The sequence below is a fragment of the Tyto alba genome, unplaced genomic scaffold, assembly GCF_018691265.1.
Source record: "Tyto alba isolate M040663 unplaced genomic scaffold, T.alba_DEE_v4.0 Super-Scaffold_2, whole genome shotgun sequence".
Taxonomy (NCBI): Eukaryota; Metazoa; Chordata; class Aves; order Strigiformes; family Tytonidae; genus Tyto; species Tyto alba.
This window is the reverse complement of record NW_024881282.1, coordinates 8,935,568-9,223,925: the sequence shown is the minus strand read 5'-3', so window position 1 is coordinate 9,223,925 and position 288,358 is coordinate 8,935,568. Positions and strand designations below refer to the sequence as shown.

General features: G+C 38.8%; 1 protein-coding gene across 1 annotated transcript; it reads right to left on the bottom strand.

Annotated features, from left to right (window-relative positions):
* Positions 1-95,351: 95,351 nt before the first annotated feature.
* On the bottom strand, positions 95,352-278,592 carry TMEM135 (transmembrane protein 135). The gene is made up of 15 exons (XM_032991083.2): positions 278,303-278,592; positions 263,984-264,111; positions 258,091-258,183; positions 237,442-237,475; positions 202,740-202,805; positions 158,031-158,077; positions 115,971-116,012; positions 114,299-114,445; positions 112,070-112,139; positions 106,541-106,708; positions 103,150-103,213; positions 102,370-102,446; positions 100,622-100,720; positions 98,885-98,952; positions 95,352-97,263 (listed from the first exon to the last, which is right to left on the bottom strand). The coding sequence occupies exons 1-15, from the start codon at positions 278,441-278,443 to the stop codon at positions 97,131-97,133; spliced, it is 1,377 nt and encodes a 458-aa protein (XP_032846974.1). The 5' UTR covers positions 278,444-278,592; the 3' UTR covers positions 95,352-97,130.
* Positions 278,593-288,358: the final 9,766 nt, after the last annotated feature.

Here is a 288,358-nt window from a genome sequence, read left to right as displayed (position 1 = left end):
TATTGCATACCCAAGATGGGAGGGCATTAGAAGGCATATGCTTATTGAAGAGAGAAGTTCTCAGAGAAGTTAGGTAGGGAAAAAACTGTCATTTATCAAGTTATTCTAAGTGTTATTGTGGTGCTATTAACTCTGGCTCATTTCCAACATTTCGGCATCAAATGATACTAACACCAGCCTTGTGGAAAATTATAATTTCTTTTTTATATGAAAAAGTTATCAAATACATGTTATTTTTTTTTTATTTGCATAGTTTCTGCAGTTTGTTTTAGGGACAATCAGGAAATAGGGAAGCAGAAAGAAGACAGTTCTGTGGGGACAGAACTGAAAACCCAAAAGTTTATGGCAGAGAAATGCTGATGTAGTATGGGCAGGTAAGGAAAAAAAAGGTGTCGTTTATAAAACGGCACTGGTTATCTGGTTGAAAATGTCCCTGCTCATTGCAGGGGGCTGGACTAGATGACCTTTAAAGGTCTTTTCCAACCCAAACCATTCCATGATTCTTTGGTTCTGTGACTGTATGATCAGTCTAATGGTGTTGAAGTAGCCTTGAGGTGGCACATTCTACAATGTCCATTTACTGTTAATGCAAAATGAAGGAATGGTGTGCAATTACCCTTTCCTACAAGTTGTCACTAAGGAGGGTTTTCCATCTGCTTTTAGAGTACAGAAGTGCTCTCAACAGCATTAGCCAACTCTTTGGGGGCTCAGTAAAGCAAAATACAACATTTTGCACTAGGTAATGCTACGACAGGAATAAATACAAACATTTCTCCTCAACATGCCTGTGTGAGCTGAAAGATAAGATAGATTCAGCCTAAATTAATCTGAAATGTAAAATAAAACTGTTTAGATGCCATTAGTAAAACCAATACAATTTATAAAGTCAACAATTTATATAAATATCTTTAAAAAGCTTAACTCTTAAGGCATGTTATCTCAGCTATTAACCTACAAACTCATTTTGTAGTGAAGAATTAGCCAGGTATCTTTCTACCTACTGACAAGTTTAAGGTCCAAGGCACAAAGTGAAGGATGTTGGAGCCTTGCAATGAAGCAACAAGATGCAGTCAGGTTTCAGCTCATTGAATGACATCTCTGTAAGCTGTTTCTTACACAGGTGAAAGTACTAGACAAAGTCATGTAGACATCTCATGTCAAAATCGGTGCCGTGGTTTGAGCCTGGTCAGCAGCCAACCACCACACAGCCACTCTCTCCGCCTTCTCTTCCGGCAATAAGAAGGGACAGAGAGCCAGGCTTGGGGTTCAAGATAGGACTGGGATGGGGAAAAAATCACCCTTTATGGTCACAAGAAAAAGGAAGACTTGTTAGGGGAATAAAAAGGAACATACATTTATTACAGACACTAAAAACACTTAACAGAGTGGGAGAGTGAGAAGCATTGCCATATATTGAGAACACCTTCCCCCCAACTCTTCCTTCTTCCCAGGCTCAGCCCTGCTCCCAATATCTCTACCTCCTCCCCCAGTGGCACAAGGGCAGGGAATGGGGAGGGGGGTGGGGGGGTGTGCAGTCAGTTCTGTCACTTCTTCTGTCTTCAGTGGGGGAAGCTTCTGTAAATTCTTCCCTCTGCTCCATCATGGTCCCCCTCTCACAGGAGACAGTCCTCCACAAACTTTCTCCCATGTGAGTCCCTCCCACGGGCTGCAGCATTCCCCACACTGCTCTGTCGTGGGTCACCAACATTCTCTGACTGGATTCCCTCCCACGGCTGCAGCCCTTCCCGAGCTGCTCCGGCGTGGGACTCCCCCGCATGCTGCAATCCTCCCAGCACTGAATTACAGCAGCGGGGCTACCTTTTCCCACAAGACCCCGGCCTTCTTCGGGCACAGAACCTTGATCATCCAGATGAAAAACACAGGCCATAAATCAATGTCTGATCCACCATAGATCTTCATGAGGGGGGATGCCCTGCCACCTCACCACATGATACAGGGGGGGTCTCTGCTCCGGCACACCTCCCCCCTCATTTCTTCCTCTGTTCCTCCACTGACCTTGGTGTTCACGCAGCTGCTGCAACTCCTCCTCACAAGTCCTCCTGCTCGTCACCACGTCCCTTCTTAAATACGTTATCACAGAGGCGCAGCTGATCGGCTCAGTTTTTGAGCAGAGGTGGAGCTGACTTGGAGCTGGGGGAGCTTCGAGAAGCTTCTTACAGGGGGCCGCCCCTACAGCCCCCTTCCCTGCTACCAAAAAAACCCACCACTCACTCAAACCCAGGACAATTTGGAAGACATGCATCAGCCAGTCTCCTACCTGTGCTAACTGCTGTTTAAAATGTCTCACTGGGGCTACTGTTCTTCACTTCTTTTCTGTTCTCATTGCCCTACTCTAGTACTTATTCTTCAACCGTTTCTATCTGCTACAAGAACCAAAGATTTTCAAATTCCAAAGTGCATCAAAGGGCTGCAATTGTGCCGTGATGCCTAGGACTTCTGCCAGTGCAAGAGAAATCAGACTCTCTTTGAATAGCTGCTGAAGGAGAAATACAGTGCTTTATTACATATAAATGCATGAAGCTCTCTCCTGGCAACCCACTGATTTACATTATATGTTGCATCATCAGTCTCAGCTTCTGAAAAGGCACAGAAAGCAGCAAGATTGAAAGCCATTATATCAAAAGGAATTTTATAGACAAGGAATTGACCTGTTATTAGTGTAGACGGCCTTAAGCTTCACATCCCACCAGCCATGTGGTTGTCAGTATGTCCAACCAAGACAGCAGATGCAGTCCTTTTCTTTGGGGCTGGCACACCGTGTCTTCTCTGGGAGCCCTGGACACCCCTTTGCCCCTGACAGCAAACATTTGGCTTCCATTAGATAAATATGATGAGCAAAAATATTAAGAATGTCATGGGTGTTTCACCAGGTATTTGTTTTGTGTGAGATACTTTCAGGTAGAGGGAAAAATATGGCTTAGTATGGACTTTGTAAAGAAACGTTATATAACCTTCCCACATACATAACAGTGCAGTTTATTTTCAGGCTTAAGAGAAACACTTTTGTTCCCTACCATTCATGTCTATAAATTTCTCAGTGGGCATGTGACAATGTCACATTCTCAAAGGCAGCACCATCTCAAAGAATAACTTCTGTAAATGTTACATCCTAGGAAAACTAGCTACACAGCCAACCCTCCCACCCTCAGGGGGGTCACTCTGTAGAAGCAGTCAGAGCTTCCAATGCAATTAGTTATCCATGTTTTTTTTCCAGAAATAATGCTCACAGAGCACTGACAACACATGAGATGCTCTGCAACTGAAGCCTAAGATGTGGTCTCTGTCTAAAATCCATTAGGGAGCCTTGAGATAAAAGTTGCATTCAACAAAACACTTAATTGTCCCAGACAATCTCAATCTCTATAGTTTATTTTCCTATACCATTTTGAAATACACTTATAGCTACTGTGACAACATCCCGTGGCAATGAGTTCCGCAGGCTGTTTATGTCCTTTCTGGTAAAACAAACAAACAAACAAAACACACAATATTTAACTTGTTTATGGCTGCTACTTGGTATATACGTGTGTGTGTGTGTGTGTGTGTGTGTATGCATATATATTTTTATATATAGATATTGGTACTGACTACGTACTTGCTGAGTATCCTTCCTGAGCATGGTCAAAGAATTTCCTCACGTAGAATGAAATGATGGAGTAGATTATTCTGAAGATTAGAAACAGGATTAAAAATAAAATAGGAATAAAGGGATGGAAAGTTAGATTTTGGGGGGCTAAATATGGTGTCTTCTTTTCTTTAAAGCCTACCGGAGCAGTTCACAAGATGGATGGTTTATATTTCAGGCAGTAATGTTTTCTGCAATCTCCCCCAATTATATCTCCACTCAGAAACATACCTGTTCTCCCTCTGTTATCCTAATATGAACAAAAATTGTTTCTTACTGCATGACTAAAAACTGATCATAGTGAAAATCTCCAGTGATACCAAAACAGCAAACTTTAAGTGCCACCAACATATTAGTGACATCTTAAAGAACACTTTCAGTTCCTTATAGACATGAATTGGCCTCAGCCTGTTACTTGTGTTAAAAAAGCTCTATGGGCATTTTTCAATGCAAAAAGTAGGTTCATGAGCACTGTTAGCCCATAACCCCAGCACTGCACATAACAGTGAAAGACATTTCTGAAGCAGCCAAGTGCCTGCTCAAGGAACTAAGAGAATTAAGACCATAATCCAGGATGCAGATGGTTCTTAATTCTGAAAAAGCTTTAATTTCTATATTCCTTTCTTCTCTGATGATCTTAGAACGTTTTACAGGGGTGAGTACAATTCTCCCCCTCCATCTTTTACACATCTGAATGCAGTTTAGGGCAGTTGTGCAGAAAAACAGTCTGTCTGTTTCAAGTCAAAACTTATTTCCATGTTCTTTCATGAAAATTTAAGGGGAGGGAAAGCACTTCATGTATCTCGTTCCTGCCTTTTCCCTTTCCTCCTTTGTATATATGAGAGATTCTTTCTTCATATTTGACATGGCTTTTGTACAAACTCACATCTCCAGTTACAGCCCAAGTATCCAGAAAGAGAAAACTCCTCATATAGTTACCCTTCACACAGCAGTAGACAGGACCTTAGCTCCACCAGTAAAATACAGCAGCAGAACTCCTTACTCTTAACCCAGACTGCCCCTTATTCAGAACTGGTCTACAAAAAAAAAAAAAAAAATAATCTTGTGAGAGAATTCATAAACATGATGTTTAAAAGGCTTCATCTTCACTGGTGGTGAATTGAAAACTTTAAGTAATTTTTAGCTGATATATTTGACGAGCTTTTGCAGGAGGATCTTTCACATAATATTTTTAAATAACAAAGGGAGAAATGAGGCTTTTAAAGAACAAACAATAATGCATATTTTTCACTGCCTTTACCACACTTTCAATATTTTCTGTTGTCATTTGTAAAACCCACAGTAATAATGCTGTTTCAGCTGTTGAATTTTACTCAATGACTCCAGTTATTACACTATTAAACCCGAGAGGGGGAAAATCCACTGCATAAGAAACTTCATTGTTTTTTGGCATTATGCAAATATTCTCATTTAATCTCAGAGTAATGAGAATTTTGGAAAGCAAAGGTTGTAGAGAATGTTTGATGAAGTAACAGTATGTCAACAGTCTAAACATGGCTTGGTTATGGAAATGAAATTTGGATAGGGAATTCAACTATTAAAGCAGAAAACATCTAATTAAATGGAATCCGTGCATTAAATTTTACTTATTCTCTACACAAGAATTCTTTCTCGAGTTCCATTTAAATAGTATTACACAGCAACATATAATTAAAAATCTAATATCACCTTCAAGTTATAAAAGGCATCCCACTTTTAACATGAAATAGCAGCCCACATGAGTGATTTTCATTATCTGAAACAAATATTTTCACTATCAAAATGTATTTGAGAATTTATCTTCAGCATACAGAACATGGAGCTGATCTCAAGGAAAAAGTAAAGTCAATAAGAAAATGCATTCACAAGCACATGAAGTATTTACACATCTAGATAGCAGAGGAAATGCTTTCAGCTCCTGAGTGTTTCATAAACACTATCATGAATATTCATATTTCATAAAGTTTATACCCAAAAGCTCATCACCTACTTATTATTTGCTGTGTGCCACTCTCCCAGTTAACACATTTCAGGAATTCAATCCCAAATCAGAAACAATTGCACATAATTTACATTTACAAAAGGTGATGAATGGAAGAAAGTCAGTTTGCAGATAGCACAAGGACTGATGGCAATGCTTGTCAGCCCCTACTGCCAGTGACAGAGATGAGACATTGGTGACCTTGTTTTCCAGCAGAAGATGCATTCCTGCTGATATGCATTGTACCTTGATATATATAGGCTCCTTTACCCTGATGCCCAGCTTTACCCTCAAACAAGACAAAGAATTCAAACACTGTGTTAGCAGTTGTTGTGTCACCATAATGCCTTGGAGCCCAAGTCACGATGAAGGATACTGGTGTGGCTGATACAACAAAAAGCAGAAACAGGTCTCCTGTCAGATGCTCACAACCGGAGCTGGGTCATACGATTGAAATAAAAACACAGAAATAGATGATTTGGTTAAAAATACATTTTCCAAAGACCAATAACCATTGTTCACAATTGATGACTGATTTCAGATGTAAAAAGATACTGGAAGAAAACAAAATGGTTTATTTATTCGGTTTTAGATGAACAGATGTGATTTTTAATTTTAAACTTATTTTTTTAAATTCTATTTTTATTACTATAGGTAATATTATCCTTGAGTGGAAAGCTTGATGGTTTGAATATCAAAGTGAAAAATCTATTAGAATTACATATTTATAGTCTGCTTACAATCTGATTACCACACAAGCAACAACTGGGTAAAGATGGGAGACCTAGGTAGTCACTGTAGCTTCCTAACAGTTTAAATTTTGCCAAGCTGTTTCCAAGCATGCCAGCAAGAGGTTGAAATGACTTGATAAGTGAGACCTCTGACCAATTCATGAAGATTTTCTTCTCAAACCTGACATGTCTGAGAGACAGCTCAGAAGAATTTGCTTGAAAATTTAACACTTGCTGATAAAAGCTATTATGTATTTAAGTGCAATCAGTTTCTAACTGGTTGTTTCGTAACTTCATGCTTCATCCTAAATAGCCTGATAATACTATATTCTTATTAAAACAATCTGTAGCTTACTTCACAGCACACGCAGAAACAAAGACAGATAGCAAATTCCTCTCAGACCCCCTAGGATGGACCAATAAAGTTAAGAACATGAATAACTGAACATCAGAATAGCACAAATATTTACCAAATTGTTTTAGCTGGCTAGCGTAATACCCATGTCACCCAAAACTAATTTTTCTGGTGGAGTTTACATCTCCAGACCAGCACTAAAGTAGTGAGTATAACTGACACATTTGGGGCATCAGATAATTTAAAGATTGAGAAAAGCTGATGAGGAGAGAAAGTAATGGTGGTTAATACAAAATGAGATCAAAAGATACGCATCAGTATGAAATGGGCTGTGTAGAATATCTCCCAGTATAGCAATTGCATTAATGAGCATACAGTTTCATGAAGCCAAGTTGCTACAAACACTGGACTGTGATACTAATTACACCCTATAAAATATAAACAACTTATAAATATAGAAAAGCTGCTCTAAAACTTACACTTACCTAATATGTAGGTTTAGATCCACCTGGAAGATACTGGTATGAATTCACTTTCTCCCCAGGCAAACTTCTGATATGTGACAGTTAACATGCGTGGATGCAAAGGATAGCAAGAAAAGGATATAACATCATGATGGATTGAAATACTTTTGATAACATAAGAAAGAGTTCTACAAATCTGAAGCAGAAAGCCAGGTCAATCATGGGTGATTCAGAACATCGTGTGATAGTAGAAGGACCTGAAAATGGGAAATTCAGACCTAGGATACAGAGTCAGTAAGGCGGGTAAGCATATGCCTTCTAATTTGAAGTCAGTTGAAAGGTTCCCAGAATCACCCTGTAGCAGGGCTGGAAAGCTACCTCAGAACAGGAACAGGACCCTGAGCCTTTGTGAGCAGAGCACCGAGCTGGGTCCAGGCCATTCCCTGGCTATTCCTATACTGGTAGATTAAACAACATCAAATAAATAACTTCAGCCCCAGAATTAAACTGTCTGTACTGTTCAGTTGCTAGGACAGTCCCTGGCATGAGACTCCCGTACCACTCTAAACAGTTCTCAAAAGTTTGGGCTGTAGCATGGACCAAGGACTACTCTCAACAGACAGTTCAGGTGCAAACACTCTGATTTTGACTGTAACAGATTTTAAAAGTATAGACATAGGCTCTTCTGTGTCACTTGGCCTCAGTGTCAGAAATGAGTCCCAAACTCTTGCAAACTGTTGTGGTTTGAGCTCAGAGGGCAACTGAGCACCACACAACCACTCACTCCTCCCTTCCCTCCCAGCAATGAGAAGGGAAAATTAAGACAAGCTTGGAATTTGAGATAGGATAGGGAGGGGCAAATCACCCATTATGGTCACAAGCAAAAGGCAGACCTGTTAGAGGAAGAAAAAAAGAACACAGATTTATTACAGACACTAACAACAACACTTAACAGAGTAGGACAGTGAGAAACATTACCACATGTTGAGAACACCTTTCCCCCACCCCTCCCTTCTTCCCGGGCTCAGTTATATATCTCTACCTCCTCCACCCCAGCAACCCAGGGACAGGGAATGAGGGGTGCAGTCAGTGCTGCAGCTTCTTCCATCTTCAAGGTAGGGGTGGAACTTCTTCCCGCTGCTCCATCGTGGTCCCCCTCTCACATAAGACAGACCTCCACAAACTTTCTCCCATGTGAGTTCCTCCCATGGGCCACAGTGTTCCCCTTGCTGTTCCAGTGTGGGACAACAACTTTTTCCAACTGGAGTCCCTCTCACGGTCTGCATCCCTTCCCGAGCTGCTCCAGCGTGAGACACCCCTGCATGCTGCAGTCCTCCCAGAGCTGAACTACAACAGCAGGGGCTACTTTTTCCCACAAGATCCTGGCCGCCTTTGGACACAGCCACCTTGGATGACCATGCAAAACCCTCACATGCCATATATCAGTGTCTGCTCCACTGTAGCTCTTCATGGATGGCCCTGCCGTCTCACCACAGGATACAGGGGGGGTCTCTGCTCCGGCACACCTCCCCCCTCCTTTCTTCCTCCGTTCCTCCACTGACCTTGGTGTTCACGCAGCTGCTGCAACTCCTCCTCACAAGTCCCCCTGCTCGTCACCACGTCCCTTTTTAAATACATTATTACAGAGGTGCAGCTGATTGGCTCAGTTTTCAATCAGAGGTGGAACTGACTTGGAGCTAGAGAGGCTTTGTGAATTCTCACAGGGAGCTACCCTTGTAGCCCTCTCCCCTGCTACCAAAAAAAAACCCCACAACTCACTCAAACCCAGGACACAACCCAAAGAAACTGTTCCTTTATTTTGAATGGTTTTTCAGTTCATAGCACCTGACAAACGTGAAGGCTGTGCTGCAGCCCAATATGGTGATTTTTAGTAGTAAAGTGAGGGAATGCACTGCCTCCCTTGAAGGGAATGACATGAGGATTGTTTCAAGTATGCAGGCTTGCTTCAAGGTGCAAAGCTTGTTGAGCTAAAGATGAAGGCCAATGCTGAGGAGCAAAGGAACCAGAAGTAATGCATTCTCATCCATATCAACTTTTTTTGTGACAAGTCAGAACATTCCCCAAAGTCTTTGTATTCAAGTATGTAGACAAAATGGCCCAAAACAGGAGTAGACAGTTAACGGTTCATGAAGAATATTAGCAGTTAAGCAATATATGAATTTGAGCTGTGACCTTTCATTTTACAGTAAACACATCTATTGGATCCAGTCTCAGCTCCTTCCTCTGTCTCTGGTATGGTGAGTTAGTATGTAAATGTACTCGCCGTGTTTTACCCTGTGTATTTGTACAGGGACTACGTATTGGGAATCCAGTATTTGTTAAACACTCTAGTAATGCAACTGATAGCTATACATATATGGCAAATTATAATGAGAGGTTGGACATACAACACTGTTCTAGCATTCATTTTAAAATGCATGATGTATATTTTTGATAAACAACTAAATAATATCTTCTTATATATGTACATTTGTATTGGTACTGAGAGCAAAAATATTGAAAAGCCATTAAGCTTTGGAAATTGGGCCGTAACTGATCAAACAAGTAATTTAATCATATAGTGCAATAAGGGTTGAACATCAAACAGTAAATCAAGGTTTGTAAGTTTGGGATAACCATCTGCATTTATGAGAACAGCCAAAAATAGGTTCAAAACAATGAAACAAGATAATACATAGGCTTCATTCACCATCTTTTATGAAGTTGAACCTTAAGTAAAGAAGAAAAAGAAAATAGAAGGAAAGGAAAGGAAAGGAAAGGAAAGGAAAGGAAAGGAAAGGAAAGGAAAGGAAAGGAAAGGAAAGGAAAGGAAAGGAAAGGAAAGGAAAGGAAAGGAAAGGAAAGGAAAGGAAAGGAAAGGAAAGGAAAGGAAAGGAAAGGAAAGGAAAGGAAAGGAAAGGAAAGGAAAGGAAAGGAAAGGAAAGGAAAGGAAAGGAAAGGAAAGGAAAGGAAAGGAAAGGAAAGGAAAGGAAAGGAAAGGAAAGGAAAGGAAAGGAAAGGAAAGGAAAGGAAAGGAAAGGAAAGGAAAGGAAAGGAAAGGAAAGGAAAGGAAAGGAAAGGAAAGGAAAGGAAAGGAAAGGAAAGGAAAGGAAAGGAAAGGAAAGGAAAGGAAAGGAAAGGAAAGGAAAGGAAAGGAAAGGAAAGGAAAGGAAAGGAAAGGAAAGGAAAGGAAAGGAAAGGAAAGGAAAGGAAAGGAAAGGAAAGGAAAGGAAAGGAAAGGAAAGGAAAGGGAAGGGAAGGGAAGGGAAGGGAAGGGAAGGGAAGGGAAGGGAAGGGAAGGGAAGGGAAGGGAAGGGAAGGGAAGGGAAGGGAAGGGAAGGGAAGGGAAGGGAAGGGAAGGGAAGGGAAAGGGAAAGGGAAAGGGAAAGGGAAAGGGAAAGGGAAAGGGAAAGGGAAAGGGAAAGGGAAAGGGAAAGGGGCATTTGATTTTGTCATTCTTTCCCCTGAAAGATTTGTGAAGTACAAGATATGATACAGAATATAACTATAGCAGATGTGAATACAAACAGAGCTCCCAAGTCATCAATGATACAAAGTTATTTCATAGGGATAAGACCTATTCTTTTCATCATCTCATCATAGTTTGTTCCAGCTCTTCTCTAGAATTTCCAGTTCAACTCATATACCCATATGAACCATAGAAGCAAAGATCCATATTTTTAACCTTCGTTCAACAAAACACAGAGTGCCCTACCTTAATGCTAACTGAATTTAAACATGTGATTAATTATTGTGACTAATGTGACATGTAATTAATGTCTTATCACTTCATAATCTTTTCCATTGCATATTTGGTATTTGACATCCTTTCAGTTGTATATCTAATTCCAAGTACCTAGCTAAAATACTGGGTGTAAGTTTTTAATCATCCTTACTGATGAAGCAGCTGAAAAGATTCATACAATGGGTCAACTGCACAAAACTTACACCTGCAAAACTGCATATTTATTGCAGATTTCCCCATGAACTAGTCAAGTGTGTGAGTACAAATCCATGTCAGCAGATGTTGCCCTTTCCAGCTGTGCAGTTTGAAAACAGCTTGAGATTTCCTAACAGCATTTTCATTGTGGGAATAAATAAACAAGCAGATGCAAAGAGAAGCCTAGTCCATTTTCAAAGGCAGTGACACTCAGCTATTCCTACACTGGAGGCACAGTAACAAAAAGACTTCTCTCGTCCAGTCTTAGCTTCATCTGTCATCTCTCTCACTCCTCACTCCTAGTTTTTCACCCCAGTTAATAACATAAGGAGAAGTTGTACATGTGACTAGTTTTTCACTGTGGTCTTTGTGTGAATTTTGAAAATGGATGAGGTTCTATCTAGACTTTAGATTCAGCTGGAAAAGTCTACTATCCTGTGAAGAAGAACAGTCTTTGCCCTCTGTGCATTTTTATTATGACCTTTGGGGACATATAATTCAGAGGGAATCAATCCACTGATTTTGTCAAAATCTAACATGGATTCCAACATCTTACCTTTTTAAATAAAAGTTGATTTGAAAGCAAAAGATACATTATTGCAGTGAGTTCTGGTTTTCCTTTTCACTACTTTTAGGTTTCTTCCTTTACTGGTGTCTACTCTGTTTCCTAAGTCCCTCAGTCTAAATTTGAAGTTAAATAGTTTCCAGATGCATTTTTACTGCTCCCTTACCCACATAATGAAAACTAGAAGACACTGTAGAATCCCTGTTGAGGCACCAATATCAATAATTTTGGCAAATACCCATCATAAAGCTTTTTTCATGCTCTGCTGACAAAAAAGAAAAGTAAGTCATCTAGAACAGAATGAAATCAAATAACAGTTTAATAATAACAGATTCACTTTGGGGGTGTTGTGATGCTTCTTGAGAACTTTTGCTTAAAATATGCAAAAACACACACAGGATACAGTTTGGCAAATGGAACCTTTCCTTCTCTATAGAAATAAAGTTCAATTAGTCTCTTGCAATTCAGTTACATTTGTGTGCTAAATAAAGCTGCTGAGAACAATCACACGCTGTTCATTCCTAAAGCAAAGTACTAATACAGCTTTAATTTGATTTTCCTTAGCCTTTCTACAAAGTCAGCTTGCAACATTTTTGGTTTATAATAATAAGCAAAGGAAAAGACCTAACTTTTATATTTTACATTGAAGAAAATTGAGGCTTCTGTCAGAGATGATGTACTCCTAAAACTCAGAATAAAATGACTAATTGTCCTGGGTTTGAGTGAGTGGTGGGGTTTTTTTGGTAGCAGGGGAGGGGGCTGTAGGGGCTGCCCCCTGTAAGAAGCTTCTCGAAGCTCCCCCAGCTCCAAGTCAGCTCCACTTCTGCTCGAAAACTGAGACGATCAGCTGCGCCTCTGCGATAACATATTTAAGAAGGGACGTGGTGACGAGCAGGGGGACTTGTGAGGAGGAGTTGCAGCAGCTGCATGAACACCAAGGTCAGTGGAGGAACGGAGGAAGAAAGGAGGGGGGAGGTGTGCCGGAGCAGAGACCCCCCCTGTATCATGTGGTGAGGTGGCAGGGCATCCCCCCTCATGAAGACCTATGGTGGATCAGACATTGATTTATGGCCTGTGTTTTTCGTCTGGTTGATCAAGGTACTGTGCCTGAAGAAGGCTGGGGTCTTGTGGGAAGAAGCAGCCCCTGCTGTTGTAATTCAGCTCTGGGGAGATTGCAGCATGCGGGGGTGTCCCACGCCGGAGCAGCTCGGGAAGGGCTGCAGCCATGGGAGGGAATCCAGTCAGAGAATGTTGGTGACCCACGACAGAGCAGTGTGGGGAATGCTGCAGCCCGTGGGAGGGACTCGCATGGGAGAAAGTTTGTGGAGGACTGTCTCCTGTGATAGGGGGACCATGATGGAGCAGGGGGAAGAAGTTCCAGAAGCTCCCCCCACTGAAGACAGAAGAAGCGACAGCACTGACTGCACCCCCCATTCCCTGCCCCTGCGCCACTGGGGGAGGAGGTAGAGATATCGGGAGCAGAGCTGAGCCCAGGAAGAAAGGAGGGGTGGGGGGAAGGTGTTCTCAATATATGGCAATGCTTCTCACTCTCCCACTCTGTTAAGTGTTTTTAGTGTCTGTAATAAATGTATGTTCCTTTTTATTCCCCTAACAAGTCTTCCTTTTGCTTGTGACCATAAAGGGTGATTTTTTCCCCATCCCAGTCCTATTTCGAACCCCAAGCCTGGCTCTCTGTCCCTTCTTATTGCCGGAAGAGAAGGCGGAGAGAGTGGCTGTGTGGTGGTTGGCTGCTGACCAGGCTCAAACCACAACACTAATTCTAGAAGATTAATGAAGGAGTTTATTTTCCTACTGCTAAATTTTAAATGTAACAGAAGTTTAACATTCAATGTCATCTTCCTAGCAGAATGCAGTATACTAACTCCCCTCTCTCAAAGTGCTTCATAATCCATGAGGAATTTATTTCCCCCTTTTCATAAAACAGAAAATAATTTTAGTTGTTTTAATCCAGACATACTATATTTTTACTGGAGATCAAATATACTTGAAGCTTACCTTGGACCAGGTAATGTTTTCAGAAACAGTTTGGATCAGAAGATTCCATTGGACCAGTAATCTTCAAATTGGGAGAGAGTAAGAATGACCTAAACATGAGGTTTAAAAAAATTAGTAACATTAGTAAAAATTAGTAAAAAGCCTTAGTAACAACTTCAGCTATTAGAAACCTCCCTCATAGATGTCCCCATATGTGTGCACAAGGAATGGCAAAGGAGAAGCCAGTTACCTGCGCACAGTTCCTCCTCAGAAGTCTGATCTCTAGACCCGCTCTCAACTTCTTGTCTTGCCAGCTTACACCCCATCCAGGACTTTGTTGTCCCTGGGCCTCCATCTTTCACTCATACAAAAGCATATAGCCTGAAAAAAAAACAGACTCTCCTTTCTGTGCTTATGGTTCTTCAAATTATTTTCTTTCATACTCAATCCAATCTCAGGTCACTGCAGCTTTTGAGCTATTCATTAAAATATTCTCCAGATGAGCACCAGCTGTTGCTGTTGGACATCAGCTTGCTTCTCCCTTGAACAAGACCATATTACAGTATCTGTTTCTTTTGTGGTGTGAATTCAACCAACACTGACTTAACCCAAGGTGAGAACTTGTAACAAAACTTGTAGCTGTTGGCAGAGAAGAACCATTTCTGTTGTATCAACAATGGTTTTTTACTTGTTTTCAGGAAGAACCCAGAAATCCTTCTCTTCAAGCCAAAGGCTTTCCCTTCCCTCTCGCTATTATACTCAGGGATTTTTCAAGAAAAGACTCCTTGTCACAGCAAACAAATTCTTATCCCCAAACACGCCTCATTTTCTCCTTTGTATTCATTCGAATGAAATTAGCCACTGGTACAGGAATCATCCAACATCTGGTATTAAAGGAAAATAACATAGTAAGAGACAGCAAACTTTTTTTTTTTTTTTCCAGAGCAGAAAACTCTGGTCTTTGGAAGGAGTGTTTACAAGGCTGAAGATCATGTCGGCTCCTTCTTTCCAGTGCCATACTGTATCATTGTCAATGGAATTGTTGAGACCTGTCTTGAAATCTGAATGCTTCCATGAAAATTGTCTGCATTCTCTGATTCAGTGGAAAGAATATTCAATAAAAATTTCAGTTCCAAACACATTTATATTTTGTCTTGACCCACTGAAACTGTAAAATGGAGTGGTTACAGCTGCTACAGATGGTCAGGAGGGGTTTCAGTAGCAGGATGCAATCTGCTTGGACCATCTCCCATACTGAGATGTGGAGATGAGTACACTTTACAACACAATTTTGCATATAGATGTCTATGTGACTGAGTCACTAACAAAGGATATAATTAGAGAAGCACTCATGTGTTTTGTAATAAATTACAAAATTCGTATGTAGGGCCCTACTGGGAAGAAATTTTCTAATTAGACCATTAAATACATTTATGCTGGTAGTTCCCAAGACTGATCAGAGTAGAACATCTACAGAGTGGTTGGAGAAGAACAGGTACACCTTTTCACACCTATGAAATTAGAAGAAGTAATATAAAGTCCAATGGATAAAGCAGTTATTAATAGTCTGCAAGGGAAAATCTCACATTGCCGAGTGGACAGTTTGGCATACCTATTTTTCTCAGCTTTAATTTCTGTAAATCTATGGATAAAGCTATTGTCTAGATAGAGATGAAGCATGCATAATTACATTATGTCACAATTTTACGCTTAGCATCTGGCAATGATCTGTCTCCAAAGTAAGAAATTCAGATATGGCAACAATGAACAATGAATCTGATTCTCATCTTTGTTAAACTGGGTTTTCATTACTGCAATTTCAGTCTATTTTTTCTCCTAATATTCAGTCATTCTGATATCAGCTGATTCAGAATTTGAATAGCTATTTAGATTTGGATGATTTCATGCATCCCAAAGAGGAAGCTGAATTTTGGCTGAATCCCTCTGAAAAAAAAGTAATGCTAGAAGAGTCAAGATGTACTGCTCTGTAAACAAAACTGGTTTTCATATTTTATCTAAATTAAATAAGCAGTTTGTGCCCTCTGAGTAACCTCATGTTTTACATTACTGACTGGTTTCATTAAAGGTCAAAAGGCAACTTTCTTTTTTATAGCTCTGAAGCATTAGAGAAGTTAATTTGTGAATCAGTCTTTTGTACAACAGTCTCCACCACCAGACATGAGTAGCAGCTAGAGGTGTTAACCTTTACAGCTACTTGTCTAGATATCCCACCACCTCATTGTATAAACCACCTCATTGTATAAAATCTCTTAGCTACTTTGCTAATGAGAGCCCATAAAAAGTATTATGTAACTGTAACTTGTATTAGAATGAAGCATTCAGAGTGACAAAGCAAGGCTGATTTTTCTTGGACCTGAAAGAGTATTGTGATTTATGTATCAATGTTAATCCTGTGGACATAAGTCCCTGTTATCATATCAGCATCATATATTTATCTGCTTAGTTCTCACACATACAAGCATTTAATTTTAAGAACAGTTGTGCCAGTTACAGTAAAATTTATGTGATGATGCTTGTTCAATATTATTTTGAATCACATCAATTTAGATCTCAGTCCTACTCCCCTCAGTGGCTACAGTAGTTCTACTGTTGACACCAACAAAAGCTACATGAGGTCCGAAGGGAATGGCAGAGCCATTGTTCACCTGGCCATAACTTCTACCAAGAGAGATTTTCATACTCATGTCTAGGGTTCATTTCCTGTAGTCAGTTAAACACTAAGTACACAGACAAAATGGAAAAGATCCTGATCCCCTTTATTGGCATTGTTTTAAGGTGAATAGACTGCATTTAAACTGGTGAATCCAGCCAACTGTATTGAACCCAGAGCCTATAACATTTTCTTCCTTTCAGATCACACATTAAGGTTTTTCTCATTACATTTCAAAAGCTCCCTCAGTCTATATTCTTCTTGTACTCACAATCCGTCTTTCAACTGGCAATGTCAGTATCACAACAAATCCATTACCAGAATATATGCTGCTAAGTACTCTATTTAACAGAAGTTAATTCTTGACAGATTCAGATACTTTCAGGCTTGTTATTTCCATTTCGTACACTGAAACAGTGCCAAGTAGACCTGTACAATAAAAATATCAGCACTGAAATGAAGGGGTTTGAACTCAAACTTCAGCTAGAGAAAGAAGATAAAGTAATAATCAGTTCAGTTACAGTTTGTAACACATTATAGAAGGACTGAATGAGTCTTTTACTTTAGTGTTAGAGAATCCATTGCAATTCACTTGGACCTGATTTTTTTTTGCCTTTATTTTGCTTTGTAAAACAGGGGGAGTCCACTAACCACAGCTGCGCTGTTCTGTATTTGCATTGGCATCAACAAGATCAACTTCCACTTATGCAGATTGCCCACAATTTTTTTGACCATAAAAATCTTTGACCATCATTAGGAATCTGGTCTGCACATTATATTGTATTCTGCTGTTGTAGGACTGATGCTCTGAACTCTTTCCATAGGTATATAAGGTCTCAGTACTCACCAGGAATTTAGTCTTTTATTCAGACCACTGACAGGATCAGTCAAAACTGCAGACTCTTCCCTCTCACAGATTACTGGGGAAGTTGATTTTTTCTGAAGATATTAAAGGTGAAATGAGAAAACACACACACAACCAGAAAAAGGGCCTTGAATGACTTTCTTCTTTCAGAGACATTGCAGTCATTCACTACCCAGTTAAAAATCCTTAAGCAAATCACTTCAGTCACAGCTTGATATCAGCCCTACCTCTCTTTTGGGTTGCTTCACTCAAAGAGCAATTGTCTTCATTTGTGCCTCTTCTATAAACTGATGACTAAATAACAGGCTGTTCCTTTTCCTGGGATGTCCCTGGGCTGTTCCATTCTCCACAGGCTTAACACCAGCTACACTGCCCAGGTCCTTTTTTTGAGATGCAGTGACAAGGAGCATGCCGTGAAGGAGTGACGTGGTGTTCATCGGGCACAGCAGGACTCAGCCATCCCGCTGCTCAAAACCATAGACTGAGCTGTGGCTGACTCTGCCTCGGGTTTTCCATTTGCAATTTACAGTGTATCCCCTAGGTCTGTAACCTGACAGTCATATATATTTCATTCTAATGATACATATCTTTCCCTCAGCTGACAGCTTTGCCACATTTCCCCTACCTTTGATTTTGCTGGAGTTTAGACTACACATAGCTGTAGTACTAATGTCACTTCAGACTAACATCAGCCCATGTCCCAGAGATCTTCCCTCTTCATTCTCTGTCTAGGTTCACATTACATAAAAATAGTAGGACTGAGTTAGACTGAAGGTCCGTCTGTCAGACACTATGACATATATGCAACTTCCAACAGTCTCTCAGAGTTTTTTGATATAGACTGGGATGGGATTCAGATACCTAAACATAAGTGCCTGCTGCTATTTCAAATCCCTGTATGTATCTTGCTTAGCACCCAACTTCTGCTCCAGGAAGAAACAGGTCTCCCTACAGGTCCTGTGACATATCTGCCAACTCTGTGCAGATGTGTCATGTATTTTGCGGTATCTATTTTTGGCAATATATCCCAAATGTCAAGTCTTTATGTTCAATAGCCTTTGATAAATTTCTGATCTATGAACTTGCTTATTCTTTTTAATTATATGATTTTAGCACTAAGACAATGTTGTGACAAGGAGGTTCACAAATTTTATGAAAAATTGCCTGGTTTTGTTTGTTATGAATCTGCTATCCAGTAGTTAACCTGTAGCCCAAGCAGAGGCCTCTTGCAGCCTTTAGACACAGAGCAAGATATAATCAATAATTGCTTGCCTTAAGCCCATACATAAGCACACTAAAATACCATGATCAGCATCATCATAAAAGTTTATTGTAACATTATAAGGCCACAAATAGTATTTTGTCACCCAGGTGAGTTAAAATATAAATTACAGCCATGACTATAAAACACAAATGGTGACTTGAGATATGGCTTCAGAAATGGGAGGCACGGAAAAGCATGTGCAAGTAGTAAAATCTGCAAGATGAGAACTAAGGATGTAGAACAGGCAGGAAGGGTGTCTAATGGAACCGGAATTCCTGCAAAATAAGCAAAACCAGTACAAGGCCTGATCCCAAAAACAAAGTATCAAGGACAGATGATATCACCCCCTTTTTTTGGGGGGGGGATGGGGCAGAAAAGCTTAAAACTTCAAGGATGGATGAGAAAAAATAGAGAACACAGACCACTTCAATTCTAGCTTCCCACATCACAGAGCTTTGAGGATTGTTCAAATCAACCTCAGCGACTTAGGACCATCAGGGACCTCAGCGATCATTGCTAACTAAAACACCATCAGATCCACATGTATACTAACGGATAGTTCAGGATAAGTTCTTAGAGGACAAATTGTTTGGTATATTTGGTGATAATGAAAGTCATTTCAGTGTCATTCATGATTTTATAGACCTCAGCCAGCTCCCACTCTTATCCAGCGGTGCTTGAAGAGCTCTTGTCTATATTTGTTCAAAATATGGCAGACAATTTTTAACTTTATACATCCTGCAACCTTCTTCTAAACATTTTTCAGTTCTCCTATAGCCTTGTAAGATGAGGGAAATAGAATTGCTAAAATTTCAGCTCACTGTGGCCTAAGTGGAGGCATAACAACATACACTACTATACTTTCTGTTCTTCCCTTACTAATTGATAACAGTCTGTTTGCTGTTATTCCTGCCTGTGATATTTCTTGTGGGTATGGCAGAACATGCCTTCCTGTCTGGCATCTTGAAGTGTTAGTTAATTGCTGCTGTTTAACAGGGTTTATATATCATATTGCATGGACTTTTCCAATTTACAGATTAAGTTAAGATCATATTTAACCAATGTAGGATTAACACTTTTAGTTGCAAATAACTTAAAACAGGAACTTTGACTAACTAAATCACTAGCTTAGTTATGTTCTCTGGACTTAAATGAAACAGTGAGAGAAAGAAAAGAGATACTCAGAAAAACGAATAACTTTTTTAGAGTTCTCATATAACACTACAGAGAAAAGAGGGGTTTGAGGTTTTTTAATATAATTTGGGCTGTACATTAGGATACAAATAGTACCATACCCCCTTACAATGGAAAGGTAATTCATGTAAGAGAGAATGAGAGGTGTATTTATGTTCCTTTTCAATGCTGTTTTTAATGCATAGATTCTTTTGGATCTTGTTTAGTTCCTTTGAATCCCATTCCTCCACAGACTTCCCAGGACTCAGTACTCTGGTTTTGCTTGTTATTCCTGCTGCTCTGCTGGCTGTAGCAGTACAATAGTTACTTCAGCTGAAAATAGCTCTGTTAAGTTCAAAAATTTTTTTTCATTATGGGAAATGTGTGAAAAGGAGAAAAACCAAGGAGAACAGACTGCAACAGAGTCTGTATGTGTATGCATATTCCATTAATTCCATGATTGTTCAAGAGATCATAGGATATTCTTGCCCTTGATAGACACCACCATATTCAGTTACTCTGGGTTCCCTTCTGCTCCTACATCTTTGCAGGATTACAATTTTTGAGCTTAGAATATCTAGAATTAGGAATTTTTCTACCTTTATGGTTCTGTAGGACCAAGAAGTATTAGCACCTTATGCTTATTATAATTTTAGATATTATGAAGTCTTATTTAGCAACATTAATAAGAAGGTATATATAGATATGTCATGATTGTAATCAAACATTAGGATTACTCATGAGTGTAGAGATTTTATGTATTAACTGACAGAAATATAAATATATATGTAATAGAAGGAGACTGTGAAAATTGAATTTTAACAGCCTGTTTCTCCTATAGCACAAACTGATGTTATTTAAGACGAGTAAGAAATGAAGAAACCTACCCTTAATGCAAAAATTAATCAGTTACTCAGGACCTTATTGGCACAATTTAGGTTTCAATTCTATAAGACATTTCAGGATGATTTAGATAAAACATCACATAAGAAGTTACTTGTAATTTTAGTATTTTTGTAAGGTTCTTCTTTCTCTTTACCAGAGATGAAAATCAGATTATCTGCAATGCTCGGGTAGAATAGTCTATCACCTTGCTCTGAGCCAGACAGCCACTGACTTTCCTATTTTCAACTTCTCATAGCTGACAATAATTTACCACCTCTGTCACCCCAGTGGATTTTATTAGACGTGGATCCAATACTTCCGCCTTTGTACAAGCAGAGCTCCTCCAGGTCCCCCAGGTAATGTCTGATAAACAGTGTCCTACACAAAAAGACATTTATCTCTATAATAGATATTTCTAATTGAAACTGCAAAAGACTTTGGGCAGCCTGTGAGTATGTATTCTCCTAGTAGTGTTTCTCCCTTCACACCAACGCGGATTTGGTTTATCATGGACACAGCTTGGAGAGTGTTACTTAGGACAACAGAGATCTGTAGAGCAAGTTTTGTCACTATATATGCTGTGCTTAATATTACATTATTGTTCCTACACTGCAACTTTCCCTTATTTAGGGAATGTTTTGCACGTAAGTTCAGGCATAAACAGCTTTTTCTTTCTATAAATATACATATGCAAGTCCCTTTATTTTTTTTGGAAATGGGCATATTTCTCCTATGCATTTCACTACCGATCGGTCTCCTAGCTACAACAGATCATTTGCTTTTGTCTGTTAGCGTTTGTTTTTAGGGACACAGGGCAGCTCTGTGCTGCTGAGAGTAAACTAACGTGTTGGCAATGTGTGTATTTACCTCTGTTCAGCACTGTCAGTGTAGCACAGCTGGGTGGCTGTGTGCCTTGGGCAGCTCTGAATACACAGCAAGGACTTCAGCCATTACATCAGGGTTTAATTACTCTACTGACTTTTTTTTTGATGCCTTGAAGAAGGCTCTTTGCCCTTTATGTGGGAGAGCAGGGTGGATGCATGGACTGCTGAGGAGGGTTGCGTCATGAGACAGCTGAGAGATTATGAGTCAAGATTAAGGGGCAGACCAGAGTGGATGATGTTGTAGGTGTCTTCTATAGACCTACTGATCAGGAGGAAAAGGTAGATGAGATCTTCCTCATGCAACTGGAAAAAGTCTCATATTCACAGCTCCTGGTCTATGTGGGGGACTTCAACCACCCTGGTACCTCCTGGAAGGAAAAACCAAGGCACAAGCAATTCAGAAGGTTTCTGGAGTGTGCTGATAATAACTTTCTGACACAGGTAATTGAGAAACCAATGAAAGGAGATGCTCACAAACAAGAAACGGGCCACAATGTGAAAGCTGGGGGCAACTTTGGGATCATGAGACGGTGAAGTTCAGGATCCTGAGATGAGAGAACTGGGCTGAAAGCAGGATCATAACCCTGGACTTTAGGAGAGAAGACTTTGGCTTATTCAGAGATCTGCTTGGAAGAATCCCATGGGAGACCATCCTAGAGAGAATACGGGTCCAGGAGAGCTGGCTGACATTCAGGGATAATTTCCTCCAAGCTCAGGAATGGCTCATCCCAATCTGCAGGAAACCAAATAAAGTAAAGATGGCAGTAGGTCTGCATGGGTGAAGAAAGTGCTCCTAACAAAACTCAGACTTAAAAAGAAGGCATGTAAGAGGTGGAAGCTCTATGTTCATATGTAATCCCAAAGATTTTCTGGTTATAAAACCATGTCTTTGGTTTCTTACTGAAAATAGAGTTCACATATTCAGCATCCACTGACTTAAAGCCTATTTCCATAGCTTTGGTGTCGTCTAAGACACTCTCTATATATAAGGTCGGTTTAGTAATGACAGTGAAATGTCATTACACTTCTGTAAACAGGGAGGATTTGAAGACCTCTATTCTCTCCCTTGCTTCTGCTTTTGTTGTTGGTTGATGCAGGTAAAGCAAGAGGAACTCCTTCATCCCACCTTTCATGGGTAAGTTATTTCCCATTTACGCTACGTGAATTTTGAAGAGCATAAAGTAAGAACTGAGCTATCAAGTAAAGGAAAACTCATCTCTATTGTTTACATGTATTCAGTGTTTGAGTATTTTCAATCTTTTTATAAAAATAAGTGATAAAACAAACCAAAAAGCCTTGCTTGCTCATCTTAACGTTAAACAAGGCACAACCAGAACTTCACAAAAATTATTTATACCATCAATTTTTAACTGAGATTAATTGATCTTTCAGTCTTGGGAACTAATAAGGCTTTCAAAGAACTGTACAGTATTAATTAGAAAGGGGAGCTCTCAGTGGTTGCTAAGAAACAAGTATATATTTGTAATCACTTTTTTACCCCCTGGCAGTGATGTCTTGTCATAGACTCAAGAATGTTTCCTTTGGAACAAATCCCTGTTGTTTTCAATTACCAGTCTAAGAATTTAAAAACTAATTTCTGATTAATATAATGAGATAGAAGGCGGTATGTCTGCTAAAGTATAGGTAGAGAATCACAAGCAACATCTATATTAAAGCACCAAACAGGACACAGATCTGAGTATGTTGAATTCGCAGGGTCCATAGTATGGTTTTCAACTAGGTCAACTAGGGAAAGGCCAGACATGGTTCAGGGGGTACCATGACCAGACAGCAATTCTAGTAGATAACTCAGATGCAGCCACCCTCTTTTAGGACATGCAAGACACAATCTTTGTCACGCTGGTTGGCTTCAAGGCCAACAACAGTCCCTAGCTTGTTTTATTTGCAGCTATAGGTGTAGCCATAGAAACCAGAAAAATCAAAGAATAAATAATAAGTAAATAAATCACTATTGGAAGAGGTGACACTACATCTTTGGAATTTTTCCTCAAAACCAACTCTTTATTTTAAATGTCATCTTAGATCTGATAAGTTTTGTGATGTGTAATTGTGTTTCTTTATTTTAAAGACTCCCAGGTCCATCACTATATGTGCCATGGAAAACAACCTGCTAAAATCCTGTGCAGAATTCTGTTTATGTAAATTGTTCCCTTAACTGCCATGTGGCCACTTCCCATGAGTGAAATTAGGCATGTGCTGAAGCATTTATAGAAGGACTTAATGGACTACATAGCAATATGGGGAAATCAACTGTATTCAGAGCACTTCCAAAGCATGCAGAATGATAAAACTGGAAAACCCTAGAGATATTTTTTTTCTGTTTTCCCTGGAAAGGCTTACTTGTAACAACAGAGAAAGAGTTTTAAACAAAAACATGACATTTAAATTAACATTCCTTTTAAAGCAGTGTCTGCATGTAAAGAATGACCTTCAGCTTTTATGAAAGATATTTTCATATGACACTGCACAGATTATTTTTTGGTTCAAAGACAAAAAAATCCACAGTTTGAAACTGAGATGAAAAATAGTCAAATGATAAATTGCAGAGGAAGGTTGTGAGAGAGAAGTATCTGGATCACTTGGAAAGCTGGGAAGCCAGGAATCAATGCATGTTTCAGAACTATATGAAAGGATATCTAGGAACAGAGTGTTGTCCACAGATACTGGCTGTAAGAGTCTATCTTGGGAAACATCTTGAAATGGAGCTGATATCATGGCATGTGTTGGACTAAGTGCAATCCTCCAGATGACATTGTCACCAAAGGTGCTCTTGAGATCTTCAGCTATCTGAACATGTTGTTTTGGGGTATATGCTATTATATATGTGTTTGAAGAAACTCTGACCACTATAACAAGGCAGTGCCCACTTCTGGATCCACACCAGATATGATACACTGGAAAGGTCTTAAAGAATAGCAGGAGTGATCACAGCGTTTGAGGACAGACCTTACAGAGGGTAACTCTGGTTAGCTTAACAACAACAAACCACAGACACGACTTCTTTAATCACAGAGTGTAAAAGTTTGGATTTTTAAATTACTGGAATTTCTAAATCTGTTTGAAAAAGACTTATTATTGTCTACTGATTGCATTTGTTTTTACCATATTTACATGATGGATTTATTTTTGTTTCAATGCACAGCTTATTTTAAGGAATGGAAGAGAGACGTTGCCTTCCTCTGAGGCAACAGAAGGAGCATAATTAATTACACTGAGATAGATCACAGCTAGAGACAAGGGACTGTGTCTCATTAGAATGCCTTGATCCAAGGTAAACCTTCTATCAGATATGTCAGGGTTGAATTTCTATTTGAATGAGTCTGGCAGGTTGTTTTTCTAGGTTTTCTTTTAAAGCACAGGATCTAGCCCATTTCCAAAGCTCTATTTATTAGTTTTACATAAATCCTTTGCCACTGCAGGAGGATCACTGATATTGATCTTTCTCGTTGCCTTCCTCTGGTCATAGGTTCTGATCTACAGTAAGTTGAGGCATACCTTATGCACTCTGTGGACTCTCCATCTGTTATACAACTTCCAAGGATCTTGGAGTTCCGGATGTGCTGAACCAGGAATCATTTCACATCTTCTACTTTCTTTTTCTTATGTACATATGGGAACAAGTAGTTGACTGTTCAATATAAGAAAAAAAAAAAAAAAAAAACAAAAAAAAACAAACAAAAAAAAAAACACAAAACAAACAAACAAAAAAAAAAACAACAACAAAAAAAACCAAAACGTGTTTCAGAGGCTAAAAGGGAAGATAAACTATTTCAGGTTAGAATTAAGATAAATTTGCCTAATATGATAATATTTAATTTGTTAGAACAGCTTACCCTGAACTGCTATAGATGCCCTGTTATTATAATTTTTTGGCATATAATCTTTTGAAACTTCAAAAGGAGAGAACTTATGACAGCTGTATCGGCTGTGCATGGCAAGCCAAACTAAGTGACAAAAGCCACCTATGCTGACTTCATAACGTTGCATTTTTTGCCTTGTGAAATTACAGACATATCAAACTCAGCCCAGACCTAGGGGAATGTGTAAAATATACACTTGGTTTTGTATTCTCTCACTTCTTTCAATATATTCTTATATAACCAGGCAATGTCAAGGCATAAGCAAAATATACTTTCCCTGGGGGAGCTAGACAGTCAAAGACAGCATAACAGCCTCACTATCTACATGTTGACTACCAAGGCTTGGAAGACCAGTCTGGCACCTGCATATGCAGAATAGCGTCTTCCACAGCAGCAGTCAATTCCCAACTCCAACACAACCCCAACAACTTACACCTGATATTTCTACATGAAAATTTACCTAGTTTTTTGTTATCTTATGCAATTTGTCTTATATGAAGATAAATATTAGTGATTATTTCTATAACAAAATTTCTTAAAACTTATTGTTTTGTGGTCAGATATTGGCCAAGCTAAATATTAAATACCATCTCTTATTACCTCAGAGTATTACTCTTTTTTGATCATTCAGAACTTGGAAACAGATCAGTACTGTTTAATTAGCCCTCTCTTATTATCCTACCATCATACAGACATAGTTGACATGGTATTAAACTAAGAAGTGGCAATTATTATTATCTACTGCCTTTTAATTGACCTTTTAATTTGCTTCTATATGAAAAGCTTTAAGGAAACATAATTCTAATTTTGGAGAAAAAAAAGACTTGCCTTACTAACCTTTGTTTTGCTACATCTTTGCCCTTTCGAAGGGAAACTTCTATTAAACAGTCATTCCTTATCTGTTTCTTTATTTCACATTCTTTGTGAAGAACATCTTGACCAGATAAAGAAAATGTAAGCCAATTAAAGTAAGTATATTTACTGATGGGACACCTAACCCACCTGTGTAATTAAGAACAGACATTTAATTTATTTTTAAAATTCTACTGTGACCCAGAAAAGCAGCCTCAAAATTTTCTGCCACCAGGAACAAGACCACAACTTTATCCTATATGTATGCCTTTCACTTTACATTTAAGCTCTGAACTTCTTCCACCTGTCTCTTCCAAACTTCTGACTCCTTCCCATTCATATCTCAGTGACAATACCCAAAGAAAAATCTTTAACATCAGTATGGGATATTAGCCTCTATTTTCTTCCTAATTCGCATACCTGCAGCATGCTCTGATCTAATGGCCATTTCTCCCCACTCCTCAGCCACCTTCTTGAGTCACGAAGTAGGTGCCACTCAAGGATGCAATGAAGCCAGGGAAATACAGAGAGCACAGTGTCTGCTAAGATGCAGCAAAGCCGCTCCTAAGCACCCAGCATGCAGGACAAAGAGAGCCTAGAGAGGTGCAGTGCCAAAGTCAGCTTCAAGGTTAATACTTCATTAAGTTCAAGAGAAAGGTGGGAATTGTTTGTCTCTCAGCACCTGAAGTAGAAGATAATAGAATACCTAAATTATCCAGCAATGAAACAACCCAATCAATTTTCAGTGTCCTAATCTCTGGGGAAAAAATTGTTAAAATTACAGACAGGTCCATAACCTCTTGAGCAGGACTGTTTTTCTTGTTAGTCAGTGCCCTCCCTTGTCCAGCACCTGGGTTCTAACACTCACTTTAGCCACTAAAAATTAATCATTATCTGGTGCTATTATTTTCATTTACAGAATACTTAAAATTGTGCCTGGAACCCCCACTCAAATCTAAGCTCCATTTTGCCTGGAGTAGTACAGAATTTGTAACAAAAACAACAGCTCCTACTATCCAGAGCTCACTTTTTATGGAGCACTGAAGGAAGACAAAGTGGAGAAATGGTATGGTAAGGTAAAGTATAGGGAAAAAAAGGATTTAGCAGAAATTATAGGATTTACATATGCAGCGTGGAGAAGCTTGTAAAACTGGGGGATATTTAATGATTCAGTTTAACCATAATGCAGAAAAACTGATTGTCCTTGTCTCCACAACGAACAGCGATTTTGTTGCTGTTTCTTTTTTCCTCCTCCCTAAGGACCATTGCTGGCCACCTCCAGCCTTGGTCTGGCCAGTGTGACATGTCCCATCCCCAGGCTGTGGGCTGCTGGTGACACATTGGGTGGTCACTGGAGCAGACTCCCGCTCCTGCCTATCCCGAGCAGGAGTTGCAAGCACAACTTTCGTCCCTCTGCTGAGGGTTCATAAGTCTCACAACCTCATGCAGAAAAGCAAATAGCACTTGGGTAGCTCTTTCTTACAAGAGCTTCTCCTGTTCTCCTCAACAGCTGTCTGGCACCTCGATCTGTAAAGAGAAGCTGTTTCTGTTCATCTGTTTTTTGCTAAGGCAACCCTCACTGTCCAAGACAGTCCCTGAATCCTACATGATGAGTCAGGTGGGTCTGTGCTATGCAAAGGAGCTTTCAGGCCCTGATCACGGTGAGCATACCCTTCTAATATGTCTCTAAACACATGCAGGACATCATAATTGTTCACATGAGTTTTTTGCTTCTGGGTGCCCCTATTCCAGTGACACATGATGAACAATTATTGACATGAAAAACCTGTAATGAATGGTTATGTCATACGTACTGATTTATGGAACCAGCCATCATCATGCTGTTTAGCATTCAGGGCCAAGGTATTGCTAGGTCACCATCCTCATGACATCATGAGTAATGTATTCCATGAGAGGCCCTCTTGGCTCCCCTACTCTCTGTATTCTGAGGGTCTATTCAAAAGCAGCCCTTGAATGTTGTTTTGTTTTTTTTTTTTTCAAGAACCTAAGGGCAGCCTTAGGTTCTTTTGGAAAAAAAGACATAGTGTATAGCTTTTATATGAATGTCAGACTGCCTCAGGTTACCGTAAAAAAAAAGGTTACAGCAAATCATACTCTGATGCTGGTGTCCAACCTACTAAATATCACAGATATCACCTTAAAAATTTCACCTGAAAAAGTCTGCTAGATTAATATTGTAATTATCATAAAACAGAAGCTTACTGAAATAAATATATTAAAACACAGAGGAATAAGAAAAAGCACCATATTTTGTATTGCATTTTACTACAATCACTTTGGCTTTGCTGAACTTATAGTCAATACTAATGCAGAGTTCTATCTTCTTTCTAGCTAAATATGACGACACAAATGTTTTTATTAACTGACACAAGAGAAAAAACAGGCAGAACAAGCAATACTTTAAAAAATTACTGTCATCCTCTCTGCTCAAACCAATCTTTCCCCATGCCATTATCAACCTAGTAGCAAATTTTCCAGAAAGGCTGGAGTAGATAGACATTTAGATATATGTAAACCATTTAAAAAACACAGCTGTAAAATACTGTGTCTATAACTACTATTTTGTTGTTTAAGCAGTAACTGAGTGGAGAAGCCATTTCCTGACAATCAATGAATGTAACTCTTCCAGGACAATAAATCTATGTCACAGAATCTATTATTTAGGAGGGGAACTGGTAACAAGAAAAATCCAGTAAACGGTTTGGAAGTTAAACTGAGAAAAAAAGTTGCTAAGGGCCGTCTTCTCAATGGATATGAATTAGCCACTTACAAAGCCCGTGGCTCAGCATCATCTTATACCAGCTGAGATTAGAGATTCATATGCTGAAAAATTGGTACAAAAACTTCTCATGGCCACAGGGACAATGGTCTATCACAAGCATTTATCCTCGCTACTAGTAACTTGTCTATCAAATGTGGAGTTCACTCTCAGCCGTACACTAAGTTTCTAACAGCATTTTTACATAATCACACACATAAATCTGCATTCCTGTCAAAGTGAACTGTGCTTCAAAGGCCAGAATTAGATTTCATGTTACTGAAATGTGAACCTACCTATCCAGGTAGTTTTCTTATTCATACAGAACAGCATTTTAATCTGCAAATGGCACAGTGAATGAACTTTTGCAAAAACATAAATGTGAAATAAGGTCCCACAGGTGATGTGATATTGCACAATATACTTAGAAGTCAAGTACTGAAGTCAGAAGTCAGGTGTCCAGTTCAAGGGCTAGAGGCTGTACAGCCAAGTTAGAGACCCCACACATTGTGCATATGAAAAAGAGGCTCCGACATCCCACCCCTGGGGTGCCCTTACACTCGAGAGGAAATATCAGAGAAACGTAAGCCCATCAGATAGACACACACCTTCAAAACTAGGTCTAGACACATCTGCAATATAGGTATTTAGAGCCTCACACCACGTTCACCTCCTTTGCAATAGTTTAGCGGTAGGATACTTTCCCAGGAAGAGAGGCCTTAAAGCAGGATTCAGAGTCCCAGACTGATCCGTTAGCATATTCTACTGTGTTCAGTAGCTGAGTGTAGTCTCTTGTAAGCACTGTGCACAAAGCGTCTTTGTAAATGTTCAGTGGAATATTAAAGTGGATTTCCTGGATCGTCTATCCCTGTTCTTTCATGTCACAGGCAGCCACATCATATAATCTTTCACATATAGTCATATAACTTTAATGAATTAACCAAAGTACGTCCTTACCAGAGTATCTTGTTCTCTGTCTCTTTACCACAAGAAAGTTGTAAACCTTAAACCTTGTACTAACTGAACCAAAAACCAAATTTATAGAAAATTAGATTATACCTGTTTGTTCTTGTGCCAAGATTGGCCTTTAGCTAAAATATCTGAACTCATTAAGAGATGTTTTTACTCCTGAAGTACTTATTGAGAGAAATGTATCTTCTCTTAATCTTGGCTGTGCTCAAGTGAGTAAATCAAAATCTATTGTGTGAGGAGACGAACAGCTCCTCCATTTTTGTGATACTTACAGTAATTATTTTTTCAAGTCTTCTGGCTTTAAAGCTCTTTTTTTCTTGATGGTAATTATTGCAAAATCTATTCCCCATGTGACCTGATCAGCTTCTTGCACACATTCTACTTGAAGTCCCAGAGCTGTTATGTCCCAAACTCACATTTGCCTTTTTCACAATTTATTCCCACTCATGCTACAATCATCCTGTTACCAATTATTATATATAAAACTTTCCTTTCCACTATTTCTTTCAGCTGATAAGTTCCCATTTTGTGTGTGTAATTATTGTGTAAACCCAACACAGGTCTCCTATTCTAACCTTGATCTTCATACATTTCCTCCTGTGCAACAGTCAAATTTCCATATACTTCCAACAGCTTTGTGCCAGATTTGCTACTGAATTCTATTCTGAATTTGCACTGACTTCATACCCTAGGTGTATCTCTGTAAATGGGTGCAGAATCATGTCACATTTGATGATGATAAAAAGGACACATACTGCTTAGTATTCATTTTTTTTTTTTTTTGTGCTTTTTTTTTCTGTTGTTCCTAGCCCTGTATAGAAGGATGTACAGCTAGCACTTTCCTAACATAGTTATGTAATAAATTAATTCACATCACATTTGACAGTCTATCTAATTATAATTCTCAGATATTTCACATAAACTAAAATACCTAATTATCAATGTAAAATAAGCCTTTACACGTTCCAAGAAAAAAATTTAGTCATAAATACAGTTATTCATGTGTACAGTTTCTTCTATTAAGAACTCTCAACCAGACAAATCATGGCATCAGATAACACTTTTCCTTTTTGGAAAATGGAGACTGGTAAAAATGTGCCCCAAATTCTTACACTGTGAAGTTGTAAAACAGATCATTGCTTTCACTATACGAAATTGGTAGTTTTATGACCCATGATATTTTAATTTCTGTCCATTTGCCTATATATGGGATTATTGAGTTTACTCCATGTATTCAGTGTTGTGGGTCTGTCAAGGCAAACTGATTGCTTGCAGAATACCTGCACAGAGGGGAAAAATCACACAAAAGAAAAATAGAGAAGCCAATAAAAGGTAAACATGAGTAAAACTTGGATAACTGGTGAACCACAGCATTGAAAATGGAACAATCCTAATGATATATTTTCTAAACTTTTTCTTGCACATACTGATCTCACTCAAGAATTTCATATAAGGCATATCACCACCTGATCTGAATGGAAAGAAGAGTTTCGCATTCAAAGGCTCATTATAAGTTAGGGCTGAGGGCAAATGGCTCTACTTAGTCCACGTAGAAAAACTTTATTCCACTCCAAAACATACTGCCTGTGTCCATGCTGCTTTCTGGAGGACAGTCTGGCCCTCACTATCCCTCACTTTCTCATGGGTCCAAACCATGCCAAGAACCATGCTTACAACTAAACCACTGCCTCCCAGTGCTTTAACCATGTTTTTACAGATGCAGTCTAATGAATCAGTTCTGTTCCTGGCTCTGCTTCATATTCCTGCAAACTCAGGGGGAAATTGCTTTAAATCTGACTCTGTTCCATCAAAATTCATAGCAACCTATGACTTTAGTAGGGATGAACTCTCCACATCTCAATTCCCTAACTATAAAATGGTAACTACAACTCTAGTGTTTGAGGGGGAAAAAAGTAGAAAACCTTTAAGATATAAGATGGCCTTCTTTTTAGGGAAAAAAAAAAAAAAAAAAAAAAAAAAAAAAGAGTGAATTTATTTTTTCTGCTCTCCAAATGCTGTTTCTAGATAAGTCATGAACACTTCAGTGAGGGATTTTCTACTGGTACTTTTATGAGGATAAGAATAATTTACAGATAAGAGCAAATAAATCTGTAGTATATTTGTTTCTTTTTGCTTCTTATACTACTTCTTTCAATTCCTATTTATAAGGACCTTATTTTTTCATTTAAAGCTCATTTATGACATTTCAGAAGCCAAAGGACAATTTGTAGGTGCTGCTTTAGAGAGGTGAAGAAAAAGCCAGTTCCAATATGAAATACAGATAGGAGGTGACACTCATCCTTGTGTTAGCTCCAGTTTTCATTTGCAGATACTGACCACCTGTCCAAATAGGCTGTAGTTAAACTATAGAATGAAAACTTGCAAATTAAAACCATCCTTATATTAAAATATAATCAAATTTTAAATAATCAGTAATATTGTAAAGTATTAACAATTTTTTTTAAAGATATACTTGGTAGATTGGTCTTTCAAATAGCAGCATGGTGTCTGGATGAACACACCTCTGATATTCGCTCCCTCCCCCAGCTGGTTCGCACATTTGTCAATCAATAGCCACATCAGATGGAGATTTGAGTAACTGAGATTTTTTGTTACAGCATGCAACTCCAGAATGCTCAAATCATGAAAAAAAATAGATTTTCAAACATGAAAAAAAAATAGATTTTCAATATGAAAAAAAAAATCAAAATATCTGGGGAAAATAATAGAATACAAACTGTATATAACATTTCCTCTCTACTGTCTGCACCCTCAAAGGTGGGTGGCCCCCTCCTACACTTGGTTGCGGCCAACTAAGTGACTTTGGCAGAAAACTCTGCACAGCCCCTTTTGGTACCAAGAAATTTCCTGCAATCAGTTCCATGTTCTGGTTTCTTACTCTTCATTTTTGACTGCAATCTTGCAACATCTACATGAGTTCCACCTTGTTACCCTCTTCCCAGGCTCATTCCACGCCCCCTGAAACCTGTTTAAGCTCAGTAGCTCTCTAAGGAATGACACAATCAGCCCACCAAAAGGCTCCACTTGGTCCAGACACCTAAAGGAAAATATACGTTGTTGGGAGGAAAGAAGTAAGAGCAACCTGTTATATGTTTTACCTTTCCTGAACAGCAAGCAGTTGTTCCTGCACTGTTTCATCTGCATCCACACTGACACTACAAATAAGTTCCTGCAACCAACCCAGAAGTCATCTAAGGTGATGGTTTGTACTGGGATTTCAGCAAAGAATATGTTTGCCCCACAGTCAAAAATATTTCTTCATCACGCTGAAATTCTGAGTTCCACATCTGACTAATTTCCTAAGAAAAGAAGAGCTGTACTGCACTCCTGACACATCTTCAAAGCTGCCGTTTGATGCCAAGCCCAGCCCTTGAAAAAGGCTTGTTTCCAGTCTGTCTTCAAGCTGCCCACAAAACTATGTGCTGTGGTGACAGAAAGCCCCAGGACTCTGCTAAATAGCAGAAGGGAAGAAATTCCTCCTGAGGACAATTTGCAGAAGCAACATGACTTACATGCTCAAATTGCCCATTGGAGGGTCTTTTCTCTCTCCATTGACTGTATGAGGAGTTTAGGGAGGTCAGCCTGCTGACTCAAAAGCTGCATTTAGACACTTGAAGTTCAGTGATGTAATTAGTAAGATTGCTAAGCGTATACAACTTTCTAGGTTTTCAAAAGATAAGAGATGTCACTACATTTTGTTGCCTGTGATAAAAGTTAGAACATGGAGACAGAGGGAAGCCTTAGTCAGCCATCAAGTACATCCATCGCCAAAAGTGGATTTTTATTTAATTGACAAATTTTAATACATTTTCCATTTGAGGCTTGAATAACACATATCTGCCCTTCCACTGATAAAGAAAATAGTACAGACAGTGGCTTTGTCTCTGCTACAGATTAGCAGGATAATTTCTGGAGCTGCGTATACAACCACAACAAATTATTTGTATGTTTCTGTACAAGAAGCCACATTGTCCCAAGGTCATTGGGGAGAGCCATTACAGAGACTGAAGGGACAGAGAGCTACTAAATGTTCCCAACACAGTCAAGTATTGAACTTGGAGATGAACATTAAAATCTCTTTAGGAAATGGAGGAAATTGAGTCCTCCTATACCCAAATGAAAATCATCACCTCTCAGTCAGATCAAACACCCTTCTTATTCTCAGTTCTGCGAAAAGGCTTCAGATGCTTCTAAAAATGCATAGTTCGTTTGTTTAATCAATTCGCTGCCCAGTGCGGCAGTGCTCAAAGCCTTCTGTGTCCCAGACTGGCAGCACCTAGGGGAAAAGGAGTAGGTTCAGCTCTTAAAACTAATTCCCACTTGACAGGAGTGGAAGTCAGAGAGAAAAAGCTCTGGCAGCTCCCAGTCAAGTACAAAGCCTGAAAGAATTTCCCTGCATACTGAATTCTTCATAGGTTAGCTTATAATGGTGGTGAGCATTATGTTGTCAGCAAAAATGATGATTCTCAGCTACTGAAAACAGAAAATATACACGTGTTTCTGCTCAGTTACAGAAGTTTTTAATACAAAGGTGGCTTGTTTTCATCTTCTTTTTTTTTCCCACCTTTGCAATAAAATTCCACAAAGACCTTACAATGACTGAGGTATGTTTTTCAGTGACTAGAGCTGTACAATTGTGAATGAAAAGGCACGTATTTCTTTTTCCTCATTTTCTTGATCTAAGTAGAACAAGTGAGTCACAGAGACAAGAATACATGCTAAAATCCTAAAAAAAAAAAAAAAAAAAAAAAAGTAATTTTAGATATGACAGAAAAAAAATGGATAATTGAGTGTTACATAACATGGCCTTTATATCCTCCTGTGTCCCACATACAGGTATAGACATTCATTACTACAAGTTTCCCAGCAACAGAACAGGTTAAAGAGACTGCCATCCTCATCCCAGATCTGTGATCCCCCCCCAAAAAAGCATATAAAGATACCGGGGTAGTCAAGTATGCACACAGGGTCTCAGTGGAATAAATAACTAGCGGGGGGGAGCAAACAGCAAATTCAGTGAATACTTCATTACCCATTTCAATTCTTTCATTCCCTAAGGGAGTTAGTAGAGCGAAAACACTCTTGTACTCTCTAATCCAGTCCTCAAATTTTACAACCACTTTGAGTTAGGTAGGAAAGGCAATTTGCAGGGAGCTTATGGTAACAGATTTGAAGCTCCCAGTGACTTGATGCACTTGGCCAGCGTTCTTCTGGTGAAGCTAGGAAAGCTATGTGGATTTATATGGCACAGGGATCTGCCTCCATTAACTTCATGTCTCCAAGGATGGTCTCAGTCACCAGGAACCGTACAGAACATTTGAAATGGCCATGTTAGACAACTGAAGCCAAATAATTAGCACTAAAACAGGAAGAAAAAAGGCCCAGCTACCTTCTCCATGCATAAGTGGAGTGAGAGATATCTTTACTTAGACCTGTATTTCTGCCCCATGCAGGGAGCTTTGATTCCCTGCAGGCTCTCCTCTGTGCCATCTCATGTCTGCGTTTGTCCTGGAAAGCTGCTCTAAGCATTTTTACACCTCACAGGACCCAACAAACACAACCTGCCAGCAGAATAACTGATGTTCTGCTACCACATTCAGTGAAGTTACTTAAGAAGCAAAATAACCCATTCCCCAGACATCAGCCACCCAGGGGATTGGAGTATGCTGACTGATGCTGTCTCCCACCTTCCCATCCCTGAAGGAACTGCTAGTGAGATTAAAATGGCAGCTGTATCCTACTCCAGAGCAACACAGATGCTCACCACTCTTCTCCAACCAGTCCTTATTCAGCCTGGGTACTATTAAGCTGTCAGAAAATGGTATTCATGATTTTCTGCATCAAATAAGAAGGAAGCCCCAGGCGCACCTGGTTTCTACTAGTGGGTCAGCTCCTACAAGATTGAATCTAGAACTCAGAAGGCTGAGCCTGAAGATGAAGTAGGGATGCTGGTTGGGTAAGAATGGGCTTCATGGGCAGAGGATGAGCAGGGAATAAAGACATGCAGGAGTGGACTAATGGGTTATTTCTAATTAGATTTTTTTGGAAAAGAAAAAAAATAATAATGTTGTTGAGGAAGAGAAAAAAATGAGACTAACAGAAAGCAATGTGGTCAGTGTGGGAAAGATGTTCTACAAACATCCAGGATGTGGGTGGGGTACCAAGAGTCCAGAGAAAAGCACACAAGATGTTTGGTGTGAGGGCCGGGACTCAAAGTCTCTGCGGACATCTGCAACCCAAACTAAGCAGCTAGGACAGCTCTTTGGGACTGAGAGAGCAACAACAATGCGAGACCTTTCCTGGTCATGCAGTAAGGGGAGAAGGAACTCAAACTACAACATTTTCAGGGTCAAAATGAAGATGTGCAGAATAGATGTACAGCAGAGAAATGTCTGTGATACACCAAAAGTTTGACCAAGATTGTTACACTTTAAAATAGAGCTCCATTCCCTGACTTTGGGTTTCATCAAGAGATACCTTCTGATAGGGCATAGACATTCCTCTTTTTTGGTTTTATTGCCTCCTATTTTGTCCAACTTTAAATAAGAAGGAAATGCAGCCAGTGAAAGTTTATGGATCCTCTAGGGGATGCCCCTGTCAGAACAGAATTTACTGCAAACATCCTTATTTTTCACAAGCCAGAAATACTTATTAGATCAGAATGGATGAGAGAGTTTTCAAATCTAACACCAGGGTATAAATATTTTGTCCATAAAAAAGGCAAACTGGGTTTTTACTCTTGAGAGAAACATCCATAAATCAATCAGTGGATGGTATAATGCAGAATGCAGTGTGCAGCAAGAGTGTCAAGGAACAAGAGAAATTAGGAGAATTATGTCAGGAATTTTAAATATATATTGTAATTGTGATTATGAAGTTTAAAAACCAATAACTCATTTAGCATCAGAAGTGATGGGGGGCAAGCTTTTAAGACTCATAGAGGCCACTGGTTTTCATGAGAATCAGCAGCTGTTTCAAATACCCACTGTAACCAACCGGGAAAACAGAAAGTTCAGCATCACTCCTGGAGCTCTGCTTGCTTGGCATAAATATGAAGTATAAACAAATGTCATAATAGGCTGGTTTTCTGTAAATTTCTATTATTCCTTATAATTTAAAAACAAGTTAAATGGTATTTATTTAAAGATGTTTGCTTAGGGTTGACATTTAAACATAGGCTTTATTATTTATGTGGTTCTTCAGACAGTTTGTCCTTTAGCTATACTTGAGGGATACAGCTTTGAAAAACGAGTCATGGGTAAATAATATTGCTGTAGAAATGAGAGAGATAGCACAGGAGATATTTCAGGTGTATCTCTTCAAGGACAATTCTTGGTCATGATGCAAACTTGAAAACAGTGTAACTTGAAAATATTAACAAGCAGGGGTTCCATCCCTTCCAGTACTGATGAGCTTTTACACCCACTATCTCTGCCTTTAGCTGGTACTGAGGATATTTAGCAACTTACAAGATAAAGTCTGTAAATTTGTATCCACCTATACTATCATATGAAAACATCAAGCTGTAATTTAATACTTAATGTGAGATGGAAAACACCTGTGAGTTTATTTCAAGGTGGATTTCAACTTTCTATTTCAATTTTGTAAAAAATTATCATGCTTCCTTAGAAAAACAAGCATAATGAATTTTGCTTAGTTTGTTTTTAGATAGTAAAGCTGTTGGATTTGATTTCCAGTCAGTCTCTCCCAAGATGTTACAGTGAAGGTAGGGTTGTATTGAAATCAGTGGAAATGTTATTTGAACAAGGACTAGAGAAGTAGGCTGTACATTGGGGTTTTTAAGAGATTCTTGTTCCAAGATGGCAAGATAATAGACACAGTTTTTCAGACTATTCTTAAAATTAGTGAATTGGCTCAGGCCAATTAAACAATGTGCATAACTGGCATACGTGATTGTGAGCAATGTTACCTTCATCCTGCCGGAGTAGTGTGGGGTACCTTAAAGGAAAGTAGTTGGAGATTTAGGTCTTTAAAAAAAAAAGTCTCCTTATCTCCTCATAGTACAAAACATCAGCCTAGCTGATTAGTAACCCATTTGTTCCAAATCTATTGAAATGACAACTAAAACCATTGCTTCAGACCATGCTTACCATTCTTGAAGACAACTCCTTACTGATAGATGTAGATCTATGAGTTATGGTTGGAGGAACACAGGAAGGAGAGGCTTTGCAGAAACTGGAGACGAGCACACAAACATGGATATGATGAAGGCCAGGAAGAGTGGTACCACACACTCCTTTTACACACAGGTTACACATTTGCCTCACAAATTCCTCATTTCCTGTAATTATGTCCTTTTAAAGACTGCTGATAAGACTTGCATTAGGACAAGGCTCCCACATGGTCAGTTACTGCACTTGTGGATCACTAATAACAAAGTATCAATCTCTGCTGCTTGGAAATGAGCACAGTGTAAGAAAAAAAGGAATAACTCCGCAAGATTTGTCTTCTGGTAACATGTTCACACAGTCTTAATCTTCATTTGCATCAATAGGATCAATGTTCAAAGAATCATGAGCTCCAAGAATGAATCCATTCCAAGACTTCATAACCTGCTCTAGTATATTCCCAAAGGAGAAAAACTGGTTGAAACAAGCAGATTGTTCTTTATGATTTTCCCAAGGATTTAGGACCAGTTCCTTACAAGTACAAAATCATTCAGCATTGTTGTACCTCTCTTGTTTTACAAGGTATTTGTGGCTGGTCTGACTCCACCATGAAGGTCACACATTGCTTTGTTCTGAGATCCACAAGGATCACTTCAAATGGTGGAATAAAAGACAGTACATACATAATGAATGCTGTTACAAGGATATAATTTTTAAAAGCTGCAGGCTGCTTTCACTCTCTAAGGGGGTGTCTGAGTGCCTTTCTCTCAGAGGCACTTGGAAACACAAATCAGGGGATCTGGTTTTCAGACATTAGTGTTCGTGCATTTTTATGAACAATCTTTGTAACTTCAGTGAGAGTTTTTCTTGTTGCTTTTTAGAAGTGTCACTGTCAGGCCCTGGGAAACTGAGCTTTGCAGCAGGGATCAAGGCCTCACTTAAGCTCTTAGCCCAACCAAGAGAGAGTTATGTGAGCCTGTTACTTTCTACTGCTCAACATGGCACATGGCATGTGTCTCACCCTTGTAGTTGTTTTCTATCCACCTAGCCCCGACTGCTTACTCTGAATTGGGATGTTGGAATCCTAGGTCCTCATTCCAGTTTTACCGTTCAATATCCAAGATTTTTTGTTTAACAGAGAACACCTGGCTTTGGCCTGGACCCACTGTCCCCTACTGTCTTCCATGGTGTCCTGACTGACCAAAGTTTGACCACTAGGTCTTTCCCACACCACCAGCTTAAAAATGGCATTGATTTTTCTGGTCTATAGCCCTGGCTTTTCCTTCTTACAATACCTGGCTGCTATCCTCATCCCTGAATCCAGCCTGACACTAGCTACTGTGTGAGATTTCCCACATCCCTGTTAAAACCCTAGTGGCTACAACTACAGAAAGTCCTCCATTCCCCTTACTGTTAAGGATTTTGTTTTCTTAAAACATGTCAAGATACTGTGCAAACAAACTTTTAGGTATTTACATATTAAGAATGAGAGCCTACACACAATTATTCCGACAGATTTTCTGAGTAATGCTATCATTACTCTCATGTTCTATGATTCAGCTCTTTCAACCACCAGCACCTTTCCTTTTGGTTGGCTTTAAAGAACAGGTAGTCTGAGAAACAGCATGTACCAATGCTCCCTGAGTGCTCACCAGCATATCCCTCCGGGCCAACGTTATCAACACTTTAACCAACCCATGAAAGTGGTACTACCCTCAGTCCTCTTCCTTTGCATGATTTAACAATAGGAAACACTTCCTTTCAGATCAGTCTTTCCTCTATTAAAACATCTTCTCTTCATATTCAGCATGTCTCTAAGAAAATAAGTCTCTTCTCATCCAGTTGTGTTTGCAAAGTAAATGGGTGTAGCTGAGAAGGTCATATACACCTTCTCTGTATTCTGAAAAACAGGTTCTTCCAAACCTTGATATTTACCTAAGGATTAAAACTCTGCAATTTAAACTACTCATGCTTACACTACAACATCTAGCACTAGAAGAGATGAAGATTGCCTTAATCCCACCCCAAAAAAATAGTGAAGTAATGGCAGATTCCTCACTAAAATTGTAGAAAACATCACTTTTGAACATACTGAATCTCACCTCCACCAAGGTAGAAGTTGTAAGTTAATGATCACTGTCTAAAGACCTTCATGCTATCTGGGATTAGAAATTTCTGGGGATGTTAACATTGTCCACATTCTGCACAATTAATGTCCTGACATTCTCCTGTTGGTTGGGTGTAGCTGGCTTCATACTCAAGGTCTTTTTTTGATCCACTGCATAACTCCTCAGAAGTGTTCTGAGAAGTCACACTTTCTTCATTTACTGGATACAGAGACTTACATGGTTTTTAGTCCAGTTAATATGTCCTAGATTATGCATTAAGCTAGTGGCAACACATTTTATGAGTAATTGAGACCACAGGTACAATGACAGGGCAGAGGGATTTTCTTATAAACCCCATGGCATAGGTGCAGAGGGCAACACTGGGACATGATATGAACTGGGGAGACAATATACAGTTTTCATGGAACTACTGAGTATACTGTTAGCCTGTACAGACAGGCTTACGGAACAAAACATTTTTTGTCCAAGATGAAAAGAGCAGCTACTGCCAGCTGTGGTCATTAGTTTCAGAGAGCTGTGTGATGCCTAAAGATCTGCTAACAGAATTTGGTCTTCTATGAAGAACTCTTCCATACCCCCAAGGGAATCTACTTGTGAATGAATTCACTTCTTTTGCAGCATATTGGCAGTGTGATCAAAGATGCCTGAGAAGCTGAGGAAAGATAGGAAAGAAGACAAAATAAAACACCTATGCGGTATGGGTTTTGCCAGCATAGTATCTATGGAAGCTGTTATCTGCGCAAAAATAGTGTAAAAGACAAAAGGCATAAATTTTGTGAACAAGGTATGAGTGTTTATCCATCAGAGAGTGGGAGCAGACTTGAGATGGGAGAGACTATCTTCCACAAAGTTTTCTGTTTGCACTCTTATATCCCCTGCTGAAATCCACTCCAGAATCTCCTACATCATTCTCTTCCTGTGTATTGAACAGAATATGCATTCGCTACAGCTATCCTACTTTGGCATTTCAAATTATTTCTTATCTTTAGCTTTAGAAGGTTGATTCTATTAATCAGAACAAAGGCAAGTGTGACAGCTAGAAGGGGAACTAGGGAAAAGTTGGGAATATTTATTACAGCCATTTGGGACTCAAGGTATCCCAGTCTTATTTAATATGTTGACATGTTGAACACTAAGCGATTTTTTTTATGATCATCACTCATCTCTGATATATAAATATAGGCATCTATTAATTATACTAGCAGATGATATATATGAAAATGCCTACTTAGCCTCCAGTTATGAGAAAAAGCACTATACCCATCAGGGCTGCCCCAAGGGCATCAGTGACTTGTCCTTGTGAAGACATGCTTGGCCCTCCAATTAAAATACTGAGCAGAAAATATCCACCTCTCTCTTGACACAGCTCCTTCTGAGAGAAATACCTATTCTTAGCCTCAGGGTATAGGAGCCAGAATAATTGAAGAGTTAGAACACTGTAGTGGGAGTGGATTTTTGCTGTTTATGAAGATATTTGCTACACAGGAAATATAGATGCTACTTGATATGCAGCAGTCAGAGCTGGGATTGTCTGTTAAGAGAGGATGTCAAAATAGTGTAGAGACAGCACAGTAGGAGATACTCTCCTTTCCAAGCCCACAGGTCCAGTATATCAGGAATAGACAGGGACATACTTAAATTACAACATGCTTCTGCGATGTCTAGCTACAAAATAGTGCCTTGGAGCTGTGGGAGATCAGGTAAACTTCCCTAAACTGTACTGGGGATCAAAACCAACTTCAGGTGCATAAAGGTGTCTTTGGGTATTTTTTTCTGATGATCTGCTAGCTACAGCTTTATCAAATTGGAGAATCTGACCCACAGTAAGACACTTCTCTTGCCCTCAGATTGTTTGAATTAAAGATTCTTCTTGATTACTGCTACAGTAGTTAAGAAGTTAGACTAATGTAAGAAGCTGAAGCACAGCAGCTATCCATAAATCCTTTCTGTGTTGTTGCAATTATCATTTAATCTAATCTGCATGAAATTGGACTACAGTGCGCTACCTGGCATTTTCTCACATAAAGCATTCACGTATAAACCGCTACTGCAGTTTACGTGATACATAGCAACTTCTTATGTAACAGTGATTTGAATGTAAATCTGAGTCTAAAGAGCAGCAGGTCAGATCCCTTTGTGATATAAATCAGTGTGTGTTGACTGGCTTCACTTGAGGTTGACCAGTTTCTGTTTGTATCCTTTCCTTTCTTTGAGGCCTCTTCTAAGACTTCCTAGAGTCAATTCCAACTCAAAGTAGATCATGATTTCTATCTGGAAAAAGCTGCCAAAGTCCCTGAAAAACAACTGAGCAGTGAAAAGCAGCTCGTCCATGCCTAACTGTTCTAGTGGTTAATATAGCCTTACTCTTAATTTTTAATGCAGTTTCTCAAGAGTCAAAATTAAAATTCAGTTTCTCTATCTCAGGCTAGCATAATCTGTTAGTCTGGAGTTGTCTGCTAACAAATTTTGTTTCCTAATCAACTACTTTTCATAGTATTGCATTCACAATTTGTTTATACTCTATCCTTAACATGGTTTGCAAGGTTGTACAATGTGAAATGTAAAAGGATGAAATCTTTTTTTCAACATTCACAAATAAATGTTGACAGTTAATGCTTTCTGCAGGAGTCTGGGTGTCAGATAAAAAAACAAATCACAAACAACACATCTATCAATATGTGACCCTGGTTGATCTATTCGGCTACATATTATTTTTTTTTGTAGTAAATGAAACTTTTGAATTGGTGGTACAACTTGAAATAGACTTTTCAAAGTTAAATATTACCTGGTTTTATCATCTTAATAACAGAAGAAATTATAAACAACAATGATATTAATAATAAATATCCTCAAAAGTGAGATGCAGAACCTGAGCACAGAATGAGATACAGCTTTTCTCAATACACATATGTATATCTGCCTACAACCAGAACAATGCTTGTTGTTGATATTGTCTTTTTTTATCCATCCTTTATACAGCCACAGAATAGGAGACATGTCTGTGCCGCCCCAACTTTACATTACAAGATGTAGAAGACCATGACAGTTGTTACAAGTGACTTACAGAAGTTCACTCAAATTTTAAGGAGAAAAAAAGAAAGACAGAAAGATGAACTTATTGCACTACTAAAGATTCCCAGAAGTTAGAAAAATAAGTTTTACTCTGTACTCCTCTGATTATATTTTCCCCATTTGATCACTGTCAGAGAATAATAACTGAATACAGGAAGAATTTGTGTGACCCATTGTGATTTAGTGGCTTTTCTTCAGAGTCCAGCTTCTCCAGACATGATCATTGATCTGTTTTGTTAAGAACTTAGTTTGGCACCTGAATGATCACTCACATTTCCGTGGTTCAGGTAGGCTGGCAATCAGTGAAGCAGCACAACATTGTTCAACAATAGCCCCTGGGGCACAAGCCCCTCAGCCAAATTTACAAAACCCTTCCCCCTTTCTTTCTCATACTTCATGTTCTCATACTTCATGTTATAGATTTTTTATGTGGTTACAAACAATTTATGTGTAGATAGGTGGATGTACATGTGTATATACACATACATTTTTTCCTTCCTCTTCCCTTTCCACATGTACACCAAATGTCATCCAGACCAGGTGCCTGACAAGCACGTTCTTGATGTTGGGGATTAACTAGTGTACTTGTAGCTATGACCAAGTCCACCTTGGTTCAGATGAATTACAGGCTTCTTAGCAGTTGATATATCCAGCATTATTTAATAGTCCCCACCCCAGCATAGATCTATTATAACAGTCAACAGCTTCTTTCACTAGTTGTCACTTACACATTTGCTGAATCAGTCCCAGGCCTACCTCATTACCTGTATTTTCAAGGCATATCATCTCATACAGAATGCAAACAACTCATCTCACTCTGCCAAAGGCATCAGCTTTCAGCCATCATTTGCTATGTTTGCAAGCAAATGCCCTTCCCCTGATTCCCACATCACCTTTTATCTACGAGAGAAGCTCCTCATAAACACCAAAACCCCACTTCTCAGGCTGAATGCATCCAAACTCAGCTATGGTTAGACATTTTGGGATTCTGTTTTTGTCCGAATCACTGGTACCATCTCACTCCTGCTTTGCTCTCCCCCCAGCCTCTTGCCTCTAGGTTTATACTGAGCCTCATAAAAGGGTGACAGTACCTGCTGGTCTCACTTGCAAAATGAAAAAAAGGGGCACCCTCAAGGCTCTATTTGCAACTTTCTTTCCATTTAACTTGGCATCTTTGACCTATAATAATAAATATCTCAAAGGGGATTCTTACTAAAGAAATGATACATACCAACAACAATTCTGTTAAATCGTGTGGAACTTTGCCAGACTCAGGAAAATCTGCAGCATATGGCAGCAGACTGAAATATATAACTGCAACCAGGGAAATATTCCGAGTTTATTATCCTCGAAAAGTTTACTGTCCTGGAAAATTGTTACTGTACAAAACACATGCCAAGTTAATATTGTAATGGATTTTATGGCTTGGTACTGGAGTTAGCTAGTGCTCATAGCCAGAGGGCTATATCCTCAGATGGTGTAAAATAGTGAATGGGGAGGAAATCACAGACTTATCAGGAACAGACTTTTAAATGTGGAAAAACTAGCCTGAGAATAAGCCTACCATTGCAACATTCTCTTACAAAAATGGACTCAGTGATTTTGTGTGATTGTGAACACAAGAAATGTATAACATCTAATAAATTTAGAGGAAGATGGAGGTGTAAAATCTTGAAGACGGATGTATGAAATCTAATAAAGCAGTCTAAGAAAATTTCTTAATAACATAGAATACAATTATTCCTTGCCAATGCATATCTTCAGCCCATAGAAGTATTGTGCCTATGGTTAGGATCACCTGAGCCAGCTCAAATAAACTTTTGTAGCACTTACCTGCTTCTTGCAGAGGTAAGAAGATAATTGGAGTGGAGAGAGAAGGGCAGACATGAAGCGGTTGCAGCGTGCTTTCCCTTGGGTAGCATTAAGGTCCTTTGCAGTTCTGTAGTCTGCCTTCCACTTGCAGGTCTGTTACCTTTCACCAAAGCTGCAGATTCAGTGTTTTTCCCTTTTTCACTCTGTTGTACTCATGATGTTATTCTCATGGTGTCGCACAGGCAAACCTTGATATTATTCTTATCTCTAATTTCTCATGGGAAGCAGTTGCCACCAGAGTAATAATAACTCCTTCGTTCCCCCTGACCTTTCCATCCTTTCTTTTATAACTTTTATCTTACACCAGAGGAAAAAACAGAAGTTAGTCAATAACATAGTAGATAATAGTGATCTAAATCTCCAGTTAGAATTATCCAATAATATATATCCAAGATCAGTGTCCTACATTCAGAGCAAATAGTTTTAAGGTGGAGTATCCAGAAGGGAGTTTGGGCAGGTCAAGATGAAAGCTATATGGTTACTATGGAACAACAAGGTGGGAAATGATCATCATCATTAACATCACCTGGAGAGGATCTCCAGAGGAAAATGCTTGCATTGGAGACTGTTGCACCTCTTCATGGTTAGCCATAGGTGAGAGTTTTTGCTTTCTCTATCCCCTGTCTTTCTCTCCTTTGTATTTTCCCCAAAGGTAATTTTAGAGTAGAAGTGTGCCATCGGCTACAGACTCCATGAATAAAATTTTAAGGATGTAAATATGTCTCAGCATCCTTTGTGCAACAACACTGTATGACCAATGTTTTCTCTTGCCTAGGGCAGGAAAAATGGCTTTCAGTTCTAGGCTTGGCACTGACTTAGCATGTAAATTTTCACAAGTTATTTCAGCCTAGGTACAGTCTCCCAGCAGCAGTGACATAGCTGTAGTGGCTAAACTGGGAGCCTGTGCATTATGTCCATTCCCATCAATGCAGAAACTTGTAGTGCAGCACAGCCATGGCCTGGGTGGGCTGCAGTCTCTCTCCATAAACACCCTTATTTCTGAATGTATAAATTCTCCCAGTATGCTTACTGGCTTCTTCTATAGCCATATTTAATATAAAGGCAATCTGAAAATTGCTTCTTCAGTTAATGCTTAAAGTAGCATGTGGGGAGTCTGTACTTTATTTCCCCTGTATCTTAGTTCCTCAGCTGTAAAGCACCCTGTGGTGTGGACTCGGTGTCTCACCACGTAGGTGGACAGCCTCTTTCAGAGGTTTACATGCAATTATGGTACAAATTGCGTCAATAAAGTAAGTCACTGATGGCATGTCTGGACATTACAGCTATGTCTATATTTGTAAGTTAAACAGTTCCAAGGAAGACTCTGAAGCAGTGGAAATGAATTGTCTGCACTGTAAATTCGCACTATTAAATTATCCCTGTGTAGTTTGGGCCACGTCAGATGGGTTTGGCACTTTCCAGAATACTCTCTGGGAGAGTTTGGGCATTAGCAGGGGCTAGGGACAGTCCCAGAAGGCCGCTCACAGGCTGTCTCTGATTTAAAGGATCAGGGAGTTCAATAACACATTTTTGGACGGTTCTGTAACAGCCAGTCTCACTGCTGCTGGTTGAAAAAAAAAAAAAAAAAAAAAAAAAAAACCTAGAGAATTAAATGGCAATATGCAGTCTAATTAATTGTGCTTATATAACACAGTTCCCAGAGATCTCATTCCCTCTTCCAAAGGGTAAGACTCTACTTCCAGAAAGATCAATAATGCATAAAAAATCTGCCCAGTATTATTAGCTTGAAATGTCAAAGCTTTCTTGCTTACAGTGAGGTTTCAAAATCCATATTTAGTCTCTTTAGCAGATGTGGTTCAATCTTTCATTGCTGTTAACCACCTGTAGCTCTCACACACTGGAGTTTGAGAGAGCTCGCCACTTCTGAAAACCAGACCATTTTAGTCAGCTCCTGAAAAATTGCTTTGGAAACAGAAGAGACTAAGTCACTTTGATTTTCTGAGAGTCAGAATGAAGGAAACTCTTCTAAGCAGGGATGTTATTTGAAGGCAAACCTAACTGCTTTGTATTAAAAATGGATGCTCGTCCACTAAGATTTAGTAGCTTTTTTATGGAAATACAAAGAAGAAATATTTCATTCTCATTACTGAAAGAATAATGAACAGTGAAAACAAATAAACCTTATGTATAATTGACTCTTCCTCATGGTTTTGAACTAATCTGAAATTGCTTGAAGTGATCTGCTTGTATGACTTTGTGATACCATCCAACACTGATTAAGTAAGCTCATCATATCATCACAGATCCAACAGAAATGTTCCTAAATAAGCTTGAAAACTTCAAAATGAACATGCCTGCAAAGAAATAAAATGGATCAGAAAGAAAGCTCAGCATTCAAAGAAAACAAGGCTTTCATGATGCTAGAAGAGTCACGCAATAATGAATGGAAAAGCAGAGCAGAAATTGTTCAAAGACTGTACAGTGGTGTACATTCCAGGGCAGTTGAAAATACCTCAATATACAAATAATCACACAGGTAAACCATAATAGGTATGAGGCTCTGCAAGAGAAACTAAGCAATAACAAGGATGAGGTTAAGTTGGCCTAGGCTCTGCAATAGGAACAGAGCAATAACAAGGATGAGGTTAAGTTGGCCTATGCCCTGCATCAAAACCACTTCAACAAAGAAAAAAAGGTGGGTCATTGTCATAGGAGACTCCCTTCTGAAGGGAACAGAAGACCCAACATGCTGACTCGAGCCACTTCTTAGGGAAGTCTGATGCCTCCCTGGGGCCTGGGTTAAAGATGTGAAGAGAAAGCTTCCTACCCTGGTACAGCTCTCAGATTATTATCCATTACTGATTTTTTAGGTAGGCAGTGATGAAGTTGCAACAACAAGTCTGAGGGCAATCAAGAGATACTTCAGGGCCTTGGGATGACTGGTTAAGGGATCAAGAGCACATGTATTCTTCTCCTCTATCCTTCCAGTTGCAGGGAATAAGGAGCAAAAAATCAGGAAGAACTGTCAGATCAATACGTGGCTCCAAGCCTGGTGTCACCAGCAGAATTTTGGGTTTTCTGAGCATGGGTCAGTTTACATGACACCAAGCTTGCTGACAGCAGACAAGGTACACTGGTCTCAAAGAGGGGAAAGGATCTTTGCAAAGGTCTTAACAGGGCTCATAGCAAGAGCTTTAAACTAGATTTGAAGGGGTGAAAGGGATAAAACCAGGCTCACTTGAGATAAGTATCATGCCAATGTTTGAGGGATGGTGTGCTAGCAAGGTCCTTCAGACTGCCATCTCAATGGAGGTAGGGGATGGAGATCCATGTGACAGCAAAGACGCAAGAGTTGCTGATGTTTTAGAAACCATGGAAGCACTTGAGAATCGCCACATAGGAATTAGGGCTTCTCACCACAGAAAGGTAGCAGGATCAACAGCTCAAGTCAAGTACATCTACACCAATGCACACAGCATGGGCAACAAACAGGAGGAGCTGGAAGCCACTGTGTAGCAGGAAAACTGTGCTATAGTTGCCATCATAGAAACATGGTGAGATGACTCGCACAACTGGAGTGCTACAATGGATGGCTATAAAATCTTCAGAAGGGACAGGCAAGGTGAGAGACAGTGGGGTAGCTCCGTGTGTTAGGGAGGGTTTTGATTTTCCAGAGCTTAATGATAGTGACAATAGGGTTGAGTGTTTATGGGTAAAAATCAGGCGGAAAACCAACAAGGCAGATGTCATGGTGGGAATCTGTTACAGGCCATCCAACCAGGATGAAGAGGCAGATGAAATATTCCATAAACAGCTTGGAGAATCTCACAATCACTAGACCTTGTTCTGGTAGGGGACTTCAACCTACCGGCTGTCTGCTGGAAATACAATACAGTAGAGAGGGAACAGTCTAAGAGGTTCCTGGAGTGTGTGGAAGATAACTTTCCGACACAGCTGATGAGGGAGCCAACTAGGGAAGGGGCCCTGCTTGCCCTGTCAGTTGTGAACAGAGAAGGACTTGTGGGTGATGTGACAGCAGGAGGCCACCTTGGGGACAGTGAACACAAAATGATAGAGTATTCGATTCTTAGAGAAGGAAGGAGGAGGGTCAGCAGAACTGCTACCTTGGACTTCCAGAGGGCAGACTTTGGCTGGTTTAGGAGTCTGGTTGACAGAGTGCCTTGGGAGGCCATCCTGAAGGGCAAAGGAGTCCAGGAAGGCTGGAGGTTCTTCAAGAAGGAACACTTAAAGGTGCAGGAGTAGGCTGTCCCCATGTGCTGAAAGATGAGCTGGTTAACCAGGGAAGTGGTTGAGTCACCATCCCTGATGGTATTTAAAAGACATGTGCATGTGCTTCTTAGGAACACGGTTTAGTGTTGGACTTGGCAGTGCTAGGTTAATGGTTGAACCTGATGATCTTAGAGATCTTTTCCAACATAAATAATTCTATGATCCCATTATTTAATATTCTCCAAGAGATTCTTTTATTCTTATTCACACAGTCTAGTACCTTTTTCTTCCAACAGCATCACTGATTCTAAGATTTCGTGAGAGAAGGTCAAATTTTATTCAACATATGTAAGGGACCCTTGTGGGTGTAGTGGAAGAGCAGAGCTTTCATTAGAATTGTGAAGAGGAAGATGCTTAATGCAAGAAGCTTAGTGTCAGTTCTCATCTGAAATGCAAAGAGCATTTTAATAAATTGTTTAGCAAAAGACGTTGTCCTTCTCTCATATCTATTAAAATGAGAATCCAGGCTCAACAAATATATTTCAAGGAGAATTAGAAGACATAAAGAAAACTGGGAGAGGTTTCCTATGTAGGTGTTTTTCGAAGTTAAACCCAGTAAGGATTTTTAAAAGTGTTTAAATTTCATGTGAATGTTTATTTTTTTTGAGCAAAAGATTTAATTCTGTGAACGTTTCTATTGCAGCTGCAATTATAAAATCTCCATAATAGAATCACTTTTAACTACATTTCTTGATTTATTTTTTCCTTCCTGCTTCAGTGTAAAATTCTATACTAAACTGAATTTTATCTGTGATAATATCAGCATCATAATTTAGTATCAGGGGCATTAAACAGTAGCCAGAGACTGTGAAATGAGCCATATTTTGTTAGTTAATGGTCAACCTAAATGCTAATGATGTCTTAAAACTTATACTAATTCTCTGTTTATTATTGGGCATACTTGGTTTATGGGCTTGATCTTGCTTGTACAGTAACCTGCAAGAATGATTCCATTTAACTAAATACTATTATATTGTGTTATAAAGCCCTGTGCAAATCTTTGCCTTTTTGAAACATCTTGCAATAGGAATTTCTTTCCTTTGCTGTTCACTGATGTATTAGAGTTATGCTGCTCCACAGCGGCAAATTAACCATTGTGGTTTTTTCCGTTTTACTTCACAGAGTTGAGCATTATCAAAGAATGGCTGAAGGCAAAGAAGGCAAGTGAGGAGAACTGAATACACTGTACTGACACACTGACAAGAAAACTGAGTCCCTCCATACAGTGTCTTTTTTCTCTATTTAATTTGATGAAATGGACATTGCTGTCAGCTCTGCAGTGCTTCTGTGAGAAGGACTCTCCTGATCAACGTATGTGGATATTGAATGACTGCAAGTTGATGCCAGCCAAATGAAAAATGCATTTGGTCCCTGCAGTGTGTTTTTATTCTGTAATGTAAAAATTATTCTTTCCCTTCAGCAAACAGCCATTCACCCAGGCTCAGTTTCCCTTTAATTAGACATTTCTGCAGTCTTTCAAGGTCTTAGAGCTTTTCTTTGTTTTCTCTTTTAGAAGGTCTTTGTTATTCTTCTCAATGTTCACAACTTGATAATATTCATCTGAATTAGAACAAAAGTTTACAAAGTGGCTGCTTAAAATAAGCCTGGGAAGTGCACATTCCTGGATTCCTGGAAGTGGTAGGTGCTGGATGCTCCATGCTTTGTAACAGCCATCCCACAGTCCGGTCCATGTCCTCCATACGCACTCTGTGGTCTGCTTGCAAGGTTCCTATAGCTTAGTTCAAGTCACCTCTTCTTACTCCCATAAAGATATGTAATAATACTACAGAAAGTGAAGCCCTAGGGATTCAAATATATTACTTTATCAAAAGCAAGTAATCTGGATGGTTCAGGCACAGAAGTGATTTAATTTTAACTAAAGAGAAGTTTCTTATAGTACAGCTGGAAAAGGTATGTGCTATTATTTTTCAGTCTATAAAATTTAATTCTAAAAACTTCAGTTATACTGAAAAGACACAAAATTTAGTTCCTTCTCTAATATAAAACATAAACCTACTAAACGAAAGAAGTCAAGAGCCTTTTAAATTCTGTCCAGTCCAGTCTTCATGCTCTAGATTGTCCCTTTCCCGGCCCTGAAGTAGCCTTGTACAGATATAGACACGCAGATAGAGGAACCAGAGGCAGTTTCTCTGCACTAACCTTCCAAAAGACTGAACCGGTAGTGATGGAAAAAGTATGAAGAGGAAGGGAATAACTCCTGCTGTTTTGGGACTAGTTGAGCAAACAGGGACTCTTGGCTACTACACTTGGCTATGAGGAGTGATTACTGAGCCAGGTGATTATTTCTAGAGAAGAGCACTGGCTTCATTCAGTCACCTTCTGAAATAGCTAACAACTGGCAGACACTCGGATCCTAACAGCAGGGAGTCTTCCCTCCGTGTTTTCATTGCTCTACACAGAAAAGGAAGTGAGGGTTGGCTGACTGTGCTCTGGAGAATGTCTCCAACTTTGTGGTTCAGTGCTGAATGCAGCAGAATGAGTTGAAGGAATTCAGCAGTTGGCTCATTTGTAGAGGGTCCAATACTGTGTGTATGGGAGGGAAAGCCTTACCACCACCCCTGGGTTCAGGAAACAACCACAACCTCTGGAGTGGCAAAGATTGCTTCCCTCCATGCTATGGGTTGCAAGGAATATGGTTCCTCACACTTCTCTTGTCATGATCATCCTGTCTCAGAGAGAAAACAATATGGTAGGAAACTTATTTCCCTCTTTTCTGTGTCAGTAAGGCCAAGGAGCACTACTTAAAAAACAAAGCATGTCTGTTTTGTATTCTTATTGTGCCAGGAAAGGACACACAGTCTGTCTCTAAGGTGGCCTGATTTATTCAGTCCCCAAACCACTGTTTATACAAGGAGTCAACAGCGCTGGCTTCAGCCTTATTGACATTCATTTGTTCCACTGGGGTCTCAGTCGATCTCAAGATTTCAGATAATAGCTTCGGTGTCTGGCCAATAAGTAGTGCTTATCTCAAGCCAAGCAACAACACGTTAATATTTATGTAGACAGATAGATTTACTCCACAAAGCATTTTTTTTTCTGGCAGATTATATGACACCCACTTGGGAATGGTATATAGAATCCTCATGGGGAAATTCCCTCTCCTGTATTGGAGTAAAAGCTCCAGAGGTGATTCCAAGCTACAAATTATCTTTGTGTCACTACAATCATTTAAAAACTTTTTTATCTTATTTCATCAGTGTATTTGACTTTTTTTTTTTTTATTTTATCAGGTATGAGGCAGACCTTTTATTGTAAAAGGAAAGACCCCCATCAGTGAAGATTCTTGCAAAGTACAGATGCTATTCCCAGGCACTGTATACTGTCCTTTGCATCACAGAGTTACACTCCAGTATCCACCCATGAGCTGATGCTAAAACACTCTTCATTATTTCAAATACCCTTCAGTTTGCTTGTAAGTCAGACCTCGATGAAAAGTGATATAATGTCAACAGACAGTTTTGGCAACCATTAAGAACACCCAGGAGGAATAAAGCTTGTTGTTGAAGCTTTAATTAAACTGCACAAATCTGCAACAGCCTGAACAAAACCTATTTCCTGTTTTTCATTTTATTCTCTTCAGCTATCAAACATAGGTCCTTCAACATTTAGTTGTAAACGAAGTGTAAGATCATCCAAGCAAATCCCTGATCTATTTAGTTTACCTGGTTGTATCTGCTCTTGGGATGAATAACTTGTATTTAACAACAAGGTTAGTAATGTTTGGCTATACCAGGCTTCCTGGGAAGGAGTGGAAGATATAGCAAGTGCTGGTTACTCTACCACCACTGGGAGCAGTTTTCTCCCTCTGTATCTTTGTTTTGTCACTTGAATTATCTTACTTCCATTTCTGGTCCTTATATTCTTTTCCCCCTGAAGAGCCCTTTTAGTGTCTGTTGTCTCCTTCCCATGAAGGGACTTGTACACTCTAATGAAGCCACCTTTCAGCCTTTCCTCTAAAGCAGAATAAGCTGTATAATCCACTCAGCCTGTGGTAGTTCCCTCAGTTTACATGTCATTTCACAGAATCACAGACTAGCTGAGGTGGGAAGGCATCTCTGGAGACCATCTAGTTCAACCCCCAGCTCAGAGCAGGGTTACCTAGAGAAGGCTGCTCAGGACTCTGTCTAATCAGGTTTTGAATAAATGTCAAATAATAATGTAAATAAATAATAAATAAATAGTTTGCACAGGCTTTTTTTTTTCTTCAGAAACATTGAATAGCTCTACAGAGTAACCACTCATGTTCCACTAGAGAGGACAATCAGTTATGAGAGGGTTGGTTTTGTTAGTGTTATTCTGATAAAAAGAAAATAGAGCATAAAAAAATCAGTATCATCAACACACCATGTGGTAATTACAGCACTGAAACGCATAACCTGACAATGAAAAGCCAGAGATTTTCCTTGCATAAGAGAGGACAGCCACATATTTTCTGTCTTGACTAGTAAAAATTATTTGATTAAAAAAACTGAAATATTCTATCAGCCAATTCTGAGAGCACTGAGAAGGATACATATACAAGCATTGGGTATGTATATTTCTATTTTAAGAGGAAAAATGTCAAAATGAAATTGCATCTGCCCTGGCTATGACTTTGAAGGATAAAACACGAACAGCAGATTTCTGATGTTCAGAAGAGGGAAGAAAAAAAAAAATCCCTCTATGAGACAAAAGGGAGTTGTAGGTCAGTAAAGGCAGGATTCACCTCACCTAACTTTCAGAGTTAGATTTCTAGTCATAGGTGGCCATTTAGTCTACCTCTACTCTCACTGGAGGCTCTGCAGGTTCCTGCTTTTCATTTTGTTGACTAAAAACAGTAAAATGACTAGTTTTATATTGAATGCTAATTTACACACAGGTTATAATAAGAGAGATTAATTACACACTCAGATTACAAATCTGTAAAATGACTACGCTGTTATGCCGTGAAATGCCCATGCCACTATGCTTGGCACAGATCAAAAATGAGGGTAGAAAAATCATGACCCTTTCGTGATTCAAGTCAGGGGAAGATGTATCTTAAGATCAAGTGACATGTTTCTTTTTGAAGAGGTTTCTAGGGCTCAGCCACTTGTGTCATAGGAAAAAGAAGTCTGTTGAGCAGCAGTCTGTTTTTCCATCATCTTAATTTCAATTCCATTTGGCAAAAATTTGTTTATAAGAAGATGAATTACTAAATTGGGAGCCTGGCTTTAAATCAGTAATTTTAGTTGCCTTCTGAATGTTTTGCTTCTTCATATTTTCTTTAACAACTATGATTTTATCAAGAGCTGGGCATTAAATTCTGTTCATTAATAGAACATCTCAACTTTGGCACTTTTTTTCAAACTAGGAAGAGTGTAGTTAGACATGTTCATATAAACAATTATGTAAGTAAACCTAGTTAGGAATCTTAATATTTTACATTTTTAACCACATTTTCTATGGAAATAAATCCTAAATGGTTAAAATTCATCTTCCCTGCTGTGACACTCACTAACAATTTTTGAAGCTTCTAATTTCAACCAAATCCTACAGAGATTCAAGTCACCACACCCATATGAGATAAAGCTCCTATCACTGCCCTCATTAAATGACTGGTTGCAGCAAGAATTCAAACCTCTATAAAGACACTGGAACTCTGCATAGGATAAAAATACCACAAATGTTCTGAGCACAGAGCAATGGTTAATTTATATTCATATCTTTACAAAAAACACAGAACCTAATCAATTCTGCTGCTCCTGGAACAACTTGTTATTGCATTAGAAAATATTTTTTTTCACATTAATATGGGACTATTCCTCTTTTGTTGCTCTTGATGATGATATATGCTAACTTGAAAAAGACAGAATTATAATTTAATTTTAAATGCATAAAAGCAGCATTTTCCATCTTGCTGTCTCAAATAGCTTTTTTTCCCATTATATTTGAGCACAGATCTGTGATTCTCCAGGGAAATGAGCATCTGCTGCCACAGAGGTATAATAAATCCAACATTGTACCTCCCTGTATAAAGTAAACACTGTGCCTTACTATGTGGAATTCATGTTCCGTGAACAAAATAATTTACTTTATTAAAGGCAAATTAAGGAGTGGGGAAGTTGCCAACTGACAGGATTTGATTTTGCATAAGCACAAAAAATGGTCCCAAATTTATTTTTTTTTATTCCTTCTAAAATGCCTAAAATATAATATTAATTAATTAACAGAATTTCTGAAGTTGCATGGGTCTATGTTCAGCATTCCTGTTAGAGGTTGGAATGGTAAAATAATATTGGTTGGAAGGGTTCTGCAGAGATCTATTCTGTCTCCCCCTAACTCAAAGCAAGTGCAGCATCGAGGTGGGGTCATGTTGCTCCTGTCAGGTTTTGAAAATGGTTAAGAACATACCCAAAGCTCACTAGGTCCTTGTTGAAAGCTCCACTACTCTTTTCGTCAACATTTTTTTTTCTTGTGTCCAGCTGGAATTTCCCCTACTCTGATGTCTCCCTGTTGCTTGCTGTCCTTGCCCTGTTCACCGCTGAGTTCAACTACGTCTTCTCCATCACCTCCCAGTAGGCAGCTGTAGATAGGAGTAAGGTCCCTGTCCCCTTCTCTTTTTCAGGCTGAACAAGTCCCAGTCCTGAAGTCTATCCTCAGATGGCAAGTACACCAGCCCTGATCATCTTGAGGTCCCTCTTCTTAACTTAGTCCAGTTTATTTTATATATTTCTTATACTAGGGACCCAGAGTGGACACAGTCCTGAAGATGTATCTCACAAGTGCTGGGTAGGGAGGAAGACCAGTTCCCTGGATCTGCTGGCTCAGCTCTTGCTGCTGCAGCCCCATCCATGGTTAGCCTTCATTGTTGCTACCTCTGCTTCCAGAAAACTGGTCCAGTGAAGAATGATTAAAGTTTACACAACCAGTCTATCACATCCTAAGGCATTATAATACAATATCATTAAGATCCAAAGGTACAGTATTAGAACATTTTTTTTAGTCCACTATAGTCATATGAGTATTTGTTTTTTAAAGAAAATAAAGAAATATGACAAACCACTGTTTGATTTATGTGTTCATCTAAGCTAGCCATAATCACCTAGGAGACAAATAAATAAAGAGAGCTTTCACACTTGGATGGTCTAGACTAGAAACCACAGACCTCACACCAAAGTGTCAGAAAAAAATCTCATAAATACCAGTAAAATGTGACTTTCTTATTTTTTTAAAAATAAATATATATTTTAATCACCTTTCAAGCAACAAAACTTTCCAACACAAATTACTTAGTGCATGGAGTAAAACTTCAGGTCAACAAGAATTGGTGAATTCATTCTGATAACAGAACTAGAATTCTGTAAGAATACTATAAAAACTACAATATAGATTTTGAGAATAAAATTGATTAAATGCTTCCATTTCACCCTATTTTGCTATTCTTGGCCCCAGTATGATTTGTGGGCAATGTAGTCAGAGCCTGTCTTTAGAGGGTTGTTACCTGCAGTTGCAGGGCTGTGTTGAAGCACCTGGAAGTCCACGTTGTATCTTTTCTTCTGTTGACTTCTCCCCTCCACCTAACCATCTCTATCCAAGTCCCATCCATCCCCTCAGGCAATGTCCAGTAGCCACAGTCCTACAGACTCTCCTTTACACAAGCAATTCAAGTGCAGTAGCTGAGCCAGCACATGATCAAAGGCAGGGAGTTGCCAAATCCTCTAAATTTCCAGGTATGTCATGCCATGAGGAGGAAGGAGCTCCTGGACCTGACACTACCGAGAACAAGCCCAGCCTAGACCCAACAACCATGGACTCCTTTGAGAAGGTACATCATCTCCTGTCTGTAACTTTCTTTGGGACCTGCCTCTTTCCTTTGTGCCCAGACCTTGGAGGTACCTACTATATGTCTTATGGTCTTGAACATATGAAGGTTTTTTGTTCTGTGGCTTACATTTCAGGTTAATCCATTCTTTCATGTATCCTCATAACCCCCCCAAACTATTGCCAGGAAGTAAAAAAAAAAACCTGCCAGGTTCTCCCTCTGCTGCTGAGAAGAATGGATGACAAGCTTTGTAAGCACATGCAACAAGCAAAGAATTAGTACTTCACAGAGGTAGCAACCCCAAGGAAGATCTCCTTAATACAAACATAATTGATTTGAAGTCATTTGTATTCAATACAGAATTACTGTAATAAAAACAGATGAATAATATTAATACTCCATTCAAGAATTACACCATTACAAGTGCACTTTTAATTTCCAAATTTAGTTTTGACAGTCCCCAAATAAGAACAGATGACTTCCTGTAGCAAACAGGGCCTCAGAAAACACGAATATGATTCAGAAACATACAAGAATCCCCTCAAAATAAACATTTCTAGCCAGAGTCTTTAATGTCAGGACATAAAGATTAACAGTCTGGTAACATGGTTTCTAAGAATTTCATATGCACTTACAACAAAATTTCCTATGAAAGACAAGCAACACTGTACACAAACTCACCTGCTAACTCAGTTCAGAAAACGAGTGATAAAACAAAGTTCTTTCTTTGTAATGTGGTCTAATATAATCCCTTGTGCATAAATTGAAAGAAAACAAATTATGTTGTTAAACATTCTCCAGAGTGGTTGCAATGGCCAACTCTGGCACCAGTCAGACTAGACGTCTAAGTGAAGACCATGGGGGAGATTTCAAATAGATCTCATGTCCATGTTGCAAAATTTTGTTTTCACAACTTGTCAGTGATGTAAAACTGGCACAGAAACTAATTCTGCTGGGAATGCATGTTTTTTTCTCCCCTTCTCTCCTCAAGGGTAATTCCCTATTGGTCCTCTGGAGCCGAATTTGGCCTTGACTATCTGAACTGCACAGAGGGACCAGACCATAAAACTGAAGCCAACACAACAGGTCCTAATCACATAATCTGTCCTGTATTTAATGTATTTAAATATACAGCATGTTGACGATGCAGAGGTAGGAGATGAACAAACTGAAGCACAGGACCAGCTAGAGGGAATTTGGTGATGATCAAGGGAAAGATATGAGGAAAACAACTGCATGGATCACTATAAACAGGGATTACCAAACTAAGAGCTCAAATTGCATCTACTTCAGTCATGCTTTGCTAGAGGAGGGCTGTATGAGGCAAGTGTCTGTCTCTTTGCAGTACTTGGACTGGAAATACTCATGTGTGGTGGCACAAAGAGGTGCTAAGTAAACACTGAGAAGAAAGAGGGTTTTTTTCACCATGTGAGTGTGGCAGACACTTTCTGAACATCCCTTAAAATACCACAGCAAATGCTGAACATTACCAACCCATCTAAGAAAAGTCAAAAATATTGAATTTCATCTTCTTGCTTAGGTCTTGTTGCATGAAGTACCACTGCCATGTTATACTGGCGCTGTTGAATGCAGGATTCAAGATTCCAGACTGAATAATAGCCAGGTGACTTTCCAAGTTACCCAAACAACTGTTACTCCTAAGGACATACCCATAATTCAAAACTAGATGTCTAAATAGACATTGAACATAATATATTATATAATATTTTGCTAATATTACCTATTGGTGCAGGTAGATTGAATAAGGACAGCCAAAAAGATGAGCTCATACATCAGAGAAGCCCTTTCAGTCACCCCAATCTAGTCAGAGAAATCTTTTTGGCCTACAACACTATACCATGCTTCTGAGTAGGACCAGAACTGACAGTGAAGGGGATGAGACAGCTTGCTCTAAGGTGAAATACGGTCAAATTCTTTGGGCTGAGCTTAGACAGAGCCTCTGGGGTTTGGCTGACCTGGATGCTGCAGGCATGCTTGCAAGTTTTGCCAAATCAAGTGAAAGTTCTCAAATCCTGGGAAAAAACAGACAAACAAACAAACAAACAAACAAACAAAAAACACATTTCCCACTCAAATTACATCTATTTGTGATATATGGCTTAGTCACACTGTCCATTATCTGACTGTCAACCTTCCGATGTCTGACAAAGTCAAATCCTCTGCTCCTGTATTTTGGTACCACACCAAAAGTTATCTCAAGTTCTTCAGGTTTCAGACAATTCCACTTTGTCTTTCACACCATTTGCCACTGAAGCTTCAAAGTCATGTCTTTTGGAGATATCCCCGGAGATTTCATGAGTAACCTAAGACACCCTTATACAGTGCTGGAGTAGAACTTAACCTCTTCAATATATCTGAGATTTTCTTTCAAATTTCACTGCAGTTGAAATTATGCAGGAAAAGAAGATGAAACTGAATTAGAGATTTTGCAGATGGTAAGAGCTGAACAGTGTTACATGTTTTTTCCTGCCAGTATATGACTTATTTTTTATTAGTTAAGTCTGAAGTTTAGTGGCCTCTAAAATTTAAAAAAAATATTTATTTTGTTTAACCTGGGCATAGGAAATATAAGTCTGCATCTGAGGACTAGGGACAGCTTTTGTTTTCCCTCTCTATTTGACAGCCACAGAAACCTCGGCTGCAGACACTGCAGAGATGTTTCAGATCATTCTCTGTCTAACTCCATCCCAGCAGTGTGCAGGTGAGTGCCTGGCAGTGCCGGGGTGCCGGGCAGGGGGATGATGCTCCATCCCGGGCAGAGCTGCCCCTGCACAGCCCCACTGCGGGCCGGCCACCAGCTCCATCCCTCCCGCTGGCAGCACAGCTGCCTCTCAGCAGCGGCATTATTTATCCAACTTGCTGTCAGCCCGGTATCATTTTGCTATTGAAACACTGCATGATCTTCATGAAATGTCTGGTTATGTGTGAATGTATGTGTTGCTATTCCGTCTAGTCAAAGGAATAACAGAAATACAAAATTCAGTAGCCCTGCGCTTTTGCCTTTCGAAACCAAAGAATGCTGTTCCCTTATTCATATTACTATTTGTGGCTCCTCTTCATTCTGTCATTTATCCCAGCAACAGATAACAGGGTGACTGTACCTGTCCTGAAGGCTGTGAAGCTGAGGCAAAGCTTTGCCTGACACAAGACAGCAGAGACATGTTTGGCACCAACAGCAGCCTTGCTCTACTCCCTCCCACCAACCCTGCTCTGCTCCATCATGTGCTGCAGCTCAGTTATTACCCATGTGGCTAAAACAACACACGAGCAGTGCCCCGGAGTCCAGTACTGACTCAGTTTATGTTTTAATAGAAGAGCTTGTGTGGATTTCTTTTATTCTTTAATTTTAACTTTTGTTCTACATTTTTGAAACTTTAAAAAGTACTAACAATAATCAAGAGCAGAGATGAGATGTCCATGTAGTTATGTGAATCCAGGAGTAAGCACCATAACTCTGATGCTTCAGGTTTGTGAGAAGCTGAGGCAAACATCAGACAATGGCAACACTAACCTCTGACATTAATGGGGAGACAATGAATTTGAGTGTGTGCAAGCTATCCAGAAGATTTACATGTGTACTTACATATAATTTGTTGCATGTAAGGCATCTAAAATGGACTTGGAAAGGATATGTTAAAAAGCATTTTCCCCACCACCACCATTTTCAACACAAAGCATTTTCCTACAGCTTACAGATCACTGTGCATGGGGAATTTCAGTATCTGGCATCTGTTAGGAACATCTAACATACACTGAGTAACAAAGCGGATCCCTGGATAGCTCATTTATTTAATAACTAAAGACAAATACTTTACTCAGTTCCTCCTGCTGTAGCACTGAGATGGCAACCTCACTACTCAGCTATCCCAGCAATGCTTTTAACCCTTAGCCCTGAGGCAGGCATGTAGACAATGAATTTTCTGCTCAGATGGCTCTGTAATAGTTCAACCATACTGCAGTGTGTACTTCTCTGTGTTGTGCCAGGTTATCTCTGAACACTGTGCTTCTGATCAGAGAACATTCTCGTTAATAATAAGTTATATTACTCAGAATCCACCCTTATGCATTATGCCCTTCACTGTGAGCTTCAGCAATTAAAAAATAGCCCATTTGAAGATGCATTTGTTCTTGAAATGGAGGAGAATGTGTAATTCTGGCATACCTCACTCAGACATGCAGAAATAACTATTAAAGCTTGACTATTAAAAAGAAAAGTATACTGTCCTGTGTTGGAAGTAATCCCACTTGTCTGAATTGCTGCACTTATCCATTAACCACTCCAGCCCACTGCTGAGCAAGATGCCCTGGAAAATCAATTACACAGTCCTTACGCGTTGTGTGTACCCCTGGTAGAAGGAACAGGTTTTAAAATTAAGGCAAAATCTCCCCCAGAATTGACTTGGATCCAGCAACAAAATTATATGCATATTCAACTTTAAAATTACAAACTGTAGTACAGCTACTTATTAACTGTACTTCAGCAAAGCTACCAGTGAGCCATGAATGTTTTGTTCCCTAGGTAATTCAACTCTGTAAGACCCATCCATACTATATTAAACAAATCAAGAAAGTATATTGGGAAAGCTGGTTTAAGGTGTGAATAAACAGATGACAGAGTCTGAATTGTTGCAATTTTACTGCTGCACAAGTTGGAGGTGATCACTGTTAGGCAGTCAGTTATACCTTCCTAGCAGGTTGCAAATATAAAATAAAATAAGCTATTTTATTTCAGGGAAGTTAAGTAACTCAGTTCCTCAGTCGTAAACCATGGGGCCACATTAATTCATTTTCTTGCACTCATATGTACATGCTTTTAAACTGCAAAATTTTGAAAGTTATAAGAATATAAAATTATCTCCAGAAAAAAAAAAAAAAAAATGAAAAAGAAAACTCCAAGCTATGCCATCAGTAATAGATAATAAATAAAAGGCCTTTTGGGAATTAAAAAAAAAAAAATATTTTAAAAATCCCAACTAACACCAGGATGAATAAAGCAAAGGCAAAATTTTGACCAAGAAACAAATCACCAGGTAAGAAGAGAATGATTCTGTTTCAGTAGAAATTAGTGCATGATGGAAGAGCTTCATGTTACTGAAGACCTGACTTTTAAAAAAAAACCACACTGTTTTCTGGCTTTTCTCATCCCAGGAAGAGAGAACTGACACTCCTGTCACAAATGCTCTGGTGAGATTTCCTGTGGAGGTGGGTGGAGAGGGGATAAGGTAAACATTAAAAGGATGAAGTGTTGTCCCATAGCGCACAGCTGGGCATTGCAAACTAAGGAAGACTGACAAGCATTGGATGAGATAAATTATATCCCAGAGATCTGCAGGAAGCCACAAGGGACAACAGAAAGCCTTAGGAGGAGTCTTTTTGACCTAATGTTTCACATGGAGGGGGAGGAACTAAGTAATGGAGCCAAGGACATAATTCATTTGAATTATGTTAAATGCTCTCAGCAGAAGGTTGAAAAAGCGGCTACACACTGAGAGGGAGGAACAAGTGCCATGGTAAAGAAGTTCGCCTTGAGATTATTTTTGTTTCTCAGCCCTTAGGCTGAGCGAGGCATTCATACCTTGAGTTTCCTGAGTGAAAACCGGCCTTGAAGTACAGACTGCCTAGTTATAAAAAAACCAGTTATTATTACCAAGATGAGTGTCCTTGTTAAAAATGTGCATTTCAGTTCTCTGGTCAGCAACACACCGATGGGCATCAAGCAGGCAGGGAAACAGAAGCAGCACATCCATCACAGCGACAGTGACAAGCAGTTGCAATATCACACTTCAGGTGCTGCTCTGTCTGGAAAGATCATATCCTAGAAGGAGGTTTACAGAAGATCCTGAAGTAGACTACCATGGCATGGTGGACTAGGCTAGAGGAAGAGACACCCACTTTTTGGCAGCCCCATACATTATCTACACATATTTTGGATTCTAAGACACATTGGGTGAAGAGCAGGGTTTTCACAGAGGATAGTTTTTGGCAAGCTGGAAAAGATGTCAGGATTAAGAATGTCTGTAAGGACATCATCAGGGTCTGTAATGATGTTGAGAGGCAGTCAAACACTCCAAGAGATGAGACTTAGATGCCTGGGGAATAATGCACCACTGATAACACTAATATTCATAGAGGCTGATACGGGAACTGTCTTTTGCGATCTACGTGGGAAAAGCATGCTCAAAACTTGGCATAAATCGAGCCCTCAGAGAATCTACTGCTCTGGTCTCTGTGTGTCCTCTGGCTGCCCCCAGCATGACACACAGTAAATCCAACAGAGAAACAAAGTGAAATGTTGATGACTTTGAGGATAAATACCCTACGCCTCATGTAGACACTGCAAGAGTTCCCAAACAATGCAACTCAGCACAGACTGGGCTAATTTAAGAATTTATTGGTCATTCATTGCTCTGTCTGGAATAATTTGGTGAGCAAAAAAGAACATGAGCTTAAAACACAGCAATTACATTTGTTTGGGAGGGGGGTTTTAATTTTCCATTTCTTCCCTATTTTTAGTTAGTTGTGTATCTAGCTTTATCTGAGTTACGTCCAAATCTCTTCTAATGAAACTTGCTAAGTGCAGGTCACAAGCTGTCTGTAATCAGAATTCAAGCTGATTAAATGCATACTGAGGGGCAGCCAGCATGGAAATGGTCTTAATATTCTCAGTTTAAATTAAATTAAGAGTGCATAGACCTTACTTTATCAGAACAGCTACTAATTTCTCCTGAGAAAACATATATCCATTATTTTTGTAAGGCTAAAGCTCTTTCTGGCTCAGCTATAAGAAGGTAAGTGAAAACAGTTGGACAGAAACAAAAGAAAATATCTACAGGATCTTGGAGAACTCCAGTAGTTATGCCTCTGAGCTCCCATCTTCTAACACATACATGTGTCTTGTCAATCACACTTAACACACTGGCTGCAAAATTTTACCAGATAAGGCTAGTTTTGCACAAGTAAATTTTAGGCTTAAATACCTGAAACTTTTGCAAAGGGCAGAACAAGAAACAAGCACACTTAAGTGATCTGCTTAACTGACACTACCTGATACTCTTAAAATCCAGCTGATTTATCCTAATTGTCCTTAGAAGACAGAAAAAGGGCTCAACAGCCACCTATTCTGCTCAGGCCAGCAGCAGTGAAATTGCAGCTCCCTTCAAATAGCATTTTTCATCTTCTTTCTAAAGTCTGCCAAGTTCCCAAAGAATTAAGTTCTTACTCAGCCTTGCCCTGATTGCAAACAGATAGCGAAGAACATTAGCAGCCAGGAGCCCATATCTGTTTTCATCAAATGTTTTTGTGTGGGCACAGAATACCAAAAGGCTCCTTTACTTGCCCATGCAATCATTTGGGTCTGAAATACAAACTCTGCCTGTGTTGCAAGGGCAGAGAAGGGGAATTTTTTTATCAGTGGCAATCCCTGTTGACACTTCCACTAGCATGATGCTGGAACAACTTCCTTTGGTGGGTGCATTAAATATATCTAAGTAACTACCAGGGACACTAAAAAGATTTTATACTTTGAGGTGTGTATATATATATATATATATATATATATATATATATATATATATGTAAACAGCACGTCATTTAGATTTTGACTTTCTGAGACAAAATTGTCAAGTAACCATCAACTGCCTGGAGCCACAGGAGAGTTACAGTAATAGATTGGTCTCCATTATGATAAAACTCCTTTTAAACTATACCTTATCAGACACTGTGGCAGATCACTAGGGGACTTCTTATCTGTGAAATCTCCCTTCACACACAGCAGCCTGACAGAAACAGAAAAATAGAGTTTGGTCTGTTCATCCAACTTCTTCTGTCATTTTAGACTGTATTTATCAAAAGAGAACAGTGTTTCTGCCAAAGGTAATATTAACATAAGTTAGCATGCATTCCTGCAATTAAATCTCCCTGAGAAACATTGTGAAGAAACATCCTTCTTCAGTGTTTTTAACCCAAAAGCACAGCCATCTGAAAGCAAATTTGCCTGGAAAAAAAAGGTGACAAACTGCTTGGTTTCCATTTTCTGAGCAAGGAGAATATCATTAAAATAATTATGAAATTGGTCCAGCCCAAGGGAATAGAAATGAAAAATTTTAAATACTTATTCAGTGATGATACAGTGAGGGGAGGGAGGGTTTTGTATCTGCTGAAGGCAAGGGCAGGTTGCACATGGATCTGCAGGTGGAGGCTAAGGCTCACCCACAGACAGCCAACCTAAGCCAGCTTTGCAGAGCATATATTTTTTATTTTGGGAAAAGGCAATTCAGACCCCATCTCCCAGCCAAGAAGATTGTTTTTACTTGTATTAAAATCAAATTATAAAAGAAATCCCCAGCCAAAATTACAAAATGTTCATGATTTTGTGTTACAACTAGATGAAGCCACCACTCAGCTTTATGTGGTTTCCACACAAAAACATAAATTATACTTATGTTTGGCAACAGGAAGAAGAACATATCCCCCCATCCAGGTTTAAAAGTGAGTGAAAGCTGTGTGTTTATGGGCTTCCTTACAAAGCTTTTCCACAACTGTGTCTGTTTTATAAATAGAACTAGTCAAATTAGTTGTAGAGTAATATCCATCACAAAAGTGGTCCTTCTGTAATTTTCCACCAATTAATAATTATTTCCATTAAAATTGACTCTTTGAAAGTTTTTTGCCAAAATCTCATTTGAACGTTTGTACAGTAAAAGTCAGGACTCTTTCCAAATGGCCAATGTAATTAATCTTTTTTTTTAAGGTGTCAGTAAGTACAAAATCATAAAGTATTATCTCCACCCCATGAATGGTAACTGAAACACCAGAAGTTAAAGAATATTAAACTATAAACAATTTTCTGGGATGACTTTTTGGAGGAACTGTTATTGTAAAAATCCACAAAACTTTCAGGACTTGTAAATTTTTTCAAATATACAAAGTAGTTTTCCCAATATTCACAAATAACACATAATTTTTTAAGCCAGTCTTGGCATCATTATTCAGAAAATACTAAACTATTCTTTCTACTATCAAATTAATCCTATACACAAGTATGTTTTTCCCTTAAGTCTTAAAAAATATTGTACTATATCCTCTGACTGTTATAGTATTATTAACAATGACAAAGTTTTTTCAAAGTATTTATTATGTACCTTCAAACTGTAATTGTAAATAGAGGAAATGAGGGAACAGTGGGATAAAGCTTTTTAGCCAAAAATAGCAAGATAATAAGAGAAGCAAAATAGCAAGATGCTTAACAAGCTGTCCTAGAAACCAAGAAACTACACTACAGTCAGGTTGAATAACACAACCATCTACTACACAGAGATCAGTTTGAGGTGGGGACTTCAGCACTGCATTAGCTTTGCGCTCAACCATTGCTCTCTTTGAGTGACAAGCAAAGTGGGAAAAATATCTCCTATGGAAAGGGAACCAGCCAAAAGGCCAGATGGATGTTTCCAGATCTCACAATGATTCCTAGAGCAAGGATTTTCCTGCTAACTTCTCATGGGACATCAGGCTTTGATATCCCTTGATACTAGGCTGTCTGAGAAAGGTATCAGTGTGAAGGAGAGAAATGAGCATTTATGGAGAATATATACAGACCTAAGCCAGAGAACATCTTCTTGGAACTGGTACAACCCAGCCCTACAGCTAACATTTTTTTTTCTTTACAAGAAATAGCTGTAAATTAGCCTCCAGGTGCAAAGTTCAAAGGAGTTACCCAAATGAAGTAACTGGGGAAGGATGTTCCAAGTTATCCCACTGCATCTCAGTCACTCATAAGCGGTGAGACAGGGAAAAGATCACTGTTGGGAAAAAAAAAAAAAAAAAAAAAAAAAAAAAAAAAAAAAAAAACAAAAAACACAGCAGAAGAGAGCAGTCCATTCTGCTTATTGTAATAAAAAGGCTTGCAGAGCAATGATTTGATTTGCTCTCCATACAGCCACAGCTATTTAATAATCCAGGTTGCCACACCACAGATTCAACAGATGAAGAGTGGTGGAGCATTCAGAGGCATCTTTGTACAGAGTTTATTAAATGCTTGAGGAATTAATGATGGAGAGAACTACTGTAATCTTCCTGGGCAGCAATAGCTGTGGAAATGGCATTTGTGTATACATGCTCCCCATAAAATTATTTGTTTGGAAAATTAAGACATTTTTCCTGTATAGTTTTTTTTCCCAAAAAAATTCCTTGAGATCTAAGTTCCTACAGAAGAGTCATATAACCTCAAAGGTCAGTGCAATAGGTCTGTGGTATCAACAGAAAGAAGAACTTTTTTTTTTTCTCTGGTTCATGTTCTATCCATAGTGTTGTCTGCAAAAATTCCTACAGAAGAAAACCCCACAGAGTTCAGTGCTCATGAACACCAAGAAAAGCTGGCACCTGGCAGAAACAGCTCCCCATCAGTAAACCATAGTGAGGGTCCACAAGGTGAGATGAAGATCACCAAGACAACAGAGCAGAGATGGTTGTACATGAGGTGAGCCATCCTGGAGGGTGAGTACATGGGTTAGAAGAGAAGCCAAGGGCCATGCTGAGTCCTCCATGTAGTGACTGGGGAAAAGAAAGGACCAGAGTAAAACTGGAGAACTCATAGTGTGAGGCAAGGATGTATCTGCATAGGAAAACTAGAGCCTTTGTGGGTGGAAGGGAGAAGTTGGGGTCAATACAAGTCCAAGTCCCCTAAGCCTAAAGGAAGAAAAAGATGTTCCTGACATCAGAAAGGAGCACAGTCCCTGAAAATAATTTGAATTTCTTATGATATTAATTAATCCAGTTTCCATGCAAACAGCAAACACCTTGCCAAGGCAACCAGGAGGTACCCTTGTGCCATGGCAGTGCTCAGATTTCACAGGCAGTATGGGAAGACTGAAGGGAAGCATCTCCCAGCACACATGGTGGTTCCTCCTTAGTTTTTACACCATAGCATGATATGCTATAGCATGAGTTAAAGGATCAGCCCATTTCCCAAGGATGGGACATGTCTGTACACCACCTACAACAAGAGCACAAAAGATGAGGAAAGGGCTTGGTAAGACACCACCACCTCAAGTCGGACCCTGCCTGGGTGAAAAAGTACACCCACCCGTGGGTAGTATCTCTCACACACATGTTATTAAGTGCACACAGAGGGCACAGCAGAGCAGTTGTTCATAACGGGCTATGACTAATTATTTTCATTCACCGGCACATTAGGGACCATATTTCTTAAACAGTAAGTTCCTGAACAATAACAAGACCCGAGGGTACTTATCACACCACTTATCTGCTATTAGAACACACTACTAATGTGTCTGTGGGAAGATGAATATTAACTGAGGGGCTGGAATAAAAGGTCATTCAAATGACAAGAAAAATGAAATTAATTGCATAAAGGCATAAAACAATGATGAATCAATCAAACACCAGCACACTAATAGAGACAAGATAGGCAGGTCAGATGCAATGGGCATCTGCCCTTCAAGGAAAGTCTGGATCTAGAGAGCAGAATTAAGATGCTTCTCCCTGAGGTCCTCAATGTCTGGGTCCTCTCACTCACACAATGCAATGGCATGGCCAGGCACACTCTTTTGAGTGGATCTACAAGCAATGAGATATCAGCCTTAGAAACCCATGTGAAGAGACAAGTTTAATATAAAATGCGGAATACTGTAGATTCCTGAGTTGTACTTGTGACATGGAGATTGTGCAGTACAGGACATGTCCTCTATAGCCATGAATGTCCTTTACTGACCAAAATTACCCATAAAAGATCCTAGCTGGAAAGCACCATGCCAAAGTCAGGACAGCATGACAGCACTAACAAAGCTGCTGCTGCTATACAAGATGGAGCAGCCCTTGAGCTACAGCTGAATGTCATTCAGGCACTCTCTTGTATTCCACTTCATTCTAGCATATGAAAAATAAACCCAGAAACAAAACTAGCTAAGAGCAGAATGCATACAACATCAGAAATGACTGTTTGAGATTACCATGCTGATCCTGTGGGAGGGGAAACTTTCTGCGCCAGCCTGCTGGGAGGAATAGTATCACACAGAAATCAGGACAAACAGGCTGGCAGAACCCAAGCAGAACCTGAACCTGCTGCAATGCACCACCCAGCAGGCACTGCTGCTCATCAGCAGTGGGGAGCTCAGAACCACACACAGATTTCTGTGAGTACTTTCATAACATACAACCTACAGAGGATCCTTCAAAGTCTCTATTTTGCGTGGCAGGAGTGTTCTCCATTATATTTTGCACTTCAAGTAAAAGAGGGCTTGCTATTTGATTTGAAGAATGCTACCTTCAGTGACTAAAATACTACTGCTCTTTATTTAATCACACACAAATGCTGGCCCTGCTGGCAGTTGGTGATTTGGTTGAAAACACAAAATAACAAAATGAAAATACAGCCCAGATCATCAGCAGCTTTGGCATTATCTGATGAACTAGAAACTTGCTGCAGTGAAGATTAAAGATGTATGTATGGCTTTGCAGTGCTTTATGATACCCAGTAGAGCTGGCCAGACTAGTGCTCTGCCATGGGCAACTCCCATTCCTTGTCTTGCATCATTCTCTCTGAAAATTCACACACTCATGTTTTCTTAACTGATGTTCACATAAAGCAGATTTGAGTGCCGTATGCATGAAAGCAAGATGCAATAGCATTCAGTAATCAACCAAGCTGGATATAGTTATACTGCTGTGCATTGCAGGGACTGTACAGATACCATGTGATTACCTAGCAGGTCATTACAAAGCCCAAGTAAGATTTATAGCATTTCTATAAAAATCTCTTCAGAAGGTGGTTTGTGAACCATTCATGGGAAGTGTCATTGTACACATTTTAAAGCCAGGAGGAAACATGGCACTGAGAGATCTGGGATCATGAGCACTACACAAAAGGCACAGAATCCCTCTTTAGAAATGGTATGAAAAATTCCAACATCAATCTTGAAAAAAAGACTGCTAAATTTGTCTTCTATGTGCCAAAGGCAATTCATTTGAAATAAATGTTTTAAAAATGTAGTAGTGGCACTCTCTACTTCCCTTGACAGAGTTTCTACCCCTTGGAGCAGTCATGGCTTTGGTATTTGACTTGACTCAAGGGGTAAAATATTTCCTGGGGATCAGGGATGGAATAAATGACTGGTGATAGGAAGCAAGGGGAGAAGGCCAAGAGGTCTGCAGGTTTGTACAAGGGCCCTGTTCCTCCAGTAGCAACTGTGGTTTAGGAGATTTTTGCCTTGCACCTTTCCTTCTCTGCTCTTCAGTTGTACCAAGGGCCAGATAAGCTGTTTCTGTGGCCATGCAGCAGTGTGACAAGGAATTTCAGAAGAAAGCAGCCTCTTAAAATGTTAATGACAAGCTAACTCAGCTACTATTTCTGAAAATTATAAAACCACCAAGATGCCTACCATTTAACAGCCCTATCTCAAAGTAAACTGAAGAAAAGGAAAATGTAGCCATGGACATCCATGAATTATTATTTTACCTGATGTGCAGGTGATCTTAGATGTGAATCCCAAAGGCATGGCCAGAGTAGATCCCAGGACTCCTCATTTCTGCTCAAGGAACCCCAGGGGTTTCCTTATCCTTTTGTAAAAAAGGAATCACTTATTGCAGTTAAGGGCAGCAGCATAAGACCCTCAAAAAGTCAGACAGAATATCCCATAGGCAGAAGGGAATCCAAATTTGTCATATAAATGATTTACTGTGAATTTTTTGGCTCAGCTCTTCAACTCAGATTGAAATTCACCCCAACAGTCACCTCCCATATGTCTGAAATCGTGTGATGCTCATTCTTGTCGGTACAATGCAATAATCACTAACTGGCAGGTTGACCAAATACTTTCCAGTCGCAAAGAACAGATGTTGCACCATTCCCTCTGGCTATTAAAGATAGAAATAATCAGTCTTGTGCTAATATACTGATTTCTATTGCCCCATGATCTCAACACTCTTTCATATCCCTACCATCTCCTATGAAATAGCAACAATAACCCATTAACACAGTAAAACAGGCTGTATTGTCTAAATATGCATTAGGAAAGGGCAGGCAAACACAGGAAACTTTTCCTTGGCCAGTTCAATTACTAAGGTCTGTTAATCCTTGCAGCAATCAGTTCTCCTCCAGAGAGCTCAAGACTGAATTAGACTTTTAAAATAAAACAACAAAAAAAGTAGACTGTGTTTTACAGGGTTCAGCTTGACTGGAAATTTATTTTTAAAAATATTTTGGTTGGTATATTTTCATCTTGTGAAAAACATACTGTAAAACAACATCTATCGAAGCCATTTTTCTACAACTGTTGAATTACTTTAAAGAGTTTGCTTTGTTTTAAACCAAATAATCTCACACTACTATGAGTTACAAGCTTGACACAGATCATCATTCTTTTTTTAAATTAAAATTTATTTGGAAATTTTGAAACATGTATTTAAAAGATAATAGAATTTAGCAAGAGAAAAATAATCCCTATTTTTTTTAAAATATTTGACCAGTTATACTCTCTAAAAATTTCCAAATCTCTTTTTTTTTTTTTTTTTCACTGTCCATGTAAACCTCCTCCCATCTGAACAATGCCACCAAGGTATCTTGGTCTACCTCTGTACATCCCTTACTGTGAGCAATGATGGCTTTCCCCTAACACACATGTGAAAGTTTCTAGCTGCAATCCACATGCTTGTTTGTTTAGGTTGCATGGATTTACAGTACATGAGGATGAATCCCAGACAGCCTGCTGCTTCAAGTATCTAAAGACAAATAAACTTCTCATGTTTAACAGCAGTACTACTAACATGGCACGACAGTTCAATTATCAGACATATTGTTTGGTTAGCCATCAAACCTTAAAATATTTCTTGTGTGAAATCACCCCAGCATGAGAAGTTTCAGTCCAAGTATCAGAATCGTATTAAAGACCTAAAGCCAATTTCTCTTCTTACACACTCCAGCATGACCAAGTATTTATATGCTAGCCTACAGCAATAAACACAGCTCTGGCCATATCCAACCTTTTCCCAAAAATGAGACTGCACACATCTGCCACTTCTCTCCCTGAGCAACAGGACACTAGTTTGGAATCAGTCCTGCAGGGCACAGCTCACTCTGCCCTGCCTAAAATAGTTCCAGATGCTTATGAAATTGGAGGCTTGAGCTACAGGCTCAACCCTAAGTGAAGCCAGCAGAGAACCTGCTGTTCAAAAAATCACAGAATAATTGAGGTGGGAAGAGATCTCTGGAGATTGTCTAGTCCAAGCTCCTGCCCAAAGCAGGATAGGCAAGGGTCATGTACAGCTTGGTTTTTAATATCTCCATGGATTTCATGCTGGTGCTCACAACTCTTTCACCCCAGCAGTTCAGCCAGTTTTCAGTTCACCTCCCTGTTTATTTTCCTACCCTGCCTACACGAATGTTACAGGAGACAGTGTCAAAAGCCATACTAAGGTCAAGATAAAGAACATCCACTGGTCTCCCCTCATCAACCGAGCTCATCATTTCATTGTAGAAGGCTCTCAGGTTGACATGACTCCCCCTTCTTTAATCCATTCTGACTACTCTTAATCACCTTCTTGAACTTAGTATGTTTGGAAATGGTTTCCAGGACTACTGCCTTCACTGATTTCTCAGAGTGAGGCTGACCAGCCTGTAGTTCCATAGATCCAATTTCTTGACCATCTGGATACAGCAGTGACACTGGGTGAGAGAAATATAAAAAATGAACAAGAGCATAACTAGCCAAGGCATACATCCTGTTTTCCTCATCGCTGAGGTTTGCTGCTGAGGTGTCTCATTACTGTAAAAATTGGAGCTGTCCCAGAGAAGCAAGGTAAATTTATTCCTCATTTTTGCCCTGTACTGGACACATCTATACACAGCTGTGCATTGATGTCTGCTTAGGAAACCCACAACTTATCCTATCTGTTGATTGTCCCCCCAGGAGACATCAGGATGTTTAAAGTCCCCCCTGAGGATCGGGACCTGTGAATGTGAGACTTCTTCCAGCTGTCTGAGGAAGATTAAACTACTTTTTCCTGATCTGGTCTGTAGCAGATATCTGCAACAACAGGACCTTCTAATCCAGACCCATAAACTCTTAGTCTATGTCTCATCACACATCCCAAGGCAGAGCTCCATGCATTCCCAATGCTCTCTCACATAAAAGGCAATTCCCTCTCCTCACCTTCCCAGCCTGCCCTTCCTCAAGAGCCTGCATCCAATCTCTACAGCACTCCAGCTGTGTGAGCTATCCCACCATGTCACTGTGAGCCCAAGGAGATCTTAGCCCTGCAACTGCATGCAGCCCTCTAATTCCTCCCCTTTCTTCCCCGTGCTACACTTGTTAGAGTGTCAGCACTTCACAGAGTCACCCAGCCATACCGATTTCCCAGAAAAGACATGAGAGCTTTTCTACCTTAAGGGTCTCTTCACCAGGTTGCTGAATGCTCCAGTATGTTGACTGCAGTCAGTTTTGCATCAGAGACCATTTGCCCATAGCAATCAGGGTGATGACAGGGTGTGCATAGGAAGGTGTTCCCCAAGACCTGAACCCACCTAGAGGGGCTGAGCAATGAAGTGGATTTGCTCTCCTGCACTGTCCCCCTTTATTAAGCCCTTGTCCACATGGATGTTCAGAGTAGGCCTGTGAAATGTTGCCACTTCCAAGAAACAGTTTCATCTGGTGCCTTTAAAGCATTGCATCTTTCTGCATGCTCCTCTTTTGCCAATATAGACATAATCCTACTGAGTAATTTCACACTTCAGACACCCTAAAATCTCCCACCATTGAAAAAATGCAGATTAATTTCCCCCCTGTGATGTTCATGACCTATTAACACCCTCTTGTTTGGTTTTATCAATATTTCAATCCCATTTACAAGAACTGGGACCATCATACAATCCTGATGTGATCCTTCAGGGACACAACCTACCTGAAAAGTGTTCTTAAAAGCAAGGAGGTGACATTTATTTCAGAAGAGAGTTGCTCAATGGGTTGTGATGATTCACAGCAGCTCATTGGCCATGTAGGGACTGAATCAGTCAGACTCTAAGCTGCTCACAAAAGATAAAAAGCCATGAGGCCTGAATCTATTCTTATTTATATTCTAGAAAATACTGTTGTTTGAGAGTAAATATCATATGTAAATAAAAGAAAGACTGTGTGCTGTTGATTCTCAGCAGTAGATGAAACCATGAAATGTAGATTATCACTGGACTACTCCATGCATTTTAGTGATGTTAAAACCCCGGCTACAATGAAAAGAGAACAAAAAATCAGTGAACAAAACCCACACATTTCAATGAGATTTTCATACCTGATCATTCCTTTGAAACAGGAAGATAAAGGCATGAGGCTTTATATGTATTTATACAATGCCACCTAGTGTCATATTGATCAATATTTTTTAATCCAAAGATCGCCCAATATTTAAAAAAAAAATCAGTGTCTGCTGGCATGTTGTCACCAAAATGCTTTTCAGCTATTGAAAACTAACAGTAAGATTATACAATCAGAGTTAATTCATTGTCTTAATTTTCCCCATCTTGTTTGTTAGAGTGCATGTAGGAATGTGCATGTGAATGTATAAAAGGCATTTAATTCTTATTGTTCTTAATTTACAGCTATTTTATAAGATACTTTCTGATGTCACATACCAAGAAACATGATTGGTACGGCACCCCTGTATCTAGACCACCTTTGCAGTCCTTGGTAGAACAGGCATTTCTTGGGACTATGTTTTCTTACCCTAAAACAGATACACAATATGGGACAAACGAATCACAGCCCCAAAGGGACTCTTTCTCTCTGCTGACTCTCTCCCCTATTCTGCAGGTGAGAAACAGGTAGTGTCTACCCCCAACACCAAGGTAAGCAAAACCTCTGGAGAAAGGGCAGAGTGGAAGCCAGTGACTTCTGGCACCAGGATGAAGGCTCCTTCCCTGCATAAGGGCTTACAGTTACAAAATGGATTCACTGTCGTCAAAGTTGAAGGAGAGTCAGATGCAACTACCAGCAAATGACTTGGTCCACTTAGCCTTAAATCATGCAAGAGTACCAGGAAGAAACAGCAAACCGTTATAATGGGTGACTCCTGCTGTGGAGAACAGAGGCACCTGTCTGTCAACCTGACCAAACATCTAGGGAGGCTCACTTCTTGCCACGGGCCAGGATCTGGGATGTTGTGGAGGAACTGCCAAAGCTCACCTGACCCTCTGACTACTGCACCCTGCGGTTATTCCATGTGGGGACAAACAATACTGCTTGGGGAACATGAAAAAGTGCTCTGGGGGCAGTAGTCAATGGCATGGGGACTCAGGTGGTGTTGTCCTCAATCCTGCCAGTGAGGTGAAAGGATGTCAGGAGAAGGGTGATAATAGGACAAGTCAATAATTGGCTGCCGAACTGGTGCTGGTGACAGGGCTTTGGGTTCTATAACCATGGGAACCTGGCTGCAGAATGGCATCTTCCTGGAAGAGGTGGGATCCACCTCACTAAGCAGGGTGAAGCTATTTTCACCAATAGGATGGCTGGCCTCATAACAAAGGCTTTAAACTAAGGGTAATGGAGGAGAGAGAGAGTAACCAGCAGTGCTATGAAGGAGTGATGGACAGAATCATTGATCAAAGGGCATGGAGTGATGTAATGGAAGGGATCACAAAGTCAACAAAATTAGGTTTAAGTGAGATCACCTCCAGGATGTAAACAAGGAAATGCCTATAAGGCACCATTATGGAGAAATCCTCCAGACCCTCTCCAGGAACTCAACATGCTGGAAAGCCTCTCTAAAGTGCCTATATACTAATGACATAGTATGTGGAATAAATATCATGAGTTAGAGTTGCAGGGCTACAATTTTTTAGGGCTCACAGAGATGTAGTAGGATGGTTCCTATGACTGGAGTATTGCAATGGAAGGATACGGGACCTATAAGAAGGACAGGATGGGAATACAAGGAGGGTGAGCTGCCCTTAATGTCAGAGAGCAGCTGGATTGCATGGAGGTCTGCCTAGGGATGGATGAGGAGTTGATGGAGAACTTATGTGTTAGCATTAAAGAGCGGACAGGTAAAGATGACATTATAGTGTGTTTGCTATAGGCCACCCAACCAGGAAGAACAAGTGGATGAGCCCCTCTACAGACAGACAGGAGCAGCCTCGTATCTGCAAGCCCTGATCCTCATGGGAGACTTCAGCCATCCTGAAACCTGTTGGAGGGACAATGCAGCTGGACATAAGTAATCCAGGAGGCTCCTGTAGTGCATTGATGATAACTTCCTCCTCCAAGTGACAGAGGATCCAAGGAGGAAAGGTCCTCTGCTTCACCTTATACTCACCAACAAGGAGGGCTCATTGGGAGTGTGAAGATCATAGTCAGCCTTGACTGCAGTGATCATGAGATGCTGGAGTTCAGGATCCTGAGACAGAGGGAAGGGTGAAAAATAAACTTACAGGCCTAGACTTCAGGAAAGTATACTTTGGCCTCTTCAAAGATCTGGTTGGAAGAGTCCTGTGGGATAAGGCCCTGGAGAGAAAGAGTACCTAAAAAATCTGATTATCATGCAAGGATCACATCCTCCAATGTCAAGATTGTTCAATCCCAAGAAATAAGAACTCGGGCAAAAATGCCAGGAGGTCTGCATGGTTGAAGGAAGAGGTCCTGACCAAACTCAAACAAAAAAGGGAAGCATACAGCGTGTGGAAGCAATGACAGGTAACCTGGGAGTAATACAGACATATTATTTGAGCACCAGGGATGAAGCTAGGAAAGCCAAAGCTCAGCTGGAATTGAATCTGGCCAGGGATATCAAAAACAATAAGAAGGGCTTCTAAAAGAACATAGCAGACAAAAAGAAGATTAGGGCGAGTTTGGGCTCATTATTCACCAGGATGGAGGATTTGGTTATGCAGGATATAGAAAAGTCTGAAGTGCTGGATGTCTTCTTTGTCTCAGTCTTTACTAGGAAGATCAGCCTTCAGGAAACACAGGTCTCAGAGACCAATGGGAAAGTCTGCAGCAAGGAAGATGCATCCCTCATGGAAAAGAATCAGGTCAGGGAATACTTAGTCAATCTGGATTTATGTAAATCCATGGGCCCTGATGGGGTGCACCCACAAGTGCTGAGGGAGATGGCAGATGTCATTGCAAGGCCATTCGATAACCTTTGATCAATTACGGTGATTGGGAGAAAAGCAAATATCAATCCTATTTTCAGGAAGGGCAAGAGGAAGGAGCCAGGGAACTACAGGCTGGTCAGTCTCACCTCAATCCCTGGGAAGGTGGTAGAGCAGACAATCCTGGAACTTGTTTCCAGGCACATTAAGGAAAAGAATATTGTCAGGAGTAGTCAGAATGGATTCACCAGGGGGAAGTCATGCTAGACCAACCAGATAAACTTCTATGATAAAGTGACTGTCCTGTCAGAGGAGGGAAGAGAAGTTGATATTGTGTACCTGGACTTCAGGAATGCCTTTGACACTGAGTCATGTAAGATCCTCATACAGATGTTGATGAAGTATGGCCTAGATGAACAGCCAGTGAGGTGGATTGAAAACTGGTTAAACATCCAGGCCCACAAGAAAAAAAAAACACCAAAAAATGACTGCAATTACAGAATTTCCCTCAGTGTCTCATGCATTGAACAATATGTCTTGAAGAACAAGTGTTATCTTGTCTCAAGAAGATGCAGTCAAGAAACCAGCTCAACAAGGGGAAGTGCAGAGTCTTGCATCTGGAGAGGAACAACCCCGTGCTGGGTGGACACCAGTACATGCTGGGGCCATTCAGTTGGAAATCAGCTTGGCAAAAAGGGAATGGGATGTTCTGGTGGACACCAGGTTGAACGAGCCAGAAATGTTCCCTTGCTGAAAAGGTATCTAACGGTATCCTGGGCTGCATTAGACAAAGTATTGCCAGCAGGTCAAGACAACTGATCCTTCCCCTTAATTCAGCATTGTTGAAGCTATACCTGGAGTTCTGAGATCCCCAGTACAAGGGAGACATGGACATACTAGAGAGAGTCCAGTGAAATTCCACAAGGATGATAAAGGGACTGGAACATCTCTCCTATGAAGATAGGCTAAGAAAGTTGGGACTGTTCAGCCTGGAGAAAGCTCAGGGGGGATCTCATCAATGTATATAAATATCTGAAGGGAGAGTGCAAAGAGAATGGAGCCAGAGTCTTTTCAGTGGTGCTTAGTACCAGGACCAGAGACCATGGGCAGAAACTGAAACACAGAAGGTGCTGCCTGAACATCAGGAAACACTATTTTCCTATGAGGGTGGCCAAGCACTGTCACAGGTTGCCTAGAGACATTGTGGAGTCTCCATCCCTGGACATATTCGAAATCCATCTGGTCATGGTCCTGGGCAACTGGGTCTAGGTGGCCCTACTTGAGTAGGGGGGTTGGACAAGATGACCTCCAGGGGTCTCTTCCAATCTCAACTGCTCTGTGATTCTGTAGAGGGAGCCTGCAGTGCCTCGGTCGGAATTCCACGCTGAAGACCTCCAGTTACATAAACTGAATCTCATTTCTGTATATGAAAGAAAAGTGTTGGCAAAAGAAGTATGATATTTTGAAAGAGGGGATAAAACATCCTGCTGCCAACCAGCTCACTGTTCAGGCCTTTGTACTTAAGATCTTGGAACAGACTTGGAAGGAAAGGATAATCAAGGTCAAGAGCTAAAACTGTGTCTTATCTAAGGTACATAATGTTCAATGAATTGAACGTTTTTCAGGAGATAATGGACTTCTTACATAAGTATAATGCAGAGTAACTATTCTGTCTCTTTTTAAGCAAATATTTGACATAGTGCTTCACGTCCTAAAATAGGGTCTCCTGAAAAATAAATTCTTAGACTCACAAGAGGTTATTAGTGCTGTTTCTCAATTGTCAGCCTGGGCACTAAGCCTGTTTAATGCTTTCATTTTGCTGTTGCCCTGTATCCCACTACATTCAGGATTGCCATTGCTAGCAAAAGGCCACAGGCTTCATTCTATCTCTGCAAGGCCTCCGGACTTGCCAGGCTTTGTTCAAATGTATTTTGGCTTGCTAAAGTTTTGCTTTAGCTTGTTCAGTTGTAATAGCATTTTTTCTAGTGACCATAGTAGCTATTGCCTAGTTTGTTTTCTTTGTAATAATAATGTGGTAAAACCATAATTTTTTATGTAGACAATACTTATTCTGTACTAAATGAAATATTTATGGCCCCAGGATAATGATACATTGTACAGGATGCTGGTATGATAGCAGAGGCCTTGAGAACAGGGACACGGGATGTGGTGTGAACAGACAGAGAGTGGTTGGAGAAGGGACAGATGTCAGCACTGGAGACCCCCAAGGCCATAAACAACTCACTAGTGGTCTGTTAAAGAAACGCACACCTGGAGCTGAGCAAAACAGGTTTAGGGGTAATAAGAAGACCAAATAAGTTGTCTTTTCACTTAAGTCTCATTGATAGCTGGAATTGTCACCTGATATCCTGGGCATTGATCTAGAAAAGTTTTTAAGCCTATGCTTAACTTGAAAGAGCACTAATGGAAATCAAAGCTTGAAGTAAACAGGATTTAAGAAGAAGTTTAAGAAGCTTGCTGAACTGAATGGGTTGTTTATATAAAAATATTGCAGCTCTGTGAAGCTGAACAAATTTTTCCAGTTCCCACATGATGAAGTATTATTCCAAATACAAGAAGAATTATGTTCTCAGAATGTATGTATAGTTGTGAACACGATCTTATAAATCCTTTCTTATTTACTAGGAGATTAATTTGTCTTCACAGTTATAATATTTGCTATATACCTACTTAAAATTTTATGGTCTTAGTCTAAATATGTATGATTTAAAAATCATATGTTTAAAACAGTAGTGCCAAGAATAAGCTAGTGCCTTAGAGAACCTTAGTCTCAAACCAGCTTTTTTTCTGAGGATTTATTGATTGATATAGATTGGGGTTTTCTTCTTTTGAAAATGGTCTCTTCTCTCCCCCAGACTCTATAATACAGTTGTGTAGCTTCACTAGTCTGAATCATGCTCTTGCATCAGGTACAGACCTGGTGAAATACTGCTAAAGCCTGCATCTAGTGGGGTAAATTGCATTTAAATGAGGTGAGAATCTGATTTCAGTAGCCCCAATCTACTTAAAACTGGAGGGAAATCAGGCTGCAGATTTCTAAGCCTTCTTGTGAAGTTGTCTCCTGTGCTCAGGCACAGAGAGTTCAGTGTAACAAGTCTTCAGCTGACATGAACTAGCACAGCTAGGCAGGCAGAGCCCTCCCAGTTTGGACCTGCTGAGAGCTGGGTCAGGAGGCACTAATGTCCTGGAATGACAGATGGAACCTCAGGTCCATTAGGCTGTTTCATTGCTGGTTGTTTTAGCTGTAAATTCAGCTATGGGACTGGAATGGTGGTGGGGGTGGCGGGACTTTGGCAATATGACTTCCTTTGGGGCTTTTTCCTGGCTGGTAAAGTACTGCCATTTCCCGTGTGGGTGTAATTATGCAGTACTAACCTTTGAGCTGTTTCTGGTAATCCTCTACCAACATTAGAAGAAATTTCCATTTTAGGCACATCTTGGTCTTCTGACATCCTGGATGATGCAGTTTCAATGCACCAGTCACCAGTGGTCTGAAATGAGCAGAAAACAGAAGCACTCTTCTCTTTCAGGCCAAGCAGTGGATGAATTCTTTATAACCCATATTAAAAACAGTTAAACTCTTATTAACTGTGTTTGGCTTTGACTAAACCATTACTTGCACTACAACTCTTCAGCTCTCAGAAATCAGAAATATCTATTTCTACCTGCAGTTACGAGTCGCATAAAGGAAAGGAGAATAAAGCATGGAAAAATCTATCCAGAAACAAAGCAGAATATTTATTAACATTGGCAAAATCTCATGGTCCTTGAATGACCATATCTGGGCAGGGAACTGGGCCAGATGACCTCCCATGGTCCCTTCCAAACTACATTACTCTGTGATTCCCTGACAGCAGAACCTCCTTCTGTTGTACAACTGCATAATAAAAGATCATCTTTAATCAAAACCAACTCTCATTGTCTGATCCAAAACCCACATGCTTACAATTAAAATGAAGTATCCTTCTGAGTGAACAGGGCCAGGCAGGACATGATGGACACTGAATGAAAGAAGAAACAAAAGAATGACATTGAACAGCTTTGCCCAATGTCATAGAAGAGACTGAAAACAAATGGAAATAAAATGCCATGCATAAGTCACAATAAAGAAGGAAATGGGAGTTTTTAATCACTAAGTCAAGGAAGATTGAGGAACATGACTGCTGAGAAGGGAAGGTTTCCAGAAGTATCACTCTGCATGTGACAATTATTCCCTAATGCTGCCTTCTAGACATGTGTCCAAAATCCCCTCAAAATCCCCATCTCCCCTGAAACAAGAGCTGGGTCATCATGACTAATGGTGGCTCAAGACCTGGCCATATGCAGAAACTCACAAACAGGTTTGACTGTGGGGAAAACCTGCCTGACTGCTTGCCAAGCCATAAGGGGAGAAAGGGGCCCACATTTTGCTCATTTGAAGATCTCTGTTCAGGAATTTTTCTTTCTTTAAACCAGGATACTCAGGAGAGGTGACCTGGGGACCACATCCACATTGGCAAACAGAGGAGGATCTGTGTCTGGTCCCTGGGACTCCTCTTCCAGCAGCACAAACATGCCCAGGAAGGACACACAGCAGCAGGGCCACCACCTTTCTGCCCATGTAGAGCTACATTTCCATAATATCTAAGAGCCCTAGCAGCCTGCTCAAAGATGCTCGTCCCCACCACTGCCCTGGGGAAGACCCATGCCTCTCAGCACTGACCAGCAATATGGCACAGGCTGAATTTTAAGACAACAAGCAATATGAACGTTTCAAAGATACTCAAGACACTAGCAGGCCTGCACCTCCATGGTCTTCAGGGGCACAGCCTGCCTCACCATGGTCTTCACCACGGGCTGCAGGGGAATCCCTGCTCTGGCACCTGGAGCACCTCCTGCCCCTCCTTCTTCACTGACCTTGGTGACTGCAGAGTTGTTGCTCTCACATATGCTCAATCCTCAATCCATCTGCAGTTGTGCAGGTTTTTGTTCCACCTTCTTATATACTTTATCCCAGAGGTGCTATCACCGTTGTTGATGGGCTCAGCCTTGGCCAGTTGTGGGTCCATCTTGTAGCCGGCTGGCGTTGGCTCTGTCAGACACCGGGGAAACTTCAAGTAGCAACTCACAGAAGCCACCCCTGTAGCTTCACCCACTACCAAAGCCTTGTCATGCAAACCCATTCACTGTTGTGAATGGTCGTTCCCTGGGGGACTCCAGGTCCCTGCCTGTGGGATAAGCTGCAGATGAGGGTGGACAAAGCTTGGCAGGAGCATTGCCTGGGAGAAGCCCACCAGCAGGGCAACAGAGTGCCTGCCAGCCCATTTTTCTCACTCCCACAGCTCATCTGAGCTGATTTCACAGCCTCTTCCATATGCTGACCTCCCTGCCTTCTCGTCTCCCCAACAGCCTCTCCCGAGTCCCGCCACCACCCAGGATGCAGCCCTGTAAGCTCCGAAATGCAGCAGGAGCCAAGGAGGGCAGGGACAATGAAGAGTAAAGACCTCACACTGAGAGCTGTCGACTTCAGCCACTTCTTTTTCATGATGTGAACATTTCTGGTGCTGCTGCTTACCCAGGTACCTATAGTAAATGTCTCATTTAACCTGATTTGTTTTTAAAAAGTCATTGGCTAAAAGCTTTTCAATTTCCAGTTTTCTGATGAAAACCTAACATCTTCGGGGGGGGGAAAAAAAAAAAAAAAGTGCTCAAATATGGCTTAAAAAAAAAAATTGTTTCAGCAGAAAAAATGAAAGGATAGCTGGAGCCAGAGCCCTTTCAATGAGGAACAGGAGACAGGACAAGTCAGAGAGCCTCATGCAGCCTCCCATGGCCCTGTGACTCTGCAGGACTGCTCTCCCCATGAGCCGGCCGATGCTCTCCTCCACTGTCCTCCATTAGCCTCCCACCTACTGCAGAAGAAGAACATTTATTGCATAAACCTGTACAGAGAGAAATACATCAAACACTTCAAAACAAAGCCAATGCAACAAACAGCAATGCCCATGGAGGAAAAAAAAAAAAAAAAAAAAAAAAAGGGTATGTCAATTCTGCAAGTTGAAGCTGTTCTGTTTTCTGGCAGTGCACAGCATATCACAGATGCTGCAGGGTGTAACAGGCTTCTCCTTTTTCACCTGCATCCTAAGGAAGAGAGTGAGGATGCCTATAATGGGCTAATTTGGACAAGTGGGCTCAGCTGCTCTTTGAGCCAACGTGTTCCCACCCTGGGTTGCTGTAACCTGGTACTCAGGGTCTTCTCAGAATAGATGCTGCTGACAGCAACTGGCAGCTCACATTCCCACGGGAACCAGGATATAATATCTCTCCAATTATTTCCAGACCATATTGGCTTTTAATCTGGCTATTCAGTGATTAAAAAAAGAAAAAAAAATTTCCTCTACAGAGTTTGATTTTTCTCAGTTTTAGGGCTTCTGAACATTTGTCCAAATTGATTGGCACCTATATAAATGCAGTTTACCTCTCCTGTTTCTCCCCCCTCTGTCACCAGCAAGCTTGCTCACTTCTGGCCTATCTGGTCTTGCCCTCCCAATGCAGAGAGCAAAGGATTGCTCTTTTTCATTTCTGTCAGCTTTTTTCACTTCTTTCTTATTTTCCTTCCACTTTTATGCTATTATGAAGAATCTTACAAGCATTTCCAATTGTCTGTAATGGTTCAGGGTATTTTGCTGGTCAACTGTTTGGCTTGATACCCCTTCAGGAAGTCTGATCTCCAGCATGTGAGAAATCAGCACTAATTGCTCCATCAGATTTATAAAATGTCACCTTCGGATTGTGTGGGAATCCATAAAAGAAAACTACCAGAATTTTGGGGAGACAGGTCTTGCATTTTGCTCTTCGTTTTTTTCCCTAATATAAGTTCAGGTCTATGAAAGCCTTTTGCTTATCAGCTGCATAATTATGAAGGAAGTAGAGGCAGCATGGATTGTCACAGACTCTCAAATTACTTCTCTCACCTTATGTCTAGATATGTTCTGACTCTGAGGGTGCAGATAATTCCCTAGGATGGGTAAAATCTTTGATGCTCCTGGAAAAAATTGCAAAACAACCTCTACCCTCTAAATTAACCTCCAAATGTTATCTAAATCTCATTTGGTACCTTAAAACCCAAAGGGATTTTATAAGTTCTCTAATACAGGAGACTGGGCACAAAGTGTATCTGGATTGGAAAGTAGGAGTAAGCACACTCAGCAAATGCAGTGTAGGACTAGGATGAAGTTCTTGGTGGTACTCAAATCTGTGACATTCCATGCACCCAGCTGTGTCCCCGTTGGGCTCCATGCACTGAGGGCCATACACCCACAGCTGCTCAGCAAATCAGGTCATTTGGGCCATCTGTGGCTGGTACCTGAGGGATGGACCAGACCACAGCTGTGTCCTGCAAAGGGCCCAGCTTATGCAGAGTGTGGAGAAGCAGCAGTAGGAACCTCAGGCACCCTGCAAGAGCATCAGCCAGTCCATGATGGTGGGTCCAAACCTGTGCTTACACCTTTTGCTGGAGCAGGACGTGGATGTGGCTTAGCACTCTGTTATGATGAAGCAAGATCTTGTACCAAAACCTCACAAATGATTTGCAGCATAGCAGAACCAGACTTGACAAAAATTTCTTGGTTACTTTTGTTGTTGTGTGAACTCCAGCTGGGGTTCATCCTGAAAAAATAAAAGACAACTGCTCTCTCTCCTCCCATGATGACATTATGGCTCAGTGCATCCCTGCCATGGGCAGCTCAGGGCTCTCAGATCCAGGTGATGAGGCCTCACCTCTATCTAGGGAGTTCAGGGAGGCCAGCACCTGCCAGAACCCCAGTACCTACCATGTGGGTAAACTATGTTGGTGGGTGCCCCTGTTCTGCCCTCCAACAACGTTCATCAACAAACTGCAACCAGGCAAGTAACTTGAAAATTAATTAACACAGACATCAAATTAGAACTCTGATTTTTTGGATGTGATATCAACAGCTGCAAATCATGATGGTTTTATGGTCATCACAGAGTGAGCATGAAGGTTTCTAATGAGATGGGTAGGCTTTGGGTCATGTTTACGCACTGAATGGGATCCAGGTCCCATTGGAGTGAAGTCTTTTGCAGCTTCAGCAGGGGAAGCTGCATCCAGAGCAAAACCTACCTCATACTCCTTTACTGAGCTAGAGATAACCAAAAATCAGAAGGTTAAGTTTTGGCCCCAGTGAATTCAAAGACCTCAATAGGGGAAGACTTCAGGCAAAAAACCCTACTGAAGATAGACTGCTGAGGGACAAGGAAGTATGTATCAGTGTAAGAAATGGTTCTTGACCACTATTTATTTGACAGAGACAATTTAGCTGGATAGTTTTCTTTCTTACTGGTCATTTTAAATAAATGTTTGTATCTTTACCAGATGAAGATTAGTATCAGCACTCAGCAGTATCAACACTCAGCAGTACAGACTTTTATAAAGCATTGTTGGGAGAGGAATACATATATACTTTATCTCTATTAAAAATTCACTTCTTTCTTATTCTCCTTTGATTAAAAAAGAAAATAAAATACCTTCTCACTGTAGCATCACACTAAATGACACGAAGCAAAACCAAAGTCAGCAAAGTCCCAAAACCTCTTGTAACCCATACCATGGTCATCTGGATGTGTGTACGTGACTGTGGTGTATTTTTATATACTCTTAAGCCATCTTACAGCATCAGGGCAATTAGGGACGTGAAAGATTCCTGGGTGAACAGTTTTGGAAACATATTTATTGATAGGGAGGTATTTCTCACCTTTGCATCTGAGCACTGCATGCAGTACAGAGCCCTCACCTTCCACAGGGGAAACCCAAGCAGAAAGCAGGGCTGGATCTGAGTGTTCATGACAATCACGTAGGCAAGGGGCTGTGTGACTGGAGGGTATGAGCAACTGAGTCTGCAATAAGAAACTTCATTTTTTTTCAATTCTTTCAACTGGATCAAACCTTTAAAAGGAGGCAAGAGCAAAGGCCAAACCCCATGGCACATTGCAGGCACGTTGTAGGTTTGAAACATGAGCTTCTCCCGGAATATCTGGATGGAAGATGGGTGATTTCTCCAGGAAAGGGACAATCCCTCAGACACAGGGATGGCAGAAGATAGGAACAGAGATCCCCTGACCTATTTGAAAGACTGCCACATTCATGTGCTGACACCTCTATCTCTCCTATGGGAGCAGAGCTGCTCAGGTCCATGCTTGCTGCTTACCCCTTATAGCTGATCCAGTTTTTCATGCATTATCTCAGAGCCTGATGCACACACTAAATTTAAGCCTATGGAGTAATATTTCTTCTGTTTCACATGTTGCTGCACAAGGAGGAACCCCAGCCAGTTCACAAGAGACATTAGAAATGACAAAAATCTATGAGCAACTTGCAGTCAGGGGCAACCCTTCCTCTCCTCTTGAGTTCCTGTCTCTAACCAGGCTGTGCAATTTTTACTGCCTCCTGGTTTTGCTAGCACAAAATGTACTATCTATCTTCCCTGTGGAGTTCAATGTAGGCCCACCCAGCCTATCATTAGCTTTTGGGGAATCTTATATATGCTGGGAGGGGTTGTTTTCCCTTACACAATCGTGATTTGTTTTCCTCCATTTCTTCAGCTTAAAAACATAAAGGTATTTTTGTTTAAAGAAGCAGTGAAAGGATGCTGAGAATGGAGAAGGTTGCTTGCGAAGTCAAAACACCACCAGATCCAAGTGGTCAGCCATTCTAATACATGCACTCAGCAGGGTGAAGATACCCCTCTGGAAAATGAAAATGCTCTTTCTGTACTGCAGGAGGCACCTCTGCCCTCAGTAGCACTTCTAGGAAGGGTTTCTCTGGCTGAGGAGGGAGGATGGAGATGCATCTCATGCCCTAGGACACCCACCACAGCAGCCCCCGCAGCAGCCCTGCCTGGGACACACTGGCTGCTGTTCCTTGCAGCCCATGTGCTGTTGGGGACCGTGGTTAGCATGGCTCTGTCAGCAAAATAAATGTAAAACTGTGAACTTCACAGCAAATTCACAAGGATTTCCAGAGAGCAGACTGAGGAGTGAGCAAGAGGAAACTGGCACATCCATCTTTGCTATCCACACATCTGTTTTCCTCCCCTGCTTTGTCTGTGTAGTAAATTATGGAGGTTAAAGCTATAAAATGCATATCACCCTGTCTAATCCTGGCCCTTGACAAAGCAGCGCTGCTCCCTCCTAGAATGATTGCCCACAGGGGAAACATGTTTATGTCCATTACCGGTTCAAGCAATTAATTTGCAGCAATGCTAATGAATCCGAGAGCTCTTTGCCTGGTTTCTCCCTTGCTGCCAGGCGCTCGGCTGTCTGGGCAGTCTCTCACAAGTAATTTCTCTGCATATCTCCTCAGGCCAATAGGAAACCCCATGACTCACTTTCCTCCCTTGCAACAGCAATAAGCGATGGCTGGGAATCAGAAACTTCCTGTGAAAACAAAGGGACAAAGCCTTGCCTTGACAAGTTCCATCAGGACTTAAACTTCTAAATCACAACAAAATTTTTGCAGATCCGCCAGCTAAGGCTGTTGTGCCTTTCCCCTGAGCCCCTCTCACTGCTTTCTGCTCTGCAGCAAGCACAACAGCAGCCCCACAGCCGTGCTGGGAGGTGTGGGAAGCCCTGTTCCTCCCCATGCATGGATGCTGTGTCCATACCCCTAAATTGAAGCATGCCAGGGGACGTTGCTGGGCCAGGAATGGGCAGGCTCTCAGTGCTAATTCATTAGCAAGCTCCTTGGCATGCATTGGCCAGGGCCAACAAACACATGGCCAGAAGGTCCTCGGACATGTCCAGGAGTTTGTACAGCCCAGACCTCATTCCCTCTGGACAGCTTTCTGGGTGCCCTGGAGTTCTGGCCTCGGCAGAGGGACACCCACATTCCTGTGGGCATGTGGGAGATGGGAGACTTCACAGCTGAAGACATATGTGCTGGAGAAGCAGTGGCACAGAAGGTTCTTAGAGATCTTCACATCTGAAAACAGTACACAAATGGCAAGTTAAACTGCAGCTGGGGTGGATATTGAGAATCATGATTTGAGGCTGAAGCACCAGAAAGAGAATGAGATTCCTGAGTCCTTTGGGAGTCTAGTCCGTGCTCTCACCTACTGCAGGAGAGAGCGGACAGGAGTGGAGGAAGATCCTTCTTCTATGCAATGCCATAAAGTGCTTAAATCGCCAAGTTTTGGGCAACATTTTCCAATACAACAAGCAAAAGGTCACTCTTTCCTTATAGCTCAGAAAAATCTTAAGGATGAAGAGCTCAAAGAAAGATTTGGTCTAAGGATCTGACCTGAGGTAAGGACTGAAAATCTCATTGCAACTCCCCTAGGCTCCCAGGAAAATCACTTTGCATTGCTACACATTCTGTTTTATTTGGACTCATTCCCATCTCTGTGAGAATATTCTCCTCCCGCCCCAACTTACTAAAGCAAAATAATTTCAAAGTATTTCATGGAATCGAAAATTAATCCCATGCTGAGTGGTATTATGATTGCTGGAGCAAGCAGTAATTCCTGTCCAGCATCCCTGTCTACATACAGATCAAAGCCAGCATTACAGTCAAACACACCCTCGGCTGAGAAAGGCAGTCCCACCGCTGCTGTTCCCAGCTGAGCAAAAAGGTTGAGCTCGCCCTGTTGGATCATCTTTGGATTTTACATGCCCTGGAGCGGGGATGCAGATAATCTTCAGCGGCTGTAGGTTACTGTGGGGTTGAACAATAACCATGAGGTTGAAGGGGGACAAACAGGTGAGCAGAAACTCCAGCTGGGGTGAGCAAGATTTCAGCATATAACTTCCCACAGGAGCTCTGAAAATGCTGTTTTCCAGGCTCCCTCTATTTCCCAGAGCTGCAAAGCAATGAACGTGATGCCTGAGGTTGTGCTCAGAAAGCAGCTGATCAATGGAGACTGCACGGAGCCAAGTTTCCAGGCAGGCCAACATGTGAAGAACACTATCAAAGGGGGAGGTTTTTCGTCAGGGCAGCTTTGTTCTATATGCTGTAAATTACAAATTGTGGGAGGCTGTGGGGCATGTCTCAGACGGCAGTGGCGAGTCTGGCTCAGTCCAGTTTGCTAGGACTGATCTAATCAGCCCAGTCCCTGGTTGATTCCAGTAGCTCCTTGAGAAACAAACTCTCAAACATCAGAGGAAGCCTGCGCTGGTGAGTGACCTTGAGCTTAATGATCTGGAATTTGTTCTTGTGGGACACTGGTTTCCTACCCTGATATCACAGTGCATCAGTGGTCAGATGAAGGTATTCTGCTGCTGGTCTCATGCAGAAAAGCACGTATGAAAATTGATGGCTTTTGCTCCTCATAAGTCTGCAAACATGAAGTAGAGTTATGAAGTCATATACCAGCTTTTTCACTTCCCTGATATTCCCCACATAAGCAACACTGCTTTGCTTTTGGGACCAACAGCACAGGCAGAGCTCACACTTCACTGAAAGTTGTGGCTGTGGGACTGACCCACCTGACTACAGAGTGTTGATCTCCAGGACACCCCCTTGCTATCAGTGTAACTCTGCAGAGGATTCAGCCGAACGGCTGTAAAAAACCAAACTGGATTTCTGCATCACGCCTGGTATGTTGGCTGGGAAATCAAGGATATGTGCCTTCAAAGATGCAATCAAGCCAGAATTTGATAATCCGTCGCAGAAGAACATTTGGGTTGGCAGACCCAACAACAGCTGTGACAGAGCTCCATAGTCTCCTTCCAAATGTGACCAAGCAAAGTCCCATTCCAAGCTACCCTGACAACAGACTCACCTTGGCTCATAGAGGGGAAAAAAATGCATTAATAATAATAAATTTGGGGCTGCAGCCAAAAGGCCTACATCAGCTCCATGCAGAGGACCTGTGCACTCCCATAGAAGATCCCTGGCCAGAACACCTGGACTTTCCTCTAGTCCTGGGGAAATAACGTTCCCAACATGATGGGTCTGGCACAAAGCACCGGGTAACAAACATATGTAGGGAACATGTAAAGGTGCAGGGACAGGACCACCTTTTGGGGAGGCACTAGTGGAGATGGTGCTGGTGGAAATGCAGCCGGTTTCCCCCCGTGATTCCATAAGCTGGGAGCACTGTGGGCATCAGCCAGCGCACATTCTAGGAGCGGGGAAACGTACCCACCTGGGGGGATACCTCACCAAGCTGGTGAGAATTTGTAAATTTTACTATTTGCAGGCCATACCCTCCCAGAGACAAGGGCTGGTGCCTCTGGTGCCTGAGCAGTTATGACGGGCTGATGTTGTCCCACTAGTCCTGCTAGGTGGGGGTCTGTGGCCAGGATGTCCTGGGAGGTGACTTTTGTCCAAGTGCCCGTTTCTCATTACACAGTACCCAAGGCTCCTCTAGATGAACACTATGCACTGGAAATGCAGTTTCTAACCCATGCGGCAGCGATAGCAACAGGTTGAGAATTACACCATGTGAGCCACCATCTTTTTTAAGCCTTTGGGTGTAGTTAGAGGTGATCATTCGGTCACTTTTTCAACTCCTGTAAGTGATCACAGACAAGGAGTTTCCCAGTCAAGTTACACATTCATGGGGGGTGGGGGAGGGGGTGGGGCAGGAAGTTTCTTTTTTTAATTTGCTTGAAATCTGCTTAAACTTAAGCTTAAGCTTCATTTGGTGCTGCCAGGTCTGACAGTGGAGGAGGCAGTGAGCACCTGCCCCACATTGCTGTAGAAGAGGTCAGATCTCGCCTTGGTACATCCCGCAGTCAGCAGAGCTGTCCTCTCCCACCCGGCTACGGGCACCACCCAGGAGATGTCACGGGTGAATCAGGGGATCACTATCTGCCTTGGTTTCGAGTGTTTACAGGATATTATTTTGTGTCCAAGGAGACATAAGAGCATGTCAGTGCAAGATGGTTTGAGACATTACATCCACTTGTGAGTATAATCACAAGTGACCTGGGCTGGAAATGCCTGATTTTTTTTTTTTTTTTTTTTTTTACAGCCAATAGATACTAGCAAAACATTTCTGGATTGTTCAGGACTCTTTTTACATTTGTATCAAAACAGTGCAAGAAGCAGCTTTTTAATGTGGGACTCTCTCACACCAAGTCTGTTCATCCCAGCCTTATCTGTCCCTTCTTGCAAGCTTTTACTGCCTGCAATGGGAAAGCAGGTCTCCACTCTTTAAAATAATGGGAAAACACAGAAAAAAGCCTTGCTTTTGTCCCTGGCCCTGTGTGATCAGGTCTTCTGTAACCTTCAAGCAGTCTTGGGAACAGTCCCATCAGCTTCTGCTCCGACAGCCATGACGGCGTTTTTTATGTCTCCGTTGTGGCAGCTGAGGGGAAAAAAACATTGATTGGATTCCACTGGCGTGAGAAGATTAATTGTCTGCCTGGATTTCCAACCAGCCTCTTCCACTCTGGGTAAAGCCTTGGCATTAATATTTAAAATTCTTCGGACCTCTCTCTGTTTTAATTAGCAAGTGGAAAACTGTCTGGCCTGTGCCAGGAAAAAAATAAGAAGTCCTTAAGATCAAAGTGGGCTCTAATTCCCATTTCTGCTTGTCACGTTCAGAGGAGCCTGTTGGTAAAATGAGTGTCCTATTTAGTGGAGATGGAAGGACGTAATCCATCAGCTGCCAAAGGTGGGTGCTGTGTCCTGAGTGAAGCAATCCCATCTCAGTGTGGCCAAAGGCAAGGGGGAGCACTGAGTGATTTTGCCAGTACATCCACAATGGCAATTGTAGGCATCTATGGGGGAAAAAATATCCTTGCCTCAAATCTTACTGTAAATGTATCTAGAAGATAAATTAAACATTCAGGATCTTCTACTAAATAAGAAAACCCATGAAACTGTGTAGCTCAAGGGAAAGTGTCAAATTCTTCCACTGTATCCTCAAAGAAGTGGGAGAAAACATCTTTGGGAAAGGAGGAGACTTGAGAAAGTGAGACACACACCCCCATCCCCAAATTGAGTCACCTGCAACTACCCCCAGTGCTGGATTCATCTGGGCGCACAACAGGGGTTGAAGCAAGGGAAACACCAGCCTCCTCAGTGAAGGCCTCACTGCTTAGAAATGTGAATCTGGGAATGGAAACCTCCAGACCAGTGTTAGGCATGAAGCTGTGGCCACCAAAACGACTTTGCCAGCCCCAAGGGCACTTTGCTACACAATGCCCTCTCCCTGATCCTATGTTTCCTCTGCAGCATGGCAAGGATGTAGAGTGCCTGGGCCCTGCCCCTGCTCCATGTTAAAAGCAGTTGTGGAAAAAAAAATTGTAAACAAAGTAAAAGCTCAGTTTAAGCATCGCTGATTTTCTTGCTGTCTTTTTGTGCCTTGTCAGCACACACCCACCCCAGGACCACTTGTCCAGAAATATTTCCTTCTGTCCAAGTTGAAAATTGAAGCATTTTCACACAGGCTGTCCTGAATTTTTAACTCGCCAAGCATAGGGCTGAGCTCAGACCACAGCAGACCTCTGCCTCGGATGTCACCAAGCATCTGGAACAAACCCCTTCCCACATCCTCAAACAAATGCAAAAGCACAGTGGCCTGGGCAAAAGGAAGGGAAACTCTCAAAGGAGAAGGGGAGCAACACAGCAAATTTTCTTAAAATTATTTTTGAGCCTTACTGACAGTTCTCAGAAATGTCTCCTCTAAGACAGCTGGGGTGAAAGGGTCCCAGGTCTGCCATGAGAGGTGTGGGAAGCTACTAGGAGAACAGGTTGTCCATATTATGGAAGGCATCTTCGTTCTCATTGTTGTTGAGAAATGATGAGGAACATGGAGCTTCTGGACTAGAGTGGAAACCCGTATTTTCTCAGAGCAGCCTTGTTTGGAGAGATGCCACCCAAAGAAGGCAAAGCTTCCAAGATTGTCCTGGAGACCCAGGTGTGAAGCAATATAAGGAAGCTCAAGCTTTTACTTTCAGCAGTGAAATCACTCCATTTACACTGAAGTAGTTCTGATGTTTTACTCATCCTACTCATGAACTAAGACGGCATTATCTATAAAAACTAAAAATGTGTTATTGTAAGCACTCTTTTCTTTTACTATTAGCTCTCTAAAAGATCAAAATTTCTATACGCCTTCATGTGCTCCCTGGTGGAAGTATCCACCACACATGAACCCAGCAAATCTACACTAACCTCAGACTTGTGCCACATTTAAAATGGTTCTGTAAAAAATCCTCTCCTATAGTGATCTCAGCAGCAGATGTCAACACCTTTATCGTCATGTCCAAAAAGGACTGTGAATAAGTGTTAAAGGTCTGCAATGGGAGAAATCTCATATACCCTGAAAATCAGCTGAAATATGGCAGGCAAAGGATACTAATGAATATCCATCATAAAAGAACAACTGCAACCTTCATGTTGGGATTTTGCACATGTATCTTAGTCACAGACAGAATGTCTTGGATTGGAAGGGGAAAACACTCCATCTGGACCGCTGAATTTTGCTGCTCCTAAAGCATCTCTGTCAACCAAAACCCCAGGGTGGCAGCAACAGCTGGGGTGCACGGGGGAAGGTCCTTGCCCAGCTGCTCCCTTGGGCAGGAGCAGCACTCTCCTGCATGCCCAGTGAAGGAGCGGTTGTGGAGGAGAAGCAAAAGGAGGCACCCAAGGGCTGTAAATGGAGCTTGTTAGATAAAAGGGAGGACAGGGGACAGCTGACACTGGGCTGGGTAGAGGTGAGGGAGGGATGAAGAACTCAGAAGTGGGGCAAAAGGCTGTGATGAGACACAGGGAGCGTGGGGCTCTGGGTGCAAGATGGGGACTACAGCCACAGAACGAGGATGATGCGCAGTAAGTCGGTGCGGTAAGAGTGGTAGGGATGGCGGTGAACTCTCCAGAAGAGCCGTGCACGCAAACAACCTCAAGGAAAAGTGAAAAAATTGCCTACTACAAGCATATTTGCTCCTGACTCCTGGGAGCCATGGACGAGGTAGCAGCTCTCAGTATACCCTCCTGAGATGCCTGCAGGGAGCCAAGCACCGTTTTCCTGCGCAGCCTCCCTAAGGACACCCAAACCTTTATCAAGGAACTGCAGTGTTCCAGGTTGACCCACCACTTCCCACCATCTCCTGAGCAAGTCCCCCCCTGTATTCCTCTTTGCAAAATCAACTTCTTTTGCAAGAAGTTCAATGTGATCAAACAGATATCTGTCATATGATCAGAAGACTAAATAGCCATGCCTCATCAGGTGGTAGGAAACGCTTCCATTTCAGTCACATGAGACCCAACCGCCTGGCCATGTGGTGGGCAGAGCTGGGGGCATGCAGCTTTTCACTAACTTCATCACTGGTTATGTGGCTTTCTCTGTTCTAAAGAAGAATTAAATAACGTCAACCTATATTGCGTAATTACCTGTGGAAGGGCAGAGATGAAGTTGTCAGCTGAACTGCTCTGGCAGTATCTCTTCACTTACACTGAATTAGGACTTTATTTTGTAACAAATACGTACAGTTTAAATGCCCAGTCGCATTCCTGGCATTCCTTCACCACCAAGTATTACTTCACTTATGACTCCAGATGGCTTATTAACAACAAAGAAAAAAAGTAATTTTTTCAAGCAGCAACTGTTTATTATTGGGAAAAACATTAGGTCTTTATTTTTTTTTTCTCTTACATATTCTTGATTTGAATAAAAATAATTTAAAAATTTTTATTTTTTTTTATATTACATGAAAATAATTCAAAACGGCTGTGAATTTTGGAAACAAGAAAACATAGACAAAACTGTTGTTTAGCTGCTGAGATGTAGTACTTGGATATTTTTTTAACTCAAGTAGAGAAACAATCACAACTGTCATTCCAGTGAAGAAAATTAATCCATCTATAAAATATCTTGAAGTTTCAGAATGGTATATAGTTACACTAGAAAGTATTCATAATATAGTATGTGAGTTCTAACATATTACCTAAAATATATAACTTCTCAGACTTTATGAGGTCAAATATTTTAGACCATATTCCAGTGGAAAAACACTACAAACCTATTATGATCCTTTTAAAGTTCTTGTTGAATTAACTTTTATTTCCTTTTGAGGAATTTTAATATATTTCAAGCAATAAAATATTGCATACAAACTAGCTTGCAGAACTTTTATTCACACTAATTTGGACAACCACTGTTTTAAAGGACAAAGCACCTTTAGTAACAGTGATAAAACATCCCTGTTACAGTAGCTGATGAAGAAGCAGATTTTGTGCACAGACTGGTAATTTTCATGACATCTCTGTAAATCTGATAAAAATTACTGCATATTCAGCAATAAGAAATTAAACTAATGGGAATTAAAATATGCTTAAGGCTGGGGTAGGTGTTACAGTGCTACAAGACCTACAAGACAAAGATTCTGTTAATTAATCCAATTCGTATTATCTGACAAAGACTTCCAATAATACACTGATTTATTTTTCTTCTTTCTTTTCAAAATACATGCAACCTATTGCAATTTCCATTCCCTGGCTTACCTTGTCTCTTTTCAGTTGAATGTGAATATAGCTCATCTTTTCATTAAGTTCTAGGGTAACAAACACCATTCAGCATCACCCGAATGGATTCTAATCAAAAAAAAAAAAAAAAAAAAAAAACAAAAAAAAAAAACCCAAAAAGCAAAAAAAGTAATTAGCATATCGAGGTCTCACTTTAGAACACAAACTATTATCTGCAGAAATACTCAGGGTAAAAATGAGGTGGAATTAGTGTAGGTACTTATTTGCACTGAGTACCATATTAAATTTAATGTATGTGTCCCAGCAGGGGATGTATGATGGACCAACAGAAAACCACTCTTCATTGAGTACAAGAAAAAAACACTATTAATACGATCGTCAAAACTGTTCTCTTGTAATAGTCTAATCTCAGGGATCAGTTCTATTTTAAAGGACACTGGAAATGCTGGCTGGTGTTGCAGCTTGACAAACCACCCGATGCCATCTAAAGTGACAATGTCAAGCCCTTTAAAAATAAACATTTAATTTAAGTATATTTTGGGGGACTTTTTGTTTTGTTTTTGTTTCGTTCTTGGCTTTTTTATTTTTGTAACTGTCTGCTGTTTCCAGCACCATCTCAGAGGCTGGAACGTTTCATTCCTTCCTCTGCTGGTTTTGTCATTTTCCACTTGGCAGATACTGACCACCACACCCCGCTGCTCCTCACGGCACAGCAGTCACCAATACTGCCTTCTTATTTCCTTGTCTGTTATCCATATCGTCAGTGGGATTTACAGCCCTGGAATGTGATTTCTGAATTAATATGCATTTTCTTTCCCTAAGGAATGCCTTATTTTGCAACCATAGCTGTGTAAAAACACTGTCATTTTAAAAAATAAGTGGGCAGTGGCTCTTCTGAGATAAATCGGTGATACAATTTAGAAAGCCAAGGAGGTATTTTCACCCAACTGCAACAGTTTTAAGATCAGGTAAAATTTTGGACTTAAACTACGTCATTTGCCTTCCTTTGCAAATTAAGAATTACTTTTAGTTTTACCAAGAAATATTCTACTGGTATGAACTACAGAATTTTGGAAATTATTATGCATATTTATGTTTTACTTCTCTAAATATATTACTCATTTGTTTAATTCATTCAGGAATCTATCATACTGTCAACCAACTACAGTAATCCAGAAATATTTTCTGTGTATGGAAGGGGCTTAATCACTAAGCCACACTTTCCTGCAAAGCTTCAGTATTTCTGATTGGTAAAAAGCATTTCTCTTTGAAATAATACTGAAGTGGAGCCCAAGCCCTCCTCCATATATACGACTGTTAAGTTAATTAACTTTTCAAGACAAAACGTTGATCACATTCAATGACAAGATATACTATCGTTTTCAAGACAGCTCCAGCGGTAGCTCTGGCGGTACAACTGTGTATCTTGGGTCAAGCTTAGGTGTGAAATCCTTGAAGTTCTTAGATGCTTCAGTACCAAATACATCTAAAACTTTCCTGTTCATGAGAGCAAACCTGAAAAACAAGGGACATGAGAGAGTGAACAGATTATTCATTTACTTTTGAAAAAATAAAATTTGTAAAAAATATTTTATTTTAAAAAATTAATTTATTTATAAGATTATTAAAATTATTTCACTTCATGAAAGACTATCCAAAACTCTGAAATACAGGCTTCAGCTTGCACTGTTTAGAGACTACAAGTTTTTAATCTTGAGCAATAGATTTAAAAAAAAAAAAAAATTGACAAATCTGATTAATAGTGCACTGTGTAGATATACTTTACGTAACACAACTTGTGGAAAAGGTGAAATGATAGAGTTCCCTTCTACTTTTAACTTCACAAAAAAAGTCAAACCAAAATATACTACTTTTCTTCCTCACCCCAATCCCACAAACTCTGGCCATTCCTGCTTGAGTGGGGATAACAATTTTATGGGTGTTACAATCTCTTTCCATCTCTTTAGTCTTCAAAATTGTTGAGTGAAAGACCTAGTAAATGTCAAAAGAATCTGCCTCTATGGAGAGAGTGTCAAAATTGCTGTTACAGAGATTTACCTCAGATAAAATAAATGAGCAGAATAGAATTTATTTTCCCTCCTCTCTTTCAAGTAAAACAACCCGAGGATTAGCACAAGAGGGAAAAATGCAGCCAAAACTGGACATCTGCATTGACATCATCCCCTGTATCATGCTTGTACAGCCTCAGAGGTTGCCTGCAGACCGCCTCCAGACAGCCCAGGGAAAGCTTCCCTCTATGTCTAGCAAAGTATTCAGTCGCCTCACGTCCAGCTCAGTGTACTGTGCCATGGGGGGGTGTAGGTTCAACATGCTCCAGGGACTGGCCTCTGATTTCACTTCTATTTTTATAGTCTGGAGAGCTCACTGTCACGACATGCATTACTTTTCATAATCCCACTCAAACTGATCTACATGAAGATTTGGATGCCTTGTTTCTGCCACAAAATACATCAGTATAATAGTGTACACTTCACAAAATTGTATTTTTATAAATAAATTATAGCAAAATCTATTTTAAAAGGTAAGCAGATTAGATCCCTGCGACAAATAAGAGAAAAAATATCCAGGAAGATATTACAGTGTAAACTTATGTTTATAATCAGTGAAAATTTTTCATTAGTTTTCCAAGAAAAGAAATTCCTTTCCCAACCAAAACAGATGTCCTATAAATAATGAATCTTTAAAGTATTCTTAGGAAATACTCTGACTTTTCTACTAAAGCTTTTAAACACGTACTAATACCATGTTGTCAACCATTATACGTACTAAGTGATTTCTTCAACCTGTATAGCCATCTACTGGATTCCACTGAAATCTGAAAGCATTCCACCCTCCAAATGAACTAAAGATAAAAAAAATTTCAAGTAAAACACTCATCTGCCAAAGAGTCTTAACTAGATTTAAGCCTTTCCTCCTGTCATTAGACTAAACCTAGCAATGTTGCTTCAGCAGCAAAGAACTTTAAGTGGACTGGAAACCATTTGAAAAGCAACGTAAACAGGAAATGAGCCCATACGTACTCCTATGGCTCTGCTGCTGACAGCAAATGCCATAGAACGTTGAATGTGATCAATGACGTGTTTAGAAAAGCCATAACACACCCCTGATTACATACCTGCCCTTTGTTAGTCGTAAGAGGAATTTCCAGTATGAAGGTCTCAGGTTCTGAACTTCCATGACAGCCTGCAAGGAGAGTATTCTGTCAGAGCCAGTTGACAGTGCCACGCAAAAGCTTCATCTGCTACATTACGTTGCCAAGACCAGTGAAAGGATAGTTACAGAAATATATAGTTCGGTTTTTTGGTTTGCGTTTTTGGTTTTGTTGTTTTTTTTTTGTTTTGTTTTGTTTTGTTATTTTGTTTTTGTTGTTGTTGTTGTTGTTGTTGTTTTTTTTTCCCCCATTTTTAAAAAATCACCTCATGATTCATGGACAGAAAGCAGCTGTGATCACCTGCCAATGTCCAGCACTACCAGTAGACAAATGGCTCACAGTTGAATTCAATGCTCCATGTGAACACCACCAGCACCGACTGACATTCCCAGAAGGCTATCTTTTGAAAGTGGTGATAATTAACTTTGAAGACAAAGCAACAATAATCCTTATTATTCCTACATACATCACTTTGCACTTACGGATGCCCAATTTACCTGATATTTTATCCCTCACTCACTCTGCATTTTGTGATTTCCAATTTCTTGTAGTCATCTTTATATTTCATGTTACATATCTTAAATTATGTTATATACCAAAATCCTTGTCTTCTGTCTATTCCATTACTTTTCTAGGTCACTTGTGAATATAGTGAGTAACAAACAACTCAGTATAGATCCCTTTTCTAGTTTCCCCCTTCTTCTTCTCTCCTAAACCTAGTAATTTATTTCCAGTCTTGGGCTCCTTTTCCAACTAGTTATAAAGCAGTGAAAAACCCTTTCCTCTTTTCTTGCAACTTTATTTCTATCAGCCTCATACAATGGTCCTTGCCAATAGTGTTTTGGAGATCTCAGTGCTGCAGACCTTCAGGCATATCCCAAACACCGAAATATCAGTTCGCTTTGATACTAGAACGACAGATCTTCCCAAATACATGGAAGCAATGAGGAGGAGAAGTGGAACTGTTCTGTTAAGCATGAGACAGTGGGAGACTGCTTTAGGATAATTTTACATCTTCACTATCGATGGGTACAAAAATATATTTCATTATGGAAAAATTAAAAAAAGATTAAGGGAGATTTCAGCAGATCTAGAAAGGGGGAGAGGTAGTGGAATAATGTAGAGTAATTTGGGTACCACTGAAAAGGAGTTTTTATAGATGATGCAGCTGATAAAGGGACTGGTGTTGAAAGCATGTAACTGACTTGGAAAGAGCAAAGGATGATAACCACACCTTCTTTCAAATATAAAACTTCAGATTTCTTGCTATTTTTTTCAGATTCTTTCAAATCGGCAGATTGAATTCAAGTTAGCTGAAAGTGAAAAATTTCAGCTGATTTAAAAAACGTAAGATAGTACAATGTATTGTTTGTCTGCTTGAGAAATGTTCCTTTCATATGCTTATGAAAGTCCATATATTTATATTCATCTTCTGTGTCAAGACATTTGGTGATCCTTTCCAAAGAATTCAATGCTTTGTGTAATATATTCAGTTATAAACATATGAGAAACTTGATTTATAGAAATGATCTTCCCACAGTGACACTCAAAAGCAGGATGCAGAAGCCCTAATTCACAGCATTTTGCCAGAATCACTATATCACACCATCTTTATCACTGTATCTCTGTGCTCCTTATTTCATTCAACATTTGACTTAAACTAGAAGAACTTAATGTTCTGTTACAAGACAACATACTTACTGCCTGAAAGCATATTGATGTAGAAATGGCATAGATGATGCTGTCTGCATGAGGAAAATAGGGAACCTTCCCTGCTTCAATGCCTTTGAAATATATAGTCTATAAAATAAACAAGAAAAGCTGAACAAAACAAAATAAACACAGTAAAAGTAGCTTTTTACTTTATTTTACCTTTTCAAAGTAACATGTCAACATTACTAAACTACACTCATATATTTTTGTGTATGTCCCCAAATGTGACATTGATTGAGATAGCTTATAGAAGTTATCGAAGATTAATAGAATAAGAGGCTGTTAATGTATAGAACAGGACCTAGCAACAACTTGGGTGTTAAAAGGGTAGTATAGATCTTAAAGAGAAAAAAGGGAAAGTTTACTATGTTAAATTCTTCATTTTAAAAAAGCAAAAGAACAATGCAATAACTATTCCAACAAAGTGAATATTCACTGTTCTTAAACAGCTTGAAATCACATACTTTTCCTTCTGAGAAAACATGTAAAGTTTATTTTCCTGAGCACAGCTTGACCTTCCAAAGCAGCACACGCCTCTTTGGTCAGTTACCCTTGGCTTGTGTAAGATGATAAAAGTAGTAAAAAAAAAAAAAAAAAAAAAAAAAAAAAAGGAAAAAAAGAAAAGAAAGAACACACAGCACTTTTCTTCTCTGACTGCAGCCACAATGTCTCAAAGTCCAGAGAAAACCATCAGCAATACAAGATAATATTGTTTTTTTACAACTGGTGGTCTAAAAGACAATACAGATAATTCAGATTTGCTTTTATATCACCAGTATGATAACTAGTTTCAGAGCTTAATCTAGGATCACGAGGAGCAAGAATAAAGAGTATATCTTCCCTTTGTATGTTTAATTTTAAGCTTAAATAAAAGAAGTTCCTTCTTTTTATATTCTTGAAATGAATTCTGCTCTGGTAATGGAGGTGGATAAATATCACTAGGGAATGAGGCCCTCGAAGTCTGCAGGAGAAAGCTTTGTGATTCAGGGATGATACATAATAAGAGAACACTCTCAACTTATTCCAGTGGTGCTGTTGGGGAAATAACAATGACTAAGTCCCAATTTTATGGAAAAATCACAGTAAGAAATCAAAAGCTGGTTAGCAAAGCATAATCAACAAACCCAAACTCTACAAACTTTTTTTCTCCTTGTCTCCTGATTTTAACAAGTTCATAGAAATAATTAAAGCCTGCAAAAATGGTAATTAGAACAAAGTTCATTGCAAAGCTGGGAACTTAATCAGTTGAAGTATACTGACAAACAACTCCAGCTATAGACTAAAACCTAAGCTATTTTGAGTTACCTTACATTGTCGAATGCCAAAATTAGGGAACAAAGGCAGGAAGTTAGGCTGTAGCTTTTGGCAATAAATCTGCAATTAAGGACTAGTTTTGATTTATGTTTCTGGCAGAATAGACATTCTTGGAACTTTCAGATTTAAAAAATCTGCAAAAGCTACAAAGCAAAGCGCTATGAGGAAATTTTAAAAAATCATGGAGAATATATATGGGGACCAGTGTATAAAGGACTTTTAAAATGAGTTACAGAAAAGACAAAAGAAATGAGACCACTGAACGGCACTGCTTCTTGGCACACGTGTACTGAAACACACCACTGCCACACAACTTTGTACTATATTGGAATCGTCTGACAAAGACTGTGAAGTTAATTTTCTTTTTCTGCCTTGAAAAAATAGATGAAATGAAGAATTCTGTTACGAAGCTATTATCTTACCTCTACTAATTTGGACACCAGATACATAGAGATAGTAGTACTTTTGTAAAACATCATAGAAATTCCCGCTAGACACCCTGTAACAATTAGAAAACAAAAGTATTGTTGAGATTCTGATTTATTGCTGCTGTTGAAGTTTGTCAGCTCAACATACATTGCAAAAGATTATGCTTTCTGTTGCTACAACAAATTTCAGTGATGTTCCCATGCAGCCTATCAAGATAACGTTTATGTCATTAAAATAAGAGGTTTGAAACTCTCAAATAAATCTGTAGTTCAGTGCTCAGAAGCACGGCACCTAATTTCCTCTCTCATCCCACAAGGAGGAGAGACCCCTGAGGTTCCAATACATGAGAGACACACAAACAGTAGGGAAGGGCCTGTACCACCATACAAATTTCATGGCAAAAGGGTCCTCCTTTGGATCCAGTGGAGCCCATCTTTTCAGATGTGTATTCTGTCATGTATGGAAGAGTCATTATTTGAACCTCACGTCCCTACAGCTGGAAAATAAAGGACAAGTTTGCATTTGTGCATACAATAATATATTGTCCTTGAAGCTGACCATAAAAACCACACCATTTGATTGAATTTGCCTCATAATTTTAATTTCAACTCTTTCTTTGAAGCTACTTTAAACACCACTGTTACTTTGACAGAACCTTGATGTACACAGTCCTATTTTCATCACAAAGTCTGGAAAGAGAATGGGAGGACAGACAAGAGAAATAATTACCGAGTCCCAACAGAGGCCATATAAACTTCTTGTCATGGACTCACCAGCTACAAGTGCATGAAGCTCATCATCTAGGTTTCGTACCCAACGCAGGAAGCAACTAGTACCCTGTAGGTGAACGGAAAGCAGGATTAGTCCTAGTTATTCTCTTTCATAATGCACAGACTGGAGATATTCCTCTATAAGCTAGTAATATAGCACACAGTATGAATTAAGAGTGTAGTGTGATAATACCCATAATCCACAGTACCTGAAACATTTCAGTGTTTTAATTAACACTTTACCACTATCATCTCTTTCAAAATCAGAAAGCTGATCAGCCCAATTAGAATACTAATCTAATTCCAAAGCTAATCTTGAATTCACATCATCTTCATTTGCTGTAGTTGTCTAGATTCCTTCCTGTGATAAAGTCTGTTTTCAGCTACATACCAAACACCCTGAGATTTTTCCATACATCCAATAAATTCTGGAATCAGGAAAACACATTAATCTAAAAAGCTAGAACTGCATATGACTAAAAGACACTGTGAAACACATAATAACCTGTTTATTGATACAGACAATACACAGCTGTTCAGGCCAGAATGGATGTAAGTAATTGAGGTTTAGGCTACATTAAAATCTATTTCATTTGGATGACTTCAGGTTACCAAATGATGCAGATTGTTCCACATCTGCCACATCCTCTGCCTTGTTTTTTCAACTCTTCTGGAAATCTGTACTTTGCCTCCAAATTTTATCCCTGGTAAATTTTTGTTTGCTTCTAAATCGTTCAAGATCTGCTTAGTAAGGCCCAATCCAGTGCTGATGGCACAGAGAGAACATTATATAATTCAGTACGACAGCCTAATAATGTCTACTTAGAGATATGTGTGCCAGCCTCTTAATCCATCTAATATGTGCTTTTCATGGAATCAAAGAATGACTTATGCTGGAAGAGACCTCTGGAGATCATCTGGTCCACCCTGAAACAGGTTTAATTAGAGCAGGCAGCTCAGGAACTTGTCTAGTTGAGTTCTGAGCATCTCCAAGGATGGACACTACACAGCCGCACTGGGCAGCCTGTTCCAGTACTGGGCCACCCTCACATGAAAAGGTATTTCCTTTTATTTCTTCAAATCTCCTGCATTTCAGCTTGTACCTGTTGCCTTTCATCCTATCATTGCACGTGTCAAAGAGGTATAGGCTGCAATAAAATCTCCCCTCTTTCTCCAGCCTAAAATCCAGTTCTCCCAGGTTCTCCTTTCATCTTGTATGACCCAGTACTCCAATCATCTTGGTGGCCCTCAGGTGAACCCAATTTTGAAAAAGTCATTAAAAGAAGAAATGAAGCAGTATCTGTGTCCAAAAATGTACTCAGTACCATGGTTGTGATCTCACTAGCTATTTTACAGTGCACATTTTTAATAAATAAATTCCTTGCAAAGCCATTACCACATTGCAATTATGTCAGTCAACTTTCCTACTTATAAACTAATTTAAAAAAGGAAACCAGGCTACTATGGCCAATTTATTTTCTGCAAAACCATGTTTGCTGACATTAACAGTAAGGGGAACACAGAATATTAATAGTACAATCCTACAGTGGCATTTTGGACTGCTTTTAGGGACCAGATGGACTTTTTTTAAAAGCTGTCCATAATGCAATTCTTTTGGGTTCAAAACACATCAATCATTTCATTTTTTTATGGCCGTGGCCCAATCTTTTGGAGTGATTAGAAACTCTGCTGCCCTACATGCTTATTTCAAACTGGAAGAAAAATATAATGCATCCCAAATCTGTGTAAGTTATGGAACACAAACAGGAACAGAAAGTAGAATCACAGAATCATAGAATCACAAAACTGTTTAGGTTGGAAAAGACCTTAAAGATCCCTGAGTCCAACTGCTAACCTCTCTTGGCAGTAACACTGCCAAGCTCACCACTAAACCATGTCCCTAAGTGCCACATTTACACATCTTCTAAATACCTCCAGGGGTGGTAACTCAGCCACCTCCCTGGGCAGCCTGTTCCAATGCCTGACAACCCTTTTGGTGAAGTAATTTTCCCTAATATCCAATTTAAACCTCCCCTGGCACAACTTCAGGCCAGTTCCTCTTGTCCCATCACTTGTTACTTGGGAGATCAACACCCACCTCGCTACAACCTCCTTTCAGGTAGTTGTAGTGAGTGATAAGGTCTCCTCATTTTCTCCAGGCTAAACATCCCCAGTTCCCTCAGCTGCTTCTCACAGCACTTGTGCTCTGGACCCTTCACCAGCTTTGTTTCCCTCCTTTGAACATGCTTCAGCTCCTCAATGTCTTTCTTGGAGTGGCCCAAAACTGAACATGGTATTCAAAGTGTGGCCTCACCAGTGCTGAGTATATTTTTAATAAACTACAAAGGTCTGAGTAGGTCACCCTTGTAAAATGAGTATCTCTAGAACTAAATTACACTTTGCAATTGGAGCTTTAAAAAGACATAAAAATTATTTTACCTTTTGCAATTTAAATACTTTTTTTCTCTAAAGGCTCTTTACTTTGAAAACAGTTTTGAAATAAACTCTGACCAGCCAATTTGCACTTTGCCATCAAAAATTTTAAACTCTGTAACCTTGCAAATTCTTGTCTCTCAGTCTGACTACAAGTGAAGTGAAATGCTGATTTGCTTACAAATTAACATTTGGGTTTTAAAATTTTCAGTGAGTAATATTTACCCTGAATAATAAAGAATTATCTTAACTTTGCAGAGCAAGTAAAGTGGCAGGTGAAAACCGACATGTGTGGTTAAGAGTATAAAAGTGCAAAAGCCACTTCAGCACTGCACTATGCAATATATTCTGCCTTAGGGCGTGTGCTTCGTCACATTCTCTCTTGGCATAAATGAACATAATTTGATTAATTCCAACAATGCTGTATGAACGCATATCAGTTCACAATCTGTCATCCTATAATGGTGCAGAAGGATAGATTTCCAAATGGTAAGCACAATGTCTCCTCAGCTGCACATGATATATGTTCTACAATCTGCTGCTATTTAGTGTCAAGTAAGAATTCCAGATATTTGAGCCAAAAAAATCTGCAAATGGCTTCTTTCTGGCAACACTGCTGCTACTGCAGTCACTACTTATGGCTGCACTAAAATGTTTTTGTGTAACAGCAAGTCTCTTTGCAATCTGAATTAATTTTCTCTGAAGTACTCCTTATCTCCTGATCTTGATACCATGCTGCAAAATCCATCTGGTTTATTCAGAAATAACAGAAAAACCACACAGAATGGAAGACTAGTTGTGTATTTACAATTTGATTGAAATACTACAGAATTTGTTAGTGACATGTGGTAGCAAACAGTATTGGTAATATTAAGCAGCTAAACTTTTTAGTTCTTCATGATATTCTGAAAAGTGAAATAAAACCAGTGGCATTTGTCACTTCTGTAAGTTATAAGCATACTTTGTATATACTGACGAAAGATCCCAGAAAAGCTCCAAGCTGGAAATTTTCCTTGTTGTAGAAGAGGGAAAGTAGCCGAGATGGTTCTGTAAAGAGGTGCCGGAAGGTGGATGGAATCCGCAGGCAACACTGGATCAGGTAACCGATGCTAAACATCCTAATGAAGCCCTAGAGAAAAGAAAGAAAGATTTTTGTGGTAAGAAACCACGAATTCAGAAAAAGGAAAAACAAAAACATCTACAGAAGTACTTATCTTTGACATCGAGCAGTTTAAAACCCACTCTGCCGATACTATGTAAAACGCATCCCCATCCTGAAACTCAAGCCCAGTTTTTTTTTTTCCTGATTCCCCTGTAATATAGCAAAGACAGTAAAATCATAGACAACTGACTCTCCTTTAATTTCTATGAATATCTGAAAGGCCTCAAGGGACAAACCCTACTTCTCTTCTGCTTCAAAATTCTGTCCTCTGAAATAATTCTGATGACTTCATTTCCAGGTTACTGACCAGCTTTTAACCACAAATGGGTATATAAAGGGAAGTACAGCAGTGGAAAAAAGAGCACTTCTACATTCAAATGTCTGGAGAAAACACTAACAGAGGAAAAAGTCCACAAGAGATAAATTTCAGAAAGTGTGAGAATTCAAAATTGACCCTGATGGCTTGGCACATGCTCACATAGGAGCCAAACAGGAGGCTGAGTGATGCCTGCAGCAAACAGCAAAACTGGATGGGAGACTATGTACAAAGCTACTGAGAAAGGATAACATGGGTTCCAGTGATTTTTTATTACTACTCCACCTCAGATACCGATCTGCTTTTTTATACCACATCACAAAACCACACTGACTTTTTCTTTCTAAATTCTTCTCCCCAGTTTCTTATAACTTCATCCTAAGCTTCCTATTATTGTTACCTATGGCTGAACTTCTCTAATAATTCTGAATAAAATCTATCAATTTTTTGGTTGGAAGATGCCTTATCTGGAAACTATCTGTGCACTTAACATTGGCAAATAAGGCAGGCACCCAGTTTTTATCATTTCTGCAGTTAATTTTTCAGAAGATACTCAGGGACACAGAGACAATTCCAGTTACAGGGTTAACTGGCAGACGGATTGATTAAGCAAACTTTCAAACTCAAAAACTCAAAACATTTTTGCCTTCTACAGAACTTTATAATGCATCATAAAGCTCATAAAATTTTATTGTGGTTAAACATCCAGTAATAAACTCTTCCTGAAGCAATTACTCTCCCTGCTACTCAAAAAGTGGTTTATGAAAATCTAGTGAAAAAAAAATATAGTGTCACCAAATGATCCAGTAGCTATGAATGAAAAATTTCCACTGCTACTCTTAAAAGTATGTAAATCGTACATACTGAACAGCTAACGACCCAGTGTTTTCTGATCGTGTAATGAAAATTCCTGCTGAAAAGTACGTGAGCTGGGCAGAGATTTAATGCACTGTGAATTTTGTGTAGTTAAAATGTCAAAATTAAGATAAGCATATATTCACACCTACAACTAGAGGTACCCTAGTGTGAAGTAGTACACAGTCCTCAACTTACAAAAAAATTAGATGATTGTGATACCAGATACCATCATATAAAAAGAAAGTTTTAAAACCAGCAGTTATGGACAAAGCCCTAAACAAGAAAATGAAGAACAGTATGGGATGTTTGACATTTTCACCAAGCTGTAGGAAAGGTTACTCTGATGGGGCGAGGAACACTGCATTGGGAAACACATTCCAATTGGAAACACCCACATATATCTGTGATTTTATTTTTATTTGTAGCCTGCTTGGAAGCGCTGAGCTGAAGGACTGAAACTTAGTTTTGATGTGCACCAAACAGCAATAAGTAGTGAATAAAATATTTCTATTTAGCTGATTAAATCAACCAGGTGAATCCATATCACACTCAGATGTTTTTCAGAGTCAGAGGAAGTATTACATCTTATAATCAATGCACAATATTGTAACTTTTCCATAAGAAGTCCTCCAATGATAACAGAGGTAGAAAACAGAGTATATACAGAACACTATAATAAGCATAAAAGAGCAAAGAAAAATCTACCAAGAGCCATTTCTCCACAGAGATTAAGTTGGGACTCAGATCAGCCAGAAGTAGCAGCACAGTGAAACTACATATGTGCAGAACTCACTGAATAAACCTTTTTTTTTTTTTTCCTTTTGAGAAACAGATTTCTTAAAAGGTTAATAATACAGTCAAGATATTTGCTATAACTCAAATTCAGAAAAGTACATATGTGCACGTAAACAGAGTTCAGTAACATACCAAAACTCAGTCAACCTGTTGCAATATATTAGAAATCAGTTAAGATACTTAAAATAAATTAGTTAAGATATTTGAAATTTGTTCAGGGTATACAGTAGCCCACTTTCCTTCAAGGCACAGAACACAGAGACTACGATCATCAGAAAAAAATCTCATATTCTTCTTGATCATCCTAGTCACTAGGTAAATTGTGAGTGTTATCTGGTGTCATCTGCAGCATCAGCAGAACAAATGGACAACTGGACTATTACTGCTGGCTAATGTCTCCTCATTGTAATCAAGTGGAATCCAAATGAGGAAAAATACTGTTTTACTGTTTCTGATAGCTCTTTTCAGCCATTTACAAATTCAAAGCATTTTAAGTGTTTACAAATTGAAGGGAAGTCTATGAAATCAGGTGGTACATCATTACTAAATGTTACATAAAAGCTATCATGGGTTACATCAACTAGTTAAAGTGCATTTAAATGTGAAGCAGGAGAAAAAGATCGTGCAATGACAATTAAAGCACAGACAAGATAATGAGAAGATAAGATGTTCAAGGGTAAGGAAAAATATAGCAGGAGGGGAAACTTTGGCAATAAGCAGCTCACTGGATCATTATCAGATCTGAAAGCTCCCTTACAGATATGGAATTATAAAAACATGTAAAAATCATGTCAGCTGACAATTACTACTGATCGCCTCCAGGAACAGCCATAGAGAGAACTGAAAAGGCTTTAAGAATTTTGGATCTTTAAAAATCCAAATACATCAAAATAAAATTTTCTGCTCATGTTTTAATTAAAAAAAAGTCACAGAAAATTGAAAGATCTGGCTGCCACAACAGTGAAATTTCCCTGATTATATTAGTGTAGTTGAGAATAATTTATACTAAAATATTACACAAGACTGGTACAAGAATGAAGTAGAGTCCAAACGCACAACTGGTTTCTGTAAGGAGTGAACAGCCTTATATAAATGTCCTTTTAAAATTTATTTTTAGTCAGTTCAGGACTTAGTTCAGCTCCATTATCAGCTGGGTTTTCTACTCCCCTCACCCCCTTTCAAGGGTATGTGAAACAGGAACAAAATGATGCTGAATAAATAACTGAAGAGGATAGAGACTCCTGAATATTCCTTTTTTTTTTTTTTTTTTTTCCCCTTCTCCCAGTTCTTTTCATCATCGACATGTTTCCCCACTCACCTAAGAAAGGACATAGAGAGCAATGTGGGGCCAGTCTATTGTAATTTGAGGAACTCAAGACCTTAAATTAGTTTTGGGTATCTTAACTAGAGCAATTCAACAAGACTAACTCCTATTTCTTGGTCACCTTTTTGTTTTAAAGGCATTTCAAGCTCATTATATTCCATAACAGTCAGATCACCTTTCTCTTTACCCATGAAGTCTCATACACACAGTCATTCTTCTAGCAGATTATGACAGTTTTCTATGGAGAAGAGGCATCAGTTCCATTATGAGTACTTTACCAGAAATCCTTACTTGCTTGTTCTAACTGTGCTTGTAAATAATACCATGTTATGAGGGTACTTATAGATTTGACTGCTGAGCACGCAGTACAGAATGCATAAGAATTTTGTGTGAGATTAATAAAAAGCTTAGAAAGCAAGCCTGGACTAACCACAGTTAAGAGCTAATTACTGTAAAATATGCTTAAGTAATGAAAGACAGCACTTTATGTGAAGTGCAGCAGACTGAAGTTATAGCAAGGCACCCATGAAAAAGACGCACGCTAGGAGATACTGCCATCAGCAGTGATCTGGAAATGCAGTGTATCAACCCATCAAATCACTTCTTCTTAATTTTAATCTTTGTTTTGAATATAATATTCACTGCAGTTTTGGACATTGATTCTGAAGGCCAGACACTGATAGCTATGGGGACAACACAGAGTACTCTGCAAATGAAGGCACGGGGAATGTCTGTTCCCCGGAGGATGCTAACCAAACAGAGCACTCAGGAGATGGGAGACAAAGCGGGCCAGGAGGCACCGAACAGCAAACTTACTGGGCAAGGCACTAAACAAGCACAAAGCAAATGTGTCTGTGCCCCCAAAGACACTATGCCTTGAAGAAAAGAGCCCATGAATGAAACATTAAGTGGAATGAGATAGTGGTAAGAGCTTGTAAAATTGTAATTTTAATCTGGGTTCTGTTAAAATATATGTCATACCCTAAAACAGAAAAGTGATATAGCTATACTGAACTATTCGTGAATGCTCTACTGCATATTCTCATCGTAATTCAGCAGAACACTTAAGCACCATCTCAAATCCTATCAACACCAGCGCAAGTTAGACACATGTTACATAGTGGTACACTAATATACTGCAATGTAAAAGGAGTGTTAATATGACACAAAATGATGCTGTTAATAAACATACATGAATAAATGTCATGCCAGATCTCTTCTGATGCCAAAATTAAGCACAGCTCTTCTAAGATAACATTAACTGTATATAAAATTTTAATTGTAAAGTTATTTTGAAAGTAACACATATCAAAAGCATCTGAGGATACTCAAACTCACTTTTGCTGCTCCATATATAAAAATGGGTAAATTATTAAGTGATTGAGATCTCCTGGAGTCTTACCAACTCCTAAAACAGGCACAGCAGGTGGTACCACCTGTGCCAACCCAACGCCAGCCAAAACAACCCTACGCAGTACGCCTCTGAAAAAAAAAAAAAAATGCTCTGATCCCATTAATAATGGAGAATGAATTATGCCACCGGACATAAACAGCTCTTCCTGGGCGCAGCAACTGTGGCCAATCTCTCATTACCCTGATCCCTTAAAATAAATGAGCGGTGGAGCGAGCCCAGCGCCCGGCAGCAGCGTGCCAGACCCGCGCAGCTGCACGTGCGCCAGGGCCACGCCGCCTGCCGAAGCAGCACATTCCAGGTGCTTTATTTAGGGTGCCGTCACAAGTGGGCTCAGTCGTGAAGTGCATCACATAGTTAAACAAGTTCCTTGCTTGCTAGTCCATTTTTTCCCACACATTTTATGTTATTCATTCACTACAGATAATCTGAAAGACCAGAGAACATTAACCCCCCTCCCTACCCCATCCTAAATTGAGAAAATATGTTTTCAGGCTTGTCACATTTTCAACATAAGGGCGAGTGACAGGCTCCTTTCTCACTTCCAAGTATGTGCTTTTTCTGACTAAACACTTTTACCCTTTCTTTGTGAGAGTTTGTCAATCTAACTTTTTCTGCACTTACTTTAATACAATATGAGATGCAATTATCTCCATAGTGTTTACAGCATCTATGCCTTGGGCCATGTTTGCACCTGCAAAAAGCACAATGAAACACATATTAACTTGTAGCTGTTTTCAACGTCATCGACAGGAGACTTCATAAATTTTTCTTGCCTAAAAATACATAAAGTGCTATTTTCCCACCACTCGTTCTTCACATTACCCATTGAAGGGCACCGTGAACTTTTATGATGCCATAAAAGGATAATAAAAACTAACAATACTTTAGTTGTACAGCAAGAAGTGTCTGCACACTTACTTGGATCCAACTTCTAGCCATACTGCACATTAAATACAAACTTAAAGAACAATTTTTCTGTTGTGGTCAACAGAGAGAAGTGATGTGACCCTTGCCGGTTTGTCTCTGTTCTGTGGTTCTGGAGGATATTTGACCAAGCATCCATTAACTGTGTCCTTACATCTTTCATACCATTGCAATGCTCATTGGAGGACAATGCAGAACACACAAATGCACAGAGATACCCTGTGAAACTTCTCTCCATTACAAGTCTTCACTTCTGAGCTATTTCATCTACTGTGTAGATTTTTATGTAGCTCTTACTTTGGACAGAGAATTTGACCTTGAACATTTAAAAGAGACTGGCTTGGGATGGTAGGATACACGGATTGCATATGTAGAATTAAAAGAAGTAATGTCATACCAGGTCTGAACATTTTATTTTGCTATAGCCAAGTATTTAAGTTTTAATGCAAAATAAATTACAGAATTTATATACTGTGTCAAATATCTTGTAAGTTTTGAATCATGTACTATAAAGTCTAACGGCCATAAATCATCTGTGAGGTCAGTTTATGCAGCAAAAATTGTAATGAGAATGTGATCAGGTTACAGGCATTTAGACTCAATTATATTGAAAAGAACCATATGGAAGAGAAACCTGTAAGAGTATTAGGACTGAAAATGTAAAGTTTTCTGAATATCTGAGTCAGGAGTTTCAAAACCTTGAAGAAAAATATGCTGTTCTCCAGCCACAGTCCCTTGATCCTTGTATTTAATGAACAGTGGAAGAGCTATGAACTACCTATCTCGAGCAAACTGAATAAGAGGTATTTAAGATAAAGTAGGTCTAAGCAACTCAGCTAAAACAATCTGCATATGGCTGGAGTTGTCTTCTTCTTGTAGGTCTTTTGTTGTCTAATATGGTCATGCCTGAAAAGCCACTGCTGACTTCCATCATGTTTTTCAATTAAACCCCACAGCAAATGATAGGAAGTCACCATGTGATGTAGGCCACTTCATGTTTGTTTATTATCTGACCAAGATAAGCCACTACTTTGAGAACACAATGTATTTGGAAGACTTGTTTCTCTCCTGCATGTCAGCAGGTAAAGATCTGGTCATAAAATTGCTCCTGGAGAGGTCAATGGAAGTGAAGATTCATAGGTGTGGTATGAACAGATCCCTAGTCCATTTTTTATTCCATCTTCCCTGTACATGAATGACTCCTTGTGGTGCCCAACATGCCTGAAGCAAAAAAATCAAGCACAGTACAAGTACATCATCTGAACATATTAGACTGAAGAGCTAGCTGATATCATTTTCTTTAAGCTTATACTAAAGAATAATTTGGATCCAGTAGACCAGGGAGAACCTATCTTACCTAACTTCAGATGCAGATCCAACCTTGTGCAGAATAGTTTTAGACTCACTCTTTGCTTTGCAATTTCCTATTTCCCAACAGTGGAGGCAGGCCATGTGCTACCAATCCTGTTCTTAGGAGTTCTCCTTTATGCAATACAGGTGTGTAGGTCCCCAAAAAGATGATGTTACAGTCACTTACAGTGACCCAAGTAAGGTCTGCTGCAGTGCAATTTCCCCTCCTTAATATTACTACTAGCACCAGCAGAACCATGCCATGAGCCGGTTTTGCTGAAAACTGCAGAAAAAGCAGTCACCACTGCCACTCAAAATTAATTGAATTTGCTCTCCCTTGTTAAGCCAACTGCATGTTGCAAGTCACTGCTATGACATACAGATCTTAAATTGTGCTTTCATTAGAGTTCATAATTTGTCACTGCTAACTACCCAGTAAAAATGAAATGCAAAATACTTAAATGCAAAGCAAAAGAATTATAAAACATTGTCAAATACAATGTAACAAAATATTAAAATGAGCTACATAAGAATGATTAATTTTGTCTGATTTTTCTTCCATTTTCTTTGACTCACACTTTGTCCATGAGCTTTTTTGTTAGAGCCAGGATGTTCATTGGCTGTGATATTTTTTCACAGTGCTTTATCTTTCTATCTGTTTTTGAAAATGCTGCTTCAGGTGAAAATGAATGAGTGGGGATTTCTTCTTTCCCTACAATGAACCTGAAAGAAAAAAAAACAAAACAGAGCAAAACAACAATTATATAAATAATTCAAGGAAATATATGAAGTCCAATGTAAGTCTCTAAGCCTTTAAGACAAGCTTGAAGTAACCTATGAGTCTGCAAAAGAAAATGCATCCTATACAGCTGCCAAACCTTGTATCTCTTTAAAAAAATCACTCCACCAACATATATTGAAACTTCAGATAATGGTCACAATTGCTGCCAGGAATTTTTTAAAACTAAAAACAGTACTAGGGAAGTCCATCTCTCATACAAAGGAAGAACAATGAGTAAGAAAATAAAAAGGCACATGAAATATCTCAAATTATCTTTAGCAAAATGGGGTTACATAAAGGTTGATAATTACTATAATATTTTTATAAAATATCTGTTTTGTACAATCTTCAAAATGTTTTCACTCCCACCAAGAGTATCAACTTTGTTTTGCTTGGCTTCATCTTCAGCCCTCTTTCTTTATCCAGAAGTTGATATTGTCAATATACCGGTTCATCGTAGGTGTAGAGTTACAGTGTATCAAGGACAATGGAGGACACAATGGCAAGATGTTTCCTAACACTTTGCACTGTAATCTGAGTTACACTGTACTGTGGCAGTCTTGCTGAGGGTGATGAAGGCATAAAAACTTTGTCATTCGGTATGTGATTGTGAACTGGTGATTTCAAAAAGCGCTGTTTCTGCACATTGCCATAGGAGTGTTTCATGTCCCTATTTCTGGACTATAGGCAAAATTATATAACTATTGGCACCTTGTATCAAATTCCATGGCTGTTTCATATCTGTAAACTATAAAATATTTCCCACTACCAACAACAGCATGTCAGTCTTGCTTGACTTCAGCTCTTTCCTTCACCTGTGAGATGATACCATCCATGCACTGGGCTGTCTGAGTGGTTGACAGGTAGCAGAGTATGTAAGAGAGAGATAATAATAACATGTCTTTGTACTTCTGACACAAGACATGAAGACAACATAACTTTCAATAACTACAACAAATGAGTGAGTAACACCAGAGAGTCCCATCATAAAATAAATTCTAGGAGATCATGGACCACAATGGCAAACACAAGATTTAGTGGCACGTTGAGGGTATTTCAAACAAATGTGCTACAAATCCATGCTTTATTTGGGTGCTGGTTACAGAACTACTGTTGCATTCAATAAACATTTTGTAAACGCATCAAATAAACTTCAGGTCAAAACACAGCAGCCATTTGCTTCCAGGAGAATATTGGGAACCGTGAATTGGGTTTTAGAAAGAGAAAACATTAACACTCCTTCAAAAACATTGCAACCATATGTCTGCATTTCCTTTAATAACAGTCCAAAATATGAAAAGATACTATTCCTTCTTCAAGCTATGCTGTATACCCCCAAAGTTGGAAAAGTTTTACAACAGCATGATTTTTCTTAGGAATACCCTTTTTCACACAATGCAGCTGCCACTGTGCATGATTCCTCAAAATCTTCACTTTAAGCTATGTACTCACAGAAACTTTACTTACTTTAGTGCAGAGTACGTGAATCCTTTCAAGCCATCTTTGCACCTGAAACATAAAAGCAACAGTTTCTTCTATAATGGACTGCTTGCAATAGAAAGTGTTATAGATTTAATATTGCGTAGAAGGGTTGCAGATGAGTATCAGCTTCCCATTAACAGAAAACAGCACATTTGTAGCAACTCTGTGGCTATCCCCGACTTCACAGTTGTCACCATGGCCTTGGGACATCTCAGAAACAAAGGGTACAGCATACAAATGCCAGCGCTTCTCTCTTTTATCCAAACCGAGAGTGGAGAAATTTTTAAAGGATGGTGACAGAACCACTGGGGTGACAATGGAAGATTTCATATGACAACAAATTGTTGGTTTATGGAAAAGAAGTCACAATGAGTTTTATGAAACATAAATGTTACTGCAAGGAGAGAAAGGACAGTTGAACCTCGATAAAATACCCACCCTCTTGTGAACAGCTGCAGGGAATAATTATTCCGACTTTGAGATAAACTGTTCTACTTCGCACACTGTTGATCTCTGCAGCTTGTTACTTTAAGAAGACTCTCAACCTGAAAGTCCCTGTTTTTCAACTGTATAGTGGCTCTGAATCTGAGCTTGATTATAGACATTCTTCCTTTACAGACTACAGGGTTCTTTGTGTGAATAATGACCATGGTAGAGAGTCCATAATTGGCTGTGCAAGATTGACTTTTTTCTGCCCAGGATACCATGAAAGGAGCTGAAGCTTGCAGCTGCTACAGATTCTTTGCAGAAGACTTCTCAATGTCACATTGGTAGCAAAGCAAAGATAAGGTATTTGGGGGTTTTTCCCCTTTTCATTTTATAGAGTTGCATGGGGAATAGACCACGGTAAAAATGCATTCCTGACACAATATGTAAAGCACAAATTAGTAACTTATCAGCACCATCATTTCAAGAACACACCTAGTCTAAGATGGGACGGCAGTCGCAAAAGCTTCGTAAGCGGGAGCAAATGAACACAACCCTTTGCTTTCTGCCAAGCTGTCGGTGGAAAGCCTGTGCCCACACACGCCTGTGAGCACATGACAGCATCTCCCAGAAGCCACCACGTGTGGTCCACACGTCCTGCCAATGGCTGGATACACGTGAGCAGCGGGAAGAACATAACAAGATGAAAGATGTTCACAGATCAAGAAAGTCTGGCTCTGTCCTGGCAGACAAGGGCCTGGTGCAGTGCTGGTAAGATATCACAGCATTAAACACTCCTGGGAAATCCTTCAACACATACGTTTCCAAGGACTTGGTTTTGTCACCATGTACACAGTGCTAAATAAGTATCAGACACACCACAGCACCTGAAAATTCATCCTAAAGAGTTTATCTTCTAAAATGACTGCACCTAAAATATTGGTCACGTATATATGATTTATAGGGGTTCAAATTACAAATAAAATTGCCCACTGTATCTTTAATTAATATGGAAATTAATAATCAAAGATGTGTGAACACTTTATGATTTTTTTACCTGTGGTATTCAGAAGCTGAAAATTATAATAGGACTTTCACAGAAAGATGGACTGAAAGATAGATTGAAACAATTGGTGAGTGACGGACTGAAACAAAGGAAATCAGCTTTGCCCAGAGATCAGAGAGAACCACTGGCAGAACTGCAAACAGAGCTCAAATGCACAGGGTTTACATATATCTGCTCCATCTACAGAACCACAGTCTGGCATCACAAGTCTGATTTTAAACCTACAATTGACTGTAAATTAAATGCCCTTTTTGTTAAGGGTGTTTAACACATTATGTCTGCAAGTTGCCAGCTCAAGAATAGGGCCTTAGTTTCTACTTTTTTTTTTCCAAGTAAATTAAAAACACACACAAATTGAATTGTAAACATGCATATAAGTGTTTCTAGAATAATATCGAAACAGAAAAGTAATTACAGTGTGAGCATGATCTTTTTGCCTTAATCACTCCAATGCAACTGCACTTTGGGTTGCAAGTGTTCAATTATTCCTTTATTGCACCACCAGATGTCCCTACCCAACTATTGCTCAAACTGACCTGACCGATGCTATCCTACAATTCATTTGCTTTAAACTCTCAAGGAAGTTGTCAGTCCAATCCTTTCTTCACTAATATTGAAAATCAGAAGACATCTGAATCACTGAAAGAGAAAACAACACCCCAGTCCCCTCCTTATCACGCCCCACAAAATGAAAAATATTTCTAATGACTATTCTGATTACACAATTAAAGTCAATTCTATGCAGTATTTGATGTATACGAATTTTTTTAGTTATTCTATTAGTTATAGAGCTACAGCTATGAATCCCCCTGCAAAATGCACCGAAGTTAAATACGTAGTTCAATATGGAAGCAATGCTAAAGATACAATTCCATATTTTTCCCATCAGCTTCCTAATTTTTTTAGTAATAACACAGTATAGAATTCCAATTTCACTTCTTAAAAAGAACTCAATTCATGCTTCCTGCTGTCTAAAATATCTTGTGTAAAGTCATTATGCAAAACTAGCGGGTATGTGGAAATATTTTGGAGGGTTCCAAAACCAGGAGTTCTAGAGAAATAATACTTTCAATCAAAAGTAACTTGCACTTTAATTTCCCTTCTCTGACATGGCAATTTTGTTCTTACAAATGAAGCAGCAACAAATCTGGAAATCTATTTTTTGGCTGTACATAATGTATTCAGCATATTAAAGGTTTCAGAATACTGGTCTACAGATTGAAATTGCCTCAATTATTCACTCATCAGGTACACTCACAGGTACACTGAAAGCAACAAAAAACCCCTCCACACTGACTCCAAACATGCTTCTTTTTTTGTGGGGGGACAAAAAAACCCCATGCAGGGACAGCGTGGAGATGTCACAAATTCAGTGACTGACCTCAACGGTGACTGCTGAGGTACGATGCTAGCTGCACATAGCTCATTTAATGAACACCTGGTTGCTAATAACTGAACTAAGACTAATGATTTGCTCATACAGTCACTAATTGGTAATAATAATGCCACCGCTAATTGGTAATAATAACTTTTACTCAATGCTTCATTGCTCAAGGGGTGAAAAAGTCTGCACTCTGCTGCTGACCCCTGTGAGTCATTCAAGCTGCAAATGAGCACAGTAAAATGCATTACGTGTGCCCAGCGTTGCACATACCCCTGAGACAGGAAAAATCTAAATAGTGTATTATAAGCTTGTTTGTAAGGTATTATTCAACCTGGAAGGTCTGAGATAAAGGGTGAGCTGTATGCCATCAGAGGTACTCGGCGTAGCTCACCTCTGCTACCACTCCTACCACCCTTAATGTCCCAGGGACCAAATCCCCAGATGCAGGTGGGCAGCATGATTTTTTTTTTTGCCCAGCGAGCAATAATTCAAAGGGCACATAATTCAGTTACATTTTCCCATCAGAGGGAAATTTGTCCCTGGGACAAAGCCAGCAGCACCAGCGGCTCTGCCAGCTGTCCCCCTTGGGCACCGCGCACCTGATCACGCAGCAGAAATGCTCTGCTCTGTTAAAGCTTGGGTTTGGCCAGAGACACAGTTGGAGCCGGAGGAGCAGAACAATCAAGAAGCCATAGCAATAAATTTGGGTTCTCCAAACTCCCCTGCTGGGACAATTTTGGCACATGAGCAAATAGGGTCAATTTTAATCATGCATATTTATAACATAAATTTAACTTACAGCCACACACATTTATTTTTTTCATAAAGAAAACACAAAAAGTGGAATATAGCCAAGGCTTGATACTAACTATACTTCCAACAAGACTTGAACTAACTCTAATTATTTATGTTTGTGCATGTAAAGAGGTGCTGTACATGAGTTTACATTACCCTCCCTCCATCCTATGGGAAGAAGTTCCCACACTGAACTGTAAGGCTGTATGCCAGCAATTATGTTTTGGGGTTTTTTATTAGTATGTTTTGTCATAACTCTTCTAAAGATTTTCTCTGCGACCAATTGATATTCCCTGCACAAGAAGCCTTCTGAGGAAACAGGTCACTTTTTACCCACAGTAAGGAGAAAGCAGCTCACAGCAACAACATATGCCAAGTTTAACAACATCCCCATACTGCTTATGTTATCCTTCAGGGTAAGAGTAAATTAGAAACTCCTATATGCAGAGCTCTCATTACAGCCATGTGGGAAGGAAACACTGCAAGCACAGGACATGTGTTGGCATATTACTGCAGCACATCTGCCCATAAAGGTTGGCCAGGGGGGACCACGTTTCCACCTTAAGGTGTCTTGTTTTATGGAGAAGGGAGGATCAGAGTGATGAAACGTGACTGTCTGAACACGCTAGCTACATCCCTTGCTATTAGGAATCAAAGTCTAAAGTCTATCTATGCTCCTTTGTGAGCTGTGCTGAACACTAGAGGATAATTCATTTTCTGTTTTAAGCTACTTAGAGTGGTTACTATACCTTCCTCTTTCTGTTTGTCTATCCTTCGTTCCTTGTCTTCTCCCCAGTGTTAACAGTCAACAGAAACAGGTGACGTTTTCCTGAGATGTCTTCTGTATCCATTTCTCTTCTTCCTTTTCCATCTCCACTTTTGCTCTTTCTTCCTGCAAGTCAAACTCCTACTCTGTATTTCCCCTTATCTGTCCTCTAAATGACATTCTCAAAAGCTCATTTATTTTTCTTAACAAAAAAAAAAAAAAAAAAAAAGTGCCATCAGTACCTCCTCCTTACCTCCTCATAGTCTGACACTTTCCAACATGTTAATCAAGTGGGTTGTGACTACAAGATGAAAAGTGCAGAATAAGCACCACTGAAAAACAGGATTATAAAGAAATTCAAGACTCAGGGACACATGCTTAATCATTCTGATTCTGACAGAAGAATTAGTTCAAGCTCAGTTCTAAGTTCTTTTGAGACTAATTAGTTGATGTGGTGACTATAATGTAAAATCACATTTTGGAAATATCAGTTTTCCAAAAAGCTCTGTGATCCAAGAAAAATCCCAAACTAGTAAGACCTTTCTCACTGATGTAACTCTGTAGAAAAAGTTACTTTAAAATTAAGTATTTTGTATCTCTGGATATAAAATAAGAGCTAATCCAGTCAAATCTGATAAAACAAAGGAAACTGAAGCCAAAGTTTGTTTAGAAATGTGTACCGCTAGTATTTTTCCCAATGGAAGAACACACATGGGAAACTGGATCCTAAAAATCTTTGTAGATTTGGTTATACAATAGTTTTCTGACTTCAGGAACTACTCATGGCTTTCGCATCAATTTTAAAAACCCCTCTGCTTATGTATTCTCCTATCAGAAATAAAGGGCATTAAATCTGAAATTGAAGCACCCTACTTGGAAGCAGAGAAGCATTTAGATGCAATTCCTTTGCATCAATACCACTACTTGGAGCTGAGTAGAATCTAAAGACAAAGCAGCTTCCTTTCTAGATCTACAGCTACACGAGGCACAAGAGATCAAAATACAGGAAGTTTCCTTCACAGATGGCTAGGTTGCTCTAATATAGAAGATTCAATGAGATTTTTTGCTTTTTCTTTTGTAATTATGGCCGTTTTGACTAATCAACTTTATTTGTATCTTATTAAAGATATTAAAACTTGCTCTCACAAAGATAACTCAACCCAAAAAGAATATCCGTATTTTGAACTAAGTTATGGTACCCTGTATAGACGTGCAAACATTTTTGTCCATCCACCCAGACTGAAAAATATCTCTTAGAGACACTGAACAATCATCATATCAAGGCACCTGGAAATGCAGAGAGCAAACATAATCTGTTCCATGCACCAGCTGTTGCTGACATTAACAATTCCCCCAATATCAAACATAAACCCTTCCTTCTTCATGCTATCTCTCCATGTCCCAACCTTTCTCACATGATGCAGAAGCAGGAATAACCACCTGCTTTCCTCTATTCCTCCACTTTGCCAGGACTGAGATGGAAAAAGTGATGGAAAACCTATCCTCCTGCTCCTCTCAGCAGGGGTGAGGAAGGAGGCCCCATCCCTTTGGACCACAAAACCCCAGGAAAACCAGTGACAGCTGGAGGCAGAGAACACGTCACCAGTGCACTCGGAGTTGCCTCCTCCAAGACTGAATAGGATCACAAGGCACAATTTGTTAATTGTGTGGAGGAAATCCAGAAACAAATATAAGAGAAAAAAGGATTTCTACTCAGATTCTCTCCTCTGAATTTTACCTCTTCTGAATTAAACATTTATTTTCTTTTTATCTTTACTCACGAGTCTTACCTATTCAACTCAGAACTATGAAAAAATATTATAAGGAGCAATTATAACCAAATAATCTAATCTTGTACCCCATGGACAACATGTAGCTTTTAGAAGACGTCAGAAATCAGATTAAAAATAACTGAAGTCAGAAGAGTTGTAGCAGAAACTCTTATAAAAATTATACTTCAAACTATTAAATGTGCAATGCAGCTGGGATCAAAATGCAATGAAAAGTCTCATTGCTTGTGTTTCCAAATCAGTTCGATAGTTTAACTTTTGCGTGTTTAAATAAAAAGTGAAAAAATGTATCCATGACATTTCTTTTAGCTGTGCTTGAAGTATAAAATGATCTTTTAAAAAGGCAACATTTTTGTAACTATTATATGCAGTGAACATAAAACTATTTTAAAAACAGTAAATGAACAAAAAAAGAGCAAGTAGGGACAACATTTAAGGAGAAGGTGAAAGAAGCATAGTAGAGGATGTACATTATTTTCTTCCAGATCTATATTGAATGCATCATTTATGATACTTGGAATTAGAGGGTGAATGGAGATGACAAACAGTGTAGTCAACATTGAACTACGGTCGCATTAAGCTTTCATCCAGGGAATTACATTTTTGTAGAATAATTCTGCAGTTCTGGCAAGAATGTGACACTGCAGTTGAAAAGAAAGCTGTTTATACCAAAGCTAAATTACAATACTGGATTCAGTGTTGTAAACCAAAGCTGTTATCAATAAACACATCTGAATGCTAATCAAGTTTTGTGTGTTACTGCCAAATATGAAATCAGATTTCTAGTGATGTTAATTACCCTGCTACTTACAACACTCTCCTTTCATCAGATTAGTGCTTCCTGAAATGTTAATTTCTGAGTAAATGGAATTTATCTTAAAAGATCTTAAAAACAAAGAAAAATTTATTTATGATTATTTTAGCTGGATACAGCCCTTCCATGTCTTCGTGTAGCAACAACACTGTGCTGCAGGCTCAGGAGCAGCAACTGCGTCACTCAGATGGCCATGTTCCCTTCTCAAAACCCTTCATCAAAGCCCTTGCCTTGCACAGGTAGTAGGAGAAGCTAACATCAATTAAAAGAGCTAACCAAACAATGAAGTAAAGGACTTATCTGATTATTTCAATTGGTTTGTTGAATTTTGGAAAGTGATGTAATTTTTCCACTATCCAATTTTAACCTTTTTTTTACAAGTTTTTTATCAAAAACGATAACCTTCTGCTACAGCAAAAACACAACACTCTCCCCAAATCAGGCACAGAACAAAAATAGGAAATGGCAAAAAAAACCCTGAAGGCATGAAGATGGGAAGTCAGATTGCCTCTAGGGGCACGAGGATACAGAGAAATGTACCTTGACATGAGCACAAACCCACGTCCACCGCCATGGCCGAGGTTGCGTTGATGCTGTTTCATTGTTCTTAGAACAATGAGAACAGACAGTCAGTCACCAAAGGGACACGCTGTTATGAGATTAAGAAGCAAATGATCTTAAATTCATAAAAGGTTTGGCTCACGTTAAATAATGGTGGCATCTGCAGCAATTCTATCTTACACAAAGACCTGTGCTAAATTTATCTACTGCCAAATTCTGCTCTAGCTTTTTCTACTGGCTCTCTACAATTAGAAAAAAAAAAAAAAAAAGGGGTGGGGAGGGAAGAGGCTAAGCTTGTTGGAACTGTTTTCTGTAAACATAGTTCATGCTAGTTCCAGGTGATTCAAAATTTCAGTGAGCTAAACCTCTCTCACAGGGATTGATTGATTAATTCAGGCATTCCAGAGAAATGGATACAACATTTGCTTTCCCCAAATGATCCCATAATTGGATTTGAAGGAAATGTTTGGCTGTTAGCTTTGTTTCAATTTGGGGAAAATGTGATTACGATGAGATGATCCGTTTATATTTTTATATGATATTACCCATTCCTCTGATGTTTAGTAAAATTGACATGTATAATCAGAATAAACTTAAAATGAAATGAATACCTATAAAAAGATTATAAAGAAATTAACAATCATTTTGAATATACCCAGGCCATTGCTGAGTTACATTGCAGAGTCATTTAGATTGGCGAGTTATTATTTGTAATGACCTCAAGTGAGATTTTTTACTCTGATATTCAAAAATATTCTTAAACGTCTATAATGCAGAAGGTTGCTCAGATCACCAAGACTGTTACAACTAGGTATTGAGCCAAAAGTGTTAGAACAGCATCAGCTGTTGCTACAGTCAAGCTAAATGACCATGTACCAAAGTTTGTTGAAATTTAAACCTTTATTTCTGGCTACATAATATTTTTTTGTGATGACTGCCCCATGCAGATTTACCTCCTTACCTGGAGTTTACACAGAGATAATGATGCTGTGGTGTGTAGGCATGCCTCTGAGGCTCATAAGTATCACAGGAAGTCTTGAAAATACATTAAAATCCTAAAACTGTGCTCGAATAACCACAGGGTAAATAAAGCATTTGTGGAGAGCCTCGGAAAACATTATTTTGAGAACCAAATTTCAGCGCTACCACAGAAATTTACTCCTGAGTAACTCCCTTGCTGGCTTATACTGTAGTAAGGGACCAAACTTTATTCTACATAGTTTTATTTTAAATTACTACAGTGCTCCTCAAATGGAGCTTATTTTTAGTGTTGCACATCCATGTGCAGTATTTGAAATAGAAAGTTGCATCACCAAAAAAAAAAAAAAAAAGAGTTGAGAGAATGGTCATGAAACTTATGAAACCTGAAGCAATATAACACAAAGCCCTATTCAATAGGTCACATCCAGAGGGGGGAAGTGTCACCTCTGTGACAGACTTCTGGTCCTTATTCTAATAATCATACAAATGTGGCTTCTGAACATCTGTAATACTTCAGATTTTGATAACAAACAACTTTAAAAAACAGTATGAATTCCATATCAAGAATCTGTGCAATCACCTAGGTAAAGCACAAAATCTCCCCAAAAATATGAAGGAAAAAAAAATATTTTAATTATGTAACATGGAATACTCTCCGCAATTAACTAATCTAAGCAAGTGAAAGAATGTGGGAATGATAAACATTTAAAATAGCTCACAAAGTAGATGAAGATGAGTATTATTAACCCCAGCTCAGTTTGTGAGATTTTAAAGTACCATTAGCTCCTCTCACCATTTCTCAACTATTTTAAACTTCTATTACCTTTAACTAGCTGAAATAGAAAACTTACGACACTACACTCAGAAGCCAGAACTTATACATTAAAAATGTACACTTACTTGGCAAGGTGAATAAGTGACACCGACAAAACAGAAACAAGCCATTCAGACATACTGGCTAACATTGTCTAAAGTAAGACATGCCAGAACTCCTAAGGTAGAGCCAAAGCTTGTTTTAAGTCTACAAGTCAAAGTTTGAATCCGGGTCATTTGCATATGCAAATAAATAATAAAAGAAGAGAAATGGAGAGAAATAATGTCAGCAAAATCCTTGACAACTTGACTCACTTTTAGTCAGAAAATCTCTAATTTTCAACAGCTTCTACACCCTACAAGCACAGCCATTGTCAAACTCAGCATCTTTGTAGTTGTCACTGCTCCATTAACAGCGAACAAAAAATACGTGCAAGTTCCCAAGTAATACATAGAATAAAAAGCACAAATATGAGAATATTTTCTTTTCCTTCCATACTTTTTCTTGTTTTCTTGCAACGTATGAAGTAGGGGGTCAGTTTCCAGGAGAAGTTATTGCTGGTAAAGAAGGGCATCTTCTCTTTATTGTTACTGAGGAAGCCTGTCAGGTGTCCTACAAGAGTATGGTACTGGGGTGTCTCGCTAACTGAACACATCCTTACTCCACTCCCCTTGAACCAATTCCCCTGAAGGCAACTGTTGGAGGGTACATTCACATGATCAAAGCAGTCTCACATGGAGCTACTTACTGAATTAGCTTGGAACACAAGCTGAAGCACTCCTGTCCATGTCACTGTCACACTACACCCAGGCAAGTTGGTCCTACCGTGAAAAGCAGTGATTAAACTGATCCTGGAAACTGGGTTAGCACTGCATGGCACTACTGTGCCACAAAAACGTAACGAGTCAATGGCAATGATCTCTTGTGCCTCCATCAAAGATTTACATCACACAAAATTAACATGCCATTGGAAAATTGCAGAAAGTTGGTCTTTTATAACAGATAAGGCTTAACTGTTGCTATTTTGGGAAAAAAAAGATCTTATTCAGCCTTAAATTCAGGATAATCATGGGAAACCAGCATAACTAATAGCATACTTGTGATGTGTTCACATCTGCTTTTGTCAACTACTAAATATGTAGCACAATCTTCATCTTCCTGGCAGAAAGTCATCTCATTTCTAGAGAAGGACAGTTACAGACTGATTACGAGCCACCAATGTGACTGCAGTAGTGAAAAAGCTAACATAACTTTGGGATGCTTTATACAAGTTATTTTTAGTAAAGACAAAGGTAAACAATAAATATCGTACTGTCTGGAAAAGGAGGAATTAGACAAAACTGTAATTCAACTGGCTTCCTAAAGAGGAAGGTGCCTACTGTGAGAAACCATCATACATAAACAGACATTGTAAGCACCTGGAAGATAATCATAAGGACATGTCTAACAATCAACACACACTTACTAAAAAAAATCTCCAACAAAACCAAAATCCTTTTCACACTGGGTAGCGTTTTGTGACTGGAGATGAAACACTGTGTCATACACTATTGACTTGATTCAGGCTTTGGCTCCTGACACACATGACATTTTCTCTTAAAAACAGAGAATCATAATCTAATGGCAGATATCTAGAATAAATACAAAACTGGTTAGACAAGAGTAGTGAGAGAGCAGTTATCAACAGCCTCCTGACAAACTGGAAGGATGTATTAAGTGGTACTCCATAAAGACCTCTCATGGATGCCTGCTACTCAATAATTTCAGTAGCGAAAGAGATGACAGAGCAAAAAGTGTATGCCTATTACATTTGCTGATAATACCACACAGGAAAGGGCTAAAAGTGGAAGAGACAGGCTCAGAAATAATAGGATGCTATTCATCTATTGCATAGGCATTATATGTACGTAGAATCAGTTATGCAAATACAGGATGAGAACTGTGGAGAGTCAAAAAGCAAGATCCACTCTAGGATCTTGTAGAAGACAGGCTACAACCTGCAAAACACTGAATTCATCCTCTTGCTTTATCAGGTTTATTAGCTGAAACAAATTGTCTTATGCATCACACTTCAGGGTGGACTCATTCCAGGGAAACCAGACTAGAGCAGTGAGAATTACTGGCATGGAAAGTTTGAAATAACTGGGGTTGTTCAGTCTAAAGAAGAGGGGAGAGAATCTAGGAGGATGTGATAAGTCTTAACTACTTAAGTTTGCTACAAAGTGATGGAAATAATCAGTTTTCTTCAGTGTTTGTGGCAGACAGAAGAAAATGTAACAGACCAAAGTTGCATGAAGATAAATTCAGATTAGACACTAAAAAAAAAATCTTGTGATAAAAATGGCTAAGACTAGGAATAGATTGCTTAAGGATATCATGGACTCTCCGTTACTGGAGATTTAGTCAGATAATTTACATGAATGGAGGGAAAACTATACAATCTCTCATGATTTCTTTAAGTTTATTCTATATTAAAGAGATTGAAAAATTCAGATAACACTTAAATGTTCTCACATATCCAAAACTTAAACCAACTACAGAACCTTTTTCAAGTGGGAAGGAAAAGGAGAGATCCTCCAGTGCTGTTCTAAAGGTTTCTTTATCCTAATAACACAGAAGTAGCACTGCAGTGAATGAGGATCCAGAAGGGACTCTCACTCTGAAGACACTGTTCTACCCAGGTCAGCCCTTGATTCCTTCAGCTGAGAAAAGCCTCAAAGAAATGCTAAATAAGAGCAAGAAAAGAAGATTTTAACTTTGAATTCACCTGTTTCTTGTTAGACATTTCTTTTACTTGTCATGTTGAAGTCACAAATGTAACGATTTGTTCTAGAATAAAATTTGTGTTGTCCTCATTTTAAATTTAGATAGCAAGCTCATCGTACTTTGTTGTCCCTGAAAACATGAAGTCAAATAAAAATGGTGTGGCTAACAAACATTCATGTGGCTGCAGTCTCAGCAGGTCTGGGAACAGAAGGTGTTGGAGTGCGTTTCTTATCCAAAAGTAAAGGTCGGTTTTGGAGCTTAACATCACGAAGAAAAAGTATAGGTGCTGCCCAACGCCTCTCAGTTATGGGCCAACAGAAGAGGGAGAACCAAGTAAATAAATCCATATGGCTACAATACACCCCTGGAGAAGGGATACAACTGCCTTAGTTGTGAAACACAACCAAAGGATGTCCACAGAATGGCCAGAAAGCACTTCTGACACTATTTCTGTGATTGACAAAAATGTACAACTAACAGGAATTAACTGTTCTACTTGCTTGTGCCAGGCACTTTTTCCAAAGTCAACATTTCTTAAGAAATGATGTCAGCCATGACTGATAGACCAAGGGCTCTGAGCATGAAGATGTGGGCTGTGCTTGCACGCACTCAGGTTAAGCAGGCCACCCTTTCTCCCCTTTTACATGTCTTTTTTCCAATTGCACATAATATGATGCTGACTCACAAACTGCTCTTGATGCTGCAAAGCCATGAAAGGCATATTAGGGAAGGCTGCTTAATTTTTAATTTGCAGTAATTAGGTGGAGATGAATCCAAGTTCTACTGGCATGTTCTTGGCGTTTTTTACCACTTTTAATATAGTCTTCAATGTTATGTAAACAATTTTACAGGCTTCACGTAGCAGATGGTAACTCTTGGACCTATACCATTTCAAGTGTTTATAATAAAGTTATAAAATGTAATTCATGCAGAAGCCAACTGTGGAAAAAACCTTTATGGTTTCAAAATTTCACTTGTGGTTGTCATACTAATGTAAAGTTGTTGCTGTAGTTGCTTGCTGGATTACAAGTCAACAAAATTGCACTTAAGTCAGGCAAGTTATTAAGTATGCAAACCAGGCAGTACACAGCAGCTACATGGTCATTCAGCCTACCAATTACTTCCTAAATTTTAATTTTATTAATTATTTTCCATTGGCTACTGGTATACAACATTGTTTAAGAACAGTAGTATTATACATGTTTCACCCAAAATATACCAATAGTTGAAAGTAAAAAATGTAAGTATTGGTAAAAGTGGAAGAGATTAAAAAGTTATGAAATTAGGTAATTGTATGAATGCACAGGCTCATAGTAAATTAAATATATACTCACTGAAGACAAGTTTTTAACTAACTAAAAATAAATTCTCTTTGATAGGATTTAGGAAAACCATGGCACTTGTGAAAAGAGGCAATTAGAACTGTAATCAACCAAGAGCTGACGTTTTCCAAAAAATATGTGAAGAAGCCATGTTTCAGCCTACAATACTGAGAATAAGGAAAGGATTCATGGCAAGGATTAGGATGCTACAAATCATATGGAACATATGAATAGGAGTCTGTTTCCATGTATCAATAGGGGTTTAATTTCTGAATGAGAAGCTTAAGCAAGGGCACATTCTTTTGTAAAATATCCCACGGGTTTCCTAGAATACACAGACTTGGTAACATCCTCGGTTCTAACTTTACTTAATAGGTTTTTATAAATCTGCTACCAACATTTCATCTAATGCTTAAAACAGTAAAAAATTAAATTGATTTTTGAGGAAAATAATAAAAAAAATAAAGCACATGGAATCAAATAAAGTACATGATAGGAATCAAATTCTCTTATTCTACAAATAAAAGATTATCAAGAAGAAATGGTTGTAACTTCTCAAAGTTTGCCACTGGCTGCTATCTGAAACCAAGATTTCCCAGGAAAAAAAATTATTCTCAAACAGCTGGAAACCATCCTAGAGATATAAAATAAATCACTTGCAAGTGCATTCCACACTCAAAAGCCCTAATCAGTACTCTATACAAGCAACAAAACAAACAAAATCCAGAAGGAACATTAACATCCCTGGTAACTGGTGTCTACTAATTGCAGAGCATCAGGACAGCTTCAATGGGAAAGCAGAGACTGAATAGGATTGTCTGACAAATCTACTACTCTCAAACACTCCACATAGTATTCTTGACCTTGTAGGTCATAACCTTTTACTCCCAAGTCACTCATGCAAAGGGGGATAAAGAGGTTTAGCCCATTCCATTAAATCCTTGTAATTATTTGTTACAGTTTTAAGTCATCTAGCATTATATACACAGCAATTTGGTGAATCGGGCATACCCTTTTCAAATGAAAATACAATAGACAAAATGGATACAATTTGAAAACCTTTAAGGTAGCCCAAAACTTTGTAAGTTTAATTACTTTTATAGTTAGCTGGTAAGAATTCTGTGTAGTAGACAAATTGTAGTAGACAAATTAGATGTAATAGCCTGAAATTATGCCTAAAAAAAAATGTGAATTATTTCACAATGGAAGGACAGTATAAATTTATCTAAAGCTTAAATCTACAACAAAGATGGGAAAAACACACACTGATCACAACTGGGTATGAAAACCAGGGTACCATCAGAGAGCAGCATAGTCATAAATAAGTCTTTGGGCAATCAGTTTTCATTCTCAAATTTCCCATCACTAACAGTTTGCTGTCAAATATAATATTTCTTTTATGGTGTAATTTGGGTGAAATCTGCCAAATGCACTGTATAAAAATGATTACTTCACCTTATGAATCACTTTTCATCAACATACTTTTAAATACAGCTGTGAAACTTTTGTCCTAAAGAAAAACAACAATTTTGCATTGTTGAGTTATCTGTGATAGAGCGAAGGGTGGAGTCTGGGGATTTGGGATGTTTTCTATTTCATATTCATTTACTTGTTCAGAAATTTAAGTATAACTATTTCTTTTATAAATACATTTTAAAATACATAAAACTAAGTGCAATTTTTCTTGCAAAAGAACAATATATGACAATCAGTGATGAATGTGTTTCATGACGTCCTTGCAAAAAACTGACCTGTGGAATTCAGTTGAGTTTTGGGGGGAAAAAGTCCTACCTCCAGTCCAGAATATCAGAGTTCTGGACTTCATTAGGGAGTATGTTTTAGCTGTATTTCTAATTCGACTACTAACAGGGGGGTCTAAACCCCCTAGAGCCATGTCCTCTTCAAGGGCCATATCCTGCAATACAGGCAGAAGTATCTAAATTGACAGTTTGAAAGGACAAAATAACCAATGTGTGACTCATGCCAAATCCTACAAGAGTATTTCATTTATTCTTTCCTCATTTTCAGATTCATGATCCATCTCTATGGGCCAGAAGAAAATAAGTGCAAGAAAGTTTAGCATATAAGGAGCAGAGGAAAGTTCATTACAAGCAATTTGCACCATGAATAGCTTCAGTGCTTTCTGAGTTGTTTTAGAAAAAGTTCCCATGGAGGGTTTCTTTGTTTATAATGTGGACACAATGACATTATTTAAAAGATATTCTCTGGAAGGCCATCCTCCAAAATGTTGTCTATTCCTATTTTCAGTGCAAATATTCCAGACTTAAAAGGCTTCCTGATACAGGTGAGCAATACTGATGCCTAGGAGACTCATGAACCTTGTAGGTATAACCTTGACAAAGTAGCACATACCTTGAAGCTCCAGAATAATATTTGTGTGGTCAAGTTACAGAGGCTCCACAGAGCCCTCCTATGCATTTTGATTTGGTCATAAACATTTTATCACTCTCTTGAACAAATTGTATCATTTCCTTTTATCTACAATACCTATCAGATCTTCCTACATATTGCAAATGAGTAACATTGATTGCAGAATACCTTTCCTCACATGGAAGGAACATCAAGATGCAAGCGGGTCTGTAGCCTCAGTGTCAAATAAGAAGACTGAGTAATAATAATACTATTATTTATTCATTCAATGATCAAAACCTGAGCTAAAAATTTTTGACTTCAATAAATGACTAAACATACCCACAGAATTTTTTTCTTACATTTAAATACAAGTGAATGATATTCTTTTAAAGAAGATCACACTCGATCACAGAAGACAGCAAACGAGACTGCTCCAGGTTTTCCCTCCCTTGGGTCAACACAGGGAAGACTGTACTCTGCTTCTGTAAACTCCTTCTTTTATAGCCCCCCGATTAGAGTCAGAGTTTAAGAGATAAAGATGACTGTAAGTATGGTTTCAGCATTGGGTTGAATTTGAACTGGAGAAAGAATTTTTTTTTTCATCAATTAAATAAAAAATAGTATAGCATTTTCTGTATGTTTTTAATTGAGTAGAATTATTTTTAATAGAGGGTGGGTCAATTCTCGAATTAATTTAGCATCCTGAGTCAGCTGTATGTTTTCATGCCCTGTAAAACTTAGGTTTTGAGTATCTCTCTACAGACAGTGGTTTATTGCTATTTACCTAACTTGACAGCACATCATAGCACATGATGGTTAATTTCTCTCCCTTCAAATTGTTTTTTTAATGAAGGATTTTTTTTTCTTTTTCTATTAACAGGGTTTTTTTTTTTTTTAAAAAAAAAGTAAGCTATATTAAGAAGGGTGCACATAAACATTTACATCTTTTTAGAGAGGAAAAGTATCAAGTCTTTTGATTGTCATTTATTATTGACCATGTAAGTTTTAAGACACTTTGATCATCCACATTCAACTTCTCTAGCTATGGATTGACAACAGCAGAGCAGCAAAGTTGTTTAAAAACAGTTAGGTTAAATAAGTTTTGGGGTTTTTTTCATTAATAGTTAAACCAACAAGTTCTTCCAGAAGCAAAAAAAAAAAAACAAAAAACAAACCACTGAGCCTCATTTCCTAGCAATTTGCACAGCAAGCATATTCCACAAGTGTAACAGCCTCATGCGTCTCTGGGGTCTACAAAGGACCAGGTTCATCTGGGAGCCTGTGATCACCAGTACAGCTGTCTTGTCTACACAGCTGCTTATTGTCATGAAAAAAGCAGGATTTTCTGTATCTTTGGGACCTTTATGTTTTTGCAAATATGACCAAAACTGGCTCTTGAGTTCAAAGGTTCCTAGGTAGGAGACTGGCAGAAACACAAGACAGTGCTGTTGCAAACATCCCTCCTCCTTTGGAAACCAGGCGAAGCACGGCTGTGGGGTCAGGATTTCACTTGACAAATATACATGAGGTTTTGCAGTAAACTCCCCAGACAGAAATTATGTCTGTTAAAATGGTAACATGAAAAAGATACACTTAAGAAAGACAAACTCTCCCTGAATCTTATCATTTTCACATCTCGTCATCTGTTTTTGTGGGAAGTTTCTGTTAACATATGTTCACAATATGATTTTCAGAAGTTATATATTAAATTCAATCAATTATATTTTGAAGTGGAGACTCTCATAAATCATTTTCTTAACCCCTTTTTTCCTTAGACGGCCTCACTCCATAGGCACAAAGGATCTTAATTTCAAATCCACACTGAATTTGAAAATCACACTATTTGTTGCTTAAAAACTGATTAAATGAGCAGTTTTAAAACTTACATGAGACATTTTTCTCAGCAGATACACCACAACTACAATGATCTGTCATCACAATGTGCTTCCTCTTTGAAAGACATTCAAGGAAACACTATAGAGCGATACTAAGTGACATGGAACTGCCATAGTTTGTTTGTTACGAATTTCCTACATCACTGCTTTAATGATTATGGTAATTTGAGCTGTAACCTATGAAAAAATGCACACGTTGTAATGTTTCTATACAAAACACTAACTGTGAATGTGTATATAAGCATATATAAACTCTATAATCCAAATATAATCTACATTATAAATTACTCTTTAGTTCTTAACCTTTTCAGTTCCCAGTACTAGTTCAAAACCGCAAACTTTACACCAGCTTGCACATCAATGTCTATAGATACAAATTCATATATATCTGTATCTAGACAGAATCATTCACTTCACTGGCAAAAAAAGTTACTTATTTCTCCCAGGTGGGTCCTGATGAAATTTCAGAAACTATGAGAAGGGAAAATTTGCTGTTTGATGCTGTTCCTTGCTTATGTTGTTCAGAAACACTTTTGCTCAAGGTTAAATTAGCTGAGAAAAAGCACATTAGTTACTGCAGCACTAACCACGCAAGCACAACATGAAAGCAAACCTTATAAAGAACATTTTCCATTTGCAGGTAATTGAAGAATAAAATGTGAATCTAGGTGAAACAGTAAAGCATAAAGATCTGGGATATACACATTTTTCTCATTTTTAAATGAGGTTCCTAGTATGAGAGAAACCTATCCATTTTTACTCTTGATATTTTTTAAAATGTTGAATACATGATGGTCCATTCTACCATCTGGCATTGCATGCCAGAAAGGTGTAGAGTTTTACTGAACTTTGTAAAATTCCTTCACAAATCACCCATGATACATAGATACATATATATGTACACACACACGTACCTTTTTTTGTCTTGTCCCCTAGTGGAGGGGTAAAATTTCTGTTAGATACCATGTCCAGACTGTGAAAACACAGAGACATGGTTGGAAAGTGACTGTATTGCAGGACCATGCCCATTTTATTTCTTGAGTGATTAAATGTAATTATCCCAGGAGTAAGTAAATCTAACTCTTGGCAAAGAATACTATATTTCTGATATGCAAATCTTCTGCTGTGACATTTTTCCAGAAACTCATCAGGCTTACTTGCTGTGAAGCCTTTTGACTAAGGAAGATACAAAATACAAGGGAAACTAAAAGGTAAACTGTACTTTTCTAAGCATATGGTATTGAGTTGGACTCAGGCAGGCAGTGCAAGACTTGGTTGAATCTATTTAAACTTAAGGGACATAAAACATGACTTTAGATCCGTGTGGTCTGTGTAATGTCCAGGAATATATGAATTGGCTTATATTCAAAATAATATTTTTCTGATTTATTTTCCTCAACTAATAAATTATATCCCTTTTACAATAAAATCACAGGATAGTGTCTGACATTACTGTTCCTCTACATATACTGCTGGGTATATCACCAATATCCACGTCTCCAATTCAAAATAGTGGCATCACTTTATTAGAACTACTATTGCAACTGGAAGTGCAGATAAAAAGTTGGAGGGTGCTGTTTTTATACAACTTCTAAACAGATCACAAACATAATTTTAATCATGCCTAAGAAAAAAAAAAAGTCAGTTCTCCATCTGTAAAATTAGCTGTGAGGTGTAGATCACATTTTTTAGCCAGAACTCTGCTGAAACCAGACAACTGCTGACAAGGCAGAAAACAGCTGTAAAACTGACTCCTGCCATAAATTGCTAAGAAATCAATGTATCAAACTACAATCTTCTGCAAGATTTTACCTGTGACAAAATGAACAACTGGATAGTGCATCTTCACAGCATCTTAAGCTTAGTCAAAACTTCATGAATTCTTAACTATAACATGAGATCAACATTTAATTAAATCCGATCTTGGCAAGTCATACAACACCTCTGATTATGTATCTCATAGATATATAGTTTGAATTTTTATTTTATATTTCCTAGTTCCCAATTACATCAGATTTTTACACAGGAAACAATTGTTAAGTACTATTAAGTATTAAGAGATCATTTTATTTTCCTTTATTACCGATGTGAATATGAGATATTTCAATAGGAAATGCGGTAAATACAGTATTTAATTTTCTGAGACCAAAATCCACACTATGTCAGTTTAACTCTGTAGTAAAAATCCGTATTAATCCATTCAAACACCATGCCACCTGACACACACTGGCCAAACACTGTATTTAAACAAACACTGTCACAGTCACCTGGTTTGAAAAAAATAAAGAACATTTTTCATACAAATAGGGAGAGAAATAATCAGGAACCTGATTTCTTCTGCAAGTCTGGCATCAACACATACATTACTTGTGCTGCATCTTTCTACCATCAAACATTCATTAACAGGTTACCACACCCAAAAGTTTTCAAGCAGCTTTGAAGCCAGAACAACTTCAATTCAAATAAATCAGAACATCACTTGCTAATATGCTTATCTCTAACAACATACATCTAGCAGTAGTACCGCCAGATATCCACCAAAACATGCCACTGCCAGGGACCAGAGCAGGTGTGCTGTTGCAAGCAGGACTCCAGTTGAGCCTAACAGATGACTCTCTCCAGACACCATGACCTGAACTCAGATCATCATCCACCGACAACACTCATTTCTTCAATATTGAAGAATTTCCCAACCCTGAAGGAGCTAGGGTAGCCCAGCACACGCCCAGCAGGAGGACTTCAACACCGCCTCCTTTATTTCCCAACCTCCAACAGCCAGGCTTTCAAGTACGTTATTAATGTTTCTTCCAATTCCTTCCATGAAAGGGAAATTCCTTCTCTTCCATCCCCCAATATAGGATTCACAAACACACCACGGACTCTACTCAGCAACCTGCTCCCTGTCACATTTTAATAGCTGCTACATCAAACTGAAGTTCTCTTACTGTTTTTCAAGAGGAGAAGGTCACTCACACATGTTCCAAATTCACAATCAACCATACTTCCAACCATATGTAGACCTGTTTACATACCATGGGGCCTCAATACAGGCAGACTTGGCTACACATCTGAAGACTGTTCCTATTTTTTGTAGCTACAGCACATCTATGGGATTTGGTTTGCACCTTCACAAGACATGCTGCACCCTGCGAGTGCAGTCTTCGGCCGTTTTTAGGTCACTAGGTAAGCATCTTCCTCCAAGGCATGGAGCAACTGCTTGTTAATTAGCAGAACTGAAATACATAGGACCTTCTTTAATGAAACAGTAGTTTGACACATTTTGTCCCTCCCCACAACTACACAATCTACAATTTTCCATCGTGCATCAGATTGCCAACCTTTCCAAGACTTTGCACAGGTCTGAGAATGAGAAGCTACCTTCTGGGCTTCTGGTGAGGGCAGGCTGGGTATGGAAGACCTGCAGTGCAGACCTGGCTCTAATGGGCACTCCTGGCTCCACATCCAATTTTGCAAGCACAGAGCAAGTGCCCATGAGCAGTGGCCTCCTGGTGCCGAGCAAACCTGGAAGACCACTGCTTCTTAGCAGATTTTTCTGAAAGTGCCTTCTAGCACCGAGACTTTTAAAGTCAATGAAGGAACGACACCTCCTCTGGGGGAGGAAGATGTAGGTGGGGGCAAGTTAGTCACCCATGATTTGTACTCAGTTGCCAGGTCTCCAGCTGGGTTAAGCATTGCGTGACAGAACTGATATCCTGATCAAGTCCTTGATTTACGTCTTGGCATGTTTCACCAGCACTTCTCAGCAGGACTAGATGAATCACTGATCTGTTCCAGTACAATAATTTCTATGTATGTTCATAACCTTGGAAAAATTCATATAAAATCTGAACATGCATTTAGTTTACACAATGCTCAGCTGGATGATTTTCAGTCTTTAAATGCTGAATTTTATTCAAGTTATGCAGTCACATTGGTGCTGTGTATTTTTGTTTGCCTGTATAAAATGAGTTTTTAAAAAAAAAAATATATCTCTTAGGTCTTCACTTAGGTCTTAATTTAATTTTTTTGTGAGATAAATAGTTCATAAGTTAACTGTATCAGATAATGTTATTCTTAAAAATCCCTGACCTCAGAAAAGCTTGATTTAACTGCTGAATAAAATAAATGTATCAAGAGAGCCCGACAGCCCTTGAGCATTTTTTCTGAATTCTGCCTCAAAGAAACTCATGCAGGACAGATGCAAACAGAAAGAGAATTCATATACAAAGGACAGTAACTACAACTGCCAATGCTCAGAGAACTCAAATGACTCTACTGTTGCACAGTCAGGAGCTCAGTGACATCACTTTTTAAAACAAAGAAAAAATTTTTTTAAAAATAATAATGAGCTACAGAAATTTCGTTATTCTGCAAAGAGAAAACCCCTATCCCATCTCCTTCATGTATGGCAGAGACTGTCAGCATTTTGCAGGCTCAGGACTAACAGAGCAACTCCTTAGCGAGCTCCACGGACAGTTTTCTGAAGCGGTAACTTGCAAAGCCTCCAGAGCACCAGGAGCTCCAGGCTCCCACCAGCCCCTGACCTCGTCGGTCGCCGCAGGTGGGTGCTGCAAGGCTGAGGATGGGAGGAGCTCTGCTTCCCCCTGCCCCCTCGCCAACTCCCACAGACTGAGTTTACAGCCCTGCCTTCCCTTTGCTTTTCCTCAAATGAAATTTTAGGCTCAATTTGATCCTTACAGCTCCATTTCACATCTAACATACCACTTAGAGCAATTCTGGCCATTTGTATAAATAGGAGACAATTATCTGGCTATAGAAAACAATTTACACAATGCAAATACATTTCTTTTCCAGTATATATCCAAGAATGCCTGAGATTTTATAGGATGTTATTTAAGAAATATTCATTGTACAATTATGTAAAGGAAACAATGAGTACTTTGCATTACTGAGTCTTGCTCAAGCTGGTGGACACCAAGACATTCACCATCAGCTATCAGGTTACTTGATAGTGAAAGGTAAGCAATTTCTGTATATTTGTTAGATCTACATATCAGAAAACATTTGAGAATATATTAGATTAAAAAACCAATTCTCAAGTATTACTTTCAATATAGCGGGTAAAATAACTCAGGTAATATTCCAGTTCAAATCATTCTTAGAAACAATAAATCTAAAAAAGTATTATTCCAAGAAACTGCAGTTAAGAATACTTTAACTGAAAAGAAAATTAAAATAGTCCCTTGCCCTCTTTTTATTGTTAATATAATCAGTATGAAAAGTAAAAAGTTCTTAAAAAGTCAGGAAATGTCACTGTAGAACTATAGCACCTGGTATTCAAAACAAAAAAAAAAAAAAAGTACTTACTATTAATTCTTAGAAAAACCTAAACGAACATTAAGTGTCAATGCCTTCTGAAGTACCACCAATGCAATTGATTAAACTTTCTTCCTTTTCATCTGTTTTTATCTTTTAAGCTGCAATCCTTATACAACATTAAATAAAACACATGGAAATTGCTATTTAAAAAAGGACATTTGAGTGCACATTTTAAAATAACAGTACTTGACAACTCTTGGGTGAAGAGAAGATTTCTGGAAAACTTTTCTCAACATAAAAATGCAGATAAGCTCTATCTATCTTCTACCTGCTGTGATAAGAAGCAAAACAAGATATCTACACTAAATTAGATCTGACATAAGATGAAGAAAGCAAAGCCCAGGAGAAGGGATGCCAAGCAAAACAGGGAAGGTGTTGGGTTCCTGAGATGAATGACAATTATGCCAGGTAATCTTTACCAGTTAAGTGAAAAAAACAAAAGGTATTATCAAGCCGATGACTACCAAAAGAGTCATTCTCCAAAACTCCACTCTGCATGGTGCTAGCGTAAGAGGTATGTCCAAATACCATGCTGAGCTTTACTAGCAGCCTAATGGTACTTAGTATGAGAAAAGTGTACTTGCACAAGTGAAAAAGATCCTGAACTTACGTATCTGCAAATCTCATCTTGATGCTATTTAAAGCACCATATCTTTTCTCATATGGAATCTTGAGCCATTTCAAGTCAGAGAGGGCTTCTGTATATATATGCACACAGACAACATGGTGTTTATATACAAAATATTTTTGCTCAAACTCAAAGAACAGTTCGTGCTGAAGTTGTTCTTCAGGAGGAGGAAAAGAAGTACCAATTACAGGACAAATAATAGAAATGCACTTTTAAAATACAATTAAGGAGAAGATGGACAACCAAATTGTTCCTGGAACCGAAAACATACAATCATAGCTTTGGCTGTTTTCCAAAGTCTAGCTTACTTTATATTAAATTAATACAGTAGTATAAATGAAATCCTTAAAATGCATTTGTAGATCAAATGATGACTTTTTCAAAATTTGAATCAAAGATCAGACCTCTTCACCTTCAAGTATATTACTTAACGAGAATGCATTTAAGAATCCTCAACAGAAAATCAACTTTATATATAAATTTTTTCCTTCCTTTTCCTTCTCACTTCCTGAGAAATGCTGCATTTTTCTGTAATGCCTTTCATTGAAACCTAGAAAACTGCTTTTCAACAGGTGTATGTGTGTGAAAATGTGCATATCAGTCACAGCGTTATCTATAATTCTGAGCACCATGTGGCATGCTCAGCACACTTTTATTAATTGCTGCTATGCTATTTGATTGTAAGGGCACTTTAAGAAGAGGGAAATGCATGGTATTATGCATAGTATGATTTTAATGTGGTTTTTAAAATTCTTATTTTGTATTTTTAAATTAATATTAGTTGTTTATGAATCAAATGTGTCTGAACTAAGGACATGCTGAGAGACTGAAAGTGCAGCAAAAAATCACCAGATTGCTTTGACAAGTCACATTAGTAACAACTTCTGGATAACTCATTATGTGCTTCCCAGAGACAATCAATAGCATATATACAGACAGCAAACCCACTGTAAATGATCACATCTTCAGCTTATCAAGCATGTCATGTGAGTAAATGTTTCTTATACACCCAAATACAAAAGCATGGATATGGTAAAAAACTAATTTATTCCTGCACTCTTTATATTCATCAGTTATTTTTAATAACTCAAATTCAAGCACTAAGAAACACACACTAATAATTTTGATAATGGTCTAGAGAAGTCAATGGATTTACAGTAGGATGTTAGCCTGTGTTATTTGAAATAATATTACTCACTGGACTAGTACTGCCTGGGGGGTTTTGCTGATTTAACTCAAACTGACACTGCCTTGTCACCAACTCACAGCACATACCGTATAGTGAAAACTTTCACACTCCTATCAGAAGCCACAAATAATGCACCAAACATCTTAAAAGATTTGAAAGTTTAGCTTTCAACATAAAGCTTACCCTTTGTTTGTACCCATCAGAAGAGATGTATCAGCAAGAAATTATCTGTGACCCGTCAGTTTGTATTACAGAGTGACAACAGAGGATGAGTTAAATTCCAATTTCATTAAGTCAGCTTTGGAAGGTGACAAATGCAGAAAAACTAATAGCTATTCCTTTTAGCTGGGTCTAAAATTTAACTTCTCAAAAGGACAAGGTCAAATCAAATCACTTTTCTGTCTTATCAACTATTCTTTACAAAATTAAAAGAATAAACTTGAAACAGAACGCCAGAAAGAAGCATTTCCATTTATTTCTACATACTGCTTTCAAGCATTTTATTAATTTAGTTTTTCCTCAAGTGCTATAGGCAGTTATCTATTTAATTAGTTCTTTGAGCAGCAACACAGACAGAAAAGAAATTCCAAACCAGGAAATTAATAATTGGAAAAATCTTAAGCTACTTGGTATTTTCAATGTACAAGTGATGAGTTTTCAATATTGACAAGATTTCAAACAGCTTTCTCCTGCAGCTGTTAAATAAAGGTCTGGGCTACAGTCATATGGTTTTTCTTTTTTTTTTCTACAGGAGACCTTGCACTCTTAGAATAAATGTACGCAAGCATGTACTAGAGACCAGTATACAACGACTACCATGCATGCTTATGTTGCATTAAATCATGTGTTCCAGTTACTCTTTAGCATATCACCTCCCTCTTATAACTGATCTTTGTTGCCTCAGTGACGTATTATTTATTCTTCTAGCAGTCCTTCCTCATAAATTCTACCACTAAATACAATTTACTGTTCTCTGGCACCTAGGTGACACATACAAAGCACAGTATATTTAATGGATTCTCTTTAAGGAGTGATGGTTCACTCCTTATGCAGGAACAACTGCTGCAGGCAACAAATTCGATTATTTTAAAAAATCTAATACAAGCATCAAAATTTGTATGTTAGTTTGATGCCACCTGTTGTGGTTTGAGCTCAGAGGGCAACTGAGCACCAGGCAGCTGCTCATTCACCCCTTCCCTGCCAGCACTGAGGAGAGAATAAAGCAAAAGGCTCAGGAATACAGATAAGGACAGAGTGGGATGGCTCACCCATTAAGATCATGGGCAGAAGACAGACTCGTTAGGGGAAGAAAAACAGCATAAATTTAATTCAGACACTAACAACAACACTTAACAGACAGAGTAGGACAGTGAGAAGCATTACCACATCTTGAAAACACCTTCCTGCCATCCCTCCCTCCTTCCTGGACTCAGCTTTGCTCCCAATCTCTTTACCTCCTCTCCCAGCAGCAAGGGGGCAGGGAATGCGGGTGCAGTCCATCCCACTGCTTATTCCTCCTCAGGGAAGAGGACTCATTGCATTCTTCCCTGCTCCAGTGTGGTTCCCCTCTTACAGGAGACAGCCCTCCACTAACTTGCTCTGGTGTAAGTACTTCCCACAGGATGCATTCTTCCCAAGATGCTCCAGTGTGGGTCACCCCGACGTGCTGCAATCCTCCCGGTACCAAACTGTAGCAGCGGGGGCTGCTTCTTCCCTCGGAGTCCCAGCATCCTTCAGGTAAAGCTATCTGCTCCAATGTGGGTGCCTCCATGGGCTGCAGGTCAGCACCTGCTCCACCAGTGACCTCCGGGGGGAGAGGGTTGTGGACCTGCTGCCTCAACATGGGTTGCAGAGGGGAGTGCACTGGCGCACCTGCCCCCCTTCCCTCCTCCTTCCTTCCACTGACCTCAGTGCTAGTCCTTCTCGTAACCCCTCCTCACAAGTCACAGTCTCCTTTCAGGTTCCCCTTCTTAAATACCTTATCATAAATTTGCAGCCAGCATCTTTAACTGGTTTAGTCTTGGTGCAGAGGTGGGTCCGACTTGGAGTCGGGGGAGCTGCGAGAAGCTTCTCACAGGGACTGTAGCCCCCTGCCCCGCCACCAAAAACCCCCACCACACACACAGACCCAGAACACCACCCATTTAGTCCCCTCTTATAAATGCTTATTCACTTGAGTAATCCTCCTGAGCTCATAATCAACATGCAGCTTCAGAGAGAGTCATAATTACATTTCCACTTATATCACGTTATATAGAATAATCACATAAAATTACAGAAGGCAGGAACAGAATAAATTTCACATCGTCCACTTTCCATCAAACAAACAGACTGCAGTTCTAGCATTCATGTCTAAACTGATTTTCCATAACAGAGGATGAAATGATGGAATTTCCCTTTCTGTGAACAAACTACCCCACTGTTTAGTGAGTCTTAATATTAGAAAGTTTCTCCAACATAATTATTTCCAACTCACATCCAACTTGCTTCAAGCCTAGTCTTTATTTCTTTTACTTTTCACCCAAGAGAAAATTCAGTATTATTTTCCTTATTTAAAAAAGTACTGTATACATAACACTATTATCAGTCTAGACTTTTTCTAGGCTGAAGAAAACATTTCAAGTAATTTCAAGTTCCTCAAAGAATATGGTCTATAAATGTCTAATCATTCTCATTCTGCTCTGGGCTCTGGCACAATTTGTCCATGTACAGACTGAATTTTGTTAGTCCAGCTGACATCAACACTAAGGAGGGGTCAGTGGTAACTTCATGGGCTTTGCATGCTATACTCTTATTTATATACAAAATTACAATTGCGTTTTTCCACATTCCAACACTTTGACTCATGTTCAGGTTGTAATCTTCTAGGTCCTGCCATGAAGAGCTGTGACCTAGGAAGAGGTTCCAAATTCTCCATCTGTACAGTTAGTTCTTTCTTTTAAGTGCAGAACCTTCCATCAAATTCCATCTTATATTTTGGAAATATTTCTCCAATTTGCCAAACTGTTTTGAATGACACAGTTAATTAAATTTGCGGATAAAAACAGGCATCTCGGAAGACTGGCTGGGTCTTATTGTTCAACAACTTTATTAATGACCAGGATGATGACTTAGAGTTGATATTAAATCTGTGGATGGAACCAATTATCCCTGGAAAATACTTTGACAGTAAATTCAGTACTCAGGTTCTTCAGCCAGTTTTAAATAGAAGGATTTTTTTCTACAGTGTACAGTGTATAAGAATGTCACATGAGAGCCCGTCTTTAGACTTACTGAAGATATATGATACCCTCTATTACTTCTGAACTGACGGAGCCTCTTATCTTCACAGAAGGAAGTCAGATTGACTTGACACAATTCATTCTTGACCAATAACTATATACACTGTTATTCAACTCCTTGTTTCTTCTAAGTGTCTTCAAAGACTGCATTTGAGGAATCATCCCAGAATTTTTAGCATTAGCATGATCCTGGGCTAAACACTACTTTAATGTTTCATTGAAAAAATTTAAATATGCTTTCACTCAAGTTTATATAGAAAAAAATTCTCTCACAGTATCCTGACATAGCAGAAAAATACTATTTAAAATATGTATTTTTCTTCCTCTATAAAACATAAATTTAAACCTAAAACACATTAATTCTTACTCTTTAGAGCAAGATCTCAACTATGAATATGACTTTTTAAACTTAATGTTTTGTCAAGTTTTTTCTCACTGTTTCCTTCTACAATTCTCTTATTCACACCATAAGTGAAATTCAACTTTCTTAAAAATATATTGAAAATATGCCATCAAATTTTTGAACCACAGTTTCACCTGATGATGAAACCCATGGCTTGATACTAATGTCATTAAAAGCAAAGTCAGATTCTGAATTACAGTTTGCTATTGAATTAATCAGATCTGGTTAGTCTGCGGCAAAGATTATTTAGGCTAAAAATATAAGACTAGAAACCTTTCCTCAGTATGGTTTCTAGTCAATATACCAAACGTACGAAAGAGAGTAAAGAATGTCTCATTCTTCAGGATATTTGAAATGGCCCATAAAGACTCAGTTTCACAGAACGAGCTGTTTTTTTCACAGCAGTTTCTTTTTCTGTGAAATTGAGACTTTATGAACTGAAGCATGTCTGTGAAAATCATCTATGACATAATTTATACTCTTCTAACCAAATAATGTATAAGCAGAAGGTAGGATGAAGAAGAATGATGTAATTCAATGTTTATAAAGTAGCAGACATTTGACAGGCTTCAAATTATGTCCAGGATACACTGACTGATACCATTATCCGTTAGTGTATTTTCCCTGACATTTTATCTTAGGGCCAAAAGCCAAAGAAAGACCACAAACATCTGACCACAAAGTAGCTCTTATTTTCCTATTCTAGTCAGCAATTAGCTCACAGGAACAGAATTCCAAGTATTTCCAATGCCTGTAGTTAAAAATATGACTGTTTCTAAAATGAATTATAAGTGTCATATGTTAAAAGCCATATTTGGGACTCTAGTCTTTAGACTACAAATATATATTCAAGTTGCACAGTAGTTACATGTAAAATATTTAATTGTGTGCAACCCTTACATAAACAGAAAGACTATTTATTTTAAAAATACATACCAAAACATGTAGATTCTAATTTAAAGTAATTGCCTTCTGCTTTTCATGAAATGGAGATTTTCTGCCCTGACTGCTATCAAATCAGAAACATGTGATGAGTGTGAGTTACCAGTTTAAGACTTGAATTTGACCTTGATGGTGTCTGCAAGAACCACAGCTTGGTTTCTGCACAAAGGATTGTAGCAATCAAATAAACACATATAACATTCAAATGGCAACCAGGGATCTCTGAAATCTAATCCATTCTCTAAGAATTATGATTTATTTCTTGTTGTGACTCTAATTTCCTAGATGCATTTTGTAAATAAATATGTTGTTCTTAAAAGTTTTATAACTGCTGCTCAAAGTGATCTCTTCTTTAAGGTCAGGAGGATTTTGTTTTTCTAAATTAAATAAGCAACTACACAGACATATTCCTCAGCTCAGCAAAACTAGATAACTATTTTTAATAGAGCAGTGGCAAAAACAGGAAGAACTGACAGGAAACAGTTTGGAAAAAGAAATTAAGCCAAGGAGCTGGGAGAGTAAAGAAAACAAAAGAAATATGAGTACAAGAGCATTAAATCAACTTCACTTTCACCATATTACAAATGTACATCTCTCAAATCGTAACTGACATGTAAAGCTCCCCAGGAAAACATTGCATAAGATAATGACAAAAAGTAAATAGAAACTTTTACAGTTGCACAGTCTGTTTGTTGGTCAGCATCTTTCCTCGTTCTCTTTTGAAAACTGGTTAAAAAGGAAAGAGAGTATTAGGAAACTGAAATTCATGTTCCCACTTTCTCAGAAAGCCAAAATATAACAAAAGTATCCAATTCTTCTGAAAAAGGAAATGAAGAATACATCTATTGTGTAAGTGTTTATTTGGCTTAAAAATCTATCTTGTTATACAGCTGCTTATATACTCCTTTGTACCTTAGTTCTCTGACCAATTCTGTACCACGTCCTGCTTTTTTAAAGTTAAATTATGTCCTGTAACAGGAATGCAGGAGAGATTGTCTTGTGATTTAATAACTGGACTGGAACTCTGTGGCTCAAAGGCACTGCTACCACAAATTGTGCTCTGACCTTCTGCAGGCTACTTAAATCTTCTCCCTTAGCACTCCATCTGTAATATGTAAAGTGCCTCAAATGTATGTGAAAGGGTAAGTCAATTAGATGCCAGATCTTTATAGTATACAAACACGAAAGATCTTACAGAAAAAATAATTTTAAATAAGGAAAGAAAAAACTAACTTTCTATAATGTTAGGCGATAAACATAAGCAAAATATATCTAACAGTTCTGAAATCCTGCAAAAATAAAATCCAAACCCTAGACCTTGCGAATAGATCTTTTTAGCACAAGGATTAAAACAGCCGGAAATTTTGTCTGCACTATACTTCCACTCACAGACCTTGACACTTTAATACCAGGATCAAAGAGAGAAATGGAATCTGTGAAGCTCAATTGCTTTCTCATCATCTGACCTGTAATATCAGCCTTGTTCTGACCAGTGCCTCAAGAGCTGGGAGCCACACGGGCGATGAGTGGCACTGCCAGCGATTGCATCCCTGCAGAAGGCAGTCCAGGGCAGCTGGGACACCGAGGTCCCTGGCAGCCACAAGTAGTTTAATTCTCAAAGCCTGAGAACCAGAAGCCATTTCCCCTCTTTTATTTTGCATTTAAGGATGACAGGAGGATGATAAACAGCCAAAGCCCAGACACATCAACATGCTAAAAGGACAAAAGCCCTTTGTGATTGACAGACGAAACCTGAAGAAGGGGAGCAGACCCTCTTTTTCTTCCTTTGGGGATGGCTCTGGACAGAAGACACCTGATATTCTAGCCCTCAAAAGCTTCTCCCGTTACCACCAGATCACCTTGCAGGTAAACACCTTCCTGGTTCATTGAGTCACTGTTACGTATCTGAAAAAGAATCGCCACTGAAAAGTGATAATGGTGGAAAAATACTCCCTATTGTACAGCCATAATTCTTGTACCACTTGTCTGTAGGCAATGCATTTCCTCTTTTACAGAGGCTGTGCAACTGGATCCAACTACATGTAAAGCAATCTGTTCAAACAAGGACAAGATTTTCTGTTGGAAAGAAGAGGTTTAAATAAATTCCAGCAGCCTATGTACCACATGTCTAAAAGTGACCAAACATGGAAAATTAATCTCTTCATATTGTATTCAGAAGTTAGCATTTTCTATAAAAGACTAAACTTATTGATTCAGCGAATGCAATGAACTATTTGCAATAACTAGCGTTCTATTTTAACTCCTAAAGAAAATTATTATTTCTATAGAGCATTTAGTTACATTTTAAATAGTGCATACACAGTACTAAAATCCCTGTTTCAGTTATTTTATAGCATGCAAATTGGCATGTATACCATGCAAAGTGGCAATGGAAAACATATGATACTTTCATTAAAATGTATTCCTTTCTTCCCATATAGCCATAAGATCATTTGCACTACTTAATCCACAGCAAACAATGAAGCAAGCCACCTGGGTTTAGTGTAAAAGTGTTTTTGTTTCTGTTTAAAGCACTGAAGCCCAACAAAAGAGAAGTTACCCACTTCAAGAGTATCTTCTTGACTTTTGACATGTGTATTACTAAGGAACAGATGTATCAGCATATCTCAGTATGAAAAGTTGCAACCACAAAAAAGAGCTAGGAGAGACAGGAATTAGAACAGCATTTTCTTCACTCACTGACAGCCAAGAAAGCCTACTCTGCAGCCTTCCTGCATACTGGAGGATCAGGAGCAGCGTTATCTAACCAGGGGAAAATCCAAAAACAGACTGACTTCAGCACACACAGTTAATATTCCTCATTTGGACCTAATCTAACCATAGCTTGTATTTCAAGAACAGAGCTAGTTTGAAGACAAGAGTACAATACAACAGTAAAATACCTGCCTACTTATTTCAATCCACTGTCACCTTTTCAACTTGAAAGACAAAGTGAAAAATAGTATGAACTGGGACTGGAAAACCACCTCTAACAAGCAAGGTCATTCAAGGGATTCAAGGCAGTGTCCATCTTTTCAAAAAATGACAAAAGGACAATGATCATATTTATTCTGGGCTATCATTTGAGCATAATAATGGTTTAGGTAATGCTTAGGTATATAAAAATAGAATTGAAGACACAGAGTGCTTCATAGCATATAGTGCATCTCTATCAGATCAAGAGGCATTAAAAAAAAAAGGGAAAAAATGACCTGGTGACTTGTAGATTAGGTACCTGGATGGTCCAATATGCTTTTAAATAAGTACTCTCTCTGAAGAGCTTTAGTAAACCCGAAGACACAAAGCTGCACTACAGCCCTAATAATGCAACCTCCCATGTTCTCCCACTCCTTTAGTTACAGCTGTTTCCTCGCTGGTGGAAACCCTGTCCCGCTTGGCCTCTTCCTCCCTCACTGCAGATACTGCCCTGTCTCCTCTCCTCATGTTTCCCATTTCTTCTCTGGTCAAGCAGCACATCTGATAACAAGAGCAGGTAAAAGGGAAGCAGCCAGTTTTGGCACTCAGTGTAGCCCATCAGTCATCCTCAAGTGTATACAGAGCCAAAGGAGCGAGAGGGATTCAAAGAAGAAAACATTTTGAAAGGCACTCGAGAGGAGCATCCCTTCCCCTGCCGCACGCAGCCCCAGCCAGAGCTCCCTCCCAGCCCCTTCCCTCCCCTCGGTCCCACCGCCACTGCCAACAACTGATCACAACGCGAGGAAAGCAGCACAAATCATGTCTCCACTGATAACAACGCTGCTGCTGGTGTAGGCTCTATCTCACCTTGCCCATCCTCTCGCCTGCTTCTCGGGGGAGACTGTGGAGCTGCTGGCCGGGACGGGGGGAGGCAGAGACCGGCACTGGGCACCAGCTCAGCGCGGCACCAGGATGGCACCAGGTAACAGCTGCTCTGCTTTCTAAGAGACACTTCTCTCCTCCTAAAATTTACTATCAAAAGAAGCGTTTCAGATATTGTAAAGATATTCATGCTTATCCATCTGAACATCTAAACCTTACTATAGCGACTCTCAGGTTCGGCTTTGTTCCCTGTGATGCATATGGACGTATACGCTGTAACCTCTATCTGGAGATTGGCATTGCCTTCTTGACGTTGCTTGGCTTGGCATGACGGCCATACCATGGTGGACAGTAAAATAATGAATGCAAGGAATAAAGACCGAGTTGGAATGCATTTCCTCGGAAACTGTAAATATGACAGGCATTGAGCAATTAACAATCACCATAATGTCAAAAGTTTTCTCCAGGGATACTTTTTCACCTTTTATTCTATTGGTATATAAACAGAAAATAGAATATCTCGCCTTTCTACCCATATTTGCATTTGAACTAAGACTACACAACTCCAAACCCAGGGCTCTGCCAGAGAAGTGTCAGAGTTAATCTATAAGGCTATCCTGTCATCCACAAACCCCTCCTGTGATACCAGGTTTTACTTTTGCTCACATGAAGTAAAACGAACTGATATTTATAGCATTTCTTAGGAGACTGAATGTTTTTATCTACTTACCAGGTCATCCAAAATACCTCAGAAATCAAGTTTCATGACAGTTACCAAAACAGTGCTTTGAACCACTAACTTTGAGATGTTTATATAAGGACAGTAAAAAACATATAAACATGGAAAAAAAGTTCTCATCTGCTTTTTTCTTCTGATTTATTACCTAATAATTCAATAGCAGATAACTTTTAATGTACTCCTGTAATTCTACAGCACATGTAAAAGACTTCAAAATAATCTTTATAAGAAAGGGGAAGATTATTTGATATTAAATCCATATAATAGCAACTCTGACTGTTTAGCTTGCTCATTCTACAGTAAAAAAGAGAACTAAAAGGCAAAAATATCTTTCAAGTAGTTGCTTCTGTACGAAAAGCTCAGGTGATTAAATGAGAGACTAATATGGCACTGATACCACACATTTTTAAAAGAAAATAAAGGCACTTTGAAATATCATGTAGAAAATACTGAATAAATTACAGGATATGTGTTTCATGGGGAAAGAACAGTAAATAGCTGTAATTTGGGCAGCTAGAATTTCATTGATGTGATAGAATAAAGGGCACTGCAAACAAAAGGACCTTTCTCAAAGGTTTTCAGTGGCTTTGCACAAGTTTCAATATTCCATCTTAATGGTGGTATATGACAGTGCATCTGCATTTCTTAGATGTTCTTTTAACTTTATTTTTCATTATCCATTTTCAATAAATACGTAATATATAAACAACTAAAAGATCAAAAGCTTTCTGTTGTGAGCTATACAAACCCTGAGTTATGAAAAACACCATGTTCTGCTTTGTGAAATCACAGCAATAACTTCTGATTGTCTGAAATTATTGTTTCAGAAAATAACATTTTAACATTTATCTCTATAGAAGGCAGACTTCATCCTCAACTTATGATCAATCATCAGAAACATCCAACTTCCCATAATAGCTGGTTTCAGCTCATACATGGAGCTTTCTTTTCTAGGGTTCAGAGCAGATGAATTAACATATGCCTATTATAAACTGGTAGTATATACTCTAAGGATTAACTACTATAGCAACCAGTACTGCAGTCTGCCAACACATATTCACCCAAATTGCTGGATTTTCTAAGTTTATGTGGATAGGATTTATATGTAGGTGTTCATTTATTGTGCAGAGATTGCAAGTTTTCTATTACGTGGATTTCCTGAAATATGTATAAAAGCGCAGCCATTGCATCACCCTTCCAAAAAAATCCAATGTAATATCCAAAAAAAACCTGCTACTAAAATAACATGAATTCAATTGTATTTTACAAATAATTATTTTACACATTATAGGATTCCTGCTTGTTCACTGCATTCTATTTAATTATACTAGAACGGTATTCTGTTCAACCAGTACCACAAATTGTTTGAACTGAAATAAGATTACATGAACCCATGGTATAATCAAAACATTTTTACCCATAACCTTAATTCTATGCAAACAGTATTTTTTTTTTTAATAGAAGGATTAAAGAACTGTGCTTTTGTTACAAGACACTTTAAAACTGGTGCATTTTAAAAGAAATCATACATGACATCATATGACATTACAAATTACTTTTTTGAGTAAGTGGTATTAGGTCCCACTGGAGTTCAATGTCACCTGAAAATTAATTCCTAAAGATATGGTAATGTTCCTCTCCCCAGATACACTTCTGTATGTTAGTTTTTTAGGAAAAAATGGGTGGAAAGGTAAAGAATACTGTTTCAACTCTGATTATCTATATGTGTCCATTAAATACGTGTATGACAGATTGCACTGTATACTACAACTATCCACAAATAAGTGATGTATAATTTCATCACTTCCAGTGGAGTTGAGCAGAATAATTTTGATTAAAAATGGAGTTAAAAGTTAGGAGAAAAGTACCTGAAAAGGAAGATGGAAGAGAAGAAAGAAAAAAGTATCAGACTAAAATATGCTTCCTCTGTCTGTAAATGTAGCTTTGTTGCTTGTAAACCTACCATCTGCACCTCAGCTACTTTTTTCCTGGTATATTCTTCCATTTTTTGTCCTGTCTACTGACATGATCTTATTTTTTCCCTCTTCAGTCACTCTGTCCTTCCCTCTTCCTCCTGTCTTCCTTTCTATATTGGTCTTCTGAACTTACTTTTCATTCTGACTCCCTTCTCATTTTATCTATTCTGGAGTAATTATTCATGGTTTTATTTCTACCATTTCAGTTCTGTAACTTCACTTCTTAACTCTTGAGATTTAGCACATTCTTTTTCTTGTTGTCCTGTAGTGGCTGCAATAATGTTTAAACAGTCCAAGAGAATTTTGGGGAAACTCCAGTGATAAATATCAAGGCTGCTTGGTGAAGCTTTCAACTAGTGTGAAACTTCTGCCATAGGATGGGCTGGGAGGATCAGGGGTAGCCAGCCAACACGATGTAGGACAAAGCCTTCCCACAGACAGTAAAGGGCATTCATTTTGCAATTGGAAACACAGTTTCTATACTAAATGATAGGAACATTATCTGAATATTTCCTTTTTTTTTTTTTTTTTTTTTTTTTTGTAAATAATAAACTCTCTACATCCATTACACAGGCTTTTGAGCATTTCTGCTGCTTTGGAGGCAGAAATCAGAGATGTAGATGTTGTCAGCCAGAGAAAAGCATCAGCAAATTGTAACTGCCTGGCCAAAGGACCATTACAGAATTTTTTTTTTTGAACAATTCAAGATAGACTTTATAATGAGATACTTCATTATACTAGAAAAGGAAATATCCCAATAAATTGAGAAGAACTTGCCTATATTTCCATAGACCAAGATTCATATATCTGTTATAGCGGTATTTCCTAACTGTGTGGGTAGGAAAATATCCACATCAGGGAACAGATATGATCATGTTACAATTATGTACCATATTGATTTTGTTCTCTTTTAGTGGATAACTATCAACCAGAACATTTGCCTTCCAGAAACAGCACTAAGCAAGTTAAACTTAACAAGCTATCATTAACATGGCAACCTGAAAGATATTCTAAAAGTTGTGTGAAGTATAAAACGTATCTTAATTCCTCCATGAAGAAAACAGTTCTCAACTTTCCAACTCACATAACTTTTCATCTCCTAGGTTCAGCAAAAATACCTTAAGCCATGCTGGTATGCAGTCACTTTAAAATCACAAAAGTCCCGGTGAATGCTGAAGAGCGCCTCTGCTTTCCACACTTATCCCAGTCACCACCGCTGGCTCACAGCACCAATGCCAGCTCCTGTGCATCATGGTCTGAGGTGTGCCAGGAAAATGATCCAGCTCAAAATCACAGAGAGCAAAAAGTGGCTAAATTCAGTTAACCCTGCAGCTGCCAGCAATGCTAGTGCCAGCCAGAACTACTGACTGGGGACAGTCATCACTTTTAAGTTCAGAAAACTTCACAATAGCCTCAGATAAGGCAATTTATATGAGCTCAGAAAATACTATTTTGTTTTTAATTCCTTGTGTCATTTGACTCTTGAGCATCAGTCATATTTTGATAGCACAGAGGTATACTGACATTAAATCTCTTTTTAAAAAGGTTTTAAGCTTCAGATTACATCATTTAGATATTAGTATTTTATCTTTAATGACAAAAGGGGTTACATATGATCTTGGTGACAAAAAGCACTACTGCTCTCAGCACCTTTTAGGACATTTGGGTGAGGTGGGTAGGACAAAAAGCCACCTTTGAAAGAGTGTCAATAAATGCTTGTTGGCAGTGAACAGCATTTAATAGTCAATGGGAAATATTTTACAAGCCAAGCAGATCTGACTCGGAATGAGGTATTTTTCTGAGACTTTTTTAAAAGTACTGTAATTCTAACGTGATTTTTGATCCACTTATGATTAGGAAAAGGCTGAAGTGATTTTGAGTCACTAAACAAAGGAAATGCAGTTTAACAACTCTCCCAATTCTTTTCTATTTTAGATAACAATGGAGACAGGAAGATTGCCTCCCCCAGGGCTCTGGTTAGATCCACAGAGGACTTCTCCAAGGGCTGTCCAAAATCTTACTCATGGGAATCAATGATGAATTCACATATGGGATAAGACAACGACCAATTCACAATCCCAGTCCAGACAAACTGAACAAAAGCTTTGAGGACTGGTCGAGTGACCTTTCTACAGCACAGAGCTTTAATTTGGAATTTTTTTCCAGGTACACCTTTCAAGTTGCATTCAACAAAGCACAGCAAGGTTATCCTCCTCAAAAGACTTTACTGGCCACTGTCTTCGACAGCTTATTACATCAAATATTTCACAATATGACAGCCACTGATGTGCATCTGTGCTGGGTTTGTGTGTGGTGGGGTTTTTGGTAGCGGGGGATGGGGGCTACAGCGGTGGCCTCTGTGAGAAGCTTCTCGAAGCTCCCCCAGCTCCAAGTTGGACCCACCTCTGGCCACGGCCAAACCAATTAGTAATGGTGGCTGTACCTCTGTGATAATATATTTAAGGGACCTGGGATGAGGAGTTGGAGCTGTGAGGAGATGTTGTGACATCTAAGCGAACACCAAGGTCAGAGGAAGAAAGGAGGAGGAAAGGAGGGAGGTGTGCTGGTGCAGAGCCCCCCTGTACCCCATGATGAAACAGTAGGGTCGCACCCCCTCCCAACACCCTCCACCTACCCCCCCGCCACTCATGGAGGTCCACGGTGGAGCAGAGGGCAACCTGAAGCCTGTGGAGAAACCGGTATCAGAGCAGGTGACTACCCCCAAAGAAGGCCAGGACTCTGAGGGGAGAAGCAGCCCCCACTGTTGTAGTTTGGTGCTGGGAGGACTGCAACATGGGAGGGTGACCCACACTGGAGCAGCATGGGAACAGATGCATCCCATGGAAAGGACTCATGTTAGATAAAGTTCATGGAGGACTGTCTCCTGTGAGAGGGGAGCCATGCTGAAGCAGGGAAGAATGTGAGGAGTCCTCTCTCCCGAAGAAGCAGTGGGATGGACTGCACCCCCCATTCCCTGCCCCCTTGTTGCTGGGAGAGAAGATAGAGATATCGGGACCAAAGCTGAGCCCAGGAAGAAGGGAGGGGTACAGGGAAGGTGTTCTCAAGATGTGGTAATGCTTCTCACTGTCCTACTCTGTCTGTTAGTTGTTGTTGTTAGTGTCTGGGTTAAATTTAGTCTTGCCTTTTTTCCTTCCCCTAATGAGTCTCTTTTGCCCGTGACTGTAATGGGTGAGTCACCCGTCCCTGTCCTTCCCTCCATTCCCAAGCTTTTTGCTTTATTCTCTCCTTCTCAGCACTGGGAGGGAAGGGGGGAGTGAGCAGCTGCCTGATGCTTTGTTTTCCTATGAGTTCAAACCACACCAGCATCAAAAAGTGGAAGAGACTGAGGAAGTCAAATATTCCTTTCCCAAAGTGGTAATACCTATATTATCCAGAATCTGTTCCTACAGATCTAAAAGAACAGACAAACTGTAGCCTCACCAGGGAATCTTTTCACTGCTTCTTTCTTAAATTTTCCTTCCTCACTATCTAAGTGAATTCATCTGTGCTGCAATTTATTATTGTAAGAATAAATGCCTTGCTCTGTTATCTCATCCTTTCCACCACATCCAGTGAGAACAGTCTATTCTCTTCCTCTTTTCAGTAGTCTTGTACATACATGAAGACAGTTGTTCCATCCCTTATTTATTTTTCAAAAATTAAGCAATCATAATCTCTTCTTATAAATAAACCATGTTTTCCAAACTCCAGATCACTGCAGGAGAAACTCTGAGGTTTCTCTGCTTATTCCGTATTCTTCTTGGTGTGTAATAATCAAAAAAGACACAAAAAGCTTAAGCATTTCTCAGTGCATTTAAGTAAAACGAAGCAACTTTATGTACCTCACAAGCTCTATACATCCCATCACAGTTTTCCCTTGTTACAGGAATGAGACATTGTTGACTTACACTCAGCTGGCAGACTGTGTCAACTACTGTTGGGTCCTTTTTCAGTGAACTGCTCCCAAACTATTTAATTCTCCACAGCTCCTTGCGTGTAAATATATTACCTCAAACTTGTCATTACTAAGCAGCTTTACAGTTTTTCAGATTGTATCTCCAGTTTGCATCTATGCGAATTCCAAGTCTGTTCTGCAAAGTAACTGCGGTTCCCAGACAGCAGTTTTACCTAACTGTGTAATAATAATTTCCACTGTTACCTTTGTCATTATTTAAATATAAAAATATTAAACAATGGAGGACCTGAGTAGGTGCTTGTCAACACAGTCAATACATCCTCTGTCTGACAGTCAATCTCTTACAACAAATCCATCTACGTATTATCCTGGGGGTCCTGTGCTTACCCAAAGGTATTTTCACATAGAACATCTATACCTGGTTGTTTTAGGAAAGTACCACACAAATCACTGTGAAGAAGTTCTAATCACAATACCGATTACACCCAGAAAGAAAAAAGAAAAGAAAATTGGCCTGTGCTAATTATTTTTTTTATAAATCTACTTTATTTACTGGTTTTATTTGCATTTACAAACAATTTTTTTTCTTTTTTTCTGAGAATTAAGCTAATGGACCTATAACCTGTATTATAATTCGCCTGTTACAATACCAGTGACAAAGGAATTAAATGTTGTTGCTGACGATTGTTCAAGAGGAAACCAATCAACCCTGTCATGGATGAAGTAGTTTGAGCAGATAAAGTGGTTTGGAGCCCATTCAATCGTCAGTGTTGCTGTGCCAAGTCAATGAGGGATTCACCAAATAACTCTGGGCTCTGGTCAGTTGATGAAGTAGTTTGAGCAGATAAAGTGGTTTGGAGCCCATTCAACCGTCAGTGTTGCTGTGCCAAGTCAATGAGGGATTCACCAAATAACTCTGGGCTCTGGTCAGTTCTCATTTAACCTCCAGGTTGTCTTTAAAACACCAGTTCATTACCAAAGACAAAGACAGGAGACAACTAGCTTCCTCCAAAGTCACATGTTTATAGTTTTCACCGGCCCTTTAGTGTTTTGAGTTGGTTTAATCAACATTCATACAGGCAGGTATCTAACTTCAACTTTACATGTCAAATTCTCCAATGCTGTTATACCATGACTCTGGGAAGTAGAATAAATCAAGAAGACTGCTGATGCAAGGGTCTCAATGGGTGGTAGATAAAAAGAGGAATGCCTCTTCAAATCCTTTAAATTAACACTTCTTCCCTATATATTGTTTTTGGCCAATATCTGTAAGTAATTCATAAGTAATGAAATTACGAAAAAAGAAGCTCCAGCTTCCAGAGTTTTGCAATTATCAGGGGATCGTAGGGCTTGAAGAACCACAGATGGCTACATGCCACAAAAAATTCTAAGTGAAAGGGCTGTAGTCAAAGGTTACTTTAACAAGCAACTTTCCAGCTTGATAATAAAGAAAATTTGAGAGGTCTGGTACTTAAAAGGGAAACAATAACTAGGTAAATGACTTATTACATATATCTTACAAACTGAGAAAAAAGCTATTAAAACGAGTCTCATCCAACACCACTACTGTATGCTTTAAAAAGGAATACAACTGATAACTTGTGAAAAGGTGTGTGAAACTAGTTTACTCTAAAATTCAAAGAAGGTAGTTATACCTGCATGCATGTCAAATGTTTGATATTATTTAAGACCGTAAAATCTCTTTTTCCCATTCTCCTATATTTTCACCAGAAGACAAAATGTTACCTTCCCTACCATAACATATTTAAGAACATATATGAAAAGCAGTATTTCAGCCATTTTGATACCATGCTCCAGGGTCTTAATTATGAGATGAGAGGAGGCTCCTTAAGTAATCAGTATAATCTCCAGAAGATTTAAATCATTTAACCCAGCATTTCCCTTTTTAGCCCAACTATGTTCACAGCACTAGGTTTTTAATGCTATGGAAACACTCAATTCAGAAAGTTTGAGTCAAGAATATCTAAATTTTCAGATGAATACCAAAAATCAAGCAAGCTCTTAGAAATACTGTTTAAAATAATCTTTACAAACATAAATAGATATACAAGCAACATACCTGAAAAAGAACATGAACAGAGCAGCTGTGATGCAGAACAAAAGGACCTACAAGAAGGAGAGAGAGAGTGTTATTACATCAAACATCACACTACTACTGCACATTCTGGATCATGAAGATTATACAAATTTTACTATAAAAGTGACACTTTATTTATATGTTTGAATGGCCAGAATGAAAGCTTCTCTGAATTCACCAAAAAGGATTCTCTTGTTTCTAGTGGACTTCGAGCTGCTCCTGTAGCAGTTAAAAAAAATATGAAATCCAAACCAGGGTAGTGGGACAACAGACACTTAAAATAGTCTCGAATAAAATAGTAAATAATAAAATAGTAATAAAACAATAGAATGAAAACAACAAAGCAATAGAGCAGAAACTTAAATACTATATTTTGTCTGTCTTTGCTTTTGTGATTTATGCAAATATCATTTTGCTAGTTTCAGTTTAAAAGGCAAGACACGTAAGATGGCTGTACAGACAGCTGCTTCTACATTCCCAAATGAGAGTGTCCTTTCTAGTAGTTTGCCTTAGTGTTAAACTCCCTTGGAATAATCCCATTTTGCTCTAGATTATCAATGTGATCTTACAAGTGTTGGTGAGAAAACTTAGTGGCTCTCCAGTAGTGAGAGGGGAACCTCCTAGTTCTTCCTCCCAACCTCTCTGCTGGGGCTCAGTGCTCTCACCTCCTCCTTACCACCTGCACAGTGACTCACAAATGCTGAAGAAAACAAACTTGAGGAGGAAAAAAAACTAAATCAAAACTTCTGAGAGTTTTCTGCTGATTTGGTGAGATAAAGAGATTACTGGAAGGGCATAAAAGCACCAGAGGAAGCACAGGCAAAAGGGAAGGATGGGGACTTTCATGCCAGGGGCAGAGGAGGGGAGAAAGGATAAAGCCATCCTCCTTGAGACACCAGTAAACTGTTGTACCTTGACTGTAGAACTGCTTGTACATACAGCTGTTTCAGGAACAACTACACCATGCTTTAAATTAACAGCCTGCCTTAATCCACTCCATCTTTGCCAGAAACAGCTTAAGAGTCAGAAAATACTGTTTTGTTATAGATACACTGGCCCATATTCATACCGAGGGGTTGAAGAAGTCTTGATCATGGTAGGATACAGATAGCTTAAGTGAAAAGAAATGGAAATGCTGGCAGCAGCGCATATTTGAAGGTTAGAAAAATGCAGAACAGTAGGCTGCTGTGCATTGATACAGATCAGAAAGTGCGATAAAAATTTGAATAGGAAAAGTTGACAATGACTTTCAGAGAAAAAAAAAATCTCACAATGAAGCCATTTCCCTTTTCTAAGTCCTCTGGCATGTGACTTAAAATTAGGTCACACAAGACATTATAACATTTACTGTGTAAACTATCCTTTTTTGTTCTTTTCCCCCTTTTCTTCACTAGTGCTATCGTATTTTAGTGTTCTGCATCAAAAATGTGAACATTTGAAATCATTTTATATGAAATCATTAGGGCAAAGGGAGGACAGTGATCTGTTTCAGTTTAAACTAGCAGCAAAAGCAGATTTATATATAAACCTGAGTTTTACTTAGAAAGATCTGTCCTAATCCTCCAAAGTTCAAACCATATTTAATCATTCAAGCAACAATCATCAATTCTCTGGATACCTTTTCTGGGAGACAGAAGGGACAAGAAGCCTTCACAGCCCAAGCAATGATATTGAAAAATAAGTGAGAAATGGCAAAGAACCAGTTGTGGGGTTTTTTGGGGGGGGAGTGTGCCTTTGCATATTAAAAGCATTCACTTCTCTAAATAGTCTATTTTACTTGCCCTTTTTTCTTTCATTCCTTTTTCAGCTTTTTTTTTTTTTTTTAAATAAGTTTGATAGCAACCTAACAAGAATTTATACACATCATTAAGACTCCCACTGAGCTCTCCTCCAGACTAAAGCACCCCAGCTCTCTCAGCTTCTCCTTGTATGAGACATGCTCCAAGCCCTTAATTACCTTCATGACCCTTCATTCCATGTCCACGTCCACATCTGTCTCATACTGGGAAATCCAGCAGTGGACACAACACTACAGATGTATCTCACTAGTGCTGAGTAGAGAGGAAGGATCACCTCACTCAACATGCTGGCAATGCTGCTTTTAATGCAGCCCAAGAAGCTGGTCACCTCCTTCGACGGCTCATGTGCAGCTTGACCACCCAGTCACCAGGACCCCCGAAACTCTTTTCTGCAAAGCTGCTTTCCAGATGCCCCCAGGCATACACTGGTGCCTGGGGTTATTCCTCCCCAGGGGCAGGGCTCAGCACTTCCCTTTGTTGAACATCATGAGGTTCCAGTCTGCCCATTTCTCCAGCTTGCTGAGGTTCCTCTGGATGGCAGCACAACCACCTGGTGCGGCAACAACTCCTCCCAGTTCTGTATCATCTGCAAACCTGCTGAGGGTGCAGCCTCTTGTCCGCTCATCCAGGTCAATAATGAAGATTCCACTGATCCCAGTATAGACTCCTGGGGTACACCACCCGTGACTGGCCTCCCACTGGACTTTGTGCCGCTGATCACAACTAAGCCTGTTAGTTCAGTTCAGCCAGTTTTCAATCCACCTCACCACCCACCTATCATCAATTTGTCTATAATCTGTATTCCATTTGGCAAAATCTGGGCAACTTAAAATACCTGAAGACCTTGCTTAATCAAGCTCTATAATTACCACATATCTTCCAGAACTTAAAAATGTTCTTTAAAAAAAAAAAAAAAAAAACAAAAAACGTGGAAGACTTTGGCCAGTTGGAAAACAGAAACTGATAACAATTTTTGTAAATGAGAAGTTCAGGGAATATTAGACAGTCAACCAGGCCACTTCTAATATCCACAACTATACTAGAATAATTTATTTGAAACAGCCACTTTATAAATATCTAGATAATGAGACAATAAGAAACAACCAACACAACAAACAAGTAAATTAAAAATACTGCTACTTTCTTCTTTGACAGATGTTTTAAGGAAAGGAGCAGGTGTAATTTATCTGAATTTTAATGCACCTTTGTGGCAGTTGCATTAAGTGAGCACAGAGCTACTCAAGAACAACACAGGAGAAAACTCTAATAGTTAGCAGTTCATTATCAACTACAAGGCATTTTAACTGAGGTCACCAAAAATGTTTTGCTTCCCTCTGCAGTAATGATTTGAATAATCAAAGAGATTATGTCACAAATTCACAAAATCCTTTAGAGGCCAGGTTTTCATGCAAAGTGATATAATTGCCCAAAGTCAACGAGATTAAATTCAATAAAAACAAATACAAAAGAGTTGACAGGAGAAATCACATACACAAAAACCACGTCAAGAAACAACTGTGTAGGCAGTACAAGAGCATAACAAATTCCACAGATCACAAATAAATATACACCAGCAATGCAATGCTGAGGAAAGAACTGCAAAATACTGCAGACTCTTCTAGAAGCAGAGGAGGTAAGACACTGCACTGTATTACACTAGAGACCTGGTGTTAACACCCCAAAATATAGTGTTGAGCACTACTGTTAAAGAAAAGCACAGACAAAACAAAACAGCCCAGAAGAGCACAATGAGAATAACAAGCATGTAGTGTACAATTGTCAGGAAACTGCTTAAACTAAGAAATAAGTAGCTAGTGACAAATATGACAATTATTTTCATATAATTATCATATACTGACAATTCTGTCTCATGAAGTATGGAAGGAGGAAGACAGCTAAATCTACAGTGAAGACAACATAGATACACATTAGGTATTAGGAAGAGCTCTCTCTACAGGGTAGCGATACACCAGAACAAGTTGCCCATGAGATTGTGGAATTTCCTTTATCAGAGGCTTTTAAGATCAATAGAGGCAAACATCACACAGAAATGCTCTGGGCGTGTTTGACACCGAGTCTCCCAACATACACACAGCAAGACATGCAGCTAAACCAGGCTGTTCTGCATGAAATACACAGCCCAATGTGGAAAGCCCAGTGACTGTCTTCTTATTATAGCACCAAGAAACAAAAGGCAAATGGTCACCGTGCTCCAAAACTAAGCTAATTTCAAAATAAGCCTTTTTTAAACTTTTCCCCATTATATGGAATTTTCTTGTAGCACTCTCAGTACATGAGGCAAAACCTATTTTAGATTTAAAAACAACTATACTAAAAAATAGAAAAAGTACTAAGGCCTACAGAAATATAATTCTAAATATTGAGTGAGTATAATCATCAAAGTCCAGTGAGCAGGAAGTCTCATTTGGGATTTTTCCTGCAGAGTTCATCACTGATTTATGACACAAGGTCAGTAAATTGTGCTTGGCAACACAGAGACCCTGAAACTTTCCAGCTGCAGAAACAGATATAACAAGCAGACAACCTAAATGTTTCTAATGAGAATGATACGCCCTAAATATTTTAACATTTTTATAGATGCACACAGATTACAAGGAAAAATTCCTATGCTCCAAGACAGGTTAGCATATTTGGTGTGTGAGCACTGTAATTTAATTGATTACCTTATACTTTATTGTACTGTACTAAACCTTAATCAAAAAAGAGGAAAGTTGCTGACAAAACTTAAAAGGTACTTTTTTCCAGATCTCTGTTGGCTGACGAAGTCAAGTTTTGGGTTTTGTTTTTTTTTTTTCTCCCATGAAAGCTGAGCCCTCATATAAACAGCATCATGAAGTGACATTCAGCAGTTCCCAGTTCTGAGCACAAAACAAAAAGCTCTGGCTGAAAACAGTTACCAGCAGCCCCAGTAACACCAGCAGCAGTAGCAGCTCACAAATGACTTGTTCTTGCAGTGAGATAGAAATGTTGGACCAGAGAAAGGAAAAGTAACACTGACAAAACTATTAATACTACTCCTGGGCCTCGTGTATTCAGACTTTTCATGCATATTACCTGTATTGCCTAATCCTAAAGTTACACGTATTTTCCTTAAGAATTTCCATTATACTCAGATTTTCTGGAGTAAAAAAGATCTCTGATTTGAGGCTGTGGGTTCTCCCATACACCCAAGATTAAAGAGTAGAGCTGAAGTCTGTGATAAAGTAACATAGACCTTGTAATTAAAATGAAAAGCACTGAAGATACACATAATCTCTGTAAATGAAGACAGGAGGAGGGAAAATGGACAGATCAGTGATATCAGCTGGTAGAAGCATTTAGAGTGTCAGAGTTACAGTTCAACACTGAATAGTGTTAAACCTGGCTCACAGAAGACCTCGGGCTGTTTCAACCACTGGCACATCAACACTTGACTTCAAGCACATTCATGACGCCTGAAAACCATCACCTTCTTGATCAATCACTTCTCAATGTATGTGAGAGCTGTATCTATACTTCTTGATAAAAAAATTAAGACTCCTAGTTCCTGAAGCCTATTGTCAGCTAAAGTCTGCCCTAGGAAACTTTTATTGGTAAAAATCAGTCAAAAATTAAAAACCTAATTAAAAGAACAAAGCAGTCCCTCCAATAATTATTACTTGAGCCCATTTCTTCCAAAAGTTACAAAAAAGAGAAAGTGGACATACTGTTATACATTTTTAAATCAAGCACCAATTAATATTTCTACATATATGGCCATAGTATACTGTAAGGATTTAATAACAGTATGTGCTTGCTTTCTAAAATTAGTACTTTTTAATACAGATTTTCTGTTTTACAAGCGCTCTGTGATCTATACACATATAACTGCGAGCTTTGTATAGTGGTCACAGATTTTTACTCTTAAAATACACGATCCAGAAAATAAGAACAATTTCACCTATTTTTTTAATCCTTAAAACAACCCATTTGTCCACGGAAGGGCTTACTGCTCTCCCTGATGAGCATCCTTTCATCTTTATACACCTAGTTGAACAGTAGTATGGTAGTTGTAATATCTTTTATTGTATCAGCTAACACTACCAGGGATGAAGGAAGATGCTCCACTGAACTTTTGAGTACACAATCCATTCTTCAGATTTATCCCTACTTCACACATGAGGAAGGATTTTTTTGTGCCCAAAAGCCCTTCTATTTGGTTTGGGGGTTTTTTTGTTTGTTTTTTTGTTTTTTCCCCCGAAACATATTAATTGGTCTAGTAAAAAAAAAAAAAAAAAGACAAACTACCTTTAACCATAAATCCACAGAGCTACACAAACAGCACTATAATTATATACTGGTGCAATCATAGAAATTTGTCAGCTGTATCCGCACATTACATAATGTAACCTTTAGCATCCTAATCAATGAACTGTCTTTAGAAAATTGATATGCTATTCTTTCCCAATAATAAAATAACTGCTTAAAAAGCATAAAATTTTCTAGTAAAAAAAAGCTTTCCAAGTGATCAAAGATACAAAAAGTGATAGAAAAGTTATCAAAGATAAACGAAGTTACATGAAAATAGGTGCCACTTTTCATTATGTTCAGCCCCTTAAAATCTGATCTCATGATCACTCTTACTAATGTAAGTAGTTATTTTCTATTATTATTTAATGCCCCAGGCAAGAAAATAACATAATAAATAATTACCTGATGGAATTAGTGACCACTAGCTGACAGGCCAGTTCTTACATATGACAGCTACAACTTCACCTATGTGGGCCTAAAGGGCAGGACTTCAGCCCTATACGCATAGGCTGCTAATAATATCAGCTATACAGCCAGAGCTCTCTGCTATAAACAGCGCTCACACTCCGACGTGATGCAGAGGAAGGCTGTAACAGCCACTTACCACTAGATTATATCAGCAGTGGGTTTGGCAAGTGGTTTTCCTGAGCACTGCACTAGTTTCTATCTGTTCTCCTGCTCTCTACCTCAGCTCTCTATTTATTGTCTCAAGTGAGTAAAAATCAGTTGGGGAGGTTTTTATTTCATCCTCCACCACCTTTTTCCCAGATCTTAGACTGCAGGCTTTTTTGGGCTAGCACACCGTATTCTCCCGAGAGCAATGCTAGCATAACTTTATTTTCAACAGCTAGAGAGCTAAAAAAAACAACCAGAAGAGGCAGCTACAAAGAGCAATTCAATGCCCAGAATACATGACTTGCAATAAAGCTAAAGATGCCACTATCTCAACACTTCTGGCTTATTAGAGAGAAGATATGGAGGTGGCTGGAGTATCACTACAGGAGCCTGGATGAATAAAGACGATTCTTTAATTTGGTGGAAAAAACTTCATATGATGGCTAGGAACCTGAAGTCTGTCAAACTCAGACTACTAAAATGGCAACTTTTTCTCCAGTTAGATTAATTAATGAAATGTGATTAGACTGTTTTGTGTATACTTGATGCACAATGTAGTGAGATTCACTGGCCAGGGTTAGCCAGTATCCAACTGGATGATTACATGGTCTCCTGCTGTGTCAGTATTCATGAAAATATTACTGATGTGTGCCTTTAAAATGAATGCACTACATATACTAAAACATGCATTTGTACATACCTCAGCAAAAGTCTCTGAATTCATTGCTTTTATTTAAATTTCAGTATTGAATAAAATACATACTTCAGATCTGTCAGATGACTATTAAGGCTATAGTGAAAACACAGCGACAGCTGAAGGAAAAATATACTCCCAAATCCTGCAGCAGTCCTGTCACTACTGCAACCTTCCAGCTTTCTGTGCCTCGGAGTCCCTCATTTCTCTCTCCAGGGCCACACCTGTCTCACAGACAGCACCTCAGGGGACCAAGCAGTTCCTTTAGACAGGGCCAGGGAGTTCTGAGTGTCTAGCCTCTGTATTTAGCCACAAACTCCTTAAAGTTCAATCCCCTGTGGAGACAGAAGGAGCCAACAGGGAATGCAAAGCACTCTGAGTGTTCTCAAGCACATACAGATCTGGAATGACTGATATTCTGAGTCCAAGTTCTGACACAGATTTAACAAAACACATACACCATAATCAAGTATTACTCTCAATACCTGCTGGGTATGATGATACAAGGTTTGGCACCGTCTGGTTACTCTGAAGTCACAAACTACCTCTCTTTTACACATTACTTGAAAAATGGTGAGCTATTTTTTTTTTTTTTAATTACCTGTCAAATAGTAATCTTTATAATATCCTTTATTTCTCTATTAACATCACTCTTCAATTCACAAGAACTGTGGCAAGAAGTAAAAATGAGCCATTCAATTCCCAGTGCTGGCATTGCTTATTGAAGGAGTCACACAGTTCCTACACAGAAATGTCATTATTAAAGCTTATAAAACACAGGTATTTTATGTTAAAAACAGGTATTTTGGTTTTGTACAAAAGCATAACAACTTATGGAAAATGGTGGTTGCCCTTCACCAAGCTCAAATTTCTAGTGATCCTTATAGATATATGCCAACGGAAAATCCTAAAAATGGAACCACTTCTCTCTGGACTTTTCAAGTGATGCAATGTTTTACCTTCTTTCTACAGTAAATCTTGTTAAATCAAAACCTTCAGAAAACCCCGTATCCTTCTCTACTTGAAATCCACTGTATCTGGCAAGAATTTTGTGAGCTACCAAAAGTACTGGTGAAAATTATTGTCATAACCTTGGTCATCCACATAATGATTTCTTTTCTTGTTGAAATTTGGTAATTTCTGAAGGATTGCAATATTGCTGCTGCTGCTTCAAAATTGACAGGCTTTATGAAAATGTACAAAACAATTTGTCAGATCCTTAGTGGGCACTTGGCCAATTTAGCTACACCTATACTTCACCTTTTAGAGGCTCCTCATTTTTTCTGCCAGCAAGCCTCAAGCAATCTCTAGTCAGATAAAATCAAAAGAAACAGTAGTATGTGTTATTAAACAAGAGATTATGTAGATTTGTGTTAAAGCACTGTTGTTTGATCACAATTCAATGATTACAATTGGCAAATGTAGAAGGCAACTGAGCCAAGACGGTGAGCACCTGTCAGTCTCAGAAAAGCAAGAAAGAATAAAACGGAAAATTAAACCATTGATTTTCTAGTTCACAATTGCATATATACATATATAGTTAAGCACTTTAGCATCCTTAATTTGTTTTCTCAAAAAACACTTGTCAAGTCTCTTCCTCTGTTTTTGTATTGCCTTACAGCAAACAAATCTACAACATACTGTAACAGAGCCACAAAACAACCTTTCCTAAAGCTCTTGATGAGAGTCCACTTCTTTCAAGGATGCACAGTGCTTGAGAGATTGAAGTAAAAAAATGTGATTGTCAAATGAAACAGCAGTACCTCACAATTACATCTTCCTAAAAGAGCAAAGAAGAGCTATTTTACAGCTTATCATATTGGAAGAGCTGGTCCAGGGTCATTTATGAAACTAATCAGCCCTTTGACACACAACTTGCAGGCAGCTCTAACACCAAGCAATGGGGACACATCTCCAATCCTATTTTGTATCTTCTGGCACTCCCAGGTCTCCAAGTCATATCCCAGTCTATAAAACATAAACCCTCAATTATCAGCTGTATAAACATTACCTCGTTAGGCTGGCACACATCTGCCTTCTCATTTCAGATAGTATCTAACTAGGGAAAAATAGCACATGCACACACACACAAATATATATACATAGGTAGTAAATACAATTACAGGCTAGAGAGACATCAAATTGTTTGGGAGGGTTGCTCTTTCCTGAATTAAAAAAGAGTATTAATCTGGCTTAGCAATAATTACAAGAGGAAGAAAAGAGCAGCAAGAAACTCAAAGCAAAGTATCACTCAAACAAGAAACTACCTTCCTGAAACAAAATACTCATAAAGAATCATAACAAAAATTCTAAAGATAATAACTTCTAAAAAATCAAGTCTCTTCTTTTTTTGTACTGTAAGGTGCACTTAAATTAAGCTTTTTTTTTTTCCCCCCATGCATCTGCTCGGATAACACTATGGACTCAACTGCTCAATAGAGAGACACGTAGAACATCATATGTGTAACCTACAATTTAAAGGGGATAAACATAATTGAAAGATGTGTTGCTTCCTTAAAGACAAATCATTTTAAAGTAGTTACCACTCAGTGGTAGGACTAAAATGAAATGCTCCAAAATTAACTGAAGTCAATGAGCATGTCTCCAGTGACCACCGAGACAGTGAACGAAAATCAAGGGGGAGGAAAGTGTAAGCATCGTAACTATGTTCTGAAGATAACTCTCAGATGTATCTTCTTCAATGTAAGGCTTTTGTAGCAGCTGTTTTTTCCTTATTTTGCATTTACCAGAGTGGGGGAAAAAAAAAAAAAAGCATAAAAACTAGAGCCTTGGTGTTGTTCATTACAAGGATCACGCTCAATGCTTCTGCAAGGTGTATATGCCAGGTGTCTCCCCTGCTCGCGCAATCAAACACCCTTCTCCTAAAACTATACTTTGATACATGGCATCGGTACATCAAACATTAACAAAAACACTGTCAAAAGGATTGCTGTTGAAAGGTTACACTTGGATTCTGACCAACAATGGAAAAATGAACAGCTTCAGTGATTAGTCCCTACAAGATGTTTTTGCCATGAGACATGGTAAATTCTCAGTTTACACACCACAAGAAATGTATTAAATGTGATGCTGCCACATTTTCAGTTCATTTCCCATTTCCTGACATAACTGAACTTTAAGTCCCCCAACCATGACTTTAATACTCAAACAGTTGGAGGTTTGGGGGCTTTTTTGTTTTCTAGATTCACTTTGTTTTTGGAGGCCTCTTGAGAAAATCAGCATGCCCTCAGCAGGGCAAGTCTTGCTACATTAGGCCTGCCTGTATGGAGGTGAATTTTGATGGCTGTCGAAACCTTGATTTTCATTACTGTGTTTTAAGAGAATAACTAACAGCCATTCAGCAGATTTTATAGTTAATTTCCAATTACTAGGAGATATTTGCAGTTACGTTGATGGCATTTTTCCAATAGTCACAAAGAAAGCTGTCATAAAGAAAATTTCTCTACAAGTTTTTGAAAGTCAAAACTCTGACTAATGAAAAATAATGAAATATAGATCAAAGAGAAATCACCTATCTTAAAAGGCTTCCTGTTTCTTGTGAACTAGAAAGCCTTTGTAGATGGAGCTTTTAAAAACAGGGAATTCAGAAAATTCACCATAAAATAAATGCAAAACATTTATCATTCAGTAAAAGCATACATCCATCTCTGTTTAAATAACCAGGTTGTCTCTGTCCAAGAACCAGGAGTAAGACAGGCACACAGTAAGGCAGGATACCAGATCAACTCAACACCTTACTGCTGTGAGAGTGATTAGACATGAAGTGGAGTCCCTCAGTCACATGTAATCCTTCACAGTGCTCAGGCACTCAGAAACTGAAATAGCTATAGTTTTTCTGCTTTTCAGATATAAACAGTCTCTAACTTGTACAAAGCTAATTGAGGTAAAGACTGGTGCAGGAACATATGGCATTTGACCAAAATTCTTCAGAGATCTCCTAACAAAACAAAATAAAACCCCCTCCCCTTTCCGACAAAGGGTGTTCTAAAACTACAGAATGAAGGAGAAATTTAGAGTTAGATTCTTGACCAATACCTCACCAAAAATACTGTGTCCAAAAAGAATTAATACAGTTAATGTTTTAATAGGTAATATCCTTGAGAAGCACAGGCTTCATGAGACTGAAAATTCATATATATAAAAGGACATGCTAGAGAGAGTCCAGCAAAGGACCACAAAGATGATCAAGGGCCTGGAGGAGAGGCTGAGATAACTGGGGTTGCTTAGTCTGGAAAAGAGAAGACCCACGGGGGGATTTTAGCGATGTGTATAAACAAATTCCTGGTGGGGGGAATTAAGACTGAGCTGGACTCTTCTCAGTGTCATCCAGTAACAGGAAAAGAGGCAATGGGCACAAGCAGAAATACACAAAATTCTGTTTAAATATAAGAAATAACTTTATGATTGTGAGAGAGATCAGGCACTGGAATGGGTTCCCAGTGAATCGTGGTCCATGCTTGAAGACCCTCAAAACTCAACCAGACAAAGCCCTAAGCAACCTGCTCCACTGGACCTGCTCCACTGGACCTGCTCCACTTTGCGAAGGGAGGTTGGCTTTGCTGATCTCCAGAGGTGCCTTCCAACCTCAACTCTTCTGTGAGCTGGTGAAGTACTAGATACTAGAATACCCTAGCAAGCTAGCAAGAGCAAGACTCTATACAGAACTACACTGTACTGAACTACATTATGAAAATAACCATTTTCCCCCATGATTCTTAAAAAGACGTATCTGCCTACTGGTTATTCTAAATCAATAACAAATTAACACAAATTAGAGATAAAAGCGTCCAGTTGCTTGGAAAAAAGACCACCACATAATGTAAAAAAATCTAGATATACATTATGCCCTTAATGCAATAATTAGTAGCCTAGAATAGTGCCAAAGTAATAAAATTGCAATTCAAACAAGTAGATGTTGAAATAAAATTTAGAATGCAATCAGATTTCAAAACTGATTTTCATTCCTTAACAATAACTTGATCTTGCGACCACTTGCATTCATCACCGTTTTTACAGATGCAAATATTCCCAGTAACTTCCCATGAGTAAAATAACTCGGTGATTATCCCTCATAGACTGTGTGGTCAGTGCCCATCTGCTTCTGGTCAAATGACTTTGACAAAAATAACGCAGAAGGTTGTTGATGTATCTGTAAGTAAGGTTGATTTGGTGTTGGGTTGTTTCTGTTTGGGGTATTTTGGTATTTCTACAGGGATTTAACAGCTATTTCAGCTTTCCCAGATTGCAACTCTTTGAACGTAATATAATTTTTCAAGGTATTGACAACCACAGAATGAATATACGTGAATGTAATTAAAAGCACAATGCTATCAAATCATCAAAATTACACAATTCTTATTAATTCCCAAATCTAACTTTTAAGCACCAACGTTAATTTTTATTCCTGATTTTATCATATCTTTTGCATGAGTTATTTAGTTGCCTTCCCCCATTCTTCCCTTCCCTTAGCATTCATGGTTTTCTTATCAGTATGATTTCAGCTATAAATTTCCTGTACTTAAAATGCCCAGTTCTGGACAAATGCAACTTTTATCTGGTGTTGTTTTCATCACCCACAAATTATACAAAGGTGTTCCTAATCCAACTTCAACCAGTGTAGATTTTTGTCAGGGGATAATATTCTCTCAAACACCTGAAGCTGAAATTTTGCTTCATACAAAATCTGTTCCTGACAACTTTCTCCCATTAGCTGAAGTGATCCTCACTTCTTAATCCCAGAAACCAAAGCAGCCCTACAATTAGTCTCTTTCTGACCAGGCAAGGACACTACATTTATAACTGTTAACTCCGGACAATTACCAAGCTTACACAGAATAAAATATTCCTATGTTTTCGAGTTTCATTTCCTAAAGAAATGAGAGCTCTTTGTCAATCAGTCCTCACCTACACCTCTAGAACTCATAGCCTGGTTTCAACCAAAGCTATACATCTCAAAGAATTATGTTCCCGCAAGATCCATTGAAATTGGCAGCTGGGTGGTGCACAGAGGCCAAAATTAGTGCCACCACCACCAGAAGAACTTTCTGACTGCACAGGGAAGTCATCTCATCTATTTGGTCTGTCATTTTTCAGTAAAATTGCTGAAAAGTCTCAGTTAACGTATGCATTTTATGCATGCGGTTTAGACTTGAGGAAAAAACAGACAAAATAAAATTACTTTATGTCAAATAACACCCTAAATAACATGCAATGCTTCTGAATACAACACCAAACGTATGCACACACCCTGAAGAAACTTAACATTATAAGGAAAATACACTTCAGCATTTGTTCTGCATGTAACTCCAAGTTTATCCTAAATTATGTCAGTAACAGCTTTAAAATACATGCTCTACAAGAAGTAAACTTTTCCATGTTTCTTTAAAATCACCACGTTACGTCAGAGTAAAAGACTTCTGAAATACCCAAAACATGCCTGTTTGAATTAATTTGGGTCCCCAAAATGCTAATGTGCTATACAGGGCTTTGTTCTTGATGTTTAAAATATTCATTCACTTCAGAGCTACAAACAATCTGTGAAATTAGTACTATTTAAATTTTTCAGATACTTATATATATAAAATTATATTAATCAACAACATATGCTACAAGGTTCAGGATATTCATCGGCAACACACGCAAGAGTTTTATATTATGCCACTGGACCTTACTGAACCAAATTTAAAAATCTACACTTCAAATCTACATTTGAAGTCTAAGATTGGGTCACTGCAATACTACTACAAGCTGATGATTTCTTCATGATGGGTACACATCTTGCTGTGCAGGTTTGCACATCACTGAGCCATGCTCTCAGTTCATGCTGAAGCTTCATGAATTATTTTCAGACAATGTCAACTTATGTAGCCACCTCTCCTCCTTTCCAGCACGTTTTTTTGCCAATTACTGCCATGTGTCTTCTGCTGGCACAGAGATGCACAGAAAAACAATTCATAGACCTGATCCATCTGAAAGTAACTATTTTCCCCTCCCGAGGACTGAACAGTGGCAGAAGCAGGCAGCTGGGGTTCACGCCTGCCTAAATCAGCTTAAGCCACACTGAGATCAAATCATTGCCTGTTACACACTGCAAACTCCTAACAATGCAGTCAATTCAACCAGCACGATTCGAACCTCCCATCTTTGTAACTTTGATGAATAAATGTGAAATAGTTGTGAATTGTTCAAATTAGGATAAATTGAAAATGCAGACTTAGAAATATACTTAAATACAACGTTGTAAATGAAAACTACAAAAACACTAACATCTCTAAATATTAAATCCATATGTACGCTGAGATTTAAATCTGGTTACTTATCCAACAAGAGCATTACAAATGTAGTAAATACTAAAATAACGATAAATTTTCTTAGTAGTCTGTGCAGATGTCTCATATTAGACTTCTGAACATAACTCCTTAGCTCATGTTACAGATATCCAAGAATTCATCTCCACCATGAGGATTTCTGCTTGCCTCTTTTTCTTCCAGAGCTCATAATCACTGAAGAATTACAAGGTTTGATATTACCTTAGTATCCAAAAAGGAACTGCAAGTGGTATTTTTTTAAAAAAGTTTACAGGTGTTGAAATAATTTCATTGCTGCAAAGTACATGTATTAAAATAATATTCCAAGCATAATATTTTGTGCAAGGCAGCATCATGAAAGCTACTTTATCCAGTAATAATTCATAGTGGTGAAAATTATAAACAGCATCAGAACACAACGGAATTCTGATAAGCACTAAAAACTAGTAAAGAGACAGGTTTCAAGTAGAAATTGTGCATTTTCATAATTCAGAAATAAACAGCAAGGTTTTCCCATGACTGCAACTACCTAAGTTTCACTTTAAGCAGTGTATTTGATAATTATAGTTATATAAACAAATTTTTAAATTCCTAGAAATTTTAGCATGCTCAGTTTTACTGTAATTTAGTTATAACAGACAAACAGTTATTTTTCAGCCTCAAAAATTTCCTGATCCACATGCCTGAGACCATAGCTGCCCTCTGTTCTGCTGGTGAAACTGGGGCAGGGGCAGGAAGGAGCTGAGGAAGACAATGCTGCAGCCACAAGAAATACTCATTAAAGAATGTTCTCAGGAACTGTGGATTTCTTTTCTTAAAAATGATGTGTGACTAGCAGACACCTACTACAAATGTTTTATATATATATACATGTATATAATGGTATTTTGGTGTTTACTAACTGAAGAAAAAATATTTTATACTGATTATAATTAGTTTATATTTATACACCTTGCATATGGTGTCATATTACATCATTATTTCTGTATCTTTCCATTACTTTAGAAAAGTTTTCAATAACCCTGTGAACTACACACATTTCTTTACAAGTAAGAGCCCCCTTGAGAACATGAGGGGGGGGAAATAGCATGGTAAGCTAAAGTGCCTCTCACATTTCCCAAGATAGGGGCCTCCACAATGCACAGCTGACACTAGTTGTCATCGTAAGATACAGTTAACTCTTCAGGGTAACAAGGGCTCTTAACAAATACCCTCTGATGTGAGCATGCTAGGAGAGACATAGAATCAGAATCGTTTGGAAGGGGGTGAAAGCAGAGATTATGCTCTCTGTTGAATGAAGGAGCTCATGCTGCAATGGAATTACTTTTCAGTGAAGCTTCCTGAGAAGGCATTGATACTTCTGTGTCATGGGAAAGGAAGGACTTAGCAACTTAAGTTCCCTCCACAGATGTCTACTCCATCCCACTGCCGGAGGGTACCTTTTCTTCAGCTTTGCCTTGCAGCAGCGAAGCAGCTTGTGCGAGTGCTCGTAGGTGCCAGGTAAGGGAGTCGTGCTGTTGGTGATAGCTGAGCAACGTAAAACAATTTATTTTGCTTTGAAGACCCCCTCATTTGGTGCTTTTAATCATCTCCTACATGGAGACTCAGCGGAAGGAGATGCTAAGCAGAAGCTAAGAGAAGCACTACTTTAAACCGCTCTAGCTAGATTCACAGTGCCTTTCCCTGAGTTTTTAATAGGCTATAAGATTTTTAGACCTAATAAAGAGAAGCAAAAAACTGATACAGAAAATGGTGGAAAAATAATTGTGTTTTACTGAAATACTTATTAATACACTTCTTTTAAAAGATTACATCGCAAAGGCTAGCACACCAGGAAACATGCATTTTTCTTCCATTAGAGAACTTTATTACAACTTGATTAGGATAAACTGCTTACATTATAGTATACTTCTCTTTCTCCTGTCAGTTTTTAAAATCATCTTGCTCATTTTACCAACATTCATTTAAATGTTACAAGATCTGCCACCTACTTCTCAACACAAAAGTTACACATTCAGAAAAAAGACTCTGCACTAGCAGATAATACAACAGAGAAGATAGATTAATTTTCCTTCCTTCTGCTACTGTTACTCCTACCACAACACAGAAACAAAATAATATTAAAACAACAGAAGTAACTTGAAACAAGGTTAATATAAGATTATACGTTTTGGTGACTGTTTAAATATTCTCCTCAATGTTTAAAAGCTGGTACAAATGTTCATGCCTAGAGGCATCGCTCTGTTGCTAGTACCACAGCAATATCCCAATACAGAACATGACCTTTCAAAACTGGTATGTAGCAGACCAACTAAAATTCATCACAATTTCCTTATTATTATGCCACTGCCCTATTCTGCTCTGCACCTCCACCTCCCTCGGCCCTTCCCCAGGAGGGTGGGATGGCTACCTGCACCCAGTGCCTTCCAGCCAGCAGCCGGGGGGCCCTGGGGGGGGATGCTGAAACAAGAGCTGTCCCAGCCCCTCAGATGACACCTTCCATTGCAGCTGGGATGGTGGGTGAAGTCCCCAGTGGCAAAGTGCATCCACACAGGGGGATCAGACCGGTGGGAAACGGCAGAAGAGGAGACAGGGACAGAGACTGTGGTCTACCAAATCTCACCACTGTTCTGGAGAACTTCAAATATATGGTGCTACTTGATGGTACTGTGACTTTTTTACTTTTTTAAAATATAAATGAGGATCAATCCAAATAATACCACTTACAACTGTACACAAAACAACTCAAAGAAAGAGCTGCGACCTTGTTAAACAGAGTTCACAAAAAATCTTTAAAAGCATATAGCTAGCTATGAGCTGGTTATCAAGATCTAAAACAAATCACGTACAAAGATTATTTTTATTTAGGAAAATTAATTGTTATTACGGAAATTAATTAAAAACTGGTTTTCTAAAATAGCTCTGTAATCCACTGATGTAACTGAAGACAGCATCCAATTCTCAAAGTGTGGTGTTGCACCCCAAAAATTATCTACTGGGAACATGAAAAAGTTATTACAGGGAGATTAGCTGAATTTACAACTGACCATACAATCAATCATCTGTCTAAATTTAATGAGATTTTGACATTATTGCAGTGTTTCAACAGTTAATACACAGTTATTGCAAATCTCTGGACACATTTCAAGAAAGTACCCAAAAATTTCAAGTATCTTCTAGCACTGCCTTACAAACAGTTCCCAAACTCTTCCAAAAAGTCGTATCATTCTTTTATTATTATTTTTGTATGGATCTGAATTTTATCATTTAAGTCCACCAGAACTGTACAAATGTAGCCATGCACCTGACATCTTAGCAAAACTCAATGTTTTTGTCAGAAAGTAGTAACCGATGTTACCCCTTTCCTCCTGATGATCTCTTTTACCTTTCAAGCAATCTATTTTTCATGACATGGACAAGAAGAACTGAGTTTTAAAGTGATACATATCATGGTAAATGTGCTTCTGCAAGACATGACTTCTAAGAATGAAGTCTATTATATTTCCACATCTATTTTCTTATCAGTAAAGTACCAGCAGGATTTCCAAGAATCTAGAACTCTAAAAAGTGGATGATGCACGTACGTATTGATGGTGTTGTGGATAACTAACAGATTTCCTTATAGGACCTTTGACATTTTCTACTTACCTTGCCATTGTTATGGGCTAGAATTTGATTCTTAACACACCAGTATTTCCTGTGTTTATATGACACAGTTCAGAGTGTCTAACTAAATAAAAAGTAAAGGCACTCACCAGAACAATCAAAAATTTTAAAAATTTAAGAAACTGGAGAGAACAGACCTTTTGATGGCACTGTTAATGAACAGGATGTAAAAAGTCAGGAAGCATCATCAATAATGTCCATTGTGCCGTAACGGACAGATGAGATTTGAGGGTCGCACTCCATCTGCACTAAGGGTTGTTTCCTGAAGGAGGCAATCCCTTCCTGAACTGGATAAAACCATCCCTCATTCACCAGGCTGAGATTATACCCCTTCATCTCATTGCCTTTACACTGACACATCCATACTGAAGCTATTCGACTTGTTTGAGATTCCAGCCTCTTTTACTTTGAACACAACTACTGAATTCACACTACTTCTGAGCTTTTTTCACTGGGTCTGAAATAGCGGTATGTTCATCCAGACAATAACTTTGCGCCTGGTAAGGTGTTGGATAAATAATGGGGTTTTATTAGAAGGGATCAGAAAGCTGAGTCCCTGACAGGTGACTGAGTTGGCTTCTATGAAGGGAAGATATTTTCACAAGACTATGCAGTGGCAGACAGAGAAGAATCCTGGATTACCTTAAAAAACATCAGACCAAATTTAGAAGAGTTTTGCATTGTTGAGAAAACAATGACAGAAGACTGGGCCTTCTGGGTCAGTCAGTATCTCTTACAACCATCTAAGAATAAAGCATGAAAACTGAGACCAAGCACAACTCCTGGCAGTCAAGCAACTGAATGGAGCAGCATATCAAAATTCCAGCACAATTATAAGATGCATCAAAAATATATACTCTGATCATTACTTTGCACACGTGTAAAGTCAGAAATTCAATTCAAAATTTGCAATTTTCACTTTAAATACTCAACCATAGAACTTGCTTCTTCAGAGATGCCTGCTACAGAAGAAACATAAAACTGGACACCTTCAAACGCATCAAGCCTAGGTTGCCTACAATCTTACAGAGAAGGTCCTGTCCCTAGCTTGCTAGGTAATGAAAATTACTACTGTAACTGAAACATAAGTCTTAGCACAAAGAACTATCAAATGTGTTTCATTATTTTATGCAAATAATGTAAAATACCACAGGGAGGGGAATTCACCTAATCTAATGTTATCCAAGGAGCTAAGGATTTATTTTAAGCTCTCTTTAATTTAGGCTTTCTACTCAGTAAGGACAGACTCAGTAAGCACCTCCCAGAGATGATAAAATAACTAGTCCAGACGAGAAGACCTTCAAGCAGCTAAAGCTGGGTGAGAAGCCCACTCCTTCTTGCACCTTTCTCATGCCTTTTCCAGTCTAAACCATACAGCCATCAAGTACTGTATCTACTTCCTTTCTCAAATGATTGCAAATATTTTAAACTGGTGACTGGATTTAGTGTTAAGGAAACTATACAACAAACAAGATGTTTTAACAAAATTTTGAACTGTTGCTAATAATGAATTTTTGATCTTTATTTTACATTTTATTTTGCTGCAGAACACAGCTAAAATTGAGTAAAAGTACCTGGTCTATGCCATCAGAGCATGTAGTACAACATGCCATGAGTAAATTCAACCATTTTCTAACATGCTAGTTATAAATTTCAATATAGCAAACGACCACAGTTATCCCATGAGAATAGCTTACATCTGAAATATGTCTTATTACATTAAAAACTTGGAAAAAAAATATTTTTAAAACATGTTTTTGTTAGTTTATGGAAAAATAAGGTAAATTTATAAAAATTTAAAGGCTTGTATGATCGATTTTTAAGTAGAGGAGAAAAACACAGATTATTTAAACATTTTCATTAATGAAACATCTGCATTTAATACAGTTGACTACTCTAAAAGACTTCACTGTGCATATTCTTGCCTGTAAAATTAATGCTATAGATTTGAACCTTCAAAAATGTTATACTTTCATAACTGGTATATTTTTCCCCCCTAATATTTCATTCAAGTAATTCTCAGCACTGAATTAGTCCTAGATGTCACCAGAGTCCACCTCACCTTAGCTTGCCTGGTGAGCCACAACACAAGTACTCACGTTTGAAAGACCTGTTTGGTTTGGTTCACAGCAAAGGACGAACAACCTCTAGTCAAGTGCAATAACTCTAGAAAGACTTCTCACGATAAGGAGAAAAACTGAAGGAAAGCACATCATGAAATCACTCAATACACTAAACTGTGTAAAATGACTTAACATGAACACCTTCAAATACAACTCCAAAGAGCTCAACCAATTTCTTTATGCTTTCCAGAACACATCTGCTGTCCTTTTAAACTGTCTCATTAAGTATTTCTCTGAAGCACAAAGACACCGAGCTTTAGCTAACAATGATTACAGGGCTCCACACATCACTCTTTCAGTAAACATAATTTGATCCTGTATCTTCTGCATCTACAGCGCACAAGCAGTGCAGAAGACCAAATAATTTGGTTAGGTTCCAGCAGTTAAAGGCCTTCTGATTACAGCATAGGCACTTTGAAAGCAGTACAGCAAAAGGTAAAATACCCCCGTAGCTGGTCATGAAGTATTTGCTCCATTAAACTGACTCAAGTTTTCCAAATCATCACTGAGAAATTCTGAATTTCCCAAAGCAAGGCCTGTGAACAGATGAACTGATAACTAATGAAGTAAAATGGCATTAAAAATGGGATTATACTGAGAAAATACTATTTAGACTTCAAAGACGACAGATGATTATAATATAAATTAAACCAACCAAATGTCCTTGTGTACAGGGTTGACCAGTTGAAAACACCTTTTCATCTCTCAGCTACTCCTAGACAGTCTCTGCAAAAACTGTACTAGGAACAAATTGTGGGGCCAGTCCTCTCCTCCACCCAAATACGTTATCTTGATGTTGTACTCAACAGCATAAACAAGCTATGAGAACATTTAACTGCAATGTGACAAAGCTAGAATCCTCTCTTTGCAACCTAAAATTAACACTTTTATATCATTAACACTGAAAACAAGAGATAAACAAAATGCCACAGCTCACTATGCTATTATATCAATGGGTTAACAAATTCAAGTGCAGAAAAATGTAAACTCACGGTAATATTTATTTCCTGCAAATTGCAGCAATGTAATTGAATTTAAACTGCTTTTAGCTTAAATCCTGTTATCACTGGAAAATCTTTTTTAAAAGTCAGCAGTTTTGTCATAATTATATTTCTGGCCTGTTTCCTCAATGGTCTAAAAAGACTTTCCTCTAAAACATCTTAAGTGCACATCCTACTCTGCAAAATGACAGAGTGCATAATACCAGGGTATTCATCACATAAGAAGGTGTGATTTCTTTCTTTCCCAGTAGTGTATATAAGAATAAATCAGTCAACCAAATGATCCCAGCAAACCTTAGTGAAAGTATCCTGAAACAAAAACTTTTCTACTAACATAATAACAAAGACACTTGAAATAACCTATAATGTCTTCTTTATCTCATCAAATTTTGTTATTCCATATTTAAGGGAATGCCTTCACAAATACTGAAACCTTTGAATAATATGTTATATCACATTTTCCAGAGATTTCAGAGATTTTGGTCACTTCTCTGAAATCCAATGAAGTAACAAAAGGATTTGATCTTTACTTTTTTCCTTAATAACAACAGCAACCCACCACTGCCAGCACCACAACCACTTGCACTCACATTTGCACAGGCAAAGGGCTATCACAGTGTGGCCAAGAGCTCCTTATTGTCCACCAGCCAACTAGAGCTGTTCCTGAGTATAAACAGAAGTCTATAACCTTACAATTTAGAATAGGCTTACTAAAAAGCTGGAAAAAAAAAAAAAAAAAAAAGAAAGAATTCTGTTGTTGCTGTTGTTTTTATTTTGTTTTCAGAGTATCTTGCCTGCCTTACTACGTTCTAAGCACTGTTACAAGTATTATTAACTCTTATCATCAGCTGATGGAGACAGAAATCCTTTAGGCTTACAATCACCCATACCTACACATCACTTTCTACTTTGCAAAAGGTAATTCTAGCTTAGAGTCACCTCTTCTTTTTGGAACCCAGAAGAAAATATTTGGTATTTCCTTCGTGGGCTCTCACAGTCATTAATGACTAAAATTATTCCTTAGATGGGCCAATTTTCTTTTACACTACCCGAGTTCAGGTGGTGGTTAAACAGAAACAGCTTTATTATTAACCCACATCCATTAAAGTAGTGAAATAAAATATGTGAAAAACATTAAAAGGACAAAATCTGAGACAGAAGATCCCCAAACATGGTCCTTTCCCAGGAAGTATTTAAACAATGGAAAACAAAAGGAGGTTGGGAACAGTAGACTATTCAGGGATTCAAACCTGAAGCTAAAGACAAACCAAACCATGTGCAGCATCCTTGCAGGCTGCTCACAAATCACCAGCCCCTAAATTAAATACAGGAAACAGGAAACACCATGTGACCCCCCCATATTTGTCATTATTTGCACTCTTGTCACTATCTGCAAGGTACGGTTGACCTCACATGGACCTTAATGTTCATGGACCGCAGGGAATCACTACAAAAGTGAAAACAACAGAGACAAAAGCAGAACGGAGCAGAACAGGCAGCACATGCACCAGTATAGCTAAAATTCAGACGAACAGATCAGGTTACACATATACAAGCAAGTATACACCAGTATAAAACACAGACTGATAGTTTCAGCTATCAAACTACAGAAAAAACCTTGCAGAAATACAATGCCATTATAGACAAAGTATTTGACAATATTTTAATAGATGTCATGTTACAGATATTTGGCTGAAAGTTTGAAAATAAATGTAATAGTTCTGGTGAACAAAAATGAACTATTGTGCTCAAATAAGTCTCTTTTTAATAAACATCTTGCAAATAATAATTTAAGATACTTTATTTATACAATCAAAATGATCCTATCCCATAGTAACAAACAAAAATAATTTTCATTAGTGGAATTAACGTTTTTAACACTTTGCGTACTTGACATCAATCACAGCCCCCTTTGAGAACAGAAGAAATATTGAAAGAAACTCAACATATTGTTAAGAGGAGCACATAAGACTTTGATATATTCTCTTTGGTGAAGAGACACTGTCAGTAGATATGCTGAGAGGAGGCATCAAGTAAAGTAAAAGCACCAGCCATAAACTTTCAGCAGGGGTTTAGAAAACTGCTTCCTTCCCGGCAGTGGGAAGTACTCAACTTTACTGACTAGAGCATCAAATTTCTGCAGTGGCTAGGCTTGAACATTTAGAAGAAAAATGTCTAGTCTTTACTGTTACAAAGATATTTTACATGTAAAGCAAGGGGGAAATAACATGCCATTATTTCAGTTCATAAGCTTGTGTCTTTGAGGTGTTTTCTCCTGTCATACTTAATGTGCACCCACATGCTACATTAGGTTGCTGAGGTTTTTTCTGAACACCAGAACACCACTTCTTTGAGTAAACCGCTATCTCAAGACCAACCACTGTAATTTTCTGTTTCAACTATAGTAATGACAAAGCTTTCGAGTAGGAGACAGCCTGTTTCACAGAGGCTGGAGAACCAGGTGAGTTCAGAATACACTTGAAGTCGTCCCTTTGCACAACTTACTGCATTTGCTGCATTCGATGCTGTCTTGTTCCTGTGCAATTCTGTTACTTCTGTTACAGTGACAACGTAACTTTGACAAAAGTCTGTTCACTGTGAGTCAAGTTCATAAAGACTCAGTAAAATATATCAACTACTCCAATTCACAGAGTAATCAGTTTTGTTCTCCTAAAAGTTTTTTTTTTTGCCACATCTACTCACCCAGGACATTTTTTTAGACAGAAATATTACCTCTTCACTTTTCTATGCTCTATCTTCTTATCACTTTCCATAAATCAAACGCTATTGAAGAATTATGATGCTTAACCCCTGGAAAAAGTGAAACTGATAATCAGCATCTTTCTGCATTCCTTCAGAAATAACCGAACAGAGCAGCACACAACCAGAAGCTATTTATCAGATGAGATGGATCACACAGAAGAAGGCTAATAACTGCATAGCCCTTCTAATACATAAAACACTGAAGGAGACAACAGCAGAAGGTTGACAGGGAAGCAGAAGAGTTCAATTCTTCTGGAAATTATAAAAGAGGGTGGTTTTGGTAGGGTTTGGTCTTCATATAAATTGGCTACTCCGTAGAATGAGAGTGGCATGAAGGATGCAATTCCTGAAGCAAATGGGAAAAAGACACTGATGGAGACAACGTGGAAGAGTTCAACATGTTGAGTTATTAAGTTAGCTAAGAATGCCAGGAATCCAAGAAAGAAAAACTATTAAAATGGGAAGGCAATTTTAGAGGTTTGTTTGTTTGTTTTTAAATGTGTTAGAAAGTTAGACTACAACTTTAAGAGGAAATATTGCACCCAGTAAAAATGATTTAAACCATCTAAATTGTAGCCAGGATGATCACAGAGGAACTGAAAAAAGACTCGTTAGATCAAAAAAAATGTCTGGATGGCTTATTTACAATTAAGTAAAGCACAGGTTACCTGATGAAAAATAATTCACTTGTACGACTTACAAAAAATGAAGCAAAATGACAAGAACAGTTTTGCCACTGTCCCGTCATCAGTGGAGCTTGTCAATTCTGGGCTATTCATCAGTCTACTCACTGATATTTAGGAATGATTAAACCTGTCAGGACAAGGAAGAGAAATAAATTAGTACACCATTAAAAGTTCTCTTCAACCCTAATTACAAGCTGCCTTGCTTTTGTCAAAAAAATAACATGTGTTAGGGGTTTACTGTTGCCTCCTTTGTGTTAAAGAGCTTTAGTTTAAATTGCAAAAATAAGAAACTAAAATGAGCCTTGTAACAGCTCCTTAACTTGGTATCCATGTACAAATATCGTAACATCAAAGCGATTCTCAGATTGCTTCCAGAACTTCTGGCAGCATTTCATACTATCTGAAGAACACCTACTTCACTACCGGGGCAAAGAAATGCTTCTTCAAACACTGACTGATATTGTGGCATATTACCAAGTAAGGGAGAAGCACATATAAAAATACTGTTTGGGGGGAAAATCACAGACCATTATTACCATTTGGCTTCTTAAAACAAAACCCAAACTCATAACACAGACATACCACAATAAAACAGAATGAGGCTTAATACTAGCAGATTTAATATAAGAAGCCTATATGAATCTGACCTGAGGTTCCTGTGATTTTAAGCAGAAATAAATCCAAGACACAAAATAGCAAAGATTAAATAACTGAAAAATAAACAAGAAATACCTCAGGATTTAATTCTGTTATATTCTGGTTTATTTTAAAAATGGATCTCCTATTGGAAAGTTTTTCATATAAAAATTAGGAGTCTTCTCAGGTCTTACCTACAATAGGTATTGAATCTCTAGCAAAGATGTTTTCCTTCCAATTAAAAAAAATGTTTGCACTAGAAAGGTTTTCATCAATAAAAAGACAGCCTTACACAATTGGATATAAATTTCTGGATATTCTGAAACGCTGTAACTTTGCCAATTCTACAGAAATAAAAAAAAAGATAAATGGATACATAACATAAAACTCTTCTCCCCCATCTATAGTACTATTTTAATCTGCTTGTTAGGTCACCTGAGCAGAAACTACTTTAGAATTGTGGAAAACATAACAAATCAGGTCTTATCTTCAAAGGTGGTGGTGGGAAAACCCAAAGGAATTTCAAACCACTGAGATATCAACAAAGAATTTAATTATGAAGTGATTTACTACAGCATTTTGATACTATAATCTGCCACAATACAGGAATAGGTCAAAGAAAAAGTCAACAACCCTGGTCATTAATATACCTTCAAATGTTTAATACACATATTTTCAAATGTTTAATATAATGCCAGATAAGAATATCATAAATAGAAACACCATTTTTTAAAAAAGAGATCTTGAATAAAACTCCTTAAGATACCCTGTGGAAATTAATATAGACAAATTTGAACTCTCACCTATACGGGGAAAATGACTGAATTAGGTATTCCATCAAGAAGAGCAGCTTTGTCTAGTTTTAACTCTCCTAAAATCCCTACTTAGGGAAACTACCACATTCAGCACTGTAGGACTGGAGACATCTTCATAGCAGACAGCACAGAAATTATGTTGTAACTTCATACAACCCTTCCCATAGTTTTCTCCTGATCAGATGGTTAGATTAGCCCAAAGTGCCCCTTCAACGGGCTGGCCCAGTCTTCCCAGTACCACTCCAGCAAGTCTTGCACTCTCTAACCAATTCTCTTTGCACACAGCTCTCACTTTGGGGATAAAGCTGCAGAAGCACAAATCTGGTGGGCTGCTTCCACTCATTAGAAGGAAAGACTTTGTCTTGGTAGTACCTCAAACAAAACAACAGTTGAAATACTGGAGAAATCACAAATGGGAGGGAAGAAGATGCAAAGACAGCCAGGTCCCTAGGGCAATGGGCACTGAGCATCTGTGAGCCAGGGACAGGGACTGCATGATTACAAGTCTCTGCCTGGCCACTTAACAGACACAGCAGGACTACTTCACCCAAAGGGGTACAAGCACATGTCTTTGCACAGACACTTGGAAGAACAAAAATCATCCCAAGGAGAAACTCAGAAATGTCGTATTTTATGGCCCTTCTATACTCAGCATTTTCCTGGCCTCACCTGGAATACTGTGTCCACTTTTGGCTCCCGCTATACAAAAAAAGCTGTGGACGGGCTGGAGAGGCCCCAGAGGAGGCCACAAAGATGATCAAGGGACAAGGAAGCCTGCCATGTGAGGAGAGGCTGAGAGAACTGGGTTTGTTCATCCTCGAGAAGAGAGGGCTTCAGGGAGACCTCATCACCACGTTCCAGTATTGAAAGGGCGGCTACAAAGAAGATGAGACACCCTTTTTACAAGGAGTCACATGGAAAAGACCAGAGGAAATGGATACAAGTTACTGCTGGAGGTATTCGAATTGGACACAAGAGGAAAATTTTTCACAATGAGAACAACCAACCCCTGGAGCAATCTCCCCAGGGAAGTGGTGGATTCCCCAACATTAGACACTTTTAAGATTCAGATGGACAGGGTGCTGGGCCATCCTGTCTAGACCATGCTTTTGCAAAGAAAGGTTCCAACCTGGTATTCTGCGATTCTATGGCCCATAAGGAAAGGAAGGGCAGTAAGGCAGCATCCCTGAAGTGACAAGTGCTGGTATGGCATGAGCACAGTGCACACTTGGGCTAAGAAGATATTCAGACTTGCTAAAACTATACCAAAGCAGGAATTACACCAACTGTTAGGCAGCTTGCACAGGGCTGCCCTAGCAGATGAATACTCACTCCAAACCCAGCCCATGACCACTCTCTGGAGAAGACAGCAAGGAGAACACCAGCCACTGTGCTGCCTGCTGTATGGTCACACCTCGTCATGACACCTTATGGGCAAGTCCCACAAAGTGAGAAGAAATCAAGTGGGATTTGATAAGTTCTGAACCCTTTCATCCAGCTTCTCTCAAATTCTTCATAACTTTCAAATGCACAAACTGTTCTCTCTGCTTCAGACAGAAGCACAGCATTTGAAATGTTAAACAGCCATCACTTCTTTTTGGTAAACAGTAATATAACCTCAAATTATAATTTCATTTGCATAAAAATGCCTTGGGGTAAGTGAGCAAGGAAGGAACCTTTTTTTAGCCAGTTATTTATCACTATGTCCATTGCTGAGCAGAACTTTAATAGCTGCTGTAGTAAAATCTTGTACTGATATTTTAATATATGCTAGGGCAAAACTTATCCCTTACATTTATTTATTAGCATCAATAAAAATAAATCTCTCTATAGTATATTTTAGGATAAATTACTTTTTTTCCTGCATTAACTGATCAATTGCTATATAAAGCATCTGTGTACTGTTAGAAAAGTACTAATGAGTGATATTTTACAGTATCATGTAGTTAATCTCAAATGAGACTGCAGTTAATACAGTTCCACCATGCTGATGAATACAATTTACCACAATGGTATGTTTCTATCTTTTGCGTACACAATTCAGTTACTTATAACATTATTTCCCATATTAATGTCGCATCAAAATAACCAAAATATTTTATGAAACTCAACGCTAAAAGCTATTGCTAGAAACAATATACTTGAAATAATTTATATTGGGAGATTAAGTTATGAAAAAGTACCAATTTGAGGCAGTTAACTGTTAACAAGTACAATTAACTGTTGAAAGGACATGCTTTGTAAAACAGACATTTAATGTCTAACACTGAAATTATTTCTTGATAACCACTGCCTCTACCAGGCCATATTGTTTATCAGCTGCTGCTTTTAAATGGCTCTTTTCTATTCGAGATGAAATAAGAGAATGAACTTTAAGATCTTCAGTGGCTACCAAGAACATAGAAACAGGTATCAATCGATCGTTCCTTTACACATTATCACTACCATTCAAATAAAAAGTGAAGGACACTAAGTCTGATAAACAGTTCCAGTCAGATTTGATTACATAAAAGTTCTGAGTTTCAGCAATTTAGAAGAGTTTCTTCTTTTAAAAAATAGTTTTAATAAACATATGTGCATGCTTCCGAATGTCTGGAATTCCAAACACTTGTCTCATCACTCAAAAATTGTACCCATTCTCAATCTTTCACACGCAGTCCTTGTAAAGTAAAACTGAGTTTAAGGGCATACAGATGATACATGGAAATTTTATTTGTGTAAATTCAGGAGAAAAACAGACAAAGTCCAGTGAGCTGTAATGAACACCACAGGAGAGAAGTACATTGTGTACAAAACACGGTTACTGAAAAGAAGTATTTCCACATCTGCCTCTGTTCAGTTCCATTCTGCACAGACTGTAAAATAACATAGTTCAGAACAAAGAAAATTCAGAGAAGTAAATTAAAAATGACTATTGAACATTTCTGACAAACAAGTTGAGATTTAAAATCCAACACACGCGTGGGAGTCAAAGTACCTGTCTTAGAAAATTGTAAAGCCAAAGAGAAGCTCTGTAAAGAACACAGTTCATCTCTACGTATATTATGAACACGTCAGTAATAGACAAAAGGAGGCAGCAACGCTGTTAATGTTATCCCAATAAAACACCTGCCTTTTTTTCTGAGCAGTGAAGCTTAGCTTCCAAACTTCAGCGAAAGCCAAGAAGTGGGCAAAGCAGTGTGATTCATCTTACATACCAACAATATCATTAGTCACTAAATTTGTAGCATGAAGTTTACAGGGCAGCCTGAGCATTACCTTATCACTGGATGGCTGCAAAGAACAGAGATTTCCAAGCCACTGGGACCCAACTCCACTGGAACCTAAAACCGCAGGAGACCACTTTGGTTATCAAGCCCAGAGCTTTTTCACTGCAGGTAACCACATTAATTAGTTTATGATAGGAATTAAGTACAGCTATTGCATGCCTTATTGCAAAATAACCAGTGGCATTTTGCCCTTAGTCTTGAAGAGATAAAAAGTTTACTTTTCACATTTACTTGTGTGACTCCAAGTCAATCACTTATCTATTCAAGCCTCATGCGGTGATGTTAACACTAGACTTTTTTCCAGACTTTTTCCAAGTTTATTTAGGTAGTTAACTGTTCAGAGCAGGAATCATCCCTTATTAAGTTCATGTGGTTCTTGACACATGTTGCTGGTGCAACTGTAATTCAGGTCTCTGAGTGCATATGCTCTTCATTACTTTGTCATGTGGTAGGTTTTGCAGGAGACCTCGGCCTCCTTCATGAAAGGGGGTGAATCAAAACTGCACCATGAAGAACACTTGTATGACAGGCACCATCCTCATTTGCTTTAGAAAATTTCAGCCTCAGCAGTTCAAAGTAAAAATATATGCAATTGAAAATAGGCATGGAAAGGGACAGACCAATAAATTCTAATGACTGATGGTGCTACAAGCCCATCTACAAAATAGATTACTGAAAGCTAAACTTACGCATTTAAGGAGAAGTCTCAGCATCATTTTTCAAAATGGCTGTTTACTACCCAAAAAACCCTACTGCTCTTCATTATAATCAGAAATACCACAGATACACCAAGGATAGTAAACATAATATAATAATATACTTATTTCAGGAATTGTAAATATAAGGCTAAGACAGTGCTCTTCCCAATGAGTCTTTAAATGCTCTGGTTTAAAAGAAAAAAAAATATTAAGTACATGCTTAAATTATTATTTCCTGTCTAGCAAAAAGTTTAAGTCACTTATTTGGTTAAATACTGTTGAAATCATGGGGACCTATACACATACTTAAATTCACTCCCTACTGAGTAAAGCACTAGAGCATGTGCTAAACGTGCCTTTGGGAATTAGTGTCTCATGCTGCACACTGTTGCAAATATTTAGGCATGTGTTTAGTTTCATTACCATAAATACTTCCATTGACAAACATGTCCATAGCTGTTAGCAGGAACAAGAATTTGAGCACTAATGAGAAGGCAAATATATTGAATGAAGTACAACTGCAATATTACTTCTCTTTATAAATTAAAATCCCACAGAGGTGAATGAGAGATTTATCTATATGAAGAGATAAGAGTAAGGGAGTCAAAACCTTTAAGGGGAAAAATATATTACAAAAGTAAAGCAAATTATTGTCACAGCTGATGAACAGAAAAGTCAATTTTCTTCGCTCATATTTTTTTCAGAACTCACCATACTTTAACAGTGTATATAAATAGACACCACCACAGTATTTGTATTTTTAATTCTGCATAATTAATGAACAGTTTTCCCTTTTACTGCCATCAGAACCCCCATATAGGAAAATATAAGCCAATTGATGCCATATGTCCCTCTGAATTGTTATTCCAGATGTATTCCTTGGAGTCACAGAATTGAAGTTCCTGTTTCCTTTAAATAACACATTCCTAAAAACTCAAATGAAGCAATTCTGAGTATGAAATAGTTTGATAATATGATTTTTTTTTGCAATATTCAGATCTTTCACCATTTTTTCCTATAAACTGAGTAGAAAATAAAGAAACAATTTATCTATGACACATTAAATTGTCAAGGATCACATGTGCATTTAGCTTTAGCTTTTACCCTGAGATTTCCATGGCCAGAACAGTGTCCTTGCACTTACACAGGCATCTGAGAACTAATTTTTAAGTTTTAATTTCCATTAGCACAGAACTTCACCCATACAGTGAAGTAGTTGGATTTGATTAGAACATTTGTTTCTAAGAAGCTGTGAGGTTTCATTATCTTTCTCTTTAGCCTGTAACAAAGAAAGAAATAACAATGCACAATTTTTGTCAGAATATTTGCTTAATTGAAGGTTGACAATGCTAAGTACTGCTAACAGAAAATCAGAAATGGGGAAAGGAGTTTCAGCAATAGCTTTCCCACATCGCCCTGCCAACAACCTCAGCTTTGTTGGGCCATTTTCTCTAAGGGCTAGAAGTAATTAAGTTTCATTGCTAAATCAGTCTTGAGCATGTCTTGAGCAGAAAAATCACTTACGCTTAATTGCATGTGGTGATGTGGTGAGCAGTCCATTAGGCAGACTGAAGATACCAGTTTATTTTTTGCAGCTCTGCAGGATACTTAAAAATGAAAGGTCATTATTTTATCCAGGCAGTCACTTCTACAATATGTATTTCCTACAGAAAACTGTGCTCCTTCAAAACAGGCTCATGATTTGAGTTGATGTTACATAGTTATACTAGGAGGGTTGTTCAGTTTAAAAGTATGAGTGTCTGAAACTTAGAAACAGTGAAACTGAATATTTATTCTACTATAATAAACAAATATTTAATAATTAATATTATAATTTTTCTCAGAGTAAAAATATTTTTAAACTATAAATAAAAATTAAAAAACTAAACTGCCCATCATATTTAATATAGGAAGAAGCATATATAACATACATATATATGCAGTCATACACACACATCTGAACACATGGAGATGTCCAGAGGAACGTTCTCCATGACCTTAAGAAACTCTGCATACTATTTGCTAATCAGAACCACATATTTTTCACCTAATTCCATCAACAAAAAGAATTAATTTCCATAAAATCGTAACCCACGGGAACAGATTGGTTTCATGGTTCAGAGTCGGAGAATTGTTCCAGCAGTTCACGCATGCTAACATTCCTGCTGCTGGCAGACCAGATCTTCACCTATTGTAACCTAGTCAAGAAAACAATGTTGTTCTTTCTGAGAAGATAACAATTTAATATTGTAAAAATATTACAATAAATTATTACAATAAACAAATGCAGGCAGTTACTACAGAGTTTTAGCAATCTAAAGTTAAATTAATGCCCACTATTAGTGACTCTCTCTCAAAGGGCCCACAATGCTCACACTTAAGCACTGAGCAATTGCATTTGACCTTTTCTATAACAAAGACTTTCTTTAAATTTGCAGAGGTACTTAAATGTCTGAGGCTAGACTGTTCTCCTAAACATGCTGTTATCTAGGTATAGGGCTGGCCTCCCAGAGCAAATTCATAGAACTGCTTTAAAAGAAGGAAGAAGATCAAAGATTTTTAAGTATTAACTGATTTCTGATCTCTGCAGTGTGGTACCAGACTTACATTGTCCAGAAAAGCCAGCTGTTCTCACCCAATGAGGATCACAATCTCTCATATGATGGAGATGCTCCAGAGTGTCTTCCCTCCAGCCATGAAATAATATTACATATGAGATACTACACCCAGGCTTGGGTAGCAGTTCCGAATTCTAGTAATCAACCTGCCCATAAATTCAAAAAGTACAACAGTATTTTCTCATACCTTTACTTTTTGAAAAGAACACTAAAACCCTTAGCCTTTATAAGCTGGAATCCCTTACTTTAGGGACTGTCTTGATTTTTCTACAACTTAAGAGAAGTTTACATAAGGTTTAAATTTTGAATTTTGTATAGTATTAATCAAATATATGCCCAATAAGTGTCATTATCCTAGTTTTACACATATAGAAAAACACACTGCAAAGTTTGAAAATTTAGTTCTTTACATGCAAACAGAAGTACACAGAATCACAACTGAATGGTTGAGGTTGGAAGGGACCTCTGGAGATCATCTCGTCCAACTCCGCTGCCCAAGCATGGCCACCTAGAGTCAGTAGCCCAGAGCCATGCCCAGGTGGCTTTTGAGGATGGAGACTCCACAATCTCCTAGGCAGTCTATGCCAGTGCTTGGTCATCCTTACAGGAAAAAAAGTGTTTCCTCACATTCCTGTGTTTCGGTTTGTCCCCATGGCCTCTGGTCCTGTCACTGGGCACTACCGAAGACAGCCTGGCTCCATCCTCTTAGCACCCTCTCTGCATGTGGGTAATACCCTTCTTGACCCTTCCCTTCTCGATGCTGAACAGTCCCAACTCTCTTCACAGGAGAGCTGCTACAGTCCCTTCACTATCTTCACGACGCTTCATTGGCTCCCTCCGCTATGTCCATGTCTCTCTTGTACTGAGGAGCCCAGGTCTGGACACAGGACTCCAGGTATAGCCTCACCAGTGCTGAATAGAGGGGAAGGATCACCTTCCTCAGCCCGCCGGCAATGCTTTGTCTGATGCAGCCCAGGACACCACTAGCCACCGTTGCAGCAGGGGAACATTGCTAGCTCATACCCAACCCGGTGTCCATCAGGACCTTTCCTACCAAGCTGCCTTCCAGCTGGGAGACCCCAGCAAGTACTGGTGTATTGGGTTGTTCCTCCCCAGATTTAGGACTCGGCACCTTCCTGTTGAACTTCATGAGGTTCCTGTCAGTCCATTTCTTCAGCCTCCCAAGGTCCCTCTGGATGTCAGCACAGCTCCCTGGCCTATCAGCCACTCCTCCCAGTTTGGTGTCACCAGCAAACTTGCAGGGGGTATACTCTGCCCCATCACCCAGATCGGTAATGAAGATGTGAGACAGGATCAAACCCAGTATTGACCCCTGGGGTACACTGATAGTTACTGGCTTCCAACTAAGCTTTGTGCCACTGATTACCACCTTTTGGGCCTTGCTGTTCAGCTCGTTTCCCACCCACCTCACTGCCTGCTCATCCAGCCCATACTTCAACTGTTTCTCCCATAAGGATCTTATGGGAGACAGTGTCAAAAGAGAAATATTAGTTATTACAACTTACTGCATTCATTCTGTTCACATCTGTCCCTTTCTTACTTTTCATAATTTTTACTTTTTATCAGTTCATCAGCTACAATCTAGAACTACTCCTTAATAAGGAAATACAAAGTATTATTTCTATGATTTTCACCAAACTGAACATTGAACAGGAAACAGAAAGGGCTTTCTCACTGCCTGTAGCACATTCATCCTCTTTTTGAAACCCCCCAAAATACATTTCAAATTGCATTTATGCAATCTGTTTATATACAGGATAATTAGAAGTTATTAAAGATGACTACCTTTTTTTGTTTGTGTATGATCAAAGATATTTTAACAATCTATAACATATGGATAATGAGCATAAAGTAACTTGAATTGGAACAGCAGAATGAATAACATTAAAAATGACTGGACAAGTAGCAATACAGTGACTTCGTTTTATCCCCAGTCATTTGACCAGATTAAAAAACCTATGGTGCAAAGTCTGAAATTGGTTTCAACTCTTCAGTGATTGCAATTTAACTTAGTACTTGTTTCTTGCCAAATTGAATTGCCCCATCAACTGGGCTTTCAAGAGTGGTCATAAGCCACTCCTATATCTGCCAGAGAAGTGAGAGGGCATTATTTAAATAATTGAATTCAATGATCATTCTAAAGAGCAAGAAAACACCGACAATCCCTTTAGCATGATTCTTCCATTTGCCTTGTTTTCCTACAGGAATATTGTATTTCATCTTTTGGAAATAACGGAATGTAAATTACGTTTACATTAAGTTTGAACTACGCCTTCTTCAAAGTGACTCTACATACAGTATAAGCAATGAGTTAGTTGACATATATACATTTTTATCGTGAAGTGTTAGAGAAAATGACAATGCATTCATACATTGGTGAGATTATTATTCCAACAACTGGAGTCAACGTGCACAAAAACTGAAGATCAGTTGAGCGTATGCTTTAGTTACATCTTTAGCAAGTATTTAGCATTCTTAAATGCACACAGGAATGTGAATATGTTCAGAGCTTTATCAGTTTAAATAGCTTTTTACAGTTTTTTATTTCTTCAACTATATGAATGCATTAAGATAAATTAAAATCAACAATACCGAAGTAAGAAAGAAGCATAACTCAATTACTGACCTCCTATAATACCTACTGTGCCTTTCCTTATGTGTAGCAGTAAAATTCTCCCTATAGATTATTCTTGATCTGGCAGAACAATGGAGTTGCCGGATCCTGTCTTTGGGGGCAAGTTTCAGCATAAAGCAAGATGACAGTTTCATTCCAAGGCCATGATATATAAGACCATAATTTGAATAGTTATTAAACAAAAGCTGTCAGATTACAGAAAATGTCTGTGATTGAAATTACAATTGCTAATTACATTTTGCAATGAGAAAGAAATTAAGAACAATTATCTTAGTAAAAGTCTCATATACTTCCCAGTACCATATTTCTTGATGATCAGAGGTCATGTTAAAGTAAAAACTAGACTGGAAAGTAAATATATTTCCTTACGTCCAGTTTTTGTTGCCCCAACTTTATACTGTCTGCACTTGCCATGGACTCACTCTTTTGCTGATGAAAAAGAATAACAAATCTGGAATATACAGGCAAGGTATCAGAAAATTTTAAGAAAGAAAGAAATCTTTAAAATAGATAAACCCCTCCTTACTTCTTGTCAAACACATTTTGGTGGATGATACCTGGCAAATACTTCTGAGCAATTTACATTTTAGCCCTCTGTTTCACTTCACTAAGGGGAAGTTACGATTATCATAAGACAAATATATACTATCAGCCTGTATTTAAAAAAAAATGTACTTCATAATAAAAATAATGCATAGCATGATATGTCAAACAATAAGTACCAAACACCATTGCTCCACTATATTAAATAACAGACACACTACCTATTGTTAAATATATCATCCATACTTTTATAAGAAAAATACAAAGCATGAATAACCTCGATAACTTTCAAAACAGAAGTGAAATCGTAAGTTCTCTAAGTTTCCAAATTTCTGTGCTACCTTTCTCCAGTCATTACTCTCCATTTTCTGGAACATTTAGCCACTATCCTATTTTCATATATTTCTATATTAAATTTACAACAGACACAATTCCTACAGTGTATTCGTATTTTCCATTCTGAAACAAATGAATTCCATCCCTTCACTTTAAAATTATTTGGAGCAGGTCAATATTTTCTCAAGGCTTGTGTTGATTTTAGTAAGAAACAGAATACCCTCAGGCAACTCTCTTATTAAAAGAGCAGAAAAGTTCTTCATATTCAACTAAGGTTTTGAAACAAATTTACTTTTCACAATTAAAAATTAATCAAAAACCTATAAACTACATAAAATGGATAAATCCAGGGCAAGCTAGATAAGTAACACCTTCAAACAACTGAATACATGGCAGAAACATCACCTGAACACTGTACACTGGAACACCTCAAAGGTAAGCCAGTGGTTTTCCTCCCCAGGGTTCAATGGCATTGTCTCTCTCTCTCTCTCTCTCTCTCTCTCATATCAAGCTTTAGTTTTTGCTGCATTTAATCAGAAAAGTTACTTACTTTTAACTTACTTCCAGATAATACAGATAAGGTGTGCCATTCTTCAGCAATTAAATTACCTTTGAACTGTTACCCATTGTGACCTGCCAGAAAGATTTTCAAGATACCAGTACCATTTTTAAATACTTCTGACACATATCCCTCAACCCAAAACCTTGAATAATAGGCTACAAAACAGTTCTATTCTTATGGATACATTTTATACATTTGCTGCTCCTTTACAAGAGTTATAAAAGACAAGATCAGCACTACTTCTGGAAAAGATTTCACTAAAGAGAAAGGTGTAACTATGTATATCAATAATGCAAAGGCGCTTTTTTTTAAATTGATGTTTCAGAATACTGATCTAGGCTACTTTTTTCTCTTTTTTTAAAAAAACACATTTATTTTGAAAAAGCTAAAAGTCAAAGTATGTATTATTCTCTTGGGAACAGAGAGAGAAGAGACCTCCCTTTACAGGAAAAGGGACTCAGACCTGCCTGCAAGCAACTCCTTCCTTTTAGTTTTGCATATAATTTCCAAAAATAAGAGGGTAATAGTAAGAGAAATTAATATCAAAACCTACTGGCACTTTGGATTTCACACCGTACATTCAGAAAATACAGTTTGGTTAAGTTTAACTGATGCTGGTTTGCAATGTATTAAATTTTTAAAATACACATTTTTCTGTGTACTAGCTACTCTTAACCAGGAGGGAAAAAACCCACAGGATAAGAACCAAGCAACTGACAATCCTACTTTGAAGGAAGTAAAAGCCCATGAATGTTATGACATGACCTTACAAAAATTTAAGTTTCATTGTACCAAACCAGATTTCTTTTGTAATGTCAAACACAGTTTGCTAGGAAGCTTTATAATTTCAGTAAGAACAAACAAGGCTCATTTTGACCAACAGCACTGCTTTTTAAATGACTCTTTGGCTAAAGACAGAAGGCTTAAAAAGTCGAGACCCTCCAGGACCAAACTCTGTCTCTACTGCTGTAAGATTTATAAAAATCTGAGAAAACATCTTTCTTCACATATTAACATGACAGTAACAAAGCATTCAAGAAAAAAGCATAGAAACCAGAGATGTTGGGGTAGTCTGTGAAAGCAGAACTTTTGAACCCCAGATAATAAAGACATCTTTGTGATAGGAAGCTACAAGGGCGAGGGGATCAGATGTCCACTGTGCCACTGCCATTCGGTTTCTGATGTGCCTGTAAGTGATTAGGCCTAGTATGGCCCCGAGCTGAAATCACAGGAAACAGTGTGCCCAAAGCAATTTTATTTACATGAAAATTAATCTCAAGTGAATCACAGTACTTCTTCGGAACCTAAAAAGTTATCGTTTATGAAGTCTTCCTGCATTTCATGTATTACAAATGAAGCTGGCCAAAAATACAAGCAGAAACACCATTGTGACAAAACCCAAAATTTAAAAATCAAATGTAGAACTTGGTAATTTCTAGAATAAACCCCTTTATACGGAAAAGAGATCATCATTTAAATGAACACTCTGTTCCATGTCATCTTTACAGCACACAACTAAATATAACGACTGAGGTGTCCTGAGACGTCTGTCAAATTGCTCCAATGGCAAGTAAAATTAGAAAGTTCCTTCTCATGGAAAAAAATTATTACCGTTACTGCTATTAATAAAAAAGGTTCCTGTCTACATGACTTAATTCCACAGCTGAGTTTCCCGGACTGTACACTGCACACTGCTATGACATGGTGGATGGGGAAGAAGAAGGAGAACAAGGAACCCTGAGCTAGCACTAATGTCACTTTTAACATTGTCCCCTCCTTTCCAGGGTTGAAATGCGTTCTTAAAATCAACACAAGATAAAATTTCACAGTTAAAAAGTACAGATATATATCTGCATGAATACATATCGTTTAAAGAGACAAAATTATCTTAGAAATGTAACTTCAGTGACTACTAAATTTTGTTATCTACTATTTATCATTTAGTGCAACCCACAAGTGCAAGAAATTAATGTTTTCACAATTTCTTCAGCTTTTCACAGCATTTTAAAATTACTAGCATTATTCTAAAATACAAATACATCCCCTCGTATAACAAACCCCTCATATAACAAAGTAGCCTATGGTTTTGACTTCTAAAGAATACTCTGTTGAAAAAAAAATTATCAAAACAAGCATTTTATCACAAAAAAAATATAAGAATTGTTAATTTGGAAATAATTGCATTGCTGTTATTAAGCTCCTTCCTATCCAGACCCAAACACACTGATGTTATCTTGAGAGCTGTTCCAGTGCTTGTTTTAAAGCTTGAACCCAAGACACACAGGTGGCTCTTGGACCATGTCATCTTGTATCTGTCACCACTGCAAACACTAAAGCATAGAATAAAGTCTGTGGAAATAACAGTGCTGCTGCATGAAGAAGTATTTCATATTTCTGTTTCCACTGTTATGTGTTTGCTTGTAAAATATAAAAGAAATTGCAGTTTAAAGACCCTTACTAATCCCCTTGTTTAACTTTTAGCTATAAATTAATCACAAGTGTTAGCTATAAATTAATCACAAGCGTATCATTGGTATTTACTATGAATACAAAATCCACAGAAATTACTTTTTACAGGTATCTGGGCTAAATTCATAAAGCTTTGTACTTCGTATTATTTACAGAAAACTCACAGAATAAGAATGCAATTCTGAAATCTATTAAACATAGATTTAAACAAAAGTAAAGACATGTCTCCTTACAACAAAGTACATTTTCAAGCACGGGTATCTACTGCCATAGCAATGCGAATCATTACATGTATTACACTGTAAGGCCATAAGCCATTTCAGGCTGGCAAGTATAATAATTACTTACATTTTTTTAATCTATTTATACTACAAATTTGGTTGACAATGGTTCTTTTGCAGCTAAGAATGCTCCAGCCTCATTATCTATGAGGGCAATGGTTTGACAATGCCCTTTAAGCTGCACTGCTGCTGTATCTCCAAGATAGAAGACACATGTACATGGGTGGGCATTCACTGAACTTCACCCATTCCTCCATAGGGACAGTATAACTGGTAATTCTGAAAGGAACCAGGAGTCTGCAACGGCAAATCAACATAAACTCCAGCTGGAGGTTGGTCATTAACTCACATGGAAGTGAACTAAATGCACCAAGGAGAGATAGAACCACCATTCAGCCTCTGCTTGTTTTGTAGAGCATGGTACCCATAGCCTCTGACAGCTTTGGATAGATAGCTCTTCAGGCACCCAAATCCAACTGCTATTGTGAAATGAACCTCTCAAACTTACACACACAGCCTGCAAATCCCTTTTTATACTTTGTTTCCCATGGCATTTCATGAACAAAGGCTTTTATATAAGGGGGGGGGGGGGGAAGGAGAAACCACCAAGTATCCTAAATTAATGACTTTCTATTGCTGTGCTACAGACTGAAAACTCTGTTCCTTTCTTGAAAACTTTTTCAAAATCTCAGCCGTTGCAGACATTATAAAATGGAGCCTATCATACAGCCTAAGGGTTTTTTCTGCTCTAACTCTCCTATGCACATCTTTCTCTTCTGCAAAATTATTTTTTTCCTGTCTTTGCCATCACAAAGCACTACATGAAGATTTTGAAAGTTCCACCATACCGAAGGTTCCCCATATGACTTCACACTTCAGACAGAGGAGCACAATCCATGGGGCATGGCCTTTCTCCAGTTCTGAGGCAGCAATAGGTTTTTTTCTTGGTAGACTTAATGAACTCTGAAGATAACATGCCTGAGTTCTTTCACTCAGAAGTCCCAGAATTTTTCAGATGAAAAGAGATTTTTTTCAAGACAGTTTACAAGTTCATAAAGGTGTTACAAGAAATGAGTTAACACCCACAGAGTTCATGCATGGCTATCAGTTCCAACTCTTTGGGAATCATGACTCTGCTATTAGATCTATCTCTGTTGTCCATCTCTGTCTACATATTTCATAGTACTTTTTCCATTAAGGGTTCCACCCCCTCCATTTATCCTCCTGCTTCTTCTCTGGATGGGCTGTGTGCATTTCTTTGCCTCTACAGGGATTGAGGGCATCAGTCCTGCAAGTTAATTGTCCTAATCAGACCCCTCCTTCTTGTTTAGTACCTCAACACAAAGTACAAACCTTATGTGACACACTGGTTTTGGTATATTCACTTGCTCAAAGTAAGTAAAATTGGTCACTTCCAATTAAAATTAGGGAAGTTTTTTCTCTTTGTGTACAGTCATCAAACCTCAACTTGGCCTGTGTCAAATGCATTCTGTCTCTCTACCATGCATCCAGTGACTTCTAATAGCCATGGCTGCCAACCCTTCCTCCTCCTCCTCCTGGCTCTCCCTTGGGGGTTGAGCACACAACAGCAGAAGTTCCAGGGGATGCAGAAGTGGGAAGCATGGTCAACCCTGAAGCACTAGCCTGCTCCTATTCCTCTTCTCAGGCTCTTCAGCAGGCAGGCTGTGGTTGCTCTCATTCTCTCAACTCCATCACTGCTGCCACATCAGCCAGCACCCAGGAAGCCAACAGCTCTGTCTGGAAGAGGCTGGACAGCATGAGGAACACACGGCAGCAGATCTTGACCTGCTGCATGAAGACTAGAAGCAGAAGAAACAGCTGGAGAAGCTCTCTAGGTGATGTCAGTTCCAGACACCCTGAACGCACGGCTCTCAGCTATGCCTATCGTGGACTCCAAAACTTGTGACATTAATGGAATGCATTTTAAGACTTCCATACACAAGCACAGCCATAAATTTGGTGTGATCACACCTGCTCATACAATTTTTGGATCATCTGGGAAGAAGCTAAAAGTGCTAACATAAATGAATAAACTCTACAAGGCTCTGCCTCATGCTCCACCCCCAAAACAAAGCAACTGACAGAAATAACTAATTAACATGAAAAACAATATATTGAATCCTGAAAATTAATTATGCTTCTGGGTTTGATTTCCTCCTATGGATGCTACTACACTTCAATCCAACCAGGAGCAAGGGAACTGCTGAGAAGATTCTTCAGGAGCTTCTAGGATCTATATCACACAGTTAAAGAATTTTAGGACTATGTACCCAATTTTGATAACTACTTTTGGCAACATGATTTTCTAAACTCTCAACAGGAATTTTACAAACCATATGGAAAAGTCAAAAGACACTGCAACCTAATTATTCAATTTCTTCAAGAATAACAAAGGAAAAATTTAAAAATTCTACATGTATAAAGGCTTGATGAGTACAAATAAATGAGAAAACGTTGGAAGGAGGAGAAAAGGGATTTCCCATAGATATCCAGTATTATAAATTATAAATCCACCTGGAGATGACAACTTGTTTAAAATGGATAGTTTTTCAGGCATTCTTTTGCCCATATAGATGAAATGTTTGCACATTAATCTGTTTAGCAATGTAGACAGAATATTGGTTTAAATTCATAAATAAAAAAATGATAAGGATGATTTTTGCCTTTTAATATTGAACAGTTTTACCCCCTCTTAAATGGGGTTACATTTTTAAGTACTGCTATGAAAGCTGAACAGTACTTTTGCACATTTGGACTGCTGCCTCCACAGTTTGGAATTTCCAATAAACAAGTTGATCTGCTTTGATTTTCCCTGCCAAGTTCACACTTCTCAAACAGAATACAGTCAACTTTAGTTCATATTCAACTTTTTTTCTGGCTCCCTTTCTACTTACACACTGTGCAAACATTCAGCGATTTCTTGGAAGAGCTAAAAAAATTTTAATATGACTCTTGATAATTGTATGTTTCTTCTGGAAAAATTAATTTCATTTGGTTAATGTCATTCCTCATTTTCAGGCTAAACAAATTATAATTCCACAATGGAATTTAATGAAAAGATCTTCTTTGAGTGAAAACATTTTTTTTCCTCTGCATACAGCCTGATAAAAATACAGGAGAGAAAAAAAACGGTCTTTTTATTTCTCCCACTGTCTTCTTACACAAAAAGCCAACTCTGGACAATTCTTACATGTATTATTTGTAAATTATCTAGCTTAGCATTAACTGCATTTCCACTGAAGCCCAAGGAATACCTCGGAAATAGTGTCACAGGACATAATACGCCAACATAAAGTTCACCATCATCAAATAGATGCAATTTCACCCAGTTCCTTTCTTGCTAACCATGGCTACATCCTCTCACCACTTATCTTGCTGCTGCTCATCTGGTTCTCTCTAGCCCCCAAGGCAGTTTAATTGATAAAAGATCAGAGGGAATATTTGAAGAAAAAAATAAAACTTCTACCACATCAGTGAGCTGAACTGACTCAACATAAGATGTATCAGATACAGAAATTACTAGTATCATTCACAACAGAGATCATTATGCCTGTAATCATGCCAGTATTTTGCACTGCATGGTACAATTAGTTACACTTTAAAAAATAAAAATTTATTTTTCCATAATTCATACCATTCACTGGGTAACTACAAGGATGGAAATTCCACAAACTCTCTGGGCAACCTAGTCATTAAAACACAGAAAATTAAGTACCCTTCACTGAAAAAAAAAAAATACTAAACAGAGAGAACTGGGAAGGGTTGCACATATTCTATAACTAATACTTCTGGAAATTGCATTACACTCTTCTGTAGAAAACAAAGAAAAGCAGTACATAAGAAGTAGAAAGGATCCATATACTCATAAAAGTAAAAACTACAGACAGCAGAAAGACGGGAAATCTCAGGTACATCTTCAGACACCGATGCAAAGATATATCACTTTATTTCAAAAGAGAAATTAACGTAACTTCATCAGCATAAAGAACATTTTACAGCACAACTGGGATTCCAGGGTAAATCTATGTCTAGATTCCAGACTGAAGCTGTGTCAATTTTATGAACTTTTTACAGTTAACTAAGAATTTGGTCAAAATCAGATTGCCATGAAAAAACACTGATGTTTCTATGTTTAAAACCCTATACACTGTAGCATCCAACTGTGGCAATGCCCAGATCAGTTTTTTTTTTGAATGAAATTCAACCTAAGCATAAATTGCACCCCCTAACATTGGAGACATCTCATCAGCAATGTTCAGAGTAACGTTTACCTGGTACAAAACAACATAAAGAAGGAAAACAAATGCTCACCATCAACAGAAGCATGTATGAGTAACATAATATTCATTTATCCTCTTTAGAATAATTCGTGTGTTAATACTTCATATACTACCTGAAGTTACTATTTCTTGAAAGGAACAGACAAAGGATTGAGTAACCTCTCGACAGCTACCCCATAACAAGGACCGACCTCTGTGAATTTCTCTAGATTCTATAATTTTTAATGAAGAAAATCCAGTGAAAAATTACCTGGCTAAAAGGACATTCTTGTGAGTCACTTCTATTATAAAGCTAAATTATGATTCAGGCAACGAGAAAAGTAAGAGTGTTTTGAAGAATACTTAATCTCCAACTGGGCAGGATTTAAATTCTTGTTCTCCTTTAAAAAAAAAATATAATGTAGGTATGCAAATCATGTAAAGTCCAGCCCTCCTCACTTACCTGAAGACAGTATGTCTCCCAGGAATTTATAAAGCATTATATTAATAAAACATTATACCACATGTAAAAAAAAAAAATGTATAAATATGTTTAGCCTTACTTCTCCATGTCTTAGAGGTGTAATAGCTCCTCTTGCTACTGCCATTCGGAACAATGTTTCTGTGGCCTGCAGCAACAAACACACACATAAATTAGTTATTTAAAAAACAGACAACCCAGTTTATGAAGATTTGTCTCAACTTTTATAACATTTTTTAAAGTGTCAGCTACCTTTAGCACCCATTTTATAACTGTATCACTTCAGGAAGTTATTTAAAAGAGTCTGCCCAGGTTAGGCAAAGGTTTATTGCGAGGTGAGAGGTCTGTCGAGGATTTTGGTCTCAGTGTAAGTAACCACCCAGTCCCTCCCGCAACACTGCAGCAGTCACAAAAGACTCTTCACTCAGGCCAGAGATGCTCAGCCCCATATAATGGTCTCCCACAGGTTGTCAGGTAAAAGTAGGATACTAAGGGAAAAATAGCTACATGGCATTCTACAAATCATGAAACTAAGTTTAAAAATTGCCGTTTAATAGTATACATTTAAATTAACAAACACATATCAAAAACCAAGAGTATGATGCAACTCTTCCTGAAAGCACCTGACCCCCTCTTAACTCTTAATAACGGTGTCATTACAAAACACAGCACTGTCATGTACAAATGACAGGGAACAGAACTTTGGGGAAATCTTTAATTAGGTTAATCTTTAGTTAGGTTGCATACCTTTCTCTGCTAGTTGCCCCATCCTTTCTTTAATCCAGTGGGACAATCTGACATAAACATAAATTACTGACTTAATGCAGGCTATAATACAAAAAGAAAAAAAAAAAAAAAAAGTACAAGCTGGCTGCAAAAAGGCATGAAAAAATTCACTGGTTACATAAAATCGTGGATTGGCACATCAGTGTACACAAGAACAGATTTGTTTTAAAGACTTGTTTCCACAGCAAGTAGTGATGATGGTTTCAATTTCAACGAAGCATGTTCTTAATATCTGGTTCTAATAAAAAAAATATTCTTGCATTTAAGGACCTATGTTAAAAAGTAATTAGCAGGCTGTTTGAAAAAACATTTAGAAAGTTTATGAAGAAAAGTAGTTTGCAGTAGCTGATTATCTTTCTAAATAGTGATTTAAAAAAATAAGCAGATCAATGCTTACATGACTTCAAGACTTGCTGGGTTCATGCTACACTACCTTAAGATAGCTGTATCTCAACAAAAGTAGTATCAAAGACATCTCTTGAGATTTATACCTCAATCTTCCTAGATACTGAAAAAGTGGCATTTACCCTTTTCTAAATAAATGCCTGCAGAAAAAAAAATTATAAAAGAATTTTTAATTATCTCATGTTTTCCCCTCTCATCTGTAAATGAGTGTGTGAGCTCCAGAACATTGGACTGCAAAATGTATTACTTTATTTACACCTGCGACAACGCAGGGCAATGCCCAAGTGAGATTCTTCTTCTCAAACCCTTCTTCTTTGAGAGATGAAGTGAACCTCATACAACCTTTTGTATTTCCCAAAATTGGTTTCTTTCGCCAAAATTTTTAAGGATGTTTCAAACGAACTGAGCATTCTGTCACTACAGCTAAGCTGCTTTTGTTTCTTTTGAAAACCACTGGTGTGTGTAACTTTCTTTTCACATCTACTACTAAAAGATCTCTCCTAATACACTTGTACTCACATCATTAACAACAGATGCCATTCAGAAACAATGAAAAATCAGAGCAACAGAAAATCCACCACCATAGATGTCCTCCTATGGGCCACTCTTCATGTGCTGAGAACCATTAAGAAGATTAGCCCTACAATCACAGCTTCCTATCCAAACAGTGTGGGGGGAGTGGGCCACCTATAGCCATTCATACCCTGACAATGACAAGGCTGGAGAAAGAGCTATTGGATTTTTAGGTAGGCAAAATCCAAGACTATGCTTTAAAAAGTTCATCTTTCAAAAGAGTAATTAGACCCAAGCTTACTGTTGGTGTAATGTTTAAGGTGAAGGAGGTGGGAATTAACAGAAAACATTTCAAGTTTGTATCCCTTCTACAAAGAAAAATGTGAACAATGTGTTGAGATTTGAATAAGGTCATTTTTTACTTGAAAAAAGAACAAGATGAAACCACACAGGAATTTAACATCTTCCTAGAACTATAACATCACACAGACTAATGATAAAAGTGACCAGGCTAGGAAAATTTGGCCAGTCTTAAAATCTGAATTTACGTGCAACACTTCTGTTTTGGACAAACTCCTTCACTGTCTTCAAATTCCACCTTTTTCCTTTCTGCCCCGCAAATGCAGGCACAGTCATTTGGTAGGGACCACCAGGGTCATCTGGTCCTACTCAGGGCCCCTTGGGGCAGGTTGCCCAGGGCTTGTTCAGACACATTTGCAGCATCAATAAGGATGGAGGCCCCACAGCCTCACTGATCAACCTGTTCCTGTATTTCACAACAATCTTTTCAGTGACAAGCCCACAAAAAAATTGAATTTATAGATTAACTGTAAATTCCCTGTGCTTCCCAAAGCACAGCCCAATTCCCCAGATGCTCGGTGCCATCCAAGTGGAAAGGCCATCCTTCCTCCTGTGGTTTCCAGCTGTGAAAAGCTAAGCCACACTGAAACCCCAAAACACAGAGTCTCCTGCTGGCGTTCAAGTTTTACAGGCTGGGTATGGAGGAATAAGAATGGGGATGGAGAAATATAAAATATCCATGTACCGAAAAACTCTGGGTTTTGAAATGTTAAAGACAAACTCCATTATACTTAATGCTCCATAAAGAATAGGGGAAAAAAAGCTGCACGAATGAAGAATCCCACAACAGCAATGAAAAAAGAACAACGTACACACACACCTTGTATACTTTCTGAAATTCTGTATGTGATAATACCTTGCTGGTAGTAGAAGGATCCCTACAAGACATCAAATCTACTTCGACTAAAAATCCAGTTTTCTGAACACATCTTGCCTCATATATTCTTGGGTTTTAATTTCCAATCTACCAAAGTCATTATTACAATAATACCTAATATTCATGCTGCCTAATATTCTCATGCAACTTGTTAGAATATTAATTAAGTTTAAAATCCACTGAATACAAGTGCCACAAATTTAAATATTTTCTTTTTTTTAAATATTAAGTATATTGAAATGAGAAGCTTGTTAATTAGATTAAATCTGATAAAAACATGCTGAGTACTACTCTGTCACAAATTAATCTATCTTTCAGTGCAGGCTATCTGATAAAATAATCTTTGACTTCTTCAGCAATGGATTTCTATTGAAAAGTTTAGCAAATTTTTAGGCATCAGGTCAAAACTGCCCTTCTGCCCCACAGAACAGTTCACAATTCACTGTATCCTTAAGCAAAGGCACCCACAATTACATGCCATTTAGAACAGGTTTAATTGCCTGGTCATAATCTCAGCCCTTTTAAATCCTTGAAGTATCTTCTAAAATTCTTGCATATATTTATATTTAACATTTGTCCACCGAATGCCAAGTTTTTACATACAATTAGGTATACTGGTTCCTAATTTAAAAACAAAATTTTACAATACATCAATTTTTAAGTGCTGAAAATGTCAAAATAATATTGTATTTTATGTCAGAATGTGTAACTGTGACTATGAAATACAACTGATTGGAAATATTTATCATCATTTCAGAATAATCAATTAAAAAGGCAAAACTATCTATTTAAGAAATAATAGTGTTCCCAAAGAAACCACCAGCTAAAAATTTAGATCATTTTTAATTGCTTCTGCCTCTGTTAGCATTAAGTTTTTCATTAAAAACAGATTTTTATGAAGCTGAAAAAATTTAAGACGCATTTGTATTCAAATCACTGTCAATAAGCCTTAAACAAGAATCATTCCAGGCTTAGGCAATGACTTTTAGATACTCCTATTCAGAGATGGGAGTCAAAGGCCCATAAGAAAGCAAATCATCAACAGATGGTTTTAGTGATCTCAGTGTGAAATAAATGTGTTGCCAAGCTGATAGTTACTGAATCCTAAAATTGTTCTTTATTGTAAGGAATGTATACTGTGTTACATTATATGTGAGGTGAAATGGCAGCCTAATGTATCTTACCACTCTGTAACGCTCTGCAAGCTCTAATGTCATCTCCAGACAAAGATGACCAACTGTTACTCTCCCTCCAAGAAAGCAGTCGCTTCTGTTCAAATTCCTTGCAAGTGCATTTTAAAAAAAGTGAAAAAAAAAAAGAGAAACCACTTCTATGAACCAGAACTAAAGTGGAAAATAATTGTGCATTACTGATGTGAATTGTAGGAAAAACAGCAAAAAAAAACCCAGTACTTTAGATTCCAGATGTTTTGAATTTTCTAGGTATTCACAAAAATAAAATGGTCTTATAATACATCAAAATAGTTACTTCTTTCCAAAATTAAAGCTGCAAATGCAAGCGGTGGAGGGGATTGTTAATGCAAATTAATTAATTTAGAAATGCATGCTTTCTAAGCACCTGACAAACTTTGGCATCTACTTCTGAACATGCATTATAAAAAAAAAAAAAAAAAATCTACTTACAGGTATGTCCCGAAAGGCACAGATCTTTGAAAGTCATTCACAAAATTTACATATTTAATTAAAATTAAAATGGTACAATTTGTTATAAGAATAAAAATAGATGGAATACTACAAAAGACTTTTTTTCACTCCGATTAAGTTTGCTGATCTTGGCTACAATAGCTGCCTGACAGCTCTGGCCTGTAAAATTTGTGTTTCTTCATGAAAAGCAAATCACATTAAAAAAAAGGTTCTTGACAGTCTACCCAAAATCATCACTAACATTTTTCAACATGACTACATACCGCAAATGAACTATTGTTAGAGCCGTTATTAGCTAACCATCACACAGCTTTTGAAAACAAGCACTATAAAAAAGAGGTTTGGTGAGATTGAGAAGAAATAATGAATAGGAAAATGTAGCAGAAGTTTCTGAAATCAATGTTTTTTCCTTATTTGTGTCCACAAAATTTCAAGTGTAAGACAACCTTTTCCGTCTAAACCTTACTGCAGATGACAGATTGAACTTAGTTGATGCTTATTTATTGTTACAGCTTCTGATGAAATTACTACAATACCAATACAGAACTTACTGCCATTCTATGTATTTTATTAATTTAAAATATTTTTAAATATGTTAAAGTATAACACTGAAGCTGAACTGATGCTTTTAAAGAGACATATATTTAAATTCCTATTTTCTGGAAAACCATAAACTATTTCGTTCATTCCATTTTACAGATGGGAATTCCATGTGCCTTTGTCTTTTACTTTTTAAGAGCCTGACTGTCTCTGCCTTCGCTACTGCATTATTTGAACCTTACTTGTACAATAAGTAGAACAATATATTCTTGTGAGACACAAATTATTTCCATTCACCCATTAGCAAATCTAATCACTTCTTACCTTTATCTTCTATAAAAGCAACTTAACTGTGAACTCTATAAAGACTAAGCAATTTAAATCCCATGATAAAGTATATTTTACAGAGTTCATGATAGCCTTGCACCCATTTTCTGAAACTTCTCTAATTTTTTCCATTTTCAGCTTTCAAAATGTGAATACCCAGAGAAAATATTGCATAAAAAAATCCACCTTTGGATTCCATAATATTTGATCTCCCTTTCCTCTGGTTACTTATGCAACATTTACGTATCTTTTTTAGGAGGATAATACAATTCTATTATATAAATCACATTTTACCGCCTGCCCCAAATGAAAATAAAGATGCACATAAGGAATGGAAGGACACATATCTGCAATATTCACAAACCCCAGCAATTATCAGCTTGCAATTATCTCGTGGAAGCTCTGGACGTGCAAGGGAAGGGCCAAATCTGCTCTAATTTATGGGGGAGGAGGGAAGACAAACTTGAAGATTAGAGGGTAGAGAGCAAATGAAGAACACACCTGGCCATATATCTTGCACAGCAAAAGTACTAACTGAGAACGGTTCTCCTTCCTCAAATATTATTTATAAACTAGATGTTTGGGGTTTTGTAAAACTCATCACTAATATAGCATAAATAAACCAGTATTAAAAGTAACAAGACTAATAGCATGCATAGCTCTTTTTGCGTTACAACTTGCTCCTTCCTCGGAATATCTGCAGATTTGCTGCATAAATACAGGGTCAAATTTATGCACAGATATTTGATCAGTTCAGTGTAATTTCTATTACACTAACAAATTCCATTTGCTCATTGAACTAAATCTGCACTTTCAGAGTTAATGAACTCCTCTATGAATTAATTTATCTCTACCCTACTACCTAACTAAACTACTCTGATCTTCCTAACACCCAAAAGATAATATACACTGTGGTGGCGGACTCTGCATTTAGCATTTCTTCTGCTAAAGAACAGCCCCTTGCCACAGACTGGCTCACAAACCTCAGCCTCTCCTTAAAACAGCTTTAAAACTTACAGCTGCAGAACACACTCAACAAATGAACCAAGCACAAAAATAATCAAGTACTGTGTGCTGCCAAGAGGTTGAAATAAAAGCATTAGTATTTATTTATCTTAATTTGAACCCAGTAATTTGCAGTTGCATTTGTAACTTTTTCCAAGACTATGATAGTTTTTTTCTTCTCCTGACTTCTCTACCTGTTCTTCTCCCTTTCCTTCCTCCTACCCCCCTCCCCAAAAATGCATGGTATTTAGTTGGGATTCCTGGTCCCAGCCTGTAACTGACTTTCACCTTTTTCCAGTTTTCTTTGCAGAAAGGGTTGAACAGCTCAACACTGCAATTAACTAAATATCAGGAAGCCAGGAAAAAAAAAATAATCTGGCAGTATAATGCTCATGAACTGAATTACCCACAAACCAGGCCAGCAGCCAACATGGGAAACTGGAGAAATAGGTCATTTAATCTCCTAAGCCTTGACAGAAATGCCAGCGAAAGGAGGTCCAAGTAAGGCTGCCTCGCCACCAGCACCGAGCAGAGGTTTCTGCATCTGAGAAATGATCCACTGAAGCCAGCTAAAACCTTCCTCCTTTCCAATCACACAGCAGAACAGAAAACAGCTGCAAGCCAGCCTGCAGAAAGCTTGACAACTGTCAAAAATGGTTTTGATTAGTAATGCTGCCAGATAGAATAAAAGATATGAGCTGAAAGACCACTCTGGCCAGCCCAGGAATATACGAGCACAATTGCACGTAGTCAGCACTCCCCCGGGACTCAGGGGCAGCAAACTCTTCAGCTTTCTCATTCCAAAATGGTGAAAAGGAGCACATGCACCCATCCCGCACCATCCCTGCAGCGGGAGGACTTCCCACCTCCCTCCATCCCATTTTGAACTGATCCAGGGCGGAAGGTGCTGCTGCCTGGCCAGGGGCCGCTGAACAACTACGCACCAAGACAAGAGGTCTTCCCAGGCTTGATGCAGCCACCAAGTGCCAGGATAGCAGGGTAACACTGCCCTGAGCCCACAGCTACACTGAACTCCAACGCTACACAGAATCATAGAATGGTTTGGGTCAAAAAGGGCTTTTAAAGATCATCTAATTCCAACCTCCCTGTCATGGGCAAGAACATCTTCCACTAGACCAGGTTGCTCAAAGCCCCATCCAACCTGGCCTTGAACCCTTCCAATGATGGGGCATCTACAACTTCTCTGGGCAACCTGTTCCAGTGTCTCAACACCCTCAACATAAGAAATTTCTTCCTTATGTCCAATCTAACTGTATCCTCTTTCAGTTTAAAACCATTTCCCCTTGTCCAGTCACTAGAAGCCTTGGTAAAAAGTCTCTTTCCATCTTTCTTATAAGCCCTGTTTAAGTATTGAAGGAATGTGATAAGGTCTCCCCAGAGCCTTCTCTCCTCCAGGCTGAACAGCCGTAACTCTCTCAGCTTGACCTCGTAGGAGAGCTGTCCCATCCTCCTGGTAATTTTTGTGGCCTGCTTTGGATCCGCTCCAACACATCCATGTCCTTCCTGCGCTGGGGCACCAGAGCTGGACCCAGCACTACAGGGGGGTCTCACGAGAGCGGAGCGGAGGGGGAGAATCCCTTTGCTCGACCTGCTGCCCACACTTCCCTTCATGCAGCCCAGTGCAGTTGGCTTTCTGGGCTGTAAGCACACATTGCTGGCTCATGTCCAATTTTTCATCCCCCAGTACCCCCAAGTCCTTCTTGGCAGGGCTGTTCTCAATCCCTTCATCCCTCAGCCTGTACTGACACCGGGGGTTGCCCCAACCCAGGTGCAGGACCTTGCACTTGACCTTATCGATGCTCCTACACTTTACACCTCTGCTTGTCCATCCATTCTGGCTTTTCACTGTGATTTTGTAGCACCTGGCCCTGCTGGCCTGAAGAACACTGGGGAGGATCATGAAAGAAAGCAGATAGATAAGGAGGAAGGGTATGTGAGATAGCATTGAGCACCAAGATGTTCATGTAGAATTCATTCCCAAGCTATCATAGAAGCCAAGATCTTCTGCGATACAAGTAAAAGCAGACTGAGATGAACTTTCATGGTCCACCCACAGTTCCTCAGCGAATTACTGGGACAACTGAAAGTAAAATTCAAAGACCCCTGATCCCTATTTCCCACTCTAACCCCTGGAAAATGGCAGAGATTTAAACAATGACATCAGCAAACTATTCCAGCAGTCTTGGGTCTTGTAACAGACATTTTTAAGTTTCACTATGACCACTAAATTAATGAGCACTGCATATTTAGACAGCTTGATTTTATATTATCCAAGCATATGTTCTGGAATTCCAGACTAATTTAAGTACAGTTAGTTACAATTCCTTTATCTGCCTTCATTGACCAGAATTTCTTGTTAGCATGAACTCTGAGTGGGTTCAATTCAGTGCATTCCCTACAAGTTTTACAAGATTTACATTTAATGTGTTGCACAACCATGGTCCTTTTTCTTTAGGGGATTACCTCATCTTTTACATTTCCCACTGGTAGCAGTTTTAAGTAGTAGCTCTCAGCATTTGCAAATGGAACAAAAATTTCTTTGTCTCAATTGTTTTGTTTCCATGTATTGTACTTCACCCACAGAGTTATGAGTTAAACTAATACAAACTTAATCTAAAAAACATTTTCAAACTAGTGATTTATCATCACCACACTGTAAACAATAAGTATTATAGACTACATCTACTTTGGATGAGACACTCAACTTGCTTCCCAACCTTATTGTTTAAACATGTGTATGTCACACAATCTTTCTGAACTAATTAGAAACAGAACACACAGGTTAATGCAATTTCATTTTTGGTACCGCTTATAAAAATGTCTCACTCTGTCTATAAAAGTTTCACTGATGTTGGACAACAGCTAAATTCTTTTAATGAAGGATATGTATATTCTGGAAATGACATAACAAAAGATGAATTGGTGTGATTTTTTTTATCTCATGCTGTTGTCTGTAAAAAAAAAAATAAAAAAATAAATCAAATGCTGATTGTAAGTGAATTAAAATCACTTAACACAAAAATAATCACCAAGAAATTTCAGAAAGTCACATATTATATGGGGAATGGTAATTAACTACCAACATAATGTAATATTCTGATTTTTTTTTTTTTTTAATGAACTTTTTTTCTTTTAAGGAGAGCTAAAAATTTCAGGGCTTAGAACAATATTTTGAGAGCTGGCAGAAGTGCTGGTCAACCTCTTCCTGTTCTTGAGAAAGCTGTTCTTATTTTGCCCAAGAGTAACTAATAGAAATCTTCACTTACAGGCTACATAACGCTCAGCAGAATTTGCAAGTCAAGTCATTTCAGATAAACTGAACGAGCAAGATTTCTTCTTCCCAAGCATCTTTCTTCAAAACTGACATGACAAGAGTACCTCCAGGGTCTGAGAACAGCTTTCTCTGCCAAGCAGTGCAGGGCCCATGGCAAAGCACACTTGCATACTCTTTTCTCTTTTCAAGAAAGGCAGGAAGCTTTTATCATAAGACCAATCTCAGGAGGAAGCCACACTTCTTTACATACGCTATCAGAAGGGCCACGTCTATTCTGAACACTAAGACTGTTGACAGAAGCCGCAGTGCAATTGTACTCCAGAAGTCCTGCTTTTTAATAATCAAGGTTTTGACGTAACACCTACCAATCTCTACAACGTTATGCAAACATACAACAGCAAAAAGTAGTAAAGTCTGCTAAAACTGCTCGAACAAAAATTATGAGAACTCACCACCTCTAATTTTGTGACTAATTTCGAAAAATGCAGAATTTATGTATGTATGGAAACTTAGATTAAAACACTTCACTTCTGTCTCTCTGTCATGCCAGGAGCTGGTTACTCCTCCTTCCTGCTCTTGAACATTTTCCATGAAGGGAAGCTAACTGGACTGACCCTCCCAACTGATGAATTACTGTAGCCAGCCCAGCAGCAGGACTGGAGAACAAATGTCAAAGCAGAAGTAAGTACCTATAGCAAGTTAAATTAATAAAATGTCCTTAAAAATCAAGGCATCAGCCAGACTCGGACTCAAACCACCTGAGATGAAGTTGGCTACAATCTCCATGTCCTCAAACCCATTAGATCCAAAGAGGCTTTCAGTCAGTCCTGCTTAACAATATTGCAATCACCAAAATTACTGTCGTGAATTAACTTCAACACTATAAAAAAATCCTTGCCTGATATATAATGACCTGGTAATTAGTGCCAACTAGCTTTGTAGCCTAACATTAATTGGGCATGTTTTTATACACGGAAAAAGTTTAGCCTTCTCTAACATAGAAAATATAAGACTTGATTTATACTATCACGTATCAGTGGTCCCATGGGATATTAGCCTTTCATTCAAATTTTGGATGGTTGCTACAGACAATGGTAAAAAAAGAAGGAAATAAAGCTACATGGTGAACAACGCCAGGTCTGTAAAACCCCTGCTTCACTTTCTTTAAAATTTGGAAGGCAAACCACAAGCAAAGCAGGAAGAACATTGAGATTATTTGTAAAACAAGTAAAACTCACGCAGAATAGCTGGATTCTAGCTGTTGCTCTTCTTACCCGCTATCATGCAAGACAACTGAAGTACAGAGGGGTTTTCTGTAATTAGACAAAGTGGCCTTTTTTTCCAAGGGTATGAAATTAAGGGATCCTAAAAATCTACTCCTAATGGTACAACCATGGCAATTCATCCTCCAAAAGAAGAATAATACTTTTCACTTACCTCCCAAAGTCATAAAGAATTCTGAATTAGTTATTTCCATCCATTGTCTTGAGAACATACAGACTAACTAAAATTCCAACATGCTAAAAAAAATACAAAACAACAAATCTGGAAAACGTGAGGTACAAATGCCTCCACTTTCTAACACTAAATCACACTAAATTATCAAATACTTCCCAAACACCTTCAGAATAAATAATTCTAGGCAACTGCTTCTCATGTCTAAAATGGTTACCTGATTTGCCACTTTTCACTTGATTGACCAGGATAAATTTTAACAGTCTGTGAAGTATATACAGACTACAGCTGATGAGCATCAGAGAAAAGCCGATGGGGGAACTGATAACCTGTATTTTAAGACAGTTTTGAAGACACACCAATGGTTATGGTTAAAACAAAATGTTGAGCAGCTGCTAATCCAGAAGACATCTTCAATCATTTACTGGGAACAAGCAAGGCTCCCAAGGAAAAGACGTTATATTATCACACAGTTAAAGACCATTTTTATGCACTTATACTGATTGAAGTTAAACAAGCACCTCATTAGAGCAACAATTTACCTCCACAGGATTGACATCCTATGGATATTTTGTAAGTAGAGTTTAAACTTTAATATAATTTAGAAAAAAAATATGATTCTCACTTCCAAGTGAAAACAATCTTTCTCTTTGGCCTGTTTTCAAAAATAACCTTCCCACACATATAAATGAACCATATGATTGTAATGTAATATTCTGCACTCCAAATTTTATTCCTTTCACGATGACTTGGAGAACTTCATTATTCAGTATTGTTATTCAGAAGTGTATTATTCTCAATTCTTATTATACTGAAAGATATGTAACCCTAAGGCTGAAGCATCACATTAGTCATAAAACCATGAAATCTCTAAGAATAATTATCCCTGAAGCTAGCTTTAGGAATCTAGATAAAATAAAAAACTACAATAAAAGTTAAAGGAAATACAAACTATTTAAAATACAGAAAAAATGTGTTAAGCACAGATTTACACCAAGGCCACCTTTTAAATAAGAACCTAAATGTAACTAAAATACGGTCATTGGATTAACATTTAATATTAAATTTCCTTCTTATTTGCAGTGGCAATGTTATCAAAGACTCAGTTTTCTCCAGTAAAAGACAATATATCCATCAGAGCAAAACACACCAACTTGACAAAAAACAAACAAACAAAACCCACCAACCAACGAAAGCCTGTTTAAGAAGCAAGCTTTTTGCACATTAAAGTTAACAGGAATTTTACAACAGACTTACATAGAAGAAATATTAGCCCAAAACATGGCACTTTTAAAAAACAACTCATACATACACTAATCAAATTATTCTAGAACAAAATACTTCTCAGGAATTAGTATTTTTTTCATGATGAATTTGCACGATTAACCCAAATTTGTTACACTGTCTATTACACAATTCCTGTACTCAAGGACAACACCATTATATTCTCATCTAAAAAAACCTTGAAAAACACTTATTTGGGAAACCTTGCATTCTCATTTCATTTTTGCAGCATAAGACCAGAACTAATTGAATTGTTACAAGAATTAGGAGATGAATGTCGGGTGGTACATTAAATGTGGGTTTGTCTGTTCTGTCATAACAGTCTGCTCTGTTCATAAACTGTATTATTTATAAAAATAGGAAATTTGCATGTCCCAATGCACATTATAGGGCATTCACCCAGAGCAAAGACAAAGCATAAGATTAAGCCTGCAGTTGAATTTATACATTTCTTAGGATAATACAGGAAGCATCACCAGTAAAGCACCTGCTACATTTACCAAATCCACAAACTGCAGCATGGTCCTAAGTGACTCAGAGTGATGTAGAGCCGTATCACAATATTGGGAAAGTAAGGAAGGCAATGAGGAGATGGCTTAAACTTCAATTTAAATTTAAGCTCAAATTCTTGAGCCCCACCTCAGGAGCAAACCACAGAATCCCTTCACCAGAAGACTTTATTCACCCTACATTTACCCCTTCTCTTTATGTTAAACAAGTAAGGAAGCTATAAAACTATACAGATTTTAAGATTCACAACAAAAACTTCAACCAAGTAGAAAATAACAAGATTTTTGACCAGGAACAAAACGTACAATTATTCCTGGCAAGGTTTAGAAGTACCAGATACATGTAGTACGTCTGTTATATAAACTGCACTGGATTGCATGGATAAGCATGTTCATTTGAACAGCCTGTATGTTAGCACAGCCAAATAATAGCTCATACCTCTTGGGGGAAAAAAGTACATATATCACATTTACAGAAAAAGGAACTGTATAAGGAATGTAGCAATACTAAAAACAATTTAGAGACCATGTCAGACAATCAACTGAGCCGAAAACATGCTGTGTTCTCCATCAAATGAGCAAATTAATCCTGATAAGTGCAGAAACATCAAATGGGTTCATAAATCAGACTGTTTAATGTCTCGCCTGGGCTCACACTTCAGAAAGCTTTCAAAACATGGCTGAAGAAATGATGCATCTGTTTTGCAAACATTGAGAGTAACTAACTGGTTACATTATCATGTATCAGGCCAGATCTTCACTACAAGCTTTTGCCTCCCATCTATTGGATGTTAGAAGTCTCATCTCTTCATTCATGTAATATATAGGGAAAAAAAAGCCCTAGTGTGAAGCTGCTAAAACTGATGGGCTTCACTGGCATTTAAAGGAGTTGCGTAAACAAAACATCAAAAAAATTCAACATGAATTATCACCAGTAAGATGCTCCCCAGATGTAGCTGTGTTACAGGCTTTACGCTAACACGAGTATCTACATGGGAACACTTTCTGATAGTAGTCAGTTCTTTCACTCAGCAGAAAGGGGGAAGGATGAATTACCATTTTACAAAAACCTTCAGATAAAACAGCTTCAACTAGAGTAATGAGGTGTGGTTTTGTTGTTTCAAACACGGGTCTTATCAAAGGAAGCAGCAGATGCTCAACTGTATAACAATGTGGTTTAAAGGCCCAGAAACCGTTTAAAAAATAAGTTATCAACCAGAAATCTCAAAAAAAAGGCCAATGGGAAAGGTTTGTCATCAAGCTGCAAGAGGTGTGTCATCAAACTAGCCATTAAATGATAATGGCTAGTATAAGCTGCAAGTAAATCCTATTCCAAAAATTGATCCAGAGACCTGATAACTGAAAAAGACACTTCAGCCCTTCCTCCCTCCTCCAGAAAAAGGAGGTGGCATTTATGTTTTATTTTTAATTATTCTGACTCCTACCACAGAAGGTCTTTCTCAATTTCTTCCTATGCACCAAGCTTTCACTTCCACAATGTGCTACAGATGGGAGGCATAGCAACACATGATCGTAAACAGCCAGACCCCATTACAGCTTCCAAACTGCAAGTGCCACAGAAACCTGGAGACGTGAATCAGGATTAGGCTTCAGAAGTTGCTGGAGTCTCTGTGGCTGGCACCCACGGAGCCAGAAACGCAGAATGAATGGATCCCTCAGTGGTTTATAGTAATTAGGTACATTTCTGAAACTGGTGCTTCGATTGCTTCGTCTGCAGTAATTGAGCACAACGCAACACACTGCTCTGAAATGCCAAATTTAACAACCTTATAAAGGAGCCAGGCATACAGATTCCTTTTTTTTTTTTTCATTCTTATTAAATTAAAAAAAAAAAAAAAAAAAAAAAAAAAAAAGACTGGCCTAACTTGTCACTACACAAAACAGAGAGCTGGAAAGTGTCCAAAATTGCTCTGTAAGTGTTGTTTTATTAGCCTGAGACTGTTAATAAATATATTGTAAACGAACTTATACTTGCTTGGGTGGATATAAAGAAACAATTGTATCACTGTTCTTGCAATGTTTACAATTTACCCTAGTTCTTCACTTTTTTTTATCCTAGTTACACTGTTTCCTACACTAGTTTACCTTAGCAACTGACATTTATTTGGTCTATAAATTACACTAATGCAGTTTAGTGCTCTTTCATAAATTTTACAAACACAAAACTTACAAAACATAGACTTGTATTAATTAAAGCCATGCCTACACAAATCTAACATTTCCTTTAACGTTTTTACTTACTGCGGGACAGGCAAAGGCCTTCTCCTCTTTCACCAGGTGTGTTTTTAAAGTGTGTGTGTGTATATATATATATGTATATATATACACACATACAAATGTGTATTTTTTGTGTGTGTATCTTATTACCAGTGTGCCACAGATGATAATACACTGTCTCTGACAGGAAAAAGAGTGTCGTCCAAGGACGTGGCATACTGAGGTACAAATTAGATCCTTTCATTAAGAGAAACTTAATTAATTCTTAGCAATTTCCACTTTTGACTTTACCATTGCAAGGCTTTCATTGCTTAATTTAGTTGTTAGAAACAGCTTTCTCACTCTAGATACTAAAAGTCTTTCAAGAGTAAAACTTGACACCCGTACTAAAATTACAGGAAATTCAAAAAAGGGCTTGTTTCTTACAGGAAAAAAAAAAGGTTTGAAATATATATTGATAGATAAGTAAGGTAAATACTAAGGTAACTTTGGTTTTATAATGTTTTCCATGCCTAAATCTAATTTTAAAAGGGAAAAATAAAGCTACTGTTATACAATAGTGGTATAGAATATTCAATAAATATATTGAATATCCAATAAATATAGCAATAGCAGTAGGCTGCACAATATAGCAAGATACTATATGACAGTGCATGTAATGTGCATTTAATATGCCATTTAGCCATACTTCTATTTGCAAACGCTTTAAAATCTGCTGTACTTTCCACAGAAAATACTTCACACCAATTCACAGGCACAGCAGCCCGAGGCGCCGCACACCCTGCCCTGGGCTCCCCCGCCATCCCTCCCCGGGGCTCCCCGCACACGTAGCCAGCGGTGAGCAACACGCATCACCCCGTCACTAACCCCCACCCCAGGCCTCGCCGGGTGCCCACGACCGCAGAACAACTCAAGGCCTAGGCAGCCACGCGCCGCGGCGGAGGCAGAGGACGAAAGCCCAGGTTTTGTGCCGCAGCCTGCGCCGGCCACTCACTCGCCCCGACAGCGGGGACAGCCTGCCGGCCCCGGCCCCCCACACGCACACGTTCCCCCCACAGACAGCAGGCATCGCTGCTCCCAGGCATATATAAACTCTGCACGGGCATTTAATCTGACGTGACATCTTTGTGACCAACTTAAGCTAACACAGCAGCACTTACGCCGCAGTAAAACCTTAGAGATATGATAAATAATTTACAAGAGCAGTGCAGTCACTACCAGTGTTTGTTTTCTCAGTGGTCTTTATTAAACCAAATCACTAGGATTAAAGCTACTACAACAAAAACTGGAGACAGACATGAGTGGGCTGACAACTTTTCTGTTTGTTTAAGCCAGTCTTACTGAGGAGATTCAAGTTAAATATGACCAGAAATAAATTTGTCATAATATAATTTCAATTCTCAAATATCTGGAACCAATTAACGTTGCGAAAGTTTCAAAGGGCCACCCAGTAATAAACACAAAATAATTTGTGTCTGCTGTCTTGTTTGTGATAATTTTTTTTATTGCTACCTCAGTTTCAGATGTCAGAGTAATGACTTCCACATTCCGATTAAAATGTGAATTGAATCCATATGGAAAAGATGTTCAAACCCATCAAAATCAAAAGAACTCCCTTATTTCTAACTTCTTATACGGTTAAGTTTATAAAGCCTAACTTTTTGACCATTCTCAGTTTAAATTAGGAAATTTTTAATGCTATTATCAAAAGAATCAGATAAGTAATGGGAGGACACATAACATTTCCCTGAAGTAATAGAATGTAATCTATTTTAATTAAAAGTCTCTAGCAAAAATACCATTTAACCCTTTGAATGATGTAACAGTTGTAATTGCCCAAATTATTTAATTTCCTGGTGTAATTATTTAAGAGATACATGTTATTATGATTAATGTTCTACACTTTCAGATATTTACATCAAAGATTCCATATACAGAGTATTTATCTTCCCACTTAAAAGTACGCTAAGGAAATTGCCAAGACTCAAAAGCACTTTAACAAGAAGCTATCTCCTCCTCTCTTCATTCACATCATCCTTAACATCCTTCCAGCCTGACAAAAACAAACACCTCTCCTGCAGATTTGTTTCTAACTAGATAACAGAATAAACAGTTACAGGCAGAACTGCTAATGGCATTTATGGTTCTTTAAAACCATCCAGTATTTTTTTTTTTTTAAAAAAAAAAAAAAAAAAAAAAAAAGAAATATAAAAAGTTATTTCTGCCTACATTTTCTGACAATTAACCAGGCCAAGTGCCTTTAAACTACCGAGGAGGGATAGGGAAGACATCTCCTTTGTCTGACAACAAGGTAAAACAAAGTAGAGTATCAGTGTTAGGAGGGCCTTATATGTTGCTAAAAAGCTTCCCCATCACCATACAGCAGAACAGAGACTTCCATACTGACCAATAACCTCAGCTGAAGAGAGTGCTTTCCACTATCTCTATACACTACCAAAGGATTTGGTAAGGTAAGCTACAACCCCTCCTAGGCATGCACCACCTCTGCGTAGCTGGGTGCTAACAACACACACACACACTGTGTGTCTGGCGATACCACCAAACACACTAAAAGTACTAAATGCCGTGTGGCGTCCCTGCGTTTCCTCTTACTGCTTGCTACAAGATGCCTGGCTGTTTTACATACGGTAAAAAGAATTAAGCATAGAGAAAATCCAGCTCATGTACGTTCACTTAATTATTGCATGGATAGCTAGAATAATGAAAAACAAACACACAGGTAACAGGCTACACACCGAAACGCAGTGGGAAGCGGAGTGATGTGCTTCAGCAAGCTCTCCACCAGCTTGCTCGGGGTCTGCTAGGTCAACCAGCTAACTGCTGGAATCGTTTCTCAACTTACACTGCAAAATGCCTTCCTGCTACTGGAGTGGAACTGGCCTTAGGTACAAGACTCGCCTCCCCAGACGTGGATGTCTAAAATCTTTGAACTGGCGCTTCCAAAAGCAGGAGAAATACCTGTATTAAACCCAAGAGCACAAAAAGGGCCATACCAGAAGAGGTCCACTGCCCACCTAGCTCAGTTCTTTGTCTAACAACCAATTTGTCAATTCAGTGACAAATGCCTAGAAAATACCTTCCCCGCTACACACTTCAGCAAACTACAGGACAGAGCTGCCAGAACAACATACAGGATCTTTGCATTTCATTGCCCTAACGAATTCTTTTCCCCATGATTTCTCTTGTTGCCCACAAGAACGCTTTTGGCATCCACAGTGTCCTGCGTCAATAAGCTCCTCAGCGTAGCTTTGCATGTGTGCCCATCAGTTTGTTTTGAACAGATAACAATTTTCTTTGGCATCCCTTCGTTCCTGCATTACAAGCAAACAGTTCATCGCCATTCCCCCTCTCCATACAAATACTCTGCATACTTGCCTCCTATTCCTCCTTAGTCATCCTCCCCCAGGCTAAGTTTGCTTAGTTTAGCTCCTCCGCTTACACATGTTCTTCAACACCCTTGCATCTTTATTCTGCCATAAGGTAGTTTCTCTACTTCTATTACACTTTAAAGAGGACCAGAACTGCAGACAGTAGTAAACCTGTCAGCACACCCCTGATTTATATAGTACCATGATAATGATTTTTCTGTTGTATCCTCTACTCCTTTCCCAATCATCCTTAACGCTAAATTGAAGGAGGTAGGGGTGTGGGGGGTGTTTGATAGCTACAAAGTGTCAAACTGACATTTTCCTCATAATTCCAACACTGCGTATAGAAAAAAAGATTTTTCTCCCCACATACACTGCCACTTCATCAACGGAGCAGTATTGTAAGTGTCTTCTGCAAGTCTCTAGAACCAGCTCTTCTTCTCACAATTCCAGACAAATTGTAAAGAGTAAAGCTGTCTTCTCAGTTTCTTCTTTTCCAGAGTATTTATGACAATGACAATCATTGCTCTTCACCATTACCTACTATTTTGCTGTAACTGCTGTATTCTCATTTTTGCAGTGTCAACCTGAAATGCTGTGGGTTTACCCAACAGAGCTGCTATTTTAAGACTTGAACATAGATCTCAAGAATCATGTGTGCTTACCCAAACATTCATCCATATAATCTCAATTGCCAGTTTAAAAATATCTCAGGAGACAAAAAATATGGCATATAGGCTGCCAGCATTATTGTGTTTTAATGAGAGGAATTTCCTCTTATTTTATCAATCTAATAGATATTAAGTGATTATTTTAAAATATTCCAAGACTTCCCTATGGAGTTTTTTGTCCTCAAAATTCAGTATTAGCATTATTATCAATCCTCTGAAGGATTCTTCTCCGAATCACCTGTTCAAACTACCTGTAGAATCTTACTCCATTTGTTCCCATCCACTTTCCTTAAAAAGCAAGCAATATTAACACTTCTCTTGTTCATGATGATGTCAACCCATTAAAGTTTAACACAAATACACTCTGCAAACTTGTTCTCATTAACCAGAGAGATTTATAATCAGGGAGACTTGCTGTTTAAAAAAAAAAAATTCTCTTATTTTTTTCTAATCAACGGGTAAATATCAGTGAAGTAACAGATTAATAAATTCTCTGCATTTAAAATTACAAGTCAAAATTTAAAGTAGTGTTTTGAACACTGCTAGAAGATAAATAGTATGCAACTGAGTTAGAAACAACAGTAACCACAGATCAATGTAGAATTACTGTGTTTGAAAACATTTACTGCAGTGCATTGAAGACAGTGAAGTAGACTTGGCAGGTTGGAGTGAAGAGAACCATGCCTACACTACAGCCCCCAAAAACTGCTAGGGCTTAATTTAGATACGCCCATACTATGGGACCCACATACACAGCTTGTTGATAATTTTGCACACAAGATGACCCACAAACTGAAAAAGTTATGTTAAAAATGCAAAAAATAACAGAAACTACATTTTTTGTTTCTTAGGGTATTGTAAAACACTGACACATCATCTTCATTTTAGTGCCTAACGGTTTCTTTGATCTAATGATTTCAGTAAATCCCAAGTAATTTATCATCTACTTTTGCGCTAAAGGTCATGATGCTCACAACAGACTGCTGTGCTTTCTTCTTAACCCAGTGGCAAAATTCTTGCAGCTGTAGTTTCCTAATACTGCTCGTAACACCCTTCTGTTTTCAGTTCACAGCTATTTTGGAAAACTTTCACTCCATACGTTGAAGGTCTTCCATACCCCAGACCTGTGTTTGAGGCTTCCTTCCAACCCTGCTTTAAGTTGCTGCTCAAACTACGGATTGCTGTAACTCCATTCAGGAAAGTTCCAAAAATAATCTTTCTAGTCTGACACATATTCTTTGAGTCTCCACATGCACAATATACAACCAACCATTACACACAGGCTAGAATTCAAAGAGAAAAATTACAGATTTTTTTTCCATTACTAAGATTTTCTTAAAAAATCAGTGAGAGGCCTTACTCCAAACTTTATCAAAATAGAAATATCTTCAACCTTGGGTATATTCAGATTCATAAAAGGAGTATAAACAGGCAGTTGTGCAATTCAGTAAAAAACCTATATAGATTTTCTTTTGAGAAAAGGGGGGGAGGTGTCCAAGAGCTTTGTTATTTATGACCATGGCGAAGTTCTCCAACAAGGTTATTTACATCCCTGAATTCCCATTACCTCTTGCTTAGCCTAAGGCCACTAACTTACTATGATTTGCAAGCATTAGCAAACAATGCCCATATTCAAGTTCAGTGTATCCATTTCAACACAAAATGGTTGATATTGAACGCCAGAGTCATGGCTCAGGACTCAAGGGGCCAGTTTGCACAGCTTAACTTTCTCAGAAACCTGGTTCAGCTCCCAGCAGTCTTAATTAGCCTAAGAGTAAGAGACATGGTGAACATCAACGTTTAAATGTAAAGCAAAAGGGTTATTCAAGAAGTCATTTCTTGGACAACAGAGAATTTCTGTGTGTTAAAAGAACTGTTGTCAACAAAGACAACTGCGTATTTTTATATGGGAGAACGACCATCACTTGTAAAACTCCTGCTGGTTAATAAAAACACCCCTAAAGACAGAAAGAGAAAAAAATAGAGACAAAGACAGTATGTGTGTGTATGCTCATGTGTGTGTGTCAGGAAGCAGGGAAGTGGTTTTGTTCTTAAAAAAAAAATCCTATGAAAACACCTAAGATATTTAACATTTTCAAATATTCGAAGCAAATACAATTGCTTATAAAGTATTTGTAAGCAGCCAGTGAGGCATGAGGTTACACATACATGGTGCGTATACTTCCAATTCAACTGTACAAGCATTCTTTGAAAATTTTTTCAACATATCAGATATTTAAAGACCTTTTAATCAACATATTGATCTGAAAAAAAAAACACATAAAATTATGTAAATGAAATGCTGCACACAGACCTTTGCCTCAGTAATTGTACCAGCAATCTTGAATGAAAGCGACTAAAGCCATCAGTTACTTTACCCAAAGTTACCGACACAAATTATTTTATATAAATGAAAGCACAACTTTTCAAGATGAAGAGATCTGCAATTGAAAACTGTATAAACATTGACATTTTAAAATATTCAAAGGTGATGATCTATTAAGTTTAATTTTGGAGGACACTTAAACAAATTTGGGACATTTTTAATTAAGTTATGTAGAATTCATGGAAAGTCAATCTAACATATCTTAATGAAACCAATGTTCATGTTTTTTGTAACCCAAGCTATGGTGGATTTCCTTAATAAAATTCAGAAACATTGCATATGTGCCATTGACAAAACATGTTCTATCAACATAAACCAGGTATTAAAGTCAAGAAACATGTTTTTAAGTAGATAACATTCAGCCCCTCTCTCTGATTCCCACTTCATATTATTCTTCTCCCTAGAAATACTTAATGTAGAATTTCCATCTCCAGACTTATTTTAACAGTCTGCAAAAATCTCCTGCAGTCCTGAAGACTTGAGAAGAGCAGTAGCTGTTGAAGGAGTCCGCTGCTTCTGAGCAGACAGAGAAAGATTACTGACCCATAAAGAAGCTCCTCAGAAAAATCACACCACTCATGTTACAAAAACATTAAAGATTCGCATGGAGGTAACCATATGAGACCAACCTCAAACGATGCAGCTCCTCTGAAATAACCCTCTTTGAATACTGTAGTAAGATACAATAACTGATGCACTACTGAAATTTCCATAGTGAGTAATGGTTTTGACTTGCTGATCATTGCTCTACTGTGCGGAACACATAGAGGAGAAGATTCAGAAAAGATCCTACTGTCACACTCATCTCTGGATTTTCCTGTAAAAATGCTATTACAGTCAGCTTGTCTTCTAAAGACAGAACAGCCTTAAAGACAGGACACTAACTGAAACATTTCACATGTGAACAGGGCTCTAACCAACATAAAAAAATGCCTTAGGAGAAAACCAGTCGGCTTTAGATATGGGTAAAATAAATCTTATTCTGTCTTCAACTTTCCCCACATTTACTAGATGTAGTTTGATACTTCAGAATTACTTCCTTCTACTTTACCAAAAATGATCCTAAGTCAACACTTTCTTAGACAATATTTCCTCGTCAGGGCTTAGTTTCAAGAAAGGAATTTTCTTCCTTTCACTTTTCCAACACCAATATTGTTTTCAAGCTGACCTGTCTTCCATCCCAACTGACATTTACAAGCTGTGCTAGAAGTTGTCCTCCTCCGCTTTTCTAACCTTATTAGAGGCATAAGGAGCATATCACAGAGACAAGATTTCAAATGAACCACCTCCCCCTGAATGCCATACCAGTGACTGTTTACACAATTAAAAAACTTAGTTTCAGCACTGCTTAAAAACCTACGTGTCCTGTAACGGCATCGTGCAAAGAACTTAAAACAGCCACGTGTTAACATTTGCCAGTTGACACAAGGTTACAGCTATGCACCAGCACCTCCATTATGTCTGATTATAAACCTAAGTAAAAATATATCTTATTTACAATAAGACTTTTGAAATCATTTTTACACATAGCCATAAGACACACTTTTACCACAGAAAATACTTCTTCAAAATGCAGAAGTGAAAATATAAAACCAAATAGTATTTCATACTGTATGTGCAAAGGTATAGTTTTTGTTTTGCAACATAGAAACTCTGAAAAAGGACTGTAGTATTTTCCAAAACAAATTGCTTCTGTACAGAATAAGCTGTTTATAATTTTCAGACCAAACTTGTTTTGCTCCAAAACTTTCTGTGGGAATAGTATTTTAGCATTGTAAACACACAACTGACTTTTATTTTGACAGCTTAGAGTTTTAAAAGGAGCAAAATTATTTCTGGGCTGAAACTGCTGCTCTGTTTAATTATCATTATCCTATAAATGACGTCAGGAACAATATCAGACTAGAACTGGCACTAATATACTAGGAGTTGATATAGGTAATTAAAAGCACAAAGAATTTAATTTCAAGTGAAACATGTGGAGCACAGAAAAAAATAATTAAATGGAGCATATCATTAATCAGAAACAATACACTCATTCCACCAGCCAGTTCTATATTAACACTGTGTAAAAAAAAAAAAAAAAAAAAAAAATCACAAATCAGCAGGATGAACTTACACTTTGTAAACTGTATTTTTCACAGAAATGCCTTCATTCTGAATATTTTGCACATAGAATTGAAGCTTTCTCCGTCTAAAAAATTAAACCAGTACTCCAAGACTTGTTTTTATAATACATTATTGATCCCAGAAACCATAAAGAAACAGCTTGACAACTACTATCATCAACAAAATAATGGGAAGATTTTAAGACTGCCAAAACCTCAAAAAAATAAAGATTCCAAAACACTGTATAATAAAATTTCCCAGTTTTGTTAAAAGGCAGTAGGGACACATAGTTAAAAGGGGTATTTACAGATTTTAGCCAGTTAGCAGTTCTGCTGATCCACCAACCTCTACGCCCTTGACTACACAGAAACACCTCTGCCCATTTCCTTTGTGCTCCAACAAGAATAAGTCAATTAAATTTTGCGTGTTCCTGGTAAACCTGGTATCTGACAATAGGTCATTACAACTGTTCCCAAAATGTCAAGTTTGCAGAGAACCCAGCTTAAGAACACCTTACCTTCATTCCTTATGCCTCAGATCGCCATCAGATAACATAGTTATGTTAACTGCCCACTGCCTCATATACTGTCTTGTTAAGCCCCCCCTCCCACCAACAGTAGGACATCCACTCTGATTTTCGGGCTCCAGTGGAGGACCTCAGGGTTCAGGGTGAGGGAAGGGCTGACAAGCCTGCAGCAGCGTTTTACCCACTTCACTGAACACTCGAGGCATTTCCCTCCTGCCAGCGGCACCCGGACACTGAGCGTTGTTCTGAAGCAGGGGTGAAGATGCAAATGGCAAATATTGCTGGAAATGGAAAAATTCTCTATTTTCCAAAGAAGTTTCTATTTCTACACCTACTTATCACATACAGAAAGTATTACTTTTGCTTAAGGTGCCACCTCAACTTCTTCAGCTCTTGGATCGGGTTTTCTCCCCTCTCCTCCCAGAACAGAGCCATTTCCCCTTCCTTCCCAAACCTCACAAACTCAGAAGCACGAACGGGGCAGCAGAAACTGCCAGGTAACAGTGACTGCTGCTGAGAAAGGAGGATAATATCTGCATTTCTTGAAAGTTTGAGGAGGACAATATGACTGTTTTATAATGTACAGATCTAAGAGAAGGGAAAATGACTGCTAAGATTGTAGTGAAGCAGGAAGACCAGGAGGCTCTTGCTCTCACAGGTTTCACCCAGAAGACCACTGAAACCCCATCCTTCCACCAGGAAACCCCTCAACTCCTTTGAAACACTACTGGGATTCCACCTGCTGGGAAGCCTTGAATTTGTTCTTGACTCCTCTCTCTGATCTATCAAATCACAGCCCACAGCAATTCTCGTAATCAGAAATACTACGTGCACTAGAGATGGGTGTCTGAGAGCTCTTCAGAACCTGAAGTTAAGCATTACTGCCATCTCAACTACTAACTAGCAAAGAGTTAACTATAAAAGTCAAGTAGCTTTCTTTAGCACTTAGTATATTTCTGATACAAAATTCCTCATAAGTTACAAGCTTTTAAGCTACTGGCTGAAAGGTAAGTCTCAAACCTGACTTGCAATAGAAACACTTCTGCTAATTCTAGAAAGTCAAACTATAAAAGGTTGTGTTAAAGGAGCATAAAGATAAGTAATACATTGAGCTTCTAATAAGATACACTGGAAAGTTAAAAAATGCAAAGCAGCTTTGCAAACAAAACAAGAGAAAAAGTATTAAATGTTTTCTCTGACTCTGGCCAAATGTCCTGCTCTGAAGTGATGGATGAGGTTTCCCGAGGCTAAGATGCCAAAGCCAATTAGCCATGTCAATCCACAAGAACGCCAGCTGCCAGGAGCTAACTCTATTACTGTATTACTTAAAATTGAAGACATCAGCAATGTTTAAATTCACATGACTCCTAATTTTAAAACCTGGCTTTTAAAGATTTAGGGTGGGGATAGTGACAATGACCTTAAGTTTCAACCTTTTAAAATCAGAGTGCCACAAATTATCCAAAATTTGATTATGTAAAATACTGTTAATCAAATTAGTGTGCATTATGCTCTATTCAAAAGAAAGTAAGGCTTCAGCTTATTTCCCTCCTCATATGAGTTTTATGTAATGTTTATATTTGAAAGTAGCAATTTATTTCAATATTGCCTGTTGCAGTTGCCAAACTGCCTATCCCACAGAACATGATACGTGTAAAGTATATAGCTTACCCATTTATGGCATTTAATTCTGAATTCCAAAATAAAATTTTTGGAAAGTGTCTTGAGCATTTGTCGACTAGAATAAAACATGTCCAAGTCTTAGATTATTTGAAAACATCTGCATTTAATTTCTAAGCAAGGAGTTTGGAAACGTTGATCATACAATACACTTCCCTGCACAGTCACCACAATAAACTCAATGATTCCATGAAAGGGTAAAATTTTACTTCTGTTTAGGTGCCTGTGGAATAGATCTGAACATTATTGTCAGGCATTAAAAAATACCCGTTCCTTTTGAATAACTTCCATATTCCTCCAAACTACTCAGAAAAATTTGCTCCTTTTCAAGTAGTCTATGTTATCGTTATTAACATCTTGGCTTTTTGATACTACTACATTTACACTTCTTTTACTTTACCACTCCAGTATACAACTGGCATGTTATTAACAGCTTCTTTTCTTGAACTGTTCTGTACCCTGGAGACACTGAGAGAATGAGACAGAAGCAAAAGTATGACAAGGTTGAGAACAGTTACAAGTCTACTGAGAAAACAAGCTTTCCTTTCCACATTCTTATTCAAAACTGGGGTTAGTTAGTTTTAATTATTTCTAAGCTGGAGTTTTTAAATTATTTCTGCAAACACATGCATATACTTACCTAGGTATTACAGCAAATAAGACAGCATTAAAAGAGCTTAAAATTAATGAAAGCTAGTTCTCAATTATTGATTCTACCTGTCAGAGTGCAAACCAAAGGAAAAAAAGAGACCACACTGAGTAACGAGTATATTCTAGTTATGCACATCTTGAATCTGTGACACTTCTTGTTACATTATGAGTTTTCCCTTCAAGATGTTTCTGAAAGACAATTTCATATTTTGAGGCTTTATTTTGCAAAATAATGTAAGTGCCCAAGTGCTGTGTTTCATTACCATTTAATTATAAATTATTAAAGACTGCCTGTTGAAATTATGTAAAGAAAACAAACCACATTTCTCACTCAAGCACACTGTCTTCAAGTCTAAACTAACACATGATTAGCTTTCTTGAGATTTTCTCTTTAAAATCTAAAGAACAAAAATCCATCAATCTTGATTCTTTCCTGAGTTTGATAAACCAGATTATATTCAAGTCCTCTGTCACTGTCAAAAAGTGCATTTGTGATTGTCTGACTGTCCATGCCGTGACACCAGCCATACCCCAAGTGTCACTCTGAGAACAAGGGGCTGGCTGCCTGGCTTTAAACCGTAAAGCTGAGTAAATGATGTGAAGCACACAGAACAAATGTTGGATAAACTCCATCTGAGTATGCCTTCTATGAAATGGAAAAGATGAGAGCTCTTTGTTTTCTACCTCATTTTTCCACTGAGATCCATGCAGTAAAGAAGCAGAAGCTATGGAAGAAGCTCTCCTCCTAAATCCAGGTGACAAAATAGCAGAAAAATACCATTCTGCAACAAAAGGCGGGCCTTAACAAGGCGCATCGCATGACCTGATAGAAGCAGAAAGAAACAATTCTTCACAAAATCCCAGGTTACAATGCAAGCCAAAATAGTAGCAAAAATGTCACTATTAGAAGCAGGAATTTAGGACTCTCAGCTGAGCTTCAGATTTAAGATGTGTTAAGGACAAAACATATATTAGAACTCAGGGAAAACACTAGTGAGTTGATATAGATGTCTAAATTGACACGAGAGAAGACTTGTTTCTTGTTAGTACTAAAACTAAGGGCTTCTGACAGAAGTTCAAAAACTATCAGCTACAGCCAGCGGCAAGTCTTCACCTGAGGCAGTCTGTCCATGGGACAGAAGAAACGTTGCCGTATGTGAGTATTTGAGACTTTTTTCTAGACAGTACTAAATTCTGTCCTTTTTGCTCTTCCCTTACCCAGGCAGCGATGACAGATGCTTCCCTAGAGAGACTGTACATTGATTCAGGACACTGTCCCAACACTGCCAGGGCTTTGTCCTCCATAAGATCATAAAGTAATTCCTGCCTTATGATCCCCAGTTCCAGCCCAGTGTGGTTTCCAACAAGGAAAAACCAATAGCTTCCCTGTAAGCTTTCAAACAGATTATTTTTTTTTTTTCCCCCCTTTAAATTAATCAGGAGGTCAGAAACAGTATCACAGAATCACTTAGGTTGGAAAAGCCCCTTAAGATCACGGAGTCCAACTCTTAACCTAACCATGTCCCTAAGCACCACATCTACAGGTCTTTTAAATACCTCCAAGGATGGTGACCCAACCACTGCCCTAAGCAGCCTGTTCCAGTGCTTGACAACCCTTTTGGGGAAGAAATTTTTCCTAATATCCAACCTAAACCAAACATCAAAGAACATGTGCGGTTCTAACAGTAACTGTCATGGTTTGAGCCTGGTCGGCAGCCAAACACCACGCAGTCACTCTCTCCCCCTTCTCTTCCCGCAGTAAAAAGGGACAGAGAGCCAGGCCTGGGGTTTGAGATAGGACTGGGATGGGGAAAAAAATCCTCCTTTATGGGCACGAGCAAAAGGCAGACTCGTTAGGGGAAGGAAAAAAGAACATACATTTATTACAAACACTAACAACACATAACAGAGTAGGACAGTGAGAAACATTGCCACATCTTGAGAAGACCTTCCCCCCACCCCTCCCTTCTTCCCAGGCTCAGTTCTGCTCCTGATATCTCTACCTCCTCCCCCAGTGGCGCAGGGGCAGGGAATGAGGGGGGTGCAGTCAGCGCTGCCACTTCCTCCAGCTTCAGCGTGGGGAGCTTCTGGAACTTGTTCCCTCTGCTCCATCATGGTCTCCCTCTCACAGGAGACAGTCCTCCACAAACTTTCTCCGACGTGAGTCCCTCCCATGGGCCACAACGTTCCCCACACTGCTCTGTCGTGGGTCACCAACTTCCTCCAACTGGAGTCTCTCCCACGGCTGCAGCCCTTCCCGAGCTGCTCCGGCGTGGGACACCTCCACATGCTGCAATCCTCCCAATGCTGAATTACAGCAGCGGGGCTACCTTTTCCCACAAGACCCCAGCCTTCTTTGGGCACAGAACCTTGGTCAACCAGGCAGAAGCCACAGGCCATAAATCAGTGTCTGCTCCACTGTAGATCTTCATGAGTGGCGGGGGGGGAACACCCTGCTGCCTCACCACAGGATACAGGGGGGTCTCTGCTCTGGAACACCTCCTCCCTCCTTTCATCCTCTGTTCCTCCACTGACCTTGGTGTTCATGCAGCTGCTTCAACTCCTCCTCACAAGTCCGAGTCCTCTTCACCACGTCCCTTCTTAAATACGTTATCGCAGAGGCGCAGCTGATTGGCTCAGTTTCCAAACAGAGAAGCTTCTCACAGGGGGCTGCCCCTACAGCCCCTCCCCTGCTACAGAAAAAAACTCCACCACTCACTCAACCCAGGACAATAACTTATAAAACTGAGAAAATAAGACAATTTACTATTCTATCAACAAATCTAGCCTCGTACTTCTGTTTTTTCTCCTGCAAGGAGGAACTAAGCAATGGTGCAATAGTTTTACTTCAGCTGATACAGTATTGACTCAAAAGGGGACAACGCAAGGAATGAAAGGGGAATCTACCTTGGGCAGCATTAGAGGAAAAAAATATACATGGTCCCTGCCAGCTGCTGCTGTAACCAAAGCCACCATCACCCCAGAAGAAGGGTGCAGATAACAGTGACAAAGCAAGGAAGATCTGGTAGCAGGAGGACAGCTAGCATCCTGGAAGACAAGTGTCTCAAGCATTTACTTGATGCACTTTCAGTATGGAGATTACTTCTGAAATATTAGAAAACTACAAAAAATTTCAGGTATTCCTATCTTGGCTAATATGCTAAAAGAATGGCTATGCTCCTTCATCCTGGCAGTCTTCGTATAATGTTAATACTAAGACATGAAAACACGCAACAAAATTTTAATTATCTAAAAAGAAAAGGAGCAAGTGGCCAAATCCACTTTACTAGAACCCAGTGCTTCTGAAAACTTTAAAATATGTACTGATTAAAAGTAAATCCATCCACCCTTCTTCATTCTGGATTGCCTCCATCTTTTGACTAAAACAGAATTGTTCCCAATGGAGAAGAAAAGGAGCTGGTCAGTGCCTTGTTTATAAAATGTCAGTTTGGTAAGTTTAAACAGAAAACATTTTTTGTGTTACAATAAACTGTGTAACCAAATATACTGGTTTGCCAAAACAAATGGGACATGTTAAGTATCAATTTTTTTACAGTATTATCAATGAAGCAGTGACAATCATGAGCTTTTTTTATTTTTAAAGGATATTTCTGAATTGGTACACAATGTTTTATAGCATTTGACAGCACTAGGTGATAATTTCTCAGAGGTACAAGTTATGCTAATCATAAACATGATTTTATAGTCAAACAGCACATTGCTTAAAAAAAAAAAAAGAAAAAAAAAAAAAACAACACCAACACCTTCAACCTGTATTATTCATAGTATCCTCCCGCATTTAACTGCAGCTGTCAAACTGGCACAAGGTATTTCTTGAAACATCTGTAACAACTCATACACACTGGCAATTTTGTACAGAAAGCATTTGATAAGATGGTGAGAAAAATCACTCAGGAATGCAGAGTGTCAGAGCACTTCTTGCATCCAAGTACCTTCGCATTGCAGTATTACCAGTCTGCCTTTAGCAAAAGCTTAAAACAAGATCAGCAAACGCACAGCTTACAAGTGGATTCCTGTTGTTGTCTCTTGCCATAGCAATTCTCACTCTTCTTTCTTTCATCCCTCCACATGCCATCCCCACAAAGCATGAAACAATACAGAATTTAGCGTATATGCAAAGTGATATTGGCCTCAAACATTTGAACCATGTTTTATATTGTGCCACATCTCTGTCAATCTTGGTATTTACTTTGCTGCCTGTGTGTGCCATATATCTTAAATTAGGCTAATGGCCTTGGTGGTTTTTTTTTAAATACTGCAAAGCATGAAGATTTAGTGAAATTTTGAATCACTATGACTTCCATCCTGTAAAAAAAACATACAAATATCTGGATTAAAGCTGACTGAGGAACACTGTATACTCATTTCTCCATTAGATCCTGAGGGATTTCTTTTTAAATCTGTGCTTCAGCATTTTTGCATGCTCCTAGACCAAATATTTCAAGCTTTAAGAGCACAACTTACATGCAGCCTTCAAACTGACTGGCTGGAATAAACAATGATACAGCCAAAACGAACCCAGATTTAGTCTATTTATGCAACTGAAAAAAAAATTCAACTGTGAAACTGCTTGGACTACTTTAAAACTGCAAGAAACTTTGTGCTCAGCTGTATTACTTGTTCTCTATCATATACAGAAGTAGAGCATCACCCAAATAGCTTTGATCAGTTTGTTTGGTTCAGTATTTGTTTAAGGCGAACAGTATTTCTCGGTAGCTTTAACTATTTCTTAATTGGACTTGAAATACAAATTAAAAAAGTATTTCTGAAGCAGCAGACATAGGCAAGGGAAGGAGCTGGTAAAACTGAAAGGAACAGCAATGAGGTAAGCAAGCTCTCAGCTTCATTAGCAGGCTATTAAAAGTGAACATGGTCACAGTAGCTCTCGGAAGTTTTTCAAAAAACGTCCCAAGTATGGATGTACAAAATTTTGAAGGTCTTCCCTTACTGCATTCTTCTTACACTCTTGACTGTCCTCTCAGCATTTCTCTTCATTATCAGCAGTCTTTAATGTATGATAAATGCATTGCACTGCATCTGGGAAGATGCACCCTTCCTCCCCACCTTGCTTTCATACTAGTGCTGACAAGTGTGGCTGTATATTTCTTACTTTAAATCAGTATCTCTTCCTTGGTATATGAGGACCTATGTACAGTACTTCATAAATGGCAGAGATGCTGATGACCTAACATCAGCATAGCAATAAATAAAACATGGGATCTTCAGATTTCTGTGTAAACCTTATCCAGATGCAATTGCTGACAATTTCTCCAACTCCGATATCCAGGACTCCAAAAATATCCTCTCTCTCCGTCTTTCTTTCTGGGTTCTTGATAAATTTCTCTTCATATTAATTACACTAAACTTCATCCTTTTCTTTCCCTGCAAACCTATCGCTTTCTTTATCATTTGCTCACTGCTTTAACTAGAATAGACTCTACATTTTCTCATCTTTCTTCCACTTGTTATACCTGTAACACTCCCACAAACCAATTCCCATTACATCAGTCCAGCTCCAGTCCCTTCATGTCTCTTGCCACAATAAATTCTCATTTCTCACCTTTAGATTGTACTTCTCTGCCTCCTTTTCTTCCTTAGTTGTCTTATGTATCAAATTTATACCTTTCCACTCCCTAATGATCTCTCTACGGCTGAGCCAGATTCCTATACCTCTGCCTCCTATCACACTCAAGAGCCAGTCCTCAACAGCATCACGCTGCCTTTTGCATCCAGCTGCCTTAGCTTATGCTTGAGCTTTACATCCATTAACCCGTGACCCTCAAGAGCAACTTGTTAGTATTAAAACTTTCAGTTTTCTAAGTACAACACCATACATTAGAAGCCAGAATACAAAACAAAGAAATCCTTTGGTACGGTAATGCACAGGTTGAATTTCAAACATAGAACATAAAGAAACTTCCATTTTTTTCTGAAAAAAATGCATTTTGTAGTTCAGCATATACTAGGATAACTGCCTCTTTGGTGTAGCATTTCAATAACAATATATCAATTTTCCTAAATTTTTTTCTCAGAAGTTTTACATCAAAGTGACTGTAGTCCAAATTAGTCTCTCTCTATCTTGTATATTGAAAGCAGCCTTTGTTTGTTTGCAACACAAAAAAAAATCCTAATCCAAGGACACGGTTTCTTCAATGGAAAATCAACAACTCAACTGTTGAGCTGTTCACAATGAAGTATGCCATAACCGTTTTGAAATACAAGAGCTATATGTCTTACTCATGGGCAGTCATTAATACCATCTACTTTTCCAGATAAAAATAACTGAAGAGATTACATTTCACTTTCCACTTTTTGTTGGAATCTTGGTGTTCCTTTTGATCTCAATTTATCCATGAAGGATCATCTTATATGTTCATTACCAATGCACCTCTTACAATCCTAGAAATTTCTTCAACACGTGCAATCCAAAATAGAACTTGAAAGGCTCCATGCTTCTGTGTGGTCCACAGCACTGACCGCTGCTACGCTGCTCCAGGGTATTATAGAAACATCAGGTCTCAGACTGTAAGTAGTTAAAAATTTCCAAACCCACATGTTCAACAATGTTAGGGCTCAGGCATATTAATTTACTTCTAAAATCTTTGACTGACTTCCAGTGAGAAGCTCAGAAGTTGATTTTATATGCTGCATATCAAAATTAAAACTACAGATCCTTCACTGCTGTACTTATTTCTAGTTCTTATAAAAAAAAAAAATAAAATAAATTCAAGCCCTGAGGTACACTGTTGAATAGTTTCAATTTAGCAGAAACCTAGTCTAAGACAGCATTTTTATTCGATTTTTCCATAGAACATATATAACCTAAACAGTTTATTTTTAATCTGCCTTTTTATTATGTAAGCAACAAGGAAAAGCCACTGGGGAGTTCAGGTACACATAAATCTATAATCACTGACTTACTTAAAATTATCCATGACACTTATTCATATGTTTCTAGTAGCTCCAGATTAGAAATCAATAAAAATGTCACCTTTAGAACAAGAGTCCTTAGGCCCACGGCCTTTCATGTTCTGCTGCATTTCACTCACTGAACTGAGAAACAGCAGCCATGCATAAAGACTTTAACACACCTCTCCCCTTTTCAGTAAGTACCTTCGTCTCTGAGGACAAATTGTCATGCACTGTCAACAGGACAACAGAAGTAAAATTTTCTAATTTAAAAGCCTTAATATGACTATAAAAATTCACTGCTGCAACAATCGTGACAACTGGTTATTATAACCAATAAACCTAATTACAAGTACCTCCTGTCTGTCTAACCAGAAAAAGGTACATGTGAAGAATCACAAAGAAAGCCTCAATTGTTATTGATCAGATTGCAAAACATAGTTTAGCAAAATGTGAAACAAAACAAAAGAATACATTTAGTTCAATGAATATCTGAATAGATCTGACACTAGTTTTACAGAATACAAGAAATGCAGTGTAATTTCACAATCTTGCTTCCATCACTAATGATTAAGATTTGCCAGCTTTCAGAATGGGGCATTCTGCAATCTAAAGATAACAGAAATAAATGTTTTAAAGGGCTAGTAAATTTATAAGTGAATATTATCAAAGCCTATAAAGTTCTAAACCAAACACAAGCAAAACAAATAGGGAAACGTTTAAAGTGATTAAACATATTGCTGACAAGATAAGTATGTCATGATCAAGGGCAGTTTATGAAGCAAATCCTGGTAGCCCTGAGTTCACCAAAGATTTCTGTCTAAAATAAACTATTATGCTGAAGAGAATATCCAAATGAATGCATTCCAAATGAATGATGGCATGACCAACTAATCATCACCATCCTTATAACCTATGTTTCCTGAATGAGGAGTTTCTACATAGTTGCTCTTCTGAATTCAAGGAAAATTTCAAACCTTCCAAGGTTAAGATTTCCTTGCAGGAATCAAATCTTGTTCCCACATGTTACTGGGAGTCTGAGCACCTAATTAATTAATTTTCAATAAAAGGATTTGTCATCCTGGAAGCATTAAAAAAGCAATGAATCTGTGCATCAGTTTTAGACAAGATACATTTCCAATGGAACTTACATATTTTTATTCTTGAAATAAAGGACTACTTACTTGATTTGCCATGTAAATTGTGAGGAGACCTCTCCTATAAACAGAAATAATAAAATTAGTAAATTAATTAAACATTTTTTGTACACTGAAGAAAAATACTTTAAGTATTAAGTATTTTTTTATGGAACAGGGGTTTGAAAAACAGATTACTGATGGAGGAGGAATCATTACCACCCTATAGAAAAATAAATATGAATCCAAAAATAGCACCTTGATAGCACAGTATCCAGAGGGGTGAGAAATTACATGAACCAAGTTATATATAGCGATTTGCTACTGTACAAGTCCTAAAGCCTTTAAAGGGGTGAGACACCTTGAATTAGACAGCACTTACCACAAAATGATAGCCTGCACAGGAGCTGGTAGTGTAAGCATACAAACTGTGGGAAAAGCCTCAGTTAAATTGTGAATTTACAGAAAGATGCTTGTGTGTAAGCTTCTGTTTTGTGATCAGTGCTACGTAACCCAAGGTGCCTCAGCCCTTCTGCTTAATCATGAAAAGCGTTTTCTACCGAGTCCAATGATGCAGAAATACTGGCTCAAACAAGCATGCCCTGCCTTTTCTCGTTGAGAGTCACAATGCCAACAGTGCCCTGGCACAGCTGCCAACACTTTTGCTTCTAACCTTTAACTAATTTTTTTCTTTCCCCCACCCCCACTTCTATTTTCATATCTGTTCCTCTATCTCAGCCCATAGCTCACACTGCTATTTAGATAGGAAAAGTATAAACTTGAGCTCATGCTCTCACACTTTGACTGATGCTCCTGCAGCACAAACTGAACTCCTGACTATGCAGATGTGAACTACTCCAGTAACAGATTGTATTAGACATCACTGTAGGGTCAAGATTAAAAAAAAAGTTATTTTCTGTGTATCATTCACAAGTCACCATTGGCCTTGAGAAAGCAGAAAATGTTATCATGGCAGATCTGCTTTGCCCTCATTCATTCCTCCTCTTCTGCAAAGATTAGCTTATAGACTGTCACCAAAGGTTGGAAAACTCAGCTTCAGTATTTCTTACTGAAATGCTGTTCTTAATCTCTTCATTTTACTGTCAGCCTTGGAGTATGAAGATTTTTCTTATTGTCCACACTGCTGTGACACACAAAACTTGAAAATAGCATAGAGGGCACCACGTGTTTAACCATTAAAATTTCTCAACATGGAAATGAGTTTATAACCTGATCTCATCTTTGTCTTCACATCACTCAGGATTTTCTTATGCTGCTACTATATGAATAACAGAAGGTCCAACCCAGGCCTGTATGTTCCATTTTGTCATGAGACACTACATATTGAAGCATTCATAGAGTGCATAAGAGAATAGTACATTAGCTGAAGATATCTTGCTATCCCATCAGCTGAAGAAGCAAGCAAAAGAAAATAACAGGTAGCAGAAAACATAAATTCCTATTGCATAGCTCATAGGCTTCAACCATCTGAAAAAAAAAAGTTTATTCAGTATTTTCTGACCCAATGTTAAGGTGTTTATAAAACTTTGTCAAGTTATGCATTATCGTGGTTTGAGCCTGGTCGGCAGCCAAACACCACGCAGCCACTCTCCCCGCCTTCTCTTCTGGCAATGAGAAGGGACAGATGAGACAGGCTTGGGGTTCAAGATAGGATCGGGAGGGGCAAAACACCCATTATGGTCATGACTCATTAAGGGAAGAAAAAAAGAACATAGATTTATTACAGACACTAACAACACGTAACAGTGAGAAACACTGTCACATCTTGAGAACACCTTCCCCCCACCCCTCCCTTCTTCCCGGGCTCAGCTCTGCTCCCGATATCTCTACCTCCTCCCCAAAGTGGCACAGGGGCAGGGAATGAGGGGGGTGCAGTCTGTGCTGCCACTTCCTCCATCTTCGGTGGGGTAGGCTTCTCCCCCTGCTCCATCATGGTCCCCCTCTCACAGGAGACAGTCCTCCACAAACTTTCTCCAACATGAGTCCCTCCCACGGGCTGCAGCGTTCCCCACACTGCTCCATCGTGGGTCACCAACTTTCTCCAACTGGATTCCCCCCAACGGCTGCAGCCCTTCCCGAGCTGCTCCAGTGTGAGACACCCCCGCATGCTGCAATCCTCCCAGCGCTGAATTACAGCAGCGGGGCTGCCTTTTCCCACAAGGCCCCGGCCTTCTTTGGGCACAGCACCTTGATCAACCAGGAGAAAAACACAGGCCATAAATCAGTGTCTGCTCTACTGTAGATCTTCATGAGTGGCAGGGGGGGCCGCCCTTCTGCCTCACCACAGGATACAGGGGGGTCTCTGCTCCGGCACACCTCCCCCCTCCTTTCATCCTCTGTTCCTCCACTGACCTTGGTGTTCATGCAGCTGCTGCAACTCCTCCTCACAAGTCCGACTCCTCACCACGTCCCTTCTTAAATACGTTATCACAGAGGCGCAGCTGAATGTCTCATTTTCCAAACAGAAGTGGAGCTGACTTGGAGCTGGGGGAGCTTCAAGAAGCTTCTCACAGGGGGTTGTCCCTATAGCCCCCTCCCCTGCTACCAAAAACCCAACCACTCGCTCAAACCCAGGACACACATCCAGATCAAGATTCATCACAGGAGATATCTAAGGTACAGTGATATATTTCACTTAAGAGCTTTAGTGCTTTCACATCATGTTGAATTTGCAGGAAGAAACGATGCACCATTCTGAGTTCCACAAGTTGCTCTCTACTCACGGGGAAGATTCAAATTTGGCTTAAGTTCAAAAATTTAACTAGTGAAATCAGTTTGGGCTTTGTGTTTTTATTTTTTTTTAAAGTAGAGTTACAAATCTCTTTGCATACATTTTCCACATGGTACCGCTATGTCCAAGTATTGGAAACAACACTAGCACAGAAACCTGAGGAAAAAAAACCCTGAATCTAAATATTTGGTGAGGATGTGGCACAGAAGAAACAAAACTACAACAGATATGAAAGAGGGTCTGTAGATGTTAAAGCAAAGAGACCTCTACAATTTGCAATAAAGCATCAAAATACTGCAGGATATTTCTGACCAGGAAGGGGTGAAAATTCACCTCATGTAATAGATGAATTCAACTCTCAAGCTGGTCTGTAAACAGTCACCTAGTCTTTCAGCCAATTAGCTCAGATGATAAATTAATACTGGTGTCCTGACCCTTCTGATTACCAAACTGGCAGCCAATACATTTCTCTGTACTCTAAAATTTATTTTATTTTGTTCTCAGAGGGAAAAATACTGGATATTTCAGGTTCTTTGGATTATTTTTTTTTTCACCCCTGCAATAGTATTAGAAGTTTAGGATCAATATCCGAATACTCAGCTGTTTGGAAACACGGAATCAAATTTACCCATGAGAGCTAACCTGGTAACTCAATACTTGAAGTATTCTGGAAAACATCAAACTTCAGTAACATGCTGCAGTAACAGACTTACCTGCGAGAAGCTGCCACCAGCTACTGAGTGACAGATGCAGCTTTAAGAGTATAGCATGTACATTCACAATTGTATTATATGTATGTGTGTACAAAACAGCATAACTATTGTATGTGCACGTAATTTACTTGGTGGATTCTCTCCTTTAGCCTCCATGTTACGCAGGCAGGAACGACATGCAGGCAGGGTCTTTTAGCCTCTCACTGAATTATTTTTTCTTTTTTAGTACTAAAAAGCTAAGAATTTGATCTAACAAAGTTTTAACTTTTATTGTGGTTCCTTTTGGTTAAGTGTAGAATGCAACTTGCCAACCGCAAAGACAAAGAAAGGAAAAGGGGCTAGAGAAGAGGAAGGAAAGAAATTGGAAGCTGCAGTGCAGCTGCAATGAGATCGATGCGAGAAGTGGGTGGCTGAGAGGAGGGAAAACATGTAGACAACAAATGTGCATAAGAAAGTAACTTCTAGAGCTGAAAATACATCAAGTTGCTAGATGACATCATCTGAAAGTGCCTGAGGCAAGCCTGTCTCTATCTGCTGCTGTATGAGGCCCTGGCTAACTCTAAGCAGAAACTTTTTTCCTTCAAATTAAATCTGTGACTGTTTTAAAAATAAATAGCTCTATGTTCCTGAAAAAAAAAAAAAAAAAAAAAAAAAAAAAAGGGGAAAGTAAAAAAAAAAAAAAAAAAGGGGGGACACTCTTCCTGGTGATCCAGCAAGTCTAACCCAACCCTGAACTCCACTGTTAAAAAGTGGGTGGAAGTTCAGAAAATGTTGCACTATTTTGTAGCAATGACAGCTGATGGAAAACAGGACAGAAAGATGGAGGTAGGCCAAACAAAAGGGTCACTGGTACAACCCAAGGACTGTACTAAAATTGCAGCTGGTAAATAAGAGAAGATTATAATTGGGAAATGAGCAGGAAATAATTAAACAACAAATATAATTAGTTGGCCATGTCTAAACACCTGCTTTGGGAAGGTTTAAAGATACTAATAAACGGCTAACATTTCACCCTCAAAGTCCATGAACCAGCGCTGAGCATTAATCTCAGAAGCACCAACATCAGCAGGTAGTTACACCAGTGATGGTCTGGCAAGGTCACTATGGGAAAGCCCAAGCAGATGCACACAAATCCTCACTGCCCGTTCCTCCTCTGTCATCTCTGTCTCCTGCCCTTTACTTCCAGAGGCTGCTCTCACCAAGATCTTCATTTTGGCTTCCCACTACCTCCTTCTTACCTCTTCAAATGACAGTATCTCCCATATCTTGCTCTGGTTTAATTCAGGAACGAAAAACACAAGCTAGGGGCAAAATTCATGAGCGGCAGATCAATGCTGAACTAGGACAAGGACATTAGTCGGCATCCAAGAGAGCTGCATCTGTGGGACAAGAGATGGGATGGCACACCAAGTCCATCCTGCCACTCTGTTGAGTTAAAGAACCAAAGAAAAACTGTTCTGAAAAAGTCTTAAAAAGACTGGAATCTTTTACCTGAAAAGGAGGATTTCATGAAGGCAGTCACATTTTTTTAATTACTCTATAATTCAAGTACCAAAGAGCAGTAGTTTTTTTTTAGAAAACTTTTTTCCCCCCTCCAGTTCACACTTTCACATGAATTTTCTTGTATGCTTGTTAGAGAACTGAGCAATGTCTCCGAGTTTAGTTACTCAGTACAGGTTGTCATCTGTGGCTGAACAATTCCAATCTCACGGATTCCACTTTTAATATTTAAATTAGAACAAAACACAGGCTTCCAGAAGGTAATTCACTTGTTCATTTATACCTGCCCCGAGTAAGTGTTTCACTTGATAAAATTTGCTTTTCAGACAACTTGGTAATATTTAGACCAAATTCTAACAGCAATAGCTCTTCAACTATGGCCTATAAACCTCAGCAGAGAACCACATATTTTTGTGATTGCACTGCCCAAAGGAAAGGGTCTAAAATAACTTAAAAAAAAAAAAAAAAGCTATAGGATAAAAATAGCAAGGAAGCCTAGAAGTGTACTGGGCTGTATTACCAGAAATGTAGGTAGAAAGTCAAGGGAAATGATTAATCCCCTTTACTTGGCACTCACTACACCACACAGAGCGCCTGGTTTTGGTCCCCAGTAGAAACCAGGATTGATCAGCCAGTGGGGAGGACCACAAGCATGGCAGGGATGATTTTCACTCGACCTGAGGAAACAGGATTTTCTCCATCAAGACAGCCACGCATTGATACAGGGCCCCAGAGAGGCTGTGGGACCTCTGCCCTCAGAGGTTTGCAAGGTTGACCAGACAAGTCCCTAAACTGCTCTGAACTCAGTGCTAGTTTTGCTCCAAGCAGGAAGCTGCACTAGCTGACTTACCAAGGCTCATCTGAAAAATTCTATCATTCTCTGGGAAAAAAGGTGGAAAGCAACTTCAAAATATCATACCTAATTTTTTCCATGAATTATAAACTCAGAAGTGATTACAGTGAGAAACAATCTGGTTTCCTAACTAATATAAAACACAAACTTTTCTTTAATGAATTAGCCTCATCAAAAAGATCAAATCTGTCTTCAATATTTCCAAAGTCACCACAACCACTGGTAAATTATTCTAATGCTAGTTACCTTTACAATTTGCACCCTACTTTAGACAAGAATCTGTACAGTCACTGAAACCAGTTACACCTTTACCTCCGCTGTAACACTACAGAGTTCAACCAAGTCACTCACATACCATTTCTTAAACAAAAAGCAAGCATGCCTTCAGTTTTCCCACAATGTTGCCTAACATTTTAATCATACTCATGGCTCTTCACTGGTACTGTTCCAGTTTTTACAGAACTCATCCTCGAGGACTTAAAATGAAAATACAGGCAACAAAAGACAGATTGAAGATTTCCTATTCTATGTTTAAACAACTGTGTTTTAAAGTCAAAGAAATCAGAGTGCCACGCTCAGACTTTGAATGCATCTGCCTGTGAGAAAGGTATTTATACTTTCATGTAAGTGCTGCCAATTCTTGAAAACTTACTTGATTGAGGTCCAAGTCCAACTCCCCTTACACATGAGTTAAAAATCCTATTCATGACACTAGAAGCAATGACAACTGTACAGATCTGCATGCCAACATATTGTTTGTGGAACAGTTTCCTGAACAATGTTGTCTTACTTAGCTTGACATGTTCTGAAGTTCAAAGAATAATTACTTTCACAAGTAGGATGAGCTTTTGCTTCATATAATAGCAAATCATACAAAATATCAATTGTTAAATACAAGCAAGATGTTTTTTCCTATGAAACTCACTGACAGTTCTCTCTCTCCTTATTTATGGTTTTCCTTCAATGTATTTACAGTTTTCCTTAAATAGAGAGTTGTTGATAAGCTAAAAAAAAGGCAACAAAAACAACAAAAATCAACCTTGCCTGAAGGTGGGATGAATCCTTACAACATGTTTATGCTCATGGCAATTTTATCATAAATTAATTATTGAAACCACAACAACACTCAAAGAAAGTTTTCAACAGAAAAGCAAACTCCTCTTTCTCTAAGAAGCCACGGAAGAGAGGTGGGTACCTGTCATTTTTAAGCTACTTGTCAATATTCATTCCTCCCTGAGAGTATTTCTTCCTGTCATATGTTTTGCTTTGCCCTGTACATCTGTCTAATACGCAGCACTCCAGTCCCTGTGGCTTTCTCATCAAGAACTTTTTTTGACAATACAAAGTTTAAACACTGTTTTCTCTATTGCCTTGTTTCAGTTAAATCATAAACCTCTCCAAGTAGACACCTGAAATCTAACCACTCACTGCAATTAAACGAACATATTTGAACTACTATAATTGCATTTATTTTTACCAGTCTTTTGTTTTTTATAATCACTTTATTCTTGCTCAAACCTAAAGGGGAAATAAGTGACCAAGTCAGAAATAACAGGAAATAACTACAGTAAGATTAATACCACTACTTACAAAATTCACATAAATTGTCTAAACAGGCACCTTTTTCAGTGAGAATAGCTCTAGGTGTGAGCTGTAACAGTGAGCCAGTAAATTCACACCACAGGGTGAGGTAAATACTGGGGCAAGTACACCGAGGGCCCATACCCGGCTACAGCTCTTGTAACCCAGCATACAGCAGGTGTTAGTAGTAGAGATGGCTAGAAGGAGCCTGAAGATGGATTAAGCAGAATGTTAAAAATCTTTATGCATGCAATTCAGATAGCATGTTCTCTGATTAAACAGCCTCACTGATGGGTTGTTTCCCCACACATAGAGTAAACTTAAACAGTGTGGGGGGGGGGGGGGGCGGGGGCAAAGACACACAAAGTAAAAATATCTAACTCACTGCTAAGACAAGAATAGTTTTAGCTTTGCTATAAAGCTTTCTAACTTCATCCCCAGTCCAAAACATCATGTTCCTACTATTTGCTTTTCCAAAAATTCTTACTGTTGTCAAACCAACAAGTCTGACTTGAGAATAAATAGGTACTATAATGAAACAAGTCAAATTTACCTTTTCTTACAAGATCTGAACTATGTGTAGCTTTAACATAGTCAATTTATCAAAAAAAAATTTTTTTGTAAGTTTCCTCAAATTTGAAGTTCGAATTTTATACAAATACCACTGTACCTTGAGTGCTGCATATTCACCTATATTTTAACACCTTATTTTAACAAATAATCCCTTTTCAGATTCTCTACATGTCTAAGAAATCACAAATAAAACTACTTTCAAAGGAATCTCTGAATTCAAAGGTATATATGGGGTGGAATGTAAAAAGAAAAGAACACATAACTTACGTTGTACTGACTTGTTACAATAAAATTTGAGAACATTTGTCCTTTTATAAGACAGACAGACAGGCAGGCAGGCAGAAAGACAGGCAGGCAGAAAGACAGGCAGGCAGAAAGACAGGCAGGCAGAAAGACAGGCAGGCAGAAAGACAGGCAGGCAGAAAGACAGGCAGGCAGAAAGACAGGCAGGCAGGCAGAAAGAGTTAACTTTGGCTTTAATCTCTGAACACAAACTAAGAAGCTAGCATAATAGTTTGTAATGGCTCCCCAGACAGGATTTGTGGTCTGCAAAAACAGGAAGAATTCCTCCCCCCAAGTTTCCCTCCCCCCCACACACTGTAAAACACACCACTTTATAACCTGCAGAATTAAATCAAACACACAAATCACAGGTTTCCCCTGAAAAGTAAAAGGTCAAAATGAAGAGGTTTTTTTTTTTTCTGCTCTACAGCAGCTTGACACCACAAGCTAACCAACTATAGATCTGGAATTGCGATTGCAACCCTGTAATAACACATATACCACAGATTATGTTTAGGGTATCGTTAATCTCTCACACCCACCGATTTCCTACTGACAGCTGGAGGCCAGCAGCGAAATCCTGGTGCAAAAGTTCACTTAAAATCAGCAGGAATGGATAAGCTTTCAAAATAATGCTGAAAATTATGAAAACAGACATAAGCAAGAAGTTTTCAAAAAAGAAAATTATTACTGTTTGAGCTTGGCAAATACCAGTAGCAAGTCTTTCACACGAATATAATGTTCAGGCACATAACTTCATGTCAAAATACACAGTTTAAGGACCCACGACTCACTGTTTTTTAAAGGAATTTTCTATTTCAAAATTTTTGGTTGTTTAAAGTAGGAAATGGACACTTTACAGGTTGTAGAAACTGAAGTTGTTCAAAAGCACAGATCAGTAATACTCACTTTACTTAACATTACACTTTAAGTAAAATGGTTTCTTGCAAATACTCAGAATTTGTTGTTCTTAAAAGGAAAGAAAATAAACTCAACATGTTCTATGATTTGAACACATGCCAAAGAAAGGGTATGAGAAAGCTGGAAAGGGAAAGAAGCCAAAAAGAAAATATATCTACAGTAATACATTCCAGTTAAATTAGTACCAATAATTCTTACAGAGTTTTCAACTACTGCAACACAAGAAAACATCTATAGTTTATTTTTTTAACTGTTTTATACTCTATTTTATACATATTTTCTTTCAACATTCCTTCCCTCTTCTTCCTCTCCCAGTTTCTCTACGGTGTCTACAAAGCCACCAGGGTCAAAACAAAGGCTGACCTACAGAGGGGAAAAAATCTCTTAATTAAAGTGTGATTTAACCTCACAAGATTCCATGAAGAGATAAAAATCAGATTCCAAAAAGCTTATTAGTTTCATAAAAGGATTGACTAGTAGATAACAGAAGAATAACAAGTTAACCAAGCCTCAGGAAAAGAAATGAAGGACTTCCAGTAATTTTTTTAAATTGTTAACATTCTTGGTATAAAAGGTCTATCTAGTGTTAAGTAAAGCCCCAAATAACAATTTCTTTGGGTTGTTGATAGTAATACAGAATTGTTTTTAATCAGCTCAGTCAATCAAAAAGAAAACACACAGTTATTTTCTGGGCACCTTCTCAGGCAGGATACAACACGTGCTCCTTGGCTGCTCTGTCTGGAAGGTATGAGTGTAGGGCACAAAAGCAAATACCCTCTTTTTTAAGCAAAACTGCTCTGGGGACCCTTAGCAGTGGTGGGTCACTGCTTCTATGTATTCTGCTAGCAGTCACTACTGCTTCATAGCAAAAGAGGACACGATGGACAGAACTGTTAATAAATATCAGGAAGAAGAGCAAGACAGGGCATGGAAATTTCAGAGTCGCAGAGATGTGTAATATTCACTGGCCTTGGACACGTAGTCAGTATATTTTGGGAGTAAGGACAAAAAAGAGAAGAAAAAAATTCTTATATAAGGCTACTACTCTAGCAGACAGCTTGGGGTTGTCCCAACACCAGTCGAAATTCATCCAGTATTTGACCTGTTCTCCTCTACCCTCCAGCCAATCTCAGGTTAAGAACCGTTCATCCATACCCCATCTGCACATCCCAAACCCAGCCCACGGCAGCTCAGTGAGAAGCAGCTCCAAAGGCTTCCCAAGCAGCCCCTCAAACCAGCTGCCTTTCCCTCCCCAAGTCCTGCTCCGTGCCCAATTTGAGACGGTCCATTCCGCAACACAAATATTTTTATAAACTATTCAAATTATCAGGTTTTTTTCATCTATTTCAAAAGACTTAAGCAGCCCAATGCTTTTTCTAGTCTGTCAAACCAGTAGCTATTGTTTTGTTTGCATGCTTAGAGCTAATTTCTCTTTAGATTCATAATGTTTTAATGATTACATCTTTGATCAGATTACACTGTTTACAAAATACCTGAAGCAATATGCAGAAAAAGCTAACGTGACGAATCAATCCAACTCAAACAAGAATACTACTGTGGTTTTTCACATGGTACGACTAACTTCTAAATGCCCTGCTATTCAGATGTAGCAGACCAGCTCTTCCAACAGAAGTAGGTATGGAGTTCTATTTGCCAACATAGTGGCATTTGCATTTTTTTTCCCCTTTAAAGCCTCAATGACAGCATATTAAGTCATATTAAAGACAGGCTTCAAATCCAGTTAGGAACTATGAATTAGTTGTCCAGAAAATTAATTAATGCTGTTAAGAGTGTGCCTACATCCATAAGGGCCTGGAACACAAGGGATCCCAAGGAACATCAGTGCCAGAAGCCAATGTAAACAGTCTTTAGAAAGGTAGCAAGCCATACTAAAGGTCTGACAGACATTAACATGACATTTCACCTACCAAAGACAGAAAGAAGCTATTGCCAAATCCAGTTTGAACTTATTATTTTCTAACTTTAAGTCAAATATCCAAAATGCCAACAGCTGATATCAGAACATTTCTGCTAGTTCCTCAGTCCATTGCTCACAAGGACACTGAAGAAGATTATAAAAAGAAAAACTTATCATTGATGAAGCAAGATGAAACAACATACAAATTCCTTCAAGTAGACAAAATTATGTTGTACTACCAGACTGTCCATATTGTTTCAGTCTTTCACCAAAGTTGGAGCAGTCTAGACTGCAATGATAGCTACTGGCCCAAATTCATGAGACCTGTTTTACACTTGCCTTTAATGACATGGATTCTATTGTTCCTGATTTTCACACAGACCATTTTAGAAGATTTTAACAACATATGTTTACTTTATCAAATAGTTTCAATCTGGAACAGAGGTCATCTGATTACAAGAACCACTATGCAAACCATAGGAGTTATTAAAGGAAATAAAAATTTGTCATTTTCTGTCCTGGGATGTGGAAGGGAGAGGACAGGAAGGGGAAACAAGATGTTTAGCCACAGTACGCTGTTGTAATCTTCACCACAGAAAACCCTTGCATGGCTAAATATAGCAAATCATCACTATTCTAGGTTTCTACCTCCACACTTTTGCTGCAGGAGCTAACAACATTAATATCTTGGGAGCAATGAAGATGCAGGAAAGAGTCACTTCATTTACAGAGGGTTTACAGGTGTGGCTCATATGGAAGCAAAGGTTAAAGCTCCTCTCATCTATACTAACCAAAAATAGTATCCTACGAGCAGACCTGCGCAACATATAACAGAAAAGTTTCTCCAAAGACTTTCAGGCACTGTACCAGAGGTATGGTAGGCATGGATGTTCTCTCGCCAGGTAAACGTCAAGCTTTTCAACGCAACATCAGCCAGCACTAGAGCCTGCTCATCTAGGCAGCTTAGTCTAGCTTATTCTATACTACCACAATATTTATTATTCCCCTTCTGGGAGCTGCATGTTATACACAAGCATTCAGACCAGAAGATGTATTAAGTGTTTGCTTAAGCCAGGGAAGTCCAAATCAGTGTCTCCTGGATGATAGTGCTGAGCAGACAGAACAGAGTCATTAATCCACTGTTTGTGCCATTTGAATCCAAGTCAGACTTGCAGAATAGTCCAATGTTCAACAGCAGTCTGGATTTTAACATTTTATCTGTAGGCATTTCAACAGGACTGTAAGATTTTTAGGGTTTTTTGCAGGGATCTTGGAGTTAATGATGAAAAACAATACAAAATTATACTCAGATTGCTAAATCACTTAGTTTTCCGCCTACAAACGAAACATTGCAAAAAGTGATCTGCCAAAAGTGGTCCTTAGAATAAAAAAAAAAAAAAAAAAACCAAAAAACATTAAATATAATCATCTCAACTAGTCATGGAGCAGTGCAGAAAGAGCTAGCTACCGGAGTCAAATGGTTTCTGCCAGAGCTTGTAGCCTGACCTTAGCACTGCCCTTTCTCCATCCAGGCTGGTTCCATGTGAACTGACAGAGGCAGTCCAGACCTTAATGAGTGCTGCCGCCAATGTCTTTACATTATTATTCATGATGTAACTTCACGGCTGGTGCTGTGCCCAAGTGGTAAATCCTCCTGAAACTTGGGGAGCAGAAGACCACTGAACAAATGCAACCAAATAGTCCTGAGTGATCCAGCTCAGCCCTGAGCGTAACAACACTAACAATAACATAAATATATTAAATGTATTATATTAAATATAATAAACCCAGTCTGTACAGGCCCACACAGATGTCTGCAACACATTCTCCAGCACCTCCAGAATCACACGTATATATTTTATATGGGATCTTCCAGTATTCTTAAGCTGTCTACCTACATTATCCCAAAAAATGGATTGCCAACTACAATGTTGTAGCTGGACAAAATTTTTCCAACACTCAAACGCTGCAGGTTGAAAATTCTTGAAACCTGGTTTCTGAACACTTCTGCAGACATGGTTACAGTTTTCCAGAAGCCTAATTAGTTTATAACCTAGGCTGATTGACTATAAATGCATGGGACTGGAATCACTGATCCCCAAGGATCCTTCTTGCTCTGTTCACAACTATAACATCCATCTTGCCAAACTTTTGCCATCTGAAGTGGATGAAATCTAGCTTAAGACAGTTATCTAGACTGACTTTGTAACTGAGACACATAATGGTGATTCACTCAACTGACTGGGAAGAGGTGACTGCTAGGAAATAGAAACACACATTTCAAATGGTTAGAAAAGTCAGTGTTGGCTGTAACTACTTTTTAAAAAAGGTATGCAGACGTGTAGGGATTATAACTACATCTTACACACATAAACAGAATCACAAGGAGTAAAGGGCAGGGATGAAGGATTTCAGGAATAATTAAGAGCATGGTATGAGAGGATGTTTCTTGTGTAACGAACAAAACGGTTTCCACAGTTCATTCACATGCAGCAAATTTAACTCTGCAGCTACTTTTACAAATGGAACACAAAGTTTACACCTTGCTAGTAACAGTGTCTTTTTAAGACCCACAGATGACATCTTTTTCCTTTACACAGGACTGCTTCACAATCCAGCTACAACTTAACTGGCTGCCTTCCCTTTATCCACTAGGTGGGTGCCCTTGTCATAAAAGGATATCCAATTAGTTAAAGAGGACCTTCCCACTGTGAACCTATGCTGAGTGTGTCTGATGATTGCATTGATCTTTAAACACCTTTCAATGGTACCCATCATAATCTTCTCCATAATTTTTCCAGGAACTAAAGCTAGACTAACGGGTCTGGAGTTCCTTGGGTCTTCCCTCACACCCTTCTTGTAGACTGGAATAACACTGGCTGGCTTCCAGTCAGCTGGGACCTCCTCAGACTCCCACAACCTTTGGTAGATGATTGAGAAGGCTCCTGCCATAACATCCACTAGCTCCTTCAGAACTCTGGGGTGAATCCCATCAGGCTCCACGGACTTCTGAACATTCAGCTGAAACACCTTGACCTTGTAATTTCAGTATCCACAAATGGAAAGTCACTGTTCCCACACTTGTGCTCCTCCAACTGAGGGGACTGAGCAGCAGCGCAAGGTCTGTAAGTATTATGAAAGACTGAACCAAAAAAAAGCATTGAATGCCTCTGCCTCTTCTTCATCCCCACTAGTCAAATGACCTTGCTCATCAAGTATCAGTCCAATATTTCCTTCAGACCTCCTTTTGCTATTGAAGTACTTCAAAAAAGCCCTTCCTGTTGTCAGACACAACACTGGCCAGTTTCAACTCTAATGGAACTTTAGGCCTTTCACATCTTCTCCCTGCATATACAAACCACAGCTATGGAATTTTCTTGCAAAGCCTAACCTCACTTCAAGAGACCATACAATTTCTTTTTCTTCTTGAGCTCCATGAGGAGTTCTCCATTCAGCTAAGCTGGTCTTCTGCCCCAATTATATTGATTTAAGTGAACACAGTTATATCAACTTCAGGAACTTCTAGAATTAACACATAATACTATAAGCGAAAAACAGAAGTCTCTTTGGAAATATCAACAAAGTTATGATGGCCAGGGATATACCCTATAGAGACCATCAGGCTTTCTAGCGAAAAATACCAGGCTATTGTTTTTTTTTTTTCCAAACTGGAGACTGAGTGTGTCAGGACAAACACAGCATAAGCCAGGTGATCCCATACCCCAGAAAGACAAATTACTGTAAATCATTTACTAGAAATAGTTTAGTCCTGTGCTGGGCAAGAGATCCCACCAAGATCCAAAGTCAGCAAGAGATGCTACTTTCCATGAAGAACACCACTGAGAGCTGACTCTCTTGAGCTACCTTCCATTCACAATGTTCCCACAATCACAGCATCTTCCAGACCAACTCCTGCACTCCCAGGCAACCCTGAATGATCAGTGTTTTCCCTCCCTCTGATGACTACAGCAGTAGCAGCCCTCAAAGCATGCAGCGAAACATGTTCAAATGTTCACATGCTGCTACTATAAAAACACAGATCTCAAATACTGCCTCTCACCAAGGCAGCTGCTGAAGTGCAATGGATTATAACATATTTTGGTTTAGAAACAAAAAACTGTTCCCATCAACTTCTACATCTTGGCTACATATTTCACAGTAATATTGCTCTCGAGGAGTAAATCTCCAAAGTAATTTGTTTCCCTGCTAGCTCTTCTTACCAGATTACACCACAAAATACTCATGTGAGTGATTCAAACTTGAGCAATTTTTCACTACAACACACAAAATACACAAAAAAAATCCTCCCTCAATGTAGCTGACTCTCTCAATTTCTTACCTGTAGCAAGTAAGGCTAAAGCTTGCAGAAGCCCTTGCTGTGTTAGAATAGTTTGTTTACTTCTTGTGATCACCCACCCCTCACCATACTGGTGATTTATAGATCTCTCTAAAATACATCAAATTGAATAGCCATAGAACATTTCAAGAAAGGAAATTGTCACCTCAAGTCTAAATGTACTATACTACTATACAGAATTATATACCAACAAATTTGTATTTGAATGCACTAATTTACAAAAACACTGTATTTATTTACAGCATATACTTTTGACCATTACTATGCTGCCATATTCTTCCTTTAAAATGTATTTAGATTAATGGCATTTGTGGAAAGAAAATAACCCTAACAGTAACTGATTGTTTCTTCAGAAGAACAAACATACAATCTAGAAATTCCACAGTGTTCTTACATAAATGTTTCTGTTACTTTTCTAAGCAATACGTAGTATAATACATTAGTTTCTAAGAATACTAAATATATGCATATATATATATGTTCTGATGGTCTCTATAACATGCACTGTTGCACTATATCACTTTTTAAATGCATATGCTTTAAATATTTTTCTGAGAGTCCAGTATACTGAATTTTTTTATGAAAAACACCCAAAGCTTTCAACTAAAAGCATGTTGCCAATAGTCGCCCTGAGCAAGACTTTACAACCAAATTATAAAAGCCCTAAATCTCAAGTTTTATAATACCATCAGTGACACAGTCTTAACTGTAGCAACGAGACAGGCGCCGCTATAATGTTAACAGCCAGTATGTAAACATTAATGCAACCTAAGGAGGGAGTAGGGGGCAATCCCAGAAGGGTCCCTTCAGAACTGCCACAGAACTTTTAGGGGGTTGTAGTTAAAGTTTCTTTGGCTTAATTACTTACAAAGAGGGGCAGGCGGGGGTAGAAAGTTAGGCAGTAAGACTATTAATTTAATTAAAACTGTAACTGTGTCCCTTCTTAAAGCTTTAGTTCTAGTGCTTGAAACTCACTAATAAATTACTTCTTGAACAAGAGACCAACAAACTGAAGTTTGCCATTTAGCTATTATCAAAACACAACTTAAATGGTTTTGAAACATCAGCACATTTATAACATACTTAAGAGAACATCATTCTTTTCCTTAAAAGCTATCACAGAGGTTCTAAACACAGGCTCTTCACTGAGCTATCAGACTTCCTTGTCTTAGAAATCGGTAAGGTACAACTGATCTAATCAGATTTCCAGTAATAGGCTGGCTCCAGCCAAGCCTCAAATCACATTTCAACAGCTCCATTCACAACAATTTTAACAAGTATATTCAGTTACTTCCTTGCCTTCTAACAGTCTCAGTGCTTCTAAAACAGCATAGTACCATGTTTTTCAGTCTAAGCCACATACCTCCTCCTCTACTATATGCTCAATTCTTGTTGATAACATTTAATAGATGTTGGAAAAAATGACAGGAAACTGAAACTTTTAATTAAACAGAAGCCAAAAGACATAAGCAAAATATTCATTTTTTTCAAAATTACAAAAAAATAAAATTGCTTTACATCAAGTCTGAAACAACACTTACAAGAGTAAGAGTACACTGGTGAAACAACTCCATACAAAGGTTAATAAAATGAATGTAAGGATTTCCTCATGAAGTTTAATGAAATTAATGTAACTGAGTCATATCACTATTTTTGATGAGATAGGAACACAACTTTTAATGTCTAACAATACAAAAGTAATTTCTGTGACAAAAGAATTGCATGTTTTTCTGTAAAAGAATACGTAAAAAATGAAACTAAAGAAAATTATATTCTTTTAAATACACTTGTGCAAGTGCACCTATTAGAAGCTTACTTCTTATCATACAGCTACAGCTACTATGACAATATATACATATACAGTAAATAAAACATTGACATCATGGCAAAATAATTGAAAGGAATCAGAAAAACATACATTCTAATGAACTGTGTACATTTCTCCATGAAAAGAGAGTGCTTTCCTTACTTCCAAGAGTATTTTCTTTGCATGTGGCAACACATAACACACCAGTAACACCTACAATATTTTTTTTTTCATTTCTCATTTTTCAACATCTCTGCCAGAGCCATAAATACACAGAAAAGAAATAACGTGGCAGGACTAATACTAACAACTGTGAAGATCTGTACTGTATGAGATAATGTACAGTCAAAATCAGCTGAAATTTAACTCTGTGACCTCAGGACTTCTCAGAGCATCACATGTACACCAGCTATGCAGCTAACACATGTCATCAGATCGTCATTTATAAATTCTGCACTGGCCAGCAAGGATGCTTCCTCCAAGTCCTAACGGGTACCCCACACTGCTTGAGAGTACCAGAAAAAGCTAAAAATTCTGAACTACTCCTACAGGAGTAGGGGACTAAAGGCATAGAATATGAATCTGCACATTACAAACACATAATCTCCATGTTTATTTATCTACATTCAATTAGTATTTAAGAAATAATTCTTATCAAAACATTACATAATCATAATAATGCGACTAGTTCTTTTCCATCAATCTCACAGAGCATTTATAGATACATATGCAAAGAAATATACAAGTATTTTTATTCCTTGGCCCTTTCCACAGATCCTAATAAACTAGTCTTCATAGACAGGATAACCGTATTTTATAATCACCAAACAGAATGCACATGGACATACTAACGTGCAATTTATAGGTTTATAGAAATGTAGCAGCATAATATAACGCAAATCATTTCCTGAGGTTGTTTGAAGTTTCTATGCAATGTGACCTCCCCTTCTCATTGCCAGTGCCACGCAAATTTGCAATTACGTATTACACTGGTACAAACTATAGTCAAACTAGTTCTGTAACACGTTAGAAAATGTGCTCCTTCTCAGGATTATAATGTGCCTAGACAAATTATCCATCTCTTTGATGTTCTTCTGTAAGAATTATAAAATGTACAAGTCGGGCACACAGAACAGCAGCACTTGGAAGAAAATCTGATTTACAAGCCTGCTGTTCCCAAGTTCAGGACTGACAGGGATGCTGTGCAAGCAAATGTCAGTGAAGTACTTAAAATAGGGTATCCACTTGGGAAGAGATTAAGTGATTAAGTTTGATGTTGTTGCCAGCTGCTAGCAGCAATTTGAAGGCCTAGAGATATGTTTATGAACTCAAATCAAGACTTTTTCCCACCTCCCTGATATTTCAGTACAATTTGTTGTAAGCTACTCAGGAGATGACTGAAAATGCCACTGTGTCTTCACATCAAATGTCAGTTCCTTAAGAGACTACAGGTCCATTTTTTTTTCTTTTTTTTTTGTCTGTAACAGAAGCTAATAAGTAAATAGATAAGAAATCAAAAAGCCATATTTCACCAAATCTGCAAGCAGCAGCATTTCACAGATTATGCATCGTTAGCATCTTATACCAAAAAACTTTGTATTTTAAAAAAATCTAAACTTTCAACCACCCATTGATGTAATTTAACAATTTTTTTTCATTAATAACAATGACCCCGCGTTTTCAGCTGCATGTGTTATATTGCAATACCAACACTGCCTTTTTACAATTTATCTGATGCAATATAACGTGAACTTTTTAGGCAAAACACCTTAGGTCATACATTCTGGATTCTTACAGAAAGGAGAATAAACTTCCAGGAATTAAGTATTTCATCATTATTCATTACATACATGCTGTACCAACCCACTTCTGTCATTTTCACAAACCTCTATTTCAACTTCTACTTCTTTCAAATTTCAGATGCTAAAGAGGAGCCTGTTAACATGTCAAAGCTTTCATACATTGCCACTAAGACTTTTAGAAATCCCCATTTGACATAAAACTTGTTTGCCTACTCTTTTTGCTACACTTAACAAGCTTAGCTTTGCAAGTTTTTCAAAGTTGTTCCACTGTTACGTAAAAACCTTGTATGAATTTGGGCTCACAAGCAGTTTCAACTCTTGATTCACAAATACTCTGAAAGTTACAAGGAACTCATAGACAATGACCAGACTGATTTCTTCCCCTTTAATGTTATCTAGAAATCCTAGAAGTTTGCCACACAAAATCTTCACATTTTAACAGGGGTGTAGGAAAAGTTGTTAGTGCTGTCACTGATCAAAGGGAGAAAATGCATTTGCTCTCACCACAATAATGCCAGCAGCAGCACCAGAGCCTAAGTAACTAGAAAAAGTTAAAAACTTTAGTAACTTTATTATGATTATTTGCTCTATAGTTACATTAAAGAAAGTGATTTAGAAGTGTTCCCACCTTTCCACAACTTTTTACACATCCTCCATCTTCAAAAACAAAGGATAACTTATCCTTTTAAAAGGACAGAACTTTGACAATCTTACCTAAAACTTGGTAAAACTTGGGCTGTGCTTACTCCATGACTGAAGTTCAGGAATGAGGGCCGACAGTCAGTCAACAACATGATGTGTACATATTTGCAATTACTTTTCAATGACTGCTTAAGCAAGTTTCAGATATTCATAGTAACCAAAAGTACATTCACATCATCTCTAGTACTAAACTCCCCCTCATCATCTTTTAAAGAGCAATCCCTTATATTACCCTTTTATCACCTCTATTTTGAATTAAACCTACTAACTAGATGACTAAAGCATCTCATTCCCTATTGAAGTAATTAAACATTATAACCTTCGCTATTGATACAAGTTACCAATATAAATTGAATGTGAGAACATTAAAACCTTTCAACCCAGGATTTCACCTGCCACCTTTCATGGCCACATGGAACAGCAGCTTTCAGCTATCCTTGGATCATTCAGAGCTTTCTTCCCCCCTCTCCATGCTTTCATAATAAACTTCCCATTGACAAATGAACTTCAGCACCTTTCCTTAAGTGAAAGGCATTGCTTTTTGTATCATTACATTTCATTGAGTTCGGATTACTTCAGCTCTTCCAGCCAGTTTTTTCCACAACATCCTACTACTCCTCCAGCTTAACAAATGTCATGTTGTTAACTTAAGTCATCAGCAACTTTCAAGTCATCAGCATGCTCCTTCTCTGTGACTAATCACAAACATTATTTAAAAAACAAACAAAAAAAAAAAAAAACAAACAAACAAGAAACTGAATGTTTGTATAGTATTTTTCCATTGTTGCTTTCCAGATTTTAATCTAAGGTTGTCAAAGACACTATTTCAAATTAACTACATTTCCAGCATTCTGAAATAAAGCAACTAAATTGTCAAATGTCCAAAACAATAAATACTATTATATAAAACTGAAAATCCATAAACACAAACCATACCTGCTTTTCCTTTCGATGAGAATAGCCATATAAGAAGCGGGTAAAGCAGCACCAAAGCCAGGAGACCAAAAGTAGAATTTTCCAAGTATCTTCCTGAAAATGTAATTTGTACACGTTATATGCAAAGCAACCAAAACATTCATGCACAGCATCATATTTTACCCTTACCATAAAATTACACATGCTTTATTAAGAATAATTTTGTTACTTTAATCAATACTTAAATACTAATCATTATATTTTTACAGTTGGCTAGTTCTTAGAGGAGTTCCCAACGTGCTCTATAAACATTAAACACCTGAAATACTTCATTAACATATGCATTTCATTTAAAGGATTATTTTGCTTCAAAGCATCAAGAGCTGTTTCTGAAAAGTTGCAGATATTAATTAAAGAAAAATTGTGTAAAAGAACTTATCGTTGCTTCTCTCTACTACTTGTCCAGATACACCTTTCAGCAATGTCCCTTGTGTAATGTAGGGATGCAATCAGGTGAGCCAGAAATCAAATCAAATTATTATAATATACATCACACTCCAAAGAGATGGTCAATTGATGCTAGAAACAGTAAAACACTCACAGTAAGCCAAGGAATCTATATGTACATTACAACTGGAAGCAAGAGTGACATCTCAGTTCTATTAAGGTGGGAAATCCCTCACTTTCTGCAACTAGATCTGGATTTCACTCAAAGAGTCCACACAATTTCAACTATCAAAATTCCTCTAACGAGTTGAAAAAAGTTACACAAATGACAACACCTTAGAAAATATTTCTACAAATTGGTCACTGCTAAAGGAGGAAAACCAAAATGCATGCCAGACACAATGTCACCAACCACATTCGGACTGTTCTGGACACCTGCACCTTCAAACTAATTCAAGTTGATCACAGAAGCAAACAACAGTTGGTCACAGAAGCAAACAACAGTCAGGCAGTCATGAAATTTGGTAGCATGATAATAAACATACTTCTATTACACCAATGCTGCTCAGCTGATAAGCACTATCAGTTCAGGAAAATAACGGACTCTACCCTTCCAAAAACACAGTGAACAAAATAGAACAAACAAAATGGCAAACATACAGGGTACAAAAGGAAATTTTCTTAGATAAAATTTCATGCTGACAACACAGAAAAGAGAACAAAGATAATTAATCAATACCATCTGATTAGCCCACTTTCATTCTTACTGTAAAAGGCATGATCAGCCTCATTTCATACTTCTGCAAAAATAATATTACCAGTGAGCAATGCCAGCTTACGTTCATAAGTGAAAAGAGAGCCAGTGTATCAGCAGCAAGTGATGTAATGGCAATTACACACACTGTTCATTCCCACGGCTGCAAAAGGATAATTTCTCAGGACGACAATGCCAAATGCTGCAGGAGCTAAAGTTCATTATTAGGACTCTCTTGGAAAGCAATTACTGTATGAAGTTTCAGAGAAGCCATTTTAAACATCTTAATAAGTATGAACACATCTTACCAGACACACCTGTTAAGTAACAGAACAAATGTCTTTTCTGTGGGAAAGAAATAGGAATTTGTTCTTTTGGCATGGTTTAGAATCCTTCTACAAATGCTTGTATGTTTGGTTTGATAAGATTTCAGAAACAAAAGTAATGTAATTTACAGAAGAAAACCTAGCAGAAATTAAAATGTCCAATCAGTAAATAAAACATTGAAACTTCTGCTAAAAGTAAATGAAAACAATATTTTGTTATTAGTTGCATGGTTATTTTGACATCATCTATGCTTAGAAATTGGAACGAGAAATATGAGTTCTTTCAGGTTATGCATCCAATTCCTCAATGTACAACTGTATCTAAAACTCAAAGACGGGTTGATACATAAAGTAGAATCTAATTAAGCAAAATAATGTAAAGCTGTACATGGACAAATTTAACTATTCTAGTTGCTACACTGAGAATCATGTCTTCCTGAGGCTTTGCATTTAATAAAACCAAAAACATAAAAGTCACACCTTTCATTTATCAGATGTAATGCTTGTCAGCACTGGAGCCTAGCACTTCCTTCTGAAGCCCAGACAGATGTAGTCTTCTGGATCTCACCAGCGGAAGAGATTACAACCCCCAGCTGGCCTGTCACACATCCGTAACAGAGATCATCACCCCCACTGCTCTGCCAACAGAGCAGACTTACACATAGTCCTTAATTCACTTCAACGAAAAAAAAGTCAACTAAATTAGCTCAGTAATTCTTTCTACAATGAGAACATCTATCCACAGCCTAAGTCACCCCTGATACTGGATTCAGATGTTTTTGAAATTTTGCCCACCTACAAAATGATGAGAATATTAAACGATGCCTGAAATTATTTTTATTGCACTTTCCTGTGTAAAGTTTTACATCCTTGAAAACATTTGCAGTGGTTTCAATTTTGGTGGTTTTCTCTAACTGAAAGGAAGCCAATTCAACAAGAGCACCAAAAAGACATATTGGCACAAGCCAGACTTCTCACTGACAATTACATTTCATAATTAGGTCTTTTGTTACTGGATGACTACAATGCATTTTCAGTACACACAGTGACTGAAGACTTACTGAGACTTTGCTAAAGATATGAAGAGATGAAGCAGTCACTTTATCCAAGACACCTTGTATGCATGCCAACACATCTCCTCCTTGGTGCTATAAAAGAAGGAGACATGCAACTCTTCTCAAATCAGGAATTGTGCAGGTTAATATGAGTTAAAATGTCCTAATGTTGCTTTGGTCTAGAATTCCAGGATGGCAAGACCAGTCAGCTGCTTCGGGCTTGCTGGACAATTTTGCTTCCGAGTTACTGTTGCTCCCACTAGAATATACCTTCCAACCAGAAAAGATACAAAAACTGCAGCATGCATCCTATTACAAAAATCTATTACCTCCAATCTCTTATCACTATCTAGAATCAGATCTAGAGCATCCAGATCTCCACAGTCTCAGACAATCTCTTTGTATGGTTGCAAATCAAGTTCAGAAATACTCAGGCCACAGTTATGCAGAACTTCAGAGGTATTGGTATTTCTTTGATGAATTAAAACATACGATTCCAAATTGCATTGTGGGCTGGAAAATGACATACAATTACTTTTGCTCTCAGGATCTACTGAAGGAGGTACACTCTATCACACAGCAATAAATTCAAGAAATCATACACCTTCAAACAAAACATAAAAAAAAAAAAAAAGAAAAAAAAACACAAATCAGTTAAAAAAAAAAAAAAAGGAGTAAATTCTCACATTTCTATCCTCTATTGCCCACCCAACAGCAGATGAGGGAAGCAGACTTATACAGCTCAAACTGAAAGACAGTGTTGATATTAAGCACATTCCAAGTGAAGGACTTCTCAACACTATGATCTTAGGAGCTCTTAAAAAAAAAAAAAAAAAAAATAGGCATACAGTACTCAACTTGTAAAGATGTCATGTATTTATACAGCTTTCTGGCTTGTTCTCATTTTCTCTCCAAATAACACTTACTCAGCTCCTTGACCAGTCAAGTACTAAACTGACTTGTTCAAAGAACCTATCCATGACAACTCTCAAACACCTTCCTGATTAATAGCAGCTAGTTTAAAGCCCATCCCTCTGTAAGGATAGGACTGCTTTTCTCCCCCCGATGTCTTACTTTGCACTTTTTTCTATCAAATTTCATAAGTGATTTTAATCAACAGATCTTTCTGAAACGGATGAGAGTTTAGATTTTTGTAACCTAAAAAATCTCATTCAATCTCTCACACTACTCTTCATCCCTTTTCCAGATTCTTTAGGTACATCCAAAACAACGAACACAGCACAACGTCACTGGCAAACTCTTCCTATTATGAAAACTGATTATTTATCCCTTGTTTTGTTTCATATATATTAACTACTTGCTAATCATTTACTAATTCCTAGAAAACCGAGGATCTTTCTTCTTGAAGAGTCCTAGCAAACGATCTTACCAAAGTCATTCAGGAATTCATGTACAATGCACCAATCAGATCATCACCAGATAGGTATTTACCCTTCAAAGGACACTGGTGAACTTGGAAAGTATGACTTTTCTGATAATCACGTTATCCACTGTTTTCTGAAATGCCATTTAATAGCTCTTAAATATCCTACTCACTTAATCGCTGAGGCTCCAAATTTTATTCTGGTCAGTAAAGCTGCAAAATACTCCTTATAACTGGACATTCATATACTTCAATGGGCACCATGCATAAGGCTGCCCAAACACTTCCTTCTTTTGCCTCTAGTAGTGATTTCAGTTCACCAGCTCCAATCAGCACTCTAGCCAACAGGCTGGCAATCTTTACTTGCAAGTCCTACAACTGCAGGTGGTGGGCTGTCTGCAGAGACCCTACTAGCAGAGATTTTGCTGCAGGTGACAACTCTTCAGGGGCATCTATTTGTAACAGAAAACACATATACATCTCCTGAGATGTTGGCTGGTTACTCTGATGCACAGCTGTAAGAACAGTAGGGTAAGCATTTGCATGTATTTCTTGTCACATCAAATTGTCAGAATCATCCTTTGCATGGGTTTGGCCTGGGTCAACCCAAAGGATGCTTCAAGGGGACCTGGAGAGCACATAGACCATGTAGCATTTCCATTACCCAGTCTGCATCTGGCCATGCTGGTTTAGAGGTCAAAACAGCTTTAGACAGCTATGCTCGACATCAGTGAAAGCGATGCCATATCAGCTGGCTTCAGAGTAAGACACTAGTCTCCTACCTGCTTCTCTTACTAGCACAGGTATAGTCACAGGTCAGCTAAGATGGCTAATAACCTCTGTTAGAGCAACAGCTGAAAACAATAAAACTTAAAACCACACCAGCTTTATTTAGAGTAACATCCAACTACAGCACTGCAGATTTACGTGGCAGGATAAGGAAGACCACTGTATAGCTCAGAGGAATAAATATAAGTCAATATTAATACAACTCAGCTAGAAAAATTAATATTCTTTAGAGCTCATTACTTGAAGACACACTTTGAACTTTGCAAATGATTTACTTAAAAAGCATTCCATGGCTCCTCAACCAGCTCCTCCTCTTCTTAGCCTTCTCCCTCAGCTTTGAAACAAAGTTTAGAGGCTTCTAAACAGATATAAAAGTAGGGCATAATGGGTTTGATTAACTTTTCAAGGGGCTGTTGAATGCACTGTCAAATAACTTTCAAAAATTCATAGCTAATGTAGGCTTTACATGTCTATATATAACATCTCTTACATTAAATTCATTTAGATTTAGGACATCATCGTATTCATAAACAGGGAAGTTTAATTTTTAATTATCCTGATAGTTACTTGATATATACACTGGAAACAGCTCTGAATACAGAAGTACCATTTATACTCATTTTTCAGTGCAAGCCTGTATCTTACAGAACCCCAGAAGCTGTGCTGGGACTTCCTTCATTTGTGACCACAAATAAGGAAAGTACAAACTTGGATGTCTGGATAAACTTTAGGATAATTAAAAGTCATCACAGCCCCTGCATCAGGAAAACAGAAAAAAATATCAAATTACATCAATTCTTTATAGGAGAGAAAGATTAGGCCTTCTCAGTTCCCCTCTAAAATGTATTTTAATTTCCCGCAACAATGTATTTTGAATCAGTAAAATGGAGAAAAGGAAGCAAAGAGACTACATTACTTGTTTACTGATTTAAAAGATTACAAAAATGAGAAGCTAAAAAAAAAAAAAAAAAACACAAACCCAAAGGTTCATAATCAAGTGGTAAGACCACAAATCAAGATGATGGCACAGCTGTTCATGTTCTTACTCCTACCCATTACAAACCAACCTATTGTTAAAAAGACAAAATATTATATAAATTGAAAAGTTGCATAAAAATAGCTTTCCTGTTACATTTCATTTTTAGGACAGTATACCAACCTTAGAATGCAAAAGCAAGCAATATACAAGGTCCCATTTGCTGTCAGAAAGGAAGTTGATTGCAAGATCTCAGGTAGCAGTTTGTGCAAATAATAGTCAAGTTTTCGTTTCCTGAGAATAGCTGCAATCTGAGGGAGGAGGGAAGAAAAAAAAAAGGGGACAAACTTTAATTCAGTTAGGCTCTTTTTTGCACATTGTAAAGAAAAATAAAAATGGAAAACGAGACGTGCCTATTTAAGTAGTAAATCAAAGCCTCTTAAATTTGCTGGGTTTATGAACAATACCACAAAGATTTCTTTTGAACATGTTCCAGCTGTTACAATATTTATACCAGGAAATACATCAAGCAATCCTAAATGGGAAGTATAAGAGGAATTTTATTACCTTGTCACTGTTGGCCTTAATAGTCAAAAACGTAGTCTACCAGATATCAGGACTTTAAGATGTGATAAATTTACATTGAGTTTTGTCTTCCAGACAATTGGACTATCATATAATTAAGGTCAGAATATCACTGAAGTAATCCAAATACAGGCCTTACACAGTGTCTATGAAGTGATGATGTATTTCTAAAGGTTTTCTACTTCAGTTAACCGACTGCAAGTCCTCCAAAAAATGCTCACCATCTGCTGGAAGATCAACACATTCCTGAAAAATTGTATAGAAATGATATGTTATCTCTAAAAAACTGCCTGTAGCAGAAAACAGGATGGATCCAAAAAATAAATGCTCGTCTTGGTCAGTTTAACGTATGTCCCATGTTTTATAAAGAACCATTACTTAATGACACAAACACTAAAAGTCCTCAAATTCTTTTTTTGGCCACAGAAATTCTGAAAATACCTAATGAGAAGGTGCAGAGAAGCAAGCTCTTCCCAGAGGTGCACTGTGGTAAGACAAGAGGCAACAGGCAAGTTCAAGTATGATCAACTCAGATCAGACCTAAGGAAGAAAAATTTCCACTTGAGGGTGGCTGAATATTAGAGGAGGTTCCCCAAAGCAATTGTGGACTCTCCATCACTGGAGTTCCTCAAAACTCAACTAGGAAAGGCCCCAGGCAACCTCATCCAACTGGTGTTGCCACAATCTCCCGAGGTCCCAACCTGCATGCTTCTATGACCCCATGAAATTACACTTTGGGTGCACCATGAGATAGATATTATTATTTTTATTGTGCTCTTTAATAGCATTATCATCTTCATCAGCACTGATCTCCCAGGGAGTCTCACAACTGACATGTTTTGGTCAATGCTTAGAATAAGAGAAGTTCCAAACAGAGCAGGCTTCGTACTGCTGGTGCTGAGGAGAACAACAAAAGACATCCTCTTGAATTGGTATTGGCAACACCTCTCAAAAGCTCAGTTCCTCAATTTAAAACCATGACAGAGGGAGCTGTTCTTCTGAAACACTGTCCACTCATACTGAATAACAAGTAGATGTTTTAGATTCAGAGGTGGGCTGATGATTCTACTAAAACTAACCACAGGAAAGTTCTGCCCAAATCTGTTTCCAAAATGAAGCTTGAACTAAGGATTAAGGAGGAATACATGCATGAACAGACTTCTGAAAACAGATTTACACATTACTTAATCAAGTGTCGAGACTGCTTAAACCATAATGGATTAGGCAATAATGCAATCCAGATATTCTTTCTGTTGAAGGAAAGTCTTAACATGGTCTAAACGCTGGATCACTAGTTGCTACCTCCTCAGCTTTTACTAGCCTGTTGTACAAAGGTCATGAACATTTAGAACAAAATAACATTTTTTTTTTGTTTTAAGAACACAGACCTTACACCTGAAGCGTGAAGCCTTGCTTCCTCAGACCAAAGTGTCAGAAGTGCAACAGGAAAAGATTGGTATCTTATAAATTAATGTGAAATCAAAGTAAAAAAATTATTACTGTAGCTTCTCCAACAAGTTTTAGACTAATATAAATTTCTACTTTCCCTTCTCTTTACTATTCCACTCCCAAGTGGAAAATAGAAAATAACCAGGAACAATGACACACAAATCATTCCAAAGAAACATTGCTCATGATAACTGAAAGAGCTGTATGTGTAAGGGCAATGGAGCATATTGTGTACTGGTGAAAACAGGCAAGAGCAGACTACGGAGCAGGCTCTCCTCTACCACCAATGCTGTGATTTCATGGAAAAAATCCCAGAGACACTTATGGATACCACCTTACGCTCCCTTTCAGTTCCACACACTTCAACAAAGTATTATTAAAGTTGAGATTGGCAAAACAGAAAGATTATGAAATCTGACAGATTGCTGCAGTTCCTGGTTCCCACTGGGATACACTTCACTCAAGTGAGCTGGAAGGACACTGTGACGAAGGCCAAATTCTTACAATAAATGCACTGTTTAAGGCTTAGCAGCAGGCATCAGTAGCAGACAGCAGCATGGAAGAGGGCATCAGGACATCCAGTAGATATTTCCTTGGCAAACTATTAATCTCCATGAAGATGCTAAGAGGTATAGCAGAAGGTCTTTAAGTTACCTGAGACTCCCTGTAAAGTCAGACAGACAGAAATTAACATTTCATTGACATTATGGTCTCAGCTCTCCAGCTATAAAAGGAGTATACAAATCCTGGGACACCTTTACTTAGGCACCTCAGGGTGGACTGCATCAGGACCTTCGTGCTGATAGCTGTAAAAGTTAGTTTGGAGTGTTATTCACTTCAGGAACGAAGGACGGAAATTCTGATTCAGCTCACTGATCCAACCAGTTAACTACTGTGTATCCAGGAACAGACAAAACCAGCTCCATATCTCCCATTACTCTTGTCACCCTTCTCCATAATTCCCTAGTTTCACTCTTCTCTTTTTGAGATGAAGTGACAAGAATTTTACAAAAGAAAATTATTTGGCACTTACGAATTATTGTAGATTTTCAGCTCTAGTAAGAGAGTATGGCGTGTCCACAACACAACACTGCTGTGTAAGGTAATGCCACAAGTGTTCGCAGCTATATGAAACCCAGACCCAGGTCTGCCTCCCCTCACTCTCATGCTGCCTGTGCTGCCCCACCTCATCTCCTAATCCAGCAGTTTAGCCATAATCCAGGGAACAGAAGCAACACACTCCTCACACTACTTTAAGACCCTGATTTCACAGGAGAGAAAAGCACAATCCACCTCCAGTGTTGCCTCTCCTTCTACTTTATTCCTGAAGCCATGGTGGTTTTCCTGCCTATTGCTGTTTATGAGAAGGGGAAGACCGTCCCAAAAAAGTCTGGAACCAGAGAGAGCAGACTCTACCGAACACCAGTGGATTATGACCCAGGCTTCACTTATTCATGACTTCTCCAGGCAGAATACATCAGTGCAGCCTTACCTACCTCAGGATGAAGAATGATCCAACATCATCTCAGAATAACAGAGGCGTAAGAACACATCAGATTTGCTGCAACTTCCTACTCCAGCTTTCCATAAAACAAAGTCACTCTTAAAATCTCTTATTTTCAAGGCATCCTGGACTTCGGGTATTTAGAAGGACTACACAATTCTCTTGAGATAAAGATCCTCATTAACAACTCCACCCTTCAATGGAACTTATATTTAACCATGACAACCCTTTCCTTTTCAGTACCACCTTTCCTTTTTTTTAAAAGAATGTATCAGTAAGACTGTGGAATAAAGTTTCACAGCTACTAAGACCTATCACTGACTGCACCATTTTCCATTCCAGATAGAAGGCACATGGCTTTCACTTCTCATTTACATATATACTGTATATCATCCATTAAAAAAAAAAAAAAACTATGACAAAACTGTAACATCAAAATGTCACCCTGTACACACATCTCTCCAGGGAAGAGACTACATAGGGAATAAAAGACTTAACGTAACCAGTGTCCACAATACATCCAATATACTATCCACTATATCCAATATATAACAACAACTCTATCACATAAACCAATATGCCTGTCACTGACATTCAAAGTAGCAGTTAGATAATGGTACTTTCTCAAGTAGATTTGCTTCTCTGCGAGTAAAGAATATCCAGGTTTGAAATACTTACGTAATATTAAAGATTTATGTATTCATCAAGAAAAATTCCAACCCCTTTAAGAATTAAGCATTTGAGTCAGGATAGTGTATAACCAACCACTCCTTGTAACTTATTTTGCAAGAATTCCAAGATACCTGGAAAGCAATAAAAAAAACCTCACATTTCAAAAACTAAACCTGATGTTTTCCTCTCACCACAATTTCAGTTTTCTTACACTATGGCATTTTATGCACTGAAAATAAAATTTAAGCAGTAGTACAGTCTGCAGATGCAGTCCAGTCTTTATTTGGCCTGTGTAAGCGTTAAACAAAGACTTAAGTAGTCCTTATCCACAGTCCATATCAACAGCTGAGCTGTTTGCCTCTAACAGCCTCTGCAGCCCTTCCTGTCATTCAACTCCACTTTCTTCTCTCTTAGAACCAGTGGAGTTTAAGCCACCAGAGCTCTAGAAACAGGCTAGAGTCCAGCTTTGCTAACATTTTTACATTCCTATCTTCTAATACAGTCAACTAATAAATCCTGTCTTTGCCATTCTACCATAAAAAATACTCTTCTAGATGCCCAAGCACTCGACAAGTAAGAGCAAAAGAGAACTTAAAACAAATCAGGCACTGCCACAGGGCAGATGGCCTAAGAACATCCAAAGTTTTTAGAACTTTCTAATTACCTTCCTATTTGCATACACAAGTTCTAGCTCTTGATCTCCCTTCAGTCCAACACAATCTACAGAAAATACAGATATACTGCAGAAGAAGAAACAAATGATTCAGCGAAAATAAAATGATCAATGAGGAAAAAAAGGATGAAACAAGAAGAATCCTAGATATTTCATCATTAAAAACATAAACAGCAGAGCTAGAAAAAAAGATAACAGATCTTGTCAGGAAAAATGCTGAAAATAGATTTAATTCTAAAAAACCTCAGATGTGTTAAAATATTAAGAAATAAGTAGTCAGAAAATTTTCAAGCATTCAAATACCATTAATACAGGCATTAAAGGATGCTCTAATATTTTAAATGCCTAGTGCTACTTTTCCAGTGATTTGCAAACCCGTAAGACAAAATTCCAAGCCTCTCCAACGTACAGGAGTTGACTTTTTTTTGTCTAATTGACAGCCAAGTAACACATATGTAACCATATGTTCAAATTTTAAGGAAGTTTAAAAAAATCTCATAGCAACAAGTCTAAAGAATTAGTAGCACAAGTAGAGATAGCTTAAGAAAGTTATCATTATATTTACTGCTGTGTTTGCCTCATCTGTGCACAAGTTGTACTTCACAACTAAAATCCAGAAGCAACTATTAAACTATGCAGTCTGTGTATCACTGGATATTGTAATTATGAGGGTAAGTGTACATGCGTCTGGATGAAGCTTAGATAGATCACAACACTTCAGTCCTCAGACACCAAACTTTTGCAAGCTACAGTCAGGTAAGACACATACATTACTCTTTAATAACACATGCAAGTAAGAAATGGATTTGATGAGATGTACCCTGATTGTCCTTTTGTGACATCTGTGCCCTACACACACACAGGACGGGTTAGACTTCAACACCTGCCAGCCTGACTTCCAGAGAAAGTATTTCTGGCCCAAACATGATTAGTTTAGTACTAAGAATGCAGTCAGGTAAAGCTTCATGAATTAAGTAAATAGCATGGAGGAAAGAGGATTTCCTTTCCACACCTGAAGACTGATCCAGCACTGCTTGATGTCCCATGACCACCTGTGCAAAAGCTGAAAACTGAAAGATTCTGACTCATTTCCAAGAAAAATAATTCACTTCCTCACTTCTGCACACAATTGTTTAAAACTTGAAATCCAAAATTCAATTATGCTTTAATAGAAGCCTAGCAATGTTAGAAGCCTTTTGAAGGCAACCCCACACTCTTGTTACTTACAAACAACGGAAACAACACAGCAGGATTCATACATGACAGATACCACAGCAAAAGACCAACCTAACCTCCAAAATTCTTGAATATACAAGCACCATAACAACTCCCTAAACAGCTGATTATCTTTTATGCACCCTAGCCCAGACTGGAAGATTTCTCCTTCTCCTGTTCACAAAGTGTAATCTGACCACATATTTACTCTCCAATGGTAATTGCCCTATTTCCCCTACAGCTTAAAAACAGCTTTGATTTAACTCTCACTGAAACACTTTGGACACTACCATCTTGAAACAGAGATAGAAAATGTTCATATATATATATAAAAAAATTAATCTATTTCATTCATTCAAACTAAAAAAATCGCTATGAAATTAGATTTAGCATAGGTGAAGAAACCATGAGACAGGTTACTACATCTCCAAGACTGTTTTAATGTGAATAGAAAGAAAAGGAAAAGGAAGAAACATAATTTTCAGACCTTTATGTACAGTACAATACAAAGGAGGAGTTGGAAGGAGGGCATCACCCCTCAGATCAAATGCAAACACTCAAAGGAATACACTAGTCACTTTAAGAATAAACATTGTTAATGATCTGAACTCTGAGGCCTACTGTACTTTATGTCTGAAGTATTAAAAAAAACCTACTCAATAAAAATAAATAGAAAAAAATATTTTCTAGCATTAATGGCAGAATTCACACAACTGAATTTTGACTTTTCAACATGAAAAGGTAATTATGAAAAATCAGTTTACCAGATTCAGGATACCATCAGTTTGTGGAAGAGCATCACTGAAGTCCTTTCTTTTTTTAATTTAACCTTCATATACAAGCATCAAGCCCTACATAATTAAGAAATCAGAACTGATTTATTCTGTCTTAACTGTGGAAAGAATATATGCATTTCCAAAATCATCCTGAAAACACAGCTACATAGTCTAGTGCCAGACTGAGCTAGGCTATCAATGCGTTCCAGCAGAAAAGGAACATGAGACTTAAAAACAAGCTCTGCCATGCTCAGAGGCACCAGTCAGGCCTCGTTATTTTAATGATGTGTTGTGTAACACCTACAAGTAATCACCACCCAATCGCAATAACCTGAGCTTCACCTCCAGTGTTCTGTCTTCACCTACGTCCCTGAACTACAGATTTCACAGGAGGCAACGTGCACAAAGGATGATTTGATTTAATGAATGTGCTAATTGTCTGACCAATGTACACAGTCTGGCAGGTTACAGGGCAGGCTAAAAAACTAGAGACCTTGCACCGGCTCTGCTGTCTACAATATCGTTTTTTCTCTCTCTCTGCCATCAAGCCACCATTTCCTAGGTCTGTACAAAATGTATGTCTTTAAGAACACTATTCCTTCATCAAATTTTAGTGAAATTAGCCAGCACATACAGCTCTGATTGATGGAAACTGAAAAAAAGCACTACCATCTCTCCCTCGTTCCTTAACAATATCCAACTGAAATCAAGCATGCCATAACTTCTATTTTAAAAAAATAAAATAAAAAAAAAAAAAAGCTACAGAAATATTCAGGCACATGGCCAAATCTCCAGGAAAGCTGAGTTCAATGACATTTATAAGAGTGACTATCTGGCATATTTAGGCACCTCTAAAATGCAAATTTAGAGACAATTAATAATGCTAAGTAGATGGTTTATATAATATATATGCTGCAAATCATTAAAAAGCCAAGGAAAATTTTATAACTTAAGCCACATGTGCATACTAAAAGTGAAGCAATTCCCAGTATTTAAACCAGTTAAGAAAATACCTCAGATTACTCAAACAGCAGGCACACCTACAGATTGATGTCAGATTTCTTTCATAATTATATTCAATTATTTATATGTTCTTTTATAACCATTGCTATTTTGTATGAATTTTACAAGAACATTATTTCTTTGCTTTATAAAAATTATTTCTAAGCGCTTTGGAGTAACTTAATCTCAAAATGCCCTTGGGTAACACTTGGATTTTGAAAGACAATGTTGTTCAAATCAGCAATTTTTTTCTCATGCCTCCTCTTAAACATTCAGATTTGTTGTTCCTCAATTAGCTGGTCCCTCCCTGATTTCACGGATTACAAAACGTGGCTTCCAGATTTTTTCATTTGGTAAATCAGTTCCTGCAGAACTCTGAGGAAGTGTGTGCCTCTGGCTCTCTGACTTCCTCTGTCCCTTTGTGAGATGTTATGAGGATCACCTTCAGAGGACTGTGTTGTTTTGGTTTGGCTTTTTTAAAATTTTCCATATCATCCACCCAACTAAAAAAAGAAATGAACAGCACTTGTGTACTGTCTGAATGACATCTAAATTACCTTCAATCTTGGCATCACTCTCATTCCATGGCGACTTATCTTCGCCACTTGTTTCCCTTGCACTTAAATGAGTAGAGGGCTATTTTTCATCCCCTTTGAAATGTCTAACTCAATGTTTTTTCTGCTGCACTGAAATCCTTGCACTCTACCATACAGCTGCACCAGCTGAAGAAAACAGATTTATATCTCCTTGATAACCAGTCTCTTTAATGATTTTTGATGATTCCCAGTATTTGTAGTGTCTTTACCAAGATCTTTGCTCAGTCAGTCAAGGCTGGGGCTTTTGCTGGTTTTCACCATTACTGCCATGCAGACTCCAGGTTACTCCTTGAATGTCTGAGCACAAATTCTTCAGTCCATCTGAATTCGTTAACCAATTCTTTTAAAATCCTTAGTATCTCAGCAGAAGACTATTTTTGTTTATTTTCAATTTATGGAAGAATTTTACTGGTCTGGCCCGAAAGCTACCTGAACAGGGCAGAATGATCCCAGCCTGGAACGAAGATGTCACACCCAAGTTCTTACTTTAGTAATATTTAAGCTAATTTTAGTCATATTCAACCAGCTTCCAGAAGACTCTAAAGGCAACAAGACACTGATCTACCTGTCATTCATAACACAGCCCAGTGATACGAGACACTACACAGTACTAAGATGATCAAACATCCCAACACAACACAGCTACACACCACCATCACAGCAACTCCAGGTACTGAGCCCTGACAGAAGGGAGTCTCCTGATGGCCTACCCCACGGATCCAAGCTGGCGTACAGAAGCATATTCAAGGGTAACACTAACACCCTTCTTAGTTTCCCCACTCTATTTCCAAATAAACAATAGTTCGCAGCACAAACAAACAAAAACCACATTTTAATACACCCAGCAATTCTGAATTATTGAAGAATACAATCTGGCCAGTACAGCCTTCCCACACACCGCAGAAAGATGACACATGTTGACTATGTCTATGCTGGCAGATAAGACAGGATCTGTTCTAGTGTTAGCTGACTCCCCAGCTTTGCTTATGACTAGTCCAAACAGCTCTCCCCAAAAGAAACCACATGTAAAGCAAGCCTGGAGCAGCAGCAGCATGGCCAGAGTGCACCATCCACCCTGGGGGCCAACCTCTGACCCCATCCTACAGCAATGCACATGCAGCACTCACAGCCCCATCTGCTTCACTTCAATCTTTGGCTGGTATTCCATTTTCCATGCAACAGTTTTCAAAATAATTAATTAGCGCAATAATTGGGTTTGTTCTTGTTATTACCTCTTGTCAATCAGTGATTTAACTGTAAAGAGACCTGCTAGCTGCCATGTGCATGACTACCTAGCCCCTGCTGTACTAGTGCCGATGTTCCTCTCACATTTAGACAGGAAGAAAAAACACCATTTACTTGTACAATTGCTGATAGTATCCGTGTCTTTAACAATATTATACACAATGCTGTCCTAGGGAGCTTACAAAATAAATAATGCAGATTAAGAGAATGAATAGAGATACTCAGGGGTCAAAGAGGGCCTGGGAAGACAACAGCCCTGGAATTATAAATAGAAAGAAAAACTTTTGACACAGAAAGGAGCGATTGGCAACTAAGAACCTGAAGGCTATTACAAGCATAGGAGGAAGCAGATACGGCACAAGTATAAAAAAATATTACAAATGACAAAGTAAGTTTGAAAGGAGTATGAAAAGAGAGTCAACTGCGAGACCAAAATGAATATGAAAAGGGTATGAGAAGAAATTAAGTGAAAGAAATCAATAAAATATAGCAATCCCCAACAATCATTAAAAAAATGTACTGGAATAGCAGACTCTGGTTACACCTGTTCTGCTAAAAAATCGGCTGAACCACCCCCTAGTCCAGCAAACTGGTCGAACAGACCTGCTGGCATCCACACAGCTTTAGGCCTGGTGCTCCTCTTTTCTGTGCCAGATCTGCCTGAGAGAGGGGCATGTGGAGTCAGAGCAGGGAGTAAACCAACAGTCAGTGTAAACCACGAGCTGTTCCCTGACTCTCATTTAGCAGCAGAGGCACACCGGGTGAAGGAAGGGCAGCAGAGGTAGAGTGGGAAGAGGCTGGTTCTGGGGAGGAACGGCAGGAGAGATGTTGGTGGGGAGGAGCAGGACAAAAGTGAGGTTGGAGAGACAGGGAGAGAGCCTGGCTTAAATTAAGTGAAGAAAACAGATGATCAGAAAGAAAAGGTGAATGACATGAATGATTCCTTTCATCCCACAGGTAAAAGGTTAGAAGAATTAGCTTGACTGCAAAAGAGTAAACCGATGATTTTTACCTTATTTAGATTAAAAGGAAATGTTACCACCAGACCCGATTACCTCTGATATCTAACAACTAACCATATTCATCTACTGCAAAATGCGCACCATCGTAAAACAAATGCCTAAAACCTACAAACTCCCAGGAAACAGAGGACTTTGCTCTAACGCACGTGATGAATGGCAGATTTCCCATGTGAAATCAACAGCAATCCCAGGAAACAGAAAGAGACAATTCAAATCCAATATTCCAGCCTCTCATTTCCCTTTCTCCAGCTTTAGGCAATTCTCATGTGAAATCATTCTCTTTTCCCCACCTCTGCAAACTTCTAGAAGTCCAAATTCTTCAATTTTGAAAACAAGGTTACACTTTCAGATTTTTCTTTAGCTTTGAGTAATCTAAAACAGAAGTATAGATAGAACAAAGTACAAACTCTGATGAAGGACTTTTCAGTAAAGTTTTAAGATATCAAGGCAGGCAGTGTTTAAAAACTGTCATTATAAGGTTTATGGGAGATTGGGGATGTAGGTTTTAAGCAATTTTTAACTTCCCTCCCCCCATAAAAGCTGACTTGTGCATTGAGACACTTGGTTTGTGAAACAGAAACAGTCTTAATTATGAAATAGGCATTCCTGTCAGCCAATTCGTATGTGGAGGGAAAAATCAATTTAGATATAAAACCTACTTTTGATAAAGGAATCAATTTGTATTGGAGCAAAAATAAAGACAATGAAACTATGATATCTAAAGATTCTATTTTTTTCCAGCTGAAAAAAAAAAGAAAAAAACAACAACCGAAAAAAAAAAAAGTTCAGCACTACCTAAAAGCAAAGACTCTTTGCAGCCATTTACTGAAAAAAAGTAGAATATTTTACTCATCAAATACTAGCACCACTTAATTTGGCCCCGTCAGTCTCCCACTGACTGAAGAGCAGCAAAACATTTAAGACGTGGGGTGTAGATGTTATGAGTCTGGACTCTGGATTATAACTGTCCCTAACCATGTTCTCTCCCATAATGACCTCTGGCAATTTATTCTCATCTATTCATTCTCACTCATTTCCACACAAGCCTTTCTGAGAGGAAACTCTTTCATCTACTTTCCTTAGTTATTAGCTTGCGCCAACAGAAGGAACAAGCAAGCAGAAGCCATTTTACGGGTTTGACAGAAAAACTAAATGCTGGTTTTTGTTCTGTACAAAGGACTGGGACAAAGCAGTACCAGAAACTTTCTGAACATACACTGATACAACTATAAAGTAATTTAAATTCATCCTCTTATGTGACTCTCAGAATGCAGAGAAGGACTTAACGTTTGCACTGTCCAACTGTGGTATTTCATTTACAAACACGAGGTTTTCACGCACAGCTTTAAGTCCAGCAAAGACTGACGTTAGTGATGACTCTCTCAATTCAAGAGTGTTCTTTCCCTGCCAACCTACTTAATGTGCAAGGCTTCTGCTTCCTCCTCTGCAGTCCCCACTACACCCTTTCACTCTTTATGTTACGCTGGCTCTAGTGCTTAGCAAATCCTGCTTAATAAATCAATTCAATTCATTAATGCAGCTGAAAATTACCCCAGCTAAAAACATGATTGTAACCTCTTATGGGTTAGTGAATGAATTGATGTGCTCAAAGAGAGATAGGGTCCAAGACGACACAAAGAAAGGAGTATAGTTATGTGTCCGGGAGCAAAGGAAGTCAAGTGCTTCCTCCCTCTTTAGGCAGCAGCAAGATTTTTGAGCAGCTCAGCTTTAGATTACTCTGATAAGTCAAGTTAAACACTGTCAACAAAAACATAAGAAAAATTTAAAACTGTAATGAAGGCAGTGTAAAAACTGATGCAGATCTTCTGCAGCACAGCATGACATTGGTTGAGAAGGTTCCCACCCTACCTTGGACTTGTGACAAGTTGTAACTGTTTATGGGGCCACAATGTGAAACAGATCACGAAAACGCTTTGGATTTTTAGGTTTGTTTTCCTTTTCAAAGAAATAAAAAGGGTAAGCTTTCCCAGTAACCTGTGACTGCACAACTGAGCTAACCATAACATAGTGATGAGCTTTACCAGGCTTGGCTGCTGAAGAACTTTAATTACAGAGCTGGTTAAGCTGACTTATCTTTAGCCACACCTGACAGGCCACCACTACACCTCTCATTTCAAGTCTATTCTATGATGGTACAAATCTTCATGCTCCCAACACAACAAACTGGATCAGAAAAGAGATACAAATAAAAAATTACTGAGGAGGGGTGGAGGAGGAGTGGGAATGTATGTTCTTCTCTGTATTAGTTTCCTGATCCAGCTCACTGTATGCTCACACGAACAGCTGCCACTTCTGCTTGTGTCAGTTTAGCATGAAAATGTTCACTCGGACATGACAACTCCTTAGGTCCACACTGCTACCAGTTATTAAAGTTTTTTATCATGCAATTGGATATCATCACAATTTTCACTCAAGGAACACTTCAATGGGAGCTTAAACAAGCTATGTCAGCACTGCTCCAGTCCCACTACTTCCCTTCTCTTTATTAAATAGGTCAGTAATTTTGTTGTACCAGCACTGGTACAGAGTTGAAAGTACAGACTCAATGACTTGGTTTTCTTTCTTTAAGACTTAGCTTGGGGCCAGCTCACTACTCAATCCTCCAAGCATCACTACAGGAAAAACACAGAGGTGGGTACAGAAGGAAGTGCTCACCTGCAGCGATTCCTCCTTAGATCAGCTTTCAGGATACGTTTACATAGATGGATGCAAACAGATCCCGACTCCTCTATCTACACCCTAATTTGCTGGAAGCAAGCCAGCTGCAACTGAGGTGATATAACCAAGTCTAACTGCACACTCAAGCTAAAATACCTCACCTATAGGATACTCCCTGAATACCTAGATTCCTTTAGCCTTAATGTACTTTTTTTAGTCTTGCTTCATCGTAACAACGGAATCTCCTTGATCCTATGGCACTGATTACCAAGGTGCCTCCAACAGCAACACATGCATGCATTACGCTTGCTACTGCCAAAGATACAATGCCAGACTCCCAGACAAATACTAGGTCTTTTTATTCAGGTATCATAGGTACTGGAAACTGATGAAAATACAATATTCAGGCTGTGCCCATGCCCGCCTACCCCACCAGCTTCACCGCTCTCACAGCATGTTATGCCAGCAGACCCCACCACCCTCTACACCCTCTTTCTCCCCTCCTAGGCCCAGATTCCACACACTACCCCTCCCTTGCCCTTCCTCCTCCAGCATTAGGCTCTCCCCCTCCACCCCCAAACAACCCTTACACCCTCCAGCCCTCAAACCAAGCTGCCTCCACCACCACCCCCAGCACCAGACTCCCCCAAAAACATTCCTTTTGCTCTTCTGCCCCCACACCCAAGGGTCAGGCTGCCCCTTAACATCTCTCCTGCCCCTCTTCTCCCAACTTACCCCTCTCATGCACCCCCCTCAGCCTCCCTCCCTTTATTTGCCTCATGCCCTTCCTCCCCACACCAGGCCAGGCTGCCCCTGCTCTGATATCACTTGTGCCCTTCCCCAAACACCCCCCATGCCCTTCCCCCTCACCTCAGGCCAGGCTCCCCCCCCCCCCCCCCCCATACCTCCTGTACCCTTCCCTTCCACCCCAGGGCAGCCTCCCCCCCCCACCCCGATTTCCCTCACGGCCTTCCACCCCAAAACAAGGCCGGACCCCCCGCTGACAGCCCTTGTGTCCTTCCCCCAGGCCAGCCCCCCCCACACACACATACACTCCTCACCCCCTCATCCCCCCCGCACCCACCAGGTAGAGGGTGCCGTAGATGCGGAGGGACTCGGCCAGCGCTCCCTGCGTGACGTGCAGGACGGCCCAGGAACAGCGCGGGTGCCAGGTGTGCCCGATCTCGTAGCAGCTGTGGGGGATGGACTTGCTCAGCGCCGCCATCTTCGCCGCGCACGGGGGAGAAGGGGGGGGGGGGGGGGGGGAGAGGGGGCGCGCGCGGCCGCCGCGTCACCGCCGATGCAGGAGAAAGGTCGCGCGGGGCGCTGGCGGCGGCGGGGTTACTCGCGGGCACTCGCTCCTTTCCCCCCCCCCCCCTTCCCTCCGCGCGGCTCGCGTGAGGCCCGCAGCCAATCCGCGGCCGCCGGGGGGCGGGGAGCGGCGGCGGCGGGGTGGCGCGAGCCGCGGGCTCGGGGCGCGCGCCACACGTGGGCTGCGGGGTGCCGCGTGTCGTGTCCCTCCGTGTCGTGTCCCGTCCCGCGTGTGTCGGCCGCCCCCGCGGCTCGGGCAGCACCCTGACCCCACTACCATCACCACCTCCCCCCCCCCCCCCACCCCCGGCACGGAGCCTGCCCCGCCCACCGCTCTGCTCCCGCTGCTGCGCCCGGACAGCGCGGAGCTCCGCACCCCCGGCTCCCCTGCCCCGGCACCCTCTGCCCCGCACCCCTCCTCCGCACTTCGGCCCCGCCACTCCGGCCCCCCTGCCCCCACAACCCTTGCTCCGTACCCCGGCACCCCCGGCTCCGCACCCCAGCCCTGCTCCGCACCGCCGGCCCCCCGGGAGCCGCAGGCGATGCACAAAGCGCCGCACCGCCCGGCCCCCTCCAGGCCGCTGGCAGCCGGCGGGTGCGGAGCGGGCGGGTGGCAGCTCCCAGCGCTGCAGCAGCCGCAGCAAAAGCCGAGCGAGAGCAGCGCATCAGCGGGGGGACGGGAAACAGCAGTGCTGTGCTGCTGCTTGAAGCCTGGGTACACCCCACAGCCCGAGCACAGTGTGCAGCTGGAGCTGAGAGGGAGAAAGGGAACTGGAGTCGTCGAGCGGACTGCATTGTGAGGAAAAGCTTAGAAGAGGTTGATTCTCTGGTTTGGAAAGAAGGGAGGTGGGATATGATGGAGTTTTACAAAACTGTGAAGGTAGTGACTGATGACACCGTTATAGTTCAGTTGCAAAACTGGCATCTGGTTCCAGCTTGAAATTTTGATTATTTTGGGACTAAATGGGCTGAGTGTGTCAGGACATGGGGATTTTACTTAGGTCTTTATTAAGTAACAGTTTGCAAACACTCAGTACTGATGGAGCAAGTACACTCTGTACCTTCTGTGCAGCGGTCAAGTCTGGAGAGGTTATTTCAAGACCTAGATGGGAGATACGTCCTGAAACAAATATCAGCAAACTAACCTGCAGTCAAATACAGACTTGGAACAGATCCACAGCCAGAAAATTCCTCCCTGTTACAGCCTGCTTCCAAATCCTCCTCGTACAGAGCCTGCAGAGTTCCCCTCCTTGATCAGACTTGAGACCAGTCTGTACCACTCGCAACAAGATAGAGCAAATTTGTCATTAATTTTGCCAAAACCCTTAGTGTTTCTTCCAAGGAGCCTACTGTGGATGCAAGAACATACTTGCATTTCAGATTTAGCAGCCCATGGAGGGGTGAGTTGGTGGTTCACAGGACTTGGAGACACTGAGAGACTATTTGCAGGCTCCCAGCAAATCTGCAGTAGGAAACTTTTTGGACCAAGTAGTTCAATTATGCGATTTCAGTCGAGCATGCTTGACCCACCAACCCTCTGTCAGGTGGACCTCTGTCTATGACAGTCTGTATTTAAAATCTAGGAGAAGACCCTAGAGAAAACTTTAAATTCAGCTTTAGTGCTGAGGTACAGCTCCCCTGAAGCTGCAGCTGTGCAGCTGACTAAGGGAATGAATATTGCTGTGTGCTGAGCCTTGTAGGGAAGCAGGGTTGGCAAGATAACCTGCTGCAACGTTGTCTGGACTTTGACTTGAACCCAGTGCCTTGCTTGCTGTTTTTGTATTGCTCTGTTGAAGAGCAGCTTGTGGGCAGAAAAGGCAGTTACTGCCTAAGATACTGATCTGGTGCTCTTGCTTGCATGTTTTAGCTTTGCTAACACTCTTGGGTTAAAGGCTTGCTTGACCGTCTTGTATTTGTCAGCAGGGAGCTATGGCACATACACTATTAATAATTGCACAAGGTAATAATTTCACTTCTGAGATACAGTTTTGCAAACAGTCCTAATTTTGTAGGGCTAGTATGGCTCAAGTTAAGGAAAACTGATAAAGAAGGACCCAACAAGATACCCTGTTCGTTTGTGCTGCAACCCTGGGCTGAGTGAATAGCTGCCTGCTCAGAACCGGAGGCTTTTGGATCTCTCATACTGGGCCAGCCAAGGAAGACTCTGACGGTGCACTAATAAAGAAAGCAGCACAGCCCTGACCTTGCTCAAAACTCTTTTCCATGGGGTTGCAATACTCTATTCTGGGAAGAAGCCCTAGGGGTAAAGCAGCATGGGAATACTGACAGTAGCCCAGTTGGCATCGGATGCTATCCCAGGCTACTCTGTCCTGGGAGCAGCTTATCCTTGATTGGAACTGGGACAAAACAGTCTTGGAAAGGGAAGGAGTCACATGAATTAAAAAAGCATTGAGGACCTTTACTTTTGCCTGCGTAAGTACCTGGTTTTTTCGGGAGCTCTCCTTGTCGCATGAACAAGGCTGTATACTGGGAAGAACAGGCAATCTCTATAATGTCACTATGTTGGTGCTGAATCCTGTGGTATAAAGCCAGGTGACATGGCACATGCTTTTCAGGACTTTTCTTGTGATATGCAGGTGCCTTGGAGAGAGCTAGAGTGGTCCCAAAAACAAAGCCAAGGAGTGAGCTAATTGCTAAGGAGTGTGAATGGTGGGGGAGTTGAAAGTGCTCAGCTTACTCTCTGGTCCTCATTAATGTGGCAGTATCAGATATACCAATGCGTCTGAATAAAAATTTAGGCTGCCAAAAATGTCAGCTACACATGTGAGCCTCATTAGACTAAGACAGCTACAACATCCCGGTCTCTGTGCCTTGTGCCACTGAAGGGCGCAATGTGGCAGCATCTCCCTGCATTTAGACTCTCTGTTCCAGTTGCCCACATACCCGTTTGCAGCTGGGTTAACAAAACACAGTTTTCAGCACAAGGCCAGGGCCAGACTCAGACTTTAGCAACAGACCTTAACTGGTGGACAGCACTGCAGTCCTCCAATTTACTTATACTGATGATAATTGATTATATTAAGGAATGGGATGGTTTGGGTGGCAATTGCTGAATGAAGAACAGTAGTGCCTGCCTTTCCAGGTTTCAGTGGGTCTCGCAGTCTAAGAACATTTCCTGCTCTTAACTTCAGCATCTGACAAATCAGGTGTCTGCAAGTAAATTGCACAGCTCGGGCCATGAGCGTGGCTGGAGGTCTGAAGAATTCCGCCTGCCTTTGCAGCGAGCAGGTATTGGTGTTATGAGGTGGTCTAGCTGGGAATCCAAGGCACAGCATTTAGCTAATTGGAACAAAATCAGACAGGAACAAAAAAGGAACCTAAGAAATAAGTCAAATGGGGAACTTCACATTGCAGGAGGCTTTGCCTTCCAAATGCATTGGGATCTGGGAAATCTCCCTTCTAAACTTTTTTAAATATCAGAACAATCTGGAAACATTTTAACTTGGAAGAAATGTAATGCTTTGCCCTCTCCTCCTGCTGCTTTCCAACTTGTGTGCTGCTTTTTTTGCCATGTGTTTGTTTTCTCCCTTGGGACAGGTGATACAGCTTTTCCCTACTACTCATGCAGTTTTCAGTGCCTGAAACTTCACTTTTGGAAGTAGCTCCTCTTACCTGATCAGAATTGCTCTTTCCAGCAGAAGGGATTTTTTTGCACTCACTTATTTTCCTTCTTTTCCCATTCTTCCACTCTCATTGGTTTTGTCCTTCAGCTTGTTTTCCTGTCATTTATGCAATTGTCTCATGCCTCCGTCATGAAGTTTATGAAATCCAGAGTGAAAAATATTCTGCTGCTAAAAAAGCTAAGGATTAAATTCATTCTGCTCAGGTCAGTGGAGGTAATATGTACACTCAGACATCTGCTTCCTTCAGTAAACTGCATGGGAACTTGGAGATGTTGCTCCAATCTCCATTTCTTCTCAAAATCCAGGACAAATGGTAGGTAAAGTATATAATTAGTTTTGTAGAAATAAATGACAAGCTTGTGGCATATGTCACTAATACATGAAATGGCTGTATTGAATGGGAATGAGTGGCCATTAATGGAGCTGGTTTTACTTTCCTCCAAGGAAAGGAGGACCCTTTAAGAACTACTTTTCACCCTTGTCTCTGAAACTATTTACACTTTAAACTTAACCCATTTTGCATTATTTGAAGAGGGATTCTCTTCTGGCTTACAGCCATGAATGGTACTTGTTCATTTTTTAGCAGGAATAATCTCAAAATATCCTTGTGTTTGCTGATATTTCAAGGTAGAGGAATTAGCTGGAAGTTTTCCCATCTTCCAGATGTAATAATTTCCAAAATAAATATGGGATGGACTGTGGGATAACCTGTGAACATTTTATTACACACAATAATATCCTCCAGTTTATACAAATCTAGATTTTTTTCCAGACATAAATGTTGCAATCTTTCTTACGGAGGTATCAAGGAATACATCAAGAAGACAAAATCATAATGTTCACCACACTGATTCTGTGGGCTAAACCAGGAGATGACATACTAAACCATATTTGTGCCACTGACGTCAGTGGAATTGTATTTCAACTGTATTTAGCCTATGGTGTTGCTGTTCCTGGAGACAGTGATTTCTTCTTTCTAAATCAGGTGACAGAATTGGTTGTTAAAGGCTAAAGTAAGCTACTGGGTTCACTAGAAAAGAAGTAAGAGGCAGTGCATGTGGCCAGCACCCCAGGAGCAGCCCAGAACAGCAACTGTGACCCTGTGGCTTCTCTGCTGCTCTCCAGGAAAGTGCTTTCTGTAGTTCTGGAAATAATGCAAAATCACATCTTGCATCATCCAGGTACTTCACTCCATTGCTCTGCTTGAAACTCCTTCACCAGGATAATAAAGGCTAGTTCCCCACCTTCGTTTGTGTGTGCTATCAGAGGTATGCCTGCCCATGCCCTACAGGCACAGCGCTGTCTCTGGAGCTCATGTCCTTCCTCTGCCTTCCTCCCTTCTCAATGTTTATCAAATTCAGCAGTCAGGACCTGTCCCATGTAACTTCCATCTCCTTCATTTCTGCATACCAGGTGGGGGCAGCAGTCTTCAAATGTGCAGATGATGTTTACCTTTCCATGACAGGAGTGGGATGTGGCCAGGCAGGGCTTGCACACTGCTGCACACACAGGGCTCTGAGGAAGCTTTAGATGAGTCTCCACTCCTAAAGAGGTACAAGGAGTGAATTGGAGCTCTGGACCTTCATAGTCTACACCACCCAATTGCTAATTCACTCTCTGGCTCCTTTTTGGGCCCTTTGAATGAAATCTGAGATAACTATACTATAGAGAGGTCTGGCCATAAGGTAGGGTAGATACAAGCCAGTCATTACCATTTGCCCACAGGAGCAGCAGTTGGTGGTCAGCTGTTCTTCAGCAGCATCAATGCAAAGGATCTTTCAGAAAATAGGAGAAGAAAAGGAGGCAGGAATGAATTATGCAATCATCAAGTAAAAAATTTTTGCCCCTCCCCTTCAGACATTTCCATCTTATTTGAGGTCATTACAGCAACATTATTTATGCTTCAAACACAAGCATTTTTTCAAAGTCATGAATAGCTTCATGAACTTAAGACTCAGAAAGAGCCATTTTTTCTGTTTGAAGTTCCTAGCATACTTGAAGTTTCTGTAATAAAACTGCCAGTCCATCAAGTTGAGCTGCTAAGGCCACAGATAGAAATGTAGTTATTCTAAAGCAACTGAGCACCCAACAGCTCCTTTGAAAAGTAATGATAGTTTCTAGGAACTCAGCACTTTTGAAAAGGCTTTCAATTTAAGCCTTATTTTTTCCAGAGGAATAATGAACAGTAAATTTCAGCAACTTAATTTTCAGACAGTCATGTTGAAATAGCCTCAGGACTCAGATCACTCCTGCTGCTAGTTCTTGGACGTCACAGCAGTAGAATTAACAGCCCAAGTAGCAGCTGCTGAGTCGCTGCCTTTTGCAGGTTTGTGTTTTCAAGCAGACTGGCAGTGATTTTAGGTTCTCCTGCAATTCTGGTTGATAAACTACATCATCCTTCAGCAGGACTATGGGCATCCAAAGCTGTGAGCAGGTGAATGGCTTGGAGGAGGCTCTATGAGGCGAGATGCCCCCTTTGCCTTTATTTTCAGCAGGGTGGCTGAGCAGCCACCCTTTCCTGAGAGGCGTCATGAAAGCGCTTCAAACTGCAAATGAAAAAAGTGATGCACCCATTAGCTTTTGAAATACTGGGTTTAGGCGGGCAGGTGTGTCTTTAGACATCCACATTTGGACCTCCTGTCAAAAATCAAGGCAGTATAAAAAGCAGTTGTGGATTTGATGGGCCTGCAAAGATACTGATAGGAATAACAGACTCTGCTTTTGGTTTTTCTCTGCTGCACCAAGCTTTGAACGTACATGAAAAGGAATCAGGGAAAGAAGTTGAAGAAAACTGGTTAAAACTCTCAAAAGAACCATTTTTAAACATAGAAGCATTCAGAGAACAAAACCTCCTTTTCAGCACCCCTGACTCATTCCTAAGGGCCATTTCTTACATTTCTGCTAAATCAGTTGAGAAAGTCACTAAAACATAGCAACATTGCAGTGTCCCTAGGAAAAAAAAAAAAAAAAAAACACAACAAAACAAAACAAAACAACAAAAAAACAACACCAAAAAGCCTTGAGAAAACTCTGAATAGCGCAGAAAGCAAGAACAAATGTTTTATATATGTGGTATTGTTAAAACTCTCAAGTGACATAAATATAATAAACAATAGTGAAGAATGGGATATTTTTGTTTGTTTCCCCACACTCAAGATGACCTAACCTACCTCAGGCATGGTTCCACTTTGGGACTTGTGAGTTATTTGATCGGTCCAAACTTGTGAAAATAAACACTATTATTCTACTGTTCTACATTGTGCATTCTTTTGTTCTCTGTAAATAAGCTGAGAACTAGCAAATGAAAGTAAATTATAATAAAATGAAAACTGCCGATAAACCAAAAACAACACATGGGAAAAAAATATAATAAACACAAAAATAATGAAATGGTATACTCATCACTGAGCACGGCTCTGTGCGCTCCAGATGACTTTGTCAGCTTTTAATGGTTGAGTTCTGATCTCATTTACAGACATCTCCTGCAGAGACTTCCCTCATAATAACTCTGGCATGGCCGAGAAAAAAATCTAACGTCTTAAGGTCAGTATTTTCAGAGAACCCTGTGGGATTCAGATGTTCAGATCTCATTCGATTTCAGTGCAGGTTGCACGCATAACTCAGTGTCTCTAAAAAAGCCCCTCCTTAAAGTAATAAGTCATTTCTTTGGCCCTCCCAATATTGTCTTCCAGAGAATATTTTCCAGTGTTTTGTCTAGTTTTAAGTAAATACTGTGGGGTTATCCTGGTATCAGAGTACCCGGCTTGGTACCCAGCTAGAAGAGATGAACTTGAGTGTAAACTCTTTATTAGGAATAGATTTGCTCTTTGGGACCTAAGCCCAAGACTCCATCCATGCCTCTGTGTAACAGTAACATCTCAAAGGCATGTTCTGCAGATCGTTTAATATTTGTCCAGCTTTGTGTACATCATGTGTTAAGAATTACTATTGTTTATAACATAAATGATAGGGCTTTCACCACTCCCTGGGAGAGGTCATTCTGCAGCCTGATGCATGTCACCGTCAGAAAGCTTCTCTTGATATTTTTATAGTCTTTTTTAGCATTGGAAGGTTTTGAAAATAGGAAGCAGAAAACTTACTGCATTGGCTAGAGTTCAGTATGCATGTGCATGTGTTTGTGCATAGAGATGAGGTAACTGGTCAGACATAGTATCATTTTACATTCCCCTCCCACACCAGGAAAGCACCTTCCTCCTACATCCTATTTATAGAAAATAAAAGAAATTTGCTGATTTTTTTTTTTTTTTTGAGAAGAGGTGTAATGGTGATGTTTTTTTACAGATCTCTTCAATCAAAAACCAAGAGGGAAACTGATACATCCCTGGCTGGGATAGTATGCTGCCCCTAAAAACAAGGCACTAAGGATGGTTAGTGACCTGATGTCCATGAACGAGCAATTTATGCCTCAGCACCAAAAATCAGCATTAACCCAAATAATGTATTTCAAATAAGTTCTCTCATACCAGAACTTTAGTAAACTTTACATGGGAATTCACAATGTATGCAAGAAATTATACCTCCTCCTGGCACTCCCACCCCCACTGAACTGTATGCATCTCTGTTTAGGGAGAAAGATTTTATGCAAAAATAGTGCAGAAAAGCGTATTTTCAGATGATGAAATGAAATTTTAAGTTAACTAAATAGCCCAGGTTGAAAGACTAAACAGTTTTTACCACTGTACAAAGGAGCTATAATTGTTGATGATCCAAAAAAAGGGACATACAGGCTTACAGTACAGCTTACCAGAACCTCGTTCTCTCAAAACAAATGTCATTTAACATCCAGCATCTCAGTTTGTTTTAGCTGAAGAAAATAAACCCTAGGGCCATCTCTTACCAGTACCACTTTCTAGAAGGACTTTTGAAAATCCTCTTTTCCCATGTGTCTACTTAACAAATGATCTCCTGAAATGTTGGCTTTTTACTTATTAAAATCATGTCCTTGGAACCCAGTTCATCCTGTCATAATTCAGAGGCTGGAGTGGCATGGCATTATACTTTATGTGCGAGTTTTACAATGAAGGTGTTAAAACGATCCTCTAGTCAGGCTGAAATCAATAATATTTACCCTACAGTCATACAGTGTTGCCCAAGGGTTGTTGCATAAATTAATCCTTAACCTCCACCTCTCATTACACTTGAGCCTATGTTAGTTTCTCTTAACTTTACCCAACTACCTGGAGCAGCTAAGGAATGAGATAGACATCCTAAATTCCACTGATAGTCAAGGGAGAGTGGAGCATCTCCAGTGTAGCCACACTAGATCAGATCTAGGCCCTCTGAGTGCCTTCTCCATCTGCCTTGACTACAGGGGATTCGATGGCAGACTAACCCAGCAATGGCAAAACCCGTCAAAAAACTTGCCCTTGGCTGCAGAACCTGTACATGAGATGCGTGAAGAAGGGTTTGTGGCAGCACAGAGAGCATCACTGACCTTTTCAGTGGTTATGCTCCATTGCAGTGGTCTTGGTGTGGCGGCAAAGTGTCCTCTTGAGAGACTTTCCTGCAAGATTAAAATAAGGAGGGGTCAATCTAGGTCTTAGCCTCAGGAACTAGCTGCACTGGAAGAGTAGATGCAGTGGCTTTTGGCTAAATTGGAAGCCTGACTCTTCACTGCTTTGCACCTTCCGTTCAGGACAAAGGGGTTTGGGTGTTGATCTTCTTTCCAACTGATTTTTTCATGTATCTGGAGTGATTTTATATCATAAACTGAGTAATAACCTTACCTCTCACTACAGCACTGTGCCCAGCTGTGGCCTGAAATTTTCATATTTGGGAAATAATTTATAGTTTTGCTTGTGGCACATTTGGGTTAAATGCAGCTTTCTTATGTTTTTTATTTTAGGAGGAGTTTTTTATATTTTTCATGGTTCCCCAAGGAGGTATGTAAAGTGTCAACAGTAATGAATGACATGAACTTTTACCGTAAGGAACTGAAATATCATGGTAATCTAGTTTTCATGGTAATTTGGCCCCATGGAAGTCTCTCTAAGGAATAAAAATGCCTGAGAAAAATTAAATTCACATAAACTCTCGTTCTTTTCTAAATTCATCTCTATGTCTATGGGGAACTAGATGAATTGTCAGCCTCCAAATATAAATTACAATGCGCAAGAATGAAAGATTAGTACATACTCTAATGCTTGATCCAGCAATAATAAAAA

What these genes read in the sequence shown, in the direction of transcription:
- TMEM135 (XM_032991083.2), bottom strand. Translation starts at nt 278,443, where the DNA reads ATGGCGGCGCTGAGCAAGTCCATCCCCCACAGCTGCTACGAGATCGGG. An exon ending in CTGTTCATGTTCTTTTTCAG is followed by an intron (nt 116,013 to 158,030) that starts GTATGTTGCTTG and finishes TTTATGTTTCAG; the next exon opens with GTGCAAAGATGGCTTGAAAG. An exon ending in GCTTCATGCACTTGTAGCTG is followed by an intron (nt 102,447 to 103,149) that starts GTGAGTCCATGA and finishes TAATTGTTACAG; the next exon opens with GGTGTCTAGCGGGAATTTCT.